Source organism: Cynocephalus volans, chromosome 15 (assembly GCF_027409185.1).
Source record: "Cynocephalus volans isolate mCynVol1 chromosome 15, mCynVol1.pri, whole genome shotgun sequence".
Lineage (NCBI taxonomy): Eukaryota > Metazoa > Chordata > Mammalia > Dermoptera > Cynocephalidae > Cynocephalus > Cynocephalus volans.
In genome coordinates, this window is record NC_084474.1 from 22,164,399 (window position 1) to 22,452,756 (window position 288,358).

At 38.2% G+C, this 288,358-nt stretch overlaps 2 protein-coding genes across 2 annotated transcripts; one reads left to right on the forward strand and one right to left on the reverse strand.

The window, feature by feature from the left end:
• Positions 1–9,461: 9,461 nt before the first annotated feature.
• Positions 9,462–10,736, forward strand: BHLHE22 (basic helix-loop-helix family member e22). The gene has a single exon (XM_063080079.1). The coding sequence runs from the start codon at positions 9,462–9,464 to the stop codon at positions 10,569–10,571; it is 1,110 nt and encodes a 369-aa protein (XP_062936149.1). The 3' UTR covers positions 10,572–10,736.
• Positions 10,737–23,056: 12,320 nt separating this feature from the next.
• On the reverse strand, positions 23,057–214,898 carry LOC134364033 (cytochrome P450 7B1). The gene is made up of 6 exons (XM_063079938.1): positions 214,651–214,898; positions 50,842–50,978; positions 42,579–43,169; positions 41,913–42,119; positions 32,349–32,524; positions 23,057–24,491 (listed from the first exon to the last, which is right to left on the reverse strand). Exons 1-6 carry the CDS (start codon positions 214,758–214,760, stop codon positions 24,204–24,206), a joined length of 1,509 nt encoding a protein of 502 aa, XP_062936008.1. The 5' UTR covers positions 214,761–214,898; the 3' UTR covers positions 23,057–24,203.
• Positions 214,899–288,358: the final 73,460 nt, after the last annotated feature.

Here is a 288,358-nt window from a genome sequence, read left to right on the forward strand (position 1 = left end):
TAGAATGAAGCACCATAATTTATTTATTTGCTTACTGAAGAACATTTAGGTTGTTTCATATTTTCTGCCATTTGAGAAAATCCTTTTACATATATCTCTACATGTCCTCATGACATTATTTCTGTAGGATGGATTCTTAGATGTGGACTCCAAATCACCTTCCACAAATTTTTGTACCAATTTTTACCACAACCATTTTCCTTACAACTCTACATATCATTATTTTTTTAAATTTTAAAATTTGTTTTAGTTGGTATTTTTTATTTTAAAATTATTTCTTTGTATTTTATTTTTATTAATGATTCTGAACATCTTTTTATATCATCTTTTACACATTTATATTTCTTCTTCTAACTGCTGGATTAAATTCTTTTCCTATTTTTCTATTAGATAGCTTCGTGCTCTTTGTATGTTTGATGTGTTTTTCTTCTCCCTGTCTACCATTTGTCTTTTAACATTTTTTATAGTCTTTTTCTTCACAGAACAGGAATTTTAATTTTTTTGTGTGGACATAAATGTGTCAACCTTTTCCTGTGTGATTCCTTGGATTTCTGTGTTGCTTAGGAAAATACTTTCACTCTATGTCTATAAAAACTCTCTCTATAAAAATAGTAATGTCATCATTTTATTACTTTAAGTGTATTTCTCAGTTCACATAGAATTGATTTAACTTTGATTCTAGTAAAAAAATAAAAACACAAAATTTAAGTTGAAATTATCTTCAAGAACTTAAAGAATAATGAAACCTAGGGCAATAAATAGCTGAGGTTTAAAAAGAAAAAATAATTCAGACAAACCTGATTACCTTTCTTTATAAAAAATAACTAAATTAGTGGGTGAGGGAAGGCAAGATGTGTAACAAATTTAGACCTTTGGCATACATTATCCCCATAAATCTTTCATGAAAAAATAATTCAAATTGGCTTCTTCAAGGTCAGTACTATCAACTGAATCGAACACTGCCTGATGGACCATGAACACTGGAAATAATACTAGAACTGAGGCATCCAGCAATAGGGGGAAGCAACAAACATCACTCTAAGGTCAGTGACAGATCTGGAAACACAAAGCTTTTATACTAAAGATCTAGAAGTAAGAAAGAAAATCAATGTAATCATTCATTTTTAAAACGTCACCAAACTGAAAAGTGTGCTCCACATATCCGGAAGCACTGTAATAGAATGAAGGATAGAAACACAGCAAGATATCCAGGTGAGAACTGACTTTGAGCCAACTCCACGGCCATTTCTCTATCCATACACCAGTTGGTTCAGTCAAATCACACTATGGGGACAGCTTTGTAACAGGCTAAAGATAATTCATTCAGTTTAAGATGGTGGAAAGAGAGCAGGCACCCCAAAGAAGGGAGGTAGGGATATCCATAGCCGAAGGGAGAGGCAGTGGTATGTACGGACACCAAGGGTGTGGGACCATAAAAAGTCAAAGCAGCTATGGCTCCTGCTCCCATGACCCTCAAACATGGCCCAAGCAGTAAAAGACGCTCTAAAATCTGCCACTACCTGAAAGTGGTGAGAAAAAAAGTAAATAAAATACAAACAATGATAATGAAAGGAGTCTGAACTGGTATAGGTGAAATAGTTAGTCAAAGAAGCATAGTAAAGTGTTGCATTAAATTCACATATAATTTTAGTGTTTACAAAATGCTTCTGTACAGTCTCACTTGATTAATGCCTTGAGGTAGTCAGGAAAGGCATGATGAATAGATTCATTTTCCTCCTGAAGCTAAGAAGGATCAAAGAAATTGGCAAAGATTACATAGTTACTTTGCTGAGGATCTGCTATTTCTACTATTCCACCTCACACCTTTTAAAGCAGTTCACAGAGAAGTGCAATCAGGTTTGGACATATGTAAAAACCATAACTCGAAAACTTATTTTTAAAAGAAAAACAGACTATCTTTACGAAACACGTATTTTCCACATACACTTAATACACTAAATGCATTATTTGGCCTCAAAACTTCATACCTCCCTCTCTTCTGCCTTCCTTCCTTCCATCCTTCCTTTCTTTTCTCCCCTTTCCCCCATAAGCCTTGTTCTTGAAAATATGGGAAGCAACTCAAGGGAATAAGGATGTTTAAGTACATAAATTGTAAAAATTATCAACTACTCATCCATGAAGAAAATTTTCTTTTCTTTTCTTTTCTTTTTTTTCTCAGAAGTACTTAAGGACCAAGAGGCTCTTAAATCACTTTTGAGATTAGCATTAAAGTCTCCATGCCACCCACGTGGTCATGTCCATTCTCCATGGGGGCATTATACTACAATAGACAGACAGCCCAGGTTGTGTGTCAACACTACTATAGGCAAATGATGGCTCCTTCAGGTAGCGGGGATGAAACATTTCATCAGAGAAATGTTATTTGTATGTCATGATACTCTTGTCATGATGCCTTGCATTTGTTGATTTCCTTTGTTACAATGCATTTGTTGATTTCCTTTGTTACAATGCATACTTACCACTGTGTGCATGTAACACACACACACACACACACACACACACACACACACACACACACACACACACACACACATCCATGTGTATATGTTTTCCAAGTGGGCAACTCAATCCACACAGTTTTCAGCAAAATACATTAATAGAAAAGCCAAATTAAAAAAAAAGAAAAGAAAAGCCAAATTAACTGTTTCTTAAGCATAAGTTAAAACAATTATGTACAACGACTGCATTGCTAGAATAGGTCAAATGACCTCATCAGCATTTGAGAAGTTGTCAAACTTATCTAAGTTAAATTTCAAAATTAACTGTGAAAAGCTCTCTATCTAACCATCTGTTTATCTAGTTCTTCCTATATATAATCAAATTTCTTTCAAACAGGAACTCTTACACTGACAGAATAAATGAGTCCAAATATTTGGCTTAATAGATCTTCACTTTAATCAAGTAAAATTAATATTTTAACTGAAGTTTACATTTGTGTGTTTGATCGACAATATTCTGAGGAATACTCATAATATTTTGTACACTACAAAAAGCATATCTCCTTTAATTTGTATTTCAAGCAGCTGGCCTGTGTATATAATCATCGATGAGAAATGTTTTTAATAGGGATATCATCTCTAAGTTTTACTGAATTTCAATCTTATTTATAAAAGGGAGCAAAGTTTGCAAAAATCCTTACACTTCAGAAATATTTTAATTCATAAAAGTGTTAAGTATTCATGATTGCATTGTGTGCACTAAATTTGTGGAAAATAGTTTAGCCTCGGATGAAATTTTAGGCTCAGAAAGCCAAAATAAGATATTCTGAAAGATTTTGTAAAAGATAAGAAGATTGTTAGATAAAGAAAGTGCAGGGCTATTGATAAAAATGGGGCTAGGACTATTTACTAATGTTGATTAGTAAAATGCAAGGAGGAACCAGGAATATTTGTGTTTCAAGATATCATTTCACATTAGTCTCCCTTTTACCATGTATGGTAAAAAGCATCCACGAAAAGCTAACAAAGATAACTGCTTTTACTGAAAACACTCATACTTGAAAGAGAAATATTTTAGCGATTAAAGTAACTGAATAGTAATTGAGCGCTTCGTTTTCCTCTATCCACTCATTCTTGAGAGCAGAGGTTACAATATCTTTTGCATAAAACAAGTAGCTCAAATCCTGATTTAGAAACTAATCTGTAATTTAATTTCTTTCATCAAATCATGTATTCATAACAAATTAAATGATCATCTTTTACCATAAGTTTGCAGAATAATAACTATAGAATTTATAAAATCTGTGTATGTGTAAATATAACATACAAACTTCTATTTACAAATAATTAGCTTCCCGAATTGTGTCTGACAACTTTTGATGATAATAAATGTCCAGACCATGTTTTGTAATCGTAATCAACCTATCACTGAAATAATTTTTGAGGCGTAGAGTTGTATTTGAATATTTCCTATCCAGCATTCTAGGTATTGCTGTCATCTACCGCGATATTTTCTTCATTGCCAGGAGATGGCGCTGTGGGTTTTAAATCGCAGAGCTAAAAATCCCAAAGCCCAGAATTTGGTTTGTTTCTTTTCCTTGATTCTTGCACAACAGGCAAGCCTTAAAAGCGTTCACCTTTTTGTTCAAACAATTTTAATAATATTTTAAAAATCAAATGTTTTTCAACATTCTATGAAGATTAGTTTCCAGGGGGGAGACACCTGTAACTCAAACAAGTACATCAACCCCCTAGGGAGACAACTGAACGTGGGAAAACGTCCCAAGTAACCACGGCGGGAGTGAATTCTTCACAAACTCTCCCTTAGTAGTTTTCCTCTGTCTCTATCCCCATATTCCGCATTGTTCTCTGGGGTTTCGGCAGCGATAGGCGCCAAGCTCTTCGCTCGCCGTTCGACCCCCCTCGCCTTACAAGTCGCCGGGATCCGGAAAGACCACGTGGGAGCCAGGTGAGCACTTCACTGCGGGCTCGGGACTCGTTTGTCCCTATGCCGCTGAAACAGCCGCTTCTCAGGGGCTGAAGGTTGCTCGTCAATGTCTGTCCAAACTTTAGGCTAATTTGTCACCAAATAGTAGTCAGGATCAACCTTTTCCTTTAAAATAAAGAAAACCAAAATGTTCCCGAAAGAACTCTGTATCAACAAGTTTCAACTTTTCCACGGTCGAAGTCCTTGGAATTGCAAAGCATCTCAGAGCATCAGTAAGGCTGGGGCCCTTGGCTCACTGCCAGGAATATTTCAGCCCCCGTTTGTCTCCTGGGCCCCACCCTCCCTGCCTTCCTCCTCGTTAGGCCCCCAGTCCCCGGACACACGTGGTCCCACAGTCTCTCTCTGCAGCGATCTTTGTAGGACGTGGCGAGGAGGGTGAGACAATACAGAGGACAAAACGACACCTAAAGGCTTGACAACTCGGGGCTTGGGTCTCTGCCACGGAGTAGATCCTGTGCTCCCAAACCCCGCAGGGGCGCAGGACGGCGAACCCCACACCCAGCCGCCTCAGCCGCAAAAGTTTCACGTTGACCCAGGCGCCACCAGACAACCCAGGGTCGGCGAGGCAAATGCAACTTCAAGGTCAACGTGCCTCTGGGACTGGAAAGCGGCAGAGAGTGCCCCAGCCTCAAGCCCTGGGGGTGCATCCTGCTTCCGAGTGTTGGACGCGGCGGGGGAGGGCACGGAGGCCGCAGCCCCTGGGCGGTTTCCCAGAGCTGTCCCGGCCAGACGCGACCTTCTACGGCGCGGCGGGGGAAGCGCAGCCCAGAGAGCGTTCCCAGGGCTGTCAGGGAATTCGCTTTTCCAGAGCTGCTCCCCAGAGAATGTTGATGTCATTTTTACCAAACTTTGTTTTCACTTTTTGGAATGTTCTGAAATAGATTAATTGATACACCCAAAGACAATTCTCCCTCTCAGAAAATACACTTCACAATCCAATCCGGGCTTTTCCTAACTTTTTAAGCTAGGTAAGTATTAAACTGTCTATCAGGGCTATAGAAATAATAAAGAGGAACTCCTGGCTTTGCTCCTTGAACATAAAGTAGATTGCGTTCCATTCAGATTTTATTTGGGCTCCTATTTCAAATTACAAGCAAATATTAAGATGATCACTACGAACTTTAAATATGACCTAAAATCAGTTTGGTCTGAAGCTCAGTCCTCTAATTTCAATGCAGCACTGCTTGCTGAATCTTTTAGAATCCTTTCAAAAGCATTAAGTACGTTCCTTCCCGCAGTAACAAAACTGTATTGGTCTTTATACAACATGCTCGGCATTTGTAAATATGGTAACAAACGCTGGGCCGAGAATTCTCCCTGTCCTGAAGCTGTGACGGCCAAAGGACTTAGCTGCGCCCACCTGCCCAACACCAGGGGCGCCCGCTGGGTGTTCCCGGAAGGCGCCCACCGCCCGCCAGGCCGGCAGAGTGGCCTGAGCTGCCCAGCCCTGCTGCGGGCAGAGGGAACAGGGCCCTGCGTCTCCTGTCTCCCAACTGCTTCGGTAACTCACAGCGACCTTCTCTAAAACTGCGCAGAATCAGAGGATTTCCCTACCGATGCTTTATTCGAAGGGGTCATTGTGGGTCAGGAGATTTCGCCTTGGGCTGCGTTCCCACCCTTTCTGCGCGTTCAACCCGAAGGCTTCGGTTTTGGCTTTCCCTTTGCCACCTTTGCACTTGCCAGTCACATCAGGCGCCCAGACCCTTTCCACACTTCTTGGTGGAACCAAATACGAAGGCAAAGATTTCTCGAGCTCCTGCGGCCAGGGGGCACTCTATGAGTGGCGTACGTCACCCCTCCGCGGGGCCAGAAACCGGGCACAAGTAAGCGGAGGGAGCCGAGGCCGCCACAGGGCTGGCGACGATTAAACCGGGTAACGAGACACCGGGCAGATGTGTCTTCATTGCCCCCTAAGATAAATGCAGCGTTAAGTGCCTGACAGCTTCGCGGAAGCCATCAGCAAAAGTTTACGAGTGCATAAACCTCAAAGACCATTCCCCGACGGTTGTTACCAGGCCCGCATTTAGAGCCCCTATAAATTCTCCGGCCATTTCCCAAAGCAAAGTTTTCAGCGACTATTAAGCAGTCACCTCCTCCGGGGAGACTGGGAGGATTTTCTCGATTCACGAAAGAAAGAGGTTTTTGGCTCCTACTGAGTGAAATAAAGTTGCTCAAAAGTTTGTTCCAGCAGTTTGGCCGCCAGGGAGAGGACAGGACGGAGGTGGTAGAAGGTTGTGAAAGGGGGTTGGGCGCTGAATTATCTGACAGCGGCCGAAGACCACGTTCCTGCTAGGGTCCCGGGTCTGGCCGGCACGCAGTGCCTTCTCCTCCCTCGGTGTCGCCTGCTGTGCCATCCAGCTACGCGCGCGCTTCCACCAGGCCCGGGCACGGTCGATCCTTCGCCCTTCGAGCGCCCACTCCGCGGAGCCGGCAGGAATCCAGGAGGCCCCGCGGAAAGTGCTAGTCCACAAAAGAGGCAAGCTGGCTGGAGAACTAAGTTAGACGTCTGCTGACGTGTCGCCACCCCGCCCGGAGCCACGAGTGTGCCAGCCTCCGTCGATAAGTGAGGATGTGGCTCGCACGACCCACCTGTGTTTATAGCGAACCTTTGTTTATGATCTCTATGAAAACAAAGCTGCTAATTGAAAAGCAATAGTACTAACGTGTCCTTAGCTTTCTAAAGGGAGCGGTTAACAGCTGCGAACGCCGGGGGAGGGGTGGTGGGAGGGGAGCGGTGAGGGAGGGGCAGCCCTGCACGTTAACGAGCCTTTGGGTCCCGGGCGAGACACGTGGGCCGGCTCAGTCCTCCAGACCCTCCCGCCTGGATCCAAGGCACGAGAGCCTCCTGCAGCCTGCGCGCTCTTTCTCCGTCTTTGGGTTCCAGGACCTCCGAAGGCGCGTACCTAACCGACTTCTGCGTAGAATTCCTGTCCCCTGGAAATCGGATGTCAGGCAATTATTTTGGAAAAATACCACTGGGGCCCGTTTTCATCCTTTCCAGGTGAAAATGCAGACATTTCTGTGTCGCCCTTACCCTTCCTTTATGAAATAAGGTGTCCAACTGTTCTGATATTACCATTCAAAAACAGGTTCTGTGGCGAACCTCATTTGTGAATCTATTACAGAGATTAATAGATTATTTCTCCTTTTTCAACTAATTCTCAGTAGGGAAATTTAACCATATGGTAAGGAGAGAATTAGAATTTCATCACATTAGAGCAAAATGTAATGAAAAGACTCCAACACCTGGGGCCAACTCTGAAAGACACAATTAAAAGGTTTTTAATGAAGCCAGAGAAACCAAAAATTGCATAGCCTTCAGTGATTCCTCCACATAAGAAAGAATTATTGGAGGGTGTTGGGAAATATTGTTTTTACTTATGTCATGAGGATGAAAACCAGCTGCTAAATACCATGTGCTCCCAGAGACTGAACTCAGGCGCGAAAGGACCGCGTGTACCATTTCCTATCCGGAGAGAAGCACTTGTTTTCACAGTTTTCCCTTTACTAATCCTCCAAGAACAACCCAGGCAGATCCAGATGTCCCTAAATGGCTTTCTAGCTGTGGCGGTTACGTTTCCCAGAAAAAAAAAAAAAAAAAAAAAGCACAAATGCTCCACGTGGTGTGTGAGAGGATTTGACTCTTGGTGAGAGTGACTCTTCTAAAACAACTGTGTTTTAATCTTGAGGAAAGTTTGAGATACCAGTTTCTTCCTGTTTAGGAAATCGTGTGCTTCATAATCACCGTCATTATAGCAGTGATTTGCAACCGCCTCAAAAGCACTTCCCCCACTCTCATCCCTTTCTAAAAAATCAAAGGGGGTGCATAGTCAACTTTGCTTCCCCCCTGCCCCCCCATCCAGTAGGAAATGGGCAGGGTGGTGGTGGAAATAAGGCATATTGTTCCGGGGGGACGACTGCTGAACTCTCTCACTGGCTGAAAATCTAGAGTGAATTTTGGACAAGCCAGCTGAGACACCACCTCCTCCCCGAAAGTTCCATCTTCAAATCCAGACCAGAGTCACCCTACGAACAGGGGTGTAGTATAATTCTCGCCCAGAAGGGTAATTTAGCACAAGCTGAGACAGCAGTGGCGAGAGAAGGGCAGTGGGGGTGGGGTGCCACCGGTGGGTGGGGGCGTCTGCTTTCCACGGGACTTCCAGTCTTCGTCGCAGATCTGCAATTTGCTGAAGGAGCAAAGAACATCCTCGGCTCTAAGTAGGGCTTTTAGTGTGCTCATTGATGAGTGAAAGTCGCCACACATGTCAAGCTAAAGGCAGTTGTTGGGTTACTAACAGGACCCAGCGCCTTGCAAACATATGCGCTAAGCTGTGTATACAGATGGCAGGCAGAATAATGGAGCAGGCGCCTTTTATAAAGCTCTAGCTGCTGCCTATCTTCAGACCTGGGAAATGAAACTATTCAGACTCGCGGCCAGATAGCGCCTGCGATTGTTTGTTACCGTTTTAATCCTATTAATTAAAACGTTAACCTGATTGGGTAGAAAGCGCTGTCCCAACAGGCGAGTCTTCTTCATAATAACCTACTCAGAGATAATGATGTAAAAGACTCCCCCGTCTGTGGCGGCGGCTGGTTGATGGGTCCGGAAATCTCTTGAAGGTGAATCCAAGCAAGATAAACGGTGCGGAGAGGAGGCGCGGGGCTGGGCTCAGAGCGGCGGCGGCGGCGGCGGCGGCGGCTCCACTCCCTCCGCGCCCACCCTCCCACCATGCGGGGCCGCGGCCCATGGTGAGCCCCAGCAGCCAGCACCATCGGCTGGAGACGAAGAAGAAGAAGAAGAGGAGGCGGCGAGCGCGGGGGAAGGCGAAAAAGAAAAAGAAAGAAGGGGAGAGGGCTACCGGCAGCACCGGGACCGACGCGCGCACCAGCCCCGGAGCCCGGCTCGCGCGCGTCTGTGGGGCCGCCTGACTCCCGAGCCGAGGCGGCGGCGGCTGCGGGCGCGGCGGGCCCGGGCTGCGCGCCGGCGCCGGACCATGGAGCGCGGGCTGCACCTCGGCGCGGCGGCCGCGGGCGAAGACGACCTCTTCCTGCACAAAAGCCTGAGCGCCTCCACCGCCAAGCGCTTGGAGGCGGCTTTCCGCTCCACGCCCCCGGGCATGGACCTGTCCCTGGCGCCGCTGCCTCGGGAACGCCCGGCGTCCTCCTCCTCGTCGCCCCTGGGCTGCTTCGAGCCGGCTGACCCCGAGGGGGCAGGGCTGCTGCTGCCGCCGCCTGGGGGAGGTGGCGGCGGCGTCGCGGGAAGTGGCGGCGGGGTGGGTGTCCCCGGGCTGCTCGTGGGCTCAGCCGGCGTTGGGGGCGACCCTAGCCTAAGCAGCCTGCCGGCCGGGGCCGCCCTATGCCTCAAATACGGCGAGAGCGCGAGCCGAGGCTCGGTGGCCGAGAGCAGCGGCGGCGAGCAGAGCCCCGACGACGACAGCGACGGTCGCTGCGAGCTAGTGCTGCGGGCCGGAGGCGCCGACTCACGAGCCTCCCCGGGCGCGGGAGGCAGCGGTCCCAAGGCGGCCGAGGGCTGCTCCAACGCCCACCTCCACGGCGGCACCAACGTCCCCCCGGGGGGCCCCGGCGGCGGCGGCGGGGGTAGCGGTGGCGGCGGGGGTAGCAGCGGCGGTGGCAGCGGCGGCGGCAGCAGCAGCAGCAGCAAAAAATCCAAAGAGCAAAAGGCGCTGCGGCTCAACATCAACGCCCGGGAGCGCCGGCGGATGCACGACCTGAACGACGCGCTGGACGAGCTGCGCGCGGTGATCCCCTACGCGCACAGCCCCTCGGTGCGGAAGCTCTCCAAGATCGCCACGCTGCTGCTCGCCAAGAACTACATCCTCATGCAGGCGCAGGCCCTGGAGGAGATGCGGCGCCTCGTCGCCTACCTCAACCAGGGCCAGGCCATCTCGGCCGCCTCCCTTCCCAGCTCGGCGGCGGCGGCGGCGGCGGCCGCTGCCCTGCACCCAGCGCTCGGCGCCTACGAGCAGGCGGCCGGCTACCCCTTCAGCGCCGGGCTGCCCCCGGCCGCCTCCTGTCCGGAGAAGTGCGCCCTGTTCAACAGCGTGTCCTCCAGCCTCTGCAAACAGTGCACGGAGAAGCCTTAAACACACCCCCGGAAAACACAAGACCGACCCGAAAGCTAGAGGAAAGCGAAAAGCTGCTCCCCACCCCTTTATTTTGGTCCTCTCGTACTTGTGAAACACTTGCAAACAAAGCAGAGGCAAGAACTGAGGAGAAGTATCAGAGACAAACGGGACTTTCAGCCTTGACATCCCCAGAATCTCGGTCTTCGGGGTGGGGAGGGAGGGAGGTGGGAGGTGGAGCTGGGATGGAGTATGGATGTCTTTTTTTCTCGGAAAAGTGGCAACTTTGGTGGCAGCCTAGACCGCAAGGAAGCGGAGTCTTTCTTAAAGGTGAAAAATGAGTTGAGAAGTAGTGCTCGGTTATTGAGCGTGGAAAGTACTGATGGCAAAATACTAATCCTACTAATAATTGTGAATTTGGTTAGTGCTGAGGGTGAGAGGAGGAGTCCGGGGTTGGGTGGGATGCGGGACGGAATATTCATTCAGACAAATCAGAAAGGGCACTTGAAAATAAATTTTGATTCTGAGCCAGGAGAAAAACTTGAAATGTAGACTTAAGGGGGGTTGGGGGACCCAGAGAGAAAGAGAGAGAGACATGTTGCTATGAAAGACTTGTATTTTTTATTGTCTCTGAACTTTAAACCTGTGAAAATGCTCAAAGTTTTGGCGAGAGTGATATAAAAAACTGACTGTGGCTGAAAGAATTGCATTTAAAAATATATATGTGCACCTTGTTACTTTCTACTCTGCAATGATGTATTAACAATTCATGCTATTTATTTGTTATTCTTCAACGACACTTTCACATCAACAGTATTTATCATGTGTTAAGGTCATGGGTCTTATGTGCAGATTTTTTTAATGCCTCTAAAATTCTGTTTTATAGATTAACTTATACTGTGTGCCAAGTGTTTAAAGGTTTATTTGCCAACAAGTATGAAGAGAAACATTGATGTATCTGAGCTGCTTAGTTTTACGAAAGATCACCTGGATATTTTCAGTTGCATCATCCCTGTATTTAAATTGAGCTTTAATAAATTGCTTCAGTCCAAAAATTACAGGAAAGGTGTATTCTTAATTGATGAATGAATTGATCTCTTTTTTGAAAGGGGACTCCTTTGCATTCCAAAAGGGAAAAACATCACAGCAATAGATCCTATAACCAAGAACATGCTAAGCAAATATTTTTCCAGGCTGTGCTGTGCATTTCAAAAAGGTCTAATTTTATTGCTTTTAATATATATGTACATATATAAGTTATTTTAACGGTGGAGAATTATTTAAGTTAAAAGACTGGTTTGATTTGCCTATGGTGTGAAATTCTTTGTTATTTTTCTAAAAAAAAAATTAAAAATAAATAAAACTAAGGAAGAGCAAGAAGCTATTTACCCAAAGTGAGCTTTCAGTTTTAGTTTGCATGGCTGTTTGCCTGCCTTTCCATCCTATGAAAATCAAGAAAACCTTTTCTAAAAATGAAATCCTGCTATTTTCCACTCCTTGCAGATAATACAAACTCAGTTTGTCAGGTTGGATGGTGAGTTGGGAGCTGTGATGGATCTGTTGGCGGGTTTTTGGATGTGTAAAGAATGATATATACATTAAATAGGTCAATCAGACTATGACAGCTATGTATGACCATTTGTATGTGTATCTATGTCAGAAAGAATCTTTATTAAAATATTTTGATCAAACATTTTATTATGCTGTGCTTTGTGGAAGGAGCAGTCACCTCTCTTCTGTTACTCTTTGCTTGAAAGGTAACACAAAAGAAAGGAGTTTCAGAAAAGGTAGAATTAAAGTCTTGGCAGGAATGCACAATTAGGTGTAGCCCTAGTTCACTAGTTTACTTGTTGAAAGGACGATGGCTGGGCCTGGCTCTAGAAGGAGAGATGAACAGGCTTAGTGGTGAGACCCAGAAGAGGTCCACAGGTCCTGGCTACTGGCATGAATGTTGAAAGCCATACTTTCCCTAAAATTCTTTTCTCACTTGTATGACACTGTTAACCATGCCAGGGCCCATCAAAGAGGGTAAAGTTTCTTAAGCAGTTTTTAATCAAAATTTCTACCTCCAAATACCTGAAGGCCAAGAAAAAAGAGATGGATTTGGATTCTCTGAGCACTGATTTTATTGTGGCTTTTCACCTTTTTGTGACAAAACAATCAACTAGGTTGAATTATATAAGCATAAACGATGCCCACAGAGATTTTCAGAACTTACCAGTGTTGCTTGTTTATGAGATTTTTAGTGACTATGTTTGGATTGGTTTGGGCATTGATTCTATTGAAGAATGACTGTATAGACTTGTATTTGGACCTTTATATTTCCCTTGTATATGGAAGGTGTGATTTTCACCATGTGGAGGTTGTGGAGATGGTGGTGGTAGTGGTGAAGTCATAGTGTTTCCTCTATACCCAGTATGCTAAATGCGTTTTTGTCTATATAGCCTCAGCTCATAAAAATATCCCTAAATGCCATCAAACTTAGTGGGGGATGTGGGAGGATATTTTCTGCTCAACTTGCCATCAAAAAAGATTAATCAGAACCTGTAACTTTTCAGAAAACGTAACAGCAAGGGCCTTGAAGCTGCAGCCCTCCCAGACTAGGAGTGGGGGTAGAGAGAGAGAAGAGACCAGGGCAGCCCCCAGGCGGAAGGAGACCCGTCTCTCAGCATTTACCAGACAAAGCCTGGGTGCGTCTAATTATGATTATTAAAACAATTTCCATGACGATGTCTAATATTATGTTAATTTGAAAACAACTGTGTATGAAAACTGTCGACTATAATACCTAAATTCATTTAATGAAACACATCGTTAAGGCAATTAAACCTCCTGGATGTGATTAAGAAACATAATTACGACACTGTTCTGCTCCATAATTGGGTGTCTTTAATCAAGGGGTAAAGTGATCAGCAACACAGCCATTAGTTTGTATTGTTCTGGCCCTGCTGTCCATCATTCTGATTAGGAATTAACCACAGCCACCACCAGTCAGATTCCTCCCCCCACCCTTTGCATATTAACATTGTAGGGGACACATTTGCTGCAAGATTTACTGCTTAATATTTCTCATTATTAAGAAGGCTTGCTTGAAATACTCCCTCTGCAACCTCTGTTCTATTCAACTATTATTAGAAATTGTACAGAATAACAAATCTTGAACTTCTGGGAAAAAAAGAAATGCTCAGCTTCCTCTCCCTCTTTAATCACTCCAGTCTTAGAGCTGAAAGAGACTTGGAATGTGTGGGGGTGGGGATGAGGATGGGCGATCTTGAGAATAAATTGAAATGTCAGAGCAATTGGTACAATTATTTAAAGAATCAGGGTTAATCATTATTTTCATTTTGATAATTTCAGACAAATAAACCTTCTTTCCAAACCCAGAAGTTGGCCAGCCTGTGGTTCTAAGAATAAATGAGGGACATCTGAAAGGAATAGGAGAGGAGTTTTCTGTGATTTACTTAGGGGGTCTTCCCTGACCTAACTCCAAACTTTCCAAAGTTTCTTCAGGAGAAGCTTTTAGAGAAGAAAACTGGTGGTTGGGGAGACAGTTCTTCCCCTGCCAAATCCCTGGGGCCACTTTCCTTCTGAGGTTTGAGCCCTGAATTTCGACCTACTCTGGAGAGCTGGCCCACAGACCACTGGGCCCCAAAGGTCCGTCCAGCATGGAGCACCCACGTCAGGTCTGGGTGACAGCACCATCGGCATCAGTGTGGCTTGCCCAAGTGCTCTTGGCCCAGAGCAGACAGCGTGGCCCGTAAAACTGCGGCATGTGCCAAGGTATCTGGGCACCACTCCGGCACCCACAGCGCCTACCAGGTCTGATCCCGCTGCTCGTGTTCCTTGGGGAGCTGAGAATGGGTAGATGAGGTCAAGCAACGCTCCACAGTCCCACTTGGCTTTTAATTCCTACTTAGGTCCCATCGCCAGCTTGACACTTGGCACCAGCAGGAGTGTCTACAGGACCAGCAAATGATCTTCTTCAAAGAGTTCTCCAGTTACCCCTGCTTTTCCCTCCGTGGTGCGTGCGTGTGTGTGCGCGCGGTCTGCAGGGCGCTCTCCGCTCTCCGCATCTGTCCAGCCCCGCCAAGGCCCTCCGTTAACGCTTAACTTCTCCCTCCTGTCTCACCCACCACCCATCCTCACAGCAACGGGACACCTGGGAGGGCCGAGGCTCGCAGAATTCCCTCCTCCACACACTCTTGGCCTCGGACCCAGGAACCGAACCTTGCTACCCGTCCCCGACCCTGTGATGGCTCCAGTATGAGTGGCATTGACTTTTCCAATGTAATGACTTATGAAAGATATAATCATGTGTTAAATTGAATCCTCCGTTTAACTGTTAATGGTGTGCTCTGGGCACATTTACGTATTAGATGCTATGGTAACTAATTACCACTAGAAGAAAGGATAATACACTTCCCAGACTTTGAAAAATAGTGATGAGAGTTCACTTGCCCGCTCGCAGCACATTGTGGCGGCTCTTCCGGGCAGAGCGAGGGAGCCCGGGGAGCCCCGAAAGTGGCTCACGGAACGCCCGAGGTCATGAATCCCGGTCAGGCCAGGCGCCTTCGTCAAACCTTTCATGAAAATATGATTCAGATGGTGAAGCGGCGGTGGGGGGAGAGGGGTGCGGTGGTCAACTACACAACGGTGCCTCTAAGCAAAATTAAATTGCAAAACCTAAACACCAGAAACATAAATAAGATTTCTTTTAATTAAAATGCAGGCCAGACTAAATTATCCACGTGCCAAGCCACTTTACATCAATTAACATTTTTTTTGTTGTGTGGGTGAAATAAATGAGCCCGTCTCCTGCGCGTTCTGCATTGGCATTTATAACTCGAATGCCCCTCAATTTGCCAAGCCGATGGACTGCACGTTGATTTAAACTCGGCCTTTTAAATCAAACGCTAGGCACAGCAGATAGGAGGGGAACCGGAGGGAAAACGAGCAGCCAGTAACTTCAGTTTGCGAGTAGAAACAACTGTCAGGGTGAGAGTCTTTCGCCCGGCCACAGCTCCTGCTCATCTCGTCGCCTGCTGTGTTTCCTAGAATCAGGGTTCTGCAGGCGAGGCGGGGTGACCGGGAGCCCGTTCCGCTCCAGGGCCTGGGCACGTGTCTGTGCTGGGGACCAGGGAGGGCGGGAGGACGGAGGAGGCGGCCTTCCAGCAGGTGCACCAGGCCCGGCTTGCAGACAAACCCAACGACGTCCCCAACCCTCGCTCCCACTGCGCTGTTCTGCTCGCGCTGCGCTCCGGGAGGGACGCGGGATCCGCAGCCGCAGAGCACACCCTCTCCCGGGGCGGTCCCTTGACCGGCCTTCCGGGCCCCTCTCGCGGGCGCAATTGCCGTCCAACCTCCAAGTTCCTTGGGACAAAAAGCGAACTTCAGGGCTTTGCGTCAAACTTTCTTTCGTGCGTGGCACTAGGAACGGGTTGTCCCCTGCACCCCCGCGGGCGTGTGGGTTCATGCGTCGCTGTCAGCCTTGTAAGGAGTACCCCGCAGCTGTGCCAGAAACTGGCGACAGCGCCACAGGTTTAACCCCCCAAAAGCTGCTCGCTTCCTCCCACGGCAGCGAAACTCTGCTTGTCTTCCCTGAGATTTGATTTGGGTTAAATTCTACCAGTTTTTCTATATTACTCCTCTTAACACAATCCAGGAGACTTGTCTGGACTATTGCAAAATTATCAGGTACCGTGTGTGTGTGTGTGTGTGTGTGTGTGTGTGTGTGTGTGTGTGTGTGTGTGTCTGTGTGTGTGTGTGTGTGTGTGTGTCTGTGTGTGTGTGTGTGTCTGTGTGTGTGTGTGTGTGTGTCTGTGTGTCTGTGTGTGTGTGTGTGTGAGTGAGAGAGAGAGAAAGAGAGTGAGAGAGAGAGAGAGAGAGACTTTCCCTTCTGCAGTTCCCTCCCTCTAATTCAGGTAATATAGAAACACAAATTAAAGAACTCTGGAAGAGAAATGAGTGGACAAGGAAGGATAGACTTTAATGGGAAAGAGGGTTTTGCAGTTACCTGCTTTCCCCCACCCCCGCCCTTGCTACATATATGATGGACAAGCCTATCTTACAAGTCACCAGGATGCTTTGATGGAAAGTTAGTTTTAATTATGCGCAACGTGATATCATTCTCCTTCTCAGCTTGGGAAAGAGTTAATTCTTTCCCAAAGACCGTAGTTGCCCTTGTCTCTCAACCTGATTCAGAGATGCAATAAAATATGTAGCAAATTTATGGTCTGTTTCAAGCATTTTATCGCTGTATTTTTAAATTCATATATGGACATATAAGAACTATGATCTGTGAATAATTTGAAATGCTATAGTAGAATGATACATTTTAGATAAAACATAACCATATCTTCATATAATTGTCTCAGATTAAAATAAAAAAGAAAAATAGATTTCTAATGTGGACCAAACTGAAAACCTAATGATAGCCATAAAGTGCTAACCAACCATAAATTAACATCTTCATCAAATGCTAAAATGGTATCAGCGGCTGTATAAAGCAATTATTATTTCTCCTTATAAGTTTAAGAATAAAGTTCAGGGATATTTAAAGGATCCATTATTTACAAATGTTTCTCAGTCTTAAAGATTTCATTTTTTATTAGGAGGATGGTTGCAACTCAAATCTGCTATACTAATAGAGGTGTTTAGAGATGAGAATTTAGATTTAAACATAAAGATGCTTCATGGCCTAATCTCATTTTATACACTTATCCTGCTCTGGTATTTACTGAAGAACTTGGTGCAAGGATTTTTTCTATTAAATATCCTTATCTACTTTTTGAAAAAAGAAGACAAAAACATCTTATTGTGAGAGACACTCAGATTATATACCTAACTCGTGAAAACATTAAATCATGAATTGTTTATTGAAGTAAGTACAACTCCACTTATTATGTACAGTTTCTCTCTACAGTACTATGATCAGAAGGCAGGTGTCAGGATGAGCCTCTGCCCTCCCTCTGAGGCTTTCATGGAAGGAAATAGTTTTCCTAAGTAGCCTCCACAGAAATATGAAGAACCACGAAGGAGGAAAGAACATCTATCCATTAAATGCCTGACATATCAGGAAGCAGGGGCAGTTAATACCTAGGTCTCAATAACCTTTTGGAGAAGTATCAGGCATACATTTCTTTATAGTGCAGATTTCTCAAGAGTAAAATTAAGTAAAATCTGTAATTACTGAAGAAAGAAGCTCTTGAAAAATTTAGAAAATTATTTTTTTATAAAACAAAGCAATTATTGGGACTCTGGAGGATCTGGGTAGCACAAGTACTCAAGTGATCCCTGCTACTGAGTTGTTATTTCCAGTACATTGTCCCATAGCGTGTCTGCTGTGAATTATCACCCCCAAAGGTCAAGGGTTAACTAATCTTCATCTGGCAAAGTCCTAGGACCACTCCACAGTTGGTTTGTAAACATTGTTTAGTCTGAATAGTTCCTTCTTGAAGAATGAAAACTATTTTTTGTAAACTTTCTGTAGATTAAAATGAGTTTGAAAAAAAAGTTTAAAAAAACAAGTATTTAATTGTACAACATGGAGGAACTACTACTACATGTACAGATTTAGCTTTATATAAAATTCAAAAGTGATTTCAAATACTTTAAAAAATATTCGATTACACTTAAAGTAAAAAACACAGGCATGTATGAAACTTTGAAGATACACATTAGTTCCTAGAATTATGGAATTGAGGTACATTTAATTTAAACACTAATTTGAAAATAAAAAAATGAAGGCATTTATTAAAAAGTTTGGGTTGTGCCAGGTAATAGTGACATACATTTTATGTTAACTACGATGGCTAGTTTTTAGAAATAAAAGTTACATAAAGTAAATGTTCTCTTGCAAACAAATAAAAATCTTCAACTAATACATGCTTCGTATTTATAAATGTTCAAATTTGACTCAACCATGAATCATTAGATAGTAATACCTTTTCCTATTATTTTTATTCCTCTAGTTTCTCCTATAAGCACAAATTGCTGTAAGGGAAATAAAATGCTTCATGATTCTATGTCCAAACATTTACTTTCTGTGTAGTCTGAAATATATCATGTCTCTTCTTATAAAAGCCAAGACATTTAGGACTTGAGAACATAACTATATTTTAAATAATTAACAATAAATAATACCAAACACTTTTTAAAAAATCCAGCATAACCGTTGAGTATTTTTTTTAGTGAGCTCTATTCTCAATAGAAAATGCACATTATTACTCACATGATCATGGCTAATTCCAGAAAGTTCTGCAAAATTTTATTTACTCAATAAGTGCTTTTATAGAGTGAGATAGAAAGCAAAGATAATTATTTCACAGATTTCCATTTAATGACATAATTTACCCTAGTTGGTAAAAAAAACAATACTGAATTGACTAGTTCAAATGGACAGGATCACCTTCTAACAGAGGTTAGCTTCTGATAGCTTCTAGCAGGAGCACCTTCTAATAGACCAATAGACTTCTAACAGAGTCTAAGGCGAGTTCCTGTAAAACATGAATAACTCATACGAGTGTTTCTTAGAAAAGCCAAGTGTCCCAGTGAAATACTGTATGTGCAGCCACTGAAGGAGCCACATTTCATTTCATCAGCAGCATTCTGTATTACATGCTTTATTTACAGTTTGCATTTCAATTTTATGAATAAATAGAACACTGTCTAAATAGTACTCAACTTTATTCATTATTTGTGGTAAAGTGAGGAGATCTGCAGAAGACAAAGACCACATCTAATGAGATCTCTCTCCCATTTCTTGTTCTTATACATCTCTCCACAGAATAGTAGTGATTTTTAAGAATTGTATCCTAGTAAGGTCAGCCTGCTTAAAATAAATATTAAAGAACTTAGTGATATTTCTTGGATCTGTTTTTATTTTTCCACACAAATAACTATATTAAAATATATTGAAAAGTACTTTGAATATGACAATTTATGCACTTTTAGGGAGAGCATCAGAAAATAAGAATATATGTATATGTAGGGGGGTAGAGAGAGATGAGGATGTTAGAGAATTCAGACAGCAAAATTGTTTTCCAAATATTTTGCTTTTTGGAATCAAATCTTCTGTCACCCAACGTGTTTCGAGCAAGGAAATAAGGAGACATAATCACTCATCTGTGCTTTAAAAGTTCATTTATTGCAGTTTTGTTGTAAATAAAAGAGCACTAAATATTAGATTTGTAAAGTATTTGCATTTTTATCTAACATCTTTTTAAAACTTGCTTCCTCAAAAATCCACATATATGACATTTTAAAATCAAAAGATAATATGGAAAAAATAATTCCAGACAACATTTATAACATACAGCACTTTTCTCTCTACCAAATATTTTAAAACATAAGTATTGGCAAATTATCACCCACTTAAAATTGTGCAGTTGAATTTTTTATGAATTAAGTTTATTTTACTCTAGAAAGCACTATCACCAAAATAAACATTTAAGCTAAAAAGTTCAAACATCAGTGACTACTGATTTACATTAACACTGAAGTAGAATAAGTAGTAATTGCTTTAGATAAATGCAAGAGAGTTTTATGTGATCGCTCATTATAATTTAAAATAATGCTACAGGGAATGTAATCTTGGCTTGCTAACTTTTCCTTAATTGAGTATGTGAATATGAATACCTAATAATGCAGTGCAAGTAAATAATAGTTTGCAATATTGGTGAATTTAATAGGTTAAAAAAGTACACATTATAATGGCATGTAACTCTTGTTTACACAATTATTGCCATTCTTTTGTACTAAGATCAAAACCTAGATAAATTTTGTGCTTTGGTCTTTGAAGCATTTTAAGATTCTACTCTTAATCTAGAAAATGCTTACAGAAAATGTTACCCATAATATTTTTTATGATAAAATAAGCACAAGTAACCGTATAGATTTTGAGTATGGAAGCTCCTTTGCCTTAGATTTGTGATCCAAAACTTAATGATAAACGGAAATGAGATAATGAAGTGTGCCAGGGAAACCAAAACATGGCAGATAAAAGTTCCCATATAGGTTGCGTATCAGCATGCCTTGTTTAGTGATAAATAGCTTTTTTCTTAATTCCTTTAGGGCTTTAATTTCTGCTAATCGAATGCTTGATTACTGTGGGTTGTTGGTGTAAAACAGTATACTGAGTATAAATTATTTATTTCCTTTAATTTGAAATTTAGGTGAATCTGTAAAAGTTAAAAGAGGGGTTTTTACAATGTACAATACAGTTTTGAAAAACTTGTTGAGCCTCAGTAATTGCATTTCGTTTTGGTTATTTTTATCATATTATCACAATATCTGTTGTACATGTTTTTATTGTGTATAATTATACACGGTGATTTCTCATTATGGAATGCTGCTTTGGAATGATTGATGGAAGGTTAGTTAGTACTAGTGATAAATCAGAATTTTAGAATAGTTTTAAAGAGATGAACTTATTACTTACAACTACATTTATAATAAATTAGTTGTGTGTGTGTGTGTGTTGTTTTCTCAAATAAATTGTGTTCTTAAAGGGGAAGGGTGATCTCGTGCATCACATCGTATCAAGAATAGAGGAAGTGCTCAATAAATGTTTGGTTGAATAAATGAATAATGACTTAACTAATGACTATAAAAAGTTATTCCCCTTAACAAATATATAAGAACAATTTTTTAAAGGCACAGCATTGTTCAAATATCTCGGTTACCCTTTGCATTTGTATACTGCATTATACTTTTCAAAATAAGTTCATACATTACTGTGTTTAATCCTTGTAATGAACCCTGATGTCAAAAAGGCCATATTATTTTTATTTTGCAAATGAGGACACTAAAGCATTGAAAGGCAAAGTGACTCATTGATGATAAATAACCAATTCTGTGACAGCCAGAATCCATGTCTTTTAACTTCTTAATCCGTGACATTTTTTTTTCTGTTCATAAACACTCTTTAGTTACTGGATTTAAATCTGTCACAAGACTCTCTTGTTTTGTTTTAGTTCTACTGCCCATTCCTTTTAAATAATAATTTCTCAACCATTTTACTTATTCTTGCTTTCTATTCTAAGTTCCTGTATACACTTCTAATGCATAAAGCCAGGAACTTGTAGAGCCAACATATTTAGTAGGTGAACTGGAAAGAAACTTTGCTTCACAGAGCATGACTGTAGGTATACTTGCCTGTCTGAACCTTGGCTTTGGGTGAATCAAACAAACAAACAAAAAACCCAGAAAACCTCTCCTGTCTATTCATAGGATTGCATTCTACCTTATTTAGGAACAGAACCCACAATACCTATGTAGCGTCCCCTCCCTCCTCTCTAATATTCAAGCTGAAAATTTAAAGTGATCTGAGTTTAATAGTAGCATCAGTAGTCAGACAAAAGCAAACACAAATTCTCTCTGTGGGAAAGAACTTTAAACCCAGGTCTAAAACATTTTCCAGAGATAAAATTCCAAAGAACATGAGTTCAGTAAACGATGGCAAAAGTTAAAGGCAAGATAAACAAACTACAAAATCAGACCCCCAAAATACCAATGATTTGGAAATATTAGATAGAAAATATAAAATATTTGCTTAATACAGTTAAAGAAATGAAAGAGGATATCAAGGGTATGATGAAGAAACAGCATATTATCAAAAATGACCAGAGAAACTGAGAAATGTAACCACTGAACTTAGCAAACTCAGTGGAATGGAAAAACCTGAATGAAGACTGACAGGCTGGAGGCTAGCACCCTGATTCAAAATCAATCTTGAAGACCCCACAGAAGGGAGAGGGTAGTCTGACGGATCTGATGGTGGAACATAACAAATTTAGAACATCTTAGGGAGAATGAAAGTTAAAATAAAAATAATGGAACTAACAAATGCAATAGATGAGTTAAAGAACAGATAAGATAAACTGCATGAAGAAGAAACTGAAAAGACATCTAAAGAAATTACCTGGAATGTAAGTTGGAGACAGAAAAATATGGGGAGAAAAGGTCAAACAGCATGGAGTGCAGAGTGAGAAGATCTAACACAGAGTCTGAGAGAGGTAACACTCAAAGAGAGAATGACTAAGAATATTCCATTGATGAAAGAGACCCATTCTAGGACTCATGAAGCAGCATGAAAGGCAAGATGATAAACAGAAACTAAGAACATCAAAGACAAAGAGAACATGTTAAAGTAGCCAGAGAGAAGAGGCAGACTACCTGCTGAGTAATTAAATTGACTAATGGCAAACCTCTCAATAACAAGGATGGCAGCATTAAGAACACACGATATCTTCAAAGTGCTGTGAAGAAATTATTGTCAACATAGCCTTGTGCATCCAGCAAAACCATCCTTCAAGAATGAGGGCAAAAATAAAGACATCCTCAATCAAGCAAAATCAGAAATTACACCAGCAGACCTGCGCTAAAAGAACATTCAGAGCATGTACTTCAGGAAGGAGAAGATAAATGCTAGAATATCTTATTTACTTATTGGGTATCATAAGTACTTTATAATGTTAGTTTAAAAATCAATTAGAAACACCATAGCAAATTTCTGAAATATTAAAAGTTCCAATTAATGCAACATGAATTAACTGGGCTTTATTGCCTGCCTTGTCTCTTTGTATATTGCATCATGATTTAAGTCATATGCCAATCAAGGGGTAATGTGATATAAGAAGGCTTTGAATCATTGACAGAATGCTGCATTGTGTCTGTCATATAAAATTATACTGCATAATATAATGTTGTAATTCAAAATAACACAAATAAACTCCAAGTCCAAAAGGTGAACTGTCAAGAACAAATACTGCTATATAGTTTCTCTGTTTATATAAGTGGAAGCATTCAGGAAAGGGTTAACTGCAACCCTAGCATAACTCTCATAGCTTACACTAAAGCCACACGCTACAATTGATGTTGTAATGATTTCAACATTGTCTCCTATCATAAACCTAATACTAATGTCTAGGGCCATTGCTGAATATATAATAGGTTTTGTGTTTTCTTATGTATTATACCTTATCAGTATCTAACTTGAATATGAGAGGTCTTATGTAATACAAGAAATTTTGTTCCATTGAGCCATAGTATACAAAGTAATAAAGATCATTTATGGATGATTAAATATTGAAGTGAAGTTGAAGCGTTTAATCTACTGCAAAACTCATTTAATGCAAATGTACACTGGCAATATAGATATTATTGATATTACACTTGAAGGGAACATTTTCAGCCAGTGTAGATCATGGAAATTTAATTTTCCTCTCATTTGAGAATTTGAAATTTGTTAGACTGTGTCCATTGCCAGCACAATTTTTCAGTAGTACATACAGTGTGTTCTTCACATTAGAGAAGAATTTGAGTTACTTAAAAAATATCCCACAGTGCCAAGTATTGCTGTAAAGGTACGTTTACTATAACAAGTGAAAATTGCAATAGTAGAAAGTAAAATAAGCTATTTTGAGCTTATCATTAAGTTGATTTTGATGTCCATTTCCATGCTATCATTCTCTTTTATTTTATGATAGGGTCTATGACAGAGTCCAAAATGGACTGATCTCAGATCAAATAGAAATTGGCACTTTTTAAACAAACAAACAAAGCAATTACATTTACAGAAATTAAAAACAAATAGCTGTGCTTATGACATTTAGGTTAGTTTTGATAGATTTCTTTTCTTTCCTTTTAACTTCTCTAAGATTTCATCTTGTACCTAAATAAAACATCAGAATCTGGAGACTGAGTACCAAACAGTAAGCGGCTATAGTTTAGTCCTATAGGCTTACTGTCAACTATTTCTAAATCAAAACATGTTAAAAGTACAATCAACAATTGTTTTATTTCAGTAACTGCAAAAAATCGGCCCGGACATTTGCTGGCTCCAAATCCAAATGGCAGTAGGTAAAACTTCAGCTTTTTCTCTCCTTTGAAAAAGGTGGTTTTCTTCTTACCATCTTCTGTAAAGCGATCGTATCTAAACTCCTGGAAGGAATAGACAATGTTAAAATTAATATTTTACATGAAATAGTCTGAATTCACGTCCACAAAATTGCTACCTCTCCATGCCTGTCTTAAAAGGCTCCTATTAACCTGACAAACACCAGAAAGTAAAACTTGACTAAGTGTAAATCATGTATGAAATTTCAAAAAACTTAACTGCCACTAGGAAATTACCTGTCCCATACCAAAGTGAAACTCAAACACCTATATGACTTTTCTTCCCTATTCATATTTCTCTCCTATGCTGAGCTTCCTAAGTATAGAGGCTGCATTTCTATTTTTGCCACCTAAGGTGGGTCTTGACTTACAGGCATTCCTGTGACAAATACTAATGTTGGGCAGAAGTGGAGGGCTCCTGTGGGGCCACCCATTGTTACCATGAATAATGAATTTTACTAGCCACAGGAGTTGAAAACTGTGGATCCCTAATTTGGTTTTTTCTTATCCCTTCCCAACCAATTACTGATGGATGACAACTATGAGTTTAGGATTCAGTGCTTATGTTTGAATTAAATAGACATAAATATGAAATATAAGTATTTGACAGAGAACAAAGTAGATATAAATAAGATTCAGCTAAAACACTAGAGAGGAACTAAGCCACAATATCAGTGTTGCTTGTTTTTTGATGTTGTAGTAAATTTCTCCTATAAAGTTTCTATTAGATTAAACTCTCTTTAGATTAACTCTAGGGTGGCACGTGTTCCTGACATGTTGTCAATATAATAATAATTATTATATATTAATAATATATGCTATATTAGAATAACATTATTAATAATATATGTTATAATAATATATGTTATTAATGTAACAATATTAATTAATAATGTGATGATGTAATATTACTTGTTACAAAAATTATGGGACTGGTTTATGTAGCATATTTGGCCCACCGTCTTAATTTTGCCTTCCTGCCAAAGGGTTATGATTCAATTCTCACTTGAGATTCTTAGAGGGGACTGAGTGAGCAAATGGTGAATCAGTCCATGGTGAATCAAACCATTGATTAAATTAATGCTCTCAGCTTGCATGAAAAAGATCACATATTTCCTGTAGTTGGTGCTCATTAGCATTAGACCGGCTCAGTGCACAACCCTGATATGAACTACATGAAAACTAGATGCAAAGAACTAGGTCAGATCCAAAGCATTTCAGGTTATGGTGAAAATCCTACAACGTGTGGATAGATTCTGAGTCTATCACAAATGATTTAATTTTCTGACTCAATGCCAGTGTTTTTAATGTCAGCGAATCATTTCCTTTAAAAGTATTGGGTTATCCTCATTTACCTAGAATACTTATTTTGATACGTATTTGAGATTAGAAAATCTGGGGATAGTTTCTCTTCCCCTCCAACTTGCAAGTTGATGCAAAATGATAATGGCAAAATTAGTCTGCATTTTTATAATGGTTTAATTCCTGACAACTAATGCTTTGAGCCCTTTAGAACACAGTGTATTTTATCACAGTTCTGGGATGTATCCAAATAGGAACTAACCAGTGATAAACTAAAACTGTTCTTCCCTGTATTAATCTACCTGTTTATTTCTGTATTAATGAACAGGGACACCCTTTGCTGACATACACTTTAGTGGAGATAGAGTGACTATTGGAACTCTCCCTGGTAACCTTCTTTCATTACTGGGGCCCAGGCCTGCTTGCCTGAGCTAAGTTCTGCTGCTCCTCCTCACTGACCATTCTGAGGAGACCAGCCCCCCTCTCCAAGAGTTCCCCGCCTACGCCAAATCAGTGTACATGAGCTTTGCTATGAAGAGATTTGTTAGAAAAGTTCTCGCTGTAGCTCCACTGTTTAAGTCAGAAAATGCAAAATGAAAACTTAGCTTGGGTTATGACTTTATAGCGTCTTGATATAAATATGACAGAAACCATCATGGCTTTCACATTCTTCTTTGTGAAAATGAATGTGCTGCCCTCTGAGAGGTCACGGCGGTAAGCATGTATGCAGGGGTGCTCCCCACCCCCGTGACCTTCAGTTAGTGTGAAAGTCCTTCAAACTTGTAGTTAATCAGTAATGTCACTCCAATTTCCTCAAAATAAACATCTTAGAAATTACTATTTAGTGGTTTATTTTAGGAAACTGAAAGGAAATGGCCAATGACTTTTGCTCTGTGACCACTACCAAACTCAAAAGGCACAGGTGCATAAATATATTCTTGAATTAAAATTTATTTTCAGTTTGTTCCATTGCTCAGGCATGGAGAATCCAAGAAGGAACCTCTGTTAGGAAAGGCTTGTAATAGCTCCTAGGGATAGAGTTTGTTTTTAGCCAGAAAAAGAGGGGGTATAATAATTTTACCCCTGAGATTTTGGTATCACAGTGATCTAGAAGAAAGGATCAGGAAGCTCAAGATGTATCCGTTTATTTAGAAAAACTTAAATCAGGATTCATCATGCTGACTTAAATTTTTTGCAGTGACAAGATTAAACTTGGTGCTTCGCAATTAAAGAGGGTCAGTGAAATGGATGAGAGTAGAGAAATCATAAGAGAAGGTGTCAGACACTGAAATTTCCCACTGTTCCTCTACTGATTGTTGTAGTCGACCCCTTAACATCATTCTTCTGCGTGAGATTTGTCTAGCCACCAATCCTGGTAATCACATTGCTCTGGCCTCTGACTAGTTTGGAATAGAGTGTGTGTGGCAATCTGGCCAGTACTACAAGGGAAAAGTCTGTGGTGACATCTAGGAGAAGTTCCCTTCTTGTGAAGAAAACAACAACAACAACAAAAATGGTTCATTTCCCTTCCTCCTCTGGACCTGCTGCAGCTCTCCTGCCCACCAGGCTGGAAACAGAGCTAACCCACAGGAGAGGGCAGTGCCAAGAAATCCCAGGGAATTAGAGCTAACACACTGTCTTATTTATCCCTGTATTTTTAAAACCTCCAACACAATGCTATTCCCATAGTAGAGGTTCCATATATGTTTGTTGAATTAATGAATAAATACATGAGAATAAAGTATATTTTAAAAGCAATCTTCACGGTTCTGAAGAAAACACAGATATTGAATGAGTAAATAAACATGTAGAGAATAATGAGTAGATGAATATTCAGTGTTTACAAATAGTAGAAAATGGTATAATATTGAAGTACTAGAAATCAGGATTGGATAGAAGACACGATTTTCTGGATAGAGAAAAAATTTTGGTATATGTGACAAAGGAAGATTGCATAACACCCTAATCTTTCTCTAAATACTATGTTTAGTTCGGTTCAACAGATTTTTTTTTAGCACTTTCTGTATGCAAAGCATTGAAATTACAAAACCATAAAATATGGTCTTGCTGAGGTAGGTGACACACGATATGATCATGTCTTCTATCCACTCAATTCATAATTTGGGGTATAGAAATCTAAATTAAACAAAAGATATGGCTTCCTAGTAAAAAGCAAAACCTGTCAATGTTTTGAATGGATGACTAAGGGGACGACTGTTGTCCCTGGTTTACAGCCCTGCTGGGGGCAAGACAACAGAGCGCAGAAGTCCCTTTTTCTTTCCATGACCTGAGTTCAAATCGGGGTGTGCTGCAGCCAGCTTGTACCATTTTGTGAGAGTGTGCACATCTCTTCCTGACTTAGTGTTTAGGTTCTTCACTCTGGTAACATGAAATTGACTGAGGTGGGAGTATTTACACCACAAAAATTGTCGAATGCTACAAATCAGGGCTTTTTGGAGCTCTGGTTTACCAGCACACTGCTATTCCCTATATGGTAGGTATGAAGTGCCAATTTACTGGTGTGGCAGAACCCCTTTCAAAATGAAGCCTCTGGCTATGAGAAAATAGTCACATGACAAAGCTGAGTCCCTATTCTGTAAGCAATTAAATGTGGGGACCTGTTTTATTTCTGTGTCATCCTATCAAAGTGCTTTTTGGATAGTAGATGCTCAGTATATGCTTGTTTCCCTGAAGTCTACTAGTGCCACAATCTCTACTCCAGTTTGAGATACAGACAAAAAATTATTTGGAGTATTTCCTCATTTGTCATGACTAGTATAATCTAAGAAGAATGACAATAATAAAAATAATATTGATACTACAATTTGTATAATGATTGAGAATCTTTTCAAGGGCTTTCAAATTCATTTATCATTTTATTATCTCTAGAGTTCTGAGAAGTAGAAAGGGAAGAACTGTATGAGGTTAAATAAGACTTTCAAATTCAGAGCTTTTGGAGGATACTCCAAAGGTTTTGGAATTATGTTGTTTCACTGCATTTCTTTACCTTAGGAAGCTACATGTTTCTGGTAGTATGTTGCCATCCTAAATGTTTTCTGTCTCTTCCTAGCCCAAGTATCATCAGGCCTACCATTATCCCTTTGCATCTTTGAACCTAGGAAAACCAACCAACAGATTTAGTCCTCTCCATAGCTCTAGTTCTGCATACCGCATTTTGGCAGAAAAGAAATCATCACCATTTATTACTGATTATTTGAAAGCCAGTTGTGTGAATTCTGGCTGATATTGGATATAAATTTGGGGAAACCCTCAGAAAATTTTAAAAAGCAATTCACTCCTAGTGGATTATCTAGACTTTGTTAGATAGCATTTATAGCTATAAAAAAAGAGGAAGAAAGAATCAAGATCGGATGTTTCCTTTGTGCTGTCTCATTGTTGTAAATTTCATTTGATAATTTGTATTACCACATAAACAAGAGCCACCTGAGTGGGTAACATTACAGTAACCTAAGAATTGATATTGAGAATAAGAGTAATTTTTAACACAGAGGCTACAGGATGGTAGCTCACAGGCCCAGTTAGTTCTCAAAACACATTTTGTTTATCCCACATTGTGTTTTAAATTTTATTTTTCCAAACATTGAAAAATTCAAAGTTTCATCCAAAAGTGCTTTTTTTCTTTTGTTCAGATTCTCTTTAAAAAAAATCATAATGGCTTGGCCAAACCATGTCTAAAATGCTTGCAAGAGCTGAGGACTAGTTCAGAAGCATTCAGTGGTGCTATTTAGATGCCTCCTTTCACCATAGTTCTTATCACTCCCAATAGTATTGCTATATTTATATACAAGCCACTTCTTTATTTGATCTATTTAGGCCCAGTACATATTTGAATGTACAATATCTGTAGTGATTTAAAATTTTAACTGAAGCATATTTTTACTTTCAGCACATTCACTCATCCAAGCTTCCCCTTATTTATTCAATTTATACAGACAACCTCCTGTGGGGTGGGCACTGAGAATACAGAGATGGGGATGACATGGTCTTTCCCTTTCCGGAGCTTACAGAACATGGGAGCCCAGACAAGTAAACGAGTCATTACAAAATACAGTGTGGTATGCACTGTAACAAAGGTGCGCACAGGCCACAGAGGCAGCGATGGCAAATCCTCTGAAGAATGAGGTGGGAATTAGAAACATGGGCAAAGAAAATGTGATTAAGGTGATTACCTGGGGAGTAATTTGGAGACTGCTGGGTGGACAAGTAAGCAGAGATATTCCAGGAATACAGAGATGCATGTGCAAAAGCCCTAAAGTGTGAAGGAAGACCATTGCCTGTTTTTGGAATGCAGTCATCTAGAGTCTCTTGGAGCTTGGAAGTTGTGAATCCATGCCTTGTTGGGTTGGGAGAACCTATGTTCCGTTAAGACTCTCCAGCCTCTCTGTCCTTCAAGAACAGCCATACATATATCTGGAGTTAGTCTTCCTCGTATTTTTGGCCAAACAGCTACTCTCTCTTTTCTACATCTAAGGCCTGGTCTTCCCATTCAAGGTCTGTAGGATACAAAAGGTAGTGATGAATACCAGTCTCTGATAAGCTTTTGAGCCAGGGCTGTCAGTGACAAACGGCCAAAGACAGACTTTTCCAGAATTTTCTTCTCTTCTTTACTGTCAGTGCATGGTAGTTTGGGATGGGCATCTGTTAAATGAGCTCCTATAGCATCTACTTATTGCTATCCTAAGTTGTTAAGAACCAAAGGAATAAACCCATATGCCTTGACAGTGGTAAGTGCTCAGCAAATGTTTATAGAATAAATAAGACCTGGGTATGTCAAATAAAGTGGCTCTGAACTATAACATCTTTTCTGTGTCAGGAATCATCAGCATTTCACAACTAATTTCAAGAAAACAATGCCATGGCAAAAAATCAGCTAGCTAATTTTAACATTAGTCAGGCATAATTGGCTAATGTTAAATCTAGTAAATAATAGTGAGTGTTCATCAACCTAACTTAAGGCTACCCTAATGATGCTAAATCAGTGTTCACAGTATTGCAATTTTGTTCATCCATTAATTTAGTATGAGGCAAACCCTTCTGATTACTATTAAGGTTGTTCGATTTATTATGTAAACTTTGGGTATCACTATTAGTATTTCACAGGGAAAAATATATAAATTAGCACACCTTCAATTTTTAACTTTGATTTTTAAATTCCCACAAATCTAAATCAAGGTCCCTTTCATCATGGAAGTTGGGTGGGATGGGAAATAGGAGAAGCTCCAAGAACAGTGCTGTAAAGACAGTTGCAATCTGGTAAACATTTATTGGGTATCTCTTGATAACGTTAAGATCAATTTTATTATTGTGACAGGAATAGTAAATGTAATGACTAATGAAATAATCATGTAACAAAAATAATAAGTTAAAATAATGAAAAATTACGGATAGAAATGAAGTTATTTTAAAATTTAAAAATATTTTTCAGATATTAGCTATTTATTAACATATTTATTAAATATCTACTTATGTGTAGATTTTTTTTTTGATATTTACAAATGTGGTTATAAAGCATGTTGTCTGTGGAACATTCTCTCACTCCCTAATACTCTATATCCTATTTGCTATCATCATTCATATAATGTCTCTTCTGAAACACACAGAAACCATATGTGCCTTCCCCCACATCCAAAACATTTGCCTTTGCTGATGAAATAAATGCAAACTATCTTATTGTATTTAAAGTCTGTCCTCTTCTAATCAATTTCTAAAATTCAGCAATATTGTAATCCAGCTTGGCTGCAAAACATCTAACTTAGAAACTGGGTTTAAAAGTGGTTCAGCTGAGAACTGCTCAAAAACAGCACAGAAGTATCCCTTTGAAAAAAGACATTTTACACATAAAAACCGCTGCAGCAACATTACTTTATGAGATGCACAGACAGAATATGACTGCATTCAATTTGCATGCAGGTGGTGAATCTCGAAGAGGTATTAAGGGATGAACCAGGGTGGATTAATTTCCAGTCTTTGATAGTCATTAACTCCAGCTTCAGAAAAAAAATATAAGGAGATGACACAATTACCGTCAGAGCTTCACCCATAAGCAGCAGCTTTACAATCTCAAGTTGATAATGCTGTACTAATTGATCAAGAAGGGGCACATACCTTTAATAAGAGGTGAAAAAAGTATATAGGCTTAACATAGCAATGATGGTATTTGACTTTGGGATAGTTAACTCCACATTGAAAACACTTAACAAAAGAGTTGTCATTATTTATTTTCCAAGCCACCTGTCAACATCTAGCCCTCCATGGTTTTCAATAATTCTCTGCCAAGCAAATCTAATTTTGGCCTAAAGGTATTGGTGGCCAAGGTGCAATGTCCATTTCATTTGAAGCAACTAGCATTTAGTCTCATCATTGTATTCTATCTATATATCATGAAACCTAAGATAGATCCTTAGGAAACACTTCCGTAGAGAGGAAAACTTTCCCATTAGAAGGAAAAACAGAAGTCATCAAGCTGTCTCAAATCCTTTCTGTAACAAAATGGTGAGAGGAAGAGACAGAGGTCACTAGCAAGAGGAATGTGCTTGCAGTAATTGAGAAGTAGCGACAACAGGCATGATGTTTATTTACCTCTGGAGCTTCAAAGACTTCGGGGTCCTTATGTACGATTGAAGGAAAGAGGGCTACTAAGTCTCCTTTTCGCACACAGTACTCCCCGGTCTCTGAATTGAGAGCCAAATCCTCTTCAACACTCCGAATGGTGCTTGAAATTGAGCACAGTCGTAAAACCTCAAGAATGGTGCTTTCTGAAGGAAACAAACAACAGCTTATTAAAATATGACTGCTTCTGAAAAGTGCTTTTAATTTGGCATTAAACTCATTACTAATAACCTTGATTGAAAAAGAAAGTGTTTCTTCACCACGTCCATTGAGCACCAAGACAGAGCCAAGGGGGCTGTGGATGGAGAAGGGGAGAAGGGGACAAGGGGAAGTAGCCTGGCCCCTACACAGCTTGGGGGCATTTCACAAGGAGGATGCAGCAGTGCTGTACTTGGGCAGAAAATCATAGATTGGGATTTATGTAGGAAAGAATGGTCTGGAAGAGAGAAAGGCTGTGTTATGGGTATACACATTGGAAATTAAGACCACACTTTAGTACACTGCTTATTTCACCAGCCTTTAGAACAATGATGACTTTAAAGCCAGGCTTAACCATTTAATAACCACTTAGGCAGTTAACAGTAAAGTAATTGTAGTAGAGCTTTCTGAAACAGCTTAACACTTAATTTCTTTTATGCTGGCTGTAAATAAAATGTGAGTCAGCACTTGCTGGAAAAATTTCAAAGGGAAAATACTTTTATCGGATTCAGAGGAAAACCATATTTTCCTCAGCATCCAGGGATAATAACAGCCACCATCATATCCTGGAAGATTCCAGAAGCTGAATGTCCTTGCTTTCCCAGTGGCCTTCACCTTTTGCTCCTAGCACGACAGATTTTATGGCTAATTTCCGGCAATTTATCCTGGCAGTTTGAGGAGGAATTCCTTTGGGAATAATATGCATAATTTGCATAAATCATTCTGATAGCATGCATATCAGCGTGTAGCTCCTGTCTAGGTCTGCATCTCTCCCTTCATAATCAAAACTGACTATGTTTCCACCAGCGTGAATGGGTCCTAGAATATAAAGCTTGATTCTTTCTAATCAGCAATGTGAAAAAGAGATCCACATGGAGTTTTTTCCCTCTTCACATAACAAATGGTTGTGTTTATGTCTTGCAATTTAGAAATCAGACACACACACACACACACACGCAGCCTAGTCTCTTAGTGTTCAGCAAAGCTCTGAAACACAGAGTACCCAATTATTAGATTATTAAAGACAGGCCCATCAGTGAGGGCTTGCATCAGCCAAAAAACAAAAAGAAATGTTATTTCAGTAAAATTTAAATCTATGCACAGCTTGCATAGGGATATCAAGTAGCTTTGGGTGCCTTCTCCCAGGAGGTTTTTCCTTAAGCGTTTATTTGTCTAAAGAAATGAGGCTGCGGTCAGCTCTGTGTGGCCAGTGCAGTGATTCAATGTGACGTACAGTGAGGCTGTGCATATTCTCTTGGACTTCCTTCGTTATTATAATCAGGCAGAGTCAAATCGGTTTGTTGGTGATGAGGCCAGAAAAGAACTTTGGTTTTGGAACATGGACTCTACTGCAGATAGCCACAAGGCACCTGACATGACGGATTTTAGCTGGCAGGACACCAACGGCCAACAGCTCCATGGTGAAAAGCAAGGGTCGGCTTTCCGTCTACTGCTGCTGGCTCTGTTGGATCAACAACAGCATAGCATCATTTTAGCTTGTGGTGTGAAATGGTAGCTGACATATGTAGCAGTGCTGTTCACCCAACAAGTCCAGTAGGGGTGTGGGAAGAAGAAATACAAAAGCAAAATAATTGTGGGGTGGCTGCTGTGACCGGGTAGGCATTTAACAGTCCAAATAACATGGTCACATCCGATTGGCTGATGTGTTCTGGGGAAGCATGGCAGCTTGTGCCCACTGCAGTGTCACAAATGACAACTGGGCAAGCATATCCTATGCAGAAGTTAATCACAATAATGGAGCACAAAGTGTGGCTTAGCGGTCAGATCGTAAGTGACAAATCTGTTTTACCTTCCAGTACCAGTTATGTGTGCAAGATGAGGTTGGCTCTTGCTCTGAGCGATCATGCCCATAATCATTAGATGACAAAAGTAATGAGTTGCGTTATTATCAACAGTGAAGAGTCAGGCTTAGTGGATTTGCAGTGCAACACACAGACACAAAGCCAGCAGCTTTTCCACCAGCCCCAGCACGGATGCATGCAGAGCTATACATTGAGAAGAATGACAACTGCATAATAAAAAAATTGCAGCCTCTACTTGTAGTTGTCATAGTTGAGCAGACACCAGCCAGTGCCACTGACAGACCAGCTGGGCCCTGGGAGGACTTCCATGCTGCACCAGGAGGTACAGTAAATTATCCTGCACGGTGGAGCAACATCTGTTTCTGTGCTAGTGCCGAACAAACAAGGCAATTTAAAACATACCAAGGGATAACCAAGAAACAAATGAACATGACCCTCATTTTTTCCCCCCTTCTCACGCACGAGGTGCTAAACTTCATTGTGCAAGCACTCCATGAAAGAGAAGCCAGGTTTTTATTTGATAAGGTGTTGTCAAAGAGATTATACATATTTCCAAAATGGAAAGAAAAATCTTATAGTATTATTATTCTTAGAATCTTCCTCCTTCTATCTTCATTTCTTTTATATCAAAGCTAGCACTCGGTTCTCAATTCACTCTAGAATTAAAAAAAAAAAAAAACTTTCCATATACTTATAAATATTCAGTCTTTAAACCTAATTTGCTATACTTAGTTCACATGCCTTCAAGCATTTGTCTTCCAATTTCCACTGAATAAATGCGTACTAATGAGAACTAGAGCAAGCTGCTGAGGCAAAGCTGGGTGACTTGGGTCTGGCCTGCTACCAGCTTGTGATAGGCGGGCAAATTGAGTTAAAATGAAAAGTCGTGTCAGCTGAAATTCAACATGGTAGCCAAACAGCAAGCTGTCAATCATCCAGCCAAAACAGGGGACTGCAGGTAATAAAAGGTCATTGAGAATCATTAGTGTAGTTGGCATTCATATGGAAGTTCATTTTAATTAGACATGATCTCTGTCTGTAAATGTTTTATACAACTTATTGTGCATAATGGATTGTTAATTTATACTAATATTTAGCAGGTAATAGGACCCTTTAATAATTAGAATGCATTGTAAAAAATGGCTGCAAATATTTGGGTGATAAAACTTACAACTGGCAATGCAAGGTGTCAACAATTGCAATTGTGATTAAGATAAGGTTGCCTGTGTCTGATTAAGAACTGAGCTTTGCTGATCGGTATACCTTAGGAAATTGGATTACAAAATTCCCACAATAACCTCACAATCCAGAGCCTGCTCTACCTTCTTCACCTGGGTAAGGAAGACTTGTTTCTCCTTTCAGGATATAAATCTATTCTGATTAAATATCCCTCCTAAGCAAAAAGCTGGGGAATCTCTTGAGCTAAGATGCTTTACAACATAACTGTGAAGGAAAATGGCAAATGAAAGAAAATCCTGGTAGGAAAAGGTATATATACTTTCTCTTTTGCCTGCAGACCTCAATGCTGCCTGTAATAATTGACAGATGATTCTCATTTGCAGATGTAAAGCACTAAAGCAGCTCATGACAATCAATAATGCAAGTTACAATGCAAACACAAATAAGCACATCCGGGTTTCTGCCTCACACTTAGGCCATGTCTCTATATGTAGAATGAATGTACTGTGACAAGGCCAGCCTGTTAATTTGGGTCATCTTAATGATTGGTGCAGGCTGGCACGCCATCTGATTAGCCATGGTCATCAGTGGGCAGCAGTGATGGCTGCAGCAAAATGAACAGCCAGGCCCTGCCACAGTCTCTGGGGCTGAACACCTGGGTGGCCTTAAAGAGAAGGTGGAGAAAGGGGCAAAGGTGCAGTGCTCTAGAAGGTGTGATGATTTGGAGTGGGGCTCAAGATGTGTGTGCATGTGTTTCTAAAAAGTTGCCTTCAAGACAGATGAGAAAGTAAATAAGAAATTGTGATTGTTAATCGTATAATTTGAGGCAAATCACTAATCTTTGGCTTAATACTTGCATAGTTGAAGTAAAGATAAAAATAAATCTGAGTTGGTACAAATGCCTATCTTCACTCTGCATTATAGCCACAGTCTTTGGATTACAAAGATATAGAAAAGTAAATTCAACATTCATATGTTGAATAAACGCTTATTAAGGTCCTACTTTGCCCAGAGCACTGAGCCACTGCTGCTGGTGGAAAAAGGGAAGACGGCATCCCAAAGCTCCCCCGATGATTCCAATGAACACTCAAGGCTGAGAACCACTGCCTTAAACTCTTTCTGTGAAGCCACACATTTCCCCATGCTACTCTCATGCAGTTGATGCTTAGACCCAAGTACAATCATCTGCATCCTCATTAATGTTCCCTTTCAGTCCTTTCAGCTTCTATTTCCATCATTTGTTATATTATCTAACCCCCTTAGCTTTGTGCTAAACTGCAAACTTGGTTTAAATCCAAATCAATATTTTTTTCACTTTTTAACCAATGTTTCCTTATACTACATGTAAAACTCTCATTACTTAGTTCTCTGAGTTTCAGATGCATCTCTTTGTAGAAGATGCCTCTTCCCTCTACTCCAGTTAGAAGTTCCTAATATGCAGTAAGTAGAATTTATACCTCCTGTATGTCCCCATCAGAGGAAAGGATTTTGTTAAATTTCACTATTGTCTGAATTATGTACACTTTTAATTTTTCAAATACACAATTATTTTATAATATTGAGTGAGCTTTTTGAAAATAATGTAATTGTGATAAATGTGACACACTAATGTTAATAAGGGAAACTGTGTGAGGGGTGTATAGGAATTCTCTTTTAACTCTCTTTTAACTTTTCTGTAAATCTAAAACTATTCTAAAATGAAACGTTTATTTTTATTGTGAAAAATACCCACAAGATTCTAATGTGAAGCTCTATTCTTGTCCTCACCCTCAAATGCAACTGCATTTCAGAATCAGTGGTGCATATGTCTGTTGTTAAAAAAACAGTGGTCAAGGTCCCTGGTCCATTTCTACAGCATTTTTGCCTGAGGTGACAGTAGTTACGGGTAGGCACTGGAGTTAGACACATCTGGCATCGATTTCTGGTTCTTCTACTATCTAGTTATAGGTTGGGATGGTTAACTAATATTTTTGAATCTTGTTACCCAATAATTTAAGGAAAATAATAATATCCAAGAATTAGGTAAGCTAATACACATAAAGCACATAACACAGTGCCTGGCACGTAGTCAATTAATAATGATTAATATTATCCTTCATAACATCTGATCCTGAAGTTAAAAATTCTGTTAACCGTATCATCATTTGGCCCACATTTCCTGATCTTTCCCATGTGCATATCTTGACAGGCTTTGTGGAACAGAGATATAAAGAATTCCTCTCCCTTCTTAGCTGGGACAATGAAAAAGGATTTCAAAGGCTCTCGCATCAGACAGGTCTGAGGGGAAAAGCATCAGTGTGGTCAGAAAACCCCAAGTTGAATTCCTGCCTCTCTTCTTTACCACCTCCATGACCTCAGGCAAGTTATTTAGTGGCCTGAGAGTTTTCTCATCTGTACAAATAATGACAAAATAATATCTGCCACAGTCCCCCAGAGTATCTTGGTGAAGATCACATAAAACAATATAAGTCTATAAAATTGCTTTGAAATATTGAAATCATTAATACAATGCACACAAACTATGTCTAATGCTCATTATTATTAAAGGACCTTTACTTTTTCCAACGGATTATTCCTCTCTAGGTTTCTTCCCTCAGAAATTGCTCACAAACAATGGGCTTAAAAATCTTTATAGAATTTTGATGGGAAATCACTGAATGCTCATAATTCTAAAATTATTACCATATATGATCTCTTTTTTAAAAAGTATTATAGTTTTTGCCTAGCTGTAGTTTTATGGTGCTTCCTTTTATTCCAATATCCCTCAAGTGGACTATGTAAGTTTGCTCGATTTCAGGAAGTGTAATTGAACAAAATTTAGTGCCTGCAATACACCTGAGCCATTCAGGAGTTATAAACCACTTTGCCCTATGGTCTTACTGGAGCATGTTTGCATAGAAAGAGCACTTCTGTGCGGTAAGGTAAACGTGGATATGATGCCGGCTTGGCTCGCAAATAATCGAAAATGGAGAAAACAATATAAACTTCATAGGAATGTTGTAGAGGTTCAACATCATTTTCACGATAACAATAGGTAGCATCTATTGCTAGGTGTCATTATGTTAAGTTATTCATACACATTATTCAGGTAAATCGTAAGAAGAAGCATTCATCAAGATTTTTTGCTATCTATTTAGCAAAATTTCAACTTTGAGAGCTTCCTTTCCTTGTATTATCTTTTTTCTTAACTTTGTTTCTCTGAATCATCTTTTATTCCTTTCTTTTCCCTATATTTGAAATGTTCTAAATCCAGCCTCCACCCCAGCTTTTTCTTTCTGGGAAAACTCAAAAGATCTTACTTTTCTCTCAGAGTTTTGAAACTTCCATTCTATCAGCAACTTTCCCTATTGAGATTTAGGCCCCAAGTAACAGTTATCTGAACTTCATTGTCTTTACTAAGTTATTTTAAATTTTCATTTAAATATAATTGTGGAGACCTTTACTAAACATTAATAGATACAAATTTTTAGAGAGATTATCATAAGCAGAATCTTTATTTAATATGATATATAAATACATAAAAATATAATATTTTCTTTGTCTCAAATAAAAGAGTAGAATGATTTTAAAAAGAGTCTCTCAAGAGAATTGGAAAAAGCACAAATCTATCATAACCTCTTACGACAGATGATTGCTTTGAATTACTTAAACAGGCTATGGCATTCTAGCTTTTTTCTCAACCCTCCTTTATAATCAAAGTGTGCTGACATGCAAAATCTCTGTAAAAAAGAAAATTTCCTTTCCTTTTGCTGTTTTAACATCAAAAATGCAGCATTCATTTCATCTCTGTGATCTTTTTTCTTATAAGGATAAAAATTCAAGATATCTTTTTTAAAGATACTGTATTTACATAGAACTTTTCCCTTAAGGAGGTGAGAACAGGCATATACACTCAAACCATGTGGTACATTGTAAATAAGTAGTTGTGCAAATCTTGCCTTTGCATATACTGTTCATGTTGTTCTGATGTAGAGAAATACTCGTGATTGACCTATGACTAGATGCAGAGGTTATCTATCATATAACTGATTCATATAAACATTTGCTCTGATCTGCATAAAACCAATCTTGTGAAAGAAAAAAATACATACTATTTTCTAGAAGATCACAACCGGTTCCATCATTTTAAATTCTCATAATGAACAACACTGGCCTCTGCTGGTAACCGAGCTCATGATGAACCTTCTTGGCTATTGAAGGAACTTCCTTTATCCAGGTGGATCTAAACTCACTTGAGATGTTTTTCACTGTTATTCATTTTTTGATGATAGGACAGCTGTAAATTTATGAGGAATCCAAGGATGAAAGTATCTATCTCTAGCTATGGACTTAAATAGACCCAAAAGATAGCTCTGTAATTTGCCATTTCTTCTGGCCAAATAAATTTAAATGTTTCTGCTTTAATAGCCCAATTTAAAAAGTATATTTTTGGTCAATAGCAAGGAGTTGGGAGTAAAAAGAGACTTAATGAATTTCAATTAAATTTTTAAGAGTAATAACAGTGTACAGAATACAAACACGTATTCCTGGAAGTTTATTTGCACTGCTTCCCAATACACATCATCTTATTCACAAAATGCAATGGAAATTACTTGAATATATGGAAAATGCAACTTAGATCTTTATAGAAACTGTAAATCTTCTACCCAGAAAATACTGTGTATCCAAGTGAAGGCAACTATCCAGAATTTTACACAAATTTTGTGTATTAGTTCCCCAATAATTCTTCAAAAAAAAAAAAAGAATATTTGTATTTTAATGTGGTTGGGATTATTCTCTTTCTTAAAGCAGATAGTTTTTTTGATAATGTATGCTAAAGATGGCAAACTACAAGGTGATACATTTTTCCCAATTGACTGCAAGTACAAGGCACACTTCCTGCCATTGCCTCTGATGAGTCTTAGTCTGACCAGCACGAACAATCTCTAAAACACTTGGGCCATTCTTCTCCATGCTCACTGGTGATTAACACTGACCAAGACAGGATGGGCATTTGCTCCCACCAGTTCCCATCAAAGAACCTGGAACATATTTAAAAGATAAAATATTGAGTGCAACATAGGCTAAAACACTTGCCTACATTGTTGAAGAGTAAAGGAAGGGCGATACGTAAACACTTATTCCTGCATTTGTCCGAAAGGACTTGGGTATTGTATCCTAAAGGATACTACAAGATGAAATGTCCATACGGGGGAAATGGAGACTAAATCATTGATATGGAATTTAATTTGGGGAGTTCATTCAGATAATGACAGTGAAGGGCCTTCTCAAAACCAGTAAAGGAGAATGCAATTATTTTCATATGTCTGTTGGCCATTTGTATATCTTCCTTAGAGAAATGCCTACTTAGCTCTTTTGCCCATATTTAATTGGGTTGCTTGTTTTTTTCTTGTAAAGTTGTTTGAGTTCCTTATATATTCTGGATATTAATCCTTTGTCAGATGTATATTTTGCAAATATTTTTTCCCACTCTGTTGGTTGTCTTTTAACTCTGTTAATTGTTTCTTTTGCTGTGCAGAAGCTTTTTAGTTTGATATAATCCCATTTGTTTAGCTGTGACCAAAAGTTCATGTCGTTGATGTATGGGCTCATGTATAAATAGAAAAAAAACTTAGTCACTACTGACCTCAAACATATTCGAAATAGTAAACATGTAAATCTCACAAGCCAGTGAATACTTTATAAAGTACTGACATTTCACAGAGTAGACTATAGTTGTTTTTTTCCCTCCCTCTTTCCCTCCATCTCTCCCTTTCTTCCTTCCTTTCTGCTTTCCTTTCTAGTTCTTCCTTCCTTTCTTTTCTTGAGTGTGTTTAAATTATGCACTTCTAGTGTAAAGCATTTTTACTACATTTTTGAGAATCATACACTCCAAGCTGTATTAAACATCCTAACCTGTGCCTGAAAATACAGACACCATTTTAAGAAGGCATAAATACATTTTGCACACAAGTTGACTTTCTGAAATACTTTCTTTTTCGATCTCCAAACACTTTTCTTGTCAAGATAGTGCAGCAGTGTTTGGAAAGCATTAGCACACCAACAGATGCTCAGAATCAAATGATTTAATAGGCATAAACTTTTTTTCAAATAATCGCAAAGCTTTGGTTTAGCCTTTTGCATACCTTGCATAGTTAATTACCTAGGCCTTAATGTTTACATGCAATGAGAGTATCTACAGCTATAAACTACATAATTTATAATTGATGTAAATGGGTGTTATTATGTCAATTAGGCAGCTGTGTCCTCCACCTCTTGGTAAACAGCTTTGAGTGATAAACTGAGTTTGAAGAGAGGTACCTTCTTTTCTTCATAACAGATAAAAATAAATTACCTAGGTAGACCAGGCTGTCCATTTGTTCTCTGGTGAAGTAGATGGAAAATCCAGACCCTTTTTTTTGACCTGTTGACTGCAGCAAATGGTCAATTTCGTCACGCACCGCTGCCATAGCTTCTGGGTGTCGCAGAAGATAATACAGTGCCCAGAACATAACTGGAACAGTGTTTGCCACAGAGGCCCAGAGAAAGGCTAAATGATGTGCTGGGAGAAAATAAGTGAAAAGGAAGATTAATAGCGTTTATTACACTGATTAGATTTGCAGTGTGCTAATTAAAAGATGTTAGGACACAGACCCAGCCAAGGATCAGTGCATGCTAATGAGAACCAATAGGCTTCTGAAGTCTAATTTTCTGCTTAATGAGAATAGTTTAAAATGTAATGTGTGTGGGGGACAGGGAGGTGGGGGAAGAGATAAGAGGAGTAAATGCAGCTTAGTTATACTCTTTCTCATTATCACCATTAAGTATCTTGTTTTACAATCTCAGCCAAAAAAAAAAAAAAGTCAATTATCACAGAGGGTTGCTTCAGAGTAAAACATTCTATCATTAGCCAATTAGAAAGAGCATAAAAATTTTCAAGGTCACCATTTTGTCTTTTTATTTCAAAGGTCTATGGTAAATTATTTTATTTTAGGCAAGTAATCATTCAGAAGTCTCTTACCTCCTATTTCAAAGTCCTCATGCACAAGATATTTCTCCAAAATGTTTTGCCTCATTTGAACAATTTGTGACCATCCTTGTAACTTAGCTAAGTTTTCTGATGTTAAGCATTTTATAAGCCTCTTCTGAACAGTTTTGACATCTCCTAGAAGCTCAATGGGTATGTTGGACATTAAATATGGAAACTTGTCATCCAATTTTATAAAATCATCCCTTAGCTTACTGATATAGTCTTTCCTGTCATCAGCAATAACTTTTCCATATATGGTTATAAACGTGACCTCAAATATTACTGAGCTGCAGAACGTAAACATTTGTGCCATGTTCCAACTTGTGGTCTTTGATAGTTTGTGTTCAAGCACTTGTCTTAGATTCTGCATCATGTTTTCCAAGAGTATGTCCAAAGATTTGCCTTGCAAAAGTTGATAGCAGGTGTGAAGTTCATCATCCAGGTCAGCACTGCTTGCTAAGCTCTTGATACCAAATGCTTTATTTACTATCTTATTACTGAATTGTCGAAAGCTTAAGTGTTTGTGACTTTTCAATAGTAAGTGGTACTGGAAAGGGTCCAAGATAAATGTTATGTACTTCCCTAAAAGAAATAAATAAGAATATGAGTTCGTTTGGAAGCAAAACAAAAATAAATACCTTAAATTTGAAAATACTTTAATCAAAATTAGAAAGACTCCAGTAAAGCACAAAGTTTAATAAAAATCCCTTTCATTCAAAGGTCCGTTATATGTTTTCTTTAAAAATGGAAGGTGGAAGGAAAAATTCTAGAAGTTTGAAGTTAGATATCCTGGAGTTCTTAATGACCTTTAAAAAGATAGTTTACTTTCCAATTGTCATTTTAACTGAAGTACCCAAACATTTTAAACATCCTTTAAATATTCTCAGAATCCTTTGACTTAAACACTTTTCATATTTTATCCCCAATAAAACAACCTAACAATAAAGCAAATTGGTAGACTGTCACTCCATTGCTTATTACTTATGCTTCATAAAGAGCTTTTGCATACTTGGTATGAGCTTTGGTCTGATATAATAATTTTAACTCAAATAACTGATATGCTATGAAGCAAGTACTCACAAATAAATGTCTAATTCAAAATAGGAAAAAGTCACAAATGCCAGCATTTTCATTTTTATAGATAAGACAATAATGGCTCAGGGAGATGTATTAACATGTCTATGGTCACAGACTGACCTGTGACTTACACAGCATTCCAAACTAGAACCCATCCACTCATCCATTCATCCACACATTCATTCAACATTTATGGAGATTGGAACACTTGGTTGGATCCTTTTCCTCTTGAGATATAAAGGTGTAAAAAACAAAACATTGTACCATTGTGGATAGTGATGTAGCAGAAGTTTGGACACGTAAGGTAAGCGGGAAGTGAAATTTACAGCAGTCTGCCTAGAGTTATCAGCAAGGGTTCCTTGAGGAGGTGACATTTATCTTTTCCACATACCAGTGTTTCCCAACCTTATCTGATTGAAAAACTTGGAGTGATTGTTAAAAATATAAATTCCAACAAGATTCTGATTTTATAGGGCTTAGAGGTGTGATCTCCAAGTCTATATTTTTGACAAGGTCCCAAGTGGTTCTCATAGGAGTCACCTTCAGGAACACAGTCATACTATGGACTTTGTCTCAAAACTGTCAGGGACTTGAGGGAGTTCCTAGCTCAAACCCTGCATGTATCAGTTGAGAAAGCTAAAGAAAATCAAGAGAGGTATGGGGCCAAGATCATGCCACCAGTTTTAGTGGCAGAGCCTGGACAGTAAGTTTCATCCCATGCACTGTTCTCTTTTTCATACAGTGCTGGTTTCTTCCCACTAGGGTGCTATTTTAAGATTCCTTTTAATTAGAAATATTATGCAGATAGTACTCAATAATTGCATTTAATAAGGCTTTCCTGTCCATGAACACACATAAAGTTTAGATGATCCTAAAAACTTTAATATCTAATTATTTATTATCTTCACTTCATTATTACTGTGTGTGAGCATGCGTGTGCGTGTGTGTGTACACACGCACGTGTAGCTTTCTTAGATGGACAACTCCCTTGTTATTTCTGGTAATTCAAATGGCACCAAAAAAATTAAATTCAATTTGGTACAAGACATTTAGGATAAAGTTTTAGAATAATTTTCAACCTAATCATATAAATGAGATAAATGTGTTTTTGTTTGACAATTTAAAACCTTAATTGAAGTTTTTAATATATGTAAATATACAAATATACTTCAAAAAGTTCATGGAAAGATTGGTATTTTCTTTTAATTCCATTTTCCCATGAACTTTTTAAAGTATACTTGTGTATGTATTATTTTTTTTTTCTAAAACTGAATCATATGATCTGAATTTTATTCACTCCATTTAATAAGTCAAGTCAATCTAGAAATGGGAGTAAAGCTTGAAGTGGCTACATACTCTGGTCAAATCCCAAAGCTGTCTTCTACAATGTAAACTGGATTTTTTGTTTGTTTGTTTGTTTTTTGTTTCTGTTTTTTTTTTTTTTTTTTTTTTGCTCTGGGGAGAGATAAAAGGACTCAACTGGATTTGGGCATATTTTATGACACCTGCTTTACCATAGCAGTTTAATTAAATAAAATTGCTAGCATCTGCCTGACAAATAATTGAAAAAAAGTCAATTTGCTTATTTTGCAAAAGATATAATTTTAGGCAAAGCTGTGTATTTTCACAGGTGGTGATTCATACTTTTCTCCTTCCACTAAATGAAAAGATTTTGCTAATTATCTTTAGGGTTATTTTAAATTATTCCCGAAAATTCAGAGTATATAAAAGATTTAGTTTGTAAAACAAACAATCTTTAGAAAATGTTTAAAAATTTTTCATACCAATTTTCTACATTCATCTAAATCTAAGCAGAAAGACAAAAATATATTCACACATGACAGCATGAGCTACCTGTTATTGGGCCTGCTTAAGTAGAAGCTGTATGCATGTTAGAGTTTTTGTTTTGTCTGCAATTCATTACAAATATACACATTCTCTCTCTCTCTCCTTCTCTGTCTGCCCCCCACCAACACCCTTGAGAGTGAGAATATAGGAAGAAACTATGAGGTTAATTTCAAATAAAAGGAACAAAGGTTGAATTGAAAAAACTGGTTTAGATTAGCAGCCAATTGCTAATTTTTTTTTTTACAAAACAAGCAGTTGATTGTATATAGGTTCTTTCAAAAGTCAGTTCCAATTAGTTTAAAGCAATTTGTTTGTAGATGAAATTCTCACACTTTTCAAGGCTCTTTTCACTCTAGGATCTGTATTTTCTTTTTCTCGTTCTTATTTTAATCTTCTTCAACATCGAGGCATTGTGTTTTCCTACTATCTTTTTGAGTGATATGTGGATTGCTTCAGAACTAGACGTTTTGATTTTCTAGATTTTACTTTTCAAGTGGGTTTGGAAGTACTAATAACCCTGGAGATGTTAGCTGGCTTTCCAACTTTTAATCTTCAGTATAAACAATTTAAGCTAAGTTTTCCAAAATTAATATTAATTTAAACCATCTGTCTACCATCTGCTAATGTGAGATGCAAAACCAGAGTTCCTTTGTGATCTTTAATCAGACAGTTAGGAAAACACATATACATTCGTAAAATGAATTTAAATTTCCTAACAAAGGAAATCTTCTGAAAAGTTATTCTGAAGGCCATGTATTCTTGGATCAAAATTAACTTTTGCTCCAGTGTGATTTTATGTAAATAAATGCCAAGTGTCAACAGGCATGTTGCCTAGTACACAAAGGTCACAAGGTAGAAACAATATACTTTGACATGTTTTTAAAAGAGAAGAGAATACTATCAGTAGTTGATATAAAATACTGATATAAAGAATTTCAGAATTTACATTTGCCTAAAATATAAATGTTGAAATGGGGTCCACATCTGCAAAAACAAAAGACGAAATCATTCTTTTGAGCAAAAATTTGAAATGGGGTCAAAATTTTTAATGTCTGCCTTGTCAATTAGTTTATTCTGTTGACGTTTTAGGACTAGGCCTTATGGTATCAACTCTAGCATTCCTGTGTAACCTTCACATAATCCTTTACTAACTCAACAGCCTCTTCACTTCCCTAAAAATTACTTCTTCAGATAGGTAAAGCTACATGTTTTGAAGCATATCGGTAAATATACTGAAAAAAAAGTCAGTCAAACACCCTGATGTCTTATACACAAGGACTTTGGCATCTGTATTATTATAAATTAAATTTTGATGTTTTCATTTCACATATTTGGTGCTATATAGAGACATAGCCATGGGAATTCAGGACAACTATTTGGCTGCTAGGAATAGAAATGCCCACTAAGCATACATGAAACAAATTTGAATTTTAAAGACATTTTCCATAACCATGAGATTTTAATCTCTGTGTTAAGCTGTTTTTTTAACAGAATTTTTTTTTTATCTGAAGCTGAAAATATTAGTTGTGAGAGTGGAATATGAGCCAACTTTTTATTTTATGAGGATAACCACATTTATGTTCTCCCCCTCTTATTAGGGAGATTTCATTAGCTGTTGACAATGATGTACAGTGGTCCTTTACTGGGGTGATATCTGGGGAAAATGATTCTGCTGCACCACCACACAAAACCAATTAGAGAACTATTTTCTGCGACAGGTCACGAATTTACATGGTTTCTCATGAAAAGATGTACCTTTTAATTTCTTTATTAAGATGACATCCGTGACCCTTGAGACTTTTGGGGATGACAATCATTTGCTCATCATGCAAGAACATACACTCACTGAAATCACATTATGGGACGAGAATGGAAGACTTTATTTTTTATTTCACATTTTCTCAATGAGCTATCTTACAAACTGATTATTTGAACCATGTACACTAACAGGATTTCTTGACAGGAATTTGTTCAAATTCTATTAAGGAGCGAAAGGGAATTAGTAGTCCATATTCCACTGTGGCTGTCTACTGCTGAGTTCCCAAACATAACCATGGTCAAATTATTTAGACATTAGAAATTAAGCAAGCTTCTCAAAATCTAAGATTAATATATCTAATGTCAGCAGAAGTTGGTTGCTTTTCGGAAAGTGAATAAAACGACTAAAATCTCCACAAGTTTCTGCTTACTTATCTTAGGTTATTTTCATAAGATGTATTAAAATAAGAAAACTAAAAATTTCATCAATTTGTTGTGTCTACTCATTAGAAACACGTGTTAATTTTTTAAAGTAAGAGGGACTTTTTTTTAAAAAAAGTGAAGAATATAGTTTTGGTGTCATGAAGCTAACAGCTCACTTAGAAGAGAAACAGCAATTACAGCCTTTATTTGTATTATAGTATTTCATCAGCTCTAAGGTGTTAGGAATATCCCCATCAAATATTTACTGTGAATCAATCAGTGCTGAGCTCTGGACTAAACGCTAGTAATAGAAGAGCTAACAAAACAATGAAGGGAGACAGACGCGTGAATGAGCAATAAATTCACAATGTATTAAGTGCTCTGACAGAAGGAACACCAGGAGTAAGGCATCCCAGAGAAGAGGCACCAAACCTTGGAGGAGATGGGCAGCAAAGGCTTTCTGGTGGCAGCCATGTGTGACTATGGCCTCAAAAGATGAGTCCATGTCAGTCAGGTGCAGAACAGAATTCCGGCAGAAAGAAAGAATAGCAGGTGAAAACACAGACGCACAAAAAGGCATGGCAGGTGAGGAGGAAATTCAAATGACATGGCACACTACTAGTACAGTAAGCACAAATCACACAGTAGCAAGAAACGGGGTTGGGGAGGCAGATGGAGAGCGAATCTTGGGGAGCCTCGTGTGGATTACATTATATACTACAGTTCCTCTACTTCTAAGATGCAAGAGTTTTTCCATCTCAATTTTCCTGAAATCAGAGTGCGTACAATTATAGTTTGCCAGCTGCCAGGCAAAGGAGCAAATAGTGATGAAACGAATACTGCCTATTCGTGGGGACCTTGACCATGCTGATGATTTCATGCAGTTGGATCATTTTTTTTTCTCCCAAATATTACATTAAAATGGTAGCACCAAAATTAACTCCCTGTATGTACAAAATGTTGCCCCTGACCCTCGGCAAAGAAATTGCAAGCAGAAGAAATTACTGGCTCTCTAGGAATACAACATTAAACTCCAAGGCTAGTTAGAGGAAGATAGAGAAGTTGAACTAAGAAAGAGGCATGCATGATGATGATCTAGATAAGGACTATTCAGAGCAGGAGGAAGAACCAGACCAGGCAGTGTCCAGACAGTAAAGGAGTAGTGGAGTGTTTCCGGAAGGAATGAGAGATCAGTGCTGTCAAAACAGGGAGAGAGATCTAGTCAGCTGGACTGGCAATGACCTCAAAAAGGCAGAGGGCTAGTTATGGTTAGGAGGGCTTTAGGAAATAAGTGACCAGAGACAGCAAATGTGGGCAACTCTCTTGAAAAATCTGGAAGCAAAAGAGAAAACCAAAAGGAGTGGAAAGTAACTAGAGGAGAATATAAGAGAAGCTTAAGCATGGTTATAAGCTAAAGGAAAGGACTCAAGAGAGGACAAAATGAAGATACGTGTGTGGGAAGAATGAATCATGATGCATCAGCCCAGAGGAGGCAGGAAGAGAGGGTCATAGGGACAGGTAAATGGATTATGTTGAACTTTCTTTGAAATTGGAGAAAAGGTGGTAAGGATGATTGTGAAACACAAGTACATTTAATAGACACATGGGGACCTATGGGAAATAATAACTGATATCTTCAATTACATTATGAAGGAAAGGAAAGAGGAGAACTGTGTTACCAGGGCCAGGTGGGAGCTGGGGAGCTGGAACACAGTGTCTTGCCAACTTCCCATTGGCAACACCCAACCGGAAGTCCCGGAGCAAAAATGTGTGGGAATCTGGTCAGTAGAGTTCAGCCTCCAGGGCATAGACAGGACAGATGGAAGCAAAGAAACGGAACAGCTAGCCCAGGTGCTAGACTGAAGTGAAAGACTGTTCACAAAGACTACGACAACTCTCTCTCTACGTGTGCTCCTGGGCAATGTGATTCTGCCACTCCCTCCAGAAAGAGGAGGAGTTTGTTTCCCTGCCCTTGAATCTGGGCAGTGCTGTGCCCTGCTCTAACTAGCAGAATGTGGTGAAAGAGAGGTTTTGCAACATCTGAGCCTAGGCCTCAAGAAACCTTGCAGCTTTTCCACTCATTCCCTTAAAACATTACCTGCCACGTAAGGAAGCTTCCTTGAGTATGAAAGACGATGTGGTCAAGGAGGCCCAGCCAGGCATGAGGTGAGGCCATCTTGTTCCAGTCAGCCACATGACCAAAGCCACACAGGTGACTCAGGCAAGACCAGTTGTTTTAAACAATTAAATCCGGGGGAAATTCGTTATGCAGCAATAGATAGTTGTTAAAACTGGATAGCTTGGGCCCCCAAAGAGGATGAGCTAGGAACATTCCAGCATTTCTTCCCACCCAATGATGTTTGGGGTGTGCAGTAATCTTGCTGATTGTTTGTTTTGGTAAACATTTAATTGAAGTTTGAACCATAATGAACATTTTAAAGTGAAAAATACATTCTAGTCTAGTGGCTGCTAGGGACTCAGGCAAGGAAGAGAAATGAATAGGTGGAGCACAGAGGATTTTTAGGACAGTGAAACTATTCTGTGTGATACTGTAATAGTGGATACCTGACATTATGCATTTGTCAAAACACAAACAACTGTACAACTCGAAGTGTAGACCCTATTGTAAACCGTGGACTTTTCATAATGTACCAATATTGGCTCAGCAGTTGTAGCGAATATACTACAATGATACAAGATGTTCACAATTAGGGAAACTGTGATCAGAGGAGAGAGGAGATATACATGGGAACTCTCTGAACTATCTGCTACATTTTCTGTAAACCTAAAACTGCTCTACAAAATGAGGGTCATTAATTAAAAATATACATTCCAGTTTTTTTTTTTTTATTATTGTTGTTACTATTTTTAAAACCAAGCCAAACTAAACCAAAATGACAGGTGATGGCCAGAGAGGGTGGTTTCTCAGGTACCATGAGGAGAGTTCTGCAATGTTTTTTAATGTGAGGATTACTGTACTCAAAACATGTGGGATTTTTTTCTTTCTTTCTTTTTTTTTGCATTAACTCTACAAATAAAACAATAATACATGAATATTCCACATTGTGCCCAGAGAAAAAGATAAAGACATTAAAGAACAAGTGAGAAATGATGACACATATAAAGTACCAATAGAAGAGCTTCTTACCTCCAAGGAGAACTGTAAAAGTGTCACCATGCTGCTTTTGAAGAGATTTTATGAAACCTAAGGGATTTTTTTGTAATTTCAGGGCCATTCCAACATAAGGGAGCCAACCTCTTATCAATGGAGGCTCACCAGGTCTCCTATAAGAAAAAAGAAAAAAAGAAAAGGCCAAATCATTTTTATTTTGATGCATGTGGTTATCTCTCCAGTCTAGAAGTAATTGGCACTAATTGCACAGCTTTATTCAATTCTTTCATTCAATGGTTCTTACATGACTATAGACATGTGTAACGGAGATTCTTCAGTATGTATGGTTCTGGGGTACACAGTTCAATTCACAACTTTTGGCGAGCAACTTTCTTGAGAAATTTTGTTTTGCAAGGCTTGAATGGCTGCTTGACAGTTAAGCACAATCTGTTTTATTTGCTTCATGTTCAATTTCCCATCACCCTAAGTAGGCACCTGTAGGCCTGATGAGTCTGTGACTATGGGGATCTCTAGGAAACTAAATCAACTGTTTTATATAATTTATTCTATTAAATTGTCAGTGTGATATAATGCTGATAAAAAACAAATGGTCAGCTATCTGAAGTTTTTGGTCTTTCACAAGCCATGTTATAAATACTACTTGACACATTTAGTCAATAAGACTAAACTAACTAATAAGTCTTAACTAACATTTACAGTTGTCTGCTATGTGTTTGGTGATGTGCTTGGTGATGTGCTGTGGGACAAGCCAAATCCAAGTTTTATTCAAGTTGCTGGTTGGAAATCACTTAAACAAGATATTTCAGTTACTGACAATTTTGTTTTACATTAGCATGGTGTTTTTATATGTGTAGACCCAATCAAACTAAGCTCATCTTATTTTAAATCTCAACCCATGCACAGGCATTTAGGTATTTCCACAAATAAAGGGTATGAGGACTTTTGGTTTTTTTTAATCTTAAGAAATCTTCAATTATATTCTTATAAATGAAAGATTTAGGAGGATAATGCATTATGGAATTTAACTTTTTATTTTTTAGAATATATATATATATATTTAAAATTTTACAACTCAATATAACAACCAAAAACATTGGGCAAAAGACTTAAATGGACACTTCACAAATGAAGATATACAATGTCAAAAAAAAACCCTGAAAAGATGTTCAACATCATTAGTTGTCAGGGAAATATAGTCTTTTTGTTTTTTTTTTTTTTATTGGAATGAATATTCATGAGAAAGAAAGCTGATTTTTTTAAACTGCTTAAATGTACTTAACACAGTAAATGGAGGTGTGTTCTTTAGGATGTGCAGGTTATATTAAAATGTTTATTGTACAGTTTTTCACTGAATTCATTGATCACAGAGTTTAGAACTAGAAGGTACCTTGGGGGCTTTTAGTACAATCCTTATTTTTACAGGTAAGGGATCTCAAAGCCAGAGATGTCAACAAATTTGCCTAAAGTAATAAAACTACTTAAGGGCAAGCTGCACCCCAGGACACAAGCCCTAGCTCCAATAGCTGCACCCTATCCCACTAGGAAAGGTAGTCAACGTGTGAACCTAGTAAAACACAACATCAAAGCAGCTCACTGCCTGAACTGACAGACACGTTCAGTAAACATTGCCATTACGTGTGAATCTGAGAGCTCTTGCTGTGCTCTGGGTGTTAGATGTGGGACAGTTCAGTTGCCAAAGTAAAGCTCTTTGTTATCAGATGTCAACTAGACTGGAATTGCATAATCAGAAGAGGAACAATTACTAATCCTAAAAAATCTTTTAGGCTGTTGAGAACAATAAAAACCTCAACCTTATTTTCATGAGGTATATTTTGATATATTCTTTTATACAGTTTGTTATTCAAACCACAAATGAATAGGATTATTTGTTAAATTTTACTAATAATTGAACAACACATTTTTATAACATATAAAGCATCCCTTAAAGTATTAAGAATTAAACAAGATTTTTCTTTTTTGATCTATAATCCCAGCGAAACTGCATTTCAAAATTTCTTCATAGTCATTTATTTGGTGAGCTCAATCTGATTTAAAGTAAATAAATAAATAAATAAACAAAAAACAAAGCCATTTTATCCTAGAAGGGATTAAAACAAATATTCAAAGAACTCTGATTCTCTAGCCCATCTGTGAAGATGACTTATACTACATGCAGTGCAACCCATTTTGATTAATCACAAGATATTACTAGCTCAAATCTAATCAAAGATCAAGATTATAATCATACCCAGCATGGACATTTATATACCTAGATTAACCCTATCAGAAGCTTTTATTTTCCCACAACCCAACATGGTAGAATTAAACTTAAAAAATAAACATCAGATCTTTCAGGGGAAAAATTAAAACAAAATAAATTGGAGTTGTGATAGAAGTAAAGATTTTTCTTTCTCTTTTTAGAAGACAATTTATCGTAATGTTAACTTACAAAATGTAGCCTTTTGTTTACGTACATATACTTAGAAATAGGAAAACAAGAAACACCACATAGAACTGTGGATCTCATTTTTCATACTTTTCCCCATTATTTTCCTGAATGCAGCCTTTAGCAAGAGATTTGCTTCTTTGAGAAGTATAAGAAAACCAAGAAAACATTGTAACAGTTAATTTCATATCCAAATATTAAACATGAAGGGACTGCACATATGATTCTACAGTAGGATCACCAAGTTAGAAATGGCCATAGCCCACATGCTGCCTTTCAAATTTGCAAGTGATCTAGTACACATAATTTTTTCAAATTTTAAGGTTCTTCCTTGGTCTACCTTTACTTTGTTTAGTTTATTGTTGCTTGAATGTTACATTGTGACAAAGATTTAAAAAGGCTTTTTGTCATATTCTAATTTAATGCAACTAATTTCCTCCTTTATGTTCTGTCATCCAGTCAAAAGCTGTATTCTTCATAGGGTTTCCGCGGGGGCAATGGATGGGGCTCGGCAATCCAAGGGAATATTAACTTAACGTTCAGAGTTAGGGAAGCGCATTAGAAAGCCATTTTATTGTTACAAAGATGAGAGGGTCATCATTTCTCACTGCTGTGTTTATTTTGGCAGCAGTAAGCTTAAGACTATTAAACACCATGTCACAACTGTGCATATTTCCAGGAAAAATATAGTGCTAGTTCAACTTATGACCCATCCAAGACAGATAACAGAAATCTGTCTTCATCAGTATATTTGTAAAAATTATTTAGAGAGGAAAGACATCACCATAATGATCCACAAAGACCTGCTGAAACATGGCACAGTGCAAATACTGCTATTTGTCTCTCCCATGCTCTATGACTTTGAAAATGAAATACCCACTGCCCAGTGCTGAGTGAGGATATAAGATATTTAATGCTTGTTGGGGATGATCAAGTTTTAAAGCTTAAAAGAAATAGGTCCTAAAGCAATGATGGGTAGCTAAAAAGAACAATGTTCCATACTCTTCTTCATCTCACTTAACCAATATAACCTTCCTCAAATCTTCCCACTACTATTTAAGGGACTACAAAAAATGCGCCTAAGAAATTATACAAATTACACAAATCATTCTCAATTATTAAACCAAGTTCTGTGTATACACCATTGCATCAGTACTTGCAATTTCTTCCATACAAGTTGCAGGACACACCTTAAACTGCAAAATGTCAAGTACAGTCCAAATTTAACCAGAAGCAAATATTGGAGAAGAATCTAAATACATAGAATGGTATAATATATAAAAGATGTTTAAGATATTTCCTTTTCGTTGAAAAGAAGTACATTGAAATTTGAAAGAGTGGACCAACACAGGATACTTGGTTTCTTCTAATATTTGAAGTTCATCTTTATGCTACACCTGTAGTTTAAAAAAAGGTAAAAACAAAAACAAACAAACAAACAAACAAAAACTTGTCTGTGGCCTACTGCATACTGTTCCCCTAGACATTTAAAGCCTAGCACTTGAGGTTCTGCCCCGCCTCGCTGTGCCCCACCGGGCCAGGGGGCACCCCACTGGGGGGGGGGCACGGTCAGCCCAGTGAGTGGCAGGGGCTCCAAACCCCCTGAGTCCAGTGGGTGGGGGCACACCCCAGGGCTGGGCAGAGGGGAGCTGCTGCAGCCCGCTGGGGGCCCGCCTCTCACCGGTTCAGCACCGGGAGCAGGGCAGGGACAGGGTGGCAGCCAGGTAGCCTTTCTGCAGAGGGCTGGGCCTTTGTATCAAAATGTCAGGTGCGTGTCTCTTGACCCCGCAGACCCACTCAAGGGAGTAACTGTAGATAACAAAGATGAGCACACGGAGTGTTCACTGATGATAGGAACCAAGAATGGGGACCACCCAGTGAGGTCTTGAGGGAGGCCTTGGAGGAAGCCCCAAGCAAGCAAGGGAGAAAGCAGCAGGGCCTCCGTTGGCATCTTCTCTGGGCAGGGGGACATCGCCCCAGCATGAAGCCAATCCCTTGGGAAACTGAGGCCTGAGCAGGAAGGCACATTGCAGAGCCTGGTTGCAGAACTAGGGCCACACCCTGCCACCCTAGCCACATGCATCCCGGTCCGTTCTGACCACTCTTCCACCCTACCCCTCCCAATTCCCACCACCCAGTGCTACATAGGGCAGTGTTGTCTGAGAAGTGCTTATGACAGACCTGCTCCTGGTGCCCATTGTCGAGTAATGAAAATGGAACACCCCAGAATGTGGAGCTAACATCCCAGAGTCACCCCAGCCCACATTCGAGGGAGTGTGCACAGCAGTCCTCAGCTAAAACATCTGCTCAGGGACTTCCAGTCAGGATGGCATAATAGACAGTCCCCAACATCACTCTTTCTCACAAATCAACTAATTTACAACTACAATAAAGCAACGACAGCCAAGCTGGGGCTACTAGAGCTCAGGGGAAGAGGAGGCAAGACCTACAGAGTGCATGAAAGGCAGGAGAAGTCACGATGAGAGAAAGAAAAAACCATTCAGACTGTTTGAGCCCTGGCTGTGTCCAGGCTGGAGCTGCTGAGTGCATGGAGCAGAAGCTGGCAAAAGCCGCAGCTGTGCCCTACGGATGAAGTTGCTTGGAGGCGGCAGGGGAGAAGAGGGCCTTGGTGACCCCCAGGCCAGTGAGACCACTAGTAGGGTTCCCATGGACCCCTGCAGGAGCAAGGAGCCAGAACAACTGAAAAAAGGGAGCCACTCAGGCTGGTGAGTCATTGCAAGGCACCAGCATATGGCCTGTCCCATGGGAAGCGTTTGGAGCACGGGTGGTGGGGGAGATGGGCCCACCAGGAGAACACTGGGACACAGCAAGGACAGCTGATCTGTACCCCTATCAGCAAAGGACCACTCAGAGGAGACTGGTCAGGATTATAGAATTGCATGGGGTGCAGTTTGCTGAAAAGACTCAGGCCCAGAACAGAGTTTCAGATCTCTCGAGAGCTGGAAGTACCTATACAGTCAACCATTAAAACCTGAGATGCACAAAAAGCCTTCCTCAGGGAATCAGCAGCAAAGCAGCAATCTAGGTCAACTGCACAGCTCAAGTACTGGTTCCCACAGGAACTTCTCCCATTTTAGAAGTAAGCAAAGGACAACAAATAGTTCCAGGGCAGAGTTTAAATGGTGGCAACAGCAAATAATCCAACAGAGAACCGAAAGAAAAATACCAAGTACCTGCAACCAGAGACAAAGTTTCATATTAACTAGTATAGGTCTTATTTCACCAAAGAACACCTACAACACATAGAAAGACTGGCAGTCCCCTTGGATACCAAGCCAGAAAGGGGGGAGGGCCAGGGGCATCAGCAATGCCCCCCGACACATGCAACCAATACTGAGGGTGGAGGATGAGGGCTTTGGCCACGGCCCCCCAACACCCGCAGCCAGCCCAGTGAGGACCACCAAGCTTCAGCAAGAAGGTCCCCAGGTTCCTGAGCTGGGACTGTTGGGGGCAAGGGCTTTTCCGCACCCCCCTGACCTCTGCACCCAGCCCAGCAATGACCACACCACCACTGGAAGCCCCTGGTCTCCCCTGTGGGAATAAGGAGAGTGCCACAGGCCTCAATCCCACCCCTCCTCCTCCTGCCTCCTTCCATCCCATTTCCTTCCCCTTTCCCCTCTCCCTTCTCTCTCTCCCTCCCAACTGCTCTGCAACAACATCCTAGAATGTAAAAAATAATATTAATAAAATTTCATTTCCTTTTAAAAAATAAAATAATAATAAAAAAAGGCCTAGCACTTTCTACAGCAATCTATACTTGTCAAACTAATTTCTTCTTTTCTGTTTTTCCTGTAGCCATTTTAGGCTAGCTGTCCGGGTTATTGTAAAAACTCCTAAATAAGTGGTGAGCAACCTTTAAACATGCACACCAATTCAGGAAAAATAAAATTATGTATTGATTAAAAGTCTTTTAAGATGTAATAAATGTATTAGGTGACCTAATATCTGTAACAGTGCCTTAACAATTTTTTATTTTGTATAATTAATGAAGATTTTCTTTTTGTGTGTATAGTTAAAACTTCAGAAACTACACAACTGGTGTGCATTACAATACTTGATTATAATACTGACCTTTTCAACAAACATTTTTGTTGAACAAGGCACTTTCAGAGCTTCTCTGTTTTACCTTTTCTTGACTTACTGTGGAAGCAACGTCATTGGAAAATGTAATTTGCCTCACTGTAGCTCTTGGAACTGAATTCTTGAAACAGTCTTTATTCCCCCACTCTTCCTCAGCTCCAATGCAGGCATGAGTATACTTAAAAATGTTCTTTTCTTAATCAAGAATTGTCATGGTTGTCAGGATATTGAGGAGATGAGGTCTCACTGTAGGGAAATGGAGGGAGATGGGAGGTCCCACAGGAGGAGGAGTGTGTGGAAGACACTGCTGAGTCTAGGCATACCAGCAGCCTCAGCGAGAGGCCAGGTGGGACCAAGGAAACACAGCCCACAATATATTACTTTGCCTGGAAACAAGGTGGGAATCGTAACCAAGTAGAGACACTTCAGTAATAGATGCAAAGGGAGAGATACACCCAAAGACCTAGCTAAGGAGGCATCCCAGGGAAGCCACAGACGATCAACGTTAACATCTGCCCAGCAGGACTCATCGGGTCAACAAAAAGGGAGAAGAAAGAAGCCTAAATTTGACTGAATATTTATACAAAATAGACGAAGTTTTAAACTAGAAGTGACTGAACTAATTTCACTAGAAATGTTAAGGGTTTTCTGCCACTACCAGACACAGGGGCTCATGAGAAATTTGAGTTGACTTACAGAAAAATGAAGTCACATTTCTGCACAATAGGAGATCTTAAATCTGGTACACTATCTATGTAGGTGCTCAGTTTTTTCACCTATAAAAGAGAATAATAATATCAACCTTAGATGTTTACCATATGGACTGAGCTAGAGTATTTAAAAGCAGCTGGTACACAGAGTGGGATTAGTTTTCTCAGCTATTCATATATTGTAAGCAGTTGTATGTAAGTGGTTTTCTTCATCCATTCCCTGCCTGAACTGATTCATTTGTCAACCCTCCCCACTTATCTACCCTTTCATGAAATTGCCCTTTCATGAAATTGAAACACCTCTCAATCCTTTGAATCACCAGCTAAACGAAATTGTTAAATGTCAGATGCACATGGAATTGATAACTTCAGGTGAGCAGGCAAAAGGATGCTACGCAGAGAGCTGACCTTCTCAGGGAAAGGACTACCTTTGTTTAGAAGCACAGTTTCATTGGGTGTTTGGTTATTGTGAACGGGAATTTGGGGGTTTGGGGATTAAAAGGCAAGAGAAAAGAAGAAAGGAAGTGGGAAGACAGGGAACAAACTCTTGAGGCTGAATCATGGTAAACTGGGACTTTCTGAGGAGGATAGTGACAGGAATAATGGGAGGCATATAGGAACAGAAATGACCAACCCTCAACTTAACAGGTTTTTTGCTGGCCCAGGAGCCACATGGGATTTTCATCTTAAATTACCCTGTATACATCTTCTATGTGCTTAAGCTTATGTCAGTGGTAGGTGAAAATGTAGAGGAATTAGGGCATTGTATAGCTGAGGCACAAGACTGCATGTCCAAGAGGCAAAAAAAAAAGAAGGTGGACAGAGAATTCAACAGGATGTGGAGCCAGAGAACACCCAGTTCCTCATTCCACATCATTAAAAAAACTCTTGTGCATATGACATGGGACCTTGGTCTTCCCACCTCATGGGGGATGAACATTTCAGACATATTTATTTAAAGTATTTGTACGAATAAAAGTGTTTAGACATCAGAGGCTATATTGACCTCAGCATTTGGAGAACATGGGTCATGTGAAGAGCTGCTGTCCCAGACAGATGAGCCATAGAGAGGAATTCCAATCAAAATCATTCTTTATAACTCCTTGAATTCATAAGCCCTACTTTGGCACCTTGCAAATTATAGGGTTTCAAAAAAATATTTATTGTTTAGAAAAGAAAATACAAATCTAGATGTTTTTACAAATAGAGTCTGATTTTACCATTTTAATTGGTTGTTACTCAATTCTTAACCGGTTATCAACCATTTAAGGCAAAATAGAAAAAAAAAAAAACCCATAAAATCTCAATTTGGGACTTCAGGTTCCGGTCCAGTCTGTAAGAAGGTTGGAAGACATCACTCCTGTCTTCACACACAAAAAAGTTGAAAAAACTGAAAATAAATAACTCCTCTTAGATCTATCAGAGAACTGATGTCACAGGGCAAACACTGTCCTGAAAGCTACGGAGAGAGGCAAATACAGAGATTAACAGAACAGCTTCTGGGAACAGAAGCTGCTGCTGGAGCCATCAACTGGTAGGAGCACGTACAGGGTAATTGACTAATTGCTAGAGAATGAACAAGGAGTGGCTTGAGAGATAAAAATTCCTAAGAGCCCAGCCTCATGGGGACCTTCAGAGTGCTCACACAAGGAGAAACAGATAATCTGAATAGGTATACATCTGTTAAAGAAATTGAATCAATAATTTATACTGTTCCAAAGCAGAAACAACCAAGCCCAGATGGTCTCATTGGTAAATTCTATGAAACATTTAAGAAAGAAATAATACCAAATTCTCTACCATCTCTTCCAGAAAATAGAAGCAGAGAGAATACTTCCTAACTCATCGTGAGGACAGTATAACCCTAATACCAAAACCAGACAAAGACATCACAAGAAAGGAAAATTATATATCAATATCTCCCATAAACATAGATGAAAAAATTCTCAATAAAATAATAGCAAATTGAATCCAACAATGTATAAAAAGAATTACAAACCATAAGAAAGTAGAATTTATTCCAGGTATGTAAAACTGGTTCAAAATTTGAAAATCAGTTAATATAATCCATTACATCAATAGGCTACGGAAGAAAAATAATCTCATCATGTCTATAAATACAGTAAAAACATTTAACAAAATCTAACAGTCATTTATCTTACACCATACACAGTAATCAACTCAAAATGGATTAAAGACTTAAACATAAGACCTGAAGTAGTAAAACTCCTAGAAGAAAACATAGAGGGAAACCTTCATGGCATTGGTCATGGCAATGATTTCTTGACCAAGAAATCATAACACCAAAAGAACATGCAACAGAACAAAAATAGACAAATGGGACTAAATCAAACTGAAAAGCTTCTGCACAGCAAAGAAAGCATTGACGGAGTGAAAAGGCAACCTATGGAATGGGAAGAAATATCTGCAAACCATATATCTGACAATAGGTTAATCTCTAAAATATATAAGGAACTACAACAACTCAATAGCAAAAAAACTAATAAAAATGGGCAAAGGACCTGAATAGATATTTCTCCAAAGAAGACATCAAAATGGCCAACAGGTATGTGAAAAAATGCTCAAAGTCACTAATCAACAACGAAGTGCAAATCAAAACCACAATGAGATAACAATTCACACATGTTAGGATGGCTATCATGAAAAAGAGAAAAGACAAGTGTGGATGAGGATGTGGAGAAATTAGCACATTTGCACACTATTGATAGAATGCAAAATGGGAGAGCCACCATGAAAAACAGTACAAAGTTTTCTCAAAAAATTAAAAATAAAACTACCATATGATCTAGCAGTCTCACTTCTAGGTGCTTATCCAAACAATGAAATCAAGATCTCAAAGAAATATTAACACTCAGCTACAGTTCATTTCAGGACTTTTCACAATAGCCAAAATGTGGAAACAACCGAAATTCCATCAACAGATGAAGGGATAAAGAAAATGTGGTATATGCATAAAATAAAATATTACCAACCTTTAAAAGGAAGGAAATTCTGCAGTATGAGACAATGTGGATGAACCTTAAGGACATCATACTAAGTGAAATAAGCCACAGTTATAGAAAGACGAGTACTGCCTGATTCCACTTACATGAGGTATATTCAAATTCACAGAATCAAAGAGTGGAATGGTGGTAGTAGGGGATGGGGGTTGGGAGAAATAAAGAGTTATTAATCAATGAGCATAAAGTTTTACTCAAGCCAGATGAATAAGCTCTAGAGAGCTGCTGTATCACGTAATAGCTATAGTAAACAATAAGATACAGTCATGCACAACACAGCGCATTTTGGTAAACAGCGAACTGCATATATGACAGCAGTCCCATAAGATTATAAAACCTGTACCATATAGCCAACGTGTGTAGTAGGCTATACCATCTAGATCTGTGTAAGTACACACTATGATGTGCCCGCAATGACAAAATTGCCTAATGACATATTTCTCAGAATGTATCCCCATGGTTAAGTGACACATGACTGTACTGTACACTTAAAAATTTGTTTAGAGGGTAGATCGCACGTTAAACGTTCTTACCATGATAAAATAAAAAACCAAAGAAACTTAAGGGATCAACCAATCTAAAAAAAATCCAATGCTCAATCATGATAAAACTCTCAGCAAACTAAGAACAGAAGGTAACTTTCTCAACTTGATAAAGAACATCCACAAAAAAATCTATGGCTAATACCATACTTAATGGTTAGAACTAAATGCTTTCCCACTAAGATCAGGAACAAGGCAAGGATGCCCCTCTCACCACCCTTATTAAACATCATACTGGAAGTCCTAGCTAACATAGTGAGACAAGAAAAGAAAATAAAAGATATACAGATAGGGAAAAAAGACATAAAACTGTCTTTTTTTATGGATGACGTGATTGTTTATACAGAAAATCTCAAAGAATCAAAACAACAACAAAATCTTGGAACTAATAAGTTATTATAACAAGGTTGCAGTATATAAGGTTACAACAGTCATTTACTTTCTTATATACCAGCAATGAACAATTGAAATTTGAAATTAAAAGCATAGTACCATTTAATTAGCACAAAATATGAAATATTAAGTATACTTAGTATAAGAATGTATACTTAAGAATAAATCTAACAAAATATGCATGAAACCCATATGAGAAAAACTTTAAAACTCTGATAAAATATCAAAGAAAATCTAAAGAAATGGAGAGATATACCATGTACATGGAAAGGAAGACTCAATATTGTCAAGATGCTAGTTCTTCCCAATTTGATCTATAGATTCGATGCGATCCCAATCAAAATCCCAGTAAGTTATTTTGTAGATACGAACAAACTGATTCTAAAGTTTATATGGAAAGGCAAAGATCAGAATAGGCAACATAATATTGAAGGAAACAAACAAAGTGGGAAGACTGACACTTAACTAAAAATTTCAAATTTCAAGACTTCCAGACTTACTATAAAGTCACAGTAATCGAGACAGTCAGTATTGTTAAAATAATAGACAAGTAGATACATGGAAGAGAATAGAGAGCAAGCCCAGAAATAGACCCACATACATAAAGTCAACTGATCTTTGACAAAGTAGCAAAGGCAATTGAATGACAAAAGGGTAGTCTTTTCCACAAAGGTGCTATAAAAACTGAGCATCCACATGCAAAAATATGAAACTAGACACAATTCTTATACTTTTCACAATAATTAACTCAAAATGAATCAAAGACCTAATTATAAAATACAAAACTATGAAACACCTAGAAGATAAAATAGGAGAAAAAATAGGTAATCTTGGGTTTGGCAATTACTTTTTAGATACAACCCCCACAGTATGACTCATGAAAAAAAAATTTTTTTTTTCCATTAAGGACTTCTGCCCTACAAAATACACTGCTATGAGAATGAAAATACAAGCCACAGACTGGTATAAAAATCTTTACAAGACACACGTCTGATAAAGGACTGGTATCCAACAAATGCAAAGACATCTTAAAACTCAACAGTAAGAAAAAAATTTTAATGGGCAAAAGATTTGAAAAGGCACCTTACTAGGGAAGATACAGAGGTGGCAAATAAGCATATGAAAAGATGCTCAACATCACATGGCATCAGTGAATTGTAAATTAAAACAATGAGACACTACTACACATTTATTAGAATGGCTAAACATTGACAACACCAAATGCTGACAAGGATGAGGAGCAACATGAACTCCATTAATTGAGGGTGAGACTGCAAAATGGTGCAGTCACTTTGGAAGACAGTTTGGCAGTTTCTTTCAAAATTAAATACAGTCTTAACATATGATCCAGTACTTATACTACTTGGCATTTACCCAAATGAGTTGAAAACACGTCCACACAAAAATCCACACACAAGCGTTTATAGCAGCCTTATTCATAATTGCCAAAATATGGGAGCCACCAAGATGTCCTTCAATTGGTGACTGGATAAACAAACTGTGGTATATCCATATAAAGAATATTATTCAGTGATTAAAAAAAAAAAGAGCTATCATGCACAAAGAGACATGGAGGAAACTTAAAATCATATTGCTAAATGAAGGAAGCCAACATGAAAAGTCAACATACTGTATGATTACAACTACATGACATTCTGGAAAAGGCAAGATTATAGAGAGCATAAAAAGATTAATGGCTGCCAGTTGTTCGGAGGGAGCAACAGATAGGTGGAGCAAAGAGTGTAATTAGAGCAGTGAAGCTATTCTGTGTAATATTGTAATAGTGAACATATATCACTATACGTTTGTCAAAACCCACTGAATACACAAAACGAGTGAACCCTGATGTAAACTTTAGAACTTTAATTAGTAAAATATCAAGCTTGGCTCATCAACTGTAACAAATGTACCACACTAATGCAAGATGTTAATGGTAGGGAAAACTGTAGGTGGAGGATAATATGGGAATACTCTGCAATTTTCTCTCAGTTCTTCTGGAAACCTCAAGCTACTCTAAAATATATATGCATAGACCACACACATATATACATATACATGTAAGTATATATATATATATATATATATATATATACATATACATACTATACACACATATATAAAGGGTTTTAAGCAGGAGATTAATACCTCGGTTTCAATTTTTTAAAAAAGAGGTTAAAAAAGGCAGACAATACTAGGTATTAGTACTGACCAGTGTATAAATTGATACAAACTGCAGTATCTACTAAAACTAAAAACATTTATGACCCCGTAATTCCATTTCTAGGTACATAGCCAACAGAAAACTATACATATGTTCAGCAAAAGCCTTGAACGAGAATTTGTAGAGCCTCACTGCTCTTAACACCCCAAATCTGAGAACTACCTAAATGTCCAAGGGTGATAAACAAATAAACAACAGGCTGCTACTACACAACATTTAGAATAATAAAGTAAACAGTATAGATGAATCTCACAAAAGTATTGAGCGAAGGAAGCAGACACAAAGAATTTAATATTGCACGGTCGCATTATGTAAAGTTCAAAAACAACCGAAAGTAATCCGTGTTGTTAGAAGACAGAATAGTGGTCACCCTCATGGATTAAGCGACTGGAAAGGGGAGAGGGAGATGTTGGAGAGCTGGCAGTAGCCTGTTTCTTGATCTGGATGCTAAGTAGGTGAGATCAGTTTGTGAACAGTCATCAAGCTGAGGATCTTTATCTATAATACAGTACAATAAAATGGTTTTAAAAAGTCATGTAGGGGCATTTCAGCTCCTTCCCTGGAGGTACCAGTGACATGTCCAGCACCTGGACTCTGGGTGCTGAATCAGCAGAACTCCTCCAGGCTCCAGAGATTATCCCACACAGTCAAAATAATGAAGACCTTGAATCACCCCAACATTGTGAAATTATTTGAAATGACAGAGACTGAGGAAACACTTTACTTTGTCATGGAGTATGCTAGTGAAAGAGAGATGTTCAATAATTGAGTGGATGGTGGCAGCAGGAAAAGAAATAGTCCCACGGCAAATTCCACCAAGTAGAGTCCACTGTGCAGTACTGCCACTAGAAGGGTATTGTCCACAGAAAGCTAGAGGCAGGAAACCTGATGGTGGATGCTAACGTGAACATGAACTTTGGCAACAATCTTGATACCTTGTCTGGCAGCCCCCTTGTGCTGCCCTGGAACTCTTCCAGGACAGAAGAGTTGCCCCGCAGTGGATATGTGGAACCTGGAGCCATCCCATATACACCGATCAGGGATTCCTGCCCTGTGACAGGCAGAACTTAAGAAGCCGGGGGAGCGGTACTGAGTGGAGTATACCATATTCCCTTCAGCTTGCTGATGGAGTTAAAGGGCTGCTAGAAATTTCTCATCCTCAAACCTAGCAAGAGAGGTTCGTTAGACCAAATCATGAAAGTTTCATGAATGAATGTGCCCTTTTGAAGATGACAACTAAAACCTTACATTGAGCCTCTCCCTGACTACAGGTCTCTGGTGGGCTGAGGCAATGGTGCCTATGGACACACAGTGTAAGGCGGGGTGGGAGAAGCAATAGCAGGAACTGGAGGCTGTCAAGACTGTCTGCCCTGAGTCCATATCTCCAGGTAGAGGCATGGGTGGGGGGTGCATGGCGCTCCCCTCACAGAGTCCATCAATATTTACTTTTCAGAGAAATTTGTCCAAAATATATCTTTAATAAACCAGTAAGTAACCACAGGCACAACTGCATAATATTATTTTACTAGAAAATATGAGAATGTAAATTCAGAGGAAGGTCTGGTATACTTTACCTTAAGATGTTAATGGTCATTATTTGCGGGTGGTGAGAATATGGGGGTTTGGACACTGGTATCTTCAAATTTGCACATGACATGAAAATACTGCTTTTGAAAATCAGTTGTCATTTACTTTGGAGAACGTCCTTCAATTTGGGTTGTCTGATGTTGTCTCATGATTAGATTGAGGTTATAACATTTTGGGAGAAAAAAATCCCACAGTGCATTGTTATTTTTTTGTAATAAAGAAATACTATTATAGTGTTAAAATGAAATCCATGTAGAGAAGGCATTGTGTTCCAAAAAAAAAAAAAAAATTCAAGGCAAAAAATACACTTGACAAACAAATCATTCTAAAAATGAGCTCAATATTCTTAAGGTGGGTAAATGGAGAATCAGCCTGGAATTTGCCATAAAAACAAGCAGAAGTCACACTACTCACACTCCAAAAATGATGAGCAGACACTGAGGCTCAGACACTGTAACTGCACAAAGTATCGACACATGGTGCTGCTTTGGGATACCCCATAACTTTCATGAGGGTCCAAGTGACATGCTAATGAGACAGGCAGAATCAGTTTGTATGACAGTCATGGCAGGGAGGGGTGTGCTTCAGAGCTGGGGTGCAGCTGTTGGACTGTGACAGCTGAAATTCCTGACTGTCTCTTCAAGGTTCTACTTGGAGGAAGAACCTGTAACAGAGTACACGGTCTACTCTTATACAAACCCCTAGCGCATCTCATGTGTACAGTTAGTAGATCACGTTATTTTTCCCCCCTGTATGTGATAAATCATATATTCTTTAGGACTCTCGATTCATATGTTGAACATAAATGATCTGCTTAGTATTTGTTTACTGCAAGAATCAGACCTACTGTAATCTCTTTTTAGGATGAACATTAATCCAACTCTGTCTGGAAAAATTATACAATTCATTACCATAAGTAATCTCTATTGTACTCTGTGCTTAACCTTCATTTTTTCCCCAGTCCTATAATCTCGCAAATCCACTGGTGGTATGTGATTGGCATCTGGTGTTCACACAACCTCTGCCTCACAATGAATAAATGAAAAATCCCCAAATAAAAATGTCACTTTCAGGTTATCAATGATTCAACTCTCTACTTTGGGAACTTTTTAACCACTCTAGAAAAACCTGTTAACTTTGGTCTAGAGACCACTCTAGAAAGGTCTGAAAGAGTAAATAAGATGTTTCCGCTTTAAATGTTTTGGCTCTTTCAGGATGGCAACTGACTTAAAACTTCATTTAATTGCCTGATAGCAAAGATATTCACTGTTCAAACACTTCTGATCAAAGCATTTCAGTGGCAAAGTAAAAGCAAGCAATGATGAATGGTCACAAATTTCTCCATTTCTGACATAGAATCAGAGCAAAACCAGTGTGAACGTGACTAAATATATCCTCACACCTCAGGCATAACTCTTCAAGCCATATACTAGTAGATGTCTAAACATCAATTCATCTACGCAATTTTGTGATCCAAATAAAGCTTTGTATGTAGAATGTACCTTGTAAACTCAATTCCATTAGCAGATTTATACTAATGCCTTGATCAAGTGAGTGATCTGTAAATGCTTCTTTGGATAAGAAGCCAAACCACATCATCAGTGTAGGATTTCACTCAGAGAAGTCTACGATTGTTTGTTTGTTTGCTTTTTAAAGCTGGGAGGGGTTCCCAGGATGGCACCATGAAAATAAGGTATATTATTTTAATCTCCAGCAGGCCCCACAAACAATGAACAACGATACCACTGGAGATCTTTACGACTTGACCCTGTGTAGTAGGGTGTAGTTGAAGCTCTCATCCTTTCTCACGTGCATTACTCCAACAGCCTCCTGACTAGCCTCATCACACTGAACGAGGGTACTGGAGCCACATGGTGTGGTTCTGATCCCAGGCACCACCAATTCCCAGCTTGGTGGCTATGGTTAATTTATTTATCTTTGCCTCTGGTTCTTCATCTGTAAAATGGATATATGACTGTACTTTCCTTATGTGAGAATTAAATAAGTCATGAATATAAAGAACTGAAAGCAATGATTTGCACATAGTGAGCACTCAAAATATTAGTTGCTATTATTATTATCATCATCATATTATCTTCACCTGGCATCATCTAAAATAAAAATCTAATCATGGCTCTCTCCTAAAGTTTCTTTCCTAAAAGTTTTTAATGAAGTACCAATATTTAAGATTTTCTCACTTGCTTGAACACTTCCTTTATTTGTCTAATTTAGATTTTGTTTAAGGCTGCCATATATGATTTGCTGGTCACAGGATAAGGCACTAGAATAACCCGCCTAATTTGAAAGGAACTATAACTTTTCAGGCTATGTATTCTCTGAGAGAACACACTCATAGAGGAACAAAAGTGGCTCCAAAGAGTACTGGATTTTAGGAGAAAGCCAGTCAAAAATATTTAAACAGACTAGACAATTCTAAAAGAGGAAAGTCAATTCATAATTGAAAGTTATATCAACTCCTTAATTAAAATAGAAAACCATGCAACTGAATTTGTAATTTCTGAGATGCTCAGTTGCTAATTTATTTTACAGATGGGATTTGATTGGCCTCCATGGAAGAGATATCAATTCCACTAACTCATCATTTCATACATTTGATTAAATCATTTGATTTTGAAATGTTTAATCAGAAGTTAGAACCCACAGTTTTGTGTAAACTAAGTTATAACAGAGGACTAGCCCAGAAAGCCCTGGTAGTAACAATATAGAGATCCATGCCAAGGATGTTTAAATGCATGCTCAAGCGATCAAATGACATTTTATCAACCCAAGCCACTGAAGAAACAAAGTTCCAAATTCTGCAGGCCAACACTAAAATAATCAAACACAGCTTATCAGAACCGTAGGAAAGACAATTCAAGGGTACTCTAGTTTGCTGAGATGGAAAGCTAATGAAGAGCCTGAGGACCATATGTTACACCTGCTTCATAATATGATAATTCATAACCATATTTTAATATTAGATAAACTATTAACATAGCAAAAACTAATAATATCTTTTCATTTGTAACACAGCACATGGCACTGCTGAAGGCAATGTTTTGATCTTATGAGTTAGAGGGCTTTTACAAAAGGGAAAATACCATTCTTTTCCAAAGGTCAGTTCCTTACTCTGGCTGATGATTTTAAGTCACCGCATAAACAGAGTGTATGAATACTTCAGGAAATCCATCATCAGCAATACTGGAACATAAAACAAAGAAGTCTACTTACAGAAATCACTAAGGTTTGCAAATCCTGAAATTCTATTAGAGACAACCTTTTACATCCTTTACTCATGCTACTCTGTCTTACCTGCACCCTCCCACTTGTATTGTGAAATGAATTTTCAATGTTTATACCATTATCATTATTAAGAGAGTATTCAATTGCTTTGTTTTTGCATTTGCCTTGTTTTCTGTGTACTCATCACTAATTCTTATCAATCTCTTTCAGTACTCTACATTCTCAATATGGTCAGACATATGGTCCTGTAATTTCCATATAGCTCCTCTCCTATTTTCCATCATTTTTTTCTTTTGCTTCACTTTCTTGACTTTATCCCTTTCACAGATCATTTTATTTCTACTCTTAGATTTCTAATTTCCAAGAGTTCTTTTGTACTCATTATATCTTAACAAAAACTGCACTCTGTTCTTGTTTTATGAATGCAATTTTCTTTTCTTATCTTTCTAAGACTTAAACATAATTCTTTAGGATGTTTTCCTGTTCCTTGAATTGCCTATTTTCTCCAAGTCTTTTTTTTTTTCTGTTTCTTTGTTATGTTTTCTCTTTCATGATGAAAAATTTCCTTAATATCTCATGATCTCTAGCTTTCTTTTACTTTTGAAATAAAGCTCCGTGTGTGTTGGTAGGGTTGGTGGATTTTAACATATGGTCTCCTCTCTTTGCTAGTTACTGGGTTAGGTTGTATCTTTTTATTTTAATTTTGCATTGAGAACTTTGGAGATAGAACAGGCATACAAATATACACAAGTACATTTCCTACAAAGATTAACCAAATTTGAATTTTTCTTAATTATAATTTTTGGAAATTATTGTCAAAGTTGTTTGGAGCAACATTTGTAGATAATAAATTTTTTAGTTTATATTTATGAAGATTTTTAATAGATAGAAGATGTTAGGGAATGCTGGCGTTAGAAATAAGGAAAGACGGAAAGATGATGTGCTCTATAGATATGCAATCGTCAATTCCAGGGTAGAATAATGGACTTTATTATTTCACTGTGCTGTTCCCAAAACTACTCCAACATTCTTTAAGTGATATTAACTTGTTTCAGGGGCTGGGAGGATTAGGGAGAACGGCAGAGAGAACTAGGGTAAAGCAATACACAGATGTTCTAACTTCCAATGGAGTAATGTACTAATAAACTCATAATTATTTAAAAATATCGTAGGTCAAAAATGCACTTAATATACCTAACCTACCGAACATAATAGCTCAGCCTAGCCTACCTTAAATGTGCTCAGAACATATACGTTAGCCTATAGTTGGGCAAAATCAACTAACACAAAGCTTATTTTATAAAGTATTGTATTTCTCAAGTAACTTATTGGATACTGTACTGAAAATGAAAAGCAGAATTGGTTGTATGGGTGAATGTTTAAAGGAGTATTAATCATAATAGCCCAAAACTAGAAACAATGAAAATGTCTATTAACTAGTGAATGGATAAACAAAATTTTGTATATCTATACAATGGAATATTACTTAGCAACAATAACAACAACAAAGAACAAATCACTGAAACATGCAATAACATTGATAAACTTCAAAAGAATTATGCTAGGAGAATGACTCAAGATTCCATTCATATGAAATTTCTAGAAAAGTTAGAAATAGAGGCAGAAGGCAGCTCATTGCTCTCTTGGGGTTGAGGGATTAAATACAAACAGGCAAAACAAATTCAAGGGAGTGATAGAAGTGTTCTAAACTAGACTGTGGTAGGTTGCACAACTGTACCAATTAACTAAAATTCACCTAATTGCTCACTTAAAATGGATGAATTTTATGATATGTAAATCATATCTCAATACACCTGCTGAAAAAATATGAGACACTTTCCATGATTAATTTTATATTTCAATTATCAAACAAGTCTCTAAACAGAATATATCATTCCAAAAATTATATTTAAATTTCTGTTTTTAGGTAAAGAAAAAGCAAAGGTCACTATATAGAACTTAAAAATTAGGCTTAACCTTAGATTTTGTTGGCAGTTTTTGTACCATCTCTATATATGAAGAAACAGTTTGATCTTATTTTCCAAACAAAACACTCTTTTCTAATGATTTTACTGAACAATCTATACAACTTCTGCAAAATTCCTTAAGTAGAATAGGGCCCTGAAACTGGAAGAGATTTGGGAGAATTTTGCAATTCCTTGTGAGCTCCACAAATAAGGACACAGAATCAGAGAAGTAAAATAACTTGCTCAAAGTCACACAGCAAAAAAGTAGCAAAAAAGATCAGGCACCAGGTCTCCTGACCTGCAATCTAATGATTTGTTTTTCTGTACAACATTATCCAAGGAAAGACAGGTAAATGTCATGGTTAAGTGATTCCTGACTCTCTGAAATCAGATTTTTCTCTTTCTTATATGTTTTGTAGTTGCAATGAACCCAGAGGTGATAATGTTATAAAGTAAATAAACATAAGATGTTATCTCCCATAGGGCAACTTCTGTTTGTGGCTAAATGAGCCAAGATGAAGAAACACTTCAAATAAAAGACTCAGCTGGAGTAACATAGCGAAGAGGCTGCTTAGCTTGAAAGGGAGTCTGGCACATAGCCACTGTGATTCATAAACTATAATATAATAAACTTGTATGAACAAAAATCTAATTTCCATATTCAACACTGGTTACCTGAATGAGCCATATGAGAGCTAATTTTTGGAAACAACATTAATTCTCTGGAAACAAAATGAGCCACTTGATACCAGCTAGAGTGTGGTAGAAAAAGGGTTTTCAAGTCCTACATCCCATCATACCATTCCAAGAGGTATCTCTAGGAACTTCTTAAATTTTATCTTAGTCTAGTTTAGTGTCTAGTCTTATTTTTTTATTGCCTCAGGTTTTTAAAAGTATACAGGTGGCCCTCCATATCTGTGGGTTCCACATCCACAGATTCAATCAACCACGGATCAGAAATATGAAAAAAAAAAAAGTAATACAAATAAAAAACAATACAATGTTACAACTATTTACACAGCAATTGCATTTTATTAGGTACTATAAGTAATCTGGAGATAATTTAAATTATACAAGAGTATAGGATATATTCAAATACTATGCCATTTTACATCAGAGACTTGAGCATCTGCAGAGTTTGTTATCTGCAGGGGTCCTGGAACCAATAGTCCATGGATACTGAGGGAGAACTGTAATACAAAAACCAAGCATCTGAAGCAAAAGAAAAGAAAGATGAGGACATCTGAGTCTCAGAAAAGTTTCAAAGTCTTCAATACCACCAACTAAGAGAGCTCCATTATTTGTAGCAAAGTGATAAAGAGACTAAAGAATTTATGGCACCAAAGTTCTTAGAGACCTGAACCAGTGATATTTTCTCAAAAAGGGTCAGGCAAGTGAATTCTTACCAAAATCTCAGTAAAGCCTTTCAAACAAGAAATATGAGGACTTGATAGTCCTTACACATAAATTTGAAAGAAATATCTTAAGAGCTGTGGTAGATTGTCGTAGTGCTCAAAATATCCACTCTCCTCCTTGCAGAACCATTATAAATTGATGCCCCTTGCTCGCCAGGCTTAGTCCTATGGCTTCCCGTGGCTAATGAACTGTGAGCAGCGACACATACCATTTGCCACCAGGAGCTTTATGAGCCATCACATGATTCTAGTATGTTCCCTTCCTATTGCCACAAGTCAAAAAATGTCCCACACAGAAGATTCTCCTTAAATTTGGAAACTGGAATGAAGACAATAACTCATGGTGAACATACAGACAAACAAAAACATAATCTCTCAGTTGTAAACTGTGGAGCTATTTGCTGCTACAATGTAACCTAGCCAAAGATAACTGATAACAAGAGATAAATAAAAAGAGTTTTGCTTTAGGTAATAAACTACATGGTTCTTTGCATCCCTCACACTGATCGCAAAATTAAAGTGTTGATATATACGTCTATTATTCTAGATCAATGTTTTGTAAACACTTTTGATCCAGTGTGTACATTATGATGTAATACACGTACACAACTACAGATATACAAATATGTAGACATAACTAAAAGTCTCAGGACAATACTTCCTATGTGTTATGTACTCTGATATTTTCTCTCCTATTTTATTTTTTAAATGATTTTCTGGAACCGACTAACTTGGTTTCAAATAACACTAATGGGTCACAATCTGTTGTCCTACTTACTACCCAGGGTCCACCTTGTTGTATTATCCCTAAATGTGTCTTCCTATTATTTTCTTTCTCCCAAATTTTAATGCAACACTATTTGACCTTGGATTCATTGTAGAATCACCAGGAAAGATTTTTTAAAATACTGCTCCCCAACCTCAGAAATGGTGATTTATTTTATATGGGCTGGAAACCATTAATTTAACATTTTTTAATTAATCACTGGTTCCTCACTCAGAGAGAGTGAAGATGAACCTCACTCTCAGCTCACTCTCAGCAAGAGAATGAACCATCATTGCACAGTGTGGCTGAGGCCTGCAGTATGCAGGTAATGCATCTGATGTGAACTGTCTCTGGGATAATGAGCATAATTTTAACCTCTTGTTGAACACTCAAATTACAGTTAGCTCCAGAACATTTTAAAATAAATTGTTGTAGCACACATGTAATTGTCAACTTGCATATAAATCATTTGGACATATACTTGTTTTATACTAACAGGCATACTTTGGCTCCTGGAAATCTGCCACCTTAATTTGGCCTCCCAGTCACAGAAGATCCTGAAAGTGTATCTTATCTGGTCATACAGTCGTGTATTAGAGTTCTCCAGTGAAACATAACCAATAAAATTTATATGTGCATATAATAAATATCTATCTATTAATTTATTATTATGAGGAATTGACTCAGGTGATTTTGGAGGCTGAGAAGTCCCATGATCTGTGGTCTGTAAGCTGGAAACCCAGGAAAGCTGATGGTGTAATTCAGCTGACTCCAAAGGCCTGAGAAACAGAGGAGTTGATGGTATAAATCCCAGTCTGAGATCAGGAGATAAGATGAGATGTCCCACTCAAACAGAGAGGCAGAAAAAAGGGGGCTAATTCCTCCTTCCTTCACCTGTTGTTCTATTCCGGCCCCTGATGGATTGGATGATGCCCAACCACACTGGGAAGGGTAATCAACTTAAATGAGTTCACTGACTCAGGTGCTAAGATCATCCAGAAACACCCTTACATTTACAGACACACTCAGAAACAATGTTTAATCTGGGCACCAGTGGCTCAGAAAGTTGACGCATAAAACTAACCATCACAAGTTCCTTTTAGATGCCAATGATTTCAGACGAATTATGGCTACTTGTAGCAATCTCAATTAGCTGACTGATCCATTAATCAATTCAAACAATTACTCTGTACTCGCGTCAAGCATTCTGATAGGTGACAAGGACACGAGGAAGAACAAGAGGCACAGGATCTTCCTGCAAGAGCTCAGTGTTAATACAAGTGGGTGTAGGTGCAAGGGTACTTCAAAAAGTTCCTGGAAAAAATAGAATTAAAAGCTAATAGGAATCTTTCCCTGAACTTTTTGAAGTATCCTCATATATACAAAAAGATAACTAAGATACATTGTAGTGACTTGTAGTGACAGGGGTTATTCTGAATTGGGTGCTCTACCTTGTAATTTCTTTCTTAGTTTGATTCAGCTTTTCTAAGGAGCTTCTGTATTTCATTTTTCATTGTCATCATTCTCCAATGAATTTAATGCCTTAGTCCATGCATCTGAGCCTCTTCCCTGTGTATCTGGTCTCCAAATACCCTCGCCAAAGGAATATTGTTGCTCAAAAGAAATGCAGTGACTGTACCTGTCCTGGCCACGCATACATACACTCATATCCCCACATGAACGTGCAACCTCCGCGATAGTTTATTTGCAATCCTGCGGGATGTGCTCACATTGTTTCTCAACACGTGTCATTAGACATTATTTAACTTCGGAGCCTGTTAAATGATGCCGTGATGGCCCCTTGCTCGTTGCTAGTTCTGCATCTCTGTACAGTAGAACTTAGAATATTTAATTCATTCTGTTTTTCTCTAGCCTCTGCTAGTAACTGGAAACTTTGTAATAATTATTTTTATTTATATTGATAATATGCATACCACAAAGTGGCTGTGTTAAAGTTAGTTTAATGAAAGGTGTGGGAATACCTTTCCAATGTTTAATCTAGAAAATACTACACAAATTTCTCAAAATTTAATTCTCCAAAATGCAAATCGCAGTTTCTGCTGAATGGGATATGTAAGATTCAACTGGTTAGTAGATTTCACATTCTAAAATCATCAACTGTTAGTCTTCCAAGTGACCTGGGGTACCTTATCATAGCCAAGAAGAATTAACATCAGCCTTTCATATCCACATGTTGCAGAATCTGTGTGTTTTTTAAATTGTGGTAGAAAACATGTATTATTAAATTTACCATCTGTATTAGTCCTTTTTGTGTTGCTATAACAGAAATACCAGAGACTGGGTGATGTATAAAGAGAAACAAAATTTATTGCTTACAGTTTCTGAGGATGGGAAGTCCAAAGTCCATCTGGTGGTGGTGACAGTGACCTAGGGGTCTCACATTGCAAGATGGTGGAAGCAGAGAGACAGAGAGACTCTCCTCTTCTTTACAGCCCTCGGAACTATATGCCCCTGACCACCATTTTTAATCCATTCACTACTGCACGGTCCTACAATCCAATCACCTCTTCAAGCCTCTTCAAGGATCCACCTTTCAATTACCATAGCAAGATTTCCTACCCTCTTAACAGTCACAGTGGGGGCTAAGTTTCTAATACATAAAGCTTGGAGAACACAATTCAAGCTTCAATGAGTTTTGGGGGGACATAATTCAATCCACTACATTCCACCTCTGGCCCCCTAAAAGCCATGTCCTTTTCACATGCAAATACATTCATTTCATCTCCAGGGTCTTAACTTGTTTCAGCTAAAAAGTCCAAAGTTCAAAGTCTCATCTGTGAATTCAATATAAGTTATCTACTTCCAAGATACAATGGTGGGACAAAAAAAAGGGTATATATTCCCATTCCAAAATGGAGAAATAGGCCAAAAGAAAAGGTACCAGGTCCTAAACAAGTCCAAAACCAAGCAGGGCAGGGATTAAATCTCAAAGCTGGCAAATCAGGTATCTTGACTCCATGTTCGATGTCCTCTGCATGCTGGTGTGGGGGTTGGATCCCAAAGACCTTTGGCAGCTCTGTTCCTGTAGCTTTCCTGGTCTCAGGCCACACTTGAGCTCTCCCAAGCTGGTGTTCCACACTGGTCACTCCATAATTCCGGGGTCTCCATGGCAGTCCTGCTCTCACAGCTCCACTAGGCATGGCGCTGATGGGGTTTCTCTGCTGCAACTCTGGCCCCATGTTTCCACTCAGCATTGCTCTAGTGAAGGTTGTCTGTGGTGAATCCGCCCCATGACAGATCTCTTCCTGGGCCCTCAGACTTTTCCATGCATCCTCTGAAATCTGGGTGGAGGCTCCCAAGCCTTCATAGCTCTGGCATTCTGTGAGCCTGCAGACCTAACACCACGTGGACACTGCCAAGGCTTCTGGCTTGCATTTTCCAAAGCTGAGGGTCCAGCCACACCTGGGGCCAATTTAACCACAGCTGGGGTAGCCAAAGAAGCTGGGGTGCTGGTGCTGGAAGCAGCTTCTTGCAGTGACCTTGAGCAGCAAGCCCATGGAGGGTGCCTCAAGCCTGTTCCCCAAGACCATTTTGTCTTTCTGGGCCTTTAGGCCTGAGATGGAAGGGTTGGCCCCAGGGTCTTCTGCAATGCCTTCAGGGCATTTTCTCCTTCTCTTAATAATCCCTTTCCTTTGTGCTAATCTTCTTAGCTAATGGTCGCTGAGCTGCACCATTGCATGCTCTCTGCTTCTCTACCACATGGCCAGGCTACAAAATTTCCAAATCTTTACACTCTGCTTCCCTTTTAAATTCTGGCTTCACATCATGCCTTTGCTGCCATAACTCAGTGTAGGCTGTTACAAGTAGCTATGCAGCTTCCTTAATGCTTTGCTGCTTTGAAATTTCTTCCGCCAGATACTCTGGTTCACAACTCCTAAGTTCCAACTTGCACAAAGTCCTAGGGCATGAACACAATGCAGCCAAGTTCCTTGCCAGTTTACAGCAATGGTGATCTTTGTCCCAGTTTCTGATAAACTCCTTATTTCTATCTGAGACCTCTTTAGAAGGGTTTTTACAGTCCACATTTCTATCAGCATTCTGCTCGCCACTACATAACCAGTTTCCAAGACATTCTAAACTTTCCCTCATCTCTTTGTCTTCTTCTGAGTCCTGCAAACTCCTCCAAACTTTTCCCATTACCCAATTCCAAAGCTGCTTCCACATCTTCAGGTATCTGTATAGCAACACCCCACTCCTGGTACCAATTTTCTGTATTAATCCTTTTTGTGTTGCTATAACAGAAATACCTGAGACTGGGTGATTTATAAAGAGAAACAAAATTTATTGCTTACAGTTTCTGAGGCTGGGAAGTCCAAAGTCCATCTGGCGGCGGCAACAGTGACCCAGGGTCTCACATTGTGAGGTGGTGGAAGCAGAGAGAGCAGAGACACAGAGAGAAAGATTCTCCTCCTCTTTTAAAGCCCTCAGAACCAAACCCCTGGCCACCATTTGTAATCCACTCACTGCTACACAGTCCTACAATCCATTCACCTCTTCAAGGCTCTACCTTTCAATTACCATAATAAGATTTCCCACCCTCTTAACAGTCAGAGTGGGAGCTAAGTTTCTAATACATGAAGCTTAGGGAAAACAATTCAAGCTTCAATGAGTTTTGGGGGGACATAATTCAATCCACTATACTATCTCAACTATTTTTAAGTGTACAGTTCAGTAGTATTAAGTATGTTTACATTACTGTGCAATGAATCTGTAGAATGTTTTTCATCTTGCACCAATAAAACTCTATACCCACTAAACACTGATCCCCCTCTCCTTCCCCTCAGGCCTTGGCAGTCAACTTTCTGCTTTGTTTCTATGATTTCTACTACTTTAGATACTTCATATGAGTGGAATCATACAGTATTTGTCATTTTGTGACTGGCTTATTTCTTAGTATAAAGTCAAGTTTCATCCATGTCACATATTGCAGAATTTCCTCCTTTTTAAAGGCTGCACAATATTCTTTTGCATATATATACCACATTTTCTTCCTCCATTCATCTGTTGATGGACATCTGGGTTGCTTCTACCTTCTGGCTATCATGAATAATACTGCAGTGAACATAGGTGTGCACATACCTCTCAGAGATCCTGTTTTCAATTATTTTGGATACAGATCCAGAAATGGGATCATATGGTAATTCTATTTTTAAATTTTTGAGGATACTCTATACTGTTTTCCATAATGGCTGGACCACTTAACATTCCCACCAATAGTGCACAAAAATTCTAGTTTTTCCACATCCTCACCAATACTTGTTATTTTCTGTTCTTTTCACTGTGGCCATCATGATGAGTGTGAGATAACTGAGACCACTGTGGTTTCAATTTACATTTCCCTAATGATTAGTGGTGCTGAGCGTCCTTTCATGTTCTTATTGGTCATTTGTATATATTCTTTGGAAAAATGTCTAACAAGTCCTTTGCCCATTTTTTTAATTGGGTTTTTATCTTGTTATTGTTGAATTGTAGAAGTTCCTTATATATTCTGGATATTAACCCTTTATCAGATATATGATTTGCAATTATTTTCTTCCATTCTGTAGGCTGCCTTTTTTCTCTGTTGATTGTTTTCTTTGATATGAAAAAGTTTTTAAGTTTTATATAATCCCATTTGTCTATTTTTATTTTGTTGCCTGTGCTTGTGCATATGTTTAAAATAAAATTACCTTACAGCTTACTTAATTTCCAAATAAACAAGGGCATAAGTTTACAGAGGCTTCTCTCTAATAATACTAATACCAGAAGAAAGATATATGTTGGATGCTCTGTATGAATCAAGTTTATTCAGACTGTATATCTGTTCCTAATAATAAAATGAACCAAATTAGTACATAGACATATTACTATAAACTTCCTTACTGTCTTAAAAATTAGAAACAAAGTCTTAGACCATTCACATATAGAAATTTTTAATTCTTTATGCCACAGATAACATAATTTGCAAGCATAAGATTGGCAAAGATTATTAAAAATTTATATAATAGATTTGAAATTTATTTTTTAACTTGGACCTCTGAGAAACTTATAATTAAGCAACATAAACTAAAAGCAGCAGAAAATTTTCTCTGTTTGGCCTTCACAGGTCTTTTCATACAGGTAAATGTACCTTCTTCTAGAGCGTACCTGGTCATTTCTCCGTAGAGCACTAGAGGGTTGGGCTCAGAAGAGGCCAGTGACCTGTGGAACATTTTACAGTTATGTAATTACGAATGCTGCTTTCCTAGATTAAAACAATACATAGAGGTGTGCTCGAGGTGGGAGAGTTGGGGGAGATGAGGAAGTGCAGGCTGAGACATCCACAACGTACTCTGATCACCTGAGCTTTGGGAATGTTTTCAGTGGTTGCTTTAACATTACCAAGGCTACCTCATTCTTCTGAAGTGGCTCCCTTCTTCTCTGATAGCACTGGGAAGATGAGTTCACTCTTCCATTATGCAGCTGGCAGGGCAGCTGGCAGATGGAGAGATCAATTCTTCCAATGCCTCTCTGCTGCCCTACTTCTGGACATAGGTCCAGATTAAGGCTGAAGCTATTTCCACAAAACAGAACAGTATGGTTCGAAGATAAACTGAGAAAGGGGATGAAAATGCTGAAACTCTGGAATTTAAAAGAAAGGTTGCAACTGCTTTTCTGGAACTAAGACAGGTAAACTTGGTGATTAAGGGCATAGTATCTGGATCCAGACAATCTGGGTTTCACCATCTACACAGTGTATAATCTTGGGATAAGATCTCTCTCTGTATCTCGGCTCCTGCTATAAATTGAATGTTTTTGTCCCCTCAAAATTAATATGTTGAAATCCTAATTTCCAACATAATGGGAGATGGGGTCTTTGGGACGTGATTAGGTGATGAGGATTCTGCCCTCACGAATGGGATTAGTGCACTAGTAGAAAAGACTCTGAAGAGCTACTTTATCTCTTCTACCACATGAGGACACAGTGAAAAGAAACCATCTATGAACCAGGAAACAGACGACACTGAATCTAATAGCACCTTGATCGTGTACTTCTCGGCCTCCAGAACTGGGAGAGATAATTTGTTGTTTATAAGCCATCCACTCTATGGTATTCTATTATCACAGCCTGAATGGACTAAGACAGCTCCCGTTTCTGCAAAGTAAGGCTACAAATACACTACCAACTTTGTTGGTGGTAGTGAAAATTCAATGGTGTATATAAAACAGGAACATCCAAACTCATAAAAAGGCTCTATGAATGTTAGCTATTGGTGTGAATCATGTATAATTTAACCTGAAAATTAACAGATAAAAATTTTGAGAGATAGAAATGCTAATGACCTACGAATGTCCTAAAATTACAAATACTCAAAACATAAATCTGGGCTCCTTGACTCCTAACCTATGATGTTTCCAACTTACTGATGATTCTAAATTTCAGTCATTCACAGACCATTGGCAGAAATTTTTAGCTATATCCATGAAACAATTGGTCACGCTATTTTAATGGTATCTTTTTAAAATTGGTTCATTTTTTTAGACAAATAAATCACTACCATAAAGAAGATAGAAAAAACAAAACATTATTACTAAATTCTAGCTAGATAATCTAGTCTACTGAAAGCTCCAAGCTCAATGCATATTCACTTGGTTAAAGAAAAAGATTAGCAAGTATTATGGGAGATGGAAACTTGGTCATTGACTTACTGAAGGTTTAAGGAAAACTGCAAAGGTGCTTGCTAACTTTCTCGCTATGTGATTCAACATTGATGCTACACCCAAAATTGTCTCCTGACCATGGAAGGCTCACCGCACTTTGCCAAAAGCTGTCTTTGCTGTGTTGCCTCCTGGAAAAAGCCCATGCAGAGCAAACATCAGAGAGGTGCAGCACCTCTCTGCACTTCTCTCGCCCAGACATCTGGTATGTTTCTCATTCACCACCATATCCCAATATACTAGGTAGAAAGAAGTGTACTAAAGCAGGTCACACAATCAAAGCATTTTATACAACAAGAATTCATTGAAGAGACCTGGGGAAAAAAAGCCCAATTGTGCAAGCTTTTCCTATAGTACAAAGTTTTTGTTTCTGAATTCCATTTATTGATGTTAAGTAGTGTCCTTACGTGATGCTGTCAGTTTTACACTAAAGTGATGTTACAGTTGCAATGTGATTGGGGAAATCACCAGATTTTAAGCCACCATAAACACATTAAACTTTAATTTTAAAACTCTCAAAACTGCTGGCAAAACGCAAACAGTGATAACAAGGACTGGTGGCCTAGGAGCTGTCTCCATCAGTCACGCTTCTGGGCCCAGAGCAGGATTGGCTTTTATAAAAAAGCAGTGTGAAAAACAAAAACAGTCACAAAACAGTGTAAGATCCCTGAGGTCAAGCTTTAGTGGCAGAAGGAAGCAGATAAAACAAGGATCTGAATACTTTTGGCAAAACATTCACCATAGTTTCCCAAGGCTCTGGTAGCTTCACCTTCTTCCTCTGTGAGATCAGGAACTGAAACTGGTTCTCTAGAAAGAGGGCTCTTAGTTTAGTAATTCCCAATATAAAGTGCTCCACAAGGAGTTGGGAGTTTTCTCTCTGGGGTTCTCTCAACAGTCTTCCACATCTGTATTATACGTGGCATACAATGTAAAAATTCCTTGTAACATGGCAGACATTTGCACCAGTCCATTACCTCCTTGTTGGAAAGAACCACGTCTTTTTCATCCTTAACTTAAGTCCAGCACTTACCATGTCATCAGGCATTAGTAGGACTCAAAAATGTATGTTAAAGGAAGCCATGCTTAAATAACTACATTAGGTTTTTAAAATCTATATTCACTGTAGAGACATTATAAGATGAAGATAAACAAAATGTCAGCTGTAATTCAACCACCCCAAAATAAACATTATTAACATCTTTGTGTATATCCTAAAGACTTTTCTAATATACACAGGGAGTTCTTGCTTTGCACAGTAGTGTGGGGCCGTAAAACATGATTGCAAGCTGAAATTGCCAAGTGACCTGTCTTCATCCACTGGGGCTGCTATAACAAAATACCACGAACTGGGTGCCTTATAAACAATAGAAATTTATTTCTCATAGTTCTCATAGTTCCAGAGCAGGAAAGTCCCAAATCAAGGTGCCAACAGATCAAGGTGGCAGGTAAGGTCCCACTTTCTAGTACATAGGTGGCATTTTCTAGCTGTGTCCTCACATGGTGGAAGGGGCAAGGGGTCTCTCTCAGGCCTCTTTTATAAGGGCACTAATCCCATTCACGAGGGCTCCACCCTCATGACCAAGTCACCTCCCAAATACCCATCTTGTAATACCATCACCTTGGGGGTTAGGATTTTAATATATGAATTTTAGGTAGACACAAACCCCTAGATCATAGCCTGATCTTAATAATCAATCAAAATAATACAATTGTTCTCTGACCTTTAAAAGATTTTGTCCCAAAGCATTAAGATTTTTCTTATTGTTGGCTATAAATGTATATGGAAATGAAAAATAGTAAAACTGTACTTATTCAGTGCACTGTAATTTAAAAGTAGAAACACTGAGAATTAAAGGGTTTTGGGGATTTTTTTCCAAATAAGAAACGTATCAAGAGTACTTTGGACAGCGCGTGCCTTCTTCTTGTCCTATAGCTTACGATATGGGGCGAGCATCTTTTCGATGCCTTGGTGAATTATCACTCTCCTTTCTGTGTTTGGATCAGCTTCCAGCATTGTGTGCTTTGGGCTTTCAATGTGAAATATCTCTGAGAGTCCCTTTAATGTGAAGTTATTTGTTGTTGTCACATCCCCTAGGAGGTCATCATCCTCTTCATCACAGACACTTCCCTCCTGTACATTGATGGGTCGTGCCCCTTCACTGGGCTTCTCTGGCTGCACGTCTGGCCTCCTGAATGGCAGCAGCGTCAATTCTCCCACGGTCGCTGGTTCTCCTATAATCCCATTTCTATTAGTTAGAATCTCACTTCCAGTGTTATCACTTTTTGTTTCTTTGCTGCACTTTCATCTTTCTCAGTCAATTCCCTTTTTGAAGTATTCAATTTGTCACGTAGGCTTATCACTAGGAGACAAGGAGACAACACAACTGCACACTTGTTCGAACTGAATCAAAGATGTGCAGTGACTGATCACAGGGAGGCCTGGAAAGAAGTGACATGATTGGTCACTCACCATGATGTTCATCTATTATTTACATAGTGATTTTTGGACTGAAGAGCTAGTAGCAAAGCACGTATTTTATTTTTCACAGTAATATACTATAGTAACTGCAATTTAAACTGTGTTGTTGGGGAACTGGTATTATTTCACTAAACCAGGGTAACTGAAAATTTGTGCATTTCAAAACCATGCAAAGTGATTGCCTGTAATAAAAACTATTTACTATATATATTCACATCTATGCATAGATGTGTATTTTAATATTGTGCTTTATATGTATCTTCAATAATTTGCTTTTCTCATTTTACAATAGTTCATGACTATCTTTCCATACTATAGCATCCTGTAAAATGGACTGTGCAATATCCCACTGAATGAATATAAATAAGGTTGTTGTAGTGATTTAAGTGATACAATATATATATAGTGCTCTTAGAATTTGGCCTGTTACATAGCAAGGGCTAAATAAATGTTAATTATTATCATTTATAAGCATTATTTAGCTGATTTTCCATTCATAGACACTTAGATGGTTCTTAAGTTTTAGCATATTATGATGAATATCTTTGTACACAGACTACAGTATGCTTACAATGGTTGTCTTAAAAGATTAGCACAGTCATGGTTATTCATACTCAGAGCAAGGTCCTTAGATAATGATTTCTCCTGAGTAGAAGATTCTAGTGGCAACAGCTAGTCTGGTTGGAAGGAAAAGTAGGATATCAAATTCTGCATTCCTGAGTTGAGATACCTATGGGTAGAACAGCCTGGTCCCAATCCAATATCCAATAGGTAACAATAAATATACATCTTGTGTTTGTAAGAGATGAAGAGACTTAGCGGTTATCAGTGCAAAAGTGGGAATTAGAGTCTTGGAGTACATGAGATCCACTGAGGGAGAGCCAATGGGAGGCAACTAGAGGACAGAACCCTAGGCAAAGCCAAAATTTAAAAATGGTAAACATTACAGACAATAATAACAATAAAACAATTAACATTCATTGAGTACTTATTATAAGGCAGGTTGAGCACTTTGTATACACTATCTCAATTAATCCCCAAATAATCATCATTATGAGGAAGGTACTATTATTATTGTAGCTTGTTCACAGATTAGAAAATTGAGGCTTACAAAAATTAAATAACTTGTCCATCACCACTTAACTAAAACATGGTGCAGGTATGATTTTCATACGCACATTATTATATATCTTAGCCTTCTGTATTAGCTATCATCATTGCATAACAAATTACTCCTAAACTGAGAGACTCAACACAACAAACATTTATTATCTTACATTTTTGTGGTCAGGAATTTAGGCATGGCTTAGGGTGACTCTGGCTCAAGAATCATTTACTCTGAAAGAAGGAAATGAATGTGAAAGAAAGCCAGTATCACTTGCATTTAAATCATTACCATGAAAGATTTATTCACATTGACTGTAGTTTAAAATTATATGAATAAATATTTTGATTTCTAAAAAAAGTTAATAAAGAAACTGTACTCAAGTGTTGGTTGAGGCTGCGGTCTCATTTGAAGTCTTGGTGGCGCAGGGTTGTTGCAGCCCTTGATCCTTTGCCAAATGGGCCTCTCCAGAGGGCTGCCTCCTGGTACTGGAGCTGGCTTCCCCAGAGTGAGTGATATCAGAGAGCAAGAGCAAGCAAGTGCCCGAGTCGGAAGCCACAATCTTTTCTGTACCTTAATTTTGGAAGTGGCATTCTATTATTTCTGCTGTATTCTATTCATTAGAGGCAAGCCAATAAGTCCAGCCCACACTCAAGGGGAAGGAGACATATGAGGAAATGCCAACCAAGAGGCGAGAGTCATTGGGAGCCATCTGAGAGCTGTCCACCATACCATTCTGAGGCTAGCCAGAAGGACTCAGGAACTGGGGAGAGGGTACGTACACTTTACTGAGCAATACTTTAGAATCTAGACTGTCATCTTGGTTCTTGGTTCTGCTATGAGGAGAGAGGTTAACCTGGAAAATGTAATGAGAAAACTCACAAAGCTAATCCTTGAGAGAATGGAAAAACACTTTGGATTTTTCAGAATATAGAGGAGAAGCTTAATACAATCTTGCAAATGTGAAAGAAGATGAATGAGGATTTGCAGCTCTTCAACTTAAATGAGAGCAAAAGACAGTGTCCTTAAACTCTGACGTTCAGGATTTCATAGAAGCATGAAAGATAGTCTTGCTGAGAACTGCTCTTAAGTACAAGAATAGGAAACCACAATTTATAAACGGTCTCATGAGCCTGGGTAGTGTGAGACTGGCCCTTTTTGAACATGAGGGATTAGATCAAATGTCATCGCTTTTTTCTAGCTTACACTTGTGATTTAAACTTGTGTTAAAATTAACAGGACTTTGTAAATGTTTGGAACAAGGCAGCCAAATTTTCCTTATAAGGCCAGTTTAGTCTCCTTGAAAGTTAGTTTCTGTCAGCTTAAAAACTCTGGTATGATTTGTTTCCATTTGTTTGCAAGTAAGCCAGTTTTTATTTTCTTTATTTTTCTTTTTGAGAACCAGAGATGATTTGAACTGTTTTTCTATTACAGGGGAACCAGAGCAGTTGATCCTAGCTATATCCAGATGGTTTGCATTGCTTAGGCTGATTTCTGTTAAACTGTTTAATGTTGTTAATAATCCTTTTAATATATTTAAATTTGTGTGGAGGGTAAAGGGGGATGGATCTGGTACAGATTGGAAGTCACAGCTCCTGCAGGGCTTCTGTTGATTTGTTAAATCCAACTGTGGCCTCTGGTACTTGTTCCAATTTTGTTGAACTCACAGTAACCTCTTCCTTTAAGCTGTGACACTCAACTGCAATGGTTCATTAATAGGGACATTCAGGGAATGGGGACCTGACTGTTCTGGAAGAGTATGTCTTTAATATGAAATGCATACTTTAGAAAAATGAATTTAACTATAGCCGATCATTCTGTAGAGAAGAAAGGCATGCTGTGAAGGAAAGAATATCAACAGCAAGACTATCTTCAACATTCAATAAATCCCAAGCCTGTTGATTTTCATTCTGAAATTTCTAATATTCGTGCTCTCCAGCCTATGTCACAAGGCACAGCCCTACCTTTCTCCTCCACTAGACCAATAAAGGGCTCCTGACTGGCTGGTCTGTCTGCTTTCAACTTCACCCCTATAAAGACAATCAAAATAATAATGAAGATGTATTGATAGACTACTATTGGGTTAGGCACAGTGCTAAATGTATTTCACGATCTCATCCAACTTTCATAATAACACTAGGAGGTAAGTTCTGTTACTGTCTCCATGTTATAGATAGAAAATTAAGGCTCAGAGTTTAAGCAACTTGCCCAAATTATAAACCAATTCTATCCTTCACATTCACCAGAATGTGAATGCAAACCATGTCACTTTGCTGATAGAAACCTCTCCTGGTTCCTTGGAACAAACAAAATGAAGCACAAATTCCTGACCAAGGCATTTAATTAGTAAGGATCACAGTTAAATACTGAGTACTTTCTATGCGCCCAGAGTTTCACCTACATGGCTGCAAATCCTTGCCACAACCCTGCAAGACACACATGCTTTTCATTGTGACTGACAAAGAAATGGAATTTCAGAGGAGATTTCCAAGGTCACGAAGCTATCAATGAGCGGATTCAAACCAGGTCTGTTTGACCCCAACCCTGTATTTCCCCCGTGCCCCTCTGCCTTTCTGATAGCCTAGGCTGGCCAATCTTTGTGATGTATTTTCCCATCCCTCATCCTCCCTTTCATTCTCTCCTATACTTAAGTAATTCTGGAACACAGGCAATTTCAGAAACATTCTCTTCTCTATACCCAGAATTTACTTTTTTTTCCTTGTTCACCTACCAAGCTTCTACATAACATTTAAGACTCAGGTTAAACCAACTTTTTCTTATGAACCTTTGTTCGATCTTCCTCCCTCCACGCGCTCCTGGATGGAAGATAACTATTTCATTTCAATGACACTTGTAAAGTGAGGAGGCTGTTACCTGACTTTATTAGGAATGTTTATGTATAATAGACAGTGAGGAATCATATATTGATTCATTTTGTTCAACTAATTATTCGTGAATGCCTACTGATGCGTCTTATATTTATCTCTGTTTTCCCAGCTCTTAGCACAAGGCTTGACACTTAAACACTCAAAAACAAATGGCTGTATGAATGAATGACTAAATAAATGGCAGCTTCACTCAGGAACGTGGAGGGGCTGAATCAACAGCAGTCATTTCTGAATCAGAATATACGGCTTCTCAAATATGGTTTTCCATGATTCACTGTCCCTCTCCATTCATGGACAGGGTCTCTTGGATCTAAACAACACTCTTTAAAAGATGCATTAACTAGTCGATGAACTCTTCTAACTCCTGAAAGTTGCAGATACAAAGGGAAATTTTGCATGGTTAGTCCAACTCAGTGACCCTTAAATCCTGGGTTTTTTCCCTCTCTCTCTCTCACCTATCCTGCATCAACCAGCATCTGAACTGCAAATACCACATGGGTGTGTCTCACAGGCAGGACAAGGAAAGGGGTGGAGATGGCTGCTCTGTCTTTCCTCTAAGGACCAAGGATTTCACGTCTGTCCACTCTGATCTGTCAGTGCCACACATCTCTCTTGCCTCACCCCTCACTGCCCAGCACTCCCTGGCTCTCAGCAGCACCGTCCCTGCCGCTGCCCTCCCTGGTTGGACCGCTCTGCCCCCTCCAGCATGGTTGGAAATACAGACACCAGCTGGTCAGTTTCAGATCCACCCAGGCCAGGGAAGGCAAAGAGCCACTGGTATAGCTTCTCTTTGCCTAGGGTCAGCAGGGAGGTATGAGTGTGCATGTGTGCATGTGTGTATGGGTGTGTGTTTAGGGGAAGGGAAGGGTTCCGAGGCAGTGTTTGAGATCTAACCTATTTGCAATTTGAATAATCCAGCCAACAGAAGTTGAGTATTTTTCAGGCCACACCATATGCATTTACACACACACACACACACACACACACACACACACACACACACTGCTCAATTTTAACAATAATAGCTATTACTTAGAGAACCCATTTATGTCAAAAACTGTGCTAAATGCTTTGAATGGATTATGTAATTTAATCTTTACAACATGAGCAGATTTTATCATTAATCTCTTTTACAGAGAGACAGAGACAGACAGACAGACAGAAAGAGAAACCAAGACTCAGGAGAGATAAGAAACTCACCTCCCATTACACAGCAGGGACCCTGGCATTTGCACTGGGTCTCCACAGCATGAGTGAGAACCCTACCTTGGCTCCTGAGCCTGTAGGCATAATGCTACACTAAAGCCCAACCCCAGAACTGTTGTTTGATGAAGCTCATGACCTTTCCTCCAAGTTCCCTTGATTTTTCTTGAGGAGCACAGATTCAAGGGGTGCACATACAGACATCTGAGAGACCTGTGATGAGGACAGGGCTGTGAGCCAAGCCTCACTCTTTATGGAGAGTTACCTTTGCGGCACTTATCTTTTATCTGTAGAGTCTTGTCTGGCCGAAGGGCACTGGTGCATGCGCAACATTGAGACAGATCATAGAGTTGAAATACTGACAGAACAATGGCATAATTAGTTTGTCCAAAGGAAGCTAAGCCAACTGCGATTTGGCTTGGTTATACATGGAATTAAAATTTGCCTCTGCCAGTCCCATTAGCATCATCATAAAATAAGGCACTCAGACCACGGCTGGCCAGTGAATTGGGCCCTGGCAACTTACATAATTATTTTCTATGTGTCATATACGAAAATGATGCTAGTCCATTACTGTCAGGGCACACACACTAATACTTATTAATTAATTCAGGAGACATTTACTGAGTGGCTACTGTGTTACAGGTACTGGGTGTCTGTGTGCAGGACTCACATGAAAAGCTATGATATTTGCCCTCCTCTGGGAGTTCGTTAGCAAGAAGGGGTGGCGGAATGAAATGAGACAATTAAGCGGGAGAGATTAAGCTATATGAGGTATCGAGTACTCTCTTGTTTTGGGGATTAGAGATGATGTTCTTGAGAGGTAATCTGGAAAGGCTTCAAGGAGGAAGGGCATTTTACATGAAATGAGAGGGTAGAATTTCAAAACGCAGAAATGCCGGAGAAAAGCATTTTCAGAAAAGGGAATGTCACTATCTAATAAGCTATGTTAACTAGGTCAGGCAAACTGAATTTAGGCAAATTGTTTTAATTTAGCCAAACTGTTTCACCTTTAGTGCAACATTTAAAACTTTTAATAGGATCTCTTGAAATGTTTTAATGACTACCCAGTTAGTTCTCACTCACACAGAGAAGTTAGACTTTAAGGATTTTGAAAAGTTAATGTACTCTTTCTGCAAATAAATTTTAACGCTCTATTTAAAATGATTTACTTTGTAAATGTATGTACTGAAAGAAAGAAGACTTGAAGGTTATACACTGCAATGTTAAATTAACTGTGATTATTTCTAAGTATTGGGACTATGTCACTTTTCATTTTATTCTTTGTGCTTTTCTGTTTTCTAATTTTTAATCATAAAGATGCATTTCTTCTGTATCTAGTCAAAAGCACAAAAGTTGCTCTAAATGGCTCTTTAAGTGGTATATTTTAGAGAAAGAGACTGAGTAACTCAGCGCATGCATTTAACAAGTATTTGGATCTCACTCACTGTTTTCGTCATTGCAGATACAGAAGTGAGCCAAAATCCCCTTACAGAGCTTGCAATTTACTGAGACAAAAAAATTAATGACTTAACAGATAAATTTTAAAATATATGATGACAACTAGACAGAAGGAAATGAACAGGGTTCTGTGAAACAGAATAATGGGAACAAACAATTGAATTGGAAGTGGGAGGGGTTAGGGAGAGCAGCTCAGAGCAGGTGGCATTTGGGTCAGATCCTAAGGGTGGGTAGGGGTCGAACAGGGGAGTGTCCTGGTGGGGTGAACAAGCAGGCCCGACCCCTTGGGTGGAAAACAGGTCAGCACAGTGGCAGGATTGATGACACTGGCTGGAACACCCTGAGGGGAGGATGAATTGGCTGAGAGGAATTTGGAGGGAGGGGGAAGGTCAGATACCATGAGAATTTGTAGGCTCTGTTCTGCTGCTGTCAATCTGTTCTCAAGAATAAATAGTCTAGGAGGTAGGACTGAGAGAACTTCAGGTGATGGGAGACGGGTAGAGTGCTCAGATGCCTGAGTCGGCTGGACCTGGCATAAATCCCAGTTTCACCATTTGCAAAAGGCATGGTGGCCTCGGAGAAGCTTTTACACAGCCTCCCTAAACCCCACCTTACTCATTTGTAAAGCGGAACTAAACCAAACCTCTCAAAGTGGTTATTAGGATTAAATGAGACAATCATTTCAAGTGCCTAAAACATAGTAACCAATCTAAAAACTAGCTATGATTATTATCAGACAACTTCTTGGGTATCAAAATACTTTTCATTACTTCTTTTTAGAGATAGAACCAAAAGAAACATGCATTAGTGTTTAAAAAATAACTATTCATTACATAACTAAGCCTGTTCTTTAGTGTATCAGTTTTTGATGAAAAAGAAACAGGTTTATATAAATATAATGATACACACACCCAAGTACACATGCATGTAGGTATCATTTTTCTATTTTAAGACATTGTTTTAGGTTTGCATCACTAAATTTAACTGGGCTCAAGGGAAACAAATATATTTTATATTGCCAGTAGAACCTACTTTTTCAGGTTGTCACAAATGCATTTCAGAAAGGATAACCCACAAGGTTTGTCTTCCAGAGAAAATGCAAATGGAAAGATAAAAATCTGAAGTGATCACACAGGAGAATGTGTTTGAGTTCTGCAAGATGGTTGCTTTGATGATGCTAACTTATAACTGATAAAATGAAGGAGAATGAGTAGAGTTTACCAGAGTACTAAATTGAGGAGAAAAATAGTTTAGCATTCAATGATGTGTTTGAATCTTTCTCCGTCAACAGTATTGATTATCACTATTATTTAACATTATAATTGGTTGGTTTGCTATAGCAATTATCTGCCATAAAAAAATTATACACACCACCAAACAACAAATGTTGTTGTATTAAAAAAACAAAACAACAACAAAAAAAAAAACATTGTGCTAAGGTAGTATTATTACGTAATCTGGAAATTCAGGTGAAAGTGTATCTGCCCTAGAACGTTAATTTGTTCTATTTTTAATGTCTTTACAAATCTACAGGAGACTGTTTTTGCTCAAATTCCCTTAATGTCATTAACGTCTCATTCAGACATCTTTAAAGTTATCAGAATATTATAACAAGATCAGGAGCTATCCACCAAAGTAGAGTTTCTGGTTGATTTGGAAGATGTTTCCCTTAATTAAGTATAGCTATTTATTTTCAAAGAGGGAAAAAACTTTGAAGAACTGGAGAAAATAGAAGCAGGGTAAACACCCTATCAGTATGTAGAAAGTTGTGCTTATGGAATTATACACTTGAAAGAAACAAACAGAAAAAGGCTCTTGAAATAAGGTTCCCCTAATAACTAATTTGAAAATGGGCAGAGTTACACATTCCACCATCCATCATAACAACCCCCAGCAGTAGAAAAGTTACTCAGAACACGCTGGCACAAGAGGGCTGGGCCAGAACATGGAGAAGATCGACTCTCCTATTTAGAAAAAAGAAAAAGGCTCTCTTATTTAGAACACAGCTAAAGAGAGCTAAAGAGAGGTCCCTAAAAAGTCACCATTCCCTTAATCCTCCCAGGAGACCACTTAAATGTTTCAGGACTTGGTGACAATAGAGACCTTTAAAAATCTTCAGTCCTTGAAGCAGATAAGAAAAACAACTTTTATTATTATCAGATCCTTTTATACAAAAACACATTGGAATAATCTCATAGTCCACTCCACAAGTGACAAGGGATAAGACTCACCTAGGTATCAGGTGGGCACATTGCCATTAGGAAAGACAATTAGGTCAGTATGTTTTTTATCCATACCTGCAAAAGATCTGAGATGGGAGAAAACACTGCCTTTTGGTTCCTCGGAGCAGGATGGGGGAAAAAATAATGCATGTTCAGCCCCTATTTTTTATATTCTAAAGAAGTGTTCTATTGAGATTTTCATTAGCAGCTATAAATACTAGATATAGTGTAACACACAGTAGGTGTTTTGGATTGTTTTCGAAAATCTGCTTAATTTTGTTAAATAAGAATATGCTGACAGCATCCTCTGTTGAAAGAGATGTATCAAGTTCTCTGTACAACTCTGAACTCAAGCACTACAGACTCTAAATCTTTCAAAGAATTCTTTATTGTAGTAATAGTTTCAGAGGGTAATTCCTTTTCTTTTCATTTCTTCTCTTTTTTTCCAAACAAGACCAGCCTTCCTGTTACCAGCAGTGTTTGAGATATTTGGGGCTTTACCTTTTATGAATACATGACATGCCATGTTCAAAGATTCTACAGATTCATCACTCTCCAAATTTACAGGGATGTATGCGGTGTGATTTGATAAATTGTTTTGTTTTGCCTTTCATCACTCACATGATATTGAAAGGACGCTCCCTGTATATCTTAGGCATCATCTATCAAAAATAAGACTTTGGGGAGAACAAATAAAATGCAGTAAAAACTTGTTGAACTGATAACTATATAATATGAATGTGTCATCTCTGAATATGAAGAAGCACTATATGAGCCTCATATTTTATTTTTTTCAGCAAGTTTACATATCTGTTTCCCAGTAGCTTAAACTGCATTTTGGTTCAAATGCTTGTAAAGCTTTCCAAGTGTGTTTGGGAAAGACAGTACTATAAATTAAAATGATTATTAATCTTACTAAATCTATTCCTTTTTACTGGCATTTACTTAGGAGATCCACACCTCCTTATGATGGATTAGTTTGGTAACTTACTTGACATGCTAGTACATAAAGTAAGAAGTTGGAGAAGCTTGATATTCTGTTTTGTTTTGTTTTTAAAGGAAAATATCTCTACTAAACTGATGTCAATTGACAAAAAAGAAAGTGGTTAAAAAGAGAATACTGGGACTTTACAATTGCTAGACCTAGCAATTTAAATAAAGGTGAGAATGATAATTATTAAATTTATGTATTGAAATTCTATTTATGCTTTACTACAAGTTTCCTCTAATTAGAATGTTCTCTATCCAAGGCCACTAAGAACTATGAATCTATGAAAATATGTTTGAATCCCAGGATAAAACTGCTCTATAAGTTAACGGGCCTAAATTTCTTATCAGAGATAAAAAGCATAGCAGTCAATAATTCTGCTAAACAGATACTGTAGTTAAAATGTTTACCCCTTTTTTAGATCTTAGGTGATCTTCCATACAATAGATAATGAAAAATCTACCTTGCCAATATAGAAGTACAGTGCCCAATGAATGAGCAATCAGAGAAAATAAAGTAAAACAACCTGAAGATATTATATTTGCCCTTCTGATAGGAGACATTTCAAAGATTGATAATTTTCAGGGTTGTTCATGGCATGGGGCAAATGGGCATTCTCATACACTGTGAGCTCTTAGAAAGAATTAGGTATATTCTACTGATACAGACAAATTTCTAAGACATACTGTTAAGAGAAAACGTAACTTGTAGAATAACAACTATAATATAATTCAATTTATGTAAATGCCTCCCCTCTCCATGTATATATAAAATAAATGCAAAAATTAAGATCTGAGAGATTTCATACTAACTACCAATAGAGCTTGGGGCAAGGGAGGGGATGAGGAGAGGGTACAAGGTGAAGGGTCTTTCGTTTTTTACCCTGGATACCCCTGTATCGGCTAAACTTTTCACAGCAAGATATGTCTTTTTATTTCTCATAAAATTATTTTAAGTAAAACATAACTTTATAAAAACTTGTATATAAATTTCCTCATTCACAATTTTGCACAGAAAACTAAAGCAGGCAAAGACATTATGGTTTGCTAACTGTACTCTAAAAGCCTCAGGGGTTTTCTACAGTCTTCTCCAGGGAGGAAATAAAGGCTGCAGCTGGTAGCTTTCAGACACACACACACACACACACACACACACACATGCACGCCCCTCCCCACAAACTCTGGCCACCAGCTTTGCCTTTCTCTGTTTCACAAATTAGAATTAAATGTAAAGGTTTGTGTGATCAGTGTTTCAGGACTTAAAAATGTTTAAGGGCTCTTCTAACTCCATTTTGAATTTGTCCCTGCAATGACAACAGGATTGGGCCAAAGCCACCCACTAGTGGCAGAGACCAAAGAACATCAGGTCTCTCACCTGCCTGCTGCCTGGTTGCACATGGCTCTCTATTATATGGGTCCTCACATCTCATACGCACATCCCCTCACCTAAAAGCCAGAAGCAGCCAGCAGTAGATCCAAAGCCATGAGAACACCTCACTAGGCACCGGCTTTCCAATTAGTTTCCTCTAAATATTTATATTTACTTTAAAACCATATTTAGGTGTAATCACTTCAAGCCTTCCAGCTTCCTTAAGAAGGATAACTTTCATAGTCAATGATCTCAGTAAGTACACAAAATAAGAAAAAGGTAGGTTTCTCCTATTTTCCTTAAGATAAAATGACTTCCGAACTAATTAATAAAATGACATTTATTGCAGTCAGTAAAATATAACACTAAAGTCACTAATACAAAATAGCTTCAAAGAGTCACCTCCCTCACCCAATCAAGAGCTGGCCCACAAGATCCAAGACGACAGTAACTCAGAGGAGGCGAAAGTGCCCCTCATTCTGCAGGGAGCAAACCACAGCAGCAACAGCAAGTCCCAAGAAAAAAGCACATCACCATCCTCACCTGCAGAGACAAACCGAATCGGAGACAGTTACAGACCCAGAAAAGGCAATGAGAATGTGCCTCACTGGGTTGTTAGTTACCGTCACACAGTGAAAAATGTTGTGAAATAACAACCTGACATAGACTACCCCACCCTCAAACAGATCTTTTCTCATTCCTCCCTCTCACAAAGATCTTCCCTTCTCTGAATTCCTAGTCTTTAAAAAAAAAAAAAATTGGTGTTAGTATCATTGCTCATTCTGGCTCTGATTATACATTGCTCAGTGCTGTGGCTTAATTATTTCCTTGTGGGAGATGTGTCTTCCCATCCAGATCATAAGCATAAGGAGCACAGGGTTCTATATTATGGGGTATCTTGTAAGGCCTGTGCAAAGAATTCATTAGTAGGTAGTCAATGAATATTACTGACCGCTTACTATGTGCCAGGCATTCTCCTAAACGCTAGAGACAGAGAGGTGTGATGGTTAGTTTGAAGACTTTAAGAAAAGGAGATTACCCTCAATAATGTGGGTGGGCCTCACCTAATCAGTTGAAAGGCCTTAAAAGCAAAATCAAGTTTTCCATGAGAAAGTAGAAATTCTGCCTCAAGACTGCAGCATCAATTCTTGCCTAAGAGCCTCCAGCCTGACGATCTGCCCTATGGATTTCAGATTTGACAGCTCTTGCAATCCCATAGGCCCAACTCCTTAAAATAAATCATATACATATAATATAGCCATGTGCTGCATAAAGACGTTTTGGTACAATGGACTGCATATACAACGCTGGTGTAGCCTAGGAGCAATAGGCTATACCACATAGCTTAGGTACGTAGTAGGCTATGTGATCTAGGTTTACATAAGTACACTCTGTGATGTTCACACAACAATGAAAGCACCTAATGACATGTTTCTCAGAACATGTCCCTGTTGTTAAGTGATGCATGACTGTGTACAATATGTGTGTGGGGGGGTGCGCACATCTACATATCTCCTACTGGTTCTTTCTCTCCGGAGAAGCCAGACTGATAACAGGAGATGGACAAGATGCAAGGTCTTGCTGTCAGGGAACTTACATTCTTCTAGGGAAAATCTAAAAGTCACTTAAACATATCACTTATTAAAAGAAATATAGTGAGTGACAAGGCTATGTAGAAAATTAAACAAGACAAATATGATTGCATGTGGCTGGTGAGCTACATTTAGATGAGGGGTCAGGGAAGGCTTCTCTGAAGCAGTGACATTTAAGCTGAAACAGGAGATGACATTCTCATTACTTTCTTTGTTCCCTCCATAGATCTTTATAAAGTAATTTACATAGTATGCACTCAATAAATTATTTTGAATAAATAATGAACAGATTAATAATATGTTCTTATAGAAGATTGGCCAGTCTAATTTTAGGTAACTAAGAAACAAGCTGAGTGTAAGACTTTAATAAGAAGAAAATTTTTCCTCCAAGCTGAGATTACATCAACCTGGAGCCGGAGGCTCTTGTTTCTGACTTGATTAATGAATGGAGATGACCGATTAAGTCGTTTATGCAAGTGCTTTTACCTGCACTCATTTGAAAACAGAAAGACATGACACAGTTGGTAGACAAAGTACAAAGCAGAATAAATACCCCTTTCTGAACCTATTCTGCCCCTTCATATCTCCTCCTCCTTTTTTCCGAAGCACAAACGCACCCCCACTCTCAACCTACCAGATTGGAAGAATTACTCATCAGAGAGAAAAGATCCCGTATTTCATCTTTCTTGTCTAAAATTCCTACTATCTGACCAATCATATTTACTACCTTCATTATTGAATGATTAAGGTATGTTTCTGTGTGTGCATTTGAGGCGAATGGGAGGGATAATGGAGAGAAAGTTGAGATTCCTCCAAACCTGAACCCAAGAGGTCCCTATCATCCAATGGCCGTGACTTACTTCAATGAGGGGAGATTTGGGCCAAGCAACCAATTCAGATGGGGCAGCAAGACCCAGATCTGCCTCTCAAGGAAAGCTGCCTTGCGGTTTTTGTTTCTTGGCACATATAAGCTGACTTCTGAGTGTGAGTGAATGAGTGCATTATAGCCAAAGACCAAATCTGGGTGAAAGCTAGCATGATCATCAACTAGTGAGCTCCCTTCAGTTTGTTCTGTACTAGTGTTTCTTGGCTTGCAGGTTTTCAGGTGATAAATAAAAATCGGTGTACAACTGTACTTAAAATATTCATTCTGTTCAGTTGGGTTTTGTGTCAAGTATAAACAGAGTAGTCACATTCAAAGTTAAAGGGGAAAATAAAAAAGCAAATGAGATACGATGGCAAAATTACAACATCAACTTCAGACGCTATATATAAGAAAGCCAGACTCAGGTGACATCTCAAAAGGAATTATTCCTGCCCTCCACCAGCTCAAAATCTAGGTGCCTAGACAAAATAAACTCATGCGAAGTCATTCCATAGCAGGGTATTAGGAATGTTGGAGAATGGGGCAGGTTCAGGTGCTGACTGCTTTAAATGTTCAGAAAGTGTCTCTGGTTGAGATATCATGTCTTAAAACAACAATTCCACCTACTGGGAGGGATTAACTGAGTGTGTTAGGACTGTGCTGTTGGTTTTTCTGCAGGCTGTCGCTCTGAGACTTCTTCCCTTCCTGGCTTGAGCTGTGATGCAGGAAGCATGAGAAGAGGCTGGTTCTTTGAACCAGAAGGTTCTTTGTAAAAGTTTCAAGTGACTCTCATAGGCAGTAGAGGTTGACCAGAATAGGGAGTGTGTAGAGAGATAAGAGGTGGTGCTAAAGACTTAATTAACGCCTTTGCTCTGAGAAACAGAATATTTTGCCCACCAGGCTTGAACAGGACTCTCACTGTAGCAGAGCTGTGTGTTGGAGTAGATTCATAAGCAATAGACTTGAGTTTTTTCAGCAAAAAAGAAGGGAAAGAGAAAGGCCATGTTAAGTCATGCAATAATAACACTCATTTAGGGTCCAGAATCATAGATTTTTAGAATTAAAATAGGCCACAGAGAAAACTTAGTTCTTTACCTTCATTATTTTAATGATAAACTTGAGGCCCAGAGAGAAACACATTTCACCTGAAGAAGGCCCACCTTTCTTCTGCTATGAACAGGTATTTCTGTTCTCTAGGTAGAAGCTACCTAAGCCTATCAATAGGTTCTTGATAGGAGACCACACCTACAGAGCTTGCCCTATACCCTAGTTTTCAATGATGTTACAGCAAGAAACCATTTATAAATGAAACCCTGGTTTTCATGCGTCAGCCTGTTATGGTCCCAGCTATTCACACAGATCCAAGGTATGTACATAATAATAATAATGCCAATGGTACTTACCACCAGTGATTGAGGGGTCACAATATGCTAAGCACTGTGGAAGAGATTTACAGGCAGTAGCTCAGAGAAAGATATTATATTAGGCAATATATCAGTAGGCTTCCCTGTGAACCCAACACACTGATGGTCCATTATGTGTGGAATATTCTATGCAGTACACATACCTCCTCTCTGCCCCAATCATACACATACATCTTACAGGTTCAAGCGACCTACCTCGTCTCCCCTTTGCTTCCAGTGTCTTAGAGTTTGTCCATCTGTGGTGGGTGCTGGTATCCCAGACAAGATTTATAGGGCTGTGATCTGTTCTGATTTTACCTCACCTTGTTTTGAGATGACTTTGCTTGGACAATCCTGTTTGGCATAATGTGTACTCTGTTTTTATAATTCTAAAACTTGATCAAATTCCCCCTGGTTGTCAATTCTGTTCAGGAAGTGAAATGCCTTTGCCATGTCCCTGTTTGAACTTGATTTCAGATGGCTTCCCATCAGCTCTGCCCTCTCTTGTTTCCCTCCCTCTTAATGACTTTCCATTGTGAACAGGATAATATGTTTAGGTCTGCAGCTTGTGCTCCCTTGCTCTGGTCTTGGTTTCCCTTTGCTTCCGTGTGGCTGTAGCATTAGCACGATAGCCACTTCCTGGGAGCAAGTCTTAATAAATGTTTGAATTTCTGCAGTTCTTCCTATTATAAGTCAGGTGTGGGAGCCAAGGCAGAAAGCATAACTCAAACAAACCAGTATTTGAACAGAATTATGAACTGCAGTTAATTCATGATTCTATTAATTGTTTGTTCTTTCGTGCTCTGGGTGAGATACTAGCCACCACTGAGTCTTTAACCATTATAAACGGGCAGATGAGGTGACAGTGGAAACAAGTCCTTAATTAAAAATCTATGCCCTGCAAACCTACAAATTAGATAATCAGAGTAGATAGGATAGAGTTTCTCAGCAAACGTAACCATTGCCACAGACCTTTCAGAAAATAAACAGCCACAGTTCGAAAGGATATAAGTGATGTCTGGCAATGTACAAAATATGCTTTAAAGTGATGATATCTGATATCCACCTAAAACTTTAAAAATAGCATAAAATATCAGGTCCTAAGGTATGGCAAACAGCTAGTTTGACTGCTCTTTTTTATTGCTTCTCTCCACTTGCCCCTCTGGAACTGAGCAAGGTTTTAGTACCTTGTTGACAGAGCCAAGAAGTGAATGATCGACACTAATGGGATTTTTAATCTTCAACCTAATTAACTTTGTTAAAATTAAGGCTTACTAGGAAGAATCAGCACAAAGAAATTAATTAAAGCAATGGAATTTTTGCTGGATTTAACAGCTGAGTACCAACTATATAATGCACACAGAGACAGATATTTTAAATTCATTTCCATTTTTCTTTTGCTGCTTTGATGTTTCCATTTTCAAGACAGCCTATGTTCCCCAAACTGAAGTGCACACCTTTGTCATTGGCATGGCCTATGCTGTACTGTAGAGGGGGATTTCTTTGTATGTCAATGTCACTATACCCTTGACCTTACTGGGCTTGGTTTGCCTGGCATCTAGCAAAGTGGCTGGCCTATGGCAAGTGTCTGATACATGTTTGTGGAAAGAATGAATGCATAAATTAGCAAATAATGATAACTTTAAATAATTAATGGTAATAAGTGGTAGCACTGATGCTCCAGATTATTTTCCTCATTTTGTGGTTATTATGTGTAAAAAGGCAGAGATAAAGACAGTGGGTCATTCTCTTCCTTGCAGAAACCAAGCAAGCTGATCTTTACAGCATCCTGTAGTGCGTAGAAGAGTCTTTCAGAGGGACCTAGCTCTAGGCACACCCACCACCAATTAAAATTCATGTACACCTTAAGTGCTATTAATGAAAAATAATGCAATACCTTTATTTTGGATCATAGAGAAATGTAATATTTTGGGATGACTCAGCTTTGTATAACTGTAACTAACAGAAAATGTTCTGAATAGAAGTATTTGTAAATTTTATCACAAATTTCCCTGACTCAATATCATTTCACAATAACCACAATTTAAACATTTTTTTAAGACTGAGGTCATAACCATGAATAACAATATTAGGTGATATGCATTAAACAATGATACTTTCACTCTACTGAGTTTCATATAGTTGCTTTTCTGTAATCTTTTTGATTCCTTTAAACTTGGCATTTGGGGCCACTTGATCTTCACAGAAAAATCTCAGACAAACCATATCTCTAAGTAAGTAAATAAGAGCAGTAATTTATGAAGTTCACCACAGTGTTTCATTTTTTGGGTTTTTTGTTTTGTTTTGTTTTGCACTGACTTTCATTCTTTAACAAACTCTTTTTCTTTTAACTTTAAGTATCTACAGTGTATCACCAACAATTGTACCAGACACTGGACATATACAATGAACAAAACACAGTCCCTCCTGTGGAAGATCTGTAGCTGGTATGGGAGGCTAGATAGACTAATAAAAAAGTCAAACTATTGCACGATGTACTAGTTGCTACACAGACGTGCCCACATAGTGCCACAAGAGCAGAGAGAAGGGAGCAGGGACCTGCTGGGAGTAGGTAGAGGGTGAGGTTGGCTTCACAGGGCAATGGCACCTTGGAGGGTAAACAGGGTTCTAGCAGATGGAGTAGGGGACTGGGATAAATAGCATTTCAAGAGAAAGAGTGAACATAAACAAAGTGCAGGGCAAGAACTTGGTGGTGGTGGGTGGAGAATAAAGGATAGGGCAGAGAAAACAGTCTGGTATCTTAAAATAGGCTAGAAAGATCTGGACCAGACTGGAAGAAGAAAGTCATTAAAGGTTTATTATTAAGGGTAGGATGGAGTATTTTTAAAAAATCACTCTGGTACCAATGTGAAGAACAGGCAAAAGTGAGGAAATACTTGAAAAGTCCAGGGAAAGCCTCTCCTATGTCACCACAGGCTGACTGCACCGAGACAGCAAGAGATGTTAGGGAGGCAGATTTGGCAGAATCCCACCAGCAACTTGACATGAGCTGGTATGCTCATCAAGGCCACTTGCACCCTGCACACACACCAGGGACTGTCTCTGCTTTGTCCTTCCCAATAGTGGTCTACTATGGGACTTCTATTGCACTTTTAAAGCCCCCTCCCCACAAGTAGGACACCAGGGCTGCTGTAGCAGCTACTTTCCACAAGGTTCCCACTGCCGAGGCTGGTACGCAACCCACACTCACAGTGGGAATCTCTGCTTCATGTCTGCTGACAGCCTGCTACCCAGTCCTCCTAATTCCTGCTTATACCTACCTAATCATCAGTCTTGACCTTGTGAATCCAGATGATTCCTGGATCACAGCTGTTGCTAACTAGGTCTGTTTCACTTCAGACTAAACCTTGGGTTGTAAAACCTGACATCTGTGGTTCTCCACCCTGGTTCAGCATTATAATCAACTGCAGAACTTCAAAAAAAAGATGCCTGGGTCCCACCCTGAGAAATCCTCATTTAATTGATCTGGCATGAGACAAGCATAGGTATTTTTTTAAAGTTCTCTGGTTGATGCTAATATGTGGATTGAGAACCACTATATGATGCCTTGCCCCATCTCTAACAGGATGCCCATGGCTGAACTCACACATTTCTATTTAGTGTTTTCATTGTCCTTCGCTTCAGTTAGCTGACATTTCCCAGTGCTCTCAGCTGGTCAAAGCAATATTGTATCCCACCCTTACCTGCAGACCCACCGGAAGAAACCTTACACAAACATACCTTCACTCAAAAATTTGCTGCTTCTTTCTTCCTGACCACCAAAGCCAAGGAAATAGGTTTTATCAAGATGAAGCTGTACCAGCCACCAAGCCAGGGAGACAAGGAGACCAGGACCAGAATTTGGACAAAGCAAATGACAGGGTCAGCTGACTAATAACATAAGATAGGAAAATCTGTGCAGATAAAAACAGAAACAGGCAGGTAAGCACAGTAGGTCCAGGAAGACAAGTTATAAAGTCTAAAATGTTAATGAAGTCAAGGAATTGTACCAGGGTAGTGAAATAACAGAGACACATACTTTGGAAACACATGGGTCAGACCAGTCAAATAGTCCCAGGGACAGAGATCAGGGTCTAGACAGGTGTCTGGGTAAGGGCCACCAAGCCCTCTTAGGGTCTGCTGGAATGAAACCCTGGTTTCATGTTCCAAAAGGCCTAGGTCCACAGGTGGCAGCAGGTGGTTAAGTACAGTGGCAGACCAAGGACAGAACAGCGGAAGTGGTCAACCCCAGGTGCAGGCAATAAGATGGGCATTGTCTGCAGAGAATTTAAAAACAATGACAAAACTACTAAAAGTCACACAACCCACTTTTTATCATGTGCCAACAATTCTAATTTTTTTTTTTTTTTGGCAGATGGCTGGAAAGGGGATCCGAAACCTCGACCTTGGTATTTTAACACTGCTCTCTAACCAACTGAGCTAACGAGCCAGCCCTGCCAGCAATTCTAAACAATGTTAGTGAACAAACACTCCACATTCCAAAAATCTTTTGTTGACCTAAGTTCTCAACAATTTTTTGAGTTACACAAACTAGAAATTGTTTTTTACATTTCCTTTCATGAACTTGGTCTTTTGCATGGAAATTAAATTTGGAGAGCTACCGGTTATACAGTCGGCCCTCTTGACATACCCAGACTCAGCTACATGCATTCGTTTCAAGAGTAAGTTCTTAACTGTTCAAAAAGGTGTAAACTCACTTAAAATGTAAGTCATTTCTCCTAACTCAGTTGTTCTACATAGTCTTTCATTTAACAGTGGATTCTAAACAAATATGATAACACAGTGATTGCAACAGTGAGGAAACAGAACCTGTGTTACAATTCTGCCGCAATGTGTAACCCCCTGGAATTTTTATTTATGTTTAATATTTAAAACAATGAAACAGTGCAAACTGTAAGGTGTACTATTTTTGTTTGGCAAATGCAAATTTTAGTTTATGCATGAAATATTTTTACTGATTTTGAATATCTATAAAGTTAAAAGCTTTTCTTTATTAATTTTAAAAACAAATATATTAAGAAAATACTTATTACTGATTATTACATAATTATCACTAAGTGATTTTGTCATATAGAAGGAGCATTAAAAATTTGCTCTGGGTGCTAAATAAACCAGGTACAACATTGGGATACAGTGGCTAAAATGAGAAGTGTGAGAGTACGTACGTGAAATTTCCACCTATAATCTCAGAGTTACCCACAATATTACATATCTATATCCCAACTAAGGGCCAACACATTTTTTCTGCTGAGATTTACAAAAAACGACTTTTGTACACATAGCTTCCTAGGCCAACCCTCAGAGGCCTATTACGTTCTGTACTCTTCTACATCGTAGGACTACAAATCACAGGGAGATCTCTAATTTGATCAGAATCAGTCAGCATATTGAGGCTAAATGCAAAGTTCCTTGAGGGCAGGGACTATGAGCTTCATTTCCCAACTTCCTGGTCCTGTCATGGTGCTTAGAACCACTTAGGTGTTCTAGCAACAGAATAAATAAACAAATGAATAGATTGCAAATAAAATTAAGGCATTCTGGTATGCTAACCCACATCTTACTTAAAATTTTCCAATTAGCATGTTGCTTGTCTTTAGTTTTATGTCGATTTTTTTCTCAGCCACTCACAAATAAATATTTATGGGGTACCTACCCTGTGGCAGTACTATTTTATGTGTTGAGAATATAATCACTCAACAGGGCAAAGTGCTTTAGTGTCATAAGTATAGTGCTTCCTGATGACTGAATAACATGACATAACATCTTGAGTGTGAGCACACCCACGTGCACCTGCCTGTACTTGCTAAAGCAACCTTGCCAAACATTTAGGAAATATGGACTAAATGGAATTCTCCTTTGAATCGCACTGAGTGACCTGGGTTTTATACAGTGTGAGACTATCCAATGCAAAACCTCTGAAGAACTTCTTCATAGACTTGTGGCTGAATTGAAATTTTGTCCTACTAATTATACGGGACAGTCACATTGGGTATGAACTCAGCTTGTACACTTAAATTTACCACCTGGCACATAGTAGACCCTCAATAAATATTTATTAAATGAATTAATCATATAATACCCATAATGGCTCATTTGTGATATATTAATAATATATAAAATTCTCAGTAATATATTCTCTATTGCAACTTGATTTCTCTTACACTCTTAATTCAGTCTTAAAGGGGTCGTTTGCTCCGTTTTCTTTGACTAATTCATGGCATTAAAACACTGCTTTCTTCCCCCAAGCTTTCAATTTAAATATGCTAGCAGAAATTCCTATTAATTCCATTCCAAGTATTTGCACAGAACTGATCCACCATAGCCGTCTGCTAATGATGCATCTGTCATTTTATTGACACCCCTAAACAGCTTTATTCTCTTTTCTAATTAAGAGACAAAACTGGTATTGTCAGCTGACGAACCGACATTTGGGGGCTTTTGTTCTAATGTAAAAGGCAACACATTATGATGCTAAAACAAAAACTCAGGAATGTTAACAGAAAAGCCCACTAGACAAAATATATTTACATGTACGATTTGAATTAAGCTTGTTATAAGCCTTTTGTCATACAATATTTTGAGTTACAGGGAAAAAATATACACTGTGGCAAAGTATATTCAAAACAAAAAGTGGAGCGTCCTACCCTGACTGGCCATTGAAATTCAGAACAAAGCAGTCTCATGTGCTCACCAGATAATCAAAAATCCTAAGGAAAAAGATAACCAGTCTTTTAAAGCTGACCAAAATGATGTGCTGGAATATGTTGCCATAGAGGTATTAGTAACATTTAAATAATAGCTAAATAAGGGCTAAAAGATTTTACAGAAAAAACCACCAAAATGAGGTAAATAGCACATTTTCAAGATCTAAAAAAAAGCAATGATCTTCTGATGATTATATTAGCTAATTCCCAGAGAAATGACAATTACATGCAAGTATAAGACTAACAGCTCACCAGAATGTTCTCAGGCAACCTAGGAGGAGAGGCCATAAAAGTGCTATCGCCATCACATTAAAAATCTAATCTAAAATCATTGCATGTCAGAAAATTAAGGATTCATCAAAATATTCCCAAAGGTAATGTGATGAAAGGAATGCATAAGAGGGAACCATGCTCCTTGATTTCTTTACATAGAAATGTATCCTAAGATCTACATTTAAAAATAAACTAAATATGAAAAATCTGGCCTGCCAAATAAGACCCTTCTGGCACACAGGAAGTGTTTGACAATGTCAGCTGCTCTTATTCTTGTTACTATTATTGTGGCGTCACAATTAGCTTAGTGCCTTTCATGGTTCCCTTCCAAGATTTAAAGGAACCCTACAGAGAGTTCTTGTGGTTAAATCATAATTCCAGCTAATTCTGTTTCTACCCATCTTTCTGGATGCCTCTGCTCCGGTTTGGCACTCTAGTTCCAAGCACTTGCTGTATCCTTAAATTCTCCCCAGATGCTTAGGACTGAAGCCTGTCTCTTGTATCACTTGTCTTTTGTAGCACTCTCACTTATCAGGGACTGTGGGCAAAACCTACCACACATGTAGCCCGTGGTCACACTCAAATTCCTACTTATTGAGAAGCAGAGTCTAGGTGTCTTATGAGTGAATATCTTGTCATTAGACTTGCTGTCTGCATGCACAAAGGTTGAGGGACTACTGATGGCCCTGCCCTCAGCCCCTCAAAGAGGAGACATTGATCCTCCACTCTGAGGAGCATCTAGGGTTCTTATGGTCACCAGCCGAGCAGGATATATTCAGTCTCAATTCTTTATCCCTAATCCCTAGAAAAGTCAATAAAACAAAAGACAACTATCCTGATCAAAAAACTCCTTCTCTAACAATAAATCCACTTATTAGTTACTAATGAAATGTTGGCTCCTCTGTCATGTTCCTGTGGACACCCAGGGGATCTGGTAGGCCCTCTTCCCACACCACCGTCACAGGAGCTGCCCCCTGCTGTATGACCCAGTCTCTTGGTTTGAGTTGATTGGTCCAGGATGGGCATCTCACCCATGCTAAGCCAGGCTGAGCCTTTTTTCTGGAATATTTTGGACAAACCAAGAGGTAGGGTATGTGTAGTGATATTCAGAGTAGAACAAAACAATGTATACAGTATATGGTCATACAGTTGCTGCTAGGGATGATAGTTCTATCCACAGAGAAATAAGGAGGGAAATATTGTTTCAAGGTAGAGAACATACAGCGATAGCCACATTTGTGGGCCCAGGTAGCTGATGTTTCAGAAGAGATCCTGTTCATATGCAGTGAGGACTCTGCAGGTCTTTAAAACCCAAGAAATTAGAACTTCTGACCAATTTGAGGAAACTGCTTGTGTTAAACAGTAATGTTGTGTGTCTCTGTGTATGTGTGTGTACAGAGAGAGAGAGAGAGAGAGAGAGAGAAATATATTGTGGTGCCAGGTTCTGAAAAGCAAGACAGCATAATAGCAACTGGGCAAGCAATGCTTAAAATTATATTTGGTTGTATATATATGACAGTCCTTGTATGTTTTGAGTTTCTGGGGAACAGGAAAGGTAGAGTTGTAAAGTTTTCATAACCTTTTTGTTGAAATTTGACTTTAAGATAGTCAAACTTAAGATGCTAGTTTCCTAGTCAAACTATTTTTCTACATTCATATATTCAATCATTCACTCATTCAGCAGTTAACAAGAAGGATAACCAGTAGACCAAAAACAGTCTCTACTTTGAGACTTACTCATATAGCCTGTCTGTGGAAATCAATAGACAGGGATTTCTGTCCTCACTACTTGACTGGCCAGTGACTGGGGCTAATAAATGGGGAATGGGGGAGCCCTTTGTAAAAGGAAGACACTGTGACTTTAAAAAATACAAGCCTAACAGGAAGCAAACATAGCTGCAACTTGAGCACCTCAGGTGGCTCCCTGAGCCCCACAAACTAAGTAAGAGTCCTTCTGTAGGAATCTGTGCTATGTAGATAGATGGAAACAACCTTTAAAAGTATTTTGTTTTTGAAAATATTTCTTGTTGCTATAACTTAAATATGATTCTTAAAACAAAATTGGGGCAAAAAGCTCAACTTAGTGAATCCTAGCAGAGATGGCTCAGGGTTTTTAATTATTGTTACAAATTATCATTAGTTTTTCAAGATTTTCTTGCTTTCTAATTTCTGAACCTGTTTTCTAAAATTTAAAAGGGGAACCAAAAAGCCTATCTTCTTGACTTTTTTCCCGTTACAGTAGATTACATTCTCCATTAGGAAAACCAACCCTTCTCTCCCCAGCCCTTCTGTGATTTTCTCCTTTAAACTTTTTCTTTCACCACACCTTCATTTTTCTCTCCAGTGCTGTACACGCTTATGTTAGTCTGTCTAACCAGTTGAGCCTTCCTTTCAAATACACCCTTGTCTCCCTGATATGTTCCTTTTGGCTTTCTCAGACAATGGGCCAATGGAGGGAAATGTGACAGTCCCTGCACAACCCAGCTCTGTGACTGGAGGAGGGCAGTCCCAAAATGTCTGCTCTATTTAGATTAAAATATGAAATTAGATCATTTTCTGCAGCATTGGGGCAATTTTACATTTATAAAATAGAAGTATCTACCACTATAAGAATTCACAAGAAATCATTGCATGGGCCCTTTGAAAATTAAAAACAGAAAACAAATAAAGTTTGTTGCCAGTTGCCAGTGACAAAAATTTCAGATAGGTTAGCAGAAATAGGGTTTCAATAAAACACATTATATGGCAATAAAAAGACCCAGATGATCCTGATTGTGATATGCTTTCACTTTTCCCTAGCTTCTAAAATTGAAAGTAAAATTTGAAACAACATTTAACAATGTGTGTTATACTTGCTTACAGTTTCTGAGGCTGGAAAGCCCAAAGTCCATCTGGTGTTGGCAACAGTGACCCAGGAGTCTCACATTGCAAGATGGTGGAAGCAGAGAGACCAGGGCTTCTTTTAAAGCCCTCAGAACCATACCCCGACCACCATTATTAATCCATTCATTACTGCATAGTCCTACAATCCAATCACCTCTTCAAGGCTCCACCTTCCAATTACCATAATAGGATTTCCCACCCACTTAAAAGTCGTAGTGAGGACCAATCTTCTAATACATAAAACTTGGGGACACAATTCAAGCTTCAGTGAGTTTTGGGGGGGTGCATAACTCAATCCACTACAGGTATTAAGAGGAAAATCCAGAAAAGTTCTTATTGGACTGGCTGGGGAAGGCTTTCCACAGAAGGTAACATCTGAGCTGTGAGAATAAGGATGGACAAACTTTCATTAGGATAAGAGAGGAGTAAATGATGGGCCAGACAGCTGGGATGGAAGTGGTCAACGTGCAGCCATACAAACTGAAAACCAGTGAGAAGGAAGCAGCTCAGCACTGCCTAAGGAATAGGGTACACCTGGCTGGGGTGGGGGTGATGGACTGCAAAAGGTGAAGCTGGAGCAGAGGGGGGATGAAGCCCCATTGTGACACATGGGGAATGCAAGGCTAAGCAGCTAAAACTCATCCTGCAGATGACAGCAAGCAAGGGTATGTTTACTGATTGATTGACTTTTTATTATTGAAACATAATTGGTTGTACATATCTGTGGGGTACAGCATTGAATATCAATACCTGTGTGCAAAATGTGATGCTTAAATCAGGATAATTAGTATATTCAACATTACACAATGTAATCGCCTTTTGTGGTCCTTTACCAATTTCTCACTAATCACCGTTCTGTTCTCTCCTTTTGAAAGTTCAAATTATTGTAATTGTTGTCTGTCTCCTTCTTCCTTTTTTTTTTTTTTTTTTTTTGTTTATTTTTTTAGCTTCCACTTATGAATGAGGGCATGAGGTGATTTTTTTTAAGTAGGGGGATTAACCAAAAGGCACAAGCATTTTTTACTATAAGCAATACAGATTAATAGCATCGTCCATTTCTGACATCAGATAATACTTCCTCCATTCCTCATTTCAACCATGGAAAGCCCACAGAACTTCCACTGGAGACGAGCTTCTGCCTCTCTGATGGATGTCAAATACTTTGCACAGGAAGCTATAAGTGTTCTTGCGTTGGCATAATGAGGAACAGGAGGGAAAAGACTTTACTAAATTCTTATCACAGATTTCTAGTCAATGTGTTCTTAAACTGGGTGGAGAAAAAATGGAAAACCTTCAAGATCTCATCCAAGGAAAAAGCAACAACTTAGAAGAAATCAAATTTCAGTGACTTGATTCTTTCTAAAGAAGAAATGGGGTTGTTTTTTACTCACCTTCCTTGTTGGGATAATTAGTTAAGCCATTCTGATTGACCAATTCCTGACACTTGGTACAGTCACCTCTTGATTGTCTTCTAATGCTTTTCCGGCACTGTCTGGGCTCCTAAATCCTCATTGTTTAGTCAGGCCCTGGCCACTTAATATTCCAGACAAAGTCTGGATGGGTTTGTACCCAGACATGGAGTAGAGTGATTCTCTTGATGTTTACATGTATCTTTGTGTCTCTTCATCGTTACAAAGTTAAGTGTACATGGTTTAGAATAACTTATTTTATAAACTGTTTATTTGGGAGACACATCAGGATTTGACTGTAGTGAAAACCACATTTTCCTGGATTATGATGGTCTTGCATCAGTGTCTCACATGAAAGGAGAATGTGGAAGCTCAGGGTTAATGTACTGGTCATTTTGGTTTTTATTTGCTTTATTTTGACTGTAATCATGTCATTTAGAAATCTGAATGTGGATGCATCTTGCTGCTAACATGTGATGTTGAAACCTAACTGAATTTCAATGGCTTACCAATGTGACTACATTCAAAAATACTTCTCTCTCCCTTTCTCTCTCCCCTCGAGAAACTAACTTGAGTGTGTCCTAGTAACTAGTAGTTCTACTGTTTCACTGTAAGATTGCAGTTTTGTGTTTTGAATGGGTATGGGAACCACTGGTATAATGCTTTGTGGTTTTCCTACTCCTTTACCTGGTTCTGCTTCCGGCAATATTAGCATCTGGCCCTTGCTACATTGTACAGTATCTTTCCACACTGAAGTTTCATTGCTAATTTTTTGGGTGACACTGGAATCTTATCATTGGAAGTGTTTGCTTTTCTACTTTTACAGTAAAACCTCATTAATTCCTCCTGAAATTTAAGATAATATGAGTTAAGCTGAAAGGTTTACTGAAGCAAATTAACAGTATGTAAGGAAGCCTATTTGTACAACTTAAGTAGTTTTAAAACTCTCTTTTAAAAGTACCCATTTACCAATTGAGATGCCAATTACCAGTCACTCTTTTCTATATTTTTTCTGTATTTTATTATAGTACCTTCCATGAGGATCTCTAGAAGGCCACACCTTTTTTCTAGATGCATTCAATTTACTCTTTATCCTTGAAATGTATATCATATGTATTTCATGGAGAATTTAAATATTTTTTCTTTTAAGTTTATTTACATTTTTCACCTAATCAAACTGACTCAGTGAGGTTTTACTGGAGCTTATTTTTCTCTCAGTGCATCTTGCTGTGTAGTTTGCTTGTTTCCATTTTAATCCCGGATTCCTCGCTTAGCTCCTGCTTCGTGGCTGCTTCTTCTCTGTCTCTTCCTGTGTTCCCTTCCTCTCGGATATCTGTGAACAGTGGAAGGCCTCAGAGCTTGGGTTTCAGATCGCTGCTCCTCTCTGCACATGCTCTAGCTTGATGTCACGGTTCCACTGCTCTCAATACCACTGATGTACTGAAGACACCAAAGCCTGAATTTCCAGCCTGGCCCTCTCCCCGAATGCCAGACTCCTAATCCTGCTAGCTATTCATCATCTCCACTTGGAGGTCTCACAACATCTTAAACATGACCTGTCCAAAATGGACTCTTAATTTTTCTACCAAGAAGATTCTCCATCACTGTTCCATAATTCAACAAATGCAGGTGCATGCACCCAGCAGCTCAGACCAAGAAACTTGATTTAACCTTGACTCCTATATTTCTCTCACAACCCACATATCACATCAGCAAATCACTTTGTTCTACCTTCAAAATGCTTTCCAAATCCAAGTAGTGTTGTCTCCTAGTCCAGACCACCTCCAGACCACTTCCTGCAAGATTGCAGCAGCCTATCTCTGATCTAACGTTTGCCCCACAGCAGTGTGTATTCCAGATTGCACTTCTAGTGATCCTTTAAAAGTACCTTCCTTTCTGTTCCTGGATCTTGCCAGTCAAGTTCTGATCTCAGAGCCTTTGCACCTGCAGGTTCTTTGGTCTGAAATGCTATTCTTCCAGACACCTTGTGGTTCACTTCAGTCCTGTTGTTGTTCAAATGGCACCTACTCAGAAAAGCTTCCCCTGACTCTTCGTCTGCACACTCCACCACCCCAGCACCCTGTCTCCCCTTATCTTGAATTGCTTTTCTTTACACCACCTCACACATAATAGGTCTCTCTGCTGCCAGGATGCAGTCTGTCTCATCAAACCAATGAGTGCAGCGGCTCTGCCTCGTGTTTTCACTGGTGCTTCCCTGGTGTCTAGAACAGTGGCTGGCACAGGGTAGGCACTCAGCAAATACTTGTTAAATGCATGTGTGATTGGGCTTATACTCTCCTCATCCCAAATATTGCGGGTGAGCAGGACGATGTAGCATAAGAGGGGCAGCAGAGTGTGGTCATGTAAAACAGCTGGTCCAGAACCACATCGCCTCACTAGCTGTGTGACTCTGAGCAAGTTTCTCCATCTCAGTTTGCCTCACCTTCCTCATATTTAAACTGGGGATGATAACGATATTGACTACTGGTTGTTATCAGGATTAAATCAATTGATATTTTTAAAGTGCTTATGACATGCCTGGCACATAATAAACCCTACATCAGGCTTTGTCAAATGATTAAACAAATTAATAAATTCTCTAAGCTGTTAAATGATGCTAAAATAGAATTTGTTTATATAATAAATCTATGTTCGATAGAAAAAAAAATGTGAGGTTACAATCAGCATTCAAACATTTTTTCTCGGTTCAGAGATGATCTCACTCAAAAGTACTTATGAATGCCACTTTCCCAAGCAATTGCCAGCACTGCATAGAAAGTGCCCAACAAATGTTTGGTGATGGGGTGAATTAATGTCAGCCTTAATTTTTGTCTTTCAAGTAATTCAGAAATGTACAATAATACCAAACAAAATTACTCCTATTTCTCTAAAGAAGATATACAAATGACCAATAAGCACAAGCAAACATGTTCGACATCATTAGTCATTAGGGCAATGCAAATCAAAGCCACAATGAGGTGCCACTTCACATCCACTGGGATGACTGCTATCAATACACAATGACGAGTGTTGGCAAGGATATGGATATATCAGAGCCCACGTCCATTGCTGGCGGGAATGTAAAGTGGTATGGCCACTGTGCAAAATAGCCTCAAAGAATTAAACTCAGAATTGCCAAATGACCTCTCAATTTCACTCCTATGAATATACCCAGGTAAAAAAAAAAGTTCCTAAAAAACCTGCACATGGAAACACTTTGAAAACACTACACTAAGTGAAAGAAGCCAGACACAAAAGGTCATATATTGTATGATCCCTTTACATAAAATGTCCATAATAGACAAATCCATAGAGACAGAAAGTAGATTAGCACCTATGTAGGGTGAGGGGAGGGATGAATGAGGAGTGACTGCTAATAGGGCTTCATTTTGAGGTGAAGAAAATGTTCTGCAATTAGATAATAGTGATGGTTGCACAACCTTGTGAATATACTATTGATTATACATTTTAAAAGAGTGCATTTTAGAGTGTACCAATTATACCTCAATTAAAAACATTTAAAAATGCCCCAAACAAAACAATTCAAAAAATGTGATAGCATCTGAAAGTATGTGGCATAAAACAGGTGCTCAAAAAAAATGTAAATTTTTCTTTTGAAAAAATTACTCCTTGGGTAATTTAAAGTTTCTGCAAGTATTTTTCAAGTGTGCACTACTCTGTAAAGCTGGGAAAACAGCTCCACCTGCTTTCAACATTATGAAAAGAGTAATAAATAATGAAAGCCTCACTCATTAACTGTAGGTCTTTTCTCTAGATGTAATATTTGTCACACTCTAGTAGATCTACCTTAGGTTGTTTGCAAGATTCTCTGCAGTATGAGGCAGCGGCTAACTAAAGCCGGCCGCACTGGGAATGGAGACGGAGGATGCTGGTTCAACACTCAGCAAGTTACACTTCTCTGCTCTGCCGTCTTCTAGGTCAGCAGAGTCCTCTCATTCTATATTACAATATATACAAATACATTCAGTTCCAAACAACAATACTCAACATTGCTCCCTCTGCTCCCAGCCCTGATAGCCAGTATACAATTCATTTCCTGACTCAGTAACAGGGCCGGTAACAGTCTGTACCTAAAACCCAATGTCCAGGCTGGGCCATCGTACCTGCAAAGGTCCTGCAGCAATCCTGCAAGCCCTTTTACTCTTCTCCTCCATCACCTCTCCAAGCTAGTCTCTAGAGACTTGGGTGGCTGTAGTGACTACAATTAATACATTAAAAAGCATTTAAGACTAGGTTTTGAAGCTTTTCCATTTCAAACCCCTTTTTCCTTCCTTCTTTCCTACCTTCCTTCCTTCCTTTTTCTATTCACTTATTTATTTACCAATAAATAAGTGGCTGAGCGTGGTGCAGACTATGTGCCAGGCACAATGCTAGATGTTCAAGGTACACTGAATAAGAAAAGAAACACCTATAAGGCGTTTATGCTTTGCTTAAAAATGCATCCCTCCCTGTGAGCTTTCATGAGTCCAACTCTGGATGAAGTGCCAGTTTGGGGGTTCTGGGTTTCTAGGCATTGGTGCTAAAAGTTATTGATTTAAAAATAAATTCTGAGGTGTCTGCCATTAAGTTTAAATATCCTTTCATTTCTTTCATAATGTTAAATTGGTTCTATAAAATAGATGTCAAAATTTTAACTTTAAAAGTATTTGTTTCCAAATATACAGAATATTTTTTGAGATAAGTCCTTCAAAATCTGTATAAATGCCAAACTTTAAAATACAAGTTACAGGGCCAGCCCCGTGGCTCACTCAGGAGAGTGCTGCACTGGTAGCGCCGAGGCCGCAGGTTCAGATCCTATGTAGGGATGGCTGGTGCGCTCACTGGCTGAGCGTGGTGCAGACCACACCATGCCAAGGGTTGCGATCCCCTTACTGGCCCAAAAATAAAATAAAATAAAAGTTACATTTATAATATTCTAAGTAAAATCATTTTTAAAGGAGTAATGAAGTAAATACATGAATTCAAAATATTAATAATTGAATTATAAATTCAATTTTATTTCTAGAGTTTTCTTAAAGAGGAAAGGGGCAAATTAATAACCAAATTCTCTCATAATACATCCATACACACAGGTCCTACTTTACTCACAGGAACTAAGAGCGCCTATCTTCCATACTGTCACTTATAGGCCCATACAAGAAATATTATTCCCCAAATCATGAAAAGCACAATAAATACATCATTCCTTTTTCTTAACTATCATTTATAAATTATATCAGTCCACATTGAAATATCCATTATTTTGATAGATTATATACAACTCTTAACTGATGAATAAACCAGCAAAACAATTATTTGATTCTGAATTTTAACTGGCATCTCCACTCTTTGGAAAATGCCTCAAATAAATTACAGCTGTGCACCTACTATGTTAAAATATATGTTCTCCTTATAAATAAGGGGATATAATACTCTTTTTTTCTAATTCTGAAAGAATGTCCCAGTGCTAGATGTTCTTTAAAATAAACAAACTATTTGATGCTACCATTTCCCCATGTTGATAAAACATCCTATTTAGAAAGTAATGAACAAACCCAGACGTTGTGTATTTTGGGGGTAACAGAGATATTCTTATCTGCAGCCTAGTTTGAAGTCAAGAAACCATAAAACACTTGTAATTTCTAATTCCTTTTTTCTGGACTTAGAAGATGCTGACTAAAACAAACAAGTAAGCAAACAACATCAGAAATGTCTGTGTTCCTCTTTCCCAAACTAGAAGGAATAACCTGCATCTTCAGTGACAGGTATGTTGAGCCGCTGTTGAAGAAATATGAGAGACTTATTCTATTCAAGAAAAGAGACAGACAATATGTGTTGAAAAGTAAAAAAGTTTTTCAAGGATAGGCTCATGCTTCTCCTTAGCTGGAACTACTTCTGTTTCCTCCACTGTGGGACATGGATACAAATATCTCCATGTCAGTAAGGGAATACCCTGATTAGGATATACAAGCATTTACGTCTCTGAAAGGGTCCACCCCCAAGCATTGATTCATAAATGGACATTCTCATTTACCCGTGTCTCTTGTGACACTATAAATATACATCCATCCACAAGAGGATGGTTAATCCATATTCATTGACAAACTTGGATGTTTGGGATGCGAAGTGTTGAAACAGACCCAGGAGTAGAAATGGAGCCTGGACCACACTCTAGCCTGCAAGACGTTTCCCTTGACATTCCTAGCTTGGCCATCTCTAAGAATAAGAGAAAATGGCCAGAGACATTTCTCAGAGTGTCTTAGTGAAGCAAAGAGAGAGAAGTTAGATCTTAATGGACTGAGAGTCACAGCTATAATTGTGTAAGAAAAAAACCCCAAACTCAAGCTGGTATTCTACACCTTTCTCTGAGTTGCTCACACTGTGTACACCTTCAAAGACAGAAGAGAGGAGAAGTCCCCTAAAGCCATGACCACACCCTATATTATAATTATCTGTATTTTTCATGAGAGCAGGGTCCAAGATTATTATTTCTTGCCTCTGTCTACCCAGCACCAAGCACTGGACTTGATATATGATAAGTGCTCAATTAATGTCTGAATGTGTATATGTATGAGTGAGTAAATGAGGATCCATAATTTTTCCAAACTGTTCTTGAGCTATAAGTGACTTGTCCAGGGGCTAAAACAGACCTTTCCAGTTTCCTGGGATGAAAAACACTTTTCCATTTGCCATTTCCAGACCTTCACATTTGGATTCAGATTGTTCAAACCTGTCTCCTCAGGGATTGAAGACGCTGGTCAGAACTAGGTCCTGCCAAGAGTCACAGCATTGAGACCACCTGCTTCTTTCCCCTCAGGGCAATGACCTTATGATCTCACTTGCAATCACTGGTCTCCAAAGGAAGCCCCATTATGATTATTTTCAGAGCATAACAAGAATGATAGTGTTCCATCACAGAAATAGCAGGCCTGGCCATGGCTATAGCGAGATGACTGAGTGTCACACACTTGGGACACATGTGCATGTGTATGCGTGTGCATGTGTGCAGGTATGTGCATGTGTGTGTGCATGCGTGGCACGTGTGTATGTTTGTGTGTGTTGGCAAGGTGGGCTTGGCACTGAGCTTTCGGAGGCAGGGCTCCCTTTCATCCAGCCTGCAAGCTCAACACCTCAGCTCTGCTTAACATCACTGGAGAAATGAGGCTAAACCTTGGAGATAGTATTTAAAGGTGTCTTTCTTTTACCTTTTTTTTAAAAAAATAAATTTTATTCTGTATATTTGAGGTTTATACCCTACTTTTTAAAACAAGAATAAAAATAATCATGTACTTAAAGTTATGGGTGGACTAGGGATGGAGTGAGAAAGGACCATAAAAATATTTATGGGATGGGTTAACAATGAACTTAGAATATATGTTTCAAGATAGTTCAGGAAAAATAAATATTTGATTAATAAAAATAAAGAATATTGACATACACACATACATGCATATATATGTATACATCTATACACACACGTACATGTGTGTAACATGCCTGATGGTCTCCAAAGCCCATTGACTAGTTATCTTCATCTTCCCAACTACCAGTCCTGTGAGGAAGAGAGACATAATAGTATTCCCATTTTAAGAAGAGAAAACTGAGGTCTGAAGTGATTTGCTGAAAGCCATATGGCTAGTAAGTAGTGACAAGATGATAACAGGGTCTCTCGATTCCCAGACCAGTGTATTTGTTTAGCTAATCTGTCCTCAATATGCATTGAGGCTTGGAAGACAAAATTACCAGCAGCTCTCTTTCAAAAAGGCAACGAAAAAGAAAGAAAAATAAAGCAATGTGTTCAGTCTATTATTTTACTAAACTCTCCATTTCTGTATCTATTGAATAATTCATGAAGATGAAGACCCTCTTTGATTGTTTCATTCTTGCCCCAAATTCATAAGAAAAAAAAATAATTTAGTATTGAACCTTTGTAGAGTGAGGTGATTAGAAAATATCATCTGCAATAAACTCTTAATTAGACACACAGGGTCAAACATTTTAAACCTTATTTTCATTAAACTGACACTGACACCAACAGTGCTTTCTAATTTTTAACATAGCTCTTTTTCTATATGCCCCTATCTTATATTCAGCTCAGAAGCAAAACCTTCCAAGTACTCCCTTGCTCCAGATAGGGGAGAATGAGGGGTTCTGTTAACACTGGAGTTCTGCATTAGTCTGGAAGGCAATGCCACTTACTCTCAGATTGGATCATCAGGAAAGTGTGGAGAAAAATAGAATGCTCCTAGGCCTGTGCATCTCGAGAACTAGCCTGTGGACTGTGTGTGCTGGTCCACAGGAGATGACAAAAGAGTGTTCAGAGACTCTTATGGCAACTTCACAAAGTAACTTTGTATCTGTTGAATATAGTAATAAACAGGTAGTATTTCAAATGCTTTTTAACTTTATTGTATTTTACAGAAGTACTGATCCACACACACAGGAAAAGAAGTAAAGGAACTGGTCCATCTCCACAGGTGGTTTGAGAAGCACGGTGCTAGGCCACTTCCCCAGGCCTTCTGGGTCAGGTTTTATTTGATAGGAATAAAATGGTGTCCTGGAATATTAAAGATACCTGTATCTAAATGCAAGAACAGGGGCTGCCCTGTTAGCTCATTTGGTTAGAGTGCAGTGTTATAACACCGAGGTCAAAGGTTGCAGATCCCCAGCCAGCTGCCAAAAACAGAAAAAAATGCCAGAACAAAAGTTAAAAGTACACGTGTACACACACACACACACACACACACACACACACACACACACACACACACACACACACACACACACACACACACCCCTATATCTGTAATATCCAACTAAAAGTTTTGATTACCCATTGATTTTGGTTCTGGCTGACACCTAAGTACATGGTGATAAGAAGCAGACGATCCAGAAATGAATCGAATCTAATCTTAATAATGCGTAAGGTAAGTTACTGAAGCAAAACCCAAGGACCCTACTGGAAACCTGAAATTTTTGAAAATTTAACTCTGCAGTGACATGCTGCTGACTAAAAACCAGCCACAGTGACAAAGGAATGGCTGCCCCTGCCCTCCCTCTGCTTTTTGGTAGCTGAGGTGAACTGAGCAGGTGGTTTCAGTTTGTTCCTCATTTATAAACCTGCTCTGCAAAAATATATACAGAAAGCCACTTGTTTGGCAGTCTCAGAAGAGGGGCTGAGGACTGACCGGACACGAGACACAATTACCCTCTCACCCTGGCGGGAAGTCCCTGCAGGTTAGGGGTGACGTACATCAGGAGGGCAGGATGCGAAAAGCCAGCACAGCTGCTGCCTAAATGAGGCGGGTCTGAGGGACAAGGAGGAGATTTTCATTTGCACATTACAAAACCAGCCCTAAAATTGAAGTGATCAGGTTATCACTAATTTATGTTCTTCAGTCCCTCATGTTCTTTCAGATTGCTAAATATCTGTCATTCTAAGGAAGTATTTTAAGTTGTCAATACCTTTTGAAAGTTGCACAGTTTTTTAAAAAAACCAAAATAAATATGACGCAAATTTTGGCGGGGGGGGGGGGTAATAATGGACCTGATGAAATTAAAGTTGATTGCTATTGCAATTTGTATGCATATTTCATAGACAATAGATGTGTTCTCTACACCGTAAAACAGCCTGTATTTCCTGCTCTCTTGGGTTTCTTCGGCATTCGTGACAATGCAAACTCCCTCTAGTGGCCAAAGTAATATGTGTAAAATAACAGGCTTGTTAACAAAAGGAGTTATTTTGTAATCTGGCTGTTTTTAAAAGAAAATGTTTTCTTTTGATGTACATCTAATTTTTTAGAGTACTTTAAATGAGTTAGTCATATATATTAAAGAAAAGGCAAAATGTAGATTCTATAATTAAATTATTTAAGTGTATATGGTAAATATAATATTTAGTTATAATTCTTATAATTTATTGGACGCCAATTCATTCGTCTGAGTTTGTAATGCTAAATGTTCAGAACGAAGAAAAGCCATTAAAAATTATTAATAGGGTTAGGGTTTTTCTTTGCTAATACTAGCGCTTATCATTTAGGTGACAATTTCCACAAATAATCCTTTTTCAAAACAGGTGTCAGGTCATTACCAAGAATTGTTATAATTTGATGCCTGCGATGAAAGCTTTATTCAACATAAGAAACATTTAATCTTTGTAATGAAATTACAGGTTTCTAAAATATTAGAACTGAAAGTTCTGGTTAAAGGAGATAATACATGTAGAAACTATATAAAGTGCAAAACAAAAAATTGAATATAGATGATTATTTTTACCATCTAATCCTCAGTTCTTCTTTTTCAGATGAAAAATAAAACCCTGAGAACCAGAGAGCTCAAATGACTTGCTCATGGTCACTGACATGGTTAGCAGAAAAAGAAACAAGATGCCAGCTATCCTGACCCACAGTCTTTCTGGACTACATATGACTGTGGAGAAATAGTCCTAGTTTTGTCAGCATTCTTCCTTTAAGTTTGCATCTTAGCACAGACTTGTGACTATGAAGTATTTAGACTGGTTTCTACATGAAAAAGTCTCATTCTTTTTGTCATATCACTTACATCCTTTTACACTTTATTGATTACTTAAGCACTTTCAGAAGCATTTGTTAACTGGTGGAACAAGCTCCTATGGAATTCCTTTATGGAATGAAAATGAGAAATTAAAAATTAATAATTACAAAAATATATGCAAATTTCTGGTCCAAATGCTCTCCCAGTTTGTGAACCTAAGAATTAAACTCTGAGTTTCTTGTAAATTTCTGGGATCTTGTGAAAAACAAATGATGCCAAATTAGTAAAAATGCTTTGAAAATTGTGGCAAATGCTACAAAAACAAGTTCTTGTTTTAGTTAGCCAAAGTTAAATCACATAGAAAAAAAAAAAGATTTTATCTACTGCTTTAGTTTCCTGGAGGGTAAAGCAAAATAGAAGGAAACAGCCAATCTTTTAAGAGAATGAATAAAAATAGAAGAAAATCACAAATTCTCTCCACAAATGTGTATTGAGCGGCAGGTTCTGTGCTAGGTGCTGGAGAATGCATTATAACTTCCTCCTGAGAGTTTTGGCATTTGATTTGGATTTGAATTAAAATCTTGTTATAATCATAGCTGTGAACTATTATAATTATACTTACATATAAATACAGTAATGGGTTGCCAATTCTTGGAGAAGGCCAAACTCATTCTGAATCATTCACTTTTTCCATGACATGAAAATTTCTAAGCCTCCCTTATCAATCCAGATTGTAAATGCAAAGAGAACAGAAAGTATTTCCACCTTGTCCAGTTCCGTATGCCCAGCACCTAGGATAGTGCCAGGCACAGAGGAGGCATTCATTATGTGTCCAGATTGGAGATCATAAGAATCTACTTAGAGGGAGCGGGGTAAAGGAAAGAAAGAGCAACTGAGCTAAAGGAGATGAGGAGGTTTTACTGCCTTATTCAGGAGATATGTAGCCTTTGTAAACAAGCTACCTAACCGATGCTGCTGGGGGAGACATGCCTTTGGGCTTCACTTCACATATGGGTGAAGGGTGACCACATTGCCAATACTTACCTAGAGATTATATAGCATCCCCAAGCTGTCCTCTACATTCCAACTTTGTGCATAAAAAATTGCATGAGACTTCAACCCCTTATAGAAATGTCAGAAAAGCAGACAATAGATATCAACATGAACTTTTCAGAGTCAATACAAAACAAACAAAAAATGAAAACAGTTGGTGCTATTCACTTTTTCTTCTTTGCATGCTTACCAAGAGGGACAAGACAGGGCTCACTTAGACTCACTTTCACATATGGGACTTATTGATTGTGACAATGTTTTTGGAAATCAAGAGTAGAATCACCTCGCTCCGTATCCCTGTGTCAAAGAGAATGTTCACCTTAAAAAATAAAAAGAGCAAAAAACCATAAAATTCCACCCGTTTTCCAATGTGGCATGCTTTTGAATTTAAAAGAAAAAAATCCTAACACATGATGGGTGCTAGAAGCTTCTTTTTACTGTCAGAGAGATCAGAGAGAGGTGGAGAAAGAATCCACAAGCAGATGCTGCCCAGTGACAAACCTGAAAGAAGCAGACGCCAAGGCCAGATGTTGGCGTGACCTTCGTTCTGCAGAGCACGTTGGCATGGTGTTGATTTAGACGGTTGTTGGCAGAAGCTTTAGCTCCAGCAGCTGGAGGAAAAAACTAAAGTACGGAATTCTTTCCCACTTTTTCCCCTCACTAGAAAACCTGAAACCACTGGTCAGTAGTGCTGATGGCTGTCAAAAAAGTTGAATTCACCACACAACCCTGCCAGTAGGTATCACATCAAAAGGGACTTAGCTGAGTGAACAACAGCATCTTCAGGCTGTGCCATTTTTCATCCCACTCAACTTCCAACAGCTGTTTCTTGAGTGAATACAGACGCAAAATAATTATATGAAAGGAACAACCTATTCAATATGTGAGACAATGTGTACATTTATTACGTAGTCATTGATATAGACACTGACATGTCTGAAAACGGAGTGGCCTGTCAACAGGTAAATTAGCCCTCAATAAAAGTTCTCTTAAATTGAACTCTGAATCATGAACTCTGAAGATAGCATGAGAAAATAGTTTTTAATCAAGGAGAATTACTCAAACCTGTACTGCAGACACCAAGAAGAATATATAATAGCTTTAAGAGACTCCTATCACATTATGTGATTATTCCTGTCATTCACTCAGTAGGAATTTAAAGGATTTTCTAGTCACTCCAATATTCTTAATATTGTAAACACTCATAAATCAGGCAACAACAGCTCTCTAATCCTAGGTTCTGACAGAATTTTAAATCTTAGCCACCATACAATGCTGAAACACAGAATGTAAAGAGAGGCTTGCTTTATAATATTAGATATGATCGCAGACCACACAGTTCTCCTGACGCTTTTAGACATTTTGTCACTTTACCTGGAGAAATATACACTGCTTATTCTGAATTGCTGCTGATGTCCAGCACTTGTCAAAACCTCTATCTGTCAAGGCCTTCACAAAGAGTTGCAAAATGACAGATCAGGATGTCTGAGTTGATGGAGCCCCAGGAAAAATGGAACAGATAGAAAATTCATGACTCTAAACTACATCAAAGTGACTTCTGTCAACATCATGTCAAAAGAACTGTTCATTTTTAGAGGGTTTTTTTTAAATTACATAAACACTTTTTTGAGTATGAGCTAAATGTAATGAAAAAAATTTCTTGGTGTACTGTATGATCATCCAAACATTCCAAAAATATACTTTAGATCATCCAGGAATAAGGAAAATTCTAATAGTAGATACTGTCTGCCAGTTAAAACCAATGACATTCAAGAGAAATGTATGAAGATACTATCAGCTTAAAATAGGACAAACCATCTGGCTATAAAGAAACAAAAGTATATTTTTTGCATATTTTTGGACACATCAAATTTCTACAACTGGATTAGTTTTTCATTCTTCTACAATCAGTTTTGACCCATTTTTTTGCTTAGTGTGACAATTGTAAAACACCAATTCATTGTTATTCTCCTAAACAGATTTCCTAAAATATCTGGCATTATTTTAACTTTAAAAAACCACTGGAAAATTCTCATAATGCATAATTCCCTTAAATTATTGCTTTCAGAAGGAAGTAAAAAATAAATGGCTTATGATATGCAATACTGCATACGCTGAACCATTCCATAATCACATTCAAAGAGTCATTCACCGAATGAAATGTGAGTTGCATAAATCTGGAAATGACCACTCTCCTGTTTTAATTCCCAACACCTTTCAGGGAAGATGGCTGGCACCTAGTGCTAGAACCCAGGCAACTTGATTCCTGCTGCTCATATGTCACTGAGATAAACAGGATAAGTGACCTTGTGAGGACAAGACCATGGGTGATGCTGTGTGTGTATATACTGAGCAGGCAGCGGGGAGAAACACACAATTCACCACACACACATGCACGCACATGTGTGCAGAGACACACACACGCATGCACAGGCACGTATGCACCTGAAAGAAGAATTAGACATGGGCAACTTCCACAGTCACTGTAATTAACCCGGTAACACTGTCAATCACTTACACCATCCAGTGACCTTTCACTGGATTTAGCAATTATGACATCAGTCCTTTCTAACAACCACCATTACAGAGACCATCTATGACCCTGATAATAGCAACCACTGATTCGGTGCACTTGTCCAGTGGTACAAAAGGTCTATTATCTGTAACCAGAAACATTTGCTTACCTCCAAAATTACAAAAGATCTCAAAAATAACAACCACTTCCCATTTTGAGAGAAGCTTGCTTTAAAACAGTCCTGCTGCATTGTGCCTAAATATGTATGGGAAGTACCATCTATTAAGGGATGAGATGACCATTTCTTATTATAGGCAGAATTCAATATATCTTGTGTCCGACTTATGAAAAGATGTTTATTCCCTGCAAGTGTACAGAGGTGTGGGCTTCAGAGCAGCCGTGATTGGTAATAAGCCTCTTTTTCTCATTTACACTGATAGCAAGCATTAGTGAAGATATACGCATTTCATTTCGTGGTTCAGAAAAAATAAAGTATATGTATATGTGATAGCAGTGGGTGGTTAATGAAATGGTCTGACAAACATAAGCTAATACATAATCATACCAGAATGTGACTGGAACACCTGTTCCTGCTTCGCAGACTTCCAATTCTGAAGGAAAAGTCACCATTCTCAAGAAGTAAAGCCACTGCTATTTAGACATCAATATGCTCCAAGGAAATTTTATCCACTTTTTTTTTGGTTGTTGTTGTTGCAATCACTAAAGGGTGGCTATTTTAATGATACCAAATCTCTTTTGCTTGTGTCCTAAGAGTAATGAAAACTTCACACATGCATGAAGCTCCAGTAATTATTTTAAACTGCCTTCTGTTGTCCCCCTGAGGAACACGGTGGTATTTGTTTGATGCAGTTTAATTAGTGTCAGGGTAATTAATGCTATGCTATCTACATGAGATCAAAACCCTTTCTTTGTAACACTCTGGTAACTAAGAACTAAGAAAAAGAAGCGTTTTGAAAATGTTGAGGCATGGTGTTAACCTGGGTTCACCGGTGAACTGAATTGCTAGTCCCTTCCTCCACGCCTCGCCCAAAAGGCAATTTCAGCCTCTCTCAGGACAAGATCAGCCCCGTAATGCATTGGAACCACACTGCCAGGCATAAGACCCAGTGGCTGCTATGGAATTAAATTTTTTTTATGGGCATAATCAAATTAACTAAAACATTCACAGTCACCAGGCACCTTTTGCTATAGTTTAATCCTTTAGTAATGAAATAGTCAACTTTTGCACGGGCAGAGAACTACAGTCCCTTGTAAGCAGGGTGTGATACTACCATGTGCTAATGTATTTTTTTCCAATAAAAGAATCATGTGGTTTAATGAATGAATGTGATTCTCCTTAAATTCCTGAATAAAATTTACATTTAATTGTAGGTATAGATATTCTCTCTATTGGACTATAATGTTAAGAGAAGAAAAAGATAGGCAAGGAGAGAAGTTAAATACACAAAAATTCCAGACACACACATAACGTGTACTACCATAAATCCTTTTTAACTGTTTCTTTGGTAATAAGCAATGGTAGTATAAATCTCCCAACACACAAACTCAAGCTGATCACAGGCTTAAGGAAATAGCTCCAGTTATCTTGACTGGATAAATTATTATATCCCAGAGCTTATTCCAGTTTCTAATAAAGCACTGTAGCTAACAAACAAAAATAAAAAGATCAACCATTCTCTTTATTTCATAACAGATGAAATTACAGGCTGCATGGGATCAACACAATGGCATTGAATTTATTTTTACTCTCAAAAATGCACCATGCAATGTTCATTTTTGAACAAGACTGGTGCTTTAACATAACAAGGAGAACGAGCATTAGACTGATAATATTTTTTATGGGAAGGGGAGGCTTAATGGCAGATATCTGAAAAATAGACATGACTGGTTTTAAGTCAAACCAAATGGATTTAGCCCATTATATAAGTATACTAAGCATGAAAATAACCTCTGCTCTGCACCAAAAAAAAAAAAAAAACGAAGAAAAACCCGTCTAGAGGGTACAAATGCAAAGTCTATACGAGTTATGAAATTGTGTCAATATCCATCAGTGGCTGAAATTGAGGTTAACGATATAAAAATGAAATTTCACTAGCTTAGGCTGGCAGCATATCACAACCTAAGAGGGTCTGTGCTGAATGCATCTTCTCGAAGTCATTCATTACTGAATACCTACTGGGATCGGCTGACTAACAAAATATGTTCTTTCACGTCTTCAGTTCTGCTTCCTGTGACTTAGTTGTATATCAATTAAAGTGATAAATACAAGTAACTTTGAGAACACCAGAAACACATTATGTAGTAAAGTAACCTCCAGGAACCCTGCAATAAGAACTGCGTGCAAAGTTCAACAACTGTGAAGGAACTATTAAAGAGGACACACAAACAAGTGACCTTGACTGACAAGCGCACTTCATTCCAGCAATAAACAGCGGTGGTGCTGATAACTGTTCATTGGCGCAGAGAGTAATTACCTATCTGTCAGCGTTGCTGGTGTGTGCGAAATAGTATAAATGAAACATACATAATGTACGGCAATAATACCGGGCATGCAGAACCTAATGTATTATCATCATTTTCAGGACCCAGGTTTATGTGGCTGCCACCCCTGAGTAAATGCCTTCTAGCCATGATAATTTCATTCTCATCTCTGTTCCATATTATAATTTTCATAGCTAAAAGATACTAAGGAGCAATACGTTTCAATCAAGGGCTAAATAGAACACAACCTGTAACTGGGTATTTTATACACCTATATATTTTTTTCTATCAAAAAATTTCGTCAATTTATGAAGAGACTGGAATAAGCTGTAAATTTATGGGTGACAAACCCTGTCTGTACCAATGTCACTGTCTGGAGATGGGCTGGAAGGGGTTTACGAAAGGGTTATCTGCTTTGTCTCCCATTTCTTTCATCTATACAATAGTCTATCTCCTTAAATGCTTCTATGCTGTTCCAAAACATAAGGTAAGAACGCCTTTCTGAACAAATTAAAAATAGCTCTTACTCAAAAGGAGAAAAATGATCTAGTTTCTAAGACAAATTCTCTTGATTTACTTGAATTGCTTAACTATGCAGTAGAAGAACACAGTAACCTCCCGCGCTGTGGTAATCGGCCCTTCTTATAAAACTGTCCATCTCTTGTATGCTTTTTTTTTTTCCATTAATGCAAATGCAGTTTGGTGACACCTCTAACTCATATTTAAGACCCTACAAAAGTAACAAGGAAAATATAAGTAACAGCTGGGACAAGCCCCTTGTCTCAAGGATGAAACATGAGAAACCCTCACCATTAACAGGGTGAAGATGAGAAAGCGGCATATCCCAAACTACACAACAGAAGCAGCTGTTGGTCATTCAGAAATGGAAGAGAATATATGAATATTTAGAAAACAATTTGGCACATTTGACTGTTTTAATCTACTCTTCCTATTTTTACAGCAAGAGAACCTATTTTGGGAACTTCAGGGTAGCATGAGCTAATAATTACTGCAATAGTTTCCTTTAAAAAAAGAAAAGCATTTTAATTGATTGTCCAATGCTGCATTTCAAAGATGACAGTGATTTTAACTACAGAAGAGCCTCTTTTCGTTCTTTAGCTTTTTGTTTGCTGGTTTCTCAAAGTGGTTTTCTCAAATTGATTAATATTGTGGGTGATAAATGATATCCTGATAGGAGATTAGGCAAACCAGAAAAATAGCTCAAGTTTTTCTTCAAGGTTATTCCTTTGTTTTCTGCATTTGTTTTCTATATTCCTAGTCAGGAAAGACAGCAATAAAAAAAACTAACTCATAAGTTGTTAGGGATATGATATGTTAATTCTCAAAGAAGCACTTCTATTCTAAAGAAAATGCAAGGCAGAGGTCTCCTTAATATGAAGAAATAAAAATTTTATTTTTTTGAGTCCCTTAGGTTGTGACATTAAGTAGCTTGTCTATTCTACCCATGCACCAGCTGACTTGATTGTATGGCTAGCCCAATGCAGAAGAGATTTTCCCCAATTTCAAGTCATTCAATCAAACCCAGCATTTCAGGATACTCTATCAAAACGCAATATCTGGTAGGTGAATAGTGTCTATAAATTCCACAGATATATCTTAATCATCTCAGTGGGGCTCCCTATTTGATTCATGTAATCCTACTTCACCTGAGTAACTTAAGTCTTTCTTGATGTGTACTATTATATGTGTTTTACATGGGTTAAGAATATAATATATATCAAATCACACACAGAAAAAATTCAGGTAAAGGTACAACCCTATTTCATTGATTTAAAAAATGACAGCATTTTTTTTACATCTTAGCCTGTTTGAAATAGCTTCTTATAGTCTCTGGAAGCCAAGTGGTCAGATGAAGTCTGCTCCAGCATCAAAGTTTCAAAGCATCTTGGGCTTAACTCTTGACTCCTCCTGCATTGCGTGAAATACAATGTTTCATGCTATCCTGGCTTTGAGGAATATCAATTACACATTCATATTAAAATGGTCCTGGATCACAGCTATCACATTTAAACAAACATCCAACCAAGTAATTTATTTATTTTATGTTGACATCTAGATTATGTCTGTGTGCCACAAAAACATCTAGTTGAGTTAATCAATTATGTCAAAAACTAGTTGATTTAATAAGGTAAAGGGAATCCACTAAGCTTGCTTCATTTCACTGACTGTATTAGGACAATAAGGACTTTCTGTTGGATGTACTGAGACATCTATCTCCACAGCCTATTCAATAATTAAGTATGATTACATTTACTGATGATTCTCAACTTAGGAATAGGGCCAAGGACTCTTTCACTCATTCCCAGATCCGACCAAGGGACAAGTGTCCTCCCTACAGCTGAGAAGCACTGCCCTAGGGGCCAAGTGTGTCTGGTGGGGTGTGTCTTACCACTTTGGTGTGTTAGGATGGTAAAAATAGCAAGAACCAGTGGAGAATGTTATGTGCATAACTCAAAATAGTTTGGGGGAGGGAAGTAAAACTATTTTTCCATAATTTTCTCAAATATCCCCAAAGATATTTATCTACAATGTGATTAGAATTCAAGTTGTTTATTGCCTCTTAATATACCAGAAAATTGTTACTTCATTTCACAGTCATTATTCTCAATACCTAAAACATCACTTTTTTTCAATGAATATGTCTTGAACAAATGAATGAATGAGTGAATGAATGAACAAATAATTCAACGAGTGAGTGAATGGTATTCTCCAAATCATATTACTTATTTTATAAGAAAGCATATATCCTTATTTGATTTTGCAAAGTATATGCCAAAAAAAAAAAAAATCCCTCAAAACATTAAGCACAAAGCACTCTATCTTGTTCTTTGGTGTTATAAAATTTGCAGGGGCGGGGGGTATAGCATTATTTAGAATTGATGGTTTTGCAGTTAAAGAACACTTTTAAATCAGAAATTAACTTGTAATATATGGCTTGGTGATGATAATACTGAGGTATGTAAAGTGAAGTTGCCTTCTTACAGGCAATATACTTGATTAATTTTTAACAATTTAACAGTGAAAGATTAATTAAAAATTTCATACAGTACAGGCCATCTTTCTTATCCAATTACATTCCTTTAGAGCCATCATAACTGTTTTAATAATTGCACTGAAAATGCTAGAAAGTATCAAGGTAATACAGTGATTCAGTGAGAACAATAAAATTCAGAAACATGGCACTTTAATATTTGGAACATTTAACACTGTGGTGTGTATATATAAGCCCTCTGAACTCCAACAGGTTACTATAACCCAGGAGGTATAAATTGAGCCTTAGATTTTTTTATTTATATAAGAACTACTTTTACTAAACATCTATTTTAAAATGCTTTGATAGAAAAAGAAAACAGCCCTTAAGAACCCATCTATTTAGATGCTATTGGATTTCAAGCTTATGATAACATTTCTCTCTGAATATATATTTGGCAGAATTGTCTTTGAAACAAAATGATACCCCATTTAGCCTTAAACTTGATCCTCACTCAAGGGAATTTTAGAGTGCAAAGGTGATACTGAAGTTAGAATTAATGGTAAAATGGACTATGAGACCCTGAGTAAAACGTGCTAATAAAGAGTATAAGGGAAAAGATTTTAAATTTAGATGCTCTTCTTATTCTCTTTTTTAAATGATTGACATAATAATTGTACATAATTATAGGGAACAACGTGATGTTTCAATACATGTATACATTGTATGATGGGCAAATCGGGGTAATTAGCATATTCATCACCTTAAACATTTACCATTTCTTTGTGACGAGAACATTCAGAAATCTCTCTGTTGGCTATTTTGAAATGTGCTGTTATTGTTAACTCTACTCATCCTACTATTCAACAGAATACCAAAGGCTCTTGTAATATTCTTAAGTTAGGATGACAGTTGTTCTCAAAACAATCATTATTTCCATGTACTACCTGAGAAACTGTTGATAGTTTAAGCACACACTTTTTTTTCTTTTTTTTTTTTTACTGGTAAGGGGATCGTAACCCTTGGTTTGGTGCAGTTTGCACCACGCTCAGCCAGTGAGCGCACCAGCCATCCCCATATAGGATCCGAACCCTCGGCCTCAGCGCTACGAGCACCGCACTCTCCCGACTGAGCCACGGGGCCAGCCTTAAGCACACACTTTCTCATCTCTCTAACTTTGGCAATCAGGATCTCAATTCTAATGGAATACAAAGTTTCAAAAATTTAGCAATTATGAAAGTTTCCTTCACTTCTCTGGTTTCTGACATGCAAGAAATCTTAGTTGCTTCAGCACAATAGAAAGAAGCTCTTGTCCTAAAGACTCTAGTATTCTTTTCGATTGGATTTAATTAGGTCTACTTCATCCTCTATTAAAAATAATAAAATAATCACAATAAAAATTATGTTTCTTGATAGAAAGACTGCCCTGAATCACCACCAAGAACAAGAAAACCTGGGCTGAACCTTTTTAAGCTGTTCACATTAGACACGTGTTTCCCTCTTTGAACCTTATCTCTAAACCAGCTCAGTAATAGTAATATCTCACTGGCATACAGTAAGCCCTCAATACATAAAAGTGAAGATTGTTTTCAGATTAAAATCTGTTTTCTTAAAAAAAGGTATTTAGATTGATATCAAAAGTGAAAACTGAATTGTGAGGCAGTCATTATAAAGGAGCAATTAAGCCACTTAATGCCATCTTACAGTAGCTCACAGAATCAGAGATTGTATTAGAAATCTTGAGTGACTCAGCTTTAAACAACAATCCATTAGCATTCATTTAGAATCTACACCTGAACAGCTCAAAATGCATATGCTGTGTAACACACTGTATTCCAAACAAGGCCTTCCAGAGAGAAAATGAAAGTCTGAGAGTTTTACTAAGATAATACTTTCGTCCTTAATGGAGTTCATTTTCATTTAATTTTGAAGGTCTCTAGAGGCCAACAAAATGAATACTGGAACCAACATTATTTCTCAGAGTCTAATATCTTATTATTCCAGAGTCTAATATCTTTTTCAACATCTTTGTCTGATTCAAGGCCATTTCCCCTGATAATCAGCTAGTCAATTCGGCTTCCTGATTTGTGACATCATCTCGAGGTGGAAGTTCTTTTCCGGGCAAAAGTGTAAGGAAGCTAAGCTTACCTTGGGGAATTTATGTGGTACTGAAGAGGGTAGAGCAGGCACTTCCTTCCTTTTGAGTGAGCAGAAACCTCACAAACCCAATCAGACTACAGCAGTTTAAAAACTCAGAAGACTCCACTGTTTGCATCACTTGCAATCAAAAGCTAACCACTGGGCATAGAATCACCTCTCATTTGAAATGAGAAATCTCCCCAATTACTAACATGGCAGACTAGTTTGGTGACAGTTATCACCAAATTATACTAGTAAACCATTTCTCCAAAACATTAACATTTTATTAACTTAGCTCCCGCCACCTTTTTCTGGACTCTAACTTGTTTTTCTAAATTAGACTTTAAATCCAAAATTAACCTTAAAATTCTCCATACCATGACCAATCACAAATTGGAATTCTGAAGACTTTACTGGAAAATACACCTAGGAAATACGATGGGGCTTTTTTTATATAATTCACTATCAAAGAATATCTGGAAATAGAAAGATGTACCCTGGCATATGATGGGCAGCAGGGAAGAAGAAAGGTAGGAGAGAACCACATCGGGAATCAAAAGTGCAAATTACAGTTGATCCTTGAACAACAGCAGGGGTTAGCGGTACAGATCCTCCAAGATATTAGACAGCTGAAAATCCATACCTAACTACTGACTCTCCAAAAACTTAACTACTACTAGACTACTGGTGACTAGGAAACTTACCAGCAACATAAACAGTCAACTAACACATATTTTGTTTATTATATATATATATATATATTGTATACTGTAATCTTACCATAAAGTAATCTAGAGTAAATAAAATGTTATTTAGAAAATCATAAGGGAGAGAAAATACATTTACAGTACAGTCACCCCTCAGTATCCCTGGGGTTTGGTTCTAGGACCCCCACAGATCCCTTAATCCAAAGATGCTCAAGTCTGGCAATCGGCCCTGAGGAACCTGGGAATGCGAAAAATGGGCCCTCCTATGTATATTTGGGTTCTGCATCACACAAATACGATACTTTCAACCCACGGTCGGTTAATCCACAAATGTGGAATCTTCATATGCAGAGGGCTGACTGTATTTATTGAAAAAAACAATTATCCATGTACAAGTGGACCAATGAAGTTCAAACTCTTGTAGGGGCCACTGTAAAGAATTCTAATCCCCTCCGGTTTGCGGTTGTATCCTTTGCAATATCAGAATCTGCACAATGCCCTTTGGGAGCACGAGCTATGGGCAGAAAGAGACAAAGGATGTTTTCTTGCCCTCCCCATCCCCTGGTATGTCAGTTTGCCTCAACCCCAAGTCATATGGATTGAGTAACTGATGCTGGACAACAGAGCATCAGTTGTGAGGGCAAATCTTAACCTAAATATTTTGCATAAAATTATAAAATACTAAAATATTTGCGTGAAAATTTAGCTTTACTCATTGAAATTTATTTAGTTCACAGGTTCTATGATAGCATCTTCTCTTCTCTACTTTGTCCCAATTGTGGCTACCAGTTCTCCCTACTCAACACAACACCTTATTACATTCTCACGATTGGCCAATATCCCACTTTTCTTTAGGGCTTTACAAGGCTTAATAATCACTATTTTGTTGCACATGAACTCCTTAAGGAAAAAAGTCTTTCATGAAAACCCACAAAGGTATGAATAAAATATTTTTAAGTATAATGTCAATATCAGGATTACTAAGCAGCCTAGACACTTCAGTTTGTTGCTTTATATGCTGTGATATCCTTCCATTTGACCATTTGGTGATGAATACTAAGGGGTTTCCAGGAGAAGGCAGCAAGAGAGACACAATAAAATAAAATGGCAAGACACATGCAAAGCTTTCAGAAAAGATAATAAGAGAGAAACTAATAAAATGTGTTCATAAGTGAGACTACATCAAACTAAAAAGCTTCTGCACAGCAAGGGACACTGTCAACAAAGTGAAGAGACAACCTACAGAAAAGGAGAAAGTATTAGCTAACTACATATCAGACAAGAGGCTAATATCCAGAATATATAAGGAACTTAAACAAATCAACAGCAAAAAAAAGCAAAATACAGCCCAATTAAAACATGTGCCAAGTACCTTAACAGACATTTCTCAAAAGAAGACATACAAATGACCAACAGGCACATGAAAAAATGCTCAGCGTCACTAATCATGCAGGAAATTCAAATTAAAATCACAACAAGATATATCTCAATATGGTTAGAATGGCTATTATCAACAAGACAGAAAATAATAAATGCTGTTGAGGATGCAGAGGAAAGGGAACTTTCCTACTTTGCTGATGGGAATGTAAATTGGTAGAGCCACTGTGGAAAATAATATGAAGTTTCCTCAGAGAACCAAAAATAGTTCTACCTTATAACCCAGCTTCACTACTGAGTGTATACCCAAAGGAAATAAAATCAATATATCAGAAAGACACCTGTACTCCCATGTTCATAGCAGCACTCACTATTCACAATAGACAAGAGATGGAATCAACCTAAATGCCCATCAGCAGATGAATGGATAAAAAACTGTGGTATATATACACATTGGAATACTATTCATCTCCTAAAAAAATGATATCCTATCATTTGCAACAACACAGATGGAACTGGAAACCATCATATTAAGTGAAGTAAGTCAGGCACAAAAAGATAAATGCTTTATGATATCACTTATACGTGGAACGTAAAAAAAAATCGTGGTCTCATAGTAGAGGAGAATAATGGCTACCAGAAGGCAGGGGGCATGCCGGTGGGGAGGAGAAGTGGTGAACCAACAGGTACAAAACTATGCAGTCTACCCTAAGTGAATCATTGTGCAGTATATGCATGTACTGAAACAACACACTGTACCCCACAAATATGTACAATTAAATGTTAAAATGTTTTGAATTAAAAAAAAGTGTAAACAAAATTTAAAGGGATAAGATTTTTTGTAGCTACTGAAAAACACTTAAATGATACCTCCACATTGATCATTATGAGCTCTGCTAGGTTTTCTGAAACAATTCCTTATTTTCACATTTGATACTGTAATGAGAACTTTTAAATTAAATTTAATACTTTTCTAGATTAATGTTTTATTAGAAATTCATAACTTTTTGGAAATATGGCTTTAAAATATTCGGCATTCTTGAAGGTATACAAGTGTATATAAGACATGCATTATCATTCTATCCTATGGTCAACACCAAAAGTGCAAGTTTCAAAGTCACACATAGCAAAATCTTAGGGAAAAATATTTTTGTAAGCTTTACCTTCAAATAAAGCCTGAAGACTTTTGTGAGTGTATGTTTGTGGGTGTGAGAGGGGAACCTCCTTTCCACTGGTTTTGTGTATCTAGATGGAGGGATTTGCCCCAGATAACACAATTGGTCTCTTTTTACCCAATACACCCCTTGTCCTTTGCCTCCCCTTAAAGGAACACAAATGTATCTAATTGTGGGTGACAACAATCTGACATGCACTAGTCCAAACTCCAATGTCTTTGGGTGGAGCATCACTTCCATGTGTTGGGAGGAAGGGAAAAGTAGAGAATGTTGCATGCAAGCCCTATTAGTGTCAAATGTCAAGCCTCATTTTCCAACCAACCTGAAGACTAAATTTGATATTTTCATTTCCTTCTTTCTGTCTCATATTTTTATCTATCCATTGTTTCTGAATAAAGGGAGTAGAGGAAGAAGAAAGAAGTGCTATGCATTGAATTCTCCCGCTCCAAAAACCACTCTAATGGTATGGGTGGGTGTGTGTGTGTGTGTGTGTGTGTGTGTGTGTGTGTGAGTGTGTGAGTGTGTGTGTGTGTGTCACTAGAGAATTGAACATATATTCATATGTATATTCATTCAAGCAGTGCCTTCACTAATACTCAGAATGTATGTAAATGTATTAGGAGAATGTTGAAAATTATTAAGAAACTAGAATTCTGGAACTTGTAAGGCTGTTCATAAAAATCTGGACTGTTTTCTATAACCATTATTTTCATTGTGTATTTGACAAAGAATGAAGCAGTCCTCAAACATATTAAAAGTGAGATACTTTAGGGCTGATCTGGATGGAACCATAATTTGTGTTACAACAAGCACAGGGAAAAGGATAAATGATATAAACAATGTACAGATTTTCTAAGAAAGAAAAAGAGAAAGAAAATACCAACTTAAAAAGCACTCTTCCTAGAAACACTTAAGACTACCAAAAATCAAGCCCAATAGGTAACAAAGGATTTGATTTCTGAGTTAGTATCACTATGTTGACTTTATTTCTCATGAGATATACCTTACATTTCACCATTTGGTTGCAATTTATTTTAGTCTGATTTCATGACTGATTGTGTCACGCCACAGTATTTGGTTGCTATTTTTCTGGAGACCGTATCAAGCACAGTTCTGCCAGATAAGAGCAACGGTGCTCAGTTCATTTTTCTGAGGGTTTTGTTCCAGCAGTAGACAATCACAGCAGATCCAACTTCACTGACTGCACTGGTCTCAGAACCAGTCCCCGTGATTCTGGAATCTCGCCATCCGCTCCTGGCCTACCAGTTGCCACCAGCTAAGTCTTTGGAAAGCACAGATCTGACCAGGTCATCCCTCCTCTCTGAAACTCTCAGTGGCTTCCCATGGTACAGGCAAAATCCAGATTCTTTAGAGTGGAGTCTGAGGCCCTCTAATATTGGACTTCCAACTTCGTCCAAAATACTCATCCCTGAAACCCAGTTGGACAGACTGCTCTCCATTCCCTAAACTTGCCTTGAATTTTCTCTTCTCTCTTCCTTTGCTCACATGGCTGCCTTTGGTCCGGCATTGTTTCCAACCTACTTATTTTGCAAGGCCAAATGCCACTTTTCTTTCATTTGTTTATTCGTCAATCATTCGTGGAATAAATACTTTTCAACAGCTCCTATATGCCTGGCACTGTGTTAGGCACTTTCTCTCTTAAGCCTTTCTTACATTCCCAGTTCCTCCAAACTTGGAAGCAATCTTTCTTTTCTCTGAATTCTGCTAGCACTTTGCACCTCAGTTAGAACAATTTTATTTTTAAGTTCAGAAACCTGTTTCATATATTACTGTAGGCCCACAGTACCCAGCAGATACTAGTAACTCAGTAAGTTTCATGAAGGGATAAAACAATGTTTGAGTAACAGATGAATATGTAAATACAAAGAGCCTTGTAAAATCTAGATAATGTATAAAATATATAAAAATATTTAAATTTATATTTATATATTTGCATAAGTATATAGTATATAAATATAAAGCACCTTATAAAATAGATAAAATATCTTACTTTCAAGTTAAGCATCATATTTAAATTACATAAAATATTCAAGCAACCTAATTTTATTTTATTTTATTTATTTTTTTTTTTAATTTTATTTTGTCGATATACATTGTGGCTGATTATTGCTCCCCAAGCAAACTAATTTTAAAAGGAAATACCTACTTCGTAGTTTAAAAAAAAAAAAAAAAAAAAAAAAAAACTCCTGCAAGATCTTAAAGAATAAAACTACACATACCTTTTCAGCTTAAAAATGCTTTATCATGGGCCGACCCCATGGCGCACTCGGGAGAGTGCGGCACTGGGGGCGCAGCGGCTCTCCCACCCCGGGTTCGGATCCTATATAGGGATGGCCCGTGCTCTCGCTGGCTGAGCACGGTGCGGGCGACGCCACACCAAGGGTTGCGATCCCCTTACTGGTCACAAAAAAAGACACACACACACACAAAAATGCTTTATCATCATAACAAACTGCACATATAGAAACAAGCACATTGCAGATTACCCATTTCCATTCCACATTTTTAGAAGCGGGAGGGAGGTTGTGAGCTTCGGCGGGGGGAGGGAGACAAGTTCCATTTTTCAAATCCTTCTAAGTTTAACCCACCAAAGTGGGACCCTTAACTCTAATAATATTAGTAATATCTTCTGTCAGCTCAGAAGAGAAATCTGTTAAAACTTCTAGAGCAGCAGAATCAGTGCAAACCAGCTCTCTATTTTTACACAGCTCACAGCTGAGTAGAAATGATTTCACAGCTGCATGGTGAATCTCCTGGCATCTCTCTGCTTGGCGGCCCCACCACCTGGGACCAGTCACTGCAGGGCAACCCATCACCACTGCTCTCTGGGAAGGGACAAATGGTGGTGCTACAAAAGAATGGGAGGTGCCAAGGGAAGGCCATCTGTCTGGCATTGGTTTTGTCATCTGTCACTCTCTGAAATGAGCCTCTGCCTTACAGAAGGAAGTTAAGGTCTGCAGAAAAAGACCCTTCCCCACACTGGCCCTTCTAATCCTGCCTCTGACTCAACTTCTAGTTAGTTCTTTGGAAAGCTAGTTAAGTGGGGCATTTGCTTTTCAGTAAGGCAGAGATGCTGAAGAGGCACTCTTGTGAGGGTTATTTTAAATTCTAAATATTCCTATAATAGTTTTCCTTCTTGAAAACAATGTAGAATTTGATTTGAATTTTTCAAATAAGGCCTGCTCAGAAAGCCAACCACTCAGTCATCAAATCAACAATGCTAATTGCTATTTACAATGTGCAATGTAGCATGTGCTAATAGTCTTATTATAGCACTTTCAATACAGCAGACTAAAAATTATTTCTTTCTTGGTGACTATGTCTCATTTTCAGAAATACTTCAAAAATGATTTTATGGCCCATCCTCACTTTTCTCTCCTCTACTATTAGCCTTTACCTCATACAGTTCTTTCGAGGATTTGAAGGGACAAAGTAAGCAAAAAACAGAGTACCTAACACAGCGCAGGCACATGTTAACAATTAAGGAGATCACAGCTGGTGGCAGCAGCAGAGGCAGCAGTAATAGTATAGTAGCAACATCTGTAGTAGTAGCTCCTGGCCTGCTTTTCTTTTGCAATTTAGAAAGTTCTCAAAATTCACACCCTAATTATCTAAAAAAAAGGAATTCAATTTGTATCTACAAAAATAGCACCCTCAAAGACAAAAATTATAGATACCTCAGCAATCCCTTTAAAAGTAAACACTTTTTTGGAACTAGCCATTATCAGCAGGCAGGCCAGCCTGCTTCGGGGCAATTTTTCTACCATTAGTCAATGCTAGAATCTTCTTATCACATTAAAAGTGGGAAGATAAATATGGAGTCATAATTTTATAATATAGTATATATATTATCACCACTTGATTTTGAATTTTGAATTTGCATTTTGAAAGGACTTTGTTTTTTTCATGGTCGTGGCTCCAGTTGTGAAATTGGCATACACTTATTGAATAAATGCTTGAATTTTTATAAAAGTACATGTTTTCTTCTCATTTACATATATGTGTGTGTGTATATCATATATGTGTATAATCTTACACATATATTTTCTCCTTTGATATATATACATACATACACATACATACATTTTTCTCCTTATTTTATATGCAATATCTCATTATACAACTATGTATGTGTGTGTGCGTGTGTATAGCATTACATTGCAGAAATCTTTATAAATAATTTTCTTAAACACCATGAGGCCAAAAGAGATATCAAAGAGAAAAGAAAATTTGGTATGAGTATGCTGTGGTTCAACATTCAGACGTATATACACACAGGAAAAGTAAGATACTGACACATTTTACAACACTTTGCATATAATTCTAATAGTACATATTACTGCCTGATAATGTTTTATCTCTATATTGATCTTCCCTCATGAAATATAAGCATATTCATCTTTATTCTATCATATAAAAGAAATTCAATAAAATATTAGATGAACAGATAGAGAGCTGATTAATAAGCTAACAAGTAGCATCATCAAACAAAAATTGTCAGTGTAGTATATGAAACTTGTCAAATGATGTGTTCCCAGACCCACCCTTATAGAGCCTAAACACAAATTTCAAATAAATCACAATGATACCAAGAAGCTTAACTGCATGCCAGAACAAAGTCAAACACTATTAAAAGGAATATGATGAAATCCAGTACCCAAAAAAACCAAAGTTCTCAATATCCAGCGTGCAATGAAAAGCTACTAGGCATGCAAAGAAGCAGGAAAATACAGGAAAAAATCAATCAGGATAAGCAGACCCCCAAAATAATAGAGGATGAAATTAGCAGAAAAGGACGTTAAAATAGCATTTGTTTAAATGCTTTCCATTTGTTCAAGAACGTAGGAAAAAAAACTTGAAAAAAAAGAAATGGGAGACTCAAACAATGGAAATTTTTAGAGATGAAAAATTAAATATCTGCAATTAAAACCCCACTGGATGAGATTAAAAGCAGATTAGGTTAGATACTTTGGAAAAATATCAGTCAATGTGAAGAAACAGCAATAGAAAATATACAAAAGGAAGAAAAAGAGACAAAAGACAAAAGAAATAAGAGTCATAATCATAATGACCAGTGTGACAATATAAAGCATTCTGAGTGATATAAGCACCTGGAATTCCAGAAGGAGAGAAAAAAACTTTAAGGACTAATCCCCCTAATTTTTCCAAATTTGATCAAAATTAGAAATTCATAGATCCTCTCTCTTTACATTATGCTATCTTACAGAGATTGCCTGCTGGATATTCAAAAATTCAGCAACATAACTTAATAATAATTACAAACATCTGTCGTATTTCAGGCCCTGTTCTAAATGCTTCACAGGCAGTAACTCATATAATCACCAAAAGCTGAGGAGGTAGAATCTCTTGTTATCCCTATTTTACAGATAAGAACACTGACTCTCAGAAAGATGAGGCGGTGGCATGCTCAAAGTGGCCCAGCTCTTCAGCAGAGCCAGGACTCAAACCCATGTGGTCTGGCTTCAGTGTCCATGCTCTTAACAATTATGCTATACAGCCTCTACACATCAGTGCAATGGACAGACTTTATAACACTTTAAGACTCAAACTTGAGCCAGAAGTGCCCATTTTTACTCTAAGCATGATTTTAAAATAATTCAATTCAGTTGTGGTTTTTGTAAAGAATATCAATTTACCCCCTTTTCATCCAGAATACAAACGATGTAATAAATGTGTGCAAATGCATGAACAAACTGGCAAAAAGATGAAGAACACGTCAGTATTCAAATCAGTGTAAACTGACTTTGGGCCACAGACCAAATCAGCAAGAAACTGTGCCTATCTGGAGGAATGTGCACCTGTTTTTCTGGAGCCATATTTAAAAGGAAAACTGAGAACATCCAAATACCAGAGTTGTCAGCAACTTGACTCCTTCTAGTTGCCATGAGAGGGTTCTTGCTGACACATGTAGCCCTGCTTGTCCTTTGTCACATATGTGCTTCCCCTGCAAACTGTCAGCAACTTGTCAGAATTCATCAGGAAGTCTAAGGTCATTCCTCAGTGATGGACAGGTCTGGACATGACAGCGTCCCATTTCTGGTCCTGTGTCACATACCGTATGAAAACTGATGTCCTCATCACTCTACTCTCATAATGAATGGCTGCACACAGGAATGATGAGATGTTTTAAAGGTTAAAAAATAATCAGCAGGATAAAGTCAATATTTAATCATATTCTAAACAAATATTTAATCTAATATTGCAGAGAGTGGGGGTGTCTTGTAAAAAGATACAGAATCTTCTCTCCCTATATATGAATAAAATTGCCCATGCTCCCTGTTTGGGAATTTAAACCATCAAAGGACTAAATCAACGAATAAGGAAACAGGGCACTTCGGTAAATGACCTGAGACCCTGATGGCTCCCAAGGCTTCCAATCAATGAATGACAGGCTGGAAATCTGGAAGTATCTTTGTTGCTTTCCAGGGTGTCTACCGTGAAGTTTGGTAGAAATCAGCATTTGTGTTACACTTCAAAGACCTTTTTTTATTTTTTTTATTTTTTTCAAAAAAGGGCATCTTACTACTTAAGTTGTCTAAAATGGAAAGTGATGGAAAAGTTTTTGATGATTTTTTTAAAAATGTCTGACACCATCAAAACATATTAAGAGACTATAAAATAACTGTAATCTTTTGGGGAAAAAGATAGAAAATCACTAACTATGAACATGGGTCTAAACTATATACCGTATTGTTCAAAGGGGAAAAGGGACCTATAACTGCATCCACTGGATAATTTATATAAATTAGCAAACAACACTTACCTGCCCTCTGTTCACTTGGCTTTACCCACCTTTCATTTTATTTCCTCCTTGCGCTGACTTCTGTCATTGTGGTCCTTGCTAGTTACTTTAGTCACCCTCACAGATTTTACTACAAAATACAGATAGAAGAGAATATCCCATTTTGCCACAATTCCAAGATCCTGCCTCCATTTTTCCATCCCTCACCTCTCCACAAAATCCTCATAACATTAAGGTAATTTTAGAAAAATCATTGGCAATAATGGAGGGAAAATGGGAAAAGAAGCGAAATGTTGGAGGAGAACCCATTGCCTAAATCCCACTGCTTCTTTGTACACCCAAAGAGGAAATATGGAGAAAGGAGAAAGAACACCTTTGCAGTATAGTAACAAGAGCATAAATTTAAGCATCTGAAGCTTCTAGTTCTTAGCACGGGCACAAGCCTGCGATCATGGTTGCAGGTGAAACCACTTCATTCCCAGTGATCTGTTCCCCAGCTGAAGAACAGGGAAAAACACTCTGAGCTCAGGCTTCTAGTAGGGAATATTCAACAGTTATTCAACAGATATTTATTAATCCATTTTTTCCCTTATTTTCTAAACTGTAGAGGGAATAGGGATAAAACATTATCAAAGACAGTCCATGTTGTCACTGCTAAACATCGTGATAATTTTCCAACCATTTTAGCTGAATGTTTCAGGATGTTGTGAAAATTTCCCAGCTCTTTATTAACATGCTAGCTTCTTACTTCCCATTTACAAAAGCCATTAGCATGCACTTCTTTAATGAAACAAAATTGTATAACTCACCTAAAATCATATTTATCTATTCTATTTTTTGGAAGTCTGGTAGCACGAAATTACATATTTGGAGCCACGACAGGCCACCATGCTCGTTCTGATGTACATCTCTAAGGGTTTTTCTCTTATAAAAAAGGAATTCAAAATAAAATTTTCTAGCAAATCATTGTAATTGTGATATAGAGTTACAAAATAACTAAAAATAAATTGCTATATCTATTAGTATAAATATTACTATAAATTGTTACCTGGACACAAAGTTCATATACTCCACTCAACTACCGTGCTTGTGTAACAGCATTAAATGAACAACTCGTGCCATTTATGTAATATATGTCTGGTATATCTAATACATGGGATTTCAAAGGCCTAAGTAAAGTATAAATCAATGACTTCAGAAGCTGCAATGATGTTTTATCCTGTAGGACAAGGTGAGAGTTATTAACTACCTCTTTGTTCATCATTAGCTATAGGTCAAATGGATGCTGATGATGCACCACAGAGTCCCTCGTAGAATCTCCGTAGAACTAAGCACCCAGGGCTTCTGCCCTGAGTCATCTTCTGCCTACATTCCTCCCCATAGGCAAGGAATCCAGGCAAGGGGAGATGCTGCCCTAGCCCCTCTGTCTTCATGCTCATGGTCCAGGTGCTCAGTAGTTGGAATTCTCTGCCTCAACAATAGGAAACCCACTTCTGGGGCATACATGGGCCTCCTTCTTGGGGTTGACTTTCAAGGGCTGATTACACAGCCATATGTTCACCTTTAAATCTGAGGTTATCCAATGGCAGTTGTTTGGAGTAGAGTCTGAGGGAATTCCCTGTGGGTAGAGTGGTCCATTCCAGGCATGCCATGTCCCTTGTAAAACGGCAGATGCAAAATGTGGGCTAAGGGCGACACTTGTATCTGTGCCCCACAATTATCAGAGGTGGATTTTCCTCAGGATAACTGGAAAGGTGAATAGGAGATAGATTCACTAAAGACCCTAACTCACATTCCAGTGGCAAGGCAATTATGGGTGGGGTTACCCCTTCAAGGTCATCAAGGTTTCATCTGTTCTGCTACAACAATCATGATTTAAATTGTCATGGTCTGCAGTGGCTTCAAATTTTCTCAGTTAGCATATAATTTTGAAGTCACGGGCGCAGATTTTTAAGGAACTTCAGCTCATAACAAATTGTTTTGATAAAGTTTAAGACAACTATGGGTACACAACTGATCATGTCCACCACCCAAAAAGTCTGATTAAATGGGATTTAGAATAGTAAAAATTTGGAGAGAGCTTATGAACGTTGTTAAGATGAGCAACCTAGATTTATGACACTTAAAACTGTTTGTAAAATCTCTTCCTCCCCTCCATACACTCAAATACCCACCATTTAAAATATACCAAATTAACTCTAAAATTTACATCATTAAGATCCCCACAAAACAAAGCACAAACTACCTCCTTAAACCACACTTTTGTAATAAATCAATAATGAGTACAGTGGATTCACATATTATTAAGTTAATCGTCTGTCAAGATATTAACAGTGTTGATTTCTAAAAAGAAGTTTAGGGTTTTAAAAGCCAAAGTGAGTTTATCAGCTAGGACAGATTGCTGCTTGTCTAAGTGACTTAGTTTGTGTGACAGAGGAACATGCTGCCTTTGGGTTCACAAGTCCTTCAAAACCAAAGATCCATGCTAATGGAAACCTTTTCAGCATAAAGCACCAAACAATCAGAGTTAAAGTTTTATTTATTGGCTTTGACCATCTACTTCTGTTATCAACCATAAGGGCCCATACACTTCATCAACCCCTAACAATAGCCGCAAGCTTGGACAATCTGTCTTGTGTCTTCATTGGGTAAGACTTCAATGGAACAGCCTCAATTAAAGAGCAGCCCATGCATAAAATGGAAACTCATTAAAATAAACGTCCTCAAAGGGGAAAACTTTGGTTCCAATTGAACTGAACTGTTTTTATTTTAAAGATGAAAGGCCCATTACCCAGCCATACATTCATGTGCTCTTGGCCTAAGTGCATTCTACTTGATGACTTTAACTTTGGGTACCTTCCCATGTCTTTTTGGAGGCTTTAGAAGCATAATAGGAATTCAGCCCTTATTGAGCCTGATTGGAACATAGTATCTGTGAACCTCTTAATAATACTTCAGACCTTTATGGTTTAATTTGCAATGGTGTCCCTTTTGTCTGCCTTACTGGCCTTTAGTCTAAGGCACAATATCCCCACTTTACATTTATTTGCAGAAAAGCACTGAATAGCTAAGGATTTTTTAATGTGCCCATTAGAAATAGTGATTTCTAAAAACCTACAGGTACGGTCATTTACAAAACAGATACAAAGCTGAATGAATAAAAAAAAAAAGGATGATGTCAAAGATGGTTGTTGTCAATTGTTTACATAAAAACTGACTTTTAGCTTTGAGTCTGAAAACTTCACCTTGAACTTATTATGAGGGCAATATCAGTGAAAGGAACAACACAATAAAATGAAAAAGTCAAGAGACTAGGAAAATCTCTGTTATGTGAAAATATCAGCAGACCTATAAAAGCCAAATATAACTGGTATTAGCTGAAGCAAATAATAATATTCTCAGCTTTAATTTTATATGAATGACCATTAAGTGAAATGAACCACAATCATGGTTACTTAGATACACAAAATATTCACAGAAAATGTTAATACTCAAATCAATGCAAAACACCCACATAATGGTTGTATACACATCCCATTAAAAGGAAATTAATCTCTTTAAGATTGGTTGCATGTCATTATATAACTTTAATTTATACGTCTTTGTCTGAGGCCAAAATGTATGTCATGTGCATATTTTAAAAGACACATTAGTTGAACAAATATAAATCTCTTGTGTCAAAAGTATTCCTTTAAATTATGTAATTATAAAACTATATATGGATGCATTTTAAATTTTATCATAATTAATAACTAGCATTATGGTCTCTGTGTAATGAAAATACTATATAATATTTCAGTAGAGTTTGCTAAAAGCTTCTCAATTGTATTTTGAATTTAATCTATTTGTAAATTACTTCCAAAGGTTATTTATCTTTATGCAAAAATCTATCAAAAATTGAATATATAAATAAAGCATTTTTTCTTTAAAAAAAAGAAAAAACAAAACAGAGTATCAAAATCTGAAATATTACAAGGTCTCATATAATCACAAATGAAATATTGTAGAAAAACCTGATTCTTACTTAGTTCTTTACCTATAAAGTCAATCTCAGCTTTCTTGGTTATTTTTGTTTTGTTGTTTTGTTTTTGTTTTTAAGAAGGAACTTATTAAAACTTCAATATTAATCTTAGTCAAAAAGCAAACAAAGAAACGAAACTGATCATCATTAAAATTCCAAACAATTCTATCATTCACCAGGTTAGACACCTAGCTTAAGTATGAGATAAACATCTGCCCTGACTGTTAGAAGGCCCTAAGTAAATTCATGGCTTTGCTCAGACAGGATCACATAGATATAGATATAATTTTTATATCTATAGATATACAGTTTTTCTCTGCTTCTTTTTAAAAATATCTTAGTTTCTGCATTTTATTTGATATTATTTTGATCTTACCACATCTATTCTATTGTTTGGGGATCTTAATATATCTGTATGAAAGAAACAAATTAAACTAAGCAACAGTCTCTCAGGGAAAACTAAAATAGGTCTGTCTCACTTTAAGCAAAACCAACATATAAATGTAGATGAAAGATGATTAAAAGACTAATATTTGTAATGCATAGTATTAGCATTTGATGAAAGCATTATGTTTGCGGTAGCAAGTTTTCCTACTGAAATTTACAGTTTTAAAAATGTATATTACTTTCAATTGGCCTGAACTATATCTAATATATAAAATAATACTTCATATATATGAAAATATTTGCATATATACATTTCATACATAAACATTTGCAGTAGATAACACTATATTTATCACTGAGATATATAGAGAGATCTCTCTCATTATGACATATACATATATATATATATCATTATCTATTGTACATGTTTTCATTTATTGTATTATTCAAATAAATCCATAGAATCTGGATTAGTACACCAATGAATTTTATAAATGTTAGTTCAGAAAAATATGATCAACGTTTATTCAAGGTTGTTCTTGCCTAAAAAGTTAATATGAACCTCACATTAACTATAAACCATTTATAATTTAAAAAAATAATATAGTGGGGGCATACAATGTTTTTCTTGTTATACGGTTGAGTCATGGAAGTTCAGAAACTATGATTAATTTCTTGCTTAACGAGATTGGCCAAAGATGCCATACAGCTTCCCATAGTTTAGAGATGACCCTCTGTAAGTTCCGTTTCCTGAATGTGAAGTTCCTTTTTCATCTTGAGCAGCATAGTTAATGTATAATTAAAATGGAAAACTGCATGTTGGAAGCTATGGCCTCCCTAGGCTGCACTTGCGCATTGAAAACAAGAGCAGCCAAAATCTGTCCACTCTGAGCTTTCCAGACCTTATATGGCCCATCAGAGAAGTTCCCAAAAACACACCCAGTGTTGAAAACATGTCTATGAATATTAACAACAAAAATCATTTTTAATTCAAACAGATTTTAATTTAAACAGATGACATAAATGTGAAGTAATTGTTAACAAAGTATTAGGTGGTAAATATCTTCTAAAATTTGAATATAAGGACATTATTTGCTAAAGAAAACCTAACATAATTATAACTACTTTTGCATTATTGTGTGTCAAAAATGAGATTAGACAGCAGCATTCCCCTTAAATATATACATGTTAATAATTCTGTGGGATATTTGCAATTTTCACTTTTATGATTTCATTTCCTGATATTCTCCTAGGAAAATTGGTATTCTGTAAGCAGCAAATTTAAAAACAGCAAGTAGATGACTTAAAGGGTGTATAGAGTGGGGGTTTTTTGAAGGGGGGTTAAGGAAAGTTTTTTATTTTTTATTTTTTGCCTTCTTTGTCATTTTGCCTTAATCCTCTCATTTGGTTTAGAAACATAAGGCCCTGTTCACTTCATTTAAGCCTCACAATGACTGGAAGCCTGATCAATCTGTCTTGTGTCTTCTTAGGGTGAAACTGCAATTGAGCGGAAGCAACAGATGAACAAAGCCCACATTCAAATCTGCAGCTCATTAAAATAACGTTAAAATGGAGTAAAATCTCAATTGTAAGTGAATTGTAGCCTGCTTTTTTTCCTGCTAAATACATTAGATTAATAAACTATATAATCATTAGCCCCAAATCAGTGGTCTTTAAAGTAAATTTAAATAAATGTCTCCTTCTTTTTAAAAATTTGAACATTTTGAAAACCATATTGGAAATAGGCTTTCAATTAAGCACTACATGAGATAACTTTGCAGCATGTTCCAACAACTTATCGCATAAAGACATGGTTTGGAGAGATTCTGTATATTTATGGTTCTTCCTACGTATATGGAAGAACCATATACTGGATGGAATCAGTATCAGTCAATGTAACACTTTCAGCTCTAAATTCCTGATTCTATAATGACATATCATATGGATAGTTTCTATAAATAAATGCCCACATTGGTTTGCTATGCAACAATTTGCTTTTCAAATGCCCAATAAATAAAACTTTTAGAACTTTATGTATTTAGTAACCCAGAAGTTCAGTAGAGACATATACAAGTAAACATACTACCTTTGACAATTTGTTTTCAACCTAATCTTGTGGATTCCAGTCTGTACCTAATCTAGAGCTGAAATCTTCATAAACACATTTGACAAAGAGAGAGTTGGGATTTGTGAAGGTCAGATTTTAGTTGTGAACACGTGTCCATTCTTATGTCTATGGATTTTGGATAAAAGGCCTAATCACATGTGTCCTAGAAACTTCTTTGGCAACCTGAAGGTAGCCATTAAAATAAAAAAATGCAAACACTTTTTAACCCCAAAACCTCACTTCTAGGAAATAAATCCCATAGAAACAAAAGCATCAATATGAAATCATATGTAATCAAAAATATTTAGTGCAGAATTATTTGGGAGGGCTAAAAAAGAAAAGCAACAACAACCAAACAAAAAACTGAAGCAAGTAGAAAAACTGTGGACCATCCATACTGCAGAATATTATATAAACTTTAAAAGTGTGTTAGAGGTATACCAGTTGACCAAGAATCTTTCTCATGATGTACTCCTAACTGAAAAGTGAGATGCACAGAACATATTTCTTAAAAACAGCAAAATCCCTTTACATACAGGTGTACACACACGCAGGTTTGTTCTTATTATATGCTCATGGAGAAAGGTTTGAAAGGCTGTGTAACAGGTGGGTGATATGAACATGAAATGGGAGGGGTGAGGGAAAGAACAGGATGGGGTAGAATGTTGGCTGGTAACCAAAATTATAATTTTTTTTCAAAGGTCCTCAATTAAAATAACACATTATTCTGATATAACTGATTTTTACAATGAGCATGTAATATTTTTATTATCAGATTAAAACAATAAAGCTACTTTCATCAATAAAGAAAAGATGGCTGAGAAGCAAGTCTGATCGGAAGCTCCTTAGGTCATGGGTAGCTTTGCAGGTCAATACCTGTTTTTCCATCTGCTTGCTTTTTATAATTTTGAGGAATCACGGAATTTCTCTAAGCCTCTGTTTTCCACATCTTTGTCAACTGAGGTAATAATAAAATGTGCATTAAATGAAAAGATATATTTAAAGCACCTAGAAATGGGAATGACCCTCAATACACTGAGATCATTAAATCCCTCTCCCTGACCCTTTTTCTGGGGTTTAGGAAGGCTGCTTCCTTGCTGACAGAGTTGGCTGGGTTTAAGCTGAAGTTAGCTACTAAAAGGCTCTCAGAATGGACCCAAAACTGCAGAGCCTGAGCCTGCCAGATCAGAAAGAAGAATGTCTCTAACTGTTTGAAATCTGGCTTCTGATGACCTAGCTGGTGTCTCTTCCCCGCATCATGTCCTGACTTGGCTCACTGGCCCTCCAATGGCATACTCTCCCAGCAGCAGAAATCTGGAAGTCCGTGAGCTCTGCAGGCCAATACCATCCACTGTCCTGTTGTTTGCAGGGTCGGAGATTTCTGAGTAATCACAAAGTAAGCAGACGGTACATTTCATGCATATCTGGTCCCCCTATGAGGATCTGACTGACATTTTTTTAATTAAACTGGCCCACTGGAGTTTAATCAAGGTGTTGTCTTCTTGAGATGAAGGAAAATAGATGCCTTTTATGGAACAAACAGGTTGGATAACAAATCCCCTTCACTCAGCCCTCTAATCTTTAAAAAGACGGAAACAAAAAACTCCTCCATTGTTTCTCTTATTTCTAAACCTTTTTTTCTCTTTATTAAAATAATTGTTTCACAAGTGACTTAAAATGACCCATAGATCATCTGCATAAGGCTACAAGTATCTGTGAAATTAGAGACTGAACATGAGTCTTGGGGATCAGAAAGTCCCTCATTTTAATTCAACTTGACAGACCTCATCTTAGGAAGTATGTATTGGCTGATGACCCCACAATGACACAAACTCCAAGAAAACAGTCTGAATCCCACAGGGAAACTTAACAGTTAAAAAAGTACATAATCAAAACAACTTCCTATTTTGGAAAGAGCACTGTATCGGAGTCAGGATTGCTAGCTTAGGCTTTAGCTCTTCAGTTTTCTGATTCTGCATCTTTGTGCAAGTTACCTAACTTCTCTGAACATCAGCTGTTTAATTTATAAGGTGTTATATACCTCACTGAGTTATGGTAAGGATTAAATGGGATAATGAATGTGAGAAGCCTGTGTGAATTTTGTGGCATGTACAAATATAGGGAATCATCACTATTATTTGGGACATAGAAATTGAAAGTATTTAAAAACAATTTTCTTCCAGAAAAGCAGAATACAGGAACAGATTGAAGTACCCAGAGCTTTAGGGTCACATAGATGTGCACTTGTGTCTTGAGTGAGCCACTTACAAACTAGCTGTATTTTCACGAGGTAAATGAATATAAGTATTTGTATATAGCCAGCCTGTGTTTAATTCAGTACAGCATATTCATTCACTTATTCATTTGCTCATTCCACAATCGTTTTTTGCAGACTGCCACCCCACCCTCTCTAAAATGAGGGAAATAATACCTATCACCATTGCCCTAAGGACCAACGAGATAATGAAGATAATGTGCTTAAGGTGCTGGTACCACACCGCTCCTGACCTATGGTAGGTGCTCCATCAATAGTAGATTTTGTTTGTTTTGCAATAAAGAACAAAGTAAGAAACAAGGATTTCTAATATGCCTGATTTTTTTTCTTTACTGAGAAATAATAAAAGATTTGAAATATCTTCACCAGATTTTTATTCATGTATTTCATATCTCTCTCAAGTAACTTAAGATTATCTGTATAGCAGACAATTTGAATCCCCCTCCCATTCCTTTTTAACATTTCTGCATGCACCCCACCTGCTGAATTTACAGTATGGTGCTTTCAATGGTCCATGCCTGCAGCTCTTCAGAGACGACTCTCAGGCTGCTGGAGCCACTTTGTCACAAGTGCAGAAAGTGGGAAATGGGTGAGGCTCTATGATACTCCATGCACCTTGGGACTGTCAAATGGTGATTATGGGATGGAGTATGAAACTTTAATACATATAGATATAGTTCACATTCCAGAGTTCTTCATCAGAGTTAGGCTGAAGTCTACCCTCTGGGAGATTTTACCTGAGATCGATCCCCTCCTTCCTCTACTTTCTTCCCTGGCTTGCTTTCCCTGATCCCTTAAGTTTTCCAGTCTAAGGCAATATGCTATTACAAAGTCTCTTGTAGTTGATTTTACTTAGTTTGGGACCCTAAATTTTCATACTTCTTATTTTTTATAAGCAATAAGTGTAATAATTCACCATTTCTCTTTACTGACTAGGTTTCCAAATGACATAATTCAGAGCATTTGTTGTTTTTATTGGATTATTTTCCTCACACATTATTTTCAGTTCACTTCAGATCTTTTAATGCATATATAGCCAATGAACCAATTTTCATGATAATTCTCATGAATTAGGTCTTTGCACAATATATGTATACATTGATCATAATAGTAAATGACACAAAAGACCTGGCTCTTAAAAAGAATAATTGTCATGAAGATTCCAACATCAAAGTGACTGCATCTGTCCCACTATTTCATTCTTCTAAACTGAAAAGGACTATAGGGAACAGTTGACCAAGTAGAAATCTTTAGGCAAGGATTATGCTAATATACTTGTCCACAGAGTCAAGGGAAACTCAGTCTAGAAAGACTGATGAGAACAAGCTAAACTCCTTTTAGACTGAAAAGCTTAAAACCGGTACTCGAGGTTCATAGCCAGGGCAATGTGTTTTGCCAGTTCTAACACAGAATTCCAAAGGTATCTTCCATTTCAGAACACAGGAAAGTAAGCAAAAGAAGTAATGCTTTAATTCCGTTTGGATTTCAGCTTTTGCAGAAGCATAATTAATTTGAAATGTATCTCAATATTTAACCAAAGTGTGGGGCAAGAACACTTAAATTAACCTCCTTCATTACCATCGTTAGCTCTTCACCCTCTCGTGCACCACCACAATGGAGAAGCTATGCTTGCCACTCATGTGGACAATAGGGTCATAAGTCTTGGCTTTAGCATGCAGTACCTGCTGTGGTACATTTTCTTCTGTTAATGAGCATGCATAACTCTTTATCCCTAAGGAACTGTCTCTGCGCATAAAAGGATACATAATTTTTATAATGCCAGAAAGAAGTAAATACAGCTCATTGAGTTTTCTATGGGAGGATTTGGAGAGTTTAATTATGCACTGCCAGTATGTCTAGGCACTAGATTGGTATCTTTTCCATATTTAAGTTTTTTATATCATATAACCAAGTTACCAAGTATATTGTTACTAAGAATAAGGTAAAAGTACATTTTAGGTCCCCATGGTGGTTTCAGTGGCCAGCACTTGCAGCATTTTGCTGGAGGGCAAGTCTCAGGCCATTAGAGTCCTTGGTCCCAGGCAGTGAGTACAAGTACCTAGATCAATCTATCCTTCCCTGCACTCTGTTAGCCCCTTGCCTCAGTTAAGAAAAACCCCAGGGTATAAGTTACATCAACAATAATTATTATGTAAAAAACTTTCCTCCTTCTGGATGTATTCAAACTTTAAGTTATTATATGTGTTGAGTAGAAGAAAAGCATTATAATTACTCATAATATATATGGAGTGCTCTGCAAAAGAGGTGACAGGTACTATATGTTCAGTAATTGTTAGCTGCTATTATTATGATTATTATAATTATTACTCTCATTAACAAAAACTCCAGGGAATGATCACACATTTCAAAAAAAAAAAAACTGAAATTGAATTTCAAAATGTTTCAGGAATTTCTGCTAATTCTTAAATTCTTCATAATGCAATTATGGGAAAGGGCTTTGAAGACAGAAATTTTCACAAATGGAATTCTAGCTCAATAACAGACTGAGGCTGAGGACACAAAACTATACACAAAATCAAAGAGAAGCTGAAAGATAACTATTAATTCAAAGATATGTGTTCAGATGGCCTTATAATATTTGGTACATCAAAATAATGGACACATTACTTTGTAAACGTTAATCCAGAACTTCCTATCTTTCATCACTTGACCAAAATACACACACATGCACACAAACACACACACACTCATGCCATCCTCACTTTGCACAGTAGAGCAGATCCATAAAAATGAACACAAGGTGAAACTGTGCAAAGCAATCTTAATAATCAATGGGAAAAGTTATGGTTGTCCTGTGACCTTTAAAATTATTTGTGAAGACATTAAAATCTTTATGTCAGTTACAAATGTAAGGGAAATGAAATATTATGTATTAGGTCCATTTTCTGTTACAGAATACATGAAACTGGGTAATGTGTAAAGAAATTAAACTTATTTCTTACAGTTTTGGAGGCTGAGAAGTCTAAGGACCAGGAAATACATATGGCAAGGGTCTTCTTCTTAGTAGGAACTCTACAGTGTACCATGGTAACTAGGGTATCACAAGGTGAAAATGGGATGAGTGGGAGAATTAATGTTCTCACTTGCTCTCTCCTTATAAAGGCATCAGAACCACTCCCTGGTAAACCATTAAACCATTAACCCATTACTCCACAAACAGGTTAATCCATTCACAAGGGCACAATTCTCACTATCCAATCACCTCTTAAAGTACACACCTTTCAAATACCATAATCTGATTAATCATAACTCTCTTAACACTATTAAAATGGGGATCAAGCATCAATGAATTTTGGGGGGACATTCAATTCAAAGCATATTAATAAAACATATTGAATTAGTATACTATAATTTAAAACATTAGTTTGATATAATCCCATTTGTTTATTTTTCCTTTAGTTGCCTGTGCTTTTGGGGTCATATTCATGAAGTCTGTACCCACTCCTACTTCCTGGGATGTGCTGGAGATTAAGAGAGGTTTGGATTCCTCAAAGCTAGATTCCAGACCTCCCCAACCCAACAACTTCAAAGGGCTTTGGTAGATGAAAAACGGGCTTTGGTAGGTGAAATAGAATGAAATGATAACACTTCTCACCCATTATCTGAGGACTAACTAGTGCTTAGTTGGCATTATCTCCCTGAAACAACCCCATAAGCAGCAAGCTGGATTTGCAAAGAAGAATTTGATCTCCAATCACTCCCTTGTGCATGCTCCAGTTCTTCTCTAAGATGCACTACTACTGGCTCTGATTCACACCTAGCCTGTATGTGAGTGCTGCCATAGGCCTGGTATTTATGGGAGGTATTTGGAAATTCCTAGTCAGCTTTAAGGTCTCAAGTTGAAAGTCACTTTCTCAGGTAAGCTCAGGCTAGGTGAACACTGCCCCCATTATACATTCTCTTCATATTCTGTACTTTTGCTTTATAGTGTATATCTATTTATTTACTTAATGCATAAATAATAGGGCTTAGGCAGTATAGTAAATGCTTTACAAGTAATAACAGATTAAATCCTCATAACAATAATAGTCACAAATTTACTTGTGTAATAAAAAAATGAGACTGTCCGCTCCATGAGGACAGAGATCATATCTGCCTTGTTTACCACTGGATCCAATCATAGTCCATTAGTGCCACTATAACAAAATATTTGAGACTGGGTAAAGGGCTCAGTCTCTGCTTCCAAGATGGCACCTCAAATGTCATATCCTCACATGGCAGAAGGTCAAAAAGGGCCTAGCTAGTTCCCTCCCGCACTTTTACAAGGCATTGATCTATTTATAAAGACCGAGCCCTCATGACCTAATCAGCTGCAAAAGACCACATTTCTTAATACTTTTGCATCAGTGATTAAGTTTCAACATGGATTTTGAAAGGTTGGTAAACATTCAAACCACAGCAGACCTTCAGTGCACAGGCCCTCTACCTAACACATACAAGGTGTTCAGCAAATGTGTTTGTAATCCTGTAGGTCATGTGAGGATTGTTCTAAGCATTCCTAAATGGTACTACTGGACTACTGCAAAAACACATCCTTTTATTTGCTAACACAACTTTTCACTCTGGAAAAGCATGAACACTTGTCTCTATAAGCTTTCTTTTTTTTTCCTCACAAAAGCATAATTATACCGGTTGCCAGAATATTAAGTTGGTCACTACCACAACTCAAGTTTGGTTTCTGCCCTGACAAGAGAAAAGAATGAGGAAAATATTATAGGACAAGAGATTCCCTAGGCCAGTGTTCTCTAAACTTGTCTCAGTGTGTCTCCATCTATAAAAATTGCATGTTCCCTCAATACTTACATATTTATTCTTAAATGGATACACTGTACAGAGTAGAGCGACAGAATATGCCAATCCTAAATATGATCCTTTTTCCAGTTCACCTCCACCCACCATCAAAATCAGGACACACTACCAGTGCATGCAGAGCAGGGAGAAGTCTAGCAGGGGAGGCGAAACTCTGCAGAGACCACACGCCCTGTGGTGCCACCATGCGACCAAGCAGCCTAGCACAGTCTGCACGGAGCAGGGACACATACAGCACGGGAGGTGGAAGCCCGGCAGAGACCACACACCCTCTGGTGTTGCTGTGTGACCCAGCAGCCCAGCCGAGTGAAAGCTGACCAGAGAGGTGGCTCCCCGGAGAGGCCCAAGACCCAAGGCAACCACATACGCAATGCATTAGTGGACAACTGAGCTGACACTGAGGTAGCCATACCAAAGTGGCAACCCCAGCAACATCCTAGCCAGACAATAGTGTCAAACCTGTGGACTGTGAAACCCCCTGCTACAATGACTAAATATCAAAGCAAAGATACCAGAAATATAAAAAATTAAGAAAGTATACCACCAAAGGGTAACAACTATCAAGCTCTAGATCCTATAGAACAAGAAGCCCTTGAAATGTCTGACAGGGAATTTCAAGTGATAATTCTAAGGAAACTGAATGAGATACAAGAAAACTTGGCTAGAAAACATGATGAAACAAGGAAAAGTGTACAGGACCTGAAAGAAGAAATGTACAAGGAAATCAGTGCCCTGAAAAAGGATGTAGCAGAGCTTGCTGAACTGAAGAATTCATTCAATTAAATAAAATACACAATAGAAAGTTTAACCAGCAGGTTTGCCAAAGTAGAAGAGAGAATTTCTGACCTTGAAGATGGGCTGTTTAAAATAGCACAGGCAGACAAAAAAAAAAAAAAAAAGAATTAAAGGTACTGAAGAAAATCTGAGAGATATCAAACAACCTTAAGTGCTCAAATACCTGAGTCATAGGTATTCTAGAAGGAGAGGAAAAAGGAGATTGCATTGAAAACATATTCAACAAAATAGTGGCAGAAAACTTCCCAGGAAAAGGAAAAGTCACAGATCTTCAGATTCAGGAAGCTCAAAGATCCACAAACGTATTCAACCCAAAAAGGTCTTCTCCAAGACATGTTATAGTCAAATTGGCAAAACTCAAAGACAAAGAGAGAATCTTAAAAGCTGCAAGAGAGAAGCGTCAAATCACCTATAAGGGAGCCCCAATCAGACTAACATCAGAGTTTGCATCACAAACCCTAAAAGCCAGAAAGCAAAGGGATGATATATTCAAAATACTAAAAGACAGAGATTGCCAGCAAAGAATACTCTCCCCCCAAGGCTATCCTTCCGAAATGAAGGGCAAATAGTATATTTCTCAGACAAACAAAAACTGTGGGAGTTCACTACCACATGATCAACCTTACAAGAAATTCTCAAGGGAGTACTGGATTTGGTACCTGAAAAATAACTACGACTGCCATAAAAACCCTAGAAAAAACAAAACCCACTAGAACAATAAAAATGGCATTCATGAAGAGAAAACAAACAAAAAGGCTATGTACAACACAGGAAACCACTGAATACAGAAAACAAAGAGTAAATCAGAAAGAAAGGAACAAAAGACACCTAAGACATCCAAACAAAAATCAGTAAAATGCAAGGATTAAATGAATGCTTTTCAGTTACAACTGTTAATGTAAAAAGCTTAAATTCTCCAATCAAAACACAAAGACTGACTGACTGGATTAAAAAGGAGGACCCAACTATATGCTGCCTTAAAGAGATGCACCTAAACCATAAAGACTCACATAGACTAAGAGTGAAAGGATGGAAAAAGATTTACCATGCAAATGGAAATGAAAAACGAGCTGGAGTAGCTATTTTTATATCTGATAAAATAGACATTAAACCAAAAACCATAAAAAGAGATAAAAAGAGACACTACATAATGATAAAAGGATTGCTCCATCAAGAAGACATAACAATCATAAATATATATGCACCCAATATCAGAGCAGCCAGATTTATAAAACAAACTCTATTAGACCTAAAAAGGAAATAGACGCTAATACAATAATAGCAGAGGACCTGAACACCCCACTGTCAATATTGGACAGATCATCTAGGCAAAGAATCAGCAGAGAAACACAAGATCTAAACAACACACTAGACCAATTACACTTGGCAGATATCTACAGAACATTCCATCCAACAAACTCAGAATATTCATTCTTCTCATCAGCACATGGATCATTCTCCAGGATAGATCACATGTTAGGTCACAAATCAAGTCTCAACAAATTCAAAAAAATTGGAATTATCACATGTATTTTCTCAGACCACAATGGATTAAAATTAGAAATCAATAACAAACAAAATTCTGGAAACTATATGCACACATGGAAATTAAACAGCATTCTACTTAATGACATATGGGTCCAAGAAGAAATCAAACAGGAAATCAAAAAATTTATTGAAACTAATGAAACAATGATACATCATACCAAAACCTGTGGGATACTGCAAAAGCAGTACTAAGAGGGAAGTTTATTACATTACATGCTTACTTCAGAAGAATGGAGAGATGGCAAGTGAACAATCTAACACTTCACCTTAAGGAACTAGAGAAACAAGAACAATCCAAACCAAAAGTTAGCAGACAGAAAGAAATCATTAAGATCAGAGCAGAACTTAATGAAACTGAAACCCAAAAACAAAACAAAAGATTAACACATCAAAAAGTTGGTTTTATGAAAAGATAAATAAAATTGACAAACCATTAGCATGGCTAACTAAAAAAAGAAGAGAGAAAATTCAAATAATACAAATTAGAAATGAAAAAAATGATATTACAACTGATACATCTGAAATACAAGGAATCATTCGAGAACACTATAAACAAATATAGGCCAACAAATTTGAAAATCTGGAGGAAATGGATAAATTTCTGGACACACACAAGCTCCCAAAACTGAGCCAAGAAGATGTAGAAAATGTGAACAGACCAATAACAATAAAGGAGATTGAAGCTGTTATCAGAAGGCTCCCAACAAAGAAAAGCCCAGGACCAGATGGATTCACAGCAGAACTTTACCAAACATTCAAAGAGGAATTGACACCAATTCTTTACAAACTATTCCAAAAGATTGAAACAGACACAAATCTCCCAAACTCATTCTATGAAGCAAACATCATCCTGATACCAAAACCAGGTAAAGATACAACTAAAAAAGAAAACTACAGGCTGATATTCTTGATGTATATAGATGAAAAAATCTCAATAAAATACTAGCTAGCAGAATACAGCAACAAATACATAAAATTATTCACCACGATCAAGTGGGATTCATCCCAGGGATGCAAGGTTGGTTCAACATACACAAATGAATAAATGTGATACACCATATTAATAAAATCAAACACAAGGATCATATGGTCATCCCTATAGATGCTGAAAAAGCATTTGATAAAATTCTACACTCGTTCATGATAAAGACCCTCTATAAGTTAGGTATAGAGGGAAAGTATCTCAAAATAATTCAAGCCACATATGATAAACCCACTGCTAATATCATCCTGAATGGGGAAAAGATGAAATCTTTTCCTTTAAGAACAGGTGGAGAGGATGCCCACTCTCACCACTCCTATTCAACATAGTGTTGGAAGTACTATTCAGAGCAATCACAGAAGAGAAGGAAATAAAGGGCATCCAGATTGGAAAAGATGAAGTCAAACTATCCGTGTTTGCAGATGACATGATCCTATATATCGAACAGCCTAAAGCCTCTACAAAAAAACTCTTGGAGTTGATAAATGATTTCAGCAAAGTAGCAAGATACAAAATCAACACACAAAAATCAGTAGCATTTCTATTCTCCAATAGTGAACATGCATAAAGAGAAATCAAAAAAGCTTGCCCATTTACAACAGCCACCAAAAAAATAAAATACTTATGAACAGAGTTAACCAAGGGTGTTGAAAATCTCTATAATGAGAACTACAAACCACTGCTGAGAGAAATTAGAGAGGATACAAGAAGATGGAAAGATATCCCATGCTCTTGGGTTGGAAGAATCAACATTGTGAAAATGTCCATATTACCCAAAGTGATATACAAACTCAATGCAATCCCCATCAAAATTCCAATGACATTTTTCTCAGAGATGGAAAAAACTATACAGACATTTGTATGGAATAACAAAAGACCATGCATAGCCAAAGCAATTCTTAGCAAAACATAAATAAATAAATAAATAAATAAATAAATAAATAAATAAATAAATAAATAAATAAATAAATAAATAAAGCTACAAGCATAACAGTACCTGAATTTAAACTATACTACAAAACTATAATTACCAAAACAGTATGGTACTGGCATAAAAACAGACACACTGCCCAATAGAGTAGAATAGAGAATCCAGAAATCAACCCACACACCTACAGCCATCTGATCTTTGACAAAGGCACCAAGCCCATACACTGGGGAAGAGACTGCCTCTTCATCAAATGGTGTTGGGATAACTGGATATCAATATGCAGGAGAATGAAACTAGATGCATACCTTTCACCATATACTAAAGTCAACTGAAAATTGATTAAAGAATTAAGTATACACCCTGAAACAATAAAACTTCTTAAAGAAAGTAGGACTGGACACAGACTTCATGATTATGTCCCCAAAAGCACGGACAACCAAAGGAAAAATAAACAAATAGGATTATATCAAACTAAAAAGCTTCTGCACAGCAAAAGAAACAATTAACAGAGTTAAAAGACAACCAACAGAGTGGGAGAAAATATTTGCAAAATATACATCTGACAAAGGATTAATATCCAGAATATACAAGGAGCTCAAACAACTTTACAAGAAAAAAATCAAGTAACCCAATTAAAAATGGGCAAAAGAACTAAATAGGCATTTTTCAAACAAAGATATACAAATGGCCAATAGACACATGAAAAAATGCTCAACATCACTCAGCATCCGGGAAATGAAAATCAAAACTACACTGAGATACCATCTCACCCCAGTTAGGATGGCTAATATCCAAAAGACTCTGAATGATAAATGCTGGTGAGGTTGCAGAGAAAAAGGAACTCTCATACATTGTTAGTGGAACTGTAAAATGGTGCAGCCTCTATGGAAAATGGTATGGAGGTTCCTCAAACAATTGCAGATAGATCTACCATATGACCCAGCTATCCCACTGCTGGGAATATACCCATAGGAATGGAAATCATCAAGTCGAAGGCATACCTGTTCCCCAGTGTTCATTGCAGCACTCTTTACAATAGCTAAGAGTTGGAACCAGCCCAAATGCCCATCATCAAATGAGTGGATACGGAAAATGTGGTACATCTACACAATGGAATACTACTCAGCTATGAAAAAGAATGAAATTCTGCCATTTGCAACAACATGGATGGACCTTGAGAGAATTATATTAAGTGAAACAAGTCAGGCACAGAAAGAGAAGTATCACATGTTCTCACTTATTTGTGGGAGCTAAAAATAAATAAATACACAAAAAAAACAGTGGGTGGGGGCAAGGGAAGAAGACACAATGACAATTCCTTGAAGTTGATAGGAAAAGCGAACAGATATGAGGTTGTTGGGAGCGTGAGGGGATAGGGAGGTGGGGAGTAGGTTTCAGTAATTGGCCACAATAATCAACCACATTGCATATTGACAATGACGTGAAATGAAATGAAATGAAATTGAAATGAAATGAAATAATAAAATAAAATAATTAAATTAAATTAAATTAAAAAATAAAATAAAATAACAAAATATGTTCCTTTGGCACAAGGATTATTTTGAGCTAATTATTTTGAGAAATTACAGAAAAAGAAGAAGCTCTAAAAACACAGTAGAAGTTACCCTTTTACAAGGGAGATTTACATCTATCAAGGAAATCTCTATTAGTAAGGGTTTACTCTCTCTGTACCAGAAAGAGAAGGATGACTAAATCTTAAGAGACTCAGTGGAGGAGGCATGGACTTAATCTGAATAACAAACCTTACTCTTATTTTATATTGTTTTTGTTCGTCACCTCCCCATAACTAGCCTACCAACACCCTTCTTTTTTTTTTTTTCAGCTGAAGATGGTACATATCCTGAATTCAAAGCCACCTCTTTCAGATTTACTCTTATGTATATATGTGTTAAACATGTTAATAAACTTCTATTTGTTTTTCTCTTATTAATCTGTCTTTTGTTATAGGGGGTCCCAGCTAAGACATCAGAAAGGATAGAGAGAAAATCATTGCTCCTCCCCTCCATTCTTGGAGATGAGGATGGCATCTCTGGGACACCCCACTTGCTCCAGAGCCTGTGGGTGGGATTTTGAGAAAACTGACAGAAACAAGCAAAAGGTAAGAATTCTTACCAAAGTCAGGTTTCTCATGTCTCTGTCTATAAGTGCCCAGTTGAGAGAGGAAAGTAATATTAGTTTTCCTCCCCTACAATACTAATATATGTTATAAACTTGCTTAAAAGCAAAAAATTTTGAAGTCTAATTAAAAAATAGGAATAAATTTTCAATATTTTCATATGTACCCTAAGTATTATCTTATATACATCATAGGGGTAAATGCCCCTTCGCTTCTAACAACACTAAACAATAATTATCATTAGAGAATCAAGGGTCCTAGATAAATGAATGAATTCCACGTAGTCTTTGTGTTTACACCCTTATTATAAAAATAAACATACACCCTGGGCATGTCACTGAAAATGTAGATCCAAATTTTGCCTTTTCCACGAGAAAAGCATTCAAATAAACCCCAAGTCAGTGACTTCCTCAACATCTTCTACTAATATTAGATTGGAATTATTGCAATTGTCTGATATGTGTTTCTCTTCCTATGCATCACCCCACCGCATCTCTTACGAAGTGTTCTGATGACACATGAATGGGTGAAATGGAAGAGAAGGACGGTTGTGCAAAGAAACAAAAAATGCAAACAACTATGTTTGCTTTAGCCAAAAGCTAACACAACCTGAAAAAAAAAGTTTTTAATTCCTGGGAGTTTCATGAAATCCTTTTTCTTTTGGCCACACTTCATCCTACAAAATCCACATGTCATATCTAATCCAATTCTAATTGGCTATTGAGTATAATAGATAAAGTGTTTTAAATTTCTAACTAATTAACACCTGAGGCTGAACTGTGCATTCTCTAAGGACAGAAGCCATGGCTATCTTTTCCACGTTTATGTCCCCAGCACAATACCCAACTCTCAATAAGTATGTGTTTAATAAATAAATTAAGACAGGGGACATGTTCTAGCTCTATGTGTATAGTGATTCTGTAGTGAATAAAAATATCATTAATCAGTCAATTTTAAAAGATCCTTTTAAAGATTATTCCTCAAAATAAAGAAAAAATTAAATAATACCTTGTTTTGCTTTTCTTCTTAAGAGAGCAAAGGAAGCAGCTACATTTGCAGGTCTGTTTGATTCAGACCACTTTAGCCATTTAAAATCTGAAATATTAAAACTAAAAGTGATAAGTATTACTAACTCAAATCCAGTACTCTCAGCTTGTCATTAATAATGATAAAAAGTGTGTTCTAGCTTTTTCATCCTGCTAGTTTCCTCATTAAGGAGTTAAATAAAATCTGAGCACATATTCACTCCATATTTGTGGAATAAAATTTTTAACTTTTCAAAATTATAGCTTGTAAGTAGTAGATGTCTGACCAAGATATCCAAGGAGTCCATTAAACTGCATTATATATACATATATATTTTTTTTTTCTTCCAACTTGTATTTCTTGTTCTTGGCCAACTTGGTTCTTATTCTGGTTTGCACATAGCCAGTGGGTTGTTCCCCAATGGCAGCAGCAACAACTGGGAATTTGGTTTTATGTTATGCACATCTGATGATCTCTTTTGTGTAGAGACAGAAATTATTCTTTATCAGGTGAGAGACAACATAGATATTGGTTTGTGAGTCTTTTTGTTTTTCTCTTTGTGCAAATGTATGTCTTATTTCCATTGAAAAGTAGAATAGCTCTTTCAGATCTGAATTTTTATGTTCTGGGTTTACTCTGATCAGGAGCTGAATATGTGAAACTGAAACTCTAACTCTCTGAGTATCTGCCTATCTGTATTGAGAAAAGTATTCACCTCTCATGTGTAATTGTGAAATACTTCTCTAACTTCAGAGTTATTAAAAATTTATACTATAAAGTCTTTAAAAGTAAAAGAGATCTCTGATTGGTTTATAAATACCAATAAGCACTCCATATATTTAGCATTCTCAAATAGTCTAAAAAATTTTTTAAAAACTCAATTTCTAACACTTTAAATGAACTAGTCTATTAAGGAAAAAAATGTCTTCTCAGAGGAACTACTAGCTCAGAAGCATTTTTCTAGAAGTCATGTTTATTTCATCAAAGAGTACCATGGGACAAATCAGACCATTGTTCTCTTTTCAATGTTTGATCACTTTGGCTTAAACACAACTGTATGTTTATTCTCCTGGTTTTATCAGTGTAGATGTGGAGAAAAATATAACTTTAACATGCGCAATTTGCTTCTGTACTAATGCTTGCTAAAAAGAAGAAAACATAGCTAATGCCATTTTAAGTAAGGCAGCTTCTAAGGGGTGATGTAGAGGCCAGGCGGGCCCAGGCACGCTAAATTGCTAAATTCTAGGAAGGGAGTGACCACCACCCGGTTCCAGGAACTGACCATTTCCTTATCTAGAGGCCACCTGGCCAGACCACAAAGAAGATAAACAATTGGGAAATGCACTGTTCCTTATCAGGGTGCCAGCCCGCTAAAGCCTACCAATAAATCTAAAGGTCACCTCAGATAACCAGTAAGCAGTATACAACTCATCCTGTTTGCAAAAGTCTGTCTAAAACTGTATAAAAAGCTCCTGTGTTAAGAGCTCAGGGTCGCTCTTGTCCAGGAGACTGAGTGGCACCAGCATGCTGGAATAAACTCCTCTTGCTTGATTGCAACGATCTCTGTCTCGTGGTCTTTGCGAAATGAGCCATCCCAACATGTGGGATTTGTGCACGGTACACAAGTCTTACATAGAGTATAATACAAGAAAAAATATATATATGCATTTATATATAAATGCACACACACACACACACACACACGCACACACACACACAAGGGGTGCTTCACAAAGTTTGGCGAAAAATAGAATTGAAAGATAACACAAATGTTTCTGAAAGGGATGTTAGCCAAAGAATGGCCATCTTTAGGGTAACTAGGACCATGCAGAAAATTTCAGTTAACCATTAACTTAGGAACTATTAATCATCATTTCCCTGAGGTTAGCAGAGGAATTGAGAAACTGACCATTTTATCAAAGTTTTCTTGTTTTTCTTACCTTTCCTAATCAACTGCAAACAAAGGAATTGCAAAAGAAAGCCAAAACACCTTAGCTGATTATTAACTCATCTTCTTGCTTAAAGGAAAATTGTATCCACATTAGTTAGAGGTATGAATCAGGTATTTTTATGTTCCAGTGACACTTGACTGAGGTTATTGCCTTTGAGCTCTCCCTAGGAGATAAAGACTCTGACCCCAAGATAACATCAAGGGCTCTGAGGTTATTGCCTTTGAGCTCTCCCTAGGAGATAAAGACTCTGACCCCAAGATAACATCAAGGGCTTGAAGCTGACCAGTCCATCAACTGCAGATCCATGATGCCAAAGCACCAGTCCGTCATGGGACCCCCACATCTTACTCAGACCCTTTGCTGATTCTGTGACCAGTCCCCCACCCTTTGCCTGCAGGATGAAACCCTTACCTCACTTTCCTGGCTATTCCCCTTTATAAACCCCAGAATAGGCATCAGAAGGCAGGATAATTTTATTTGGTCAGACCCCAGATGCTGGTTATCTGAATAAACCTTCCAATCCTTACACTAACTTTTGAATTTTCAGGTTATTTGTACAGTACCAGAGGGCAAGCCAAGCCTGTTGCTGGTTACATTTCCATGAACTTTCTGAAGTACCCTTGTGTATGCATGTGTGTGTGTAACATCATTTGGTTTGTTTTCTCATCAAAAGATTAATTATAAATTAGACTTTTCTTCTGGTCAAGACAGCAGAATAAATGTTCCCCAGTGTCACACTCTCCCACAAATCAACCAACTTACAACTATTAAAAAGCAATGAAAGCCAAGCTGGGACCATTTGAGCTCAGGGGAAGAGGTGAGACCTACAGAGTTCATGCAGGCAGGAGAAGCCACAATGAGAGAAAGGACCGCTCCCACCATTTCAAGCCCCGGAAACTTTAAGGCTGAAAGTTGTGAGCACACAGAGCAAGAGCTGACAAAAGCCACTGCTGTGCCCTTCCTATGAAGTTGCTTGGAAGCAGCAGGGGAGAAGAGGGCCTTGGTGGCCCCTAGGCCAGAAAGACCACTAACAGTGTTCTCATAGACCCACACAGGAGCAATAAGCCACAACAACTGAAAAAAGGAACCACTAAGAGGCCGGTGAGTCATCACAAGGGACCAGAGCACGGCCCATCCCATGAGAAGTGTTGGAAGTGTGGGTAGTGGGAGAGATAGGACCACTGGGGGAACACTGGGGCACAGCATGGACAGTTGATCTGCCCTCCAATTAGTGCAGGACCACTCAGAGGAGACTGGTCAGGAGTATAGATCTTCAGGTGGTGAAGTTTGCTGAAAGACTCAGGCCCATACTAGAGTTTCTATGCAATCCAAGTGTGCCAGACCTCACAAGACCTGGAAGTGCTTACAAGGTCAACAATTAAAACCTGAGCTGCACAAAAAGCCTTCCCCAGGCAATCAGCAGCAATGAGGAAATTTAGCTCAACCACAGGGCTCAAGTGCTGGTCCCCACAGGAAGTTCCTCCATTTTAGAAGTAAGCAAAGGACAACAAATTAGTTCCAGTGCAGAGTTTCAGTGGTGCGGGTAGCTAATAACCCAACACATAAGTCAAAGAGAAAACAAAAAACCCACAGATCAGAGACAAAGTTTGATTATAACTAGAAGGTCTAACACCACCAACGAACACCTATAAAACCTAGAAGGACTGGAAGCCCCCTGGGATCCCAAGCCAGGGAGCGGGGAGAGCTGAGGGCTTTGGCCATGCCCCCCTGACATCTGCAACCAGCCCAGTGATGACCACCAAGCCACCACAGGAAGCACCCCAAGCTCCTGAGCCAAGGCAGTGAGGGTCTGACAGCCTCAGCCACACCCCCTGACATCTGCAACCAGCTAAGAAATGACCACCCTCCTGCCACAGGAAGCAGCCCAGGCTCCTAAGCCAGGACAGTGGGGGTCCCAAGGACTTCAGCTACACTCCCCTGATATCTGCATCCAGCCCAGCAGGAGCCCAGCAACCCAGCTGCTACTGGAAGGATCCTGGTCTCCCATGAAAGAATGAGGGGGGCCCACAGGCCTCGATCACATTCCCCTTCCTTCCCCTTCTTCCCACCCTATTTCCCCTACCCCTTCCCTCCTCCTTTTACCCACTAATTGCTCCACAGCAACATCTTAGAATAAGGCATGAAGCCACAGGAACCTGAACCCAGCTGCAACTAGGCACGTTGCTGCTACCATCCCAGGGCCCCACCAGGGCCCTGAGGGCTGGAGCCAGGGGAAGCTGCACCCATCCATAACCAAGTAAAGAGAACACCAAAAACACCGTTTTCACACGGGTAGTCCTCCATAGCCACCGCAGTTTGCCATGGCTGCTACAAAAGCAGTTAGTCTCTATAGCAGCAGTCACAGCCACTGTGCAGGTGGCACGCCAGACTCTCAACTTCATTGACACAAGGAGAGGCACCAAAGGAGACCAAACTGGGGAAAAAAAAAAAGAAGTCCTCTCTCTCTACAAAGCACACTCTGGAGTAATAGAAGAAGCATCCGATTTATGATAACAGGGGAGGACTTGATCACACCTGTCTCAGCACTGGACAGATCATCTAGGTAACAAACCAACAGAGGAACAGTTAATCTGTCAGATGGAGAGAACAAAATCTATGGCTATCAGAAGGGGAAGCGGAGGCAGATGTGGGAGGAGGAAGGGAGGAGATTGGATAAGGGGCATAAAAAATAAGTATGATTTGTAACAATGAATATGCTAATGAAAATTTTATTTATTTTTTAAAAAAAGAGAAGAAATTAGACTTCCGGTTTCAGCTCCAATAAGTAAAGAGCTGGGAAGTCAATACTACTGTCTATACAACAAGAAAAAGCTAAAGTAACTGAAAATCAGCAATTTTTCCCAGAACCTCAGAGAACTGAGTTTGCAGAGCAAAGTGTCACCCCAAAATCTAGGGGACCAGGCTAATCCAAGGAGTCAACAGCCAAGATCAATTTACCTGGAACAGAAGCCACTGGAATCATAAACTGGCAGAAAACACTTAAATGGTAATTTTGACAAATTGCTAGAGGGTAAATGTGGGCTAGTATGAGGGTGAGAAGCTCCTAGGATCCACAGTTTTCGGCCCCCCACACTTGTGTGGAGTGTTACTTCCAGGAACCCCACCAAGTTCTCACAGGGAAGAGCTAAGAGAGACTCCTTTCTGGCTCTGGCAGACAGAGGGAAAAAGTAATTGTGAAATCACAGAGCATTTTTCATAACAAAGACCTACTCTTCACAGGAAAGACTTTACCAGAGACTTATCCCACCTAAGGACAGAGCTTTTCTCCCGTTCTGCTCCCTCTATCTAGCTTTCCTGTCGCAACCAAGGGGACAGGGAAAGCTAAGAAACACTTGTGAAGGTCACAGCCCAGGGACACAGGCCCCCTTGAAAAACTGAGATTTAATCATAAGACTACAGAATGCTTCCCTTCTCCCATACCTTACCACCACACTGATGGGGCTCCAGAATACAGCTGTCCTTTGCTATCTACAGGGGATTGGTTCCAGGACCCCCGCTCCAATACCAAAATCTGCAGATGTTCAAGTCCCTTATATAAAATGATGTATTATTTGCAAATAACTTAGGCACATCCTTCTGTATACTTTAATCATCTCTAGATTACACTTATAATACAAAATACAATGTAAATGCTATGTAAATACTTGTTAAACAACACATTTCTAGATAATACATGGATCTAAAAAGAAATCCTAAGAGGAATTACAAATGTGTTGAATTAAGTGAAAATGAAAATACAACTTGTCAAAATTTGTGGGATACAATGAAGTTAATACTTAGAGGAAAAATTGTAGCATTGAAAGTTTATATTATTAAAAAAGAATGACCTAGAATCAATAATCTAACCTAACATTCTACCTTAGGAAATTAGAAAAAAAAGAGCAATTTAAGCAGAAAGTAAGCAGAAGAAAAGAAATAATACAATTTAGAGCAAGAATGAATGAAATTAAATGTAGGAAAACAATAGAAAAAATAAACAAAACCAAAAGCTGGTTCAGTGAAAGTAATACATTTGAGAAGCCCATAGCCAGGCTAGCCACAAAAAAAAGAGAGAGAGAAGATACAATTTACTGATATTATAAATGAAAGAGGGATCATCACTATGGATCCCATAAACATGAAACGGATAATATAGGGATACTAGGAACAACTCTACAACCACAATTTGATAACTTAGATGAAATGGACCAATTTCTTGAAAGGCACAAAGCTACCAAAACTCATAAAAGGAGAAGTAGATCATTTGAATAGGCCTATATGTATATAGGAAATCCAATCAACAGGTAACAAAACCTTCCAAAAAGAAAGCACCAGGTCCAGATGAAAACATTCGTGCATTTTTTCAAACATTTAAAGAAAAAATAATACAATTTCTCCAGTTTCTTCCAGAACACTTCCTAACTCATTCTATGAGGCCAGCATCATTTTGATTCAAAAACCAGATAAAGATACTAGAAGAAACTAAATTGGTAGATCAATATGTCCTATAGACATAGATGCAAAAATCCTCCACAAAATATTAGCAAAAGAAATCTAACAATGTATACATACAATTATACCCATGACCAATTAGGATTCATTTCAGGTATGCAAGTCTAGTTCAATATTTGAAAATCAATTAATGTAATCCACCACATCAATAGACTAAAAAAGAAAAATCACATGATAATCCATTGATGGAGAAAAAGCACCTGACAAAGTCTAACATCCATCACAATAAAAACACTCAGGAAACTAAGACTAAAGGTAACTTCCTCAACTTTATAGATAAAAAACATACACTAAAGTCTTTAATCCATTTTGAGTTAATTATGGTATGTGCAGAGAGATAGCAGTTTATTTTCTTTTTTTTTTTTTTTTTTTTGGATATAGGTATCCAGTTTTCCTCACATTATCTGTTGAAGAGGCTGTCCTTTCCCCCATGTATTTTCTTAGCACCTCTGTCAAAAATCTATTGGCTGTAGATACATGGATTTATTTCTGGGTACTTTCGTATATTTCATTGGACTATATTCTCAAATGGCTAGAAGAAAGGAGCTCAAATGCTGTTATCACAAAGACATGACAAATTTTTTCAATGATCAATACGCTCATTACCCTGATTTGATCATCACACTCTGTACCCCATAAATATGTACAATCAATATATGTTGATTAAAAATTAAATTAAAAAGACACAAACACCATACAATTAACATAATGTTTAACAGTGAGATACTACACGCTTTCCCCCTAAGATAGAGAAAAAGGAAAGGGTGTCCTCCTCGCCCCTCCAAAACAACATCATGGTGCTGGAAATCCTATCTAGTGTAATGCCACCAGAGACTAAAATAAAAGGCATACATTGGGAGACACAGAGAAGAAGGAAGAAACAAAAATATCTTTGGAGATAGCGTGATCTTCTATGTTGAAATCCCAGAGAACCAAACAAAAAAGTCCTTGAGAAAATAATCAATGATAGCAGTATTAGAGGATACCAGATTAATAAACAAGTCAATTTTTTCCCTGTATACCAGCAATAAAAATTAGAGTTTGAATTGAAAAACACAGTACCATTTACAATAACACCAAAAAATTAAGTACTTGGTATAAGCATAACAAAATATGTACCGGATATATATAAAGAACATTACAAAACCCTGATAAAATAAATTAATGATTTTAACAAAAGAAGAAATATTCTGTGTTCATTAATTGGAAGACTCAGTATTGTTAAGACGTCAGTTCTTTCCAACTTGATCTATAGATTCAATCCCAGTCAAAATCCCAGAAAGCTATTTTGTAGATATCAACAAAAGACTAGTTAATATAAACTTCTTAAACTTCTTATACTGATTTACTGATCAAATAGGTTACCATCATTCTCATATAAGATCTATGGGTACGGCCAAGCCTGTGGCGCACTCGGGAGAGTGCAGCGCTGGGAGCGCGGCGACGCTCCCGCTGAGGGTTCGGATCCTATGTAGGAATGGCCGGTGCACTCACTGGCTGAAGATCTATGATTACGGAAAATAGAAAACTATGTATGTGTTCAATCTTCAATCAAATTGAATTATAATTCTGAAAAATATTTTTAACAGCAGAAATTATGATCTTTATTATGTCAATTTAAATTTAATTTCCAAGATCTTTAGTTAACATTAAGACCCTAAAAAAATACTGCACTGAGTTAATTAATAGATAATCTTTGAATACTTGGATATTTCTAAGTACGATAGGATACTAAACCATTAGTCCCAAGCATGATTTTAATGTATGTATTTTTGCTTTCTATATTTATACTAATGGAGTGGTTTTACATTTGGGTTTATTTTTTAAGGAATTTATTTTTTAACTGAAATATATTGATTGTACATATTTATGTGGTACAGAGTCATATTTCAATACAGGTATATAATGTCGGATAGTCAAATTAGGGTAGTTAGCGTTTTCATCATCACAAAAATTTATTATTTCTTTGTGATGAGAACATTTGAGTACCTCTCTTCTATTGGTTATGCATATTCGTAGGGTACAAAGTTGACCATCATCACTTTTGCCCAAGATGTGATTGCCAGATCAATACCATCAGCATGCCCATTACCACAAATTGCAATTATTCCCTTGTCCCCCACTCAATTAATCCCAGACCTCCCTCCTCTTCCCCTCTCCCCTACCCTACTCTGCAATAAATTTTTCATTATTGATACCTAGCACTACTGTATACCACTAGAACTTATTTTTCCTATCTAGCTGTGATTTTTGTGTCCATTAACCAAACTCTCCATATTCCCCCTCCCTCTGTCCTCTCCTTTCCAGCCTCTACCAACCACAATTCTATTGTCTACTTCTAAAAGTTCAACATTTTTTTTTTGGCTCCAGTATATGAGTGGCAGCATTTATCTTTCTGTTCCTGACTTCTTTCAGTTAATATAATGTCTTCCAGGCTCATCCGTGTTGCCACAAACGAGAGGGTTTCATTCTTTTTCATGGGAGAGTAGTATTCCACCAGGCATATATACCACATTTTCTTTATTCATTCATCTGGTGATGGACACCTAGGTTGATTCCAATCTTGGCTGCTGTGAATAGTGCTGCAATAAAAATGGGGGTAGGGATATCTTTTTGGTATGCTAATTCATTTCCTTTGGACAAACACTCTGCAGGGAAATTGCTGGGTCATGTGGTTTTTCTATTTTTAGTTTTTTGAGGAACCTCCATACAGTTTTACATAATGGCTGTATTAATTTTCATTCTCACCACAAGCATATAAGAGTTCCCCTTTCTCTAAATCCTTGCTATTTTTTTTTTTTTTTTTGCCTTTTTGATAATAGCCATTCTAACTGGGGTGAGATAATCTCATTGGTTTTGATTTGCATTTCTCTGATCATTAGTGATGTTTAGCATTTTTTCATATATCTCTTGACCATTTGTACATCTTCTTTTGAGAAATGTCTATTCAGGTCATTTACTCATTTTTTAATTGGATTATTTGTTTTTCCACTGGAGAGTTAAGTTCCTTGTATATTGTGGATATTAACACCTAATTGGATGAATAGTTGCAAATATTTCCTCCCATTCTACTGGTTGTCTCTTCACTCTGTTCATGGTTTCTCTTGCTGTGCAGAAGGATATTAGTGATTCCATTTGTTTATTTTTGCTTCTGTTGCCTGTGCTTTAGAAGTCTTCTCCATAAAATTCTTCCCGGACCAATGTGTTGGAATGTTTCCACTATGTTTTCTTCTAGTAGTCTTACAGTTTTGGATCTTACATTTAAGTCTTTAATCCATTTTTAGTTGACTTGGTATGTGGTCAGATATAGGGATGTAGTTTCATTCTTTTGCATATAGATCTCCAATTTTTCCAGCATCATTTACCAAAGAGGCTGTCCTTTCCGCAATGTATGTTCTTGGTGCCTTTTTCAAAGATTGGTTGTCTGTAGACATGTGGATTTATTTGGGGGCTCTCTGTTCTGTTCCATTGGGCCATGTGTCTGTTTTTATTCCAGTACCATGCTGTCTTGATTACTATAGCTTTCGGGTATATTTTGAAGTCAGATAGTATAATGCCTCCAGTGTTTGCACTCTTTGCTCCGGGTTGCTTTTGTTATTGGGGTCTTTTGTAGTTCCATATGAATTTTTGGATTGTTTTTAGGATTTCTGTGAAGTATGTTATTGGTATTTTGATAAAGATTGCATTGAATCTATAGATCTCTTTGAGAAGTATGGTCATTTTGACAATATTAACTCTTCCAATTCAAGAACATGAAATGTCTTTCCGTTTCTTTTTTATCCTCTTTAATTTCTTTCATTGGTGTTTTGTACCTTCCATTGTAGAGATCTTTCACTTCCTTGGTTAAATGTATCCCTAGGTATTTTATTTTTTTTGGTACGTGTTGTAAATGGGATTGCTTTATTGATTTCTTTTTCAACTAGCTCATTTTTGGTGTATAGAAGTACTATTGATTTCTGTATATTGATTTTGTATCCTGCAACTTTATTGAATTTGTTTATCAGTTCTAAGAGATTTGGTGGAGTCTTTAGGTTTTTCTATATATAAGATCGTGTTATCTACAAGTAGGGAAACTTTGACATTCTCTTTTCCAGTTTGGATGCCTTTCATTTCTTTCTCTTGCCTAATTGCTCTGGTTAGAACTTCCAGTACTATGTTAAGTAAAAGTGTTAAGAGCAAGCATCCTTGTCTTTTCCTATTTTTAAAGGAAAAGTTTTCAACTTTTCCCTGCTCAGTGTGATGGTAGCTGTGGTTTGTATTAGTATGTTTACACTTGTCACTTTAAGAAGGTACAAAACATTTATGGCTACAGGGGGTCATGTTGTATATGCTCATGAACTTTGATAGTCTGTTAAAATGCTTGCATAAGACATCATTCTTGACTACTTACCTCTCAGTACCTTCTAAGTAAATAAAAGTTACTTTAGTTAAAAATGGTAATTAATATAGATGATTAAGACTATATTAGAAGCAGTGGTGGTAGAGAAACATGTTGTTTATGTAGGTAATGACATATTTTTATTTAACAAAGGAAAAGATAGTGGTTTTACACTCAAGTAAAGTATCTGGCTATTCCAGAATGTAAAAAAGGATAGTAAAGACATAACTTTTTTCCTCTTTTTTTTTTTTTTGACTGGTAAGGGGATTGCAACCCTCCGCATGGTGTGGTCTGCACCACGCTCAGCCAGTGAGCACACCAGTCATCCCTATATAGGATCCAAACCCATGGCCTCGGCACTACCAGTGCCGTACTCTCCCGAGTGAGCCACGGGGCCGGCCCATAAAGACATAATTTGAATTCATGTAGAAAATTGTAGAAATTTTGTATAAAGTAAACTTTATTGCCTTGGTTTATAATGACTGCAAATAATAAGGCTGAAAAAAAGCATTGAAATGTGTTAAAATTTTGGCAAAACTTTCTCAGTTTCAATGAGTTTATTCATAAGAAGAAAGAGCTCAAAAATACTTAACTATAAAATATTATATTAGAATTTTGTATCCTGTGTTAAATATCAAATTGGTCTTGAAGAATTCAGTCTACTCTTTATCAGAGGTAGCAAAGGATTATTTTTCTTTGTAATCTTCCATATAATATCAGAATAGTTTTCTATGCTTTTTGCATACTTTATCATGTTCTTGATTACTTTTAAAAAGTTTCACATTTCTAAATGCTAGCTGTCATTATAATTTTGTTTCTTTTGTCATTTTTTATTTTAAAATATTGAATTTCCACTTAGATTAATAAGTAGCCAAGCCAACACCATTCTTTTTTCCCCAGACATCTATGATCCTCTCTTAATCAAATGACCAAATTTCCACTGACAACTCTTGATTTTGCCTTTCTAAGATCAAACCTTAGATTAGTCAAAAAACTTTTTCCATATTTTTTTATATCTGAACTCTCTCTGGAGTTTCCCAGATGGCTCCTGGGCAATCACAAAGATTTGTTCTCTTACCTTATAAAAAGAGGGATGCTAGAAAAACTCAGATTTGTTTACTAGTCTCTGTATTTCTTAATTGGTTCAACACTAGTTGAGAGCTGCATGAAAAAGTGGTCAAATCAGAAGAGAAAACCAGCCTTCCACAGGTTAATTTTATATAGCAAGATACCGTTAATGTAAGTATATCTCAGGGATAGTACTTATACTTGTCAGTGTCATTGCTGTTCTCTCCCTCAGGACAGACACAATTGAATCTTTATAAAATAGTTATCTTTTATACCCCAACAGGAAATTTTACTCTTCTACCTTCTAATATTATCAGTTGCTGTCATCTTTAACCAGTTACTAAACACTGTCCTTCCTCATCAGGTGCTTTCTGTATCTTCTCATGTGTGTCTGAAGGCTCTGCTATAAACTATAGGTTAGAAATTGTGTCTTCAATGAAGGACAGTCTCAGAACTGTGACGGAAAGTACCAGATACTCTTAACTATTGACATTTCAAGAACTAGAATACGGGGTCAAGTTTCCAAGCTGACATCACCTGGACAACTGGCATCACACACCAGAGTACTGAGTCGAAATTTCGGGACCATTTTTTAGTCAGTCCATAAGCAGTTCATTTAGGAAAAGCCAACACTGATCAAGGAGAATAAGAATTCCATAGGAACGGATGAGGGAAATCTAACTCTGGCTACTTGTTTTTGAATGTTCTTGAGATTATTTTTAATGTTCTATTTGTTGACGAGTACGTGGTGTAACCTTTCTCATTTCCTTAATCTATTGCTAACCTTTAATTTTACAGACTAAATTTTTGCAAAACTTAAAGTAAGCATTCTTTAAATGTTTAGAAAATAAAAAGCAGATCTATGAAATAAACTTTTTGAATGTCTTTGGTTTTGACAAGTATTAAGATATCAGGTGGATGACAGGATAAAAGAAAATGTATCATTACATCCATAGGGTTTTTTTGATGAATTATTGCCCCCAAGGATATGTGGGCAAATATCAGTTCTATTGTTTTCTCAGCTTCAACTTCTAACCAATCCCTGAATCACATTGCTCAGCTTAATAAAAAAGAAAAACAGGCTAAATGGCATGTCCTTCAAATACTGATTTCATTTTATTAGTTTGGAGCAGTAAGTTATTTCTTTCTATATAAAGAAGTTCAATTTCCCTATGAATACATTTAGTACATTAGGATATAATGTTATTAATTTCCTAAATCATTTATTTTGCAATTGTCTAACACATTTTCCTTTTAAACCTTAAACACTTATAACTGTCCTTATAAATGTAAACGGTTTCTGTTAGCATTTCCTGGAGAAATTTAAACAATTGACCTTGCTAAAATTTATATAATATAAGATCAATACAAGTTGGAGTTTTCTCAATAAATTTACTCACAGAAATAAAATTAGCAAATGTGTTATATTAGTATATATTATTAACCTCAATTAACAAAATTATGGTAATAGACCATTTTTAACTGACTTTTCTATTAATGATGGTTAAAAATTTAATCTTTATACTCATATTTCTACATTTATTGCTAAAATTCTTCCTAAAATGCATTGATATTTCTATACTTCCCTGAAACAGAGGGTAGCATAAAAGGTAAGAGGGGGCTTTGGAGACCCATAGATATGGGTTCAAAACCGAGTTTTCCAGTTATTAGTGTAGAACCCTTGGCAAATCGGAACCTCTTTAAGCCTCCATTTCCTAAGCTGAACTAAAATACAAAAACCCACCTTGAAGCAGTGTTGTGGGGATTAAAGAAAAACAAAGTAAATTATAACATGGACTTGCTCACTGTATTAATTTGTAAGCACTGCCATAACAAAAGACCACAGACCAGTTGCCTTAAACAGGTGAAATTTATTTTCTCACAGTTCTGGAAGCTAAAAGTCCAAGATCAAAGTGTCAGCAGGTTTGGTTTCTTCTGAGACCTCTCCTTGTCCAGGCTTCTTACTGAGTCTCCACATGGCCTTTCCTCTATGGGCAGGCATCCCTGGTGTCTCTCTGTGTGCGAATGTCCAAATTTCCTTTTCTTTCTTTTTTTTTTTTTTATGCCGAAGCTTTATTTCCTTGGGCTAAATTCCCAGATAAGTAATTAGTAGGTCAAAGAAAATGACTGTTTTTAAGGTTCTTGATTCATAATGCTACATACTTTCTAAAATGGTTATTTCTAATTTTCAAAACCTTTTTATTGTGGAGATATTTTAAATGTACACATAAAAACTAGAGTGAATGGTATAATGAATCAACATTCCTTATCACCAAGCTTTAATAATCATCAACATTTCAACAATTATTTTTAATCTTTATTTTGGGAAGGAGGATATACCTCAATTTATTTAAGCAATGTCTGCTGGTTGACTACTTAGGTTGTTTCAAAATTTTCATTATCATATAAGATGCTTCATTGAGTATCCTTGTCACAAGTCCTTGTGTTTTCCTGTGGCTCTTTAGGATAAATTCTTGGATAGAATTTTGGAGCCAAGTCTGCACACTTTTTGAAATCATTTTAACATGATACCAAATTGTCTTATAGGAAAGTTTCAAATTTCCTTTTCTTATAAGGACACCAGTCTGTTTGAATTAGGGCTCCCCATGTGACCTCATTTAACTTTAATTATCTCTTTAAACACCCTATTTCCAAATATAGTCACATTATGACATATTGAGAGTTAGGGATTCAATATTCAAATTTTGGGGGGACACAATTCAGCCCATAATACATACTAATATATTTTTCATTTTATTAGTTTGGAGCAGAAAATTGTTTCTCTGCATATAATAAAATTAAACTTCCTCATGGGCACTTAGTAAAATCAAATAATGAGTGCAGTATTAAGAGGATTGTGTAATTATTCTTTTGGTGACTGTCATGTCATTGTGGCACCTCAAGTCATCATTCAGAATATCACTTACCATAGCTGTAGTTATTTCTATAGATAAACATAGGAAATTTGGCCAAATGTTTATTCATACTAGAAATATAACCTGGTGATTGCTTTTTGGAATAAATTCCTTATATTGGCTTTTTTCCCATTGTGATTGAACTCATTCTCTTAAAAGTAGAGGGAAAATACAATAACCTGAGTGTTAAGAGAATAAATTATTGTCTATGTTTATTAATTTTATGCATAAAATATTTGAGAAGTTTGAACTAATGGAGTTATTTATGGATAATTCATAGCCATTCCATGAAATAGTAGATCATCCACACATATCATCAATTCAAGTAAAAATTCAAAGATTTCATAGAAAAATAGCTTTTAATTTTTTTTCACATTACATAGGCATATCAGTCTAGTGATGAACTGAATTTACCATGGTAGAGTGCTCACCAGGCCCTACCCCATGCTGTAATCACAGTGACACCAAGACAACTGGATATATTCAAGTGAAGCAGGGTAAGCTGCTAAGTAAAGGACTTCTCTAAAATAATTATTTAAGCAATGGAAATTGTGGATAACTAAGATAAGATTTTTGCTTTAACATTCTTAAGAAACACTCACACTAAAGTCTTATCCTGGACTCTTGATTTGACAATAAAAGTTGACGGGCAGATATAGTGTTGAGCCTTATTTTAGATATATTCCACAAATTTAGAAACTGTCATAACTTTACCCTGTTACTTCTGGTTTTAACTGCAATATAAAGCATAACTTCATGCACAATGAAATATCTCTGCTTGAGGGATTTTTCATTATTCCAAACTGAACCACAGAGGATATTTGAAAGTCAACAATCTAGAGATGTATATATTTTTTGGCAAATAACCAGCTTTAGCCACTTTTTTATTAGGGCTCTATAATACAACGACAATAGCTTTAGTAGCACCATGACTAAAACTAAATGTAAGCATGTGTTACAACTGGCTGATCATACAAATAATTATTAAATATAAACACATATGCTTTTGTAGATTTGTTGGAGAGATTCGTTAATTGCTTAATGAAAGATGTCTTTTAGATACTAATTCCTTCATTTACTTCAACAGATTAAATTTTATATGAGAAGATATTAGCATGCATGCAATGAAGTGACAAGGACAACCAAAAAGCTTAAATGTTAATGGACAAAATGTAGCGTTCAGGTTATTTAAAAATGAAACAGTATAATCTTCATTTTGTGCACTTCCATTTGCTCTCTGCATAGACAAAAATGTCTTTCCTAATATTCATGCAAATATTGCAACATCAAGATTGTTTCTACATTTTTCTAAATTGTAAATGAAGTATAAAACTTTAAACAGTGTATCAATAATTCCAGATAAGCTAAGTTTGTGGATTTCCTGATTTGCAGAACTAGTCAAGACTTCACATTTCAAACCAAAGCAAATCACTTCTTGTGCTGTAGTCATTTTCTAATTTTACGGAGATTCTACATTTATAGTTTGCAGAAAGATTTAATATAAAAATAGCTTTGCCACCATGGAGTTAATGTTGACAATTTTTTTGTGAAAGAAAATTGCCTCTAATACCAACAGACTTGTGTCTTCATTCCCCACAGTCCCCTTAAACTGCAGTTCAATCTGGTATAATCTTTTTTCCTCCCCCAGTAGGGTGCAGAGAGCCCTCTAGCTTCCAAGCCCATTTCCTACTGAGGTACATATTGGCCAGCATACAGCTGCTCAGAACAACTATTTGCATCTACAATGGGGTCATCCCACCACGTTCTTTTCAGATCAATATGATTGGTACAAACAATAGTTTGATTTTGATTGCTCTATAGTACGCTTGGGTAGAGCCTCTGAATGCAAGTGAATTGCTGAGAAACAATGGGCTGGTTCATCATCCAAAGCGTCCCTTTGCAAACAGCTGCCTCTGCCACACTCACCCTGACAACGTCCAGAAAAACAGATGGTTTCAGCATTCATGGCCAGTTTAGTGAAAGCCCCTGAGTCAACCATTCAGTGCATGTTTTTAAATCTATTTGATATGAAGGGGTATTTTTCTCCACTAAAAATTTCAAATATATTTAAATTCTCTTGCTGCATCTAAGTTGAATTAAAAAGAAAGAAACAGATGTTTTGGAGGTGAGACTAAAATTCCTTTCTTAAGTGAGTATTGCCAGGTCTTTTGTTAAAACTGCAGCGTAGACCCTCATGTATAATATGTGCAGTAATTCTGAAACACAAATAGGTAAATAGTATCACAGCTTAGATCCCCACGCATTGATCTCCAGGGCTTCTGTTGTCTATTTAAAGGCAGGCCTTTAAGGTTACTTTAAAAGGAAAGCAATTTTCCCCTGGTTTTGTTTTACCACAACAAAAATCAGTCTAGGGAATTGCATCAGGAATAACACAAGAGGCGCTGTAATTCCTATGTGATATCGTTGCTCATTTATTAAATATATTAAAATATATTTTGCATTCAGTTAGTTGCAATGGCTGAGAAGATTCAAATGTTGATCTTAAAGTCCTTTGTATTTTGGTGATTTAAAAGAAACAACAAGTTAAGTGTCGTATGTGGGTTGTCATCCCAATACTATTTTACTTCTGCATTTTTATTGTAAGCATTAAGAACAAGACAATTTTTACCTATTAGCCAAGAGAAACATTTTAATTTCAAAAATAAATTATTGAAAACAGGAGAGTAAACAAATTATAATTGTTATAATTCAATTTTTATGACTATTGCTTAAGATAAAAAATTTCAGAAAAAGACCCAACCCTATGTTACATATTTTTCTATATACCCCCTGTTTATATCATAACTCTCTAAGGACACAGATGAGATTAAACAAACATTTTGATATACTCTTGTTAGCAACTGCCTTCTGTATAATGAATGTATTTAACACCAATCTGCATTTATAAATCCACAATATTGTATATACCCTCACTGTATGAAAGATTTCACTTCCAAAATCTGAGTACAAATTAAGTTTATAAAAATAAATCCTATTGTCATTGAGTTATTATAAATTACTATTATTATAAATCAATATAAGCTAATGATATATTAATACAACTTATGCATTAATATTAATTATGAATTATTCATTATAAATATATTATGCAAAATATTTTTATGTAAATATATGTAAATATATTTTATGTAAATATATTTTATATAAACATATACTTATATAAGTATATATAATAATTTTATCTATTTCATCAGGTTATTAGCTGGAATTAATTAAATAATGCTTATAAAGGCACTGAACACAGTACCTAGCTATTGATTACTATTATTATCACCACTGTCATCTTTACCATTATTAGAGAAATATAAAGAAAATATAAAGTGGGAGAAAATACAAAGTCACCCGTGGGTAAAACTGAAAACTCATGAAGGGAAGAACTAAGGTTACCATCTGGTCCCCAACCCCTTTGCAGCACTCGGAAGCAGCACTTCACACCTTCAGGATGCGTGCTTGCCCTTCCCACCCGAACTCCTCTTCTGGGGACCAGGAGGTGATTCTTGGGCCTGCCAAGCATGGGCAGTGTTGAGGCAGTTCTCACCTCTACCTCCTCAACTCCTCTATGTTGCCAGGTAACATCTGAGCTTCCTGGACTCACAGGTCATCCAGCCCCTTCCTTGTCTTTGCCCAGGACCGAGGCACCTGCTGAGGAGCTCTGAGGCTGGGTGAGCAGCGAAGCGGGAGGTGGAGTTTTTCACCTTCAGTGCGCACACAGACTCACTTACCTCCCATACTTAATGCAAACAGACAAAATCTGCCCTTTCCTTCCTCTAGGAATACTTCACCTATTGCCCAATATTTCTCCTTCTCTTTCCTTCTTAGAAGGATCTATCCTCGCCATCTCTCCTTTCCTGCCTTCAAACCCTCCCTGGGCTACTGCACCAAACACTCCATGAAAACTGTGATTGTCCAGTTGATTATCATTTTTAACTGTCCAATCCAATGAACACTTCTCAGTGACCTGGGCATCTGACTTTGCTGCAAAATTTGAATCTGATGACCACCATTCATTCCCCCATTCATTTACCTGCCCCTGTGCTGGGATCTACAGAAACATTTACAGAAATTTTCTGCTTCTTGATAGGCTTCCCACCTCTCTCCTAGATTTCGTCCTACCTTCTCAGTCACTCTCACAGATTTACCTTCCTCTACCACCCCATGAAATGTTAGTGTTCATTCCTGTTCTCAGTCTATACACCCTCATCTATCCATTCATTCAACAAAAGCCTTACAGAGCATCTCCTACATCCAGCTTTTAGCTGTGCCTATGGCTTTAACTGAATATGATCTCCAAACTAAAATCCGTTATTCATCCAACAAATGCTGTTAAGCACTTAAACTCTGTGCCAGGCATAGAGCGAGGCTCATTCATTTACTGTGAATAAACCACAGTCACCATGCTCAGAGAGCTTTCTGTGTAGTCAGGGAGAGAGATAACTATACAGACTATTACGATACTGAGCAGCACACAGATATAAATGCATAGAGAAGGTTAACCTAACTTGAACAAAAGATTTAGACTTTACATGTGTAAAAGCTGAGGAAAAACATCACCTGATTTGTATTTTAGAAAGATCACTTTGGCTATAAGGTGGAAAATAGATTTGAAGGGGACAGAGAGAAGAGGTGCTAGGTCCAGGCAAATAAAGACAGCAAACTGGATTAAGGGAGAGGCAGTGTGGGCAGAAAGAAATAGACAGATTTTAGAGCTATTAATAACATAGATGTGATGACTTACCAATTGAGTCCTAAAGCTGGATATGTAAGAAACTCTTAGAAACCAGATAGGATACATGGAGTCAAGTATGTTCATGAGGCTGTGTTTCTATGGCCCCGAAAATATAACCCAGTTATAGCTCTTATGATGGCAACATGTAATTGCCTGTTTCTGAGTCTGTCTCCTGCACCAGGCCAGTAGTTTCCAGTAATTTTCTACCTCTTTACTATCAATATATTTAATTAACTTCCATCAAGATATTTCTTATTAAAAGCGGGGTGGGTGGAAAAGGGAGGAGAGAGATGAAGTTCAAAATCTCTAGGGGAACACAAGTACACTTATATAGTAGGGGAACTGAAAATCCTCCACTGCATACAAAGTTTATTGACAGAAGGAGAGGTATATCTCTAAATTTTGTTTACTTGAAAACTAACACAATGTCTGGCACAAAACCAGGATCTCCATGTTTCTTGACTGAATAAGTAGATGGATAAATGAATGCAGAAATGCTCCTGGGTTTTCAGCCAAACAGTCTGGAAGGATACTCCAGGAAAAGAAAGAAGAGCCAGTTCTCCTCTCAGTTTGACCTTCAGGGATAGATTTTCCCCTGCAAGGCTCCTTTATCTGGGGGCTGGGGAGGGTAGATTTGAGAGAAGATATGAGCATAAAAACAAGAGCAAAGTACTGTGTCTAAAGAGTCATGAAGTTTCAGAGCTGAAAATATCCGCCAGCTTTATCTCATGTTATCTCATTTTGCAGACAGTGGAACTGAGATCCAAGGGTTTCCCAGTCAGGCATGACAGTGCAACAAGATCGAGACCCACTGACCCAAGCCCATTGGTGTTTTTCTCTCCAAAACTGTACAACCCAAATCCTTCACAAGGTTTACAACATTTATATGTTGCAAATGATCCCAATTTAAGGGCACATTTGAAGTCAAAGGAATGAATGTAATCACTATTTATTTACTAGGGAAAAATTAAGTTAAAAAGTTGTTGGTTCCATCTGTTGATTTCATTTTGTCTGTTCCCTAACTTGTTCCAAGTACATTAATAGCCCTAAGCAGTCTTTAGTACAGTAGATATTGTGGTTTGCCTACCTGCAGTCAAATAATTCTCTAAATCCTTAGTGTGGAGGCAGGAGAGAGAACCAAGTTTTTCTGGAGCATTATCAAGGGGAAATGTAAGGAGTCCTGGGGCATTTGTTAATAACTGCCTACTGAGTTGAACATGCCTCACCCTGTACCCTAAATTTACATCCACTTTCCAGCATTAATTCTAATTTCTGTGTTTTACTCTCTTCAGGGTCCCCCAATTTCTCTAGAACAAAGGTAGTTTATATCTTAGGGCTACTCTCCAGGCACCATGGCTGAGTACCCTGCCATTCAGAGACCTCTCATGCCACCTGTCCAGCTTCGTGCTTCTCAATCCTCCCTTTACAACATGCCAGGATCCCATCCTTAAGCCACCTGCTGGCTCTTCTTGCTGTTTAACATCCACTTCCCATGAATTTCCTGCAACAGGGACTTGTCCCTCGTTGCTTCCTGTGACCATATTCTTAATTTTTTTCTTAAAATACAAATTATTTTAAATTTTTAAAGTAATGTGTTTTCACGGTAGACAATTTATTAAATAGAGATGAAAAAAGAAGAAAATAAATGTGATCTGCCATCTCACTTCTCAGAGATAACTACTGTTGGTACTTTGGTTTATCTTCTTTACACACCCACATAATTCATGTATACACATATAGAATTTTGCCCAAAAAGTGACATCATACAGTATTTTAAACGTTACTTTTTACTTAGTATGGTGTAAACATTTTTTCATGGCATTTTTTAATGCTCCTACACAACATTATTTAATGTTCCTACACAATATATTTTTAATGGATGAATATAATTATATTTTAGGGATATACCATAATCTATGTTAAAAACCCTTTGTTATTTAGATCGTTTATTTTTGACTATTATAATAAATGCTATAAGACATAGCATGCATATATACGGATGCAATAACCATATATATTAATAAATCTTCAAGCACCTCTATGATTATTTCCCAAGGATAAATTACTAGAATTAGAATTGCTTAGTCAAATGGCATGCATGCTTTTAAGGCTTTTGATGCATATGGAAAAACTGTCTTTCAGCAAAATTGAAGCAATACACAATACAAATGTTAGTATATGAGAGTGCCTTTGCCATCCAAATCCTTGTCTGAATAGCCTTTTCTTTTCTGCCTCAAAATCTAGGACATCCTAACACTTTAGCACAGGATCAGATTTTGCTTTGAATCCTGCCTTCGCCAGTCCGTACACCTGGGCATGTTTCTTAACCTCTCTGATTGTTTAACCTCTCTGGCAGCATGTGAAAGAACACAGCTCCACACAGGCACACCATCATTCACAGTAAAAGTTCATTTTCTTCCTTCCTTATGTCACATACCAACCAACACATAAATTATCATTGCCACTCTATTTTGTTATTTATCTTTTTATGCATATGTTTGTTCTAGGAAAACAACATCATCTGCTTCCAGAGATGTACTGTGATGAAAAGTCAGGCCACCTATAGAATTAGAAAGCAATATCACTCATTGCCAGCAGATGCCACTACCTGATCCATGATGTATACCAGAAAAAAAAAAATCTTTAAGATCTGTATGAAGTTCTAGGTCCTGTAAGCCAATCAATGCTCTAGCTAGATCATGACTGGTACACACCTGGAATTACACAAAAACTTGTGTAGAGGAAGTTTACTTACAAACAGGGGTACATACTTTGGAATATATTAATATATATTCATAATTAAATGTCTGGTCCAACTCTCTGTTAAAATAAATTGTGTGTGTGTGTGTGTGTGTGTGTGTGTGTATAAATCAAGTGAAACTCTAAAGTTCCCCTGAGAGGTTTGTATTAATTATGAGCTGCTCTGCAATGTATCTCTGCCACCCACAGAGTTCTAATTACTTTAAAATATGCTAGTAATGAGGAAAGACATATGGGATATTATGTAGAGCTGAGGTAGGTGGTAAGAGATACAGAATGGGACTCAAGGAGAGAACTTTTTTCTAATATTCTCTGTGTGAAATTACACACTACAGTATTCTAAGGGAAACTGCAAAACCTTATTTCTTTTTCTATATATGTAAGTCTACATATATGTCTGAAACTTCTACACCATGTACTATATATATGTAATTTTTATCATTTCTCATAACAAATGATATCATTTTCTTATCATTTGCAATGTGTGAAGAAAATACAATCTGAGAAACTTCTGTACTTTACTGGTATTCATCAATGTCTTGTTACTGAATACCCTCACTTAGGTTTTCAACTCAAGGATTATGACAGCTTTGGCAAATTCATCATGCATATATTACTTCTGTTACATGCTAAAGGGATGAAAAGAAAATTGTAAGAACCTACAGATAATGCACACACACCCAATTAACAATCTGGAAAAGTTAAACAAGTATACAAAAAGTAAAGGTCAAATGTGAATAGCTAAGGTCTTCCAGTGTTTGAAATGTTACTTGACACTGAAGTTATAAAGAGAAGACTTTTATTTAAAATGTATCAGAGTCCGATGGTTCTCTTTAAACAGTTAACACTTTTTTTTTTTTTAAAATGAAGACAATAAACTCAGATTTGGAAACTGACAGGAATTTTTCAGAAAAAAATATTAATAGCAATGTTTTCAAAAACAATTTTAAAAATCCTAAAATCCACTATCTAGGTTTGTTCCTGATTTTAAATTTACTGATAGCATAAAAATATTTGTTTTCTTTGTTGAAATCTGAAGCACTATGCTCATATTTCACACAAAAGGCTCACGTTCCCTTTAAGAAAAAGCAACCCATTCCCTGCAAAGAATTAATCAGAACTTTCAATGGATGTATTTCAGGATAACTTTGGGGGGCAACACAGTGGTAAAATGGACAAGACTCCTGCCCTTACAAAGCATACAGTCTAGCCATTGGAAACCGATCCAAACAATTACACAAATACATGAACCAGAAAGTTTCAGATGGGGATAAATGAAATGAAATGTATTCACATCACGGAGTGAGAAGAGAACTTTAGAAAGAGGTGAGAAGAGGCCTCTCTGAGGAGGCGACATTTGAGCCACATTTTGGAGGACGAGCTTGCACCCACTGTGAGAATGTGGGCACTGAGCATCAGTCAAAGAGGAGAAGTGCAAAGGGAAGGAACCAGCTTGGCAAGTCCAAGGAACAAAGACGCCAGTGCGACCGGTACCCTGTACACAGAGGGGGCAAAAGCGTGGGAGGAGACTTCTGCCAGAGCCCGTGGCCCCAGTGAGGGTGCGTGTTGTCTTCTGAGAGGGACAAGAACCCATGCAGAGTGTGCAACAGAAGTGGCACTTGTGATCTGGTTAAGCTACAAAAAGCCTGCCCAAACAGTGCAGGGTATCTTGAATATGTTTTTAGAATTGAATATCTGTGCCATCTTGTTGCATTTTAGTAATAAACTTAATTTTTAAGATCTGCAAGAGGTCTCAGTGTTTGGGAATGTTTTATGAGTTGTATCTGCCCTGATAATAATTTGAAATGCTCAAAAAGACAATTTATTAAATATAAAGTAATGTTTAAGTGTTTAAGATAACATTTTATTTAATAGGCAGGGGTGAAGTCAGACCTGAAGACTAGAGGAAGTTAGTCCAGCAATGGTGAGTGGTGAGTATCACAGACTGAGGGTTCAGGTAGACCAGGCAGGCAGGCAGGAGTGAAGACTGGAATCAGGCTAAACCAGGGAAAGAAGGAGGCCTGGCCAGAGCATGGGACCCTCAGGGCTGGTGGGGATGGAGGAGCAGATATAAAGGTCATAGCCCAAGAGCAGTGGCCTAATCTTTGTCAAAGTAATGAAAAAGCCCTGCAGAGTTTTAAGCAGAAGAGTGACATGATCAGATTCTAGGAGGAATGAGATCTTCAAGGAAGCAGAGAGCTGAGGACAGAGCCTTGGGCAAGCCCTATGTCTCTGCAGGGGATTTCAGAACAGAAGGGGAATCAGCGAAGGATTGAGAAAGCAGCATTGCAGAAACCTGAGATGAAGTTTCAAGAAGTCCAAGAAGTGGGAAAATCCACTGGCTTAATGATTACAAGTTCTACCGGCAACTTTAGGTAATGGAGAGCCATTAAGATCGATGGTGAGTCCAAAGGGGAAATAACTCGCCAAATCACACAGTAGGTTCATGGTACACCTAGAATTTGGCACAGGATCCTGTTTCCTCATAGCAGACCGACTGCCAGGAGTGTGCGTGTCCAACTATTTTTTAAGCTCAGGGATTGATTAGGAAGCAGAATTTAAAGGTGCTGGGATAGGATGAGGAGCTATCAAGGAGTAGAAGAAAGGAATGCAGAAAGGGGCCCGCCAGCTTTGCAGTCATGTAGCAAACACAGATTCTGCTAAATACCGAGAAAACAGAAATGCTGACACCATGCCCCTACCCTCTAGCATCGCACAATCTGCTTCAGCATAGCCTCTGAGTCACAACATTCAGCTTGGAAGGGACTTTAGAGATCATAAAATCCACATCCCTATTTCATAAATGAGAAAACTGATACTCAGAGAGGTTGACACTAATTTTGTTTGTAACTTTAGACGTGCGGTTTAATCTTTACATTTCTGATTACCAGAGAAAATGTGGCCTTAAAGTTTTGGGTTTTTTTAAAGAAAAAACTGCAGTTTCTAAGAATTTTCAATTTCAGTTTGTGCTTACCCAGATGGTTTAAAGACTCACGGGCTCAGAATTGCATCTCTGGATCAGACAAGCAGTGGGGATTTCCAGCACTTACCGTGGAGACCAACCAGGTCTCCAGTTGACTCACTCAGAGGATGTTGACAAGCCTGGTCCCAGAAGTGAGTTCATTTTGTACAGTCCCAGGGTGAGAACTCAAGCATTGGCCAAACAAGAGTCAAACCCTTCCATTTTTGCCTGTTAAACAACTGCAGAGTGAAAAGAATATAGACTTAGGCATCAGCTGGAGACATGTTTGAATTTCAGCTCAGCTATTCTATATGAGCGGCCTCAGGCTATCAGTTTGGCTCCCTAGATTCAGTTTCCTCTGTGCAAGGCAGGGGAATAACACCTTCTTCAGAATAGTGTGGTTAGGATTGAGTGAGGCCATAGGCATAAAGAGTCTAGCACTGAGGCTAGCATATAATAGGTACTCAATAAAATAGGATTATTAATGCTTAACATGCTTATGCTCCTATAGATTGATATTTATGAGCCCAACAATCTAACAGAAAAAAGATAGAGAGGGAAAGTTCAGAAAGTAGTTATGACTGGATGCCATTAGTATTTCCCTAGCATACATGCAGCTTTTGCAAGGGACATGAAGTCCCCCCAGGTCTATTGGAGTCCTGGAGATCAACAATGGCCAGTGACCTATAGGGTACAGCTTCAAGATTTTCTCATCCCCACCACTCATGCCAGCCACCTCTGAACTCACCAAGTTCAGTGCAGGCTCTTACCAGCTTCACTCAGGTGCAACTTGACAGGACTTCACCTCCAATCTGTGTTGCTGACTTCTTGCTTACTACCCCTGGGATTCTTTGATACTATAGCATAGGACACCCCTAAAAACCATGCTTGTGCCACCTGGAAGTGTGGAGGAGTGGACAGCCATAGGACTGCCTTTGTCCAGTACAGCCTGGGAGCCTGTACGTAAATGCTCCTTGTCCTTTCCATCCTCCCACATGGACAGTTCTTAGACACACTTCATGAAACTTCTCAGAAGGTCATACCAGATTGAGTCCAAGTGGGGGCCACCTCCATAACACACCCTTGTAGGGGGCTTTCCCTCCTTCCCCATCCTTTGCTCCTGCTCCCTGGGGTCACATTCCCAATTAAGCTACCTGTGCACACACCTCTGTCTCAGGCTCTGCTTTCAGGGGAATGCAGACTAAGATGGTATTTATTCTCGCAGTTACCTAGAATAACAGGCTAATGGAGTTTGAAGGGACAGTAGAAAGAGTCTACTTCAAGGATGAAAAATAAATGGCTGGGGTGTTGCATCCTCTCCACAGTTCCGGGACAAAAGCTGCCAACTGAATGAAACGATCTTTCCCAATGAGCCCAGACACAGCCTCTAGGCTCTTCTCTACACTGCTGCAGACAACTCCATCAGCTAATTGAAGCTATTGCTTGAGATGAAATTCACTTGCTGCTTTGAGTCCAACAGACCTAGTTCATGTCTCAAATAGTTATTGGCTATGTAGCCATGAAACATCTTTCCTTACTTTTCTTCTGAATCACAGTTTTTTCATCTATAAAATGGGGATAATAATTTGTTTCACATTGTTATTAAGAATATTTAATATTCTTTAAATTTATTTATGTATTTAATAATTAAATATTAAAGCACTTAGCAAGATAGTTGGTAAATAGTAAATGCTCAGTAAATATAATTTTGTTCTCTCTTTCTTCTATTTTAAAATGCAAGGAGCTGGCAAAGAGCAGACTCAATGTGTAAACTTGGCAAGTTAAATTTTATCTTCAGATTTTGCATCTGTAAAAGGGATATAATAATTCATACCTCATTCTTCATTGAAGCGAAAACCAAATGGAATAATGTATGGCCCATAGTACTGTTTTCAGTAGTAATATTAGGATTATTATTATATTTCAAATGAAAAATGGGAGAAAGTATTTGCAAAACATATACCTGGTAAGGGGTTAATATCCAAAATACATATGGAACTCATACAACTCAACAGCAATAAATAAATAAATAAACTGATTAAAAAATGGGCAAAAAACTTCAATAGACACATATCAAAGACATAAAAATAGCCAACACGTACATGAAAAGGTGCTCAACATCATCAGTCAGGAAAATGCAAAGCAAAATCACAGTGAGATACCACTTCACACCTGTCAGGATGGCTATTATCAAAAGACAAGAGATAACAAGTGCTGGCCAGGGTGTGGACAAAAGAGAGCCCTTGTACACTGTTAGGGAGAATGTAAGTTGGTACAGCCATTATGTAAAACATTATGAAGATTCCTCAAAAAATTAAAGATAAAATTACCATATGATCCAGCAATTCCAATTCTGGGTATACATCCAAAGGAAATGAAATCAGCATCTCATAGAGATATCTGCACTTGAATGTCCATTGCAACATTATCCACAATAGACGACATATGGAAACAACCTAAGTTTCCATCAGCATATGAATGGGTAAAGAAATTACGGTACATACATACATACACTTACACACACACACACACACACAGACACACACACACACACGGGAATATTATTCAGCCTTTAAAACGAAGAAAATTCTGTCATTTGCAACATAAATGAACTTGGAGGACATTATGCTAAGTGAAATAAACAAAATGCAGAAAGACAAATATTACATGATGTCACTTATACCTGGAACCTAAAAAAGCTGAACTTGATAAACACAGAGTAAAATGGTGGTTGCTAGGGACTGGGGGGTGGGAGAAATGAGGAGATGCTAGTCAAAGCGTACAATCTTTCAATTATAAGATGAATAAATTCTAGAGATCTAATGTACAGCTGCTTAGCTATAGTTAATAATAATGTATGCTTGAATTTTGCTAAGAGAGTAGATCTTAAATACTCTCACTATAAAAAAATGGTAACTGTGAGGTGATGAATATATTAATTAAATTCTTGTGGGAACCATCACACAAGGTATGCTTATATCAAAACACCATGTTATGTACACCTTAAATATACAACAATTTTTTTTTTTGTCAATCATACCTCAATAATGTTGGGGAAAAAACTGCCTTAAAATGAACACTTATTCCCTCAAAGGGATTGACAATATTAAAAAATATGCATATGTAAATACAGATTTGTTGCAAGGGCAGAAAAGACTTGAAATTATCAAACTAGAAGAATCTAATCAGTTCCCAAAGTAGTGGACACATTCTTGAGTAGAAAATATGCCACTCTCTGCTGACCACCTAAAGCCCTACTTAGTGGCATGTGTTTCACACCAGAATGCACATAAACCAGAATATATTTAGGAGTTGGTCTATTTCTAGTCACACAAGTTTTGTTTCCTAAATAAGACTTCAGATTACCATTTTGGTTTGTTCCCCAAAATTTCAGCACTCCATATGGTTGAAGATGTAGTCCCATCTTCTTAACAAGACCTCGTGTGAACTGTGTACAGTACTGTCTTCAAACCGTTTGCTCCTATGCATATTCCATGGTGAGTAGAAATGTAGGGTTTATGAAGGAGGCAGGAAATGAGAAAGACAGGCATGATCCAAAGTTGAGATTCTGAACTGCTTTCCAAATTTTCAAATGTGAAGATTTCTTGAGTTTGCTAAAACTGTTATAAATGATAGCGCCGAACATACACATTCAGCTTATGGAAAGTCATACGGGATGGTAGTCTAACTAGAGTTCAAAAACCTACTAGAGCAGTTTTTTTAGTGTACTAATAACAATATTATAGTTGCAATTTTATCTTGTCTAAAGTAATTATTTGTAAAGCTACGTAGTCTAAAAGAGTCACTGGGATTAAGATTCTTTTTTTTTTTTTTTTTTTTTTTTTTTTTGTCTTTTTGTGTCCGGTAAGGGGATCGCAACCCTTGGCGTGGTGTCGTCCGCACCGCGCTCAGCCAGTGAGCGCACCGGCCATTCCTATATAGGATCCGAACCCGCGGCGGGAGCGCTGCTGCGTTCCCAAGCGCTGCACTCTCCCGAGTGCGCCACGGGCCGGCCCCTTAAGATTCTTTTTGATATAATATGAGAATAAACCTTCTTGTTCATGAGTGATCATATAGATTTTTTTTCTGTTTCCAGCTATAAGCTTAATGGTCAATTTTACTCATATTAACCAAACAGCTAGCCCCCCCCAAATTCTAGAATTTCTGTAACACTTCTAATAATTTATATACAAGGAAATTAAGACAACGTATTATCAATGTTTAGATGGAATTAGCCTAAGAAAATAAAATATAAATAGGTAAGCAAATAGGTTATAGTATTTCACTAAGTATTCATACTACATTTGAAACCTTGGTTGAATGATGCAATGACCCAGGGTTACCAACTGTTTGTAACAGCACAAATCTGTACAGTATTAAAGGCATATATTCTAAAAGTTTATATCCTTATTGAGAGGAAACGATTTTTCATGGCCTTTATTCACATAAAAGTTCAAATCTCCCCAATAAACTTTTAGGCAACTGTTACATGCATTAGTCATGAACAAAATTAACCAAAAGATCCTGTAGAATTTTTCCTTCCAAAACATCTTCTCTACCTATTTCTTTACTCATTATTATAACTGTTAGTGAATAATGTGTTTTTCAGATGTTTCTTAATTAGTAGATAGGGAGACACACATAATGCACAAAAATCTAAAACAGAGTAGGTGAATAAAGAGGTTTATTTATATTTCAAGGAGCAATTATTTTGTAATTTGCTCTTCTGGTGTATTTCCAATATTTAGTGTATTTAAAAATATTTTTTTACCTTTTCTGTAATAATTTTCCAAGAGAGTCTACTTTGTGAAGTCACATATAACTTAATGATTCATCTACAATCAACTGAAGATATTCACATATAATGAGAAAGAAAAAGAGAGAGACCATTCCTTGAAAGCTTTCTGTGCACCTGAAACTATGCTAAGCATTTAACATTCTATCTCACTTACTCCTCACATCAAAACCATGAGATAGGTCTTATTGTCCCCGATTTACTTTTGAGAAAACTGAGGCCCAGAGCAGTTAAGTAATTTATCTAAGATATATGTTGGTAGGTGGCTAAGCTTGAATTCCAAGGGTTTTCTAATTTTAGGCATAAACTATTGCCTGACTTGACCATTATAAAAACCAAACCTAACTACAACAAACCAAAACAAAACAAAGTCCTCAATAAAAGAATCACCTACCTTTGACTGTTTCTAATTCCTGGTTGATTTTCCAATATAAACTGCAAACTATATGAGATTAGTTGCATAAGATTATTATCTACACTGCAGTTTATTATAGATAACCTCATTATACATCTCTACAACAAATATTGTGTGCATTAAATTTTAAAATATTGTTTCAAAGCTCATGACCATCATACTCTGTTAAAAATGTTCTTCTGGGCTAAATCATCATTAAATTACTACAATCATTAGTAGCACACAATTCAGCAAAACAAAAAAAAATGCATTGTACATTTTGATACATGTCTATTAAACCTAAAAAGTACAGTTTTTTGGAATCTAATCCCTTAACAGGATGTATGGAAGGGGATAGTGCTGTTCCTTGATTAAAGGAGTCATGACAAACACAAATATTTGAATTTTCATTTTCTTTTTCCCCAGCCAAGAGATTTTTATACCCTGAGACAATGGCAAAATGAAACAAGAGTTGGAAGATTGTACAGAGGAGGTAGGAAAGACTCGTTGGCACACAAGTGTGTTCTCAGGCTACCAAAAAAGAAAAAAAAGGTTCATAAAGTTTGTAAAAGTTGACAGCCCAGAATCTGATTACCTTCCCACGATCCTCTGTGTTTCCTCCCAGGAATGTATAAACCTCACTTTGTATTCCATCTTTCTAAAGATGTTTTACCCCATTCAAAGTCTCCATTCCCTATTAAATTTTAGTTGCTCAACCTTCCATGAAAAGAATTAAATATTAATGCTTGGATGTGCTCCATCCATCACATTTCACATCAATGCCATCTGCTGGTATGTGGTGTGGCATCCATACTCTCTGTTTTTCCAGCCTTTTCTTCTGCTCCTCCACGGTAAGTTGATCTGCTCCCCTCTACCCCAAATGTAATCTCCACTTCCCCATCTCCATGCCTTGCCACACGCCTCCTCCTTCATTCTCCCATCCCCAGCCAAGCACACACAGGAAAGTCCTCTCCTCCCTGAAGACTGAGATACGGCTCATCCTCCAAATACTAGGTCACATACCACAGCTTTCCTCAAGTCTTCCTGGAACACCACAGGCCATCAGTGTTCTGAAGTCCAGCAAGCCCCAGTGTTCTTACCGTGCTTAGCTCGTCTTTATTGTTTAGCATTCTCAATTACGTGTGTGGGGGGGTGTGAGTGAATGGTTGTCCTCACTTCTCACCACACTGCATCCCTAAAACCCATATTGGGAAGCAGACTGTCATCAAATTCGTGCACGTTTTCCACCCGGCACCATGCAATAATCCAATAACAAGGGCGACATAGAAATCACAGGTGAGACCAATGGTGGGCCATAAAAGCAAACAATGTAACACCTCATGATTAGTCTGTTTCTACTGCTTATAACAAATTACCTGGAACTGGGTTGGATAATTTGTATGAAAACAAAATTAATTGCTTACAGTTTCAGAAGCTGGGAAGTCCAAAGTCCAGGGAACACATCTGGTGACGGTCTTGTTTTTGGTGGCTTTAAAGTAATGCAGGGGTCTCACATGGCAGAAAATGGCAGAGCAGAGAGAGAGAGAGAGAGAGAGAGCTCTTCATGCATTCTTCTTTCAAAACCCTCAGAACCAAGCCCCTGACCACCATTATTAATCCATTCACTACTGCAGGTCCTACAATCTAATCACCTCTTCGAGGCCTCTCCTTTCAATTACCATAATATGATTTCCCACCCTCAACAGTTACAGTGGGGATTAAAATTCAATGAGGTTTGGGGAGGCATCCAATGTACAGCAACCTAAATCTAAAAAATAACTTGGAAGAAAAATGAAATTATGATCTATAAAACATAGAGTTTTACAGCAGAAACAGATCTTAGAGCTCCAGTACAAGTCCCTCATTTTACAGATGAGAATTCTAAGACACAAAGAGGGTGAGGAACTTGCCTTGAATTTCAGAGCTGGGAAGTGGTGGGAATAAACTCGAGCCTAGCTCTGTTGACAGGCAGACCAAAGATCTTTCTAGTATATTCTAATGCCCTGCCATAAATGCCTATTAAAAAAGGCAGACTTTACACACCAATTATTCAAGGAGCCTTAATTTGTAATAAAGTGTTTATCTACCATAAAGAATAAAACTATTGAACCATAAATCTAAAATCAATATACTCGACAAAATAAACATCCAATAAGCAGTAACACAAACAAAAAACACACGGTGAGCTCCCTGATGGTGGTAGCCACGCCTCAGTGCTCACATGGTGCCTGGCACACCAGGGTCACGTACATTGGGTGGACAAACCCTCAGTCCATGATCTGGCTTCCTTAGGCTCCCCACAAGACTGGTGCTAGAGCTATAAAAGCTATCCAGAGGAAATCTGAACACCTTTTCCTTCCTTCATAAATATCTCAATAGCATGAAGAGATAATTCAAGTATTAAATGATCATATAGTTCAAAAATTAATTTGCAGCATCTACATAATTTGAAGCTCTCACTGACGACCTTAGTTGAGAGGGTTTATAACTATGGTTTTTGACTCAGACTGAACATATGGGGAGTTTTGAAAACTACTTCCTCAGTCCTCGACAACTGAATCAGAATCTCAGGAGTGGGATATAGGCATCGTTTTGTACAACATTAATACTTAAATAATAATTCTGATACACTGTGAGAGTTGAGATCCACTTTCTTGGAGACTAGATGTTTTGTCGGTTAGATCCTCACCTCTCTTTATTGCTTCATATTTTTGCCCAGACTATACTAACTTCGGCACAAAGGGAAATGTGCTCACATAACTAAGGTCAGGAGTGGAACTGGCCTCAGGCATGACAGGAATCCAGGGGTAGATGCTCTCTCCACCGACAGCCACAGTCTCCTCCCTCTCACTTCCTTCAATTCTTTGCTCAATTATTACCTTCACAAGAGCTAACCTTACCATCCTACATAAAATTACCACCAGCCCCACTTTCAGAACTCCAGATTCTGGGGGAGGACCCAGAGTTCTGAGTATCACTGCTAATATATAATGTACTTATTATGTTTATTAATTTCTGTCTGTCTCTACTGTGAGCTCCTTAAGTGCAGATTTTTTTTTTTTTTTTGTCTGTTTTGTTCACTGGTATTTTCCAAGCATCTAAAACAATGACTGATGTATATTTTACACTCAGTAAGTATTTATTTACTTATTTATTTTCAAATTTTATTTATTTATTTTTGGTGGCTGACAGGTATGAGGATTTGAACCTTAAACTTAGTGTTATCAGTACCATGCTGTAACCAAGTGTCAATAAGTATTTGTTGAATGAATGAATGAAGATGATCTTCAGATATCTTCTCTGGTTTTTTTCCTGCCTGTCAACTTAAATTTCTCTGAATGTAGACCTGCTTCCCTCAAGATGGGGCAAATGGCTCCTAGCCATTTTCAGGGTCAGATTTTCACAACTTCAGGACCAGAGATGAATGGGGTCTTCCCTATCGACTGCAGTTTGAAGAAATCCAAAGCAAAATACTCTTAGGTCACATGCCTACCCTTCTAATGCCCACGTATACAACTGCCAAAGGTAATAGTACAACAGGATAGTCCACAGACACTGCACATTCACAATGTCCAACAATGCAGGCTCATCCTCTTAGCTCCAAACCTAATCTTCCTAGTCTCTATCTTGATGAAAGACCCAGTTACAGGCACTCAGACCAGAAGCCTAATTCATTCTTACACCCCCTGTCCTCTCCTTCCACATCCAGTCCAATACAAAGTCCAGTACTTCTTGCTCCTAAAAATTTCTCTCAGTCTATGAATTTTTTCTCAGTCGAGTCCCAGTATCAAAATTTGTTTTTCTATGGCTTATCTCTATCCTGATTACTTAGCACACTGTTTAATGGAATTGCTGGATTATTTATATATCTCTATAAATCTGGGGTTCCTTAAGGACAGAAACTGATGTTCATCTCTGTATAACAAGTACATAATAATGCATGCATACAGTAGGTAGCCAACAAATATTTGCTGACTTGAAAGGAAAGGTCAACACAAAAGAGAAGACTAGTGGATTTGAGACATGGGGATTGGTGTGGAATAGTCCATTCTTTTGCCTTGGTGATTGTTGGGAAAGTAATATAAATAGTAACAGTTGACACTGCTAGTATCAACTCTCCTCTCAATGCAAGTCCCAACCTTATGGAAAGAAACTAAGTATGTAAATACTGACAAATATAGGTATTAATCTTGAATTAACAGAGCAGGAAAGTGGGAACATTAGTAGATTGAGACCTATTTATACATGTCTTCCTAACTCAGCTATAAACTTCATGGGGACAGAAACTGAAGCTTATTCTGCTTTCTACCCACCTCAGGTTTTTCCATACTACAGAAGTTCCGTAAGTGTTTACTGAATAGTACATATTTACTTTCCTTCAAGGGTCCAACCAATAAAATCTTTTTAAAATTATCCATCTGCCTCCAAAACTGCTTCTATCCTTAGAGGTAAAATACCTTCTGGGAAGTCTTACCTCAAGTAAGTAGTGGAGCTAGTATTCAACTTCTCCTTATCTCTCTGATGCCAAAGCCCTTTCTCTTAAGCATTCTGCCATATTACCACTTGATGTATTCAGAACAAGTGTAAATATGGATGGTCAAATGCCTCACCATCTCTGTTTCCTTTTTTTTAACAAGAGTTTCATCCAAATTGTTTTTATAAATGGCCTTCTTGTCTCTGAACAAAGCTCTGATCTGGTCTGAGTTCTTGTCCCCGATTTAAAGTTCCAAATATCCTTAGCCAATCCCATCAAAAAAAAAAAAAAAAAAAAAAAAAACTTTCAGTAATTCTCAGAAACAGGAATGAGATGTTACTCATGGCCCTGAACTCACTCTGGGATTCATGGTCTTGTGATCCTAATATGCTGGGTCCAAAAATTATTCTTGTTGTTTAACAAGTGGTCCAGGTGAATTCCCAATGACCAGATCAGCTCTGACTTACATATTCTATATAGGAAACTGTGTACATCAGGTTTTTTAGCATTTTGTGAACTAGTAATGTCTGTAAAGAAAATTGTCCACAGGCTTTGTTTCCCATGTTATGATGAGTATTGATTTTACTTAAGGATAGTTATTTGTCTTAACTATTAACGTATTACTTACAATGACCTACAATGTACCAGACATTTTTCTAGGTTCTGAGGACCCAGAGATTAATAAAAAGTAGACCCTGATTCTCATACTAGTTGCTGACACGCTGGCCAGAGCGGTGATGTGTATCAACTGATAATTATAATACATTGTGATGTAAATTCTGAGGTACTGGGGAGGCAGGAGACAGTGAACTTTACCTGGGAGAGAGCTGAAAAAAGTTCCGCAGAGGTAGAGCATTTATGTGGAATCCAAAAGGGCAGAAAGAAGGGTATTGCAATGGAGACGGAAAAAAGCATGGTGTGTTGGAGGACAGGCATGTTGTGTATAGCTGAAATATATATGCTTGGGGGTCAATTTGAGAATGGAATGTCCTTGTAGAATCATATTATTCCAAAATGATTATCTAAGTCCAGCGTCATTTATAGATGAGAAAATTGAGGCTCAGAGAAGGTTAATGGCAAATGTCATCATGCCATTTCCTCTGCTGTGGGAGTTTCATTGTTGCTAATTTCATAAATATCATGGTCTTAGTTTTTTCTCCTTCAACGGGATGAGTATTCTTATTTTTTTTTTCATGACCTGGCTATAAGTAGTATTCCAAGGAAGGCTTGGAAAAAGCAGTCAGAAAAGGAAAGTGCTTACTGCCATGGGATCTTCTTTATCTTATCTTAGAAATGCTTCAGAGGCCCTGCAGAAAATAGGCACAGGGATATAGCTCTGGATGTAGTCAACATTCCGGGGTCCTTTTCTAAAGCCCCCTGTGACAGAGACAATGTCTCTGCATGTTTCTTTCTTGCTTTTCCTTTTACTGATAATTATCTGTTCTGAGGGAGGTGGATTTGCAAATAAATCTATGCATACTCGAAATACAGTTACAAAACTTTGAAGTTGACAAATAAAGAACAACTAATTTGGGGAGAATAAATAATCTAGCATCATTATAAATGTGTTACATTGGTCATGAGATGTCCTACAGATTTGAACATCATCCTAAAATACTTACAAGCCCTCTTGCACTATCATATAAATGTAGCGCTGGAGACTCTTCAATCATGTGTTTTTTATTAAAAAAAAAAAAAAAAAAAAAAGCAACGTTTTGAGTCCAAAATACTGACACTATTTCACTTTTTGGCTCTATTTAACTTCATGTGTTTGGCCAGCATTTCTTTTCAAGTAAGCATGTTTTAAAAGAAGACAAAATCGAGTTCCTTAGTCCCACTGAAGCAGATTGAGGAAAGTGACACAAAGCAGTCACTTTAGCACCTAAAAAAGAAAGGCAAGGCCTTTAAAAATATTACAGTTACCTTTAAGGTGAAACACAATTCACACACATCTTCTGATGCAGTATAACTAAGAACATTTCTTCCTACGCACTAAATTTCAGTAACTTACATTTTGGACCAAATATATTGCTCTCCAGTAGGTCTCCAGTGATCAAAGGAAAACCAAAAGAATAAATAGAATATGCAGATGCTTCTGGAGTAAGACTTTGCTTGAACATTTTTGAAATCTGTATTTGTCTCAAGGTAAGGCAACTACTGACTAAAAAGTGCATTGCAATATAGCAGGGTTCAAATGTAAGTCACCAAAGAGGAGAGGACTCACTAAGATGCACTCTACAAGTAATGAGGTTCAGGACACATGACTCCAAAATGTGGCATCTTGGCATTTGAGAAAACAGCAGAAGCAGGAAGGTCACTCACCTTCCCCTCGCCCCTTCTCCCCGGAAGCAGACCATAAAACCTAGCTGACCTTCCTCTAAAGCAGATCATAATACTTTCATCCAGAGGTACCTTCTTTATACCCAGAGTTAAAAAATCTTTATACTCAAAGACACCTAGATGCCAAGAAGAATGTGAACAGGCCTTGCTAAGTTCCTCCAGTTCATTACCATCAGGTCATACCCCCTTGTCCTATCATACTTCTGCACAACTGTCCTCTCTTCATCAAACTTAACATAAAAATACACAGAATATCCGTTTCCTTTGGGTCTTCATTTCTGAAGGTTCCCATGTCACATAAAACTTACATTAAATAAATTTGTATGCTTTTCTTTTCTAAATCTGTCTTTTGTTTTTGGGGGCTCAGCCATGGGAAACATAGAAATAGGTGAAGAAATCTTTTCTTCCCTACACGAGACTATTATATCCTAGACTCATCCTATAAAAACAAAGCCCAGGTAGAGTTATTTTGTTAAAAAAAAAAAAAAATACAGTTATGAGAAGCTATTAAAGACAAAAGAAGGTTGGACTGGCTGGTTAGCTCAGTTGGTTAGAGTGCAGCCTTATAACATCAAGGTCACGGGTTCAGATCTCTCTACCGGCCAGCCACCAACAAAACGAAAAATAAATAAATACAAAAGAAGGTGAATAATCATAGCATGAAAAGATTGGATTTTTGTCACATAACATAAGCTCTGTTAAAGAGTTGCTACCCAGAAATTTTATGGCAACAGCGCTTACTTTATTTTAAGTGATAGTTTATATCTCTAGTAAAAAATATCCTCAATCCTTAGCTAGGAAATTAAAGTTTTTCCCATTTTTGTTTAATTAAGTAGTTGAAAACAATATTCAATATGGCACAAAGAAATGCAGGTCTACTTGAGACCTAAAATAAATAAAATCTGAGTAGAACAATAAGGCATATTATGGACCACCTGCAAACTCTTCATTACTTATTGATGAGAAGAAACGGCCTTAAATCATATTGTTATTATATTTTTATTCCATAGACCCTAGGAATGCTGTGGAATCTGATCATCTGTACCTTTCTTTATGGTTGAAAGATCCCACCCATGGAACAAGTTAGAAAAACTGTGTAGTAGCCACGTGATCGACAACACAAAGACTCTGCTTTTGCAAATTTAAATATCCAAACTGCACGTAACTCTAGAGATTAAATAAGAGGAGCAAGTTTCATAAACGGATATAGAGAATTTGATATAGAAGGAAAACACTGATTTGAATCAATTTCTACAGAAAAAATAAAATTTTCAAAACTTTAATTTTAGATTTTTTTCCCTTAAAAAGTAAGAGGCATTTTAACTTTAAAATGTGTCCTCTTTTTAGAATTATGGGTATTAAGCCATGTACTACTGCCGACAAATACATCAGAGTCACAAATGCTTTGGTCAGAAGTCTTTACTCTTCTTCAGTTGACTGGTAATTTCATATGCTCTAGAAATATTTTTATCTTTTGGCATGATGCTCTACACCATATGGTACAACACACTGACAAGCAAAAAGGGTAGAACTAGTTTGAAATATATACACATATATATTTATACATATGTGTGTATACATATATGTATATGTATATATACATACACATACACATACATGCACATACACTGCATGTATAGGGAAAGGAGTTGCATATATGACTGCAAAGAAATATAAGGGCAAAGTCACACGTTCTGTATACGGTGCTAAAATTTTTTGCCTATGTGAAAAAGGTCATTCAAGAGCCAAAGCAAGATTAAAAGTTCACTACAGACCTGAAAGCATTCAAGAGACTTATCAGGAGCCACTACACTTTGCTACATCAAATAATATTTCAACTGTCTGTAACACTTTCTCATTCAATATTTAATTGCTGCTTCTCTAAGTGCAATAGTAACTACAGTGATGACATGTGCAGCAGCTTGCATAATCCATTTAGGAAGGATTTTAAAATGGGAAACACTCTAAACTGTCTTCAATTAATTCTCAGAGGGTGACAATATCCTTCCCCTTTGATTCCAGGTTCCTTCAACATGGCTTTCCTCTAGAAAACAGTGATCTTGAATCAAATTTTACAAGTTTTCAGAAAGACTAAAGTGTGACTCTTTGCCTGGCCACTACCCTGTGCCACGAGGCAGGGGTCTGCATTTTGTCCTGCTCTCTGTTGCATCTGAACATGGGGCAGTCTGGCACACAGTGAACCCCAAATCCTCTTTTGAGCCAGCAAGTAAGTTGGTGCAAAATCCAGTAAGTGGTATAAGGAAAAAGAGATATTTGCTCATGTTTTCCATCAAATGTGGCTCTCCCACAATCTAGTGCAACAGCAAGATAGCAGACAAGTTTTGCTTGCTTCTTTTAGACTCAATCTATTCTTTTTTTTAAATCCAGATATATATTTGTATATTAGTTAGATTTCTTCTAGAAATGCTTCAAAATTGTATTAGATCTTAATACTTTTATTATTAGTTCATATTATATCTTCATACTTTCATTTTTGCTTTGTAAAATGAGAAAATTAATTGTGAAGAGGGATCCAATAAAATTCAATATAATAATGAACATAAAGCGCCTGCCTCTGTGCCTACAAGGCACACAGGAAATGCTCAGAAGTGTTGCTTGTCACTGTAATAAGCCAAAAACAATTCTATACTACTATATATTCAATACACAAAAATAGAGAAAGAAATAAACAATACTGGAGTAGCTAACCCTAATATCTGTCATCCAAACTAATTATCCTTTCACATTCTAGCCCAGAAGGATAGCACTACCAAAATATAATACCACGACACTAAGTTCTCCCTGGATGTGACTAAATCATAAGCCACTTGTCTTCCTGGGATAAAATGGTTTGGATGTTCATAGTTCAAAGGTACGGCTAATACAAAGCATTTCTTTAACCAGGACAACTTTGATTTTTCAAGCAGAAAACCTCTTCTCTTTAATGATTTACGAGTATTCATTCTACCATTATTTGTTTTAAGTGTACTGAGGACCAAACATGTGTGTAATTCTATATGATTGCCAAAAACAAGCTCAGCCCTTTCACAAAGGGGTTCTGACTGTTAAAGCACACAGTCCACCTGACCTAGGGATTGGAATCTTAAGTGCAGTTATACACATCCAGTACCTAGCCAGAAAATTGTTAGCCTGAGAGTTAACAATTTTAACCTGAAAGATATGCATTGTTAACCTGATAGTTAACAATGCATATCTTTAAACTCTGAATATTCAAAAGCAGGAATTTTGGTGGTTGACTGGACTTCAGTGACTGTGTTTCCAGCTAGGTCTATTCTAAAGAATAATCAATGTACCCTATGTTCTTCATTTATAAATATTCATAATACGTAAACATTTCCTTATAAAATCTTAACTTTTTAATTGAAGCAGTGGAAAACTTGATATGGATGACATTAGGTATCATTTGTGTATGCAGTTTGTATAATTTGATACCAATATACAGAACTTTGTCAAACATTCATAGTGGAAAAACAACAATTATTGCACCACACTAGCCATTCATTCATTCAATCATTCATCCTTCATTCTACTGACAAATATTCACAGAGAACCTGCTCAACGCCAGATATTGTGCTAGGGGCTAAAACTAAAGTAAAGCTTCTAAAGTTTCCTCTTCATTAATATCAACTATTTAGAATGAAGTCATGAGGAGAAATGACAATGAATTTAAATCCTGTTATGGCTGTGCTTTTGTTAAAATTTCTATTAATTTTAATATTAAGCAATTAAGGAATTAATTAATCCTTTCTTCTTTCCTATAGACAAAAAAAAAAATCTCATCCCAAATACTTCTTTTTTGAAAAAAAAAAAAAAAAGGCCAAAGCCATAAAAATGAGCACTTCAGCTATAAAAATGCATGATATAATAGATGTCACCTTCTCATATTCAGAAAAGTAGCTTTCTATAATTTTGTCCTTTGCCTTTCACAGAATAGTAATTTGGTGTAGTTTCAATGGGATTTTACTTTAGATAAAGCACAAAAACATTCTCCTACAATAAGCTATTAATTTTTCCTCTACACCTGATGAATCTCTCTGCTCTGCTATTTTTGGAAAATCAGTGAAGTACAGCTCCATTCCCTTAGATACCTTCAGATTCTCAAAGTCATCCTAGCTTCCTCGTCCAGGCTGCAGGCAACAGTAAGTAGGTGCTTATGCCAAATCTGTGCAAGAAGAAATCTAACCAAATCATACCTGGGCCTCAATGCCTCCAGCCTATGTCTTATTTACATAGAAATTGTAAAGATTTGTGGAGTTCATAGTTACATAATAAACACTCAGAACTTACTCGTGAATTGATGGATAAGGAAGAGAGACATTGATGAACAGCACATGATAACCTGTTACATTTGGGACCAAAAATTCTCAGACTATTATGTGTTAGCATAGAAATGAAGCACTGAATATTTAGAAATGCTCATTTTCTATCCTCTTCCTCATGGGCAAGCAGCAAAGTCAGCCAAGGCCCAATCTGTCTCACCCTTTGAATCTTTTTGCAAGAGGAAGAGTAGTTTAATGCAAAGAGCATGGGTGATATGGCTGTTATGTAAGCTCTCTATGAATGCTGTAACAAATTACACAAACTTAGTGGCTTAAATTACAGTTTTGTAGGCCAGAAGACCAAAATGGATCTTACTGGGCTAAAATCATGGTACTGGCAGGATAGGTATGGCTGTGTTCCTTTATGGAGGCTCCAGAGGAAAATGTTTCCTTGCCTTTTCCTGCTTCTAAAGACTGTCCACATACTTTGGCTCATGGACTCCTTCATTCTTCATCCATCTTCAAACCCAGCAAAAGTCGAGTCTTTCTCACATCACATCACTCTGACCTCCTGTTCTCCCTCCTCTTCCAATTTTAATGACCCTTGTGATTACACTGGGCTTCCCCAAATAATCCAAGATAATCCCCTATTTTAAGGTTAGCGATTAGCAATCTTCATTCCTTCTGCAAATTTAATTCCCTGTTACCATATAATCTAACATATTCACAGGTTCTGCAGATTAAAATGTGGATATCTCTGGAATTGAAAGGGCTTTATTCTGTTCACTACAGCTCTAATGGATCAAGAACTAAACACCCAGTTCTACTCCTGAGTAGCACTATGCTTTAGGCAAATTCATTGATCTCTCATTGTTTTAGTCTCTTTTGAAAATTGTTTAATAATAGTTGTCTCTTTAACAGATTAAATGAAACAATACTCATATATGTAAAATATCTAGGCACAGAGCCTAGCACATAGTACGGCCTCAACCCTGTTCATTTCTGTCTTCCCTTATCATCCTCTCACAAGTCATCATTGTAACGGGTCGAGCTGAATTTTGGATACAGGTTCATTTTACCTACATAGTCATGCTCTTTACCTTACGCTACACTGCTTTCTACAAGGAAGTCCCAATAGTGGGAAAGACCAAGCCATGAAGACTTCATATATACAAATTGCTGACTATAATCTGCATGTTTGTGTCCCCCTAAATTCATATGTTGAAATCCTAACCCACAAGGTGATAGTATTAGGAGGTAGGGCCTGTAGGAAGTGATGAGGTCGTGAGGGTGGAGCCCTCATTAATGTGATTAGTGCCCTTATAAGAGAGACCCAAGAGAGTTCCTTTGCCCCTTCCACCATGTAAGGGCACAGTGAGAAGTTGCCATCTGTAACGAACAGGCCCTCACCAGACACCGAATCAGCTGGCACCTTAATCTTGGACTTCCCAGCCTCCAGAACTGTGAGCAACAAATTTCTTTTGATTATTAGTCACCTAGTTGGTGATATTTTGTTATAGCAGAAAGAGCTAATTAAGACACTGCCCACATTACTAAGCAAGCACTCCAAGATTTTACAGCCATGTGCTGCATAATAATGTTTTGGTTGGTGATGGACTATATACACAATGGTGGTCTCATATGATTATAATGGCTATACCATACAACCCAGTTGTGCAGAAGGCTATACCATGTAAGATTGTGTAAGTACACTTTATGATGAATGCAACAATGATGAAATTGCCTAATGACACATATCCCCATCGTCAAGCAACACGACTGTATTCTGATAGAGAAAAGTAATTTACACTAATCCAAGAAAACTTCTGAGTTGTTTTTCTGCTATAACAAACAGATGATATATTTAAAGGGATAGCCAGGATCTATCAGTAGAAAGTGATTACAGAATTGAGCAATCTTTGATGTTGACCCAGTTAGCAGTCCCGACTTTCCCATGACCCATTGAATAATGTGCAAAATAGAGAGCAAAATATTTATTTTTCAGAGCCCTTATTGCACAATAGGAATAGTCTGTACCTTAGAACCTTTTTTATTTTATTTAAGTTGCGAAGTAAAATAGTAAAGCAAGCCAGAAATCTGTATCAAATGGCAACAAGACCAATCCAAACTCTGGGCTTAATAAAGGAAAGTGTGGCACAGTACCTAACTAATTCACCATTTAATCAAGAGCCACAAATGTGCCTGGAGATCTTCCTGTCATCACTGTGAAAACACAAAGATTCACTTGTTAAATTCAGCATATTCTTGAGTAGAAAATGACCTTGCTCTCATACTTTTGCTCATACTTTGCTCACATACTTTTCCTATATTTTATTATGAGGAAAGGGGAAGAAAAAAGAAAAACATCAACTAATGATGATGCCTAGTTCTCTAGGCCGTGGTAACATGAGGATCCAGAGCACCATGGGTCTTATTTGGGAGTAATTAAGCAATTAGAAAGAGAAAGAACTGACTTATGTGATACAGTGATGTCAACAAATCAACATTTCAAAACAACTCATTATCTATGTAACCCTAACATCTTACAACTCAAAAAAAATCATTTAATTCTTACTTTGACTAAAATTTATCTTAGCATTTTAATCTTATTTCTTATCAATTACAGTATTTGGGGGTGTGGGGATATATGTGTTGGGGGAGAGGGATGAAATAAGGAAGGAAACCCATACCACTTTTTTTTTTTTTTCCAAAGAGAAACTAGAAGAAAAGGGACTGTGAAAGCCAACTGCCTTCTAAGCCTTCAAATCCAGGTTGCCCATGATATGCCCGCATTCTGAACTTTACCTCATGAGCTCAATTACAAATGGTAAGATTATTCCTGCTTCCAAAGAAGACTTTGCTCAAAAAACATGCAGGCTGAACAACATTTCACAAGATCAGTGTTACTCAAAGCGTAGTCCTGACTGGTGCAAGCCGCAAACGTTCTCATTGCCTGTATGCAAAAGAGATAAATGCAAAGCCTGAGAGTAAACATTTAGAAACTTTTAGACCAATTTGACAGAACAATTTTATGTTTGCTAAATATAATAATAAAACCCTCTTGGGTTTGTATCATTTTTAAATGTTATTTTATAATTTTTTTTAATTTACCAAAGTACAGTCCTTGAGAGATGAAAATTAAAACAAAACAAACAAAAAACTAGTCTTTCATCACAGCTAGTGGATCTTGGACGTGACCGGGACCATTGTGCACACAATAAGCACAAAATAGCTGCTGGCCTTGAATTCCACTCCAGCACCAAACCCCTCCCCGCTTCCCTTTACAGAAGCCTCCTGGCTTAAACAGAAACCCTTTTGCTTCTGCAAGGGCACAGTTCTCCACCCTGGTCGCATAGTTTCCACATTAGCATAATGGCCCCCCTTGATGGTATCAGCCAACCCTTGGCACCCTATATAAGCTCTACCACCCCCACACCTGGTGCTGTCCCCCATTTTGAGGGCAGCCCTGGGCTGCCCCTGCAGACTCTTTTCCTTTAATAAAGCTTGAACGGTGCCCTGCATCTGGGCTCTCTTTCTTTCAGCTAGTTTGGGAAGCACTGCAATAGAAAATTCCTTGCAAATACAATAGTCAAACAATACTGCCTCAGAGATATTTGCTGGTGGAAGCTATTTACTATGATCCAAAATTACTTCTATCTTGCTGAATAGGAAACTGATAGCGAAGGCAAGTAGAGACAACAGGACTCAGAAGAAAAGGAAGTGGACACAGAAATTAAAAAATAACACATACTAAGTTCCTTGAAAATTCTGTAACGCCCACAATGACAGCACTTCCACTAGTTGAGAACCACTGACAGAAAACATTTCTCAGTCTACCTTTTTGCCATTTGATAGCTATAGTAAACAGCTGACTAGAGTCTCAATGGCTATTATATAATAACTCAAAATCAGAATTCTCTAGATGCCACAGGTTCTTTAACAAGAGTCTCAGTACAACAACTTCCATACATCAAGCACCCAGTATGTACCAGGGGACTTCAAAAAGTTCATGGAAAAATGGAATTAAAAGTAAAAAAAAATGCAAAATTTATTATTTAACATATACTCCATCAAGTAAGTGATGATACCAGCCATTTATTTTATCTCTAAAGAACTAAGGTTCCTGGGAATTTAATCATGTAAGTGTGGTCTTTTTTACATTGTTAACTAAAAAAATATGGGTACCCTTTTTTTGGATATCCTTTAAGATTAGGATACAAAAGAAGTCAAAAGGAGCCAAGTCCGGACTGTAAGGTGGATACCTAATGATTTTCCATTGAAACTCTTGTAAAATTGCCCTTGTTTGATGAGAGGAACGAGCAGGAACATTGTCATGATGGAGAAGGACTCTCCGGTGAAGGTCTCCTTGGCATTTTCCTGCTAAAGATTTGACTAACTTTCTTAAAACACTCTTATAAGCAGATGTTATCACTCTTTGGCCCTCCAGAAAGTCAACAACCAAAATCCTTTGTGCACCCCCAAAAAACTGTTGCCATGACTTTTGCTCTTGAGTGGTCCATTTTTGCCCTGACTGGACCTCTTCCACCTCTTGGTAGCCATGGCTTTGATTGTGCTTTGTCTTCAGGATCATACTGGTAAAGCTACATTTCATCTCCTATTATAATTTGTAGTGGATTAAATATCTCCCCCAAACTCATTGAAGCCTTAATTGTGTCCCCCAAGTTTCATGTATTAGAAATCTGATCCCCATTATGACTGTTGGAGGGGTGGGAAATCCTATTATGGTAATTGAAAGGTGGGGCTCTGAAGAGGTGATTAGATTGTAGGACCGTGCCTCAGTGAATAGAGTAACAATGGGGGTCAGGAGTGTGGTTCTAAGGGCTGTAAAAGAAGATCACATGAGAGGTTATTATCTCTCTGCTTCACCATTTTCTGCCACGTGAGACCCCTGCATTGCTGTAAAGCCACCACTAAAGAAGACTCACCAGATGTGTTCCCTGGACTACGGACTTCCTAGCTTCTGAAACTGTAGGCAATAAATTTCATTTTCTTATAAAGTACCCAGTTTCAGATATTCATGTTGTAAGCAACAGAAATGGACTAATACGTAATTCTTCATATAAATGCTTCAGGATCTTGATCCTACTTGATTAAAATTTCCATTGAAAGCTCAGCTCTTGTGTGAGGCTGATCTGGGCACAACAGCTTTAGCACCCATCAAGCAGAAAGTTTTCTGGACTTTAATTTTTCGGTCAGAATTGTGTAAGTTTAACTAATTGAGATGTCTATGGTCTCTTGTTTCTGCTGTTAATCATCAGCCCTCTTCAATTAGAGCACAAACAAGATTAATTTTTTCCCTGCAAATTGATGTGGGTTATCTGCTACTTCAGGCTTCATATTCAACATAGTCTCAGCCCTTCTTAAAATGAGTCATCCATTTGTAAACTGCTGAGTTCTTTGGGACGCTGTCCCCATAAACCTTTCATAAAGCATCAATGATTTCACCGTTCTTCCACCCAAGCTTCACCATAAATTTGATTTTTGTTCTTGCTTCAGTTTTAGCAGAATTCATGTTCTCTGTCTGATAGAGGCTGTTTTTAAACTGATGTCTTATCCTTCTTAGTGCCTTAAACTAGATCCTGTCCAGGCATGTCATAACAAATTAGTATGAATTTATTTGGGGACAAAAAAATTTTGAATCTAGCTTTTTTGCATAATATATATTTCCCATGAACTTTCTGAAGACCCTTAGTATCTAATACTGGTAGGTATTTGATGTATTATGGTTCAAAGAAACTAAATACTTTGTTCAGGATCACAAAAGAAGTAAAAAAGGGAGCTTAGATTCAAACCCAGAAATGCTTAATGCTCTTGCAGATATATGAAGCTGCTTCTCGTCAGAAGAATATGCAAAATAACTCTAAACTGAATCACACTTACTTCAGATAATAAGAGACCTATGAAGGTCAGTAGAAAGCAGGAAAACACTTAAGGGGGGGTGAGAGTTGAAAAACATGGCAGTGACTTCTTAGATGCAATACTAAAATTACAATCCATGAAAGAAAAAAGTAGACAAGTTGGAGTTGATTAAAATGTAAAACTTCTATTCTGCAAAAGACATTGCTAAGAGAATGAAAAAACAAGTCACAGACGGGGAGAAAATATTTGCAAAACACATATCTGACAAAGGACTGGTATCCAAAACATACAAAGAAATCTTAAAACTCAACAATAAGAAAACAAATTTTAAACAAAATTTAAAACAATTTTTAAAATGGGCCGAAGATCTGAACAGACACTTCACCAACGAAGATATACAGGTGGCAAGCAATCATATGTAAAGATGCCCAACATCATACTTCATTAGGTAATTGCAAATAAAAACAACAAGGAGATGCCTCTACACACCTAATAGCATGGCTGAAATCCAAAACACTGACAACATCAAATTCTAGCAAGGATGTGGAGCAACAGGAACCCTCACTGCTGATAAGACTGCAAAATAGTACAGCCACTTTGAAACACAGTTTGGCAATTTTTTTACAAAACTGAACATACTCTTAGCATATGATCCAGCAATGGTTTTTCTTGATATTTACCCAAATGAGTTGAAAACTTACGTCCACACAAAAACCTGCACATAAATGTTTATAGCAGCTTTATTCATAATTGCCAAAACTTGGAAGACACCATGAAATCTTGCAATAGGTGAGTGAACAAACTGTGGTACATTTATACAATGAAAAACCATTGAGTAATAAAAATAAATGAGCTACCAAGCCATGAAAAGACACAGAGGAACTTTAAATGCATATTGCTGAGTAGAAGAAGCCAATCTGAAAAGGCTGCATATAATATGATTCCAACTCCATGACATTCTGAAAAAGACAAAACTAGGGATATAGCAAAAAGATCAGTGGTTGCCAGAGATTAGATGGAAGAAAGGGAAAAAAAGTCAGAGAACAGCGAATTTTTAGGGCCATGAAATTATTCTGCATGATACTGTAATGGTGGATACGTTCCATTACTCATTTGTCAAAACCCACAGAAGGTAAATCACAAAGAGTGAACCCTAACGTAAGCTATGAACTTTATTGAATAATAATGTATCAATATCGGTTCATCAATTGTTAACAAATGTACCACACTAATGCAAAATGTTATAATAGGGGAATTGGAGCAGAAGGACCTCCAGAAGCAATGCAGCCCTGCTGACACCTCGACACCAGCCCAGTAAGAATTCTGACCTGCAGAACTTTAAGAGGATAAACCTGTATTGTTTTAAACCACTAAATTTGTGGTGATTTGTTACAGCAACATTAGGAAACTAAAATAGAGATTTTGGTACCTGGAAGAGGTATGCCGCTGTAACAAATACCTAAAAATATAAAAGTGGCTTTGGGATTGGACAGAGTGGAATGGGCAGAGTCTGGAACAGATGGTTAGTAAAAATATGGATGTCACCAACTCTCTTGGTGAGGTCTCAGAAAAAAGTAAGGAGCACGGTAAAGAATATATATATTGTCCTAGAGAATACTTAAATCATCATAAATAGACTGTTAGTAGAAATATGAATGTTAAAGACACTGCTGGTGAGGGCTCATATGAAATGAAGAACATGTTAGGGGAAAGTGGAGAAAAAGAAAAACTTATCATATAGTTGCAGAAAGCTTAGCTGAATTGTGTCCTGCAGTTATGTGGAAAAGAAAAGTTGTAAATGGTGAACTTAGGTATTTAGCTGAGGAGATTTCCAAGCAGTCACTGTCATCTGTCCTGCGGACTACTGCAGTGGCCTCTATAATAGTTAACAGTCTCACCATATCATATCCAACAGAAGAAAAGACAGTTTCACAAAAGGAATTCAGAGTGCTGTAGCCAAAAGAAGTGGAGTTGATGATAGGTGGCCAAAGGTAATAAATGACCTCTGGGATGGTTTTTACCTATTTTTTCAATATTTACCAATTTTGTAAGTAACATGTAAATTTTTACTTTGGAGCATCCAGCACTCCTATAGAATGCTGTATTACTAATTTTTCAGATATGATTGAGCAAAAGATGAAAATGAAAAGAGAATAAAAATATAATCTAAGTGTAAAATCTCTTTAAAATAAGTTGATGTGGATAGAAAACAAATACAAATTAAAATAGTCAAAATAATTGTAGCAAGTATAAAAGAATGTGAAAATTCCTATCAGACAAGAGCAAATAATGATCAAATAGAAAAAAACTCAATAGAAAATAAAGAAGTTATAGAAGAAAGTAAGAGCCTGTTATTTCTTTTAAAGATACCCAAACTCTCTCAAAAATAAATAAATAAAAATTGGGATAAAAAATGACGCTCTATTTTCTTTAGATATCAGATTGGCAAAATTAAAATGATTTATAATTTTGTACTGGCAACACATGGAGAAATTGACACACGTAGATCATTAGTAGTAACATAAATTGGGACTTAGAGTAGTTTGGCAACATCTATTTAAATGTAAAGCACACATGCATTTTGTTAACATCTCCTTGATCCTACATAAATATTTCCACAAAAGCCCAAAGATATCCATGTTTGTGTGTGTGTATGGTGTATCTCTATACGATCACTACAAATAATGATTTCTACAAACTGACATAGAAGGTGTCTAAAAATGTAAAGTGGAAAAAGTAAGCTGCAATACAGTGTATTTTCCTACCCTTTTAATTAACATTTACTCATATTAGTATGAACATAAAAAAAACCTTAAGAATATATAAGGGACTACTCTTAACCGTGGTTTCCAATCTTAGAGTATTATCAGAAAGAGCATTTTCCTAGAGCATTAGAGTAAATGGTCCAAACACAGGAAATAGCAGAAGTAAAGAACATTACTCTCTTTGTACTGGGACAAATGAAACTATTTTTTATATACCCACATACAGTACAATCAAACTTCTCTAGAATGCAATGTCCTATAGATTTGCAACACTAAATAGAGCCTTTCTTGTATGAAGGAATTGGCAATCAATGGCATGAATACCTCAGCAAAGTAAGTTTTAGTGATACCAAGAAACATCAGCCTGTCTCAAAATGTTGGGAGAGAAAGCCTACCTTGCCCTTTTGCCTTTCTGTCTCCCCCAAGTTCCACACTCACCCCAGTTACCTTCAATGATCCAGAATGTCTTAGTTCCACATTCTCACCCCAATTACCTTCAATGATCCAGAATGCCTTAGTCAGCTTGTCTGTTCCTGCCCTGCATGTAAAGTGGCAATAGAACAAATAGTCTTCTTGTCTACCACCTCTTTAAAGACATACCTAGAAGTGCATCTTAACTGGCTTTGGCTGACACTATGACTAGAGAAGAAGATGGAACCTGTATAGAATCACATAACACTGAAGTTTAAGAGTCTTAAATCCTCATCTTAGGCTCTAAAGCAAAAGCACACCTATTAGAAAAGGCAATCTGGGAGAGGGCACCACATATTCCAGGAAGATCTCTGAAAACGAAAAAAAGCAAATACTCTGTTTTAGAGTATTCATCTGTGTCCATTCTGGAAACGTCTGCAGATATTTGTATGCAGTACAATGGCGCCATTTTTCCCAAAACTGTTGAGAACCTATATCATACACACATACATGTATCAATATATATTTACATATACAAGTATATGTATTAATATCATATACATCAACAAAATAAAAATTGATACGCATATATGTACCAATACATATCAATAAGTAGTAGCAATTATCACCCAAAAAAACTTACTTGCTTGGTTTTCAAAAGCCGTAAAGACCTCAGTAGTATGAAAAAAAAAAAAAAAAAATGTCCCGGAAAAAAGGAGGAAAATCGAGTAAATTTAAAGTGAATGATTTTATTTGAACTTCTCTGTTTCTACTTCCACATTTTAAATCAGATAAAGAAGTGACACGCTTCTGGGTTTTGTTGTTATTATTGTGTGTTTTGTCCTGATAAAAATAATAGAACAAATGCACAAAATGCACACTATTAACTCATTTAGTACTCACAAAAATACCATGAAGTAAGAGCCATTATTTCATTATTCCAATGAGGTACGGTTAGGTAAACTGAGGCACAGAGAGGCACCCAAAGTCATTGTTTATACCATGTACTGACATCTTCTTGAAACATTTGTCTTTTAACTGAATGAAACGTAAGAAAATTTCCGTCCTGAAACACTATGCATTCTAGGCCATAAAGCATCAACTCACAGCAACAAGGCACAAAAACGTGTCTGTGCGGAAGCCATGCGTGATGCCTGATGCGTTCAGCAAACCTAGGGTTTATCGCAACCTACGCTGAGGCAGCAAGTCGGTTCGGTCCCAACGCTTTAATATGCATGTGTATGTACGGGAAAGAGACAGAAGAAGCCTTTGTAACCACACTCGCTCCCCGAAGACGCCAGTGCCCCGCAGCAAGTTCTGGCGCTCGGCACAGGAAATCATGGAAGGGCCCCCTTCGCCATCTGGGTCGCGCGCGGCCCGCGGCCCAGGGCGCATGCGTGGCCCCGGCGGCTCGGGCGCTTACCTGGTGCGCCGGGAGCCCAGGCACAGGGCGAGGAGCAGCAGGGCCGCGGCCAGGGCCAGGCCGGGGAGGCTGAGCGGCTCCAGCAAGGAGAGGCCCGTGTCCTCGGGCATGTCTTCCGCCGTCCGAGTGCGCGAGGTCGCGGTGGGCAGCCGGGGGTCTCCCTGCGGGCGGCGCGGGCGGCGACTCTGCAGCCTGCAGCGGCTTCTCTCGGGCGACACCCCCTCGTCCGGTGCCGGAGAGGCTGGCCTGCCCGCGGCGCAGACCAGAGTGTCACCGCGGTCTCCGAGCCTGAATCACAAAGTTTATGAACTCCCCTCCCTCCACCCCCTCCCGCTTACCCCCACCGAGACGGACCGCCCCGCTCCGCCACCGCCTCCGGCCCGGCGGCTTCTGGAAAAGGCGCCCTTGCTTCTCCGGCCCAAGGAAGCGGGGAAGGGGAAGGGGCTAGGATTTCGCGAGAACCCTCCCTGAAGACCCGGACGAAGGGGATTTCCCTTGGGTTCCCCGTCCCCTAGCCCGCGCCCGCGGGAGAAGGGACTCTGCGTCCCCCCGATTGGGACGGTGCCCGCTGCGCTCTGGCACGGGTGACCTCCGTAGGCACGACCCGGGGAGCTGGGCTGGCCGCAGTGCGCCCCCTCCAACCCATTTCGCGCCCACCGCCTTCACCCCTCCTATCCTGTTTGCTCACACGTTTTTGTTTCGGGCCTACTGTGTGCCAAGGCTCGTGCCAGAGCCGGGGATGCGGGCACCTGCGCTGTGATCCTTCAGAAGTCCTGATGAGGCGCTCGGGTCGGGAAGGGAGCCTGACGGGTAAAACTAGTAATTGCAGAACGGTGCCATAGGGGCCACAATCCCGCAAGGGAGAAACTTTTAAAATAGCTTTTCCTGAGTAACGACCATCCACGGGGTACTTTACACATGTTGATTTACTTTCCATGCCAAACTTGCGATGTAGTTTTAGCAGTATATTATGAGAGGTGTGAGGGTGCGAGTTGTGAAGGGCTTTTCAAACTGCAGCTTGCTACGAGTCACAAGGACAGCTAGCTGGGCTCACAAGAACAGCTGTCCACACGCTGTCCCCACTAATGAACTGCCGTCCACCCCTGCGACGAGCCCCTGTAACCAGTGTTCTCTTCGCTTCACAACTTACTCGTCCTCCTTTTGCCTTTGACAGCTACGCCTAACCTCAACCTCCTCCAATGAGCGTGGTTTACTATGCAAAGCGAAGGCTGCATCGCAACTATTCCGCTTGCTCCGCATTAAACGCAGCATTTTTACAGAGCCTCCCTCTGTTGTTTAGATTGACACGAAACTCGGGTTAGTAACTCATCCTAGATGCGCAATTGTTAAATATTTCCGCTCTAACCAAGGCCTATTCCAAGACCTCCGTGTTCTTTCTGTCATGAGAGACTATTTACACACTTCTCTGGACTATTAAAGCAGTTTCAAAACTGGTTCCCCTACCTCTGATCTTTGACCTTTCCAGTCCATTGTCCCCAGGGCTACCTCCCTAAAACACAGACCTATCCTGCTTTAACCCTGTTTAAAACTCTGAATGGCTGTCTTAGTGATAAAGTCATAAATCTTGGACCCACGATGAGAAGGCCCCCACAATTTGTCACCATCCTACAGCTCCCCTGGCCAATAAATTCCATACTCGGTCCACTAAAGCTTGAGCTATCGTGCCCCTCACATTCGGTCCATCACATCTTTGTTTATGCTGTTTCTTCTCCCTGAAAAAGTGTCCTCTCTTCCCTAAATGCTAGAATTCTACGTAACCTCTCAAGGCCCAGCTCAAATCCCACTTTCTTGTAGAAATTATCCCAAAGTCTTATTTTGTAGTTCATCTTTCTTCCCCCATACTTCTAGCACTCTGTTGTTGCCTTTCTCTCCAGCACATTTTCTCACTACACCAGAGTTAGTTCTTAGTCTGTTTCTCCTGCTATAAAAGGCAGGAGCTGTCTCTTAGACAACCTTATCTGCACCCACTCTCTACCCCTCCACCTCTCTGATCCCCCACCCTGAAGTTGAGATAATGGAATTAGAGTGCTTTGCATGTGCCAGGCTTTCAGAGCTCCCTTACTGAGTTACTGCTGCTTTACTGTCCGTGGCCTGAAAGCTATGAATGGCTGGGCTAGCACCAGAACTCTGATGTTCATGAGCATCTTTGTCTTCGACTTCTATTCCAGTGTCTTTCTGCTGCCTCTCTTTCCTTCTGTTGTAGATTCAGTTTTCCAGGAAGTCCAAAAGGGTGCAGTGAGCCAACACCCACTCTCTCTCCTCCAAAGAAAAGCAAATTAAGTGGTTTTCCTCACTGCCTGGCAAGCAGAGCCAGCCTACAGGATGGTATCCATGCCAGTGGATTTCTGTAACCACTGCAGAAAGCCTCTCTCACTGATCTTCACAGTAAGTCTCATCCTTTATACTTTTGTTTGCCATTTGCTCTATCCTAGATGACTCTTCTGTTTGAAAATATATGTAAAACTACGAAGCATTTACTCAGTTTATTGAACATTTATTATCTGCTGGGTACTATATCAGACATTTTATTTCCTCACATTAATAAAAGCAAAGACCTGTGGTTAACTGTACTGTCTTGAGGAGGAAACCTACCCTGTCACCTACTTGATTTGGTTAGCAACTGTGTCATATTCCTATGGTATCTGGATAGTACCTTACTTAGAGCACTTAATTATATATACTCAATACATTTTAAATATATGTTTCTCTTGTGTTTTCCATTTTTGTTAAAAGGGATCTCTATTCTGTAAAATGACCTGGTTTTAAAAAAAAAAAAAAAACGTTTAAATATGTCTTTTATTCCTCTTTTGTTTTTGTAACTCATTATCAGCATAGTAATATTCAATCCAGCTCAATTCAGTTTTATGTTAAAAATATGCCTTTATCTCCATCACATCTGTCGCACAGATAGCTAGTTGACCCTTCGTATCTACTCACTCCTTCCTCCTCAGTTACAGAGTCTTTGATTTTTAACTGAGCGTGTGACTGTCCATCGTAAAGATTACTTTTCCAGCATCCCTTCTAGTTAGATGTGGCCATGCGACCAAGTACCCATCAGTAGGCTAAGCATAATGTATTACTTCAGGAAAGCGCCCTTTACAGGAGTGAGTGGGCCCTTTGCCATTTCCCCCTTTTCTTTTGGCTAGAATGTGAACAGTGTGCCTGCCGCTCAAACACCATCGTAGCACATGTATGTCCTGAATATTGCATCTGATATTATTTGTCATTTATCTGAAATTCAAATATGACTGGGGATTCAATATTTTTATTTGCTAAATCTGGTAGACCTAGCTTAGTTCTAATGCAAGACTTCATAAGGCATATAGGTATGGCAACTGTAAAATTCTAGCTGCCCCACCAGTCATCCCCTTGAGAAACCAGCCACAGTTCCTTCCACAGTGGTTGCCAACAATAGTGTCTTGTGTACCTTGACCACACTAATTAGATCAGGGTCAACAGTCAAACCTGAAGGAGTCATCATGGGCTGACCCTTTAGACTTTGAGGTGTCCACATATGGAAGTGTCTTCAGTGTTAGATGATAACTGTCCTAATTATATTATCTCTCTTCAGAAAATACTGATTGTGAAACACATAGAGAAAGAGAAGAAAAAACAGAAGTAAAAGCAGAGGGAGTAAAGGAAGAGGGTGATGCATTGGGGTCTCTAAAGTTGGAGCTGTGAACATCCAGGTGACGGACCCTACTCCAGTGCCCCTCACTCCACCACTACAGGTGACCCCCATCCACTGGGTGGTCAGAGCTGTCAGCCTCTTTCTTTGTTCTCTTTCTGATCTAGTATTAAGGCTTGGACTCTGGCCCTGCCTTCCTCCAGGCCTTCTCTTTTGGTTCTCAAGAGCCTGTCTGGAAGTCACCAAAACCTGAATAATGACTATTTCCTTCTACATTATACATGTACATCCTAATTCTCCTGCCAAGACTTTGAAAATACTAATATACAGGACTGAAGCCTCCGAGTCTACCTACTTAATCAACAATTTTTGTTAAGTGCAAACTATGTTCATGGCACTGTATTTGGTCTATTGGACCTAAAAAAAAAAAAAAAAAAGAGCAAGATATCACTTCCTTCAAAAAGCTGGGGTGGAGAGGACTAGAAGGATTAGCGTTGGATAAAAGAAAGAAAAGAGACTAGTCAGCATGAGATTGTGGAGTCGACAATGGGGAAATTTCAGAACATGCGTCTATATGGCTTCAACCTCCTGAGTTCCAGGAAAGCAAATGATGTGCTGGGGAAAGAGTAGATTAGAGACTTCAGTTATTGGGAAACATTTGAAATTACCACTGTGGAAAATGCCAAAGTGAAATTCCATGTATTTTTCCATTATTAGGAAGTCCCTAAAATCAGACTTGAGTGCTCAAGTCTGAAAGGTCCTATCAGCTTTTGACAAAATACAGATTAAGTTTTGAATCACATCAAAGCAAAACACTCTATAACTAGAAAAAATGACTGCTGTTATCTTTCTTCCCTTCCCATGAGTTTTGTTTTAAGTAACTTTGATTTGCTATTACCTTCTTGTGAGGTAGAGGAAGGAAAGAATAGAAAGACGAAAGGAATATGGACTACATGTGTTACATACATAGTTTGATCTAATCTTCAAAACCAATCTCTGATGTAGGTATTATTTATTCCCTTTTATATAAAAGAAAGCCAAGAGTAAAGAGTTTTAGGACACCCCTGGTTATTCATCTCCTACTTCCGATTGTGAAGTCACCACCTCCTTTCACTGTACCATGTTGCCCTCCTTAGAGTTTTCTTTCACTAACCCCTTACCTATTTGTTCTTGCCTCCATATTTATAGATCCACTTTCTACCTTGAGTTGTCCATAACTGAGGCGCTCCATGGGGACAGTTGAACCTCTGCTTTACACCTTGGCCTTCCTTGGCCCTTGTCAATCTCTGAGACTAGTCTCAATTTTTTTTTAATCTGAAAAATGATATAAGACTACCTTCCCTATAGGTTTATGAGGGTGAAATTTTGAATAGTCACAATATAACAACGGACATGCCTGAGGCTTCTCCCATTTTACACAATTGAACACGTTCTGCTCCACTGGCATAAGGTATAAGTAAAAATGAGTCTATTAGACAAATTCAGCCCAGTTGCGATGTTAGCTTATTGACATATTACTTCTGACCAATTGAAATGTAAAATGTGGCACTTTCTTTTCTTAAGGCAGCTATTCAAACTCTGCTATTCAAGCTCTGATTGTGGTTGAGATAACAATCATGGCATATACTAAGACTACCAAAAGCCTGAAAGTTATTGTTTAATTTGGCACATAGTAAATAGTGAGGCATCATAGATGCAGGCACCGAACCTGACTAAAAATATTTTAAATCACAAATGCTTCGTCTTATTCTACCATTCTTTACAATTGAAACAATTGCACTTATTTTCTATTTGCTTTAGTTTTTTTTTTTTGGCCTCCTATAAAGCCAGTTTGTAGTGTTGACCTAGCACTGTCTAGTGCAGGACACAAACAGATATGTCAGGCAAAAATCTTATCAAATAAAACAGTGTTGAGTGAGCAAAGCAATCAAACAATAGAGAGTATAGTTCCATTTAATTTTTTTTATATAAACTACAATTTTAGGTAAGACCTGAATATAATTATTTTGAAGCAGCTTTAAAAATGGTGAAACAGATGGCTCTGATTATCTCCAAGAGGAAGGAAAAGATTGGAGAATTTTATCATTTCTTGTTTAACAGTCTTGGCATTGATTTACACACTTGAGTTTTGAATGTTCCGATTTATAAATTTACAATCCCTTGCTAAACCTTAGCTCATTCTCACGATCTGACCCTCACTTCCCATGCCAAGTTTTGAGAGTCACTCTCTCTCGGTCTCTTAGTCACACTGGCTTTTCCAACATTTTATGTCTGAGATTTCTGAGGACAAAAAGCACAAGGCTCTCCCTGAGCATTCCTTTTAACGAGAACCGTTCCCCCCACCCCCGCTCTTCAGCAGGCTCTGTTTGCTAAGGGAATGTTTTTATGGACACTTATGGAACATTTATTTTAGATTGGGCCAGGCTGTTTCTCAAAGAAACAACAAAGACCCCTGTTATAGGCCAGGTCCTGGGAAACAAACTCTGAGAAGGAGATCAACGCAACAGTGTTTATCAGGGCAGGCTCTCAGATCAGGTACAGAAGGAAAGGAAGGAAATAGGCAGAGGGAGAAGTTGAGCTGGGATGCAATCTCACCAAAACATTCAGCTGAGCCTGGGAGGATATCTGGAACTTGGATGGCCCTGCAGAATTGTCCCAAGATGGGGCAAAGGGTTCAGGTCTTTATAGTCCCACAACAAACTGTCTTGGTTAAGGACTGCCCTTTGAAAAGATGGGAGTGGCTTTGGGTAAGGGGGTTTTCTTTAGCTGATGGCAATTCCTGAAGCAGCTGATGATGCTCCCAGAATTGCAGCACATAGACCCTTCTGTGCTGACGGAATCTGAATGACACAACACAGTGACCACTATAGTGCCACCTATCAGAGGCAAGTAGTCATAGATGTTGATGGTTCTTACATTTGTGCATTTTGGAGTTGTTCTCTCTCTTATTAGCAGAACACCTATAGTAACACTAGCCTCCCCGCTCAGATAAAACATCAAACACAATTATTAAGTGATTCTAGTGTTAAAGAGTCAAAGTTTTATTACAGTATTACAACAAGGAAAGCCTCTAGGAGGTCAATTCACACATATACTCTGCTATATATGGGCAGAATAATTTAGCTGAATTATTTCCTAGGGGAAAGCAGAACTTGGATGAAAATGTAAAAAAAAAAAAAAAAGAAAAAAGAAAAAAAATTGTAGAAAGAGAATACTAACTAATCATTGTTAGAATAGCTAAAAGGAAAAGAGTGGTTTAAAATTACTCAGCTCTTGGATGACATAAATCAATAACAGTAAACAACTATTTTCTCCAAACAAGTCTAAATCTAATGAAATTTTGTCAGAAAACAATTTGAGCATTTTTACAGGAATGTTAAGCTCTTCCGTGAAGTAGCTCTAAATTTCATTAAGCAAAAAGTTCCTGCTGCAGAGGACATCTGGGACAACTTTTCTTTTACACTTACACTTTATTCAGTCGGCCTATCAAAGTGCCTCTGTCTGAAGCAGCCCCGGCTCCTCCTATCAGGGAAGCCACTGTGAGCTGGTTGCAACTTAGATTCACAGCAGGGGCTTCCATACCCACCCCGGCTTTAAAGACTAGGAAAATACCGTCCATTCCTTATCTCCCCCTTCCTTTCTGACTCCGCATTGTGAACTCTGTTCCCGCTTTCACCCCCTTCTTTCTCATCCAAGACTCAACTGGAAAATAGTCAAATTAATCTCTTCAAGATTTTCTGAGTCTTTTTTTAAAATTTCTTCCTCCAGCTTTCTGATCACTAGCATTTTCATAGTTGATCCACCATCCCTTTCACCTTTCTTCTCTGAGGTCTGGCATTTTTTTCCCACCAACAAAGATTGCTAAATTTTGACATTTATAAAAGCAATTGCTAATAGCAATTATACATATGCTGGAAGTTTTGAATATTCTGCTTTATGAACAAACATAGCACTAATAAAAGAGGAAATTAATTGATTTGTAATGACTCTGAAAAACAGCCTAATTCTCCGCTTGCCAGGATTGAAATATAACTAAAATGGGTATACATACATATAACCCAGACTTCACCCAGGGTCTTCCTGGCACTGTGTCTGCACATGCACGCTCTGTTTTGACCCTTCAGCAACTGGTAATCAAAAGGCAGAACTTTGTACTTTCACTTGTTTCTGCGAGAAATCCAAATACAGCAGGCAGTGAAGTCTTTGCTACAGATTTGTGAGGGGGTCACATTGTACAGAAGATAGGATTTCACCCAAAAAATCCTTGACATTTTTTGTCCCCCAGTCCTATTGGGCCACATGGTGATAGGAATTTTCTTACTCTTCCTCCTGGCAGAGTCCAGTGTTTGGTTCTACTCTTCATCCAGAATTTTCCATTTTAAATGTCAAATACCTCCTGACTTTGTAATGCAAAACAGTTCAACTCATATCATATGTCTGAGCAAGCCATTGGGGTCTCCCACACCAAGCAGCTATCAAAAAATTGCTTCTGAACAATGAGCATGTCATATCTTCAAAACATAATCCTCATAATCAACAACAACAATTTAAATTTTTTTAGAAAGCCACAGGACTCATTTTCTTTCAGAAATGTAAGCAGATGTTAGGGAAATTAGGGAAGAGTGGTGTCCCCTCCTGTCCATCCTTAAAGATGCTCTAATGACAGTGGCTGGTCAGTCAGAGCATATATGAATGGACAGATACTAGTATGTGTCCTTTCTCCATTTATAGGCACATCTGAGAGTTGCATTTCTAGATGTGTTATGTTTTTTCTTCATTTTCCCATCACTCCCCCCTCCCCCCCGGCTGGATTATTGGTCTAGAAAAGTGCAAGGACTAATTCAGGCTTTTTATAATTTCCTCTTCCTGCCTTTGGGTGTTCTGGGACCTCAAAATCCCTTTCTCTTTTCCCATGTCTCTTTGTTTTTGCTTCTCCTTTATCAGTTCCAAACAATCTGGAAATCACTTCCTTACCTAGATGTTCACTGCTGGTCTCAGCAAAACACATAGGCCTCTGGCACTGACACATCCCCCATGCTGTTGTGAGGCACCCTCCCACAAGAAATGCACTTACACGCCACTCGTGCAGAAAAGGGCAGTTTATTCACTCCAGCTGGCCAGCGTCCATCTCCCAAGGAGCAACCAAGGAAGAGCAGCATCGGGCCTTGGTCTTATAGGGCTTTTAAAGACAAAAACTACATCCCGTTAGCACATGGGTTTGTCCAGGTGCGCAAAGGAAGCTAGGGAGCTAGGTCACAGAGGCCGGGAATGAGCCGTTCGAGCAATCAAGCATACAAGTGTTCATTGTGTATGTTTCCTGTTCCCATGTAATAATTCACTGTGTATGGCTCCTGTTTCTATGCAATTGTTTTTTGTTTCTATGAGAAGGTCAACCGTTTCTCATGCAGAAGGTGGAGGGGTACTCTGCAGGTCAGACGGGGCAAAATGGAGTTACTTAGATTAAGCAAGCAATCCTACAGAAGTAGATAGTGTATGTTATGAGGGCGTGGCGAGCTCTATTTCAATGCCAAGGCAAACATCATGTAATGCTTCAAGGAAACGTCTAAAGCTCACATGGAAATTAAGGTATGTATTAGAATTCTACCCTTCTACTTTTCTCTGAATCAGGAATCGGAACTAATTATTTTATAATTAAAAGTATGAAAGTGAACAAGCATAGTTCTTCTGAGTTGATGAGCCATTTTCAAACACTATCTCATGTGATCCCTTGACAATTTAGTGAATTGAGTGCCATCTTCACTTACACACATCCTGTAAACCTCCCTTACAACAGGCCCGTGTCTGCCTGTTTTTACCAATATACACGCAATGCTTGGCAGAGTTTGTGCCACTTGGTAAATTCTCAATAAACATTTGTTGAATAAATAAAATTTAGAAAACAGGCATTTAAAAATGAAGTGAAATTAATATTTATTGAGCACCCGCTATGTGCTAATCACTGAGCAAAATATTATTATCTACATTTTATCTGAGCAATATTCCCATGTGCTTGACCAAGTTCCAGAACTAGATAGTACAAGCAAATAGATTCTAATTTATTAGTCTGAATATTAGTTATACTTTTTCTACTCTATGGCTTTGCCTCACTGTATATGATGCATTTCTAGATCCCTTCTATTGATGCTTATGTTGCAAATTTAACTCTTTTCTATAAGATATTTCTAGATCTTGGGACAGCATTTATGTAACATTAAAGCTTTCATTTGAGAAAAACATCATGAATGTAGTGCTAAATTAGAGGGGCCAAAGGGTAGGCTTAGTTGGTTATTTCTGAGAAATGAATAAACAGTAGGAGTCATGGGGTTAAATGCTGGGACTAATTTTACTGAGTTTCATTTTGTATTGTTTTCCTAAGGAAATGGTGTAGATTAGAAGGTTTGCAAACATTCCAAGAGTCACATGCCAATATAACAGGAATAAATAACAGCAGTCTCTCTTAAAGGTTCAGTAAGGTTTTTCTTTTGGAAAGAAATTGTCTCAGTTGTATCTAGTAAAGATCTAATCTTTACAGCTTCAATTGTGTTTGCTATAAAGGATTTAATAAGCATCTTGAGGGATAAAGGGATGGCTCTGCCATGAGTCCACTAAGATAAGAGATTTTGGGGCCACATGAAATATACATACTTGTTCAGAGGATAAAGGGTCAGTGAGACAGAGAAAGAATAATGTTTAGATTAGTAGCCATTCCTTTTTTCTATGTTTCTACTTCTCTTTCCTCTCTCTCCTCACTTAAAACTTAGAACTGTGGAAAATGAAGGCTATTTAAAAGAAATAAAACTATTTTGCTAAAATTTCTCTAAGATACTGAAAGCACAAAGCAGTATCATTTTGTGACCCATGCATTCACATGTAACATAAAAGGGGTAGCAATATGTTTCCTGTTTCCTAAAGCAGCAGCTGAAGAGCCTTAGACTCAGGTGACTAAAGACTGGAGGAGGAAATAGAATTCTGCAATGCAACCAGGTGATCTCCAATAATCCAGTTCCATGGTGCTGGAGTCACTGCTTGTTTTTCAGTTCCTATCTTACTTGTCCTTTCAGCAGCGCTCTCACTTTCTTAAAATACTTTCTTCTCTGGGATTCTATGAATGTCTTTTTACCTCTCTGGATGCTTCTCGGTCTCCTTGGCCAGTCTTCCTTTATTTGGCCACTAAATGTCATAGGGCTCTATCCCCTCTTCTCACTACAAGTTCTAAACAGATAAACTTTAAGCTTTAAAAATCACATCTATATAATAGCTACTTCATATGTTATCTCTAGACTTTTCTAAGAGGTAGCAATATATCACTGTTAAACAACCCACATGGTTGTTTCACAAGCACCTTGAACTTAGTATGTGCAAACAACTCTTAATTGCACCCACCACGTCTTCTTTTCCTAAGGTACTGCCATCCATCCAGTTGCTCATGCACAAAACTGAGGAGTCCACCTTGCTTCTAAGTCATGAAAATACTATATTAAAACACATCTTAATCTGTCTCCATTTGCATCACCCTAGCCCAAAGTAGCATCATTCACCTCTCAGCTGCATGCCCTGCAACTTGCTCTTGCCCCATTCATCCTCCATTCTCCACCCTACAGCCATAGTGATTATTTTTAGAATGCAAATCTAGTCATATTACTACAATATTTTAAATCCCTACAATGATATCACGTTATTTTTTGGATAAAATGCAAAATCCTTAACCTTCAAGCTTACCTGATTCTTAATGATTAGGTCCTAGCCTCATCTCTCATACCAACCCCAACGGAACATGGCACTTTAATATTGACTGCCATTTGGTTCAGTGAATGAGCATGGTTCTTTTTCAGCCTTTGCACATAATCCTTCTCTCATTTGCTATCTGACATCTGCCCTCCTTGGACTAGCTAAATTCTGAATCTCCTTTTGATCTGAAATTAAGCATAATTTCCTTAGGAAAGTGGTTTCTGATTCCCTAGACTAGATCAGTACAACCATGTAGCATATTAAACTTTATTTTGATAAGACTTATGACATTATCATTAAATAATAATTCACCGTAATAGATTATTGAAAGCCTCTCCACCAGAGTGTTGGCTTCTGAAAATAGAGACTCTGCCTGTCTTGTTCACTGCTGTATCCTCACACCAGGTCTTCAATATAGTTGGGTAAATAGATTTATAAATCAATCAATCAACCAACCAGTAAATAAATAATAAAATAAATAGATAAATAAGTAAAACTATTTAATATTTATTAATCACTTCTTGTGTACCAGTTACTGTTCTAAGGTCTTTCATGCATATTTTCATTTAAACCTCACAACAACCATGTAGGAGAGGTACATTTATAATTTCTATTCTACTATGAAAAAACAGGCACAGAAATATAAATAACTTAAAAATGTTTAATCTCTATTCCTACAGCCATGGCCATTTTGTTCATGAACCCATTGGTCAAGGACAGAAATAACTGAGGAAAGAGACCACTTATTAACTCTTCCTCTGCTGAGATTGCTCATTGGGAGGCAGTCACATGAACAAAAATATGTGTATACTGTATGCCCATTTGGAGAGGTCTGTCTACATGCTTTTTTTCTAGACCTTCTAGCCAACAATCCTCCAATCATTTTTCTGCTATATACCTGACCATACAACTAAACTATTAACTACTACCCATGAATCAACAGATTTTTTTTAAGTCAACAGATCATAGAAAATAGTTTTGGGTTGAGAAAGAGGAGGTAATACAGCAGGAATATGAATCTTGGGAATTTTAGCTACTTGTTCACGGAAACTACTTGTGCCTTTAGGACTTTCTTGAGCCAGACATATAATAGTTCCACATGATGATGGAGTACTGCTATAGACATTTCAGCTTTATGGCTTGGTGCAGCAGGCCCTGTTCATGATGGGCACTTCAGGGTGTATGGTAATTTGGAGGTTATGATTGTATTAGTCTGTTTTCTATTACTTTATAATAGAATACCTGAAACTGCATAATGTGTAAAGAAACAAAATTTATTTCTTATAGTTTTGGAGGCGGGGAAGTCCAAGATCCAGCAAGCACATCTGGTGAGGGGCTTCTTCTTGATGGGAAGGTTCTGCAGGGTCCAGTGGCAAAATAGGGAATCACATGGCAACAATGGCAAGAATGCTTTAACGAACTCACCTGTTTTCTTTATAAAGCCACCAGTCTACTCTCTGATAACCCACTAAATTATTAACCCAGTACTCCATGAACGGATTGATCCATCCACAAGGGCACAGGCCCCACCTTTAAACACCGCTGTAGTCTGATTTCCTACTCTCTTAATACTGTTATAATGGGATTCAAGCTTCAATGAGTTTTGGGGAGGGGACATTCAATCCACAGCAATGATCAAGTGTTCCATCTCTATAAGGGCCCTGAGGGTAGCGAAAAGTTCTTTCTCAAGAGGAGAATAGTTACAGAGAACAGCGATTTTGCTCTGAAATCTTAAACATTTGCTCCACAGATGACCTCCAGGTGATCTTCCAATGACTCTGTACATCATCTCTACCTTCCATTGACACTACAGTCACCATAAGATCTGCTGGGTAAAATGCATAAAGTAGCAGAACATCTTGCATAACAGCCTGAAACTGTTCAGAGCCTTGTCTTGCTTTGGACCCTATTCAAAACTGTAAGCCTTTCTGGGTTACCCAGTAAATAAGTTGGAGTATCAGAGCCAAATGAGGTATATATTGCCTCCCAAATCTAAAGTGATGCACTAGGTGTTGTATGCCTCTCTCTTGAAGTAGGAGGAGTCAGATGCAGCAACTTGTCCTTCTTATCCCCTGGCCACTGGACCCCTAAACATTTCACCAAGGTGGCAGACATGTGTCTTAACAGGACGTCTCAAGAAGTATTATTTCCTCTTCACAAGGTCCAATCAGCATAATAACATTAATGTAGTGGACCAGTGTGTTATCTTGTGGAAGTGATAAAGGTTTCTTTTGATTGGATTATAATTATGACAGAGAACTGAAGACTTGATATAGGTAGGACAGTAATGTGTATTGCTTGTCCTATCGGGTGAAAGCAAACTTAATTTACCAAGTTAATAGCTGCAGTATGCCAGGGGATGTGTTGATGTGCTTCAGTGAGTAAACCACATCTAGAATGGCAGCTGCAGTTTGAATCATCACCTTATTAATCTTTCAATATTCCACTGTCATTATTTAAGATCCGTCTGTCTTCTATATAGGCTGCATAGGCAAATTAAATGGGAACATGGTAGGAATTATCACTCCTGTATTGCTTATGTTCTTTATGAACCACTAATGTTTGTATTCCCTTTATAAATTTTTTATTGCTTTGGTTAACTCTTTTTTTAAATAGTGACAGTTCTAAAGATTTCCATTTAATCTTTCCTACCATAATAGCCCCCACTCCCCAGTTCAAGGAGCCAACATGGGGATTCTGCCAATTGCTAAATATGTTTATTTTAACTGTGCATTCTGGATCTGAGGAAATAACCACTGAGTGCATTCAAAGACCTACTGACCCAACTGTGACGTGGATCTAAGCCAAAACTACATTTACCTCCTGATCTCTATAATTGTCTAGATATTTCTTTTTCATCAAGGGACTGTGACTATATGTTCTTTTGAAGAAGGCTAGGAAGAGGATTTATAGTACAAGTTTTTGTGGCAGTGTGGTAGGATCTTTCCTTCAGAGAACCTGGACTTCCCATAATTCAATAGGGTTTGGACCTGTAAAATGGATCAAATAAAGTAATTAATTGAGAAACCATAATTTGTGGTGATTCAAGTCACATTTATTGCCTATACTTAGAGCTTTTTTGCTTATACAAATCAAGTAAGACTTTAGTAGGTCGTTCTTCTATTTTAGTTCTAGGGACAGCAGGATCACTTACATGACACCAAAGATCTCTGTGCATTAAAACATTGTGATTACCACTTGTCTGTGGCATTTACTCTGTTCTAGCAACAAGCAATCCTAAACTTAATGATGTAAAATAATAACCAATTTATTAAGTTCACAGATTCCGTGGGTCAGGAATACAGAAAGAGCACACCAGGGACGGCTTGTATCTGCTGTATTTGTTCTCTGTGATGTCTGGGGCTTCAGTTGGGATAACTCAAAAGCTCTGGCTTACTCAACTGCTGGGGGCTAGATCATCTAGAGGTTCTGTCATTTGCATGTCAGATAGTAGATGCTAGCTATTGGCTGAGACTTCACCCACATTTGGCATCTCTGTATGACCAGGGCTTCATCACAGCATGATGGTATTAAGGAAATTAGAATACTTATGTGATGGTTTAGGACTTAAAAGACAAATGTCCCAAGAAAACAGGACAGATACTCACTGCCAGTACTGGTCTGCGAAAAATAACCACTCCAGAGCTCTTCAAGAGTGTTAGTGCTCCGCTCATGAATGCATTTTATTAAACCCTCAAGTAAGAAAATCTCTAATGGATCTTCTCAGGAGACTTACTTAGGGAGTGGATGAGCAGGTCTTATGTAATAAATCCATTCCAGCATTCTGAGCTTCCTAAATCTTTAGGTCTCTTCCTCTTGCAGGGGTAAGCAAACCATAGCTCACAAGTCAGTCACCTGGTTTTGCCAATGAAGTTTTATTGGAACATAAATCCACACCACTTCATTTACCTATTGTCTAGGGCTGCCTTCAAGCTAAAATGGTAGAGTTAAGTAGTTGTAATCTAATCCAGTACTTTTAGGATACAGTGCAACCCATATCCACCACGTTTCTGTCAATTAAAATTTAGCAAAATTTTGCAATTATTTTAGTGTATATGTATGTCCTCATAGGTCATACTTGGTAGCTGAACCCCTGAAGCCATCTAGGACTTGTATCTGTCTATAGATCTAGAAGCAATGAGTGGTGATGTGAATAGGTCCTGAGGAGGATAAACAGTATTCTGAAAGAAAAAAAAACCCTTTTACTTCAGAGAAGAGGAGACTAGTATCACAGAGGGGTAGAAATGTTGCTTCGATTGTTAAAGTAAATTCTGAAGAATTTGGGGGCTCTAAGTCCTCAGCTTTATCAGAATTTGCTTATATTATATACCCTCTTCCCAAATTTCAGGGTCTTACTCTTTTTCCAATCAATGCCCTAAGAGACACTGAGAAGTTGTGAATTTGATTTACTTTGTATTTCAGCTATCCACAGGATTAGATTTTGGATTTGGCTTTTAGAAATCTCAATTCTGTAGCTACAGAAGATAAAAGTCACCTTCAGTGCCACTACAGATGCATTTTGGTTTTTTACCAAGAATTTGAGCTGGGAATATAAAGCCCTAATCTCATTTTTTCCCTCCAAGTTCTCCAGCACATTTAGAAACAACCAAATCAATCCATACTAATTTTACTTATTTCCACTAAATTTTTCTATGGCAGCAACCACTTGGACATGCAAAGTCTTTCTAGGTGGTTCTAGGTGATACTTTCAGTAGTGTTTTTTACTGCATGTAGTGGACTACCATTACCCCATATGCCACTGGCAACAGGATCATTAAGGTCTTTAAATCTAGCCAGATTAGGGAGCTAATTCCGGAGTCCTAATACTGTGATTCTGTCACTCTGGAATTACTTTAGTTAACAATGATTGTGTTTAGTCAGGAAGCAGAGCCATAATACCTATTACAGGAATAAGAGATTTATTATAGGACTTTACCAATTGTGGGAGGAGCTGGGGAAGTGAAGGTGCAGACGGGAAATCTGGAGGATCAGAGAAAAACCATTAACCATGCTATCCGAAGCACTATGGCAGGTGGACATGTTGGAGCTTGCAGAGAACTCAGAAAGCCAAGCACATCCAATTGCCAAACTGGACTGTGAGAGGGGAGCTTGTGGAGAGGCGTCGGGGAAGCTGTAGCATCTGTGCAGCTACTGCCTCTGTGAGCCTGAAACCAACCAGCTGGAGGTGGTCTTGGGGCTGCTGTGGATCAGGTGGGTCAACAGCTGGAAAGATGAGTGGGACAAGAAGTAGAGCAGAGTGAGGAAAAGCTAGGGAGTGAAGATGCAGATGGAAATTTAGATGGTCAGAAGAAAACAGGACCCCAAGTTTCATCATTTACTATTGCGATCTCAGGAACAATAATTAATTTTTGCAAACTCCCATTTTTCTACTTGTAAATGTGGATAAGAAATCAAAGGTAAACATGTTAGTCAGTCTTCTGTTGCTTATAAAAGAATACCTGAAGCTGGGTAATGTATAAAGAGACAAAATTTATTTCTAACAGTTTTGGAGGCTGGGAAGTCCAAGGTCCAGGGGACACATCTGGTGAGAGTCGTCTTCTTGGTGGGGACTCTCTTCAGAGTCCTGTGGAGATGCAGAGTATCATGTGGTAAGAGGGCTGAGCTGAGCACATTTCCACATGCTTCCTCTCCTTATAAAGCCCCCAGTCTACTCCCTGATAACTCATTAAACCATTAACCCATTAACCCACTAATGGATTAATCCGTGAGAGCATAGTCCTCCTGATCCAATCACCTGTTAAAGGCTTCACCTTTCAAATACCGTATTGGGGATTAAGTTCCAACATGAGCTTTGGAAAGGACAGACATTCAAACCACAGCAGTAAATATTTTACCTGCTTTCGTGCCCCCTAACATTTGTGGGAAATCTATTTATCTTCCTGTCCATTTTAAAGTTGACAAAATTTTTTCATCATAAAAATTAAAATTGTTTCAAAAGTTGTGACTTTTGGCCTATTTTAATTATTGACATTTGATAAAAAATTGTAATATTATTTTTGATGTATCTCTCCAATATAATCTAAGCACTGTAGTGACTTTATGCCCATCATCATCAATTTTAAAAATACATGAATTATCTCTTCTTTAACAACCAGAAATTTTACATTGTTCCATTTTCTTCTTGAATACATATTTCCATTCCATTTCTCCCACAGAATTTTATCCTAACATAATATATTTTTATGCTTGAAGGTCTTTTATTGATAATGTTTTATATCTTTCTGCAATAAAAATATGTATATAAACTGAATTAATTTTTTAAATATTCTCTGTGATCATAAGATCTAATATTTTTTAATCTGGATTAAGATATTATTACAATTATTTTTGACACATTAACAATCAAAAAAACAACATATTACAGAAATTGATAAGTAAACTTAAGAAGTAAAGTTTAATCAGAAATACGCATTTTATGGACAGAAAGAATGAGTGTGTCTTGTAATGATGAATATGCAAAATATGCAGATTTGATCGTCACATATTGTATACAAATGTCGATAGTCAACCCTGTACCCCACAAATATGTATAGTTAATTATGTCTCAAAAAATGCACATATTAATATATGTATATACATATGCATGTATATGCATATAAATAACTCCCTTCTCTGACAGTGAGAAACTTGGATTCCATCATCCTCACTATCTTTACTTATTCGGTCAATCCCACCTACATGTAACCAACTTCCCATCATCACCACCTCCATTACCACATTCCTACAACCTTCTCTTCCCTCTTGGGCTCTGACATTCCATTTAAGGCCACTATGTAGATGCCTTCTTCACCCTGCTTAGGCATGCTCTGTGCTGGGCTTGCATTCTTATTTCCTCCCTCTGAGTTATTTTGTTCTTCTCTACCTACTGGATTTGGAACTAAATAATTCAGAAATGAAATGAGGGAAGGGGGAGGGAAAAAAGAACATGCATTTTTACAAATCTTAACTTTCCTAATTCTGAGATAGGTAGGTAGGTAGGTAGGTAGATAGATCGAGCACAGATCTTTTCCAAGAGTTTCTCACCTAGATACAATAACCTAATATGTCCCTTAGTATTTACTAGTAGCACGCTTTTGTTACTTTCTTCTCAGGATCTTCCTCAGCATCAATGATTTCTCTGGCAAGATTAGGGAGATAGAAGAAGACACACATCTCTGAGAGAAAATTGTCACTACTGCTGTAAGCCAGCTCTACAAATATATCTGATTTCAGAATATCCCAGCACCAGCAAAAATACCCTATTTCTTATCTCCCACTTCGTCCAGAACAGAAAAACATATGACAAAGAGAAAGACAAAAGCCCTATTAGAGGTTTATGGTGACACAGTTAAAGAAAGTTGCAGAAACGTCCATAGGAGGTCAGATGGGTGAAACATAACCCTGTCTTTTGTAATGTGAGATAAGTTTTGTTATAAGATGGGGAGATGGGAAAGAAAGACCAATTTGAAGCCTTGACCACAGGCCAATTCTCAGGCAGATCAGTTTTAGCAAAAGTAAAAGTTAAGAATATGGGAATGGATTGTCTTAAATCTTCTACTGCTTACAAAGTACTTGGAAAACCTTTGTGGACTCTCATAGGCAGTTTAGTAATTATTGGTGCAGGTGATCAAAAAACTTAAAAGTAGCAATAATTTTTAGTGAGTTGATGGCTGTAAAAAGTAAAATAATTTATGCAGATAACCAAATAATGTTCGCAGGTTAGAATGAGATGAAATTTGTTATAAATGTTATTTATCAGTGGGAATAAGTAAGAATTGGGTGTAAATTACATTTCACTTCTGTAAGATAGAACAACATGTAGTAGAAACTACAAAAGTCATTTAAAAAATTTCTTTTTGCCTTTTCCAAATTCAGCTTTTCATATTAATACACTTATCTGTCATATTATTTTAGATGTTTTATAAAAATTACTTCAGCTATTTGGATTTAAGATGTAAATTGCTCTAAAGGGAAGAAGTATTTTGGAGAGTTGAGGTATTTTTATTTACTCATACTGTCTCATCATTCAGCAATTAGCTGAATGCCTACCAAGAACTGAGTACAGAGTCAGGCACAGGTAATGTAATAATGAGTGAAATTAGATATGGTCCCTGCATTCATGGAAATACAATGTAGAATCCTTTGACTGAAAGCAAAGGGAACCTTAACTTAAACAAGAAAGTGAGATCAACTTTCAGGGTATGGGTTAGCTCGCCAAAATGAAAGACAGGGTCCAGAGCATCTCTGGCTCTCAGCTGCAGGAACTCGAGGGCCCTGTTTTTGATGTGACTCCATTGGATCATCCAGCCACAAACACCTCGCACACCTGCGGATCTCTGCTCTAATTCAAATCCCTCAGGAGGTGACTATGATTAACGTAGCTCGGGTCATGTTTCCACCTCTGTGAATGGGTTTATGACTGTAATTTGTAGTTCCATGGCATCTGTCCATGGCATCTGAACATGCATGGTGTGCCTCTCTTGACTGTCAGCTAAATTTTCCTCGGGCTTGACTTTTAACTGCCTATAGCAAGCCCACCCTGACTTGTGGTCCCAGGGGCATCTGGTCAGGCCTCAGTTGCAGCTGCTCTAGATGCTGCCTGTCCCTTGGGGGTCAGCCACTCGCATTGTATATCTGTCTCAGCTGTCCTTGATTGACATCCTTCTCCTGATGGCCCTCAGGAGGCTATCCATTTCAGATGACCTTTGGACTCTCATAATTCTCATTTTTGATTTTAGGCTTTTAATGATGTGGTGCTGAGATTTGCTAGTTTTTGAGCTTACCTTTTGTGAGGTATAATTTCTTGTGACTGTAGCTAAAAAAAATTTTGAAATTGGCCATTTTAGAGAACTAATGAACATTTGGAACCCTTCTCATTCAAAACATAAAGGATTTTTTAAAATATAATACAACAAATTGATATGGTTTAAAAGAGACAAACAGAAATTTTATAGAAATTAACATTTCATGACACATAAGACAAAAATTTCTGGTTCTTCCTAAATTCCATGGGCTGTCTGCATACAGGAACCTGCGTAAGAGCAGAGCACAACCCAGAAAATGCTTGATTCCTGGGGAATAGGAATGTGAAACATGAGATGTGCCAAGAAAACTGCTTGGGCTTTCTGGATTTGGGCCAAACTTTTTTGTTAACACTTTGTAAAAACAATCATTCTCAAAGGATGTTGCACTTTCCCCCTCATTTTTGTGAAATTCTGCAGTTCTGTTAGTTCCAAAAATAAAAAAAAAAAAGGTGATTATAGCATGTAACCATGTCTCCAGATCATTTGTTCTCACAGTGCTGTATTCATAAACTCTAATGGATTTAAGAGTTGTTATTTTAAAAAATTGATGATAGATTGTCAATGTCTACACTTCAATTTTCAGGGTGAGTTAACAATGTAAGTCATAATCAGTGTGACTATGGCTTCTTCGTTGTCAGGAAGGCATTTTATTTGCCCTTTTATGTCTTCATCTTGTTCCTATACTCTTTTGTTCGAATATTTGAGAAAATTGACACTAATTTCTGTTAAGAGAAAAGTAATTTGCAAGAGCATACCAATGCCTTAGGGTACGTAGAGTGGCCCTTGTTGCCCATGACTGTAGGAGAGGCCACTAGCAGGGCCCAGGCCCAAACACTAACTTTAGTAACTTGTACTGTTTCAGGCAGCAGTGTGGGGACTAGACATAGATTTTCCAGCTGTAAGTCAGAACTTAATGAAATTACGCTAGCCAGTGTTTACCGCTTGATAGTAAACTTACAAATGACTTTATTTTATTTCTTCTAATTTTTTGCAATTATCCAAATATCCTCAATAAGCTTGTATTTCTTTTAAAAATTTTTTCAAAAGTAATTAAAAATTAAGATAACTGATTCTAGAGGCCAATATTTATATCAAGGGTAAATAGTTTAACTCATATGAGTTAAAGAAGAAAAAATATTTTAGGAATTGGCATATTTGGAGTAAGAAAGGTTAGAAGGAAACATACCAAAAGACTAACAACAGCTGGTGAGGTTTAAGGTGGTGAAAATATATTTTTTTACTTTTCTGCATTTTTCTAAATTCCCACTGTTAGCATATATTACAATTACCAGTAAAGAAAACAGTCCTTACAGGCATTGTTGAGCATTGTCTACATCCCCAGTTTTCTGATTCTGCTTTTACCAACACTATGGTTCCTTCCTTTTTGTACCACTTAAGAAAATGTTGCTATACCAAAAGAAAATGCAGAAAAAATTTAGCATTACAGACAGCATTTGTAGAAAAACCACTTGTGTAATGTCTCTCATGCCAGGATAAGATCTTGCCAGCCTGCTTATTCATCCCATTTTTTCTTTGGAAACAAAATTCTCCCCTAAAGCCAAAAATTTCATGACATTTCAAACTCCTATTTAAAAAATGCAAGTAGTTGTCATTTCTTTATTTGAATAATGTTCATTGTTATTGCTTTTTTCCCAGTACCTAAATGACTTCAGTTCATAGAACTGCAATGTGGGGATGGGACTGGAGATGGTGTGGCCATTTTGGATCCTGGAATATACCAAAGAAGGGAAGATAAATCTGAATGGAGCCCCGCAATGGAGGGCTCTGGGGGTCTGGAGGTGAAGAGTGTGCTATAGGCACCTACAAGTGAAAAGGAAGGCCATAAAAATCTAAGAGATTTACGGACTGACAAAGGCATATATCGGAGGCAAACCTCATTGACTTAGTCAGTCTGCTGGATTATATAGTCTTGGGGTCAGGAGGAGTAGACAAGTCGATGGGTCTACAAAATCTGATTTCAGAAATGCCAAGAAGGTCCAGATAAACAAATAACACCCCCTCTCCCCCCCGAAAATCCTTTGTAGCCTGTTAACTGACAATTGAATTATATGACTCTAATACATACTTACCAAAGTATAATAACTCCATTAGGAGTAATGCTTTTAAAGATATAAATGGGGACTAGGGAGTGACTGCTAATGATACGGGGTTTCTTCCTGGGGTGGTGCAACAGCTCAGAGAGTGTCAATGTTTGCACAACTCTGTGAATATGCCAAAAGCCAGTAAAGTGTACACTTTAAAAGGGTGAATTTTTTAGTGTATGAATTGTACATCTATGAAACTGTTAGTAAATGCCCTTCCTTCCTCCTTCCTTCCACCACCCCTCCCAAAAAGATATAAGCAGCCTTTTAAGTCTTAGACTGAATAAATAAATTCATAGAAGAGTTTAGGGAAGAAAGCAATATGAGCACGTGGTTTGAAGATGGAATGGAGCATCCTCAAGGGGGTAAAGCTGAAATAACTAGAAAAAAGTGACCACTGATGCTTAACTCAGACCCTTAAAGCAGAGAGAGCCATAATGGCTGCCCCATGGTGCAACAGAACTCTCCAGACTCGGGTAGAAAACCCCAGTGTCTAGCGGGCCCTAGCAGGCAATGTAAATGTGGGAGAAGCTCTGTGCTGAATGGCATGCTTCTGCTGAACAGGCAGCACTGCTCGGCTTCAGGTGTTATCATCATGTGAGCATGCAGGTTCATTTTTGTTGCTGTTCGAGAAAAAATAGCCACCTAGAGTTTTATGTGATAACTTATTTTTGAATGTTGGCAACCAATTAAGAAGTGAAACCAATTAAGAAATGAAACCAATTTACAAATCACAGGTCAAAAAACACTGGATTGGGAATTCTGGAAAGGTCACATTGGTGTCCTGGCCGTAGGACTAAACATCTTTACTGGTTGAAGAGTTGAGAAAATGATTTGAGGAACGCAGGAGCCTTTCTAGAATTCCCATGGAAACATCCAATTGTTGCAGCCCCACTCACTGAATAAGCCTCTTTTCCTCCCTCATCAGCTAGGCAATTGTGCCACCTGTCAAAGTTCCATATATGCAAGCGTTCTTTTCTGGATACATATTTCTATTTTGTTGGATAATTTGTCTGTCTCTGAGCCATTATCAGGTGTAGCAATTCCTATAGCTGCATAGTATGACCTGCTCCCAGTAGGTAGTTAGTCCTTTCTTCAAGAAGTGTCCTGGCAATAATAATGCTTTACTCTTCCTAACATTTATGTGTGTGTTTGTGTGTGTGTGTGTGTGTGTGTGTGTGTGTGTGTGTGTGTGTATGCTGTCAACCTAAATAACAAACAGAGACAGACTCTTTAAAATATTGAGTTTAATCGGGAATAAGTATCAGTACTGCAATGTGGAATACGTGTACCATTGTAAACTACAGGCACATTTGAGGAGATTGAGGCAAAGAGAAGCTTTTACAGATAAAAGGAGGAGCATACATAAGTTGTTTTGAAACAAAGAGAATATTGGTTACCAGGGCTTATTGCAGGAGTTAACAACAGTTTGTTAGTGGAGACAGTGTGTCAGCAAGTGTTCTTTTGCATCCTGCTAGCTGTCCTTGTAATTCATGCAGCAAGCTGCAGTTTGGAAAGTTCTCGGCAAAAGTTCTTGTTAGAGGCATATGTGCTCTTCGGAGAGTTTTTGTAATAGTTCTTATCAGAGGCATGTGTGCACGAGCACCCTCTGTCATAACTTTCTGGCTTTATTTATTTGTTTTATTAATGTTTGACACAAGTGACTCCATTTTGATTCTGAGAACTTTCACAGTATGTATATGTGTGTATATACGAGGGTACTTTTAAAAGTTCATAGAAAGATTTGTATTATTTTTTAATTCTATTTTTCCAGGAATTTTTTGAAGGATCCTTGTGCATAAGTGTGTGTGTATATATAAAGACACTAATCTCATCATGGGGGCCCTACACTCATGACCTCACTTAAACCTAAATACTTCCCAAAGGTCTCACCTCTGCATACCATCACATTGGGTGTTAGGGTCTAAACATATAAAGTTTGGAAGCACACAAATATTCAGTCCACAACAACCTCCAACCCCAAGGCAGGCTGTCCTTTAAAGAGGCTGACCTTCTCATCCTGCTTGGAATCCAACTCCCTACTCTGAATCACTCTTCCAAGTAGACACCTCCTTGCTCCACTTGGAATTGAATAACAATGCTGGGCCAACCCCTTCGGAGCAGAGTGTGGATTCCCTCCTCACCCTGCTCAGGCTCTCACTGCTCCCACTCAGCATCCCTCCTACATGCACACCCTCACCACAACTGGGGTCTGACAGTCCATTTCCTACTACTGCAGCATCCCCTCCCCATCTTCCACTGACATGGAGCCTACCTTTCTCTGCTCCATCTAATAGCTTTAAGACTGAACTGTTTGAGGAGGAAAAACAAGAGGAAGAAGAGCCCACGTGTTTTCAGAATCATCTTGTCAACTTTCTTGAAAAATTCTCTCGTGATTTCTGTTGAGGTTGCTTTGAATCTGTAGATTGATTGGTAAAAATTGGCATTTTATCAACACTGTCTTCCTATTCATAAGCACAGGCTATGTATTATTTTATCTTTAATTTATTTCAATAACATTTTTATAATATTTTGTGCATAAGTCTTACACAGATTTTATTGGACATATTCCTTGGGTCTTTGTAGTTTGGGTTTCTATTCTAATTTATGTGGTATCTTTAAAAATTACATTTTCTATTATTTGTTGCCAGTGCACAAACGTCTAACTAATTTTTCTATATTGTTCTTATATGCAGCCATCTTGCTAAAGTCTCCTGTTATTTCTTTTTTCTTTTTTTGCTGTTTAAATTTAAATTTATTTTTTTAATTAATTAATTAGTTAATTAATTTTTTTGCTTATATTTTCTTTTTTTATTTTTATTTATTTATTTTTTTCTTTAATTTTATTTTGTCAATACACAATGTGGTTGATTATTGTGGCCCATTACCAAAACCTCCCTCCCTCCTCCCTCTCCTCCCTCCCACCCAACAATGTCCTTTCTGTTTGCTTGTCGTATCAACTTCAAGGAACTGTAGTTGTTATGTCTTCTTCCCCCTCCGCGGTTTTTGTGTGTGTGTGTGTGTGTGTGTGTGTGTGTGTGTGTGTGTGTGTGTGTGTGTGTGTGTGTGAATTTATTTATTTATTTTTAGCTCCCACCAATAAGTGAGAACATGTGGTATTTCTTTCTGTGCCTGACTTGTTACACTTAATATAATTCTCTCAAGGTCCATCCATGTTGTTGCAAATGGCAGTATTTCATTCGTTTTTATAGCTGAGTAGTATTCCATTGTGTAGATGTACCACATTTTCTGTATCCACTCATCCGATGATGGACATTTGGGCTCGTTCCAACTCTTGGCTATATTGTAAAGAGTGCTGCGATGAACATTGGGGAACAGGTATACCTTCGACTTGATGATTTCCATTCCTCTGGGTATATTCCCAACAGTGGGATAGCTGGGTCATATGGTAGATCTATCTACAGTCGTTTGAGGAACCTCCATACCATTTTCCATAGAGGCTGCACCATTTTGCAGTCCCACCAACAATGTAATAACATGTCTGCAGGTTATAATGACAGCTATGCCTTAACATTTCTTTTTCTTGTCTTATTGAACCATATAGGACAAGTGACTACATTTGAAGATTTATCATGCATATGTAATGTAACAAAGTTTTAAAGCTGAACAATTGTTTTGAGAGCCCCAGCTAAATTGGGGTTCCAACACCAGAGTGGCCAGCAACCTGTCCTAATGAGAAATGAAGGGGAACTGGATTTGGGTGTTTTTAGTGTACCTTTCACAATTCTCTTTTACCTGTCAGATGGCCTAATACCTGGTTGGCTGACCCATGACTTTTTCATACTGGTGGACCCCTTGTCTGACCCATGTCTCATTTATACCTGCCTGACTATTGCTCTGATGCTAGGAGCCTGACCTTGTGTTCTCTCTGGAGTCCTGAAGCAAGCTTGGCCTGGGGCAGCTCCTAGTTCTTCACACAAAAGGTACAGATTCAATACACCACCACAATGGAAAAACAGTTCAAAGATTTTTACTTACAGATCCTGGGCAGGGAGGATGTAATGGATCGGGAGGGCAGTCCTCCTTTCCCAGGTCATGTAAGGCAGGAATGAAGAATCAGGAAGAGAGAGTAAAAAGCTCATGGCAGCTAGCAGTATACATAAGGGAATAAGATGTGTGTCACTAAGTTCACAAGTGAATGTCTCAATGATCCCTTTAAAGGAAGCAGTGGGAAAGCGGGGAGCCCAGTGTGCTAGGTGGGGGAGATGCTTCTAAGTTCATATCTGCGGCCATGGGCTTGAACCATTTGGATGTGTTAGGACTTAGAAATTGTGTCAAGGGTGACTGAACCCTGCTTCTGGTATGAGAAAGTTAAACCTGTATTCAAATTAGATATCTGAGATGATTTAACTATTGTTGTTTTCTATTTAATCTGGCTGCTTTCTGGCTGCTTGAATGATCTTTTAGTATTTGATGTTCAAGGACTTCAGTGATATGCATACAGATATATAACTCATTGGGATCTGCAGAATCACGAATATTCATTCTGGCAAATTTTCTTACATATATTTTTCTTTTCTATTCTTCAGTTTGTTTTTCCATCTGAGACTACAAGTAGGTATGTATCAGTCTTTTCATTTCATCCCAAATGTGTCTTGTCTTCTCTTTATATTTTTCATCCCTCTGATTACCTTTCCTACACTCAATAAATGTTTCAGACATATTTTCCAGCACATTAATTCTCTTTTCAGTTGTGTCTGATCTTCTGTTTAACCAAGCATTGTGATTTTTATTTCAATGATTATTTTTCATTTCCAGATATTTCATTTCTTTAAATGTCTGTTCATTCTTTCTAGTTTTGCCTAGGGTGTACTCTTCTTTGTAATATTATCCTGTATTTTTAAAACATCTTTTATTTTTTCTGCCCTTTTATTTATTATCATATTTTAAAATCATATTTTTGCTGAGTATACAATTCTAATTTGATAGTTGTTTTTCTCAACACTTGTAGATATTATTACGCAATCTTTGATTTATTATGCTTCTGATTTTAATTACATATAGTAGATGACAACTTCCATACCTACTGTTCTCATGTCTAAATTTGTTGTTTATTGGTTTTTCTTAACTGTCTTTTATAACTTGCCTTCTTGTGAGTTTGGCAGGCTCAGTTTATGAGGTCACAGTTACTTTTTATTTATGCCAACCCAATAGACCCAACGTGGAGAAGCTTTCCTTCAAAGGTAAACTGGAGATGTTTTCATACTAGAAACATTTCAGCTCTCTCAGAATAAGTCTCAGACTGAGTTTCCCCTCCTTGTTTCTGCTCAGAGATCTTGTGTTACTTTAGTGCTGTGACTTCAGGTCAACACCACTGCCTACTGCCCATATGTCTGGGTAATTTGGCTGCTACTCTGGCTCCCTACTGTTGTGACCCATGGCATCTCTGGCCTGGTTCCCTGCCTCTGTGACCTTGCTCCTCAACTCTTTGGGCCTTCTTCTGGTAGTTGTAGCCTTCTCTGTAATATACCAGTGGGGCCTGTTATTCCTATTGGCTCTAAGTGGAAGTGCAGGATATCTGCATCAGATACCCCCTTTCTGCTGAACTATATTCCCATTTTTTTCTCTTTGCTGGTTTGTTGGATGTAGGAGGTCCACAGACCTCTTCTACCATCTTATAAAGTAAGCAGTGCATCCAAAAGTCCATTATAAATGTGGTTTAAGTGATTGATTAATTGCTGTTCATTGGAAAAGATATGGCTGGGAAACACAACTCCAGATAAATTACTTTCATGTGTCTTATTTTTTTAACCTGTCTGATACTGCTCTTTCCCCCCTCCTAATGATTAAATTTATCTGTGCTTACTAATATAACAGTATATATATGTGTATGTGTATATGTGAATATATTATATATACATATTGCCTTAAGTCTGCTATTTTATGCTATATTTTTAATGTAATTTTCTAGCTGATGCCTTATAGCCTTTTTGTTTGTTTTGTGTCTGTGTGCTTTTTCTAATAATTTGAAAGGGATATAGTATCTTTTTAATTCTTTCAGTGTCTACATAAAATACTATTTTTTTTTGTTTTTAACAAACAGTAACTACAGACTATGAGATAAAATGATACCATAGTTATCACGCATATTTCTTCCTCTATTTCATCTCCATATTCTGATTTTGTCATATTCTTTTATGCATTTTCATTGTACAGAAACAGTAGTTTCATCTTCATTCTTCATTTAAATGAATTTAAAACTCACTACTAGTTTTATACTATGACTTTGCTACATTTTTTGGGTGGCCAGATTTGCTTGTCAAGTTGTTTCTTTAAGAAAGGTCATGGATTTTAATTCTCTGGGGTTTTGAATGTTGGAGGATGCTACAGCCTTCATTCTTGGTAGAAAATTGGGCTTGGGTCACACAGTTTTTCCTTTACTTTCAAAATATTACTACATTGGCTTCCAGCATTGAACGCCCTTAAAAAGTTCTAAGATCAACCTCATTTTATTTTTACCTTGCAGGTGGTTGTATTATTCTGCCATAATGCCTTAACTTTAAGTACAGTACCACATCAGAGTCTATTGCACCCAATTTTGGTTTCTGAGTTTTTTTATTGAGCAGTTCTACCTTCAGCACTATTCTATTACTGCTATAACAGATTACCATAAGCTTATTAACATGAAACAACACAAATTTATTATCTCTTAGTTCTGGAGATCAGAAGTCTGACATGGTTTCACTGGGCTAAAATTAAAGTGTTTACGAGGGCTGTGCCCTTTTCTGGAGGCTGTAGTGGAAAATCAATTTTCTTGACATTTTCAGCTTCTAGGGGCCACCCACATTCCTTGGCTCGTGGCCCCTTCCTTCATCTTCAAAGTTAGTGACATTTCATCTCTATGACCGTTCTTCCATAATCACAAATCCCTCTGACAACAGCTGGGAAAAATTCTCTGCCTCTAGCAGTGTATGTGATTAGATTGAGCCCACCTGGATAATCGAGGCTAATCCTCCCACGTCAAGGTCCTTAACTCAATCTTGTCTGAAAAGTCCCTTTTGCCATGTAAGGTAACAGGTTCCAAAGAATATGAGAGAGCTCAACACGTAACTCTTTGTAATGACTGATATTTTGTGAATTTTATTTTTTTGTAGAGATCTTGTTCTTGTAAAGAACAAAAAAGTTATTTTTCAAAATATAGAAAAAAGCTCATTCTATCTTTCATTCTATCTTCATATAGACCCATTGCATCTTTTCATAAATCTAAGATACATTATGTAACCTTAGCAATCTTATTTTTTGTCTATTTTGAAACATTTAGCTATTTCATCATCCTAGGAATTATTCTGTCATTGTCAACCAATTATTTGAATCTTTGTTAAAAAGACTAAAATAGTATGAAAATGGAATCAGGTTGGAATCACCTACAAGGATGATATGACAGTGAAACAAATCATCCTTCAGTCTTATTACGTTGCTAAAGTATTGCCGTATGTTTGAAGAATGTATAAAAGAAATCTGGAGACATATTTTTTGTAATTTTTTTAAAGCTTTCATTAAACACTGTTGAGAATTTAAAATTTTTAATTTTTTCTCCATAATGACAATATATTAATGGCAGAGCAAGACATTTCACACTTATTAGATGAAGCAGAAGATGAATGCACAGAAATAGCAGAGCTCTAGTTTCTAATGATGATGGTGAAATTCACCATAAGCAAAATCTCAATGAATCTGCAGAGTTTGATGTTCTAGAGTTCTCTCAGACTCAAGAATTGATGAGTCAACAACATATTTCTAAGAAAAAAGGGAAACACTGCATTCTCTTCTACTTGTCATTCAACAGAAAGGATTTTATCTACATATTTTACTTCATTTTGCTGAGGGGACATGTATCAGAATTCCTTCATCTTTTGTAAAATTTGTGCACCAATATTTACTTCATATTGTTTATAAATAGACAAATACTAAAGGCAGGTATTTGTGGAAAGATGATTTGAGGAATTAGATGATGTAGAGATGGAAAAAAGTATTGATATGAACATTCTAAATGGTGTCTATAAACTGAAAACTGAAAATATTTACAATTATGAAGCAAAGAAGATGTCCTTTTTCTCTTTAACAAAATTATGAGCCATCAAAGTTTTCAGAAATACTGGGTTTTGATAATGCAAGTACAAAATTTTTAAAAAAGAAAGAAAATGACCTGGAAAAAATAATAAGCCATAACCCATCACAGATAACCTTGAAATCTGGGATCTGTAGGTACAAGATTTATAAATTTCGGGTTCATGCATGCCTGCTTATAAGCATTTAGTCGTATTCAAATTACACCGCACATTTTTGATGTGGAGATAAATATATTTCGGGGGGTATATAAATATACTCCTATATGTGTGTGTATGTGTTTGCGTATGTGCATGTGTGTGTGTCTATACCTCCAAACCTAGGGTAATATGGGATATTAGGATTTGATATATTTAAATTCTTATTAAATTTCAAATTAAATTGCTTTTCACTATCCCTTAATTCTTACTTTTGCAAGTTATATATAAAAGTGATTGATGGGCCCGAGATAGTAAATGGTGATGTTGATTTTTTCTATTAAGGTTAAACACTCTTTTTCATCTCCTTGAAGTTTCAAACATAGATTTTTTATTTCTATTTTCCCATACATAACTTTTACTGGAATAGACTATGCCTTTATTTGGTTCTTCTTTCATGTTTCTATATTTTGGTTTCTCACCTTGTCACTATCTTTAGGTCTCTCACTGTCCTCTGTTTCCAGCATCTTTAAAGGACATCTCCATGTACTTTAATCTCTGTTCCCACTCCACCCCTCTGCCCCATCACCAGCATCCCTTAAGCCTTCACCTATAACATTAGTGCAGTTTTCAGCAATTTACTTTATTGTTTCTGTTACTATTTTAGTTTTGTTTATTTGTTACAATTTTAGTTTGGAATGAAGGTATTTCTGTTCTTAACGTATTTATGGTTATTTAGCTCTGGAATCTCTTCTTATACCTATATGTTATTTTATCATCTTATCTTTGGTTTCTTGCTTCACAGAATTAATATTCTTTTGGGGAGGCAATAATTGTTAGTAATTTTCTAATTTATGTATTAGCTCTGAATGAATTAGTTATCCATAATTTTTGTTTATTTGTTCTCACTTTAATTTTTTTTTTGTTGTAGGAATTTTGCTTTTGCCATGGTATTTATCTCATACATACTTAACAAGAGCAATTCGCTATATGTTTCTCCACAATTTAATTGTTTCAGTAAGAAAATAAGAGGTTTTTAATTTACTATATAAAATTTTAAAGATTTTTACAAATTAACATGCTTCTTTATGCTTGTGTTTTATAAAATAAAATAGACATTTCAAAGATTAAATAACAGATTCAAAGTACTATAGGTGGAGTGCATGATTTTATTAATTTTTTCATTTATTTTTCTCCATATTCATCTATCTTTTTTTGGTCCTGTGCACAAAATTCCCTATCAGTGTAGTACCTAATGGCCCTGAGCAGTAATGGCTCTGGAATCCTATCACGTCAACTATAATATCTGATGACTAGTGTGGCAGCTAAAAGGCTGGGCATGCTAATGTCCTTTGTATTGACTTTTCAGTCTCCTTAGAAAGCTGAAGTCCTAATATTTATCTGTTCTCAAGGTCATTGACTTTGCCCTCAATTTTTAGAACATCACTGAGAGGGGGGGAAGAAGAGAGGATGAGAGAAAGAGAGAGAGAATCTAATTTAATAAATATTTATCTTATACCAACTAAGTTCCAAGCATATATAAACAAATACATGTAAGTTTGTTTATATTTGTGAGTTCGTGTATATATTCATAAAGGCAGGAACTCTGATTTAACTACTATTGATTCCTCAGTGCATAACACAATGCTTGGCACATAGTTGCATAAAATAAATATTTATTAAACCATCTCTCTTTCTTTCATTCATTATGGCCTGCAGTAAAAAATAAGCAAAAGCCATTTTGAAGCTCTGTGATACAAGTTATAACTATGACTAAAAATAACAAGCTAACCAAGATAAATGAATGGATTTAAAAAATGAACTATTTATTTTGTGATAATTATAAATTCACATGCAGTTTTAAGAAATAATATAGAGATATCCTGTATCCTTGACCCTCAGTGGTAACATATTGCAAACTATAGTACAATATCACAACAAAGATACTGACATCCATATAGTCAAGATACAGAACAATTCCATCTTGACAAGGATCCCCATGTTATCCTTTTATAGTCACATCTCCTTTCTACTCACCCCCAACCCTTATTAACCCTGAACTGCCATTAACGTTTTATTCATTTCTGTAACTTTCTCATTTCAAGAAAGTTATATAAATGGAATGACATAGTAATCTAAGTTGTTAAATTTATGTGTGTGGAGTTGTTTGTAGTATTTCCTTATTATCTTTTTGATACCTGCAGAGTGTATAGTGACATTCTCAATTTTGTTCCTCATATTGGTAATTTGCATCTTCTCTCTTTTTTCATTGCTAATCTTGAAGTATACCAATTTTATTGATCTTTTCAAAAAATCAGGTTTTTGTTTCATTGATTTGCTCTATTTTTTTTTTGTTTTCAATTGTATTTATTTCTGCTATTTATTATTTCTTTTATTTTCCTTGCTTTGTGTTTATCTAGCCTTTCTCTTTCTAAGTTTTAAGGTGGGAATTTAGATTATTGATTTGAGATTTCCCCTTTTTCCCAATGTATGCTAGGAATTTGTTTCTCAGCTCTCTTTTAGCTGGGTTCCACAAATTTTAATACGTCATATTTTTATCCTCTTTCAGTTCAACGTATTTTTTTTTACAAACTTTGAGACTTGCCCTTCAACTGGTGGATTATTTAGCAGTATGTGGTTTAGTTTGCAAGTATTTGGAACTTTCCTGTTATCTTTCTGTTATTGGCTTCTAATTTGATTCCAGTGTGGTTTGAAAACACACTCTCTATGATTTATGTTTTGAAAAATTTGTTGTTTGTGGGTCAAGATATGGCATATGTCCATTGACCCTTGAAAAGAATGTGTATTTTGCTTTTTATTCAGTGGAATGTTCTATAAATATCAATTCAATTCTGTTTGTTAATGATGTTGCTGAATTCTTCTATATCCTGGCTGATAGTCTGTCTAGCTGTTCTATCAATTGTTGAAAAGGGGTGTGAAATTTTCAATTATAATTATAAATTTATATATTTCTCCTTTTAGTTCTATCAGTTTTTGCTTTACATATTTACAGTGCTGTTGTTTGGTACGCACATATTAAAGATTGTTATGTCTCCTTGGTGAATTGACCATTTTGTTTTTATATAATGCTCCCCTCTGTCTCTGGTAACTTTCTTTGCTTTAAAATCTACTTTATCTGCTATTAATACAGCCACTCCTGCCTTCTTTATATTAATGTTTGTACGATATATCTTTTCCTCTTTTAATATCAACATGCCTATATCCTTATATTTGAAGTGAATTTTTGTAGACAGCATATATTTGAGTCACATTTATTGTGAAACATTGTCATAGGTCACTCTGCCAATATCTGCCTTTTAGTTGATGTATTTAGACCATTTACATTTAATTCATATGTTAGCTCATATGCCGCCTCACACTTTACAAATGTACCAGAGTCTTTTCCCACTTTACTCAGTTATTTACACTGCTGGAGCCAGTTTTCTTGTCTCAGTGCCTAAATTAACTGCTTACTAGCCATCCCTGACCTTTCTCCTTATGTCTGGTCTCAAAGTGGCTTCTGCAAGTTTGGCCTTCTTGAACTGCTGTTATCCCTTCAAGGAACACTGTTTTCTCTATTTTCTTATACATCCAAGTACAGAAATACAAAAAATACAAAAAAAAAAAAAAAAAAAAAGATTGGCATCCTGTTATTCCTTAGTGATGTAAATGTGTGTGAGTGTGTAATTTTTAAGTATTGTGTCAATGGTAGTGCCTTCTCTCCTTTCACTTTAACTACTACAAGAAATACAGTGACTAGGATTTCACAACTGTTCTTTGACAAACTTTGCTACTGTCACACATTAAATTGAGTATGTATGTCTGTTTTAACATTCTGTGTCACATTCTATTTATCCACATGTTTTGGTTAAAAATTTTAAAATATGAAATATAACTTTGTTTTGGGAGGGGTGTGTGTGTGTGTGTGTGTGTGTGTGTGTTTTATTGGGATTTTTGAATGATGACAAAAAGAGTCCACCTAGAATACTTACCTCAAAATTTAGTTATTTCTTTTCTTGCTTTTTGCACATTTCCATTCTCTTTAATTCTAAATCTCTAAAAGTGTTTCCGTAATTTGAGATGCTATAAAGACTCACAAGATCAACTAGTTGTAAGAGAGCAGAAAACACAGTGTTGATTTCTGCCTCTGATACTTCCCAGATGTTTCATCTTGGGCAAGTCAGGAGCCTTTCAGAAGCTGTTTTTCCCTGTGTACAGTGGAACTAATGATATTGACCTAACTGGATTATTGTGAGAAATGCATGATATGATGCATTTTAAACTTCTCTGTGAGCAAGCCAGTGCTGTTCAATTATAAATTATAAATATGCAAACCTAATTTAAGGGGAACTACTCATTTTCTCTATTTCTTCTTATGCTAAGTTATAAGTCAAAATATTTGGAAACAAATGAGGGAAGATCTCCTTTATTTAGACATCTGGAACGACTTTCCTTGTCACAATTCCATGGGTTGGAGGAAGCTGATGAAATTGAATTTCCCTCATATCGATTGCATCAAAGATTTCATTAGGAGAGTTCACCCAGTGGTAGAATTCCCATGACCTATTTATCTGATCATGGGTCCCATATTTGTGCTGTAAGACCATGGTAGGCCCTAGGCAGTCTTCCTTTTTTAGGATCCACCCACACCATATAAATCATATTAAAGTGCACTCACAACTCACCATAAAAGCAGTTTTTGATGTAAAGATGGAAAGCATTATATAATTTTGCTTTAGAAATTATTTTCTTCTATAAATTTATTTAAATTTTTATTGCATATGATTTATCAGCCATCATCCTGCATTTTAGGAATTCTTGAGAAATGACAAAATCAAACTTAAAAATTATCTAAAATGTTACTATATTAGTACGAGCTCTAAATTTAACAAATAATGAAATGAGGTTGATATGATGTTATGTTTTATTGACACTTAATCAAGATATCTTTATTTTATTTTACTTTTACTTTTTATATATTTGAGTACATGTATTTTGGGGATGATCTCAAACATTTTCCTAGGATCTTTAAGATACCATAGTTCTGAGGCATGCAGTCTGGGTAAAAGGGATCTCAGGATTGGCTCTTCAGTTAAGTATGTGTCCTTGGAAATTTTGCCTAATGTTTCTGGACCTGCCAGACCTCACTGCTGTGTTGGAGGAAATAAATGACTCAAACATTTTCAATATCAACATCTATGTATCTCTATTCTACCATCCAACTCCTTATGTGTGGTAGGCAGAAAAATGGTCCCCCAAAGATGTCCCTATCCTAATCTTTGGAAGCTGTGAATAAGTTACCTTACAGGGAAAAAGAGACTTTGAAGATATGATTAAACTAAGGATTTTGAGATAGGGAGACTATTTTGGGTTATGTGGTTGGGCCAGATAATCCCAAAGGTCCTCATAAGGGTAAGAGAGACATAGGAGGGTCAGAGAAGGAGATGCAATAATAGAAGCCTAGGTCAGGGTGATGCTACTCCTGGCTTTGGAGATGGAAGGGGAACACAGTCAAGGAATGTGGGCAGCCTCTGAAAGCTGGAGAAGGCAAAAAGTGGATTCTCTCCAAGAGCCTCCAGGAGAAACTCAGTCCTACTGACATCGTAATTTTAGCCCAGTGAGATATCTGTAAGATAAGTTGGTGTTGTTTTAAGCCACTCAGTGTGTGGTCGTTTGTTACAGCATCAACAGGAAACTGATAGAGTTACGTGTCGTTTGCATCAGGTAAAGCTCTTTTGTGATCCTAGGCATCCCCCTCCGTCTTTGCTATCACCTTTCTTCTTTCCTCTTGACCCCAGGTTCTACTTGCCTCAAACTAAAATTCAGATTCCTCTATGAATGCTCCCACATGCTGCCCTTTGAGGCCCTCTGTGTTATTACACGCAAGTTCCCTTTCCTCTTCTCCCTTCTACACCATCTTTCCTTACGTTCTCCCTAACAGTTCCTACCACAGCACCTCTAGCTAACACTGAGGAGGAAGTTTACTCTGCATGTGGCCTGCGGCTGGCCTTGAGCCTGCCAGCTGGAACAATGACACTTCTTTGAAGTATCATTGTTCAACTTCCAAATCAAGAGAAAATTTCACACCATTAATATAAAAGTAATGTTTTAAATATCTTGTTAGCTCATTGCTTTTCTGCCTCCACCTGCCCTTAGGAATAAAGTGGATGCCTGGTGAAGGTGTGTCATGTTCAGCCTGGACCTTCCTTTTCTCCTGGCACAACAACTGAATTTTTTCAGGTAAACTCATACTTGAAAAGCCAAGCCTCAACCACAACCTGAATTTGCCCTGGAGCATTATTTGTCAATCAGGACAACTGCATTTTGTTTTTGTTCTGTCATCCCCTCCATGCATGAACCTGAGCAGGTATTGACATGGTCCCTGAGTGCAGGCAGAATGGGAAGGCAGGGGAGATGTTGGGAGACTAGGACCCTTGTGAAGAAGGGCATGTTCAAAAGACACAAGAGTCTGGAAGGTGGTAGGCAAAGAGCAAGCAGGGAGGGCACTTAAAAAATTGTGCTCTTGAAGGTTAAGTAGTCTGAATGATGTCCAGGTACAGGTGTAACCAATGTAGTGGGCAAGTTACGCAGAAGAGTAATGGAGGTGACCAGAATTCTGATGTCTGAAGCTGCCATGCAGTAGGATCAATGGGCAACAGTTAGCTCACATACTGAAGAACATTTAAATTTGGTTTTAGCCAATCTACGATGGTCTCTTTCTCCCACCTTTCAGACAGTGGCTTGAAGTCATTTAAATGCCTCTCAGTGCCTCTAGTGTATTATAATTTTATCCCTAGGTTGTTGTTTTTTTCTCCATTTTTCCACATGTCTATCTTCATATAATAAGAGGGCTCCTAAGATTTAGACAGGAAACCCAACACTTGGATAGTAGATCAGTTCAAAGAAAACTCATCTCTATCTGGCATGCAAACATTCTGAAACAGCTATTTGGAAACAGACATACCCAGATTATTGAAGAGCAGTAATTCAATGAGGTGCAAACCATGAAATGGTTTAATTTTTCTCCAATCACTGCCTTCAACTGCACTGTTGTGAATCTCTCCTTCAGGTCTTTCAGGGGCATCTGCCACAAACCTTATACTTTATCTACCATTTTTAAGCATAAAAATTCCAATCCAGTTTAATACAGTTTAAACCTTTGGTCTTACATCTAATTTTATGCTCCCCTCCTGCCCTCCCCCCCAGGGTCTTCTGTTGAAGGACACGAACAGGGAGGGTCAAGACCTGCTTTGGGTCACCTCTTCTTCACTCTTCCCCACCCCCAAGTTCTTTACTGCCCAGTGCTGAGGCAGGAAAACTGCAGGACATGGATAATGCAACTCTGGTATTGCACTGTTACATTCTCCCATGGTTGGCACAGAGCGGCCAGCAATGCCCTCTGTGTGGGAAATGTCTAATTGCTGATCCTCCCATGGGCTCTCCTGTGCATCCTCCAGGGGGCTCAGACCCTGGGGCCAAAGATGTATTCTGGGAAGACCTCTGTCCTCCTAGCCCCCTTCCCTGGAGGTCTACCCCACAGTTTTTTCTGCTGTTGTTCTCTCCAGGTGACTAGCCCTCTTAGACACGATGAGAGACTCGTAGAATGGCCCAAGCATGATCCCTGAATTGTGTCCATGTGACTAACGAGAAGCTCATGCATTCTTGCTACGGACTGCTTAATTTTGTCCACTTTCCAGTTCTCTCCCCATCTCATGTGCTCTTCCTCTCAGATAAGCATAGGAGCAGATCCATTGGAGAATGAGCTGTGAGTCTTCTCTTGTCAAAAGTATCCCAAATCTCTGCAAGTGATCTTCTTGGGGACCTGAGTTGATTTAGAGCAGGGGTGCACTCCTCTCCTCTCTCTCACAGCAAAGGAGACGGAAATGGAGCAGTATACTGCCAAATCCTCCCTCCCTGTCCTTCTGGTGCCTGGGGGGATAGCTAAGTACAACAAGACAAGTTTGTTCACTCTGAATAAATCCAGCAACAGGAAGTACCCCAATTCTTTGATATTTGATTGTTGATCTCTTTGTCCTCAGCTTTGGTTCCCAAATTTCAATTTCAAGGTCACAAGAAAAGTCCCTTCAATGTCCTGTTACATGAAGATAGAAAGAGTTAGAATAATTGTCACGGATTGGACTCTCCAGAAGCAGATGCTGAGACACAGTGTGGGGTGCAATATGCTTTATAGGAATCAATACCTATTAAAGAAATGGGAAGATAGCAGATTTGGGCAGAAGAGGTTTAACTGAGATGTAAGACTGACAAAGTCTTGGCCAATATGTCAGGAACTGTGGATTACACAGATCACCCTTCAGAGGGTGAAATCAGTTGGGCCTGTTATACCCCTTCCTCACACAATCACTGGGTGTGGGAAGCCTAGGAAAGGTGTGCCTTTGGGTGAGGACTTCTCTGCAGCTGAGGCTGACCTTGAAAGAGGTGAGAACTGGAGCCTGTCACTGACTACACTTCCTCTAGCTGGGCAGCAGGTGCTTCTTGAAGGGGAGTCTTGGTGGTACTTCTCCATATTTGACACAAAAGACAATTAAAATCCTCCTGCTGTGCCCAAAATTTGGCTGATATGTATGTGAGAAACCATAATGCAAAACTAATCTACTAAGAAAAATTACTAGACTAACTTGGATGCTCTCTCTTCCTATTCATGGAAAACTAAATTTATAACTTAAGCACGATAGGATGTTTAGAAGAAAAGAGCATGGTCAGTGTGGTTGGGAAAAGCTTACACCAAAACCTAAAATGACAAAGTAAGAAAGTCACAGTCGGTTCTCAGTAAGATAGAAAAAGGAATTTAAATAGACTTTACACAGCACATTTCTTATAGAATCTCTTCAAAACAACCATCTTTCAGTCTTCCAGAGCATGACTAGCAAACATGAAAGTAATGAAGTCAGCGTGACATGGGTCTCCAGCTGTGGCCACTGGGGAATAAAATAAGTACATTTTAAAAACAGACTGATTCACCCTCATCAGTTGGAATGCAGATCCCTGCCAAGTATGGCCAGGGAGAGGAAGATATAAAACTTGTTTGTTTATATTATGTTTTGGATCCCCATGCAAAAGGATTTATGTGATTTGAGCAAGAACAGCAATTAATTTTCATGTATATCTTCCTTGGGTTTTCTCTGATTTCCAAAAAGCACTGGATGCTCAGTAGAGGAAAGCTTTTCTGAGCAAAGAGATTTAAGCCTTTTCTAATATGATTTTTGAATCACAATCATCCTTTTTTTTTTTTTTTTAAATATGACCAGTAAGGGGATCTTAACCCTTGACTTGGTGTTGTCAGCACCACGCTCTCCCAAGTGAGCTAACCGGCCATCCCCATATGGGATCCGAACCCGTGGCCTTGGTGTTATCAGCACAACACTCTCCCGAGTGAGCCACGGGCCGGCTCCTTGAATCACAATCATCCTATGCAGACTTGATCAATTGTGTGGTTTTCACTTGCCTTTATGTACTGTACTTATGTATAAATATATTTGAACTGCTAATATAATCACTTGTTTACACACTCTTTGTGCATTCATGGATGAAATGAAATGTACATGAGGTCTCTCTGAGGATTTTTGCTACTCTTAAGTTTGTCTTCTGAGCATCTTTGTATTAGTCCATTTTCTGTTGCAGATAACAGAACACTGAAACTGGGTAATTTATAAAGAAACAAATTGTTTTTCTCACAGTTTTGAAGGCTGGGAGAGCAGGGTATCACATGGCAAGAATGGCAAGAGTGCTTTTACGTGCTCACTTGCGCTCCTTATAAAGCCACCAGTCTACTGCCTGATAACCCATTAAACCATCAGCCCACTAATCCATGAGTGGATCAATCCATTCATTAGGGCACAATCCTCATGATCCAATCATCTACTAAATGCCTGCTGTAGATTAGATGCCCTCCCAACCTCTTCAAAGTTTAATTACAGTAATTGAAAGGTGGGGCCTTGAAAAGGTGATTAGGTTATAGGACCATGCCATAGTGAATAGATTAATAATGGTGGTCAGGGGTGTGTTTCTGAGGGCTTTAAAATGAGAGCACATGAAGAGCTCTGTCTTTCCTCTCTCTCTCTCTGCTCAGCCATTTTCTAGCACGTGAGACCTCTGAATTGCTGTTAAATCACCACCAAAGAAGACCCTCACTAGATGTGTTCCCTGGACTTCGGATTTCCCAGCCTGCAAAAACTGTAAGCAATATATTTCATTTTCTTATAAATCACCCAGTTCCAAGTATTTTGTTATAAGCAACAGAAATGGACTAATACAAGGCCTCACCTTTCAAATATCATATTTAGGATTAAGTTTCAACATAAATTTTGGTGGAGACAAACATTCAAATCATAACAATCTTCGAGTAATTTCTTTACCTGGCAACTGAAAAGTGGTCAGTTTTTGTAAAAAGTGGTTATTTTGAGAGAATGGGAAGGGGGATGGTTATAAAAAAAGGATGCGATTTATACATGTCATATGCCTCAGGGCAGAAGTATGCATTAGATTTTGACAGGCTAATGGAAATAAATGAAAGGAAGTAGAAAACAAAAAGAAAAATGGTCAATCTACTGAGCTTATAAGAGAAGTGATGCCACACAACAAAACAAGCAAACATAAATTTGACTTAGTATTCTGAGACCTCATTAAAAAATGAGTTGTATCTGACAGATGTGAGGTTGGATACATTTTTAATCTCAGCCATATGTAGGCAGAAATCCTACTAAAACAGTGCTATTTCAAGCAGTTATATCTATGAAAATGCATTAGAAATAATGGATCTAGTTCAAAGATGAGAGGTAAAATGAATAAATAGAACCTTTCTATAAGTTTAAGTGAGATGCCCAACAAAGAATTGTCAGTAAGAGATATCCACTGTAGGTCTTCAGTAGACATTAGGATTCCTGTACTTTTCCGTTTAATTAATTAATTTATTTCTTAAAATTTATACATTTATTAATATCATTATTTTTTTTACATTCTAAGATGTTGCTGAGCAGTTGAGGGGAAGGGGGAGGGGGGAACGAAATAGTGAGGGAGGAGTAGGAAGGAGAGGGGACTTGGTCAAGGCCCATGGCAACCCCCTCATTCTGGCAGGGGAGACCAGGGAGCTTCCAGTGGCAGCTCAGTCATTGCTGGGCTGTGTGTGCAAATGTCAGGGGGGTGTGGCTGAAGACATCGGACCCCCACCGCCCTGGCTTGAGAGCCCAGAGCACTTCTAGTGGTTGCTCAGTGGTTATCGCTGGGCTGGTTGCAGTCATTGGTGGGGGGCGGGGAGGGTGCCTGAAGCCCTCAGCTGCCCACTGCCCCAGTTCAGGAGCCTGGGGCACTTCCTGGAGTGGCTTGGTGGTGGTTGTTGGATTGCGTGTGGTTGTTGGGAGAGCACGGCTAAGACCCACAGTCCTCCCCACTCCCTGGCTTGGTAGCCCAAGGGCCTTCCAGTCCTTCTAGGTTTTATAGGTATTCTTTGGTAGTGTTAGACCTTTACTAATTAATATCAAATTTTGTCTCTGATCTGTGGGTATTTTGTTTTTTCTTTCAGTTCTGTGTTGGATTATTTGCTGTTCCCACTACTTAAAGTCTGCACTGGAACTAATTTGTTGTCCTTTTCTTACTTCTAAAATGGGGAACTTCCTGTGGATACCAGCACTTGAGCCCTGTGGTTGAACTAAGTTGCTGTGCTGCTGCTGATTCCCTGGGGAAGCCTTTTTGTGCAGCTCAGGTTTTAATGGTTGACCTTGTAAACACTTCCGGGTCTTGTGAGGTCTGGTACACCTGGGTTGTGTGGAAACTCTGGTCTGGGCCTGAGTCTTTTCAGCAAACTACACCCCCCTACCATTCTATATTCCTGACCAATCTCCACTGAGTGGGTCTGTGCTGATTAGAGGGCAGATCACCTGTCCTTGCTGTGCCGCAATATTCCCCTGGTGGGTCTGTCTCCCTCACTGCCCACAGTCCAAACACTTCCAATAAGACGGGCCATGCACTGGTCCCTTGTGATGACTCACTGGCCTCTGAGTGGCTCCTTTTTTTAGTTGTCTGTGTCTCCTTGCTCCTATGTGGGTCCATGGGAACCCTGTTGGTGGTCTTGTGAGCCTGAGGGCCACCAAGGCCCTCTTCTCCCCTGCTGCCTCCAAGCAACTTCATCTGAAGGGCACAGATGCGGCTTTTGCCAGCTCTTGCTCTGTGCACTCACCTGCTCCAGCCTTGAAGCAGCTGGGGCTTGAAATGGTGGAAGCGGTCCCTTCTTTCACTCATCCTGGCTTCTCCTGCCTTCATGAACTCCCTAGGTCTCTCTTCCTCTTCTCCTGTCCTCTAGTGGCCCCAGCTTGTCTGTTGTTTTTTTTCATAGTTGTAAACTGGTTGATTTGTGGAAGAAAGTGATGCTGGGGACTGTCTTTCTGCCATCTTGACTGAAGCCCCTTTTCCACTTAATTTAGATGAAAGTTGTGTTACTGCACCTTGACATTGCAGTAACCTACTAAACCTTTTGTTTTTTCTTTTTTTTTCTTTTTTTTTAAGATATAACTCTAAATAACATCATGAATAACGAATCTTTATGACTGGTTATATCATGTCAAGGGAAACCCTCTACATCTCACCGACCTAATATCAGAACGTCTGATATTATATCCAATATCAGAACTAGACCAGGGGAAGAATTATTAGAGTTTCCTAATGTCAAACTGCTTAGCTTCTTGGTCCCCATCCAAACACATGGAAGTCAAAACCTTTAAGAGCACTTATAACATCAACTCTAATAGCAGTTATATTTTTACTACAACTAAGTAACTAGTTTAATCCATTGTTTTGCTACATTAACTTGCTATGCTATGGTTTGAATGTGTTCCTCAAAGTTTATGTGTTGGAAGCTTAACCCACAATGCAACAGTGTTGAGAAGTGGGACCTTTCAGAGATGATTAGGTCATAAGTCTTATGCCTTCATGAATGAATTAATGCCATTATCACAGGAGTCAGTTCCTGATAAAAGGATGAGTTCACTTATACTTTCTTGCCCTTCTGCCTTCTGCTGATGTAGCACAAAGGCCCAGGCCAGATGTGGGCCCCTCAATCCTGGACATCCCAGCCTCCAGAACCACAAAAAATAAATTTATTTTCTTTGTAAATTACGCAATCTGTGGTATTCTGTTCTAGCAACACAAAACAGACTAAGACATTCTATAAAACAGCTGCTTTTTCTCCTCAAATTAGCTGAGTATGAATCAGACAGATTAGGCAGGCTGTTTATCTTTACCGAAGACCATACTCTGATGAAGGGATCACAGAGTTTTTTCTTGCAATTTTTTCTTGGAAAAACAACAGCAAATAAAGCTGAATGTCTAACTTACTTTAACTTGGGGTTTTTAGAGACTTTTTAAAAATTTTAAAAATATATTATGATTACCTGTGTATTATATAAATAATTATACATTATATAATATATGATATATAATCTATGTATAAATTATATATATTTATATGTAACGTGTATAAAATAAAGGTCACAGTGACTGCTGACACTGGCAAGGCAGATGTAGAAGTTCTGTAGTCAATTATTATTTTCTTGATCATTGCATCTTGGGTTTGCAAATAATACAAAATATAAAGTGAGGTAGTCTGTGGAGATATAATTAAAGAAATGGAGCCATTTAGCATCTACCACTAGCCAAGTGGCTTTTGCCAAGTTCTTTAATCTTTCTGTGGCTTTATTTCTTTATCTGTAAAAGGTGTACTTATTGTGAGATAATGCATAAAATACATGTAATACAATGCTTAGCACATAGTAAGAATGCAATAAATGGAAATTTTCAATAAATCAAGTCCTATTACCAGATATGTGGAAATTAAAGAGACTATTCATCCTATACTAAATAGAGAGAAAGGTTAGAGCAGTAAGTTAAATGGACAGTTCCCCATAGCATTGCTCTCTACTTTATAAGAGAAATAGTACTTACAGGTCAAAACTCCTACAATCTTAGGTTGAAGTAAGATAAACATGACATAGAGAAAGACCAGTAGCTGCTAATATGGCTGATATCACAAGGTGGCAGTTTGTTAGTGAGGTCACTAGGTTCTGGTTTTGTAAGTGGAAAAATTTTATTTTATGCAGAACAGAATAGATTGGATTGTCTAGAATAGATTCACACTGAATAAAGTGACAAGAGGTGGATATGTAAATCAAAATGCCAGTGTGTTAATTTGCCTTCTCAAGTACTGAAATACTTGAACTCTCTCCGTTGAGGGTATCAGTAGTGAACAAAATGTGTGGTTTAGTGAGAGGAGAAGAAAAGGCATTTAGAAATGGATGGTTTTGAAGGGGTCTATCCCCTGGACCAGGGAAAAAAATATTACAAACTTTTCCCATAACGAAGTCAAGTCCAGCTTTCTAATTAATAGAACACTCTTTCCTACTACAGTTAGGGTTTTTCCCCATTACTTGAGCTATGTGAAGTCTGCTAAATTTGTGCTTCTTCATCTCATAGTTAACTTTTCTTTGAAGATAATTGTGGCAGATTGTATTTTCTCAGAAATGGCTGCAACACTCTCTCCATCTCATGTACTATTCTTGCTAGTCCTCCACTAAGAAATGGAGTTGATGTCTCTTCTTTCTTCAATCTGAGTGAACCCTGTGACTGCTCTAAGTGATGGAATATAGCAGAAGTGATATGGTGTAGTTTCAGATGCAGCCTTTTATGGGCATGGCAGTTTCTTCTTCCTGACTCTTGGTATACTCACTCTTAGGATGCTCCTCTCAGACCTCAGCTACCATAGGGAGTCTGGTTGCAAACTCAGTTGAGCTCCCAGCCAAGAGCCAGCATTAACTGCCAGCCCTGTGAGTGAGCCGCCTTGAATGTCCAGCCCATGTTAGATGACCCCATGCTCCATTTGACCACAAATGTATGAGAGACTCCAATCAAGAGCTATCCAGTTGAGGGCAGTCAAACCATAGAACTGTGAGAAATAATAACAAATTCTTGTTTTTAGCCACTAAGTTTTGTGAGTTATGTTATGCAGCAATAGATTCTAAAAACAATCATCTACTGTCCCTCAATCCATCTTTTGCTTTGAGTAGGTTAGGATATTAAATAAGCTTTGTATTCTTTTGTATTCAGTTAATTCTTTGATGACTTTATCAATCACTCTTTATTCATTGATGCAACATATATTTACTGCTATCTTATATCAGATGTGTTGGAGCGAGCAGGACTGAAGCCACGTTGGAACCTAAAACTGCCTGGGCTGCAGTGGGGGTTGGGGGGGTAGGATTTTTAAAAGGACAGTTTTTTTTTTTTTCTTCACTCTTTCTTCTCACCCCCCTGACTTCCTTATCTTGTTTCCTAAATAGGAGAACAAGATGAGAAGCTAATCAGTATTTTGCAAAGCTAACAGTTCTTTCTCTGAGACTTGCAAAGTTGTGAGACATGATCAAGACCAGATGACTGGAAGATGACCTTGGGCACCAGCCAAGTCAACCATAGCTCTGAGAAGCAAAACTGCACAAAACACTGCAGAAAAGATGATTCTACTGTGGAACAAATCAAAATCTCGCAGTGTCCTGAAATAACAATGAAGATGAGAACAGAAACCAGATGAGGCCTTGAGAGACCTTGTACCTGCCTCATAGACATGGACCCCGCATAGCTTATGTATCCTTCTCTCCTGCTTTTCACCTCCCACATTACATTCCCTCAATACCTCTTTAAAAACCCCTCAGTAAATCTGAGTCTTTGAGATGGCTTTAGCCTGGCTATTCTTCAGTTTTGCCATGAGGAGATGGTTTTAGTCTGGCCATTCTTCTTTAGGTTTACTGGAGAGATGGGTTAGCCTAACATCTCTCCACAGGTGACCAGTACTCCTGAATAAAACTTGACTTCCATTTTCACCAACATTTGACTTTTGATTGGTTTGCTTTTGTTTGGGGAAAGGCAGCCAGACCGTTGAGACTGGTATCAATTTTGGGGAGTCTCAGCCAGGAGCTGAGTGTGCCCTGTAACAGGTATTGTTCTATAAGTGACAAATTTCCTTCCTTCACAGATCTTATATGTTATCTTAGTGAAGGAGACTAACAATAAACAAGATAAATAAGTTACAAGGGCTAAGAAGAAAAAAATAAAACACGCAGAAGATAAAACATGCAGTATTGAGGGATGAGGAAAGTGCTGCTGAGTAAGATAAGAAATCTCTGAAGTGTTTTATGCAGAGGAGTGACACCAGACTTACATTTAACAGATACAGTATTCAGTATTGTGTTGAAAATAGATTGCAGAGAGGCACAAACAGAGAGACCAAGAAGGAAACTATTGCAACTCTGCAGGTAAGAGATGATTGTGTCTTGGGCTAGAGTGGTATTTGATGAGTGTCAGAGGCCTTGGCTTTGATTTTACTCCACTTATAAGCTAATATGTTAAACTGTAACTGTTTCATAGATTCTGGCAAAGGACATGAGACTCTTGGGTCAGAGACAAATGACTTTATAACTCACAGCATAGCAACCAGCATGAGCTTCATATTTGTGTTGGTTCCCCTTGTCCTGCCAAGTCCCTTGGAGGCAATTTGGACAGGCCCAGATGGATGCCACATAATTGGTGGGCTGTGTAGCAGCTGAGGAACACTGAATTTAGGAAATCTATCTCTTTTATAGCAGAAGGTAGTAAGCAAACCTGCTCTTTGCCCTAGAAAGTAACATTGCCCCGTCCCTTCAGGTTGCTCACTGCAAACATAATCCTGAGAAATGTTCCAAATAAAGAGTTGTCAGGGCCTTTCATTCCTTGCATACCTAGCAAGAATGCACAGGGACTCTAAAGTGGTTTCCCTGGTAGGTTCAAGTGAGAAGTGGTCAAATTCTGGATGTATTTTTAAAGTAAAGATTTGTCAGGGGCTTTGATTTGTGAGATGTTTTTCTAAATCATCCAGCCACTTATTAGTTTAACTTCCTTGAGACCAATTTTATCTGCAACTACTGGGAGTACTTCATATTTATTCCCAGCACATGGAATACGTCTTATAACTGTGGAGGGAAAACTTCTTCCCTGCCTACTGAAGTTTTGCTGAAAATGAACTGACAAAAGGAAGATTAATAGGAGAAAAAGTCATTCGAAGTTTATTTAACATACCCAGGGAAAGTCATATCCAATAACTCAATGAGGTCCAGGCACTTATATACCCTGCTTCATAGGGAGAGGGAAGATGAGGGATGTAGGAGTAAATGGTTTCAGGACAAATGAATGAGCCCAAAGAACAATGGCCTCAGATGAAATTCCTCTGAGCTCTGGAGGAGATGGCAGTAAGGTGAGGGGTGGAACTTCACTGTATGCAAAAGTTGTCTTACTTTGCAGGTAAAGTCCCAGGTACTCTCTTAGAGCTGCCCTCAGAATAGATGAAAAGTCTGTCTGAGTGTGATGTCCTGGGCATAGAGACTTTTAGTCTTTTCTCCACTGGTAGATTTTTTTCTGGTAACTTGATGAAATTTCTAGAGAGGGGATTTTAAGACAATTGCATTTCTTTTGGAAGAAGTTTTCTCTGTAAAATAAGGGAATTCAATAGAAAGTCTTTTCTGGCACTTCTGGAAAGAAAGAGGATTAGAGAGATGTGGGGGCAGGGGGAAGTCAGAGAGAGGCTTTGACTCTGATGCCTTTCAATTTTCTTCAATTCAAAGCACTCAGCATGGCAAAGTGTGGTGTTTTGTGGTACAGCCCAACAACATCATTCTATTCAACTTTAAACTTTGAAATAATATAGTCAGGTCACAAAATACTTGAATATCTTCAGATGAAAAAAATACATTAAACATCTGAATATTTTACTGTATCTCAAAGTTGTCAACTAGTAAAATAATGAACTAGTAATATAGTTTATAAAAGTGGAGAAATAGTCATTTGATTTTTTTCTAACTATAGAAATCAGTATTTTCTCCTTTCAAATTCTACTACATATATCACCTGCTTCTAAAAGATACCCACATTAGAGCTTCATTTTGCATTTGTGCAAATTTCCAATACCCTTCTTTAACTTTCCCAGGGATTCAAACAAACAAGATAATGCTAACATTATCAGGAAAAATCTTTATCAAAAAACCAAATGTACAAATGTTATATAACACATTTTCCTTCTTTATATAACAAAGATAATTAAAATAATGTTCCAGTTTTTGCATGCAACATTTCAGCAAACTGAAGGGTGTCTGAACTTCTTAAATTAGTTTTTCAAGCTGTGTAAGTTTTTTAGTTCTCCAGATCACAGTTATACCTAATCAATAAAGAATAATTAAAGCTCAAACTGCTAGAGTATGATCAGTAGAAAACCTAGTTTGTATGTTCCATTGAAACATACTGTGGTTCTCAATACTGACAAGACATCACAGTCACTCAATGCTTAGAAAACAACAAAAAGAATACCAGTTTCCAGACCAGTCCTGGAAAATCTGATTCAGTTGGTTTTGAATGGGTCCAGGCATTAGAATTTTTAAAAAAGCTCTGTAGGTGAATGTAAAGTTCAACCTGGATGAGTACCACTGCTCTATTGAATTCCAAAATACCACTCCCCCAAATTTAGTCAGTGCTGCCTAATGCATTATGTCCTTAGATATAGTGGAAATAAAATGTTCCCATAGAGAGGCAGTTCTCAAGTATCCTGAGTCTATTTTTCTTTTTTCTTTTTTTAGTTATTAGAACTTTTTGTTTGTTTGTTTGTTTTTGTTTTATTTTATTTTACTTTTTATTTTTATTGAATCATAATTGATTATACATATTTTGGGGGTTCTATCTTGACATATGTTGATCAAATCAATATTACTAACATATAGATTGTTACAAATTGTACTTATTCTTTATGCCCCTTGTCCAATCTCTTCCCATCTCCCTCTCCTTTCCCCCTCCCACCTCTGATAACCCTAGATTTCTTCTCTTCCTCTGAAAGAGTAATGGTTACTCTGTTGATTTGAGGATATGTCCTACGTGGAGAGGTGTGTTCAGGTCCCCCAATACTATCATAGAGCAGATGCCTCTTCTGTCACTCTGGAATGGGCTTTGTGGAGAGAGACACTCTTCTTGTCTTTGGTCTCTGCTGGTGGCTCTCCTTGTGTCAATGCACTCCAGTGGCTGGAGGACCATCTGCATGGTGGTTGTGGCGTCTAGCTGCTTTCATGGCAACTGTGGTTATTGTGGTGGTTGTGGTAGGACACCCACATGGAGGTGATGTTTTTGGCATGCTCCTTGGTGTTGGGAGTGTGCCTGATTGTGGGAGGGGGGGTCCGGTCCCCAGATCCATGCCTTAGGTCTCCATGCAGGCCTCAAGGCATTGGTAGTGTGACAGGTTGTTGGAGGGGGATCCAGCCCTGGCTCCATACCTCAGGTCCTCAGGCAGGCCCTGAGGCAATGGTGATGTGCCTGCACCAGAACTAATTTTTTGTACTTTGCTTACTTCTAAAATGGGAGAACTTCCTTTGGGGACCAGTACTTGAGCTGTGTGGTTGAGCTAAATTGGTGCTTTGCTGCTGATTCCCTAGTGAAGGCTTTTTGTGCAGCTCAGGTTTTAATGGTTGACCTTATAGGTACTTCCAGCTCTCCAGAAACCTGGTATACCTGGGTGATGTAGAAACTCTGATCTGGGCCGGAGTCTTTTCATCAAACTGCATCCCATGCAATTCTATATTCCTGACCAGTCTCCTCTGAGTGGTCCTTCACTGATTAGGGTGCCGGTCAGCTGTCCTTGCTGTGCGCCAGTGGACCTGTCTCCCCCACCACCTGTGCTGCAAACACTTCCCATGGGACAGGCCATGAGCTGGTCCCTTGCGATGACTCACCAACCCTTGAGTGCCTACTTTTTTTCATTTGTTGTGGCTCCTCCCTCCTTTGTGGGCCCACAGGAACCCTATTAGTGGTATTTCTGGCCTGGAAGCCACCAAGGCCTTCTTCTCCCCTGCCGCCTCCAAGCAACTTCATCTGAAGGGCACAGCTGCAGCTCCTGCTCTGTGCACTCAGCAGCTCCAGCCTTAAACCAGCTGTGGCATGAAATGGTCGGAGTGGTTTTTTTCTTTCTCTCATTGTGGCTTCTCCAGCCTTCATGAACTCTGTAGGTCTCTCCTCCTCTTCCCCTGAGCTCCAGTATCCCAAGCTTGGCTGTTGTTGCTTTTTCATAGTTGTAAATTGGTTGATTTGTGAGAGAGAGTGATGCTGGGGACTGTCTATTCTGCCATCTTGACTGGAAGCCCCTTCTTAGAACTTTAATAATAATTAGTTTGCCCTTTGTGCTCTTTCTCTCTGTGTGCCCTAAAACCTCCAGATCTAAAACTCTGATCTATGCAGGTTACGGCATCTTCCAAATGTTAATAATGGGACCCAGACCTGACCAAGCTGGTGTCTATTCTACCACCCATGATCCACTTGCAATTGCCTCCAACATCTCAATTCTCTGGCCTGTATGAATCCAAAACCTTCTTCAAGATTTCTGCAGCCACTTATAGGACAAACATTCTCCTGGTCTCTTCAACTTCTTGGCTTGAGTAGCCTCTGCCAGCAACACGTGAATTGCAGCATTAAACTCAGTTCTTCTTTGGTGCTACATCTACTGAACAATCCCTTGCATGGATATTCCTGACCTTTATGACACTTTACTGACCACTTTGAAAACTAGGGGAATGGGTGAGAAGTGTCATTCTGAGAGAAACTGCTCATTGCTCCTTAATACACATTCTGTCTTCTTTCCTGTTAGTAATTCATCACTTTTTTCTCCCCCTCCCCCACCTCAAGGAATGTCTCTGTTTAGAAAGACATTCTTCTTCCTAAAAGAAATGCTGATGACAGTTGTGATAATATAAACACCGTTAAAAATTTTTTAAGACAAGAATTGGTATATATTAATTATAGTGTTATAAACATCAAGCATCTTCCTTTCTTTAAAATATTTTGCTAGGATAAAATCTTATTTTTCTGTATACAAATATCTTCCAGAATTTGAAAATAAAGGCCAAAAACTATGGAATTTGACTGACTTGTATATAAACACATGCAAGCTCTTTGGAGTTTTATTTTCATTTTATTTCAACATAAAATAAACTAATGCTGATGCAACAAGGGCTGCCATTTTGGCAGTACTAATTACCATAGCCTATCACCAGTTACCAACGTGTCTGGTCTCAGCATTTTTTTTGTTTTCAAGATTGCTTAGCTTCTTTTAAAATTGAAATTCTGTGATTGTTTGAGTAAGTTTGTTATTGAGTGATGATAGAATTGAGTGGTCTGGTAAATAAGAGAATTTGTTTTACCTGGACGATTTTATTTATTTATTTATTTTTATTAATATTTGTATTTTTTTACATTCTATGATGTTGTTCCAGAGCAGTAGGGAGGGAGGGGAGAGAGGAAAGGGGAAGGAAATGGGATGGAAAAAGGAGGAAAGAGGAGGGGTGGGATTGATGCCTGTGACACCCCCCCTCACTCTCACAGGGGAGAGCAGGGGCTTCCAGTAGTGGCTTTGTCATTGCCAGGCAAGGTGCTGATGTCAGGAGGGTGTGGCAAAAGCCCTCACCCCCACCACCCCAGCTTGGGAACCCGGGGCCCTTCTTGCCGTGGCTCTGTGGCTGTTGCTGAGCTGGTTGAATGTGTTGAGGGGGTGTGGCCAAGACCCGAGGCCCCCACCTTTGGGACTGGTTGTGGGTGTTGGGGGGGGGCATAGCCGAGGACCCCAGCTCTCCCCCCTTTCTGATTTGGTAGTCCAGAGGACTTCCAGTCCTTTTAGGTGTTGTAGGTGTTCTTTGGTGAAATGAGACTTTTACTAATTAATATGAAACTTTGTTCCTGTTTGCGGATACTTTGTTTTTTCTTTCAGTTCTGTGTTGGATTATTCGCTGTTCCCACCCCTTAAGCTCTGCACTGGAACTAGTTTGTTGTCCTTTGCTTACTTCTAAAACAGGGGAATTTCCTGTGGGGAGCAGCACTTGAGCTGTGTGGTTGAGCTAAGTTGCTGCTTTGCTGCTGATTCCCTGGGGAAGGCTTTTTGTGCAGCTCAGGTTTTAATGGTTGACCTTATAGGTACTTCTGGGTCTAGTGAGATCCAGTCCACCTGGGTTGTATAGAAACACTGGACTGGGCCTGGGTCTTTTCATCAAACCGCATCCCATGCAATTCTATATTCCCGACTAATCTCCTCTGAGTGGTCCTGTGCTGATTGGGGCACAGATTGGCTGTCCTTGCTGTGCCCCAGTGTTCCCCTGGTGGGACCATCACCCCCACCACCCATGCTCCAAACACTTCCCATGGGATGGGACCTGCACTGGTCCCTTGCGATGACTCACCGGCCTCTGAGTGGCTCCTTTTTTTCAGTCATTGTGGCTCCTCGCTCCTGTGTGGGTCCATGGGAACCCTACTAGTGGTCTTGCTGGCCTGGGGGCCATGAAGGCCCTCTTATCCCCTGCCACCTCCAAGCAACTCCATCTGAAGGGCACAGCTGCAGCCTTTTCTGGCTCCTGCTCCGTGCACTCAGCAGCTCCAGCCTACAAGTGTCCAGGATTTGAAACAGTCAGAGCAGTTTTTTTCTCTCTCTCATTGTGGCTTCTCCTGCCTTCATGAACTCCATAGATCTCTCCTCCTCTTCCCTTGAGCTCTAGCGGCCCCAGCCTGTCTGTCCTTGCTTTTTCATAGCTGTAAATTGGTTGATTTGTGGGAGAGAGTGATGCTGGTGACCATCTCTTCTGCCATCTTGACCAGAAGTCCAGAAGATTTTATTTATGACAGAGTGTTAACAAATTAAATAACCATTCAATAACCATTGTTAACAAATTAAAGCATACAAAAATGTCTGCTTGTGATTATGGTTGCAACTTTTTAACCTCCATCTTCTATTAGCAAGAAGATAGAGGCTTTCTACCTCTTCCCATGATTTTTTGTTCTAAGCAACAATTAGGCTAGAAGGAAGAGGAAGGGAAGAATTAGGGCGTTGGGGGTAGTCTGGTGGGAATGATGATGCTGAGGTGTATTTTAAGAGGGTAACTTCAGAAACCAGATCCCCCAGGTTCAAAGCACAGTTCTGCCCACTTGATATTTGTGCAATCTTGGGTAAGTTGCTTAACCTGTTCATGTTTTGGATTAGATATCTGTAAAATAAGGACCATGAGAGTCTCCACCTCACAGGTGTATTATGGAGATTAAGTTAATACATCTAGTGTGCTTAGGATATTGTACGAGCTAAGTAAATGACAGCTACTATCATTAAGAAACTTCGACCAGGGTTAATACCAGCTGAAATTTCAGTTTATGTGGGCTGAGTCTGATACATAATATCCCATCACCTCTGCAACTGAGAATACCAATTAACAAAAGTGACACATTCTATTATCCTAGAGATGAAATGCAATCTCCTTTGTTATAGAAAATTTCCTCTTACCCATACTTTCTATGGAAGATTCACTTACTTTAAATAAGAGTGAAAATTCTTAAGAAGACATCTGTTTAGCCCTACGAGTCATATATGTCTTCATATTCACACACAGGTAGCATGTACTTTTTATGTTTTCAGCCACAAATATAGCAGATAATGTTATAGTCACATCTTATTCTGCATTAAATATCTGATGTTAACAGAAAAGAAAAAAAGAAAAAATGATTGCGCTGTTGGAGTGAATAATTCAGAAATATTTATCAGCTCTTATAATCATCTATAATATATCATGCATCATTGGCCCTTATGAGTTTTTCTCCCATGTCATTTAGTGGATTTTGTAGTTAGCATTTTTAGAAAACCAAACCAAACATTTAGTCGGGTGCACGATTCTCACTTATCACTGATGCTGCTTTGTGGAAACTACTTTTGAATACTTAAGAGAAAACACTTATAATCATTCTCACTGAACCAAGCTTGAATATCAGCTTAAAGGGAAATGACCCATTACCCCAAAATAATGCCTTCACAAGTGGGAACGGTCCAATGCCTATCTGGACATGAACTGTCAAAAGGGATATACACAGCGGTTTCAGCATTTGAGGGAAGGCGGATTATTGTATCACTGTATAAGGGGGTGCCCAACAGTAACAGTGATAGGAAAAGGGGCAAGCTCTAACTGGCTCTCATGGTAAAGGCACCTGCAGCCCTCTAAACCCCACTGCCTGCTGAAATAAGAGAAGTTTAATCAGTTTTCAGACTTACAGCCACCCTTTCGTGTAAAACCAATTCTAACTTTTGGCGTCTGCATGCTTCATTTCATGTTCCACACAGTAATTTTCCTTATTTTGCAGAATAGTGTGAACTTCTACTGTACTGTCACATTTTACTATGCATTAAGCATCTGCTACCAATGACTAAACAACACAGAAAGCAGGATTATGCTGTCAGACATAATAATTCAGAAATATTAACCAGCTCTTATAATTATCAGAAGTTCTTCATGTGTAATTGGCCCTCTATGTACATTTTGTACTTCTGTGTAACTCTCTGCATACCAGTATAAGGTAATACTGCCTAATCTTTCATGTAACTAACTGAGTTAATTTGGCTAAATGAAATCAATTCATCAGTGATATAGTTCCTTTCCACACACACACACACACACACACACACACACAAACACACACACACACACATATATACTGTACAAAACAACTATTTCAAAACAACACCACACACTGGTTGCATACAGTAGCAGATGAGGAAAGCTATTTTGCCTTAGGCAAACCTGAGAAAGGAGGAACATAAGCCATGTTCAAGGCATTGCCTGTGAAGTTAATGTCTGGAGCTTGGTTTACTGTAAGCTTCAGTTTGAGACCATTTGCTTCTCTATTTAATTAAAACATATTTGTCATCTGCTGTGACTCTTCACCTTTACTACTAGAAGACTGTTCAAATCTGCTTTATACTTGGTCTTAAGCAGCTTAATTGCAATTCAGACATGTCATTACCAGGGGAGGGCCGGTCTGCAGGATCCTGAGCTGAAGCAGTGAGCACTGCTCAGAAGTTCTTGTTTTCATAGTATCCTTATTTGAGCATTTCAAGTTGAGAGACAAACTACTGTGTTGATTCCAGACAACCTTCTCTTTAAATATTTCACTAATTGACATTGCACTTTAAATTTTTTTATGTAACATTTTTACATGCCTTTGCAGTGTACTGTTCTCTTTCCTTGCCCTTAACTGCCCTTTCCTGTGCATGCCAGTATATCTGAGAGGAGTGACTGCTTTTCTGGCTGGTCATTTTCTGCTGTTTATATGAAGTGGGGTTCGAAATAATACAAAATTGCTAAAAGCAATTGCTAAGTAGGAGTAAATGTGCTCTGAGTGAGGAAGGAAAGTTTACCGAGTATCAAAGTGAAGGAACTCCATAGTTCCCTCTCTTTGATGCATCTCTGAACTGCCCCAAGTCCTTTTGGTTGCTTTCTGTTCCTTAACTATGTTTCGGATGGATAAAGGTGCTGATATTTGAGCTCTGGATAGGGAAGATGGAATATTCCCAGTAAAGAAAGCCCTTTCTCATGTTGGAGGAAGGATCAGTGAGTGCTTCTCCCAACAGTGATTAAGAGTTCTAGAATCATAGTGGGTCTGCCTGTCACTCATGAAGACACACTTGGAACTGTCAGCACAAGGGCTACTTCCTATCTGTATTTCTTCATAGTTGATTGCATAGACTAGCCTTTTTTTCCTATGATAAGGTTCCTGGTGAAAAGAAAGAGGGAAGTTCCTAGAATGCAGGATATATTATTTCAGAGATAAGAATAAGGAAGTAGAAGATATGACGAGCTCATTCGTTTGGCAAATCTAACTCCTGATAAGAAGTGGAACAGCACTTCATTAAAAGAATTATTTAACTTCTTTGAGACTCAGTTTCCTCATTTGTAAAATGAGAATAACAGCACTCAACTAACAGAGGTTTTCTGGGGATTAAGTGAGGTATGAAAAGCACTAAGCAGAGTTTTTCAAGATGGCGGCGGCTGCGGCGGCTGGCTCGGAGTAGCTGAGGTGGAAAAGGTGGCCACTGGGCCTCAGGCAGCCGGGAATCTTGTGGACCTTCCTCTCGCCATCTCTTAAGGGAGGACTGCTGCTGCTGACCGGTCGTGGGGGGTGACCGCCTCTTTGCCCCCGGCAGGAAAGGCTGCCTCATTTACAGACAACAGCTTTGAAGTGTGGAGCAGGAAAAGAACTGTTTCTTAGCTGCAAAAGCGAGTCTCGAAACAGGGAACACGGCGCCAGGGCTGCTGTGGATGCAGCCAGGATCCCGGAGGCTGGAGCCACGCTGAAGGCGGCCAGCTGCCCTATTCAGGATTTGAGGTTTCAGACCGGCATTAAAGAAGATTCCTGGGAGCGCCCGAGCCACGCCGCGACTGAACAGCCCGAGGCGGCAGCGGCCGAGAACTGGGAAAGGCGGCAAACCAGAGACAGAGAGCGAGCACCCGACCTGGCACAGCACTGTGAGTGATCCCTGGCACAGCTCTGTTCGGGGGCTGGATGCCCACGCGGCTCCTGCCTGCACCACCAGGCCACTCACCGCCCGGTGCTGCCTCCATTTTCCCAGGTGCGGGCAGCTCCGCCCTGCTCGGCCATCACTGAGCCCTCCCACTTGCTTGGCCTGGCACGGGGGCCTCCGCTCCCACTCCCTCCGCGGTTCTCTGGCGGGGCTGGTGGAGGGGGTGTCCCGGGCCAGTGTCGGGATGGCAAGGAAGTACGGGCAGGCCGACTGTCACTCCACCATACCCTGGACTCCGGCCCCAGGTAAACTCCCTGTTACTGGGAGGCAGATACCATCTCTGCGGCCACCAGTTTGGAAAAAAGCCTAACGAATTTCTGGTTGGGAATAGTGTGGTAGGAGAGTTCCCAGGTCCGCTTGAACCTGCCGGAGACCAGGCTGCAGGTGGGCGCTAGACTCGGTTTATACTGGGGGGATACAAAGGTGAACAAGACCCGAGAAAGACCTACATAGTGCTACAAAGGCACCCAGAGAGACCAGTCGTCTGTGCCCAGCAGAAACCTGGTAGACTTCCTGGGCAAGGCGGTGCCGAGCAGGGTCTTGATGGCCCAGCTGATAGACGAGGGGTGCAGAAGACACGCCTCAGCCCAGCACAGTGCACACAGAGTGGGGAGACGTGCAGCCAGGGAGGGGGAGACTCGACAGAAACCACACACCCGGTGGGGTCGCCACTGCACGATCTAACAGCCTGGGCCAGAGTACACGGAACAGGGAGAAGTCCTGCACAGGAAGTGAAAGCTCAACAGAGATCACACACCCTGTGGTACGTGATCCACCAGCCCAGCAGAGTCCAAGCTGACCAGAAAGGTGGCTCCCCGGAGAAGCCCAAGACCCGAGACAACCACACACACAAGGCACTAGAGGCCAACTGAGCAGTCACGGAGGGAGCCATACGAAATTGGCAACCACAGCAACATCCTAGTTAGTCATTAGTCTCAAACCGGTGAACTGTGAAACCCCCGGCCACAATGAATAAACACTAAAAAAAAAGATACCAGAAATACAAAAAATCAAGAAAGTACACCACCAAAAGTTAATAAATCTCAAACTCTAGATCCTATAGAACAAGAAGCCCTTGAAATGACTGACAAGGAATTTCGAGTGATAATTCTAAGGAAACTGAATGAGATACAAGAAAACTCAGCTAGATATCATGATGAAATGAGGAAAAGTATACAGGATCTGAAAGAGGAAATGTACAAGGAAATCAATGTCCTGAAAAAAGATGTAGCAGAACTTGCTGAACTGAAGAAGTTATGAAACGAAATAAAAAACACAACGGAGAGTTTAACCAGCAGGCTTGTCGAAGTTGAAGAGAGAACCTCTGAACTTGAAGATGGGCTGTTTGAAATAACACAAGCAGACAAAAAGAAAGAAAAAAGAATCAAGGACATTGAAGAAAATCTGAGAGAGATATCAGACAACCTCAAGCGATCAAATATCCGAGTCATGGGTATTCCAGAAGGGGAGGAAAATGGAGATTCCATTGAAAACATATTCAACAAAATAGTGGCAGGAAACTTCCCAGGTATAGGAAAAATCACAGATCTTCAGATCCAGGAAGCTCAACGATCTCCAAACGTATTCAACCCAAAAAGACCTTCTCCAAGACATGTCATAGTCAAATTGGCAAAACTCAGAGATAAAGAGAGAATCTTAAGAGCTGCAAGAGAGAAGCATCAAATCACCTATAAGGGAGCCCCAATCAGGTTAACATCAGACTTTTCATCACAAACCCTAAAAGCTAGAAAGGAATGGGATGATATTTTCAAAATACTAAAAGACAAAGATTGCCAGCCAAGAATACTCTACCCTGCAAGGCTATCCTTCCGAAATGAGGGGCAAATAGTATATTTCTCAGACAAACAAAAACTGCGGGAGTTCACTACCACAAGACCACCCTTACAAGAAATCCTCAAGGGAGTACTGGGTTTGGTTCCTGAAAAATAACTACCACTGCCATAAAAACCCAAGAGAAATCTAAACCCGCTAGTATAATAAAAATGGCATTCATGAAGAGAAAACAAGCTAACAAAAACACTATGTACAACCTAAGGAACCAACAAACACAGAAAACAAACAGTAAATCAGAAAGCAAGGAACAAAAGACACCTAAGACAACCAAACAACCAATAAAATGCTAGGAATAATCAACACCTTTCAATAACAACTCTTAATGTAAAAGGCTTAAATTCCCCAATTAAAAGACACAGACTGGCCGACTGGATCAAAAAGCAGGACCCAACTATATGCTGCCTACAAGAGACCCACCTCACCCATAAAGATTCACATAGACTAAGAGTGAAAGGATGGAAAAAGATTTACCAAGCAAACAGAAAAGAAAAACGAGCTGGAATAGCTATTCTTATATCTGACAAAATAGACTTTAAACTAAAAACCATAAAAAGAGACAATGAGGGACACTACTTAATGATAAAAGGACTGATCCATCAAGAAGACATAACAATCATAAATATGTATGCACCCAATGTTGGAGCAGCCAGATTTATAAAACAAACTCTATTAGACCTAAAGAAGGAAATAGACACTAATACCATAATAGCAGGGGACCTGAACACCCCACTGTCAATATTAGACAGATCATCTAGGCAAAGAATCAGTAGAGAAACACAAGATCTAAACAAGACTCTAGACCAATTGGAATTGGCAGATATCTACAGAACATTCCACCCAACAACCTCAGAATATTCATTCTTCTCAGCAGCACATGGATCATTCTCCAGGATAGATCACATATTAGGTCACAAATCAAGTCTCAATAAATTCAAAAAAATTGCAATTATCCCATGTATCTTCTCAGACCACAATGGATTAAAACTAGAAATTAATAACAAACGAAACTCTGGAAAGTATACAAACACATGGAAATTAAACAGCATTCTACTTAATGACATACGGGTCCAAGAAGAAATCAAGCAGGAAATCAAAAAATTTCTTGAAACTAATGAAAACAATGATACATCATACCAAAACCTGTGGGATACTGCAAAAGCAGTATTGAGGGGAAAATTTATTGCATTAAACTCTCACTTCAGAAGAATAGAAAGATGGCAAGTGAACAAACTAACACTTCACCTTAAAGAACTAGAAAAACAAGAACAATCCAAACCTAAAGTTAGCAGACGGAAAGAAATCATTAAGATCAGAGCAGAACTGAATGAAATTGAAAACCAAAAAACAATTCAAAAGATCAACGAATCAAAAAGTTGGTTTTTTGAATAGATAAATAAAATTGACAAACCATTAGCATGGCTTACAAAAAAAGAAAAGAGAAGACTCAAATAACAAAAATTAGAAATGAAAAAGGCGATATTACAACTGATTCATCTGAAATACAAGGAATCATTCGAGACTACTATAAACAACTATACACCAACAAATTTGAAAATCTGGAGGAAATGGATAAATTTCTGGACACACACAAGTTCCCAAAACTGAACCGTGAAGACGTAGAAAATTTGAACAGACCAATAACAATAAAGGAGATTGAAGCTGTTATCAGAAGGCTCCCAACAAAGAAAAGCCCAGGACCAGATGGATTCACAGCAGAATTTTACCAAACATTCAAAGAGGAATTGACACCGATTCTTTACAAACTATTCCAAAAGATTGAAACGGACTCAAATCTCCCAAACTCATTCTATGAAGCAAATATCATCCTGATACCAAAACCAGGTAAATATATAACCAAAAAAGAAAACTACAGGCCGATATCCTTGATGAATATAGATGCAAAAATCCTCACTAAATTACTAGCAAACAGAATACAGCAACACATACGTAAAATTATTCATCACGATCAAGTGGGATTCATCCCAGGGATGCAAGGTTGGTTCAACATACGCAAATCAATAAATGTGATACACCATATTAATAAACTCAAACACAAGGACCATATGATCATCTCTATAGATGCTGAAAAAGCATTTGATAAAGTTCAGCACTCATTCATGACAAAGACCCTCTATAAGTTAAGTATAGAGGGAAAGTATCTCAACATAATTAAAGCCATATATGCCAAACCCACAGCCAATATCATCCTGAATGGGGAAAAGCTGAAAGCTTTTCCTTTAAGAACAGGAACTAGACAAGGATGCCCACTCTCCCCACTCCTATTCAACATAGTGCTGGAAGTACTAGCCAGAGCAATCAGAGAAGAGAAGGAAATAAAGGGCATTCAGATTGGAAAAGATGAAGTCAAACTGTCCCTGTTTGCAGATGACATGATCCTATATATCGAACAGCCTAAAACCTCTACAAAAAAACTGCTGGAATTGATAAATGATTTCAGCACAGTAGCAGGATACAAAATCAACACACAAAAATCAGTAGCATTTCTTTTCTCCAATAGTGAACATGCAGAAAGAGAAATCAAGAAAGCCTGCCCATTTACAATAGCCACCAAAAAAATAAAATACTTAGGAATTGAGTTAACCAAGGATGTGAAAAATCTCTATAATGAGAACTACAAACCACTGCTGAGAGAAATTAGAGAGGATACAAGAAGATGGAAAGATATCCCATGCTCTTGGATTGGAAGAATCAATATAGTGAAAATGTCCATACTACCCAAAGTGATATACAAATTCAATGCAATCCCCATCAAAATTCCAAAGACATTTTTCTCAGAAATGGAAAAAACTATCCAGACATTTATATGGAACAATAAAAGACCACACATAGCCAAAGCAATGCTGAGCAAAAAAAATAAAGCTGGAGGCATAACACTACCTGACTTTAAGCTATACTACAAAGCTATAATAACCAAAACAGTATGGTACTGGCATAAAAACAGACACACTGACCAATAGAATAGAATAGAGAATCCAGAAATCAACCCACACACTTACTGTCAGCTGATCTTTGACAAAGGCACCAAGCCTATTCAGTGGCGAAAGGACTGCCTCTTCAGCAAATGGTGCTGGGATAACTGGATATCCATATGCAGGAGAATGAAACTAGATCCATACCTCTCGCCGTATACTAAAATCAACTCAAAATGGATTAAGGATTTAAATATACACCCTGAAACAATAAAACTTCTTAAAGAAAACATAGGAGAAACACTTCAGGAAATAGGACTGGGCACAGACTTCATGAATACGACCCCAAAAGCACGGGCAACCAAAGGAAAAATAAACAAATGGGATTATATCAAACTAAAAAGCTTCTGCACAGCAAAAGAAACAATTAAAAGAGTTAAAAGACAACCAACAAAGTGGGAGAAAATATTTGCAAAATATACATCTGACAAAGGATTAATATCCAGAATATATAAGGAACTCAAACAACTATACAAGAAGAAAACAAGCAACCCAATTAAAAAATGGGCAAAAGAGCTAAGTAGGCATTTCTCTAAGGAAGATATACAAATGGCTAACAGACATATGAAAAAGTGCTCAACATCACTCAGCATCCGGGAAATGCAAATCAAAACCACATTGAGATACCATCTAACCCCAGTTAGGATGGCTAAAATCCAAAAGACTATGAACGATAAATGCTGGCGAGGCTGTCAGAAAAAGGAACTCTCATACATTGTTGGTGGGACTGCAAAATGGTGCAGCCTCTATGGAAAATGGTATGGAGGTTCCTCAAACAATTGCAGATAGATCTACCATACGACCCAGTTATCCCACTGCTGGGAATATACCCAGAGGAATGGAAATCATCAAGTCGAAGGTATACCTGTTTCCCAATGTTTATCGCAGCACTCTTTACAATAGCCAAGAGTTGGAACCAGCCCAAATGCCCATCATCGGATGAGTGGATACGGAAAATGTGGTACATCTACACAATGGAATACTACTCAGCTATAAAAACGAATGAAATACTGCCATTTGCAACAACATGGATGGACCTTGAGAGAATTATATTAAGTGGAACAAGTCAGGCACAGAAAGAGAAATACCACATGTTCTCACTTATTGGTGGGAGCTAAAAATTAATATATAAATTCACACACACACACACACACACACACACACACACACACACACACACACACACAAACCGGGGGGGGGGAAGAAGATATAACAACTACAATTATTTGAAGTTGATACGACAAGCAAACAGAAAGGACATTGTTGGGGGGGAGGGGGGAGGGAGGAGGGAGGGAGGTTTTGGTGATGGGGAGCAATAATCAGCCACAATGCATATCGACAAAATAAAATTAAAAAAAAAAAAAAAAAAAAAAGAAAAGCACTAAGCATGATACATGGTTTGTAATAAATACTTTATAAATTATGTTTCCAGACTCCTATTTTCCTAGAACCCATTATATTAGTGCCTAAATTAGATTTAACCCTTTTTATATTAAAATGCAGTGGCAAAATTAAATGAATAAATATCACTACCTAATATTAAATATAGTGAATATTGAGTTCAAAAGTTTCACTTTCCTTTACACCGGGCTTTAAAAAGTTTTCTGTTCTATGAAAAGCAATCTTATTGCAACTTAGAACAAATTTAGTATTTCCACAAAGAATTTAATTAATAGGGAAACATCTCAAAATCTAATTTAGAGAAAAAATCAGGAATATATGTTGTAAAATAATAAAACCATAAGACTTCAGATGTGATATGTGATACATAAATGGCAACAGAACCCCCTAAAAGAGAATATAAGTCTGAATACAGGAGTCCCCGCCCCCCCTTATCTATGAGGGATACATTCCAAGACCCCCGGCGGAATGTAATATTTTCAGACCGCTATTGACTGTGGGCAACTGAAACAGCAGAAAGTGAGACCACAGATAAGAGGTACTACTGTATCACATAATTATTCTGTTTTTTTTTTTTTTTTTGGTAAAAGAAACCATGACCCAAGTTATCAAGGAAATTTGGAAATAAAGATTAATATAGGTACTTGCCCTAAAAGATAGTTATATTTTCTATAAAGCAATAATTCTACCTATGTTTTTTCTTTTTTCTTACTGATGTTGCAATAGTACGACAAATCAATAGAACAGACTAGAGCAGTATTTATAGGTGTATATTGAGGAATACTAGGACTAGAAGTTGTGTAAAGGTATTAATTGGGACTGCTCATGATGTTTAATTTACTGATATACATTGCACATTTCTAAGAGGTTATTATAAGCAATAATTTGGCGGCTTATTTGACTTCAAACGTCTCTTAAAAGCGAATCTTGCAAGATAAATAATCTTGTTACTAATTCACGGAAAGCTGGAAGAGAAACAGAAACACATTTGTACAATAATTTAAAGTTCCGTGCAAGGGATGATGCCTCAATTCATTTGAAAAAGGGGGGATTTAATAAATGGAATTTAGGCAACTGAGTAACATTTGAAAATAAATTTCAGATCCATTAACATTTAAATTTAAAAACTAAAACATAGAAGTAATAGAAGACTAAGATGAATACGTATTGTCAATAAGTATCTGAATAGATGTCCAGCCTCATTATCAACCTTGATTATCAAACAAACTTAATCAGTACATAATTTTTTACTTAGGAGATTGGCCAACATTATGAATATGTATCCTATATTCATATACTCATAAAAACTAATCACAAGCAGAGGTCACCTTTCCTTTTTATACTCAAATTAATATGGCAAGAGCCCCATGTTGTTTGACTACAGGAAATCCAGTCTTACACCCCACAGTGTAAATCATGGGGTTAGCTTAAGGGAAGAAGTTGGGTGCGACTGGAGGGCAAGTGGGAAACTAGACCTCGCCATGTCCCTTTTCACACCTTTGAATTAGGAAGAATTTAGAACTTACTCAAAAGTCCACAGAATAATACAATGAACTCCATGGACCCAGTGGGCACAGGTCTGACCACCAACTACACACAACCTGTCCTGCCCCATCCTGTGTTATTTTGAAGAAAATATACATTCCAAGATATTTCTTCTGTAAATATTTCAGAATGTATCTCTCCAACACAAGGTATCTTTAAAACATAATCACAAAACTTATCACACCTAAAAAAAATTGTCAATAATTTTGTAATATCATTTAGTGTCTAATAAATGTTCAAATTTTAAAAAAATGGGTATTAACAAATGGAAAAAACAAATGAGTATTAAGGCACAAAAGAACAGGCAAACATTAATCTAGTAGATAGGACTCTGTAGTGGATTGAATTAAGTCCACTCAAAACTCCCTGAAGCTTGAATTGTGTCCCCCACCTTTTATGTATTAGAAACTGTGACTGTTAAGAGGGTGGGAAATCCTGTTATGGTAATTGAAAGGTGTAGCTGTGAAGAGGTGATTGGATTGTAGGACCGTGCAGTAGTGAATGGATTAAAAATGGTGGTCAGAGACGTGGTTCTGAGAGCTTTGAAAGAAGAGGCGAGTCTGTCTTTCTCTCTGCTCTCTCTGCTTCCACTATCTTGCAGTGTGAGACCCCTGGGTCACTGTCGCCACCACTAGATGGACTTTGAACTTCCCAGCCTCAGAAACTGTAAGCAATAAATTTCATTGTCTTTATAAATTATCAAATTCCGTGTACTTTGTTATAAGCAACAAAAATTTACTCATACAGACTCCAAGAATTCAGAGGCCTGGCCTCTCTCCCCTGGGCAGCTTTCCCTTATGGTCTTGGGTGTCTCCATGTCTCCAAGCTCCACGGTCACGGCCAACAGGAACACCCTTGAGCATAGCTCTCCAATCCAAGGTCCATTCTTGAAAGACATAGAGAACAGAATCTTTTCCTACTTTGTATCTGCACCATCAAAAGACCAGAACGAAAGAACAGTCTGTTCTCAAAAGCATTTAAGCCATGCTTCAGTTAACTTGTCTACGTTCATGTCCATATTATTTATGGGAGGAAGTGTAGTGTGAGGGCTGAGAGGATGGGTTTGAATCTTGCTTTGCCTGTTATCACCCAAGTGGCATTGGGCAGCTTACATCATTCCTCTGAGCTTTCATTTCTTTCTCTATAAAATGGGATTATAACATCTACCTCTTGGTTGTTGGGAGAAATAAATAAAATAATGTATATTGAGATAATGTCATAGTGATATTTTAATAAGTGGTGTGTATAATAATAATATTCTTTAAGTTGAACATATGTTAATAAGCAGAACATTTTAGTTTGAACATGAATGGAATTTCAACATAAACTCTGATTCCAGAGGTAGGAAAAGGGTACCTCAGTCATTTTTTAGTTTATTCACAAATGTGCACTTTACTTTGCAACATTTCTCTAAATACTAAATACTTGCAAAAGGGAGAAAAATTAGAAAACGTTCAAAACAAAAACACAAAAGCCTTCTTGCAAATATCACCTATATTTTTGCCCCATAGACATACCACTGAGAATATTTAGGCAAATTCTTCTCTTGTTCTCTGTCTTTGTGCCTCTTACTGTTACTGTCTGTATCAATCTACCAGGTTCCCAGAAGAAAACAGATGATAACTAATGCTGGAACAACTTATGAGACTATTTACAAAGATGTGAGTTGGTTGTAGGGAGACAAGAAGGGACAGTGCAAACAGCAGGGAGCCTGCTAGTACCTGCAAGCCTGGGGGAGGGGGTGTGTGGTTCCTGGGACCTGGAAATGGTGAAGCTGTGTGAAGACTGGGAAGAGGGTTGCCTGACCTTTAGGTGGAGAGTTAGGGCAGGCCCAGGATGGCTTTGCAGGAGCTCTGGGTATAAACTCTCCCCTCCCTCCCCTGATCTTCCTGGACTAACCCAGCCAGAAGCCAGAGGGCAAAAGACCAACCTCACTATCAAATCCACATGTCTCAGCCTCCCAGCTGCAGAGCTAGAGCTAAAATTCTATTCAGGGAATAAGGATATTTTAAAGAGTGAGAAGGAGTGAATTACTAATAATGCCAAGAGTGCTAGGACACTAAGCATAAACCAGGACTGTCCCAGGCAAACCAGCCTATGTCATCACCCTGCGAAGTAAAGTCAACAGCAAGTCCAGAGGGGAAATGGAAGATATGGTGCTATTACACACACACACACACACACACACACACACACACATGCATACATGCCCTATAATTTTATCCTAGCTCACAAATATTATATCCTTTTTTAAATTTAGGAGTCTATTATAAATCTTTTCCTGTATAATACATGTTTTTCTGAAACATAAATTATAGTTATATGAAATTACCCTGTGCTATTGTTGTGCCATAAGACTTAAGCATTCTCTCATATTTGGATGTTTAGGTATTTTCTGATGCTCCCACTTTAATACCGTAATGAACATCATTGAACATAAATCATTGGGCATATTTCTAATTACTTAATAAATAATACTTGAGCAGCTACTGTGTATCACCTACCAAAGATAAAAGATGAGTACAATGTAATTCTTACAGGTTGTAGTCAGTGGTGGAGATTTCAAACAGCAGTCTCACAAAGGAAAATATGGGACTTCATCACCGAACAAAACTGCCACCCCCTGGGGGGTGGAGAGGAGGATCAGAGTCATGACACCAGGTCACAGCTGTGGTCTTGGCCTCTAGCAGTTGTTGTCCTCCCTGGGTGCCCATGTGGCTCTGGATTCCTCTGTTTCGTGGGGTCACTCTTCCTGCTCATAGCTCCTCCATCCATCTAGCAGTCACAAGGACAGAGTGGGGAGGGGGGTGTCTTCCTTTTGTTCAGTTGTCTTCCCTTGGCAGGGAGCTGAGTAGACAGGCCCAGCTACCCTGGTTGCTTTTGGCCCAGGCTGAGGGCAGAGGTATTTCTTTCAACAGACAGTGCTTGGAAACAGAGACAAAGGAAAAACGAGTGCCTGGAAGACATTGTTGATTGAAATTAGATGTACCATGGAGTCTAGAGGGGACTGCAAAGTGACAGAGCTGAGGGCTTAGGGAGCCCGCAGGACACATTAGAGGAGAAGCATGTAGGAAAAGGTGAGGGGCATCATTGTTTTGGTGCATTTGAGAGATTGGGTTGGGGCCCATCGTCAGTCTGTCTGTTTGAAGGGCAGCTGAATTCAACTTAAAGAGCCCTAGAGAGAAAGGAAAGTCTAATGCCAGATTCTACATATCCCAGTGTCATCCCTCACATAAGCTGCCTGCAAGGACAATCTTTGTTAGACTGCCTTGACAGTCTGGCTAAATTCACTTGCACTTCTTGTCTCCCTTTCCGACCTCAGTCTTTCCCTTGGCTCACACATTCCATCTCTCTGACTTTCCTCTGATCTGCCATGCTCTCTTCCCTCACAGGCTGGGCACTCACTGTGCCTTCTGCCTGGAGTGCTCTTCCTCCAGAGCTTTGCAGAGCTGGCTCATTGCCCTACAGGTCCAGCTCAAATTCCATTTCTTAGAGAGGTCTTTTCCAACATCCCAGTTCAGATTGGCCTCCCCTGGACACTCTGTCTTATTACCCCATCATTCTCCAAGAAGAACTTGTCACCTGCTGCAGTTACTTTGCATATCTGGTCACCTGTTTACCATGCCTCTCCTTTGGCCTGTGGCTAATCTCTACCAGTGCTCACCTGCCTTGCTCTTGCTCTATTTCTCAACCTACAAGGGTGACTGCCTTAGTGCCCACCTCTGGATGGATGGATGGATGGATGGTGCACTTGTCAATCAGGTCCTTGCTCTGGAAGCAAGCTATTTAGTTTCTACTCTTACCAATATGTAGGTCTTCTAGCGAAGGATTCCTTTAATGATGTCTGCACAATACAAAATTTCTTTTGAATGGTGCAGTTCATTCCATGGGAAAGCTAATAAGTAGAAAACTGTTCTCTTTACTTCAGGATATTGATTTATTATCTTTTCATTTATAAAATAACGACACTGGTTCAGGAGCCAGAATGACTTTTCACAGGCACATTATTTGCCTTGCAACTGCACGTTGGGTTAATCGAATATGGGTATAATTTCAAATGTCAACTTTCTAATTTATGTGGAAACTTTCAATTTTAGATATTTAGTATTTGGGGCATCTCTTTTTGTTCTTTCCTTCCTTTTCCATAGCAAGTGGATCAGACCAGAGTCCAAAAGAAAGACAATGTTAAAACATCCTGGGCTGTTTATACCTGACTAATTTTCCTCAGTCCAAATATAATGTGAAATGTTGTCCTGAAAGCAGAAGCCACTTAGAGCTCATGTCCTCATCTTAGTCACTTGCCCATTTACTTAGCAGGTCTACACAGACATTCACACATACATATAGATAAATATCAGACAGCATTTATCTAGTTGGCAAATATAATAACTAGAGGGGTGACATTAATAACAATATAACTCCCAGAGCAATTTTTCAGCAAGATAAAATGAAATGGACTTTTCCCCTTGTCTTATTACAGCTAAAGACATGTTGAATAAGACCAATGTTTAGTTATGTGCTTTCTTTAATTCTTGTTAACTAATTGAATCTCAAGCAAAATATAATACAACACATACATAGGGGATGAATGCTTTTAGTCTGACACATTTATAGATAAGGACACATTCAGTATTTGAAGGATACGGGCTTTTGATGCTTTTACAAAGGGAATTGGAGTGTTTTGCTTTACTGCACTCATACCTGATCTCACTGTGGGTCTTTGTACCATTTCCTGATGCCATTGCACATCTGGATGAAAATGATTGGAGAGCAAAGACATACTGAGGAATCTTCTCTCTCTTTCCCTTTTATATACCTTTTTCATTTTTTTTTTCTTTTTTAAAGAATCACACAGATGTAACTGTAAAATCTTTATTCTAATGAGAGAGCCGAGAGCTTGGGAGAACCCACCTGGAAAAATCCTTTAATTTTTTTATGTCTTTCCTGCTTTCTTTATAGAAAGCTCATCAAGTTTATAGGTTAGGGAGAACTTAAATGAAATAGAGAACTAAAAATGAGGAAAATTGGGCAGCAACAAATCATAATAAAAATACCAGTTGAGAAGGAGAGATGGAATCAAAAAATCTCATAACACTATGCGTTTTACTGTAGGGAATAGTTAGTCCATTTGGAAGAATCTGTAATCCAGCTTTAAAAATAACTTCGTGGTGAGATTTACTTATCCTAGGTGTTTGGAACTTTTGCCTTGGTAATCACAGGACAGACTTTTTGTTCTCAGTAACAAGGAATGAATGAGAAATCTTATAGGAAAGTTACCAGTGTTATTGTCCATGGAACGAGGAAAGCTGGGATTTGGTGGCATTTTTTCCCCATCAGAACATCATTTAATGCCTTCCTTATCCTGTACATAATCTGATGACTTGTTGTAATCCCCCTACCAGGGTGTGAGAGCCTGAAGGGCAGGAATGGAGGAGTAATAACACCCTTGGGACCCCAGAACCCAGCACAGAGCCCCCTCTGCACCCCCAGTAAACAGTCAATTAAATGTTCAGTTCTTAATTGAACTTGAACCGAACTGTAATAAAGTACAGTAGATAGACAAAGATATGCATTTTGGATGAAAGAAGCAGGACTAAATCTATAAAATAGTTGGTTTTTTTTTTTCTGTGTTGCAAGAACCAAACCACCTGAGATGAACTTAGCTTAAAATGATTTATTAGCAGCCAATGATTTTGATCAGATTTTCTTTTTTTATTCTCCAGTTGCCATTTTACTACATACAAAGAGAGAGTGTCAGACTGAAGGCAGAGGACTGTGCCAGCATGTTAAAGGAAATAGAAGGGGCTGGAAGCCATATGAGCAAAGAGGAGCAGTCAGAGGGAAAGGGAAGAAGGAGCTGACATTTAAGGGCTATGTCACTTCCCAGCTGTGTGTCACTGAGAGAAGAGATTACAACTCTCAGGATTCGTGTGGTTTCAGTCTGTGCATGACACTGGCTCTAGTGAAGCATTATTCCTCTGTGGAATAGATTAATACTGTATTTTACGTGTCCACTTGCAAAGCACAGCCATAATCATAGACCATGTCCTGGGCTCTACTGCTTCCACTTCCCAAGGGGATTTTTAATATCTCACGACAGCACTTTTTTGTTTAGTTTTAAACATTTTTTTTAAATGCTGTACAAAATGTGGAATAGGAAATAAACTGAAACCTCTCTACAACCCTCACTGGGACTAGGGGTGTTCAGAGGCCGCCTGTGAGGCACTTTGTGCCTGCTCGAGTATGGAGGAGGGGAGCCAGCTTCTCCCCACAGTGAGTGAGTGTTAGGTGTCATTTCTTGGTGTTCCAGCTGCAGGACACTTGCCAGTGGAGCCGAACACACATTAGACTTCACAGGAAAAATTACGTGGTTTAAAAGATGGCACTTGGAAGTTCCCTGAATCTGGTGGTCAGGTATTTTCATTGTCCCTTCCTTAGTTCAGATCCCTGCCATCTCTTCCCTGGTTTAGGCCTCAGGCTCCAAATTGTTCTCACTCTCCAGCCTTGACAATTTGCAGTCTCTTTATATTCTCCTCCACCACCCCACCCACAAATGCCCAGACATACCAAGCCACATTTAGTTCCTCTTGATCAGTCTGTCCTCAGGGCCCTTATGCATGCTGTTCTTTCTGCATGAAGCACTGTGCTTCCTTCCCTCCCCATCCTACAGCCTGTCCTTGTGTACCTCCCTTCACCTGGAGATGAACGCATCATTAAGTTCTTGCTTCTCCAGGAAGCCATCCCCTAAACACTCCCACACCCACGAGCCTGAGCTTACTGCCCCTCCTAGGTATTACCTCAGCACCCTGAACCATTCTCAACACAGCCCCTATACCCTGCATTCAAATTGTCTGCTCACCTGATAACAGACTCATGAGATGGTAAAGTGCGGGCCTTGCTGACCAATACATTCCAAGTACAGGAAGGTCTCAATACGTATCCCATGAATGAATTGAGTGAATAGCGGAATAGGTGACTGTGTCAACATTCAAGTATGTATTTGCATCAGCAGCCTTTGTGTTTATGGATCAAAACTTACATAGCTCCTAAAAACAGTTCCGTTACTACTTTTTTCTTTTTCTGATGGGGACTGAGGAGAAAAACCTTAATTTGATCAAAATGCTGTAAAAGAAATTTATAAACCATTTTCTACAGTTTCAATAAGAGGGATATGAGTCCTGAAATAATTCTTAGCAACATCTCCTTTTATTTTCGGAAGTTTCCTAATTTGGACAAGAAATTATCTCATAGTCCCAACTCTAAATACTTTGGGAATAACAGAGAGAAGAGGAAGAATCACACACACACAAAGAACATTTGGAGGATTTTCTGTATGTTTGAAAATAGAACATGAAAAGAAAGCCAATAACACATCCCAATCCTAGTTAAAGTCAACAATAAGATTTAAATTCACTCAGAGCTTTGCACAATCATGATTGATAAAAAGAAGGAAGTGATTTTATTAGAGCTTCTTAAGAAGTCTCTATCAGTTACCCAAAGATAAATATTTATGAATTCTTATTATTTGTGGGAAGTAAGATTATTTTTAATTAACAGCTAAAAACTAATGTTTCTCAGAGTTCTTTATAAAAGTCTGGAAAGTGAGTGTTGTTATTTCAGATTGCCTTTTGTTTCTCATTCTTTCTTTTGATTGCAACTGATAATTTTAAAAAATAAATTGATATGACACAATAACTGTATAAGAACTAAAGGGTTTCTCTGAGAATGTCCTTGCTAATTCACATATGACTACACAATTTTACCACCACCACATCACTCCTCAAGACTGAGTTCAGTAAACAGTAGATTTGCAGGAGGATTCATTTAAGAACCAAGAACATCAAGTTTTTGGAAGCCAAAAAGGTTTAATTTTTGTAGACCCTTTGCTATGTGTTCATTCTTGTATCATTTCTTGAAATGCATTGAATGAGACGAGCTCATCTGTCTTTATAACATAGCCAAAAAGTCCCATGAATTAGAGGCCCTTTTTTATAGAAGTTAATCATACAATGCATGCCTGCGGTTACATAAGATTACCCCATGGGGAGTTAAAAGTTATGAAATTGCTATCCAGATCTTGATATATGAGGCCATGAATGCCATGAGGTCACCTCCTCACAGCCCCTCATCTCTCCTCCCTTTCTCTCTGTCTCTCTCTTTGCCCCTTCCTAGGCAATAGTGGGGCCACAATATAAACAATCTCATTTTCCATCCACTGACTGCTCTCTCCATTAGCCTGCCTTGTGTTCTGCTATGTCGCCTCTCTATTTTGCTGTGCATTTAAAGAGGAGTGTCACTTCTGATTTTGTGCATTAACTTTTCTGAGATCCAACCCATACTTTCCTCTGTGATGTCCGACGCATCACCCACTGCCTTCCTTAGCCCCTCTCATTGTTTTGTAGGTAGAACTTGATTTTTCTAGCTCTTGAGCAGATCAGAATCTGGGTCGACAGAACATTAGCAGGCTCTTTTACCCCTGTAAGCTTGGTATCTGACAAGCCAGGCTGCATCCTAGTCACTCATGAATTTGCCAGTCTTAATGATCCCCAAATCTTGTTGTATTTGTCCAAATTGGAAGTCTCCCTATGTTTTCTGATCAGCATTCTAATTCTGTAACTGGGATTTAAGCCTGAACGCAAGTTTGCTGGCTGAGGCTCTAATAATCTGCCTAGTTCCTGCCACTTTTTCCCCAGGGGCCCTTAAAATCCTGACCCTTGGCTGACATCCAGCCCCACATGACCAGCATCGGTCAGCATGATATCATGTTGAGCAGTGGCACCACTTTGGAACTCCTGTGACCATGCTCCACTCATAGTTGACACTCTTTTGGATTTGGTTGATCTCTCGATCAAGCTTGGTTTTGTCATGCTCATAAGACCCCTTCTTGGGAGGCACTTCTACACCCAGCTCAGTTTTAATAAGATAAACACTACTTCCTCCTCATCCTCTCTGGCTTGCTGCTGATGT

Excerpts from the sequence above, each read along its gene's own strand:
- LOC134364033 (XM_063079938.1), bottom strand. The coding sequence starts at position 214,760 with ATGCCCGAGGACACGGGCCTCTCCTTGCTGGAGCCGCTCAGCCTCCCC. Across the intron at positions 50,979-214,650 it reads CTGGGCTCCCGGCGCACCAG|GAGACCTGGTGAGCCTCCAT; the intron begins GTAAGCGCCCGA and ends TTTTTCTTATAG. Across the intron at positions 24,492-32,348 it reads AAGTCTTTGAAGCTCCAGAG|GAGTTTAGATACGATCGCTT; the intron begins GTAAATAAACAT and ends TATTCCTTCCAG.
- BHLHE22 (XM_063080079.1), top strand. The coding sequence starts at position 9,462 with ATGGAGCGCGGGCTGCACCTCGGCGCGGCGGCCGCGGGCGAAGACGAC.